Consider the following 288,358-nt stretch of genomic DNA (forward strand, 5'->3'; position numbering starts at 1 on the left):
GCATTCAAGAGAGGGTAGCCGTGTAAAGGATGAGCTGACCTAACTCTTGTTTCTCTTGGGTAGATGCAGTCATTATACTGGTCTTCCTGGAACAAAATGTAAATATAGGGACATGTTTGTGCAGCTTTCTAGTAAATATAAACTTCATAACTTTAAGGAAACCTAGAGTCTTAATTTCCAGTCCCTCCCACTCCCTAAAATTAAGCAGTAACCAATGCAATTTGAATAATTAAATAATATTTAAATAGTGCGGTGGTTATACTAATCAAAATCATTTCAGAATTATATAAAAGAATTTAAAATAAAGTAAAAGTGTTTATTCTTAATACCACACAAAATATTTGAGAAAGGCAATAAGTAAATGAAAAATGAAAAAAACCTCCTTTATGAAATTTATAGTGTCAAATAAGAAAAATTAGAGATATTGTTGGAAATGCTTATAAACTAAAATCCTACTTGTATACCAGATATTTCTTTAGTATCTAGGCGTTGGTGTCATAGTACTTTACTTTGATTTGCCGTGACTCTTTAGTAGGTTGTTTCATGTGTATGTTTAATCTTCCCAATTAGATTGTTAAATAATTTGAGAATGAGCATGTGTGGTTTTTTTGTGTCTCCTATGGAGCCAAGGACAGATGCGGGGATGGGAGTAGAGAGCTACTCCATGCTGAATGTTAGTATAGTAATTTACAAATGCCCCTTTTCAGTGCAGAAACTGAACTATGCGAAAACGTAAATGGCTTTCTAGCAAAAGCACATATTTTTCAATCCATCAGAGATTTCTTATGCTTAGAAAATATGTGGATGATTTGATTATTCTAAATGCAAGTAGATACTGCCCTATATTAGAGCCTGCGAAAATTTTCAAACAAAAGTAGTATATCTATTATCTATCCTAGAGTATTTAAACAGACTATTCAAATTCTTTACCTTTCAATTTGTTTTCTTCAATGACTATTATTTACTCCAAGAGAAAGTTCAAGTTTATGGATAACATCATTTATTTATGACAGAATAAATCTTTTAAATCTGATAAAAATTACAAGGTTATAAAGTATATTAAGTCCTCTAACAGATGACTTAACTTCTACACTTTCTGACATTTTCTGCAATAACATTTTATTTTAAATGTCAACCGTACATAAATTCAATCTCGTCACAGACACTGAGATGTTCAAACGTCCTCAATTTTAGACAGAGGGGGGAAAAATCAGGCCAGAGAGAGAGAGAGAAAGAATAACTTTAAAAGCTTGTATCTGAAAATACTTTAAAATGTTCATCCCTTCTGTAAGTTAAAAAAAAAAAAAAGGAAATCTGAAATGTGGCAATAAATTATGCAATGCATCATAAATTTTGAATTGCCCATTGTAATTGTAGCACAATGTTTCAGAACAATGTCATAGAGAAAGAAACATCAAATAGCACTTCTTCCTGTGTCTGCAATATAGTTTCTTTATATTTAAAGAAAAAGGACACCACAAATTTAGATTAAAGCAATCTATCAATATTTTAGAAGTGAGATAATTCCTAAGATGTTCAGATAAGTACATTTACTTCTGATTTCATAAAGTTTGAAGGTCAAAAAATTAATTTTAACAGCCGAGTTTATATCTAGTTCTGATCTGTAACAGAAATAGTACAATGTTATGTTATTTTTAATTACTATAAAACATTGATGATGTTTTGGGCATAAATGTTACCTATGAGCTATTTTAAATTTAATGTTCAATTTTGTCTATATAAAATGGTTTTCCCTTAAGATTTTTTTTTTGTCTTAAAAATGTAGATGGTTAAAAAAAATAGCACCAACTCAATAGCTGGTGATAATACACATTTATTTGTAAGATTACTTCTTGTCAATGTGTGTAGCTTCTCGTACTCATCTTCATTACCTTTTAGATGAATTGCTAGAGGAGATCTCCATTTCTATTCTCTTTTTTCCCTGCTGGGGGCAATGTCCCTCCATTACTATTTAGGAAACAACTAGAAACTACTCATACAGAAACAGAATGTTCTACTCATACAGAAACAGAATATTCTTTAAAGCAGCAATCTCAGTCACTAAAGTAAAATGGGGGCAGCATGCCAAATATATGTCCTAATAAAACATTTTAACAATTGCAAACGTGTAAAGTTTTATAGCTTATTTCTACAACCTGCATAGTAAATTTTTAAAAAATGATGCAATAATGAATAGAAATGAATTCTTTTTTCCCACCTGCACAATAATTTTCTATAGAAAGTGTTTATTACTAAAATCTTTAGAGTCCCCCAAAACTAGCTATACATTTTCGTCTTGATATTTCTTGTACAAATACTTATAAGTTGAAAGGCTCAAAGACAAGACATAAATAACAGATTAGAAAGAATACTTTTACTTAGCTACAAAGACAATTATGATAATTTATGTAGTCGCTTCTTATTTCACACATTGAAATTAGTATTTTATGTTTAAATTCAATTATATTCCTTTAAAATTCATTTTGCAATTCTTATAATTATTCAAGAACAATGTACAGTGATAAAAGTGCAATTTGTTTTTTTAAAAAAACTTATACTGAGAAAATTATGAAACATCATCATGAAATGCATTTTCATTCGATATACATAAACTATTTTAACAATGTTTGTATTTAATTTTGTAGAAAGAAGTGGCCACGAAGCTTTTATTATAAAATCATTAAACACACACACAATTAAACAGAGACAAGTGGGATAACCCTAGGCCTCACACTTTTCAAAACCTCAGTTAACCAGAATCCAAACAGCAAGAATAATATTATTTTCCCTTTATCCATTTCATCTTCCCTGACAATTTTGGCTTGGAGTGTTCTCTCTCCTTTTCTGATTCACTAAACTACCTCTTTCTGGAATTATTTATATATGCAATTGCAGTCCACATTGTATTTCCTTTCATTCTGTCCACATCTGTCTTTGGCACACAGGGACTCCTTAAACGCCACTGTGATACATTTATTTATCTTTTTTTATCCCAGGTGTTTCTCCAGTGCTTGTAGATATGATAGTAGATGTATAATACATTTTAAAATGTTTTTCTACAAATAAGATATGAAACAAAGTAAGAACAAATCTGCTCATTTTCTCATTAAATTTTGGGTCAGCGTGCATTTCATTTAACACTCCAAAAGATCAGTAATTTCTTCTACATGCGTTCAAGATTTGACGCCACCACTTAGATTTTCTTAGTACTCGGCCAGTCTCTGGTTAGAAGGAAGTGACTACCAGACAGTTCTCTTCCAGACATGGAAATAAGGCAAATTAAGTCATCTTCTTAGAATCAAGGGACACACATACACACACACACAAACACACATGGGCTAGATTGTAAATTGGCAAAATATAGTTAAAGACAGAATGAATAACAGGAAAGAATAAGAACTGAGAATCAGAAAATGGTCATTACTACTAATAATGAGAATAATAACCATCAGGAATTGGTTAGGCACATTTGTCCACGTGACATGGAAAAAAAAGCCAGAATCAAAGTGGACGATGGCAAAATTCTCTGGCTACACCCACTTTATGATGGAGATTACAGCTGCCTAATATGGCTAGTCTAGATGATTCCCCCAAGAAATTAGACTATTGGTTAAAAGGAGGGATTTCTCAATCAAAGCGGAGCTATTCAGTTAATGAAATACGAGGAAACACAGCCCTACATCTGGAACCTCCAAACAAACATTTAAGATCTGAATGCAGGCATGTGTGAGGAGCTCTGTTGCGATGTCCATCCAAGAACCGTCCAGGGAAATGTCTATCTAGCAAATGAACCTGAGTACTTACAACACTGTGACAGGTACGGTGCATGTGGAAATGAAAATGGAGTTATTAAATATTTGGATCATCCAATGAACTCTCCTTGCTTCAATACCATGCTGAATAAGCAACTATAGGATTGAAAAAAAAAAAAAGTTTTTCCATGTCGGTTGGCCAACAGGGAGAATATGCAGTTTTTCTGATAGATAAGAGCATTCTAGTATGTAAGACAGTGGTCAATTAAAATCAATAATTTATTATGCCAGTTTATATATATCAATCTCTTATAAGCTTTAAAGAGTAACAGGCTACCTGTGAGCAAAGGGGCCTATCTCAGTGTAAAGACATAATCAAGATTTTCAGCCTCTAAAACTGAGGAATAGACCCCTTAGCAAAATAAATTTTTATTCATTTTGGCAACCAATCAACAGGCATTTACCAAGAATGAAAACTGTAATGCAATGCTTTTAATTTTATGTATGTGTGTCTTATATGTATGTATGTATATGCATGTAAATAGTCATTAATAAAATCTACCAATCGTATCTAGGTTGATTTAATCCTGGAGATAAGGATGGACTATATCTATAACTGATTGCTTCTCTAATTCTAATCTAATTCTTTATTTCCAGTTTACTATGAGTTCTTGAACATTCTATCAGCAGCCCTATTTTAACATGTTTAACAAAAACCAAAACGTTCCATTTGAAACCTAGCACTCCCTATAACTTTTAATTTCATGATCATCTTTCTAATTACTCAGACTTGAAATCAGAGTCATTTCTAGCCCTTTCCTCAAAAGATCACGAGCTTTGGGAGATGACAGAACTAGGTTCTGTGACTAGAGGCAATTTATCTCACATCTCTCAGCCTCCATTTCTTGTATATAAAATAGGGATAATGATTTAGTACTTAAAGTATGGCTGTAAGGGAAAAAATGTAATGATGCCTGCACAAAGCTGAGCACAGTTCTGGCTCAAAAGGAAAGCTCAATAGATGCTTGGTTGAAGAAACCGGGGGTGCATTATAACACTGATGTAACTAGAAAGCAATGTGCACCATAGTTATGCCAGAAAGATAGCTGGCTTTTTTCTTTTGCAAAACACAAAATTGTGAAGCTTTTGTGGAATGGTGCCTTGTGAGCATCAGGCAAGAGGATTCCCAGAGTAAGAGTGGTATTAAGTTAGGCATCAGTCTTTGCAGACACTGCAAACACTGGCTGGCTATTTATCTCTATGTACAATGGAACAAGATTCAAACTGTCACCATTTTTAAAGAAGTTTCCACATATAAAACACATTTGGAACTTGGCATATGGTACATAGATCCCAAGCTGGTAGACCCAAAGCTGTTTTAGACATATCGAAACAGTCTCATAACATGTTCAAGCTGAATGGAATCTTAGATGTCATCCAAATTTCTTCTTTCACAGTTGAAGCTAATGAGAATTAGAGTAGCTAGGCTCAGTTTGCAAGGTCACCCTGTTGGTTAATGACAATACAAAAGCTGGAACTCACTCTCTTCCCTCTGAAGTCGATGTTTTTTCCCTTCACTGCACCACTCCATCTTCTAAACTTGATTTGGAGGTCAATGACCATGTTTCTGACATCCCCCCCTTCTAAATTTCACTCTAGGGTCCACTGGCATTTTCCTCACTCTAAGTGCAATGTAATAATATTATATGTCTTTAAAGTACAAAATATCAAACATGGAACTCTTGTAAGAAACATGTTCAAGTAATAACTTTCACATCCTCATGGTCTGTTTTCTTCATCTGTAACAAAATATAATTCTTTCTTTTTTTTAAACTCAGGCCTACTTAGTAAAGTGTTGATTATATATTTTTAATATTGATTTGATTGGTATGAAACATATATCATAGAACTCTGTATATAATATTTTTTAAGGATTAGTTATTTAGAGAATAGTATTTGAATGGGTAGTCATTTGATAATACAGCAAATATTTCTCTTCATATTATCTTTCTTATACTGGTACTAAAATTATAATGACAACATTAGAAATTTTGTATTTGTACGAGGACTTCTCTCTTCCACACAGAAAACAGCAGTGTTGAACTGAATATAAAATTAAAGAAAGTGATTTTTAGTAGGAAAAGAATGGCATCTGAACCAGAAAATGTAGATTAATATAAATATCATTCACAATTCCTTCCAGGTCTTGCATATTTATTGCTTATTTACTTAAACACGCTAATGCCTTTCTATCTTCTGTATTGAGGCAATTTTGTATTCCTAAGTTCTTGTCATTAAGACAAATATTTTGATCAACCATTTTGATTTGTGGTAAATAGAAACACCTCCATATTTTTTCTTTATACACACTGCAATATCATCTAATCTATCAGAGATTTTGAGATTAAATAAGCTTTCATGACATACAGCCAGACACATTAATTTTCCACACGAGGAAGCTGAGACCCAGAGGGTTAAGTTAATTAGTGGCAGAGTTAAGACTAGAATTTAGGTCTACTGACAAGGTGGCATTCTTTGAGTTACGACATGATAACTGTCTGTGTAGTTTCAATCTCTATGTTTATTGCTGGAGAGGTTTTATTCATTATTTGATTTCCTTACTTCTTTCTGTTCAACCTAAATCACTTTCATAAGAAAACTCTCAGTAAGGAAAAGAAAAACTCTTAAAACAAACAAACAAAACGAAATCTAACAATAGCAACCACAACAAAACTCTATTGTGACGAATTTGAAAGGAAGAATCAAAATAATGTTAGTCCATCAAGTTTAACTGTTAACAGCTCCTTGAGTACCTCTCCATGATTTTGATTATTCTATCTTCTTCGCTTACAAAGCCTTCTCTCCATTACATATTTCGTTTCTACCTATTCTTTGAGACTAAGATCAAATATTACCTTCTCAATTCAGCTGACCTTGATTCTACAGTAAGAAATGATTGCTTCTAAAGTTTCACAACACATTTTCCGTACCTTATGTGCCTATCACACACTATATGGCATTTTAGTTGAATAAATATGACTTTCCCCCCCCTTCAACTGAATTTTAAACTTACTGAGAGCAGGAATTAAGCCATCCAACACTCAGTGAAACCTTTTCTGAATGAAAGAGGCAGCTCTCATGTTTTAAGGGGGAAAAATCCAATCTGATAAATTTAAGTATAACAGATTTGTTTCAGCTAACTTATATAAAATAATTACGATAAATTGGTACATCCTTCGAAGGTTTCAAAGTGAGATAAGTAATCTAAATCACTGCTTCAAAAATTACAAAGGTTTTAAATTCCATCCCCAAACATACTTTAATTGAACCTGCTAAAAGATAAAATGTATGCCAAAAAAGGCTGAAAGGACCAGCAAGAGACATGATATAGAACTAGCTCAAATGAGAAAGACAGTGAGAACATTTTTTTCTAGACTTTGTGTTTGAGGCAGGAGGAAAAATACTGTTAGACTGGCAGATCGATCAGTCAGAGGTTTTAAAGATATGTGTAGCTAGGACTGCCCCTGCCCTGCCTACACCCCTTAAGCAAATCACCCTTACTCGGTGACAACAGGTGTTGTGAACACCTGTAATGCTGCCCCAAGTCAGATTTTTTTTCTGGCTACTGAAGCAGAGGCAGCCCTGCCAGAATGTAAATACCACCGGATGCAGCCCTCAACCCATGACAGATGTGGAGTTGATGGATATATATTCCAGTGGTTCTGGCTTGCTTAGGATAAACCTCTGAGGTGTGTCCTACCTCCCAGAATTCCCTGTCCAGTCAGACTCCAGTTGCCCACAATGACAACTTGATTGATAACACGCCCTCTGCCACCTTCTCTTCCCTGTCTTACTTCCTCACTCCTATACTGTTGATTCCTGGGGTGACAGAGCACCCCCAAATAAACTACTTCCAATCAAATTCTCATTTCAGGGTCTTTTTCTGAGGAAAAAATAAAAGATAAACAGAGACAGTATCTTTTGCTTATGATATATTTCAGATACAAATTTTCTGGTTCTTTCTTTTTTTTTTTTTTAACTGTACTTCCTTCCTGATTTTCTTTTTTTTTTTTTTTTTTTAAAGATTGGCACCTGGGCTAACAACTGTTGCCAATCTTTTTTTTTTTTTTTTCCTACTTTATTTCCCAAACCCCCCCGGTACATAATTGTATATCTTAGTTGCAGGTCCTTCTAGTTGTGGGATGTGGGACGCCGCCTCAATGTGGCCTGACGAGCAGTGCCATGTCCGCGCCCAGGATCCGAACCCTGGGCTGCCGTAGCAGAGCGCGCGAACTTAACCGCTCGGCCATGGAGCCGGCCCCTGGTTATTTCTAATTAAAATGTTGACACAGGACCTGCCCGGTGGCACAGCAGTTACGTGTGCACGTTTGGCTTCTTGGCGGCCCAGGGTTCCCCAGTTCGGATCCCGGGTGCAGACATGGCACTGCTTGGCAAAAGCCATGCTGTGCTAGGCATCCCACATATGAAGCAGAGGAAGATGGGGAAGCACGTTAGCTCAAGGCCAGTCTTCCTCAGCAAAAAGAGGAGGATTGGCAGTAGTTAGCTCAAGGCTAATCTTCCTCAAAAAGAAGAAAGAAAAATAAAATGTTGACACAGAAAATTTCTTTTTAGTCTTAGGAGTCTTGTTTATATTTGCAGTCCATAAAATCTCTCATGGCCTAACATGTTTCAAATCCAAGCTAGAGCCCAAATTCAGCTCTTACCATACTTATAGATGACCCCATAGAATGTTTTTCTCACAGAGCCTTCCGATTACAGTCATTGGGAACTCAAAAACCTAGCACTGTTACAGTTCAAATCAGAAATTTGACAAGATGAAATATGCTGGATAAAATATACTAATACTGCAAAATGCGACTCATGAAGAGAAAGTTATTGACCTTGCTGATCTAGATATTGAAATTACTTTTTATGGATATCAAAAACCTGAGTTGGAAAAACTTGTAAAAATGGTATAATGCTACATTTTAGGTGAGGTTTTTCTGCTGATTCCAGGAAAAGTTTATCATACAGCTGCAAATTGCAGTTAGCTTATCAGACAAGTATAAATAATGTGTTGGTGTATAATTTTTTAAATTTTATAAATACACTATTTAAAGATGGCTTTTCAGTTGAAAGAATAAGTGCATGTCCCCTAACTCCACCAATCCGGAAATTCTTTTCATTTGTAGGTAAGAGAAGTCTTTTTCCATTCATTTCATTCATTCATCCAAAAACATTAGCTGAGTACCTAACATCTCTGGAGTTCTGTGTGTGGGGAAAACAAGAAGGGTCTGTATTCTTCAGTGTTTCACAATCTGGTGGTTTTTAACTGAACTTCTTATAACCGTTAATGCTAAGTAAATGCAAATGTCAAATTTTGTTTTCGTTATCTAAGAGATTTTACGAGGAAAAAATGTATGAAACAAATAAATATTGCTTTTAGGTAAAAATCTGAAATGTTATTGAGAGAGTTTTTCATAAATTTATAAAAGATCTTGCCATTAGGAACAGAGTTAGAAGTATTTTATACTTCGAGTATTTATTAAGAGAATAACAGATCTTTATTTTTATTTTGTCCTGAAAGATTATTTGCAACAGATTTATGAATGACCTAATTCTGCATTGTTTTAGCAATAAAAACTTTATTACAACACTTGTTATGAGAAATGTGACATAAAATTTTAAAAAGCAATTCTCAAATATTGTGTTTATTGTCTCAGACTTGAAAGGTATTTTTTTTCATGATTAGCATGCCTATGTAATTTTAAGTACTTCTCCGCTTTATGTTAAATTGTATGTTTAATAATTTAGGTAAGCATGAAAGCCAAGAAAAGAATTCAGATAAAATATCTATTCCCTTTACTCCCGCAAAAGATCCATGAATCTATTAAAATAAATGTTTATACTCTTCACCATGCTTGGTTCATTTACAGAATGTTAAATCACTAAATTTATAATGTATAGGGTTCCAGGATTTCAGAAATGGAAGTTGCTTTCTTAATTTAAACTCACTAAAGACAGAAAATAATGTCTTTTTGCTTTCATATACGTAATTCTTAACCTTAACAAAATCTAATGTGGAATAAGTTAGGAAATACTAAAATCCCACCTGCCAGGACACTATCTCAGGAAAAAAAATAGGATGAAATAAAATGCCTGAACTTTAAATAATTCAATAAACTTATCTGATCAATTTTGTTGGGAAAAATTGACACATGGTTTAATGAAAATGTTGATTGTTTAAATTCTGAAGTATTTGAATGTTTATATTAGTATACAAAGTTTATTAAGTATAACAAAAGTCTAAGTAAGTTCTAAATATATACAAATAATACCAATATGTAAATGAAGTAAGCTAACAAAATACAATTTCTCTAAGGGCAGAAATCTTGTTTAGTCTCTTTGTTTTTCCAGAGTATTCCAGGAGTTGGCCATTGTAGATGTCACTCAATCAGTGTTAGTTAAGAGAACTTCTATGTAAGAGCAAGTAGCTAATGGAAAGAGAATAAACTCATAATAGGAAGCAGTATGTAAAATGCTCCATAAATATTTCATCAATTTGAAGCGTTGTCCAATAAGAAGCATACATGTCACTCTTGACATGACAGTCATAAAATAAATGTGGTTTTACTGTATCTACTCATAAAAGACTGTAGGTAGCATTTATAATCATTTTTTCATAAACCCAATATATTGTATGCATTTACCCGTTTAGAGGAGGGCTGGGTTTCTGATGTGTATACCTAGATGTCTTCTGTTTATGTTCTGAGATCTTTGCCGTATGTTGACTTGGAAGAACAAAAGACAAAGGAACTGCAGAAAAAAGATTGAAATCAACTACTTTTCTTTGTACAGGAGAGATGAGGCAAAGGAACCCCAGAAGTGAAAAATGGATTGATTGATGTCTGCTGTTACTCTATGTGACTCTTTACAACCATCTTACATTTATACCTTTACAGCGGGCAAAACACTTTCTATAAACCGTTTCAGCTTCCTCACTACTGGGTGTGATAGATATAGATGTTTTTCCAGACACGAAAATGGACACGGAGAGAATTAGAGTCTTGCTGACTTTCATAAAGCCAGCAAGTGGAGGAGACAAGACTGAATTCACTTTTCCCCACTGAATAGCACATGCAGCTTCTCAATAAAGCTGCATATATTTAGAAATACCCATTTGTGTGTGAGCATACGTGTGTGTGAGTGTGTGCACATGCATGTGTGTAAATCAATTATTTTATTATTGGACAAGGCTGGTATATCTAAGCCCCACAGGGGTGCAGGGTACCACGAGTTAGGGCAGGAGGATGAGATGAAAACATTCTGACCACTGACGAAGAGCTAAGCAGAAAGAACAATCCTTCTCTATGTTCTTTTTGTAAACTGATCTCATTTCTGAGCTTCAAATTATAGGAACACTGATGAGTTTCAAATCTGTACCAAAAGATCCGATGCACTCTTCAGGTCTCTATTTGCAAGTGTTTACAAGATATTTCCATAACGATGCTTTCTGCTATGATTTCACAACATTTTTGAAATATCGCCCACCTGTTTTCTTCTCTGTCTCCAAACGGACTTTACTCCCACTTATCTATTTCCTCTGATGACTTCACTTTGTAATCATCTAAGTTTGATATGTAAGCTATCAAATATTCCTTTGAAACTCTGACAAATTCATCCTTTTCTCTCCATTTTCTCTTCTACTGCTTAGATTTGCTCTGAGTAATGCAAATTTCTAGTCTCCTCTGTTCCCTTCTTCATCTAACAAATTTTAAACGGCATAAAGATTTTATGAAAACAACAATTTTCATTTTCTTCTTCCTCTCTTTTCTCCTCCAGCTAATCCTCCTTTTTCATCTTCTGCTGCTTCTTCTCTGTCTTCTTCTTCTCTAAAATCATCATCATCATCATTTTGATTTTCATCACCCTCATCAATATTCATTGATCTTATAATGTATGCTGAATTCTTGAGTAAAAATTTTGCATGCAAAATCTCATTTAAATCTCACAACTCTTATGTAGGTCAAAACCAGTATCACCATCATACAAAAAGAGCCCAGATACTGAGATTAATAGTGTACTCATTTTTACATAGACAAATACAATTCTGGATATATTTAATCTTTTTTAATAATATATTTTGTATTGTTCTAGCATTGTTTCACATGTGTAACAGACAGTACACCAGTATATGCCAATAATTTCTCTTATGTGCTGATTAAAAATTCTCCCCTCAAGAAAGCTTTTCCTTGATAAACTTACTTTATATTAACATATTCTTTGTTCTGTGGTCAAAATTATAATACACATTTCATATTTTTTCCCTTTAATATCTATTTATTCCTTATCAACAATACTGAAAAATTTTCAAGACAGGGGACATGCTTAATTTCTCTTGAAAAATACCAATTTTTATGTACTCTACATGCTTACTAAATTCTTTACGAAAAATAAATTATATCTCTATGTCTCTTTTTAGCTTTAGCAGAAGAATGAATAATACAGAGCCCTGAAAAGTATAAATGTTAGGGTCATGAGAAATTTGAATCTCTTCACAAAGAATGTGCAATATTGTATGTTCTTCTTTCCTATAATATGCTTAGATTTATTTGTTGGATTTTTTTCTCTTTACTATTAAAAACTTCAGTGGAGAATCTACTACATAATCCTCCCTTAGCCGTAATTTTATTTTCTGTGGCTTCAGTTACCTGTGGTCAACTGCAGTCCAAAAATATTAAATGGAAAATTCCAGAAATAAACAATTCATACGTTTTAAGTTGCACACGGTTCTGAGTAGCACAATGAAATCTCTCGCCATCCCACTCCCCCCACCCAGGATATGAATCATCTCTGTGTCCAGAGCATCTATGCAGCATCAGCTACCCGCCCATCAGTCAGTAGTGATCTTGGTTATCAGATTGACTGCTGTGGTATCATAGTGTTTGTGTTCCGGTAACCCTCATTTTCCTTAATACTGTCCCCAAAGCACAAGAGTAGTGATGCTGGCAATTCAGATACGCCAAAGAGAAGCCAAAAGTGCCTCCTTCAAGTGAAAAGAGGAAAGTTCTGACTTAATAAGGCAAGAAAAAAAATCGTAGCTGAGGTTGCTAAGATCTAGGCTAACTTATTATAGTACATTATTCTAAATGTTCCATTTTATTATTAGCTATTGTTGTTCATCTCTTATTAAGCCTAGTGCATAAGTTAAAGTTTATCATATGTATGTATGTATAGGAAAACACTTGGTATACATGGAGTTTGATACTATCTGCAGTCTCAGGCATCCACTGGGAGTCTTGGAACATTTCCCCGTGGATAAGGGGGATGACAGTATATAGAAAGAGCAGTGTTTTTCTGTGGAATAAAAAAATTTAAAAAAAAAGATAAATAAAGCAAGGCACAGAACTTGTCCTGAAGGAGTGCTCTCTTGTGGAACACAAAACCATTACATGGACTGGTAGAAGCACAGTAGAAAAAACATGAGTGGCAAAAATGATGTTAGGATACTTTGCGTGTTGTATGTGTTGGGGGAGTAGAAAAGCACACCAAGGTTTCATGGAGCAGGTACCATTTTGTGGGGCCTACAGAGATGTCTGAAGTCATATCAGTTCTGATAATGCATTTTAAAATAGATTTAAAAAGTCAAACATTGAATAATTTTTTCTATCTGAATTTGGATTTTGAAAGCCATACAGCTTTTATCTAGGGTTTTTAACCATTCTGGATATATTTAATCTTTTTTAATAATATATTTTGTATTGTTCGAGGATTGCTTCACATGTGTAACAGACATATGATAAACAAGTTTGTAAGTATGCTAAGGGCGGGAACCACATCATGCACTTTCTGCACATACATGTCACACACACTTTTATGTCCCTCATAATACCAGGTGGAACGATGAGCACATAAGCGTTTTTTCTCAAAAGTGTGATTCACGAACCACCTGCATCAGAACAGTCTAATGTACTGTTCAACATTTGGTTACTAAGTCTCATTCTAGAGCACTTGAAGCAGAAGGAATCAGAATTCCTAATAAGAACCCCAAGTGATTCCCAGAGAACATTAAGGCTTAACGGCCATGAATACAAAGGGTGCTAAGTACACACTTAATTGCTTGATGCAACACAATGCTATTGCTTGAACTTCCAAAGCCACTGTCTTGACAATCCAATTGGCATCAGTTTCAAACTGAGCATTTGCAAGAGCATTTCTATTCTGAAGGGTTTGCAGAATTATGCTGGAAAGGCTGCCTCAAAATATAAACCAAATACTTCAGGCAAAGATGCTGAAGTGAAGAGGACAAAGGGGAGGCTAGTGAATGAACAAAAGCTTCTGATTCCTTGTGCTATGCTGTAACTCCCAATTCATTCCCTCATCCCTGCCGCACTCCTCCCCAGAGCACAGTATGTAGGAAGACAGATGAATTCATAAAATCCTGACAATTTCCATTAAAACTCTTCTCTCCTATGTGGACTGAGGGATAAGCACGCAGCCTTGGGAAAGCCAAGGAAAAATTTTTGAGAGAGGAAATCATTAGGCACCTTCCTAGGACCTCAGCACAGATGGAAAAAACTGCCAAAGTTTCCCAAGACATTATGTTACATTAGGCTGTGTTTGTGGAGGGGAAGAGTGACAAGCCAAAACTAACCACAGAGGGACACACTTCTGAGTGAGAGGAGCTGACTGCATGAGGTCATTGGTCCCATCTAGAAGACAGGGCAGCATCCAAATCTCCACCAACATTCTTCACCAAATTTACATGCCCACAGGTCAGAAAAATGGAAAGAAAACAATCCCCAGACCTCAAAGAGGAACTAGAGTTAGGAAACAAATCATTTTTCAAAAATATGTCTCAGTGGAAGCTACACTTACTATATAGTATCTCAAATGGAAGGTCTGGATCAAGTCGCGCTTCTTCAGCATAAGCAAGAAGTGGCGTGACAGATATAGCACAACATAGTACAAACAACAGAGGAAGTGGTCGGGTTGGAAGAAATGAAGGGAGGAAGAAGAGACAAGAGGGAAGAAGAACATAAGAGACCAATAAAACAGGCAAAGGAATGACCTACACTGGAATTAAAAGCCATCCAAAGAGCAGAAATAAATTATCCAGGTGAGCTTCAAGCTCTGGAAGAGTTTAATAGGAATACAAATTTAATGGACGGTGTTAAAGGATAAGAAGACAAAGAACAGAAGATGAAAAGGGAGACTACAGGGGCTGGCCCAGTGGCATAGCTCAGGGCCAATCTTCCTCACAAAAAGAATAAAATAAAATAAAGAAGGAAAAGAAAAGGAAGACTTTAAAGCCCATGCAAAAATCAAACCAAAATCTTTATGTATCTTAATCAATTAAAATGGTGGATCTCACTGAAACTACCTCAGAAGCTTTAAAAGTATCATTGTCTTGGTTAACTCAGTATTTATTGATTTAATAATTCTGGGATGCAGCATGGGCCTTGAGATTTGGAAAATCTTCACAGGTGATTCTATTGTGCAGCCAGGTTTGAAAACCATTGAATTAGAAACACCAAAAATATGATAGACATGTATGAAAGCTCAAATAATGGAAAGAAGAGCTTAACATTCAAGTAAATGAAGAAGACACCCAAAGAATTAGAAAACCAGAAAGTATATAATAGAAACAGAGAACAAAGAGGCTCTAACATAAGGATAATTGGTATTCCTGAAGTAGAGACGCTAAAAGAGGGAAGAAAATGGTAATCAAAGTATAATATGAACCTATTCATGAAACCAAGAAGAAAGTGAATCGGAAGATCAAAATCACTCATTACACCAAGAAAATTTTATATGGAATAATTGGCATTAAAAAAATCTAGGAAGTAAATGATTCAACTTTAAGGCTTGATAAATAAATGAATTTTAGGCATTCCTGCGGAGGAAACAAGTCACTCACAAAGGGTGATGTGAGAGGTGGGGGAGAAGAATCAGGGTAATATCAGAGTTCCACACAGCATTTCAGTTGGAAAGTGTGATGCAAAAATAATATTGCCAACTAAAATTAGCAGGAACAGCAATTAGATTTTCTCAAACATAAAAAAAAAAAAAAAACCAAGAAAACATGATACCAAAAAACCATGCTTGAAAAACCAGGTCGTTCATAAAATCAAGACCTCACCACCTCAAGAATGATTGTATTAGCAACTTCATTTGTAAAGAAAGCTAAGACTAAAGAACCAAAGAGAGTATGGATGTAAAAAAAGTTTCGTTTTTATTTTATCAATAAAAATTATGACATAGTAAAAGCAATATAACATTTCACTATTTCATAGTTTCCAGACCTCTAAATATTCTGGTCACTTTACTACGAATATAACTTTTGTTTTTTTTGCACCTTCTAGAAGAGAGGTAGACAAACTTACTCTGTAAGGAGCCAGATAGTAAATATTTTAGGCTTTGTGGGCCACATAATTCCTGTCTAAAGTTCTCAACTCAGCTGATGTAGCAAAAAATAGATACAGACAATCTGCGGCTATGTTAAAATACAACTTTGTTTATAGACATGGAAATTTATATACTTTCCATGTTTCATAAATAGTATTAATTTTTTTCAAATCATTTATCACTTAAAAATGATGAAAACCATTGTTAGTTCACGGGTCTTACCAACACGAGAGGTGGGCCAGATTTGACATGGGAGCTATAGTTTGCCAGATTCTGTTTTAGACCTATAGTTCTCATTTTCAGCACAAATTAATATTTTGGGTTGGAAAATTCTTTGTTGTGGAAAACCATCCTACGCACTGCAGGATGTTTAGCAGCCTAGAGCCCCCATGAGCCATTGCCAATGTCCTCTGGTTGAGAACCACTGTTCCAGAACATTAACCCAGTATGCCTTGAGCATAGATAATTCCAGGTGTAAACTTTACTAACAGAGAATTCAGAAGGACTTTTCCCTCTGTTTGAACACTAACTTCATTAGGGCATATTATAATTACTTTAGCTGTCTTTCTAAAATTCAGATAAATTTAAGATAATTAAATCCTCTCTCTCCTTTTTTCCTTCACTTGAATCAGTGTCCGGTCAATCCTCCAATTTATGCTGTTTATTATGAGATTCCATTCACAGCGCCATTTTAGGCACACTGACATAAATTAAAAGTGAAAAGTAGCACCATTTAAAATATGAAAGCAAAGGGCATAGATGCCTTTTTAGCAAAACCATGCATAATATCTCCATTGTGAATAAGGCAATTGCTATCAATATTAGTTTAAGGGGCAAAACTATGAAGAACAAAACACTGTGGGCATTATCAGGGCTAAGCGTTAGTGGTTTTATGATCTAGTCGACGAATATGATTTTGAACAGGACTTCACCTGTTTAGGGCAATCAAGAACCATAAACACATGAAGAGCACTCTGTTCCTCAGTGAGATAATTTAAATAAAAATACTTGGTGAAATATAAAGCTACAAAAGCAAAAGCTCTGTGTCATTTATATGTGCCCACGTGTATTTGCAGGTGTGAATTTCGGTGTGTTCCTCATAGTTTCAACTGACTTCTGGGCCAAAAAATCAGCAGGAAATAAATGCTTATTGATTGACATTATACTTTCCCTTCTTTGTTGTTTTTATTATTAACCACAAATAACCTTTTAAATGAGCTTTATATTTCAAATTTGACTCTAGTCCAATCATACATGCGTACATTAATGATTGGATTCATGTATTCAGTTAGTATTAATTGAGAAGTAACTATGTTCTGAACATTGTTTGGTACTGGTGACAAAAAGAATAGAACAGAATGTAGAAAAGAATATAGAAGAGCCACTATCCTATAGGACTTATAGTCTAGCAGTCGAGGTAGTCATTATGACGTCGCCATAAAAGACTTCCAATTTAAGATCAGTAGTCATGTTTACTTAAAGATGGCAGCCAGTTTCTCTTCTGTCTCTTGTCCTTTACTATCCCTTTCCAATTTCATTCCATGTACCAAAATGAAGTGTTCCAATTTTTCCTTTTCTTTCTTCCCTAGCTACTGGAGATGCATTAGCTCTTATAGTTGGTGGTCAAGGGATTAGCAGTGTTTAGAGCTACTTATTGATGAGACTTATTGATGAGAATAGTGACATGAACACAATAAAATCCATGAGAAAAAAATCTAGTATTATGTGATGCTACAATATTCCAACCTCAGAACAGAGAGTATATTTCCTTTTTTTTTTTTTTTTGAGGAGGAGGATTAGCACTGAGCTAACTACTGCCAATCCTCCTCTTTTTGCTGAGGAAGCCTGGCCCTGAGCTAACATTCATGCCCGTCTTCCTCTACTTTATACGTGGGACGCCTACCACAGCATGGCTTTTGCCAAGCGGTGCCATGGATCTGAACTGGCAAACCCTGGGCTGGCGAGAGGCGGAACCTGCGAACTTAACCGCTGCACCACCAGGCCAGCCCCTATTTCCTTTTTAAATAGTCCTCATGATGTCAGTATGACGTCTAAGATCTGTTCCAAAGAGACTTCTACCCCTAAGGTTAGCTAAAGCCCGTGGGTAGATTTTATATATAATTTACAGAATTCAAGAGTATCCCTCAGTAGTTCTCCAGAATTCTAGAGTACTTGAGGCAAACATGGAAGCCGTTGGATGAGGCTACATGCCCACAACCAGGAAAATGCAGCAGAAAGTAAGTTTTAAAACATGGTTCAATGAACGGTGAAAATCAATGAGGGGGAAATGAAGCAATTTTGCCTCAGAGATTTTTCACTGCTCGTTGAGTCAAGTTCACGTGCTAATGTTTGTTAACCTGGCAGTTTTCCACACTGGTAAGTCTTTCAGTGTTAATTATGATCACCTGCTACCAACTACCCACGAAGCAACTCCATTCCCATTGCCTTGGTGGGTAAGAGACACCAGTTTTCAAACTGATATTGGATTTCAGTGTTTTTATTTTTGTAGAAATATTGCTACAAAGTCATCACATTTAGCTAGGAGAAAAAAAAATTTACAAAATAAATTTTCAAATATCTATTTTGATAATGCACCAAATTCCCTTAGTAATTGGCTGTTTTCAGGATATTTTCACACATCGTTCGTCTGTTTTGTCAATATTTAAAGATAATATCTCTTTTAATCTTCATTTTCTGGAATGACTTTTGCCACATTTCCCCTTCAAAAGGCACATGATGCAGGCTGAAATGTTTATTTCAGCTTATGACACTTATTATAACATTAATTTTTTTAAGAAGAGATGGTCCAGCTATAGTATTTTATCTGGGTAAGTTCTGTAAAGGTTCTTTATAGTAGGAGCAATAAATTTGATTTATTTATTGTGAACAGTTCTGAATCCCTCTCTATTTCTGCATATCAACCCTTAAGAATATATATTGTGTAGAAATGAATGGAGAAAAGGGTTGCTAAGATGTTTAATGAATTTAAGAAAATTTTGCTTGCAACCCTTGAAGACTCTCAGTTTGAAACTTCTTACTGGTCCAGATTTCCCCCCAATCTTGGACTCTGAAACTGTGGCGCAGTAGGGGCAGGAGTAGACGATGTCATCTGTTTCTCATACTATAATATACCCCTTATGAGGAAGGCCTAGGGTTGTGTTTATCTTCCAGTGAGCAATATGGATGAGAGCTTTCCAGCTCTTGGTTTTAGACATTAAGATGCTATTATTGCAACAGAGCCAAAGCGCAGCCTCAGGGAAGTAGCTTGGGGCCAAGTTTCATGGTCTACTTTTTAAGCTAATAAAACTGCAGCTTCATGGAGCTTCCTCCAAGATGTCTCCAGAGTCTTTACTGCACCAGGATCTCAGCATTAGTCTTGTATGCAGCCTTTCATCGATAGCAAACCTGAGAGTACAACTGAGTTCAGAATCAAGATATTTTTCTCTCATATTTTACCGAATGGAGACATTTATTGTGATTCTCACTTGTGATGAGTCAGCATTCAATGGTAATTAAATCAAGGAACAGAATATGTTGTTTTTACTTTTTCTACATTCATATTTTTATAGAATGCTTGTGGAATTACAATCTTAAAAAAACAAAAACCAAGATTTTTTATTTTGTCCAATCCTCCAAAATTTTGGGTTGATTTTAAAGAGGAAGGATATAACCATAGATAATTTTATAGCATTTTGAATGAATATTTTCATAATATTCATCAAATATTTATTGATTGTCTGGAATGTGTTGGCATCATAGATACAATTTATATTTCTTTAAACAATGTTCCTTGTTCTATGAGCTATCTAAGAAAAGATAAAGAGAATATGTAGGACCGTAAGCAAGCTCTTAATGAGTGACTCAGATGCTTAGACAGAATGTCAGAGAATGGTGTGCTCACCGTGCATCTGGATCAGTTTACCTCAGAGCTGGGGCTGAAGAGCAGCATTTAGACCAATAGATCATCTGAAGAACATTCCACATGGTAGAAACATTTATTAAGATATTTGTGATAATACTTAAAATTTATAATAGAAATAAAAATTTAAAATAGATAAATCAGCTTCCAAACATTTCCTCATTTAATCAAGAGCCAATAATTTGATTACGAGAGTAAGGCTGTGAAAGCTTTGGCTGATCCTGGGTCTCTGCTATTAAATTTGATCATCTGAAAACTCAAATCAGTGACCACTTTACTGGGAAAAATATTCACTCGAATGTAGGGAAAAAACTCGCTACAATGAACAGAGTATAAGAGTTAACATTATAAAGATAAACAGAATTCAGACATCAAGAAGTGGGAAGGGCCTGAGACTTGACCACAGTGACAAGCTAAGAAGTTAGTGTGCTGCAGTCCAATGGAGCTGTCAGAAGACAGGAGACCTCTAGGTCAGAAACAAAGGAGAGTTTATCACTCACATGAATAGCAGTAGCCAGTGTAGCAGCATTTGGAAGCGATTTCCTGAACCCCAATTGCCACAGGGTGATACACAGAGGGCCAGGTGACACCTGCTCATGCAGTGGGCTATGTTACTGCAGAGGAACGCTAAGCTTAGGGAACCTGAATCTTTTATAAGGGAAAGTAAGCAAACCTGCCCTCTCCTCCAGATGGAAACATTATCCCTGTTTTCCAAAGCCATTCACTATACAAACACCCTTATAAAGACAAAATCCAGAACAAAGGTAGTTGATGTCTCTGCTCATAAAACAGGCAGAGACACGATAAATCCAGAAAGAACTATCTCTCAAAATCAGATTAATAGCGAATATTTATAACTACAGTCTCCTTACAAGTATTTCGCACGCATTCTCAGAACATGAACAACAAGCTTGTGAGGTCAGGACTTTTCAGGTGGAAAAATGAAGCAAAGACAAATGGGCAACTATCCCAAGGTCAAACAACTTTTCATTGGTGAAACTAAACCCAGAGCCTGTCTTAACCACTATGAAATCCATCTAATGAACTGTATATTGTTCTCTCTACTACAGATACTAGTTACATTGTCATTAGTGACTCATATACCATACACATTAAGCTAGAAGATGGAGCAATTAGGTTTCTGCTTAAGTAAGGAAGATCATCTAATGTTTTCACATTCAGATGTATCTGTGTGGTTTTTCAGACCTGACCTGAGAATATGATGCACGTTCGAGGTTTCAGGGATTCCAGTATAATATTCTCTTTAGTTCTTTTCTTAATAGGCAATTGTAGCATAATATTGAATTGGACACTGGGAAACCTGGGTTCTAGACTAACTACATCATCATAGGGAAACTATTTTCTCCACGTTGGATCTGCGATTCCTTGTATGTAAAACAGTGTGGTGATCTCTAAAGCTATTCTTGCTCTACATTCAAGACGATTATGTACCTTCCTGATTCCAATCTTCAATATAATTTTGTATCTCTGACAATGTTAAATACTTGGCAGGCTGTAAAAATTATTAACTATGCTTGAGGAGTAAAACCTTTAGAACAAAAAAAAAAAAAGAGAGTTCCCAGGCTTATGCTAAATGACCATAATGCTCTCCAGCTGAACGTGGGTGTAGTTTCAGAATCCTTCTCGACAATTCCAGGCAGCTATTGTGTATATTGATTAGAATCAGTCTGTGAGATAAAAGTATTTTCTCTCCCCTTTGGAAAATATTGTATAATAACAGCACTTTAGAATTACTGAGCTTAATAGAATGGCTGTGAAAAAGCTGAACCCTTTTACCATTTACTTATTTTAAAAAATTGGAAGATTCAGCGATGAATAAGATTGCAGGTCTCCCAAAGGAACTTAAAGTCAAGTACGGAAGAAGACATGTTGTAAATGATTACATGTGATAAAGTGTGTTAAATGCTGTACCATGAGTATTTATAATTAACAGAGATGATCAAAGAAGGGAGAGGTCAAACATGCTTAGAGGGAGACTTCACAGAAGTAAAATCAGATACGAGAATGAGTTTATTAACTGGACTAAACGTAGACAGTATTGCAAGCATAGAAAATACGAGTCAAGCATCAAGGTGGTTAGTTTGCTGTGGCTAGTATGGAGGTGACAAGTACCTGAGGGACAGAAATGAACCCTAGTCAAAAGTAAAGGCAAGACTTGTGTGCCATCAGGGGAGTATTTACTCTATATCATAGGAAATGGCATGTAAATGGACATTTTTAGAGGCAAAGGGGCTAATATCACATTTTAATTTATAAAATTTATTCTGCTGGGAACATGATGAAGGATAGTTTTAAGGGGCATAAGAAGAGAGGCTGGGAGCTAGTTGGAAGTTACCGTAACAGTCTAGGAAGAGACAGTCAGAGTTTGATCTTGGACAGAAATAGTAGGGATGAAGAGGAATGGATTGGTTTGAGAAACATTTAATTAACCCAGGTACCTAGTGGACACTGGGAATGAGTAGGAGAGAGGAATCCAGGATGATAAGTTTCTGTCATGAGTAACTGAGTGGTCAGTAAAATAATTAACCAAGAGAGAATAGAGCAGAAGGATAAAATCTGAGCTACAAGGTAAGGAGGAGAAACATGACAAACTCAATTTTGGACGTGACAACTTTCAGCTATTGAGAACCATCCAAAGACAGATGACAAAAGGAAAAATGGATTTACAGAGCTGGACTCTGGTAGGAGCGCTGTGCTATAGAATTGCTTAGGAAAAACGATAAGTTTAAGGTTAAGAAAAGAATCAGGAACTATATTGCCAAAAATCCAACAGAAAGAAATATTTCAAAAAACAAGGAGTGTTCATGACAGTCAATTAATAGAAGAAGAAAATAGTTTATCTGGGACTTAGTAAAACTTCACTGGTGATCTTAGCCGGAGCTGTTTCTTTGGGAGTGATTGGGTGGAACAGGCAGAAGATTGAATAAGAAGTGAAAATGTGGTGCCCTAGAGCTATGGAGAATTTAAGATGCTTTGTGATGAAAGCAACAGGAATTCAACTCAAAATAGCTTTTGGATGAGCTGACTTATGATATTACATAACAGAAATTCAGAGATGATCCAGGCTCCAGGATTACTTACTTCAGTATTTCAAAGTAATCAGGGCATTTCTGTTTGATCTATGCCATCTTCAGCAGGTCTCATCTTAAGACTGGTTCCCCCACAGCTTGAAGAAAGACTGCAGGTACAAGTTTTTTCATTTACATTCCAAAAAGAGATAGAAGCCCACCCACCAGCATGAACTAAAAGCCAGGTCTTTCGGTTGTGTTAGGCAAGTTCAGGAAACATGTCTACCCCGGACCAACGATAACAGCCAGGCAAAATCCAGGTGCTGCGAACTAGAATCCACCTCTGAGGTTGGGCCTGGTGGAGAGTTGAACAAAATTCGGGTTCTATCAGCAAAAAAGTGGGGCAATATGTTGCATAGGCAACCAAGGGTGTCCATTGTGAGCTACGTAGCGTGAGATTGGTCACTCCCACAGGCCAGTAGCTAACAGGGAAAGATATGCAAGTGACTTTATAACGTTGTGCTTTTGCCTTTTGATCTGTTTCCTATTGTTGTTTGTGAAATTTGAGCGTGTGGAAGGAATTTGTTACAGAGAGACACAAGAGTAATGAAGAGACAGTAAGATCAGAGAGCCTCAGAGAGGACAGGAGCAAATGGGATTAAGGGCACAGAGGGAGCCTTTACTGACAAGGAGCAGGAATGGTGGGTTGATGTTTAGGGTTTGGGGGAAAGTTAGGGATGAAGTTAAGGGAACCCTTACTCCTGAGGGGCTTTATTTTTCTTGTCAAAGGGGAAGGAGCCCAGGTCACTTGGTAAGAGTGATGGGCAAGCAGGTGCTACCCAGGAGTTTGTAAGGAAAGGTCTCTTTTTTGCTTCTTGTAATCCTTTTTCTGGCTCTAAGTCAGAGCGTCAGTGTGATGTCCTTAACCCTCCGAGGGCTCCTTGGCCCACCCTGTCTCATAATTGCACTCTTGGGCCACTTTGAAGCTATCACTTTTAATCCCCTGCCCTCTCTGTCTGCTTTCTCGCCTCCTGACCACCCTAATTTCCTGCCCTTTGTCTCCCTTGCTTTTCCTCTGGGGCTTTTGGCTCATGTCCATATATCTCCACTGTCTTCTGTCATGACCTCCAACCACATTGTCTGAGAGAAAGCTAAAGATTCCATCTGAAAAGGATGAAAATAGTCTTATTTTATCCAAAATAGCTTACTACAAGGCAAAAAAAAGGGAAGCTGATACTAAGAAAACATAACCAAAAATGCCATAAGAATCACTTTTCTAATTTTTTTATTTAGCCCTTGATAAACAGTATATTTATATTAAAGAGTGGTAAGATACATATTCATACAAATTAATATATAAAGATAAAATGAAATTTTATTTCAAAATAATACATTTAATAATTGCAGCATTAGATAATTATCTAATGTTTTTATTTTCCTCATCACTCCATAACTTCAATTTCTTCTAAATTAATAGCGATCCGTGCCAGTAACTTCCTCATTTGTCTGAAATATTTGCCAATAGAACAGTAAAATACTTGCCTATTTTATATAGGTTTTTCATTTGTGTAAATACTACTAATTAATTATAGAAACAGCTTGATTTTTCAGGTACATAAAGTGTTTTTGAAATAGACATAAGACTAAATTTTGGAGTGGGCCAACGTTGTTTTTTGGGTTTTTTAAATAGGAAATGGACAGAAACTCACTCTCCTTTCCGTAGTAGCATGACCTACATAAATTGTGTGTGGCTGTGATTTTCTCATTTTCCCCAGTGAGAGGGAGAAAGATCCCTTCCCCCATCACCCTCCTGCTGCCACAAAAGGGGAAAAAATGATCACAGGAGCTTTGAATACAATTTTTGTTGAGCTTGTTGTTTTCCTCACCTTAGGTGACCAGATCGATAGACAGTCCAGCAGCTGAGAAAAAAATCAGATGACTGGAATACAGCCAGAGGCAATTTCTCTAGTGCAACAAGAGTCCATTCTGAGATCACAAAATTTAAAAGAATTGGTATGCAAGGAGACAATCATATCTCAGTAAATTTGAAAAGGGAAATGCAGATATTAAAGTGACTCACAATAATGCTAATGTCAGAATCACTCTTCCAAAAAAATCCGGTATAATGAAACTGACTTTCCAAGGCCATGAGTGGTTTCCCATCTTTAAAATGTCTGTCTTTATGGTCACTGATGAATGTGTGATAACCACCACGCAGTCAATGCTGCTCTACTGGACAGCCCACTAAGATGGCTGCTCACATGCCCACTGTTTTTACAATGAGCAGCTCGTGTGGCCGGGAATCAAAATGGAACATCCAGCCTGAAACCCAGTGTGCTGCAGAGGCAGCCTTACTGCTCTGTGTGCACAAGAGATGTAGCTCCTGAAACTCAACTAGCTCTCAGACAGGACAGGGGACTGTTATGTCCAACCTTCCTCTCCAGTCCAGGAAATGGATTTATCCATTCAGACATCCTCTTATTCAAAAGCATTTCCTCAGCTCCTACACTGGGTAAGGCATTATAGAAGCCAGCAAATCACAAAAATCTCCGGGAGGTAGGGGACTTTAAAGGTTGCTTCTGGGCCTAGAATATGCTTCTACATCCTATTAACTTCATTTTATTAGCTTTAAAAAATTCAACTAAACTTTTATCTTTTCTGGGAAGTCTTACTTAACATCACTCCTCCATCCTCCAAAAATTCTGAGAGGTGTCTGTCTTTCTAATATGTCTTTATGTTCTAATTTCTACTATAATTTGTAAAGTAAATGACAATGATAATAACAACAATCAACATGTACTGTCATGTCAGGTTCACCACTAAGTAGCTTATTTGCACTATTTCATTTAATTCTTGTGATAACTCTTCCTATCCCTTTAAGACTGCCTGTCCTTCGCTATGGCACTGTCCTCTGTGGACATGGGGGTTCCGTGGGGCTCAGAGTGTCCTTATAAGACAGGCCCTCCCCCAGATGCCTCAACCTCATGAACTATCCCAGGCCTAGTAGCTTCCTCAAGGAAACCATTCATGCCTTTGGTGACCACATCAAAACCTACAAGAAAAATCAGTGACCCAGCTTTCTCATACTTTCCAACTTGAACTGATCATCTATCTTTGTGTGAATCTAAGGGTCCCTCAGAATCATGCCATCTTACCTTATATACCTGTTTAGTTCAGTTACTTTAAAAGTACTTCTCCAATTTATTCAACTCTTTTGATAAATCTTTATATGCATCACCCTAGCAATTGAGGGCATTTAGGAAGAAACTACTAGTTACTGAATGCTTATTACACAAATTGAATTATTTAATATTCATAACCACTCCATGAAATACATGCTAATATACTCATATTTTATAAGAGGAAACTGAGGCACAGTGGGGCAAAATACGTTGTTCAGTTTTCACAACAGAAAGTGGTTGTGACCAGGATTCACACCAGGGCCATCTGATTCCACAGCCTTCGGTCTCCTCGCCTTCACTACATATCCCTCTGCCTGCCCGCTCTACAAAGCTCAGAGCAGATTTTAAGGTCCTTATATAAGGAACTTCAGTTGCACACCATGTCCAGACTCGCCATACAGAATAGAAGCTCCTTGCAGGCAGAGAACAGTCCTGTGACTCACCGATCTATACTTAGAGCTCTGCATGAAGGAGCTTGTCCGTACATATTGATGATTCCCTAATGACGGGCAATAGTTTTCATCCAACTTGCATTGACCCACTTGGAACAAAAATTCCAGAGAAAGAAAATGTGGCTCTTCCCAGAAACCCTGCAAGAATGCTAACTACAGTAACTTCTATTTGTCATTAAGAAACAGAGTCTGCTTTTACGGATTCAAATTTGAAAATAGTTAAGCATCTGGTAAAAAGTGTAGGATAGTGAAGTCAAAAATATTAAAACAAAGCCCAACTTCACAAGCACTGGAAATGATATGCCTGTACTTCCTATAACGGGAAATATCCTGTTTTCTTGGATTCACTATGAAGGTATTACGAATTAACACTGCATGGGCACATGTAGCAGCAATATCTGACCTGATATTTCCTTGAATAGGAAAGGAACTCATTTCCTAATTTTGCTCATATTTAATACTGAAAGTTCTATGTTTTCTATCTTCATAATATTTATAAATATCTTATACTCTATATACCATATATGTGCCTATGTATATAATAATGATAAGTAACTCTATTCCAAGGATATGTCTACTTAAAATTTACATCTAACGTTTTTTTAATGATCTTAAGTGGACAGTTATAGAATTTTTTGTTGGTATGAAAAATGATTTTAAGAATATCTCCACAATGTGCGTTCATCAGACAGTTTAAAATGTTGTTAATAAGCAATTAAAGCATCCTTGGTATTCAGACGCTGAATCCATTTGCTGAAGATACGTCCGTCTTAGTGTTTTAGAATGTGCATTATATCTACTTCATTCTTATTCTAGGAACATTGCCAAAATTCTTTCTCCAAGGGGAAAAAAATAAGAGGCATAAATATTGTCTTGAAACAGAATGAAAAACTTTGCTGAAGCAGAAGAACAGTTTAATAAAAATTGAAGCTTTTTAGTCTTTAGTAATTCAGACATCTATGTTTAAACTCATTAAAATTGTAATTCTCTGAATTATAGGTACATTTGATTTCTTTTGGAAAAACAGAAAAATAATGGAATTTTTCATTAAAAGACCTACAAAGGACACACACATATAAATAAGCAGTACTAGATTTTTGCGACATAAATAATTTGAAAAACACATGTTGACAGAAAATTTTTCTTTTTAAAAGTCATTCTCGGAATGTTCTAAAATTGCTCTTATAAGAGGAACATTTCATAGCATTACCATTTTCGGGGGGAATAAAACCCTACAAAATTTATTTTGAATGACTTAAAACACGGTGTTTAATATCCATGCATTTTAATTCTACCATGAAAACAAGTCAGTCCCAGTGTAATGAACCACTATTATTTATTTATTTCAAATTCAATTTATTAAAACTGCACTCATTGCCTGAAGGCCATTGGGAACACACATAACGACACAAAAATACAAAAAATAAATTAAATATATCAACAGCCCAACTCCTCATTAAAAAGATTAACGGGTTGAAACAATGCCACACCAAAAAGATATATTCTGTATTGTATGCATATATAATTTAATTATGACAGCTTACTCATTATCTGGCATCTAGTGAGATTAATATAAAGATTTAGTTGAGTTTTGATTTTCAATTTTTTGGTTGAGGAAGGCTGAGTAAGATCCTTAAACTTTCCAAGAAATGAGGCAACTGTTAGCTAGGATCCAGCAGAATAGCTATGATGGAGCTTTCCTAGTACACAGAAAAATCTTTTGGAGCTTTAGACAGAGGCCAGATCCTGATCATTTAACAGTTTTCTTAGCTCACTAGTATAATTCTTCCTCTTCTCCAAATAACTGACTTTGAGTTCATTGTGCATTATATTAATGGGCTGAAAAGATGTAGCATCCACAGAAAGGGAGAAGTCTGTCAGTATAAGTGGAAAACTCTTTACATTTTACTGAACACTTCATAGGACCCATCTGGCCCCAATAGCTCCTCTCTGGTTATAAATGGCACTTGAACTGTCAAATGTCCTCCTGAAAATGTAAATACAGGAGAAAGAGTCTGAAACAGGAAACTATGGATTGTATATATCACACAGGGAGGAGGGGAGATGGTGAGCCAGGCTTTTCCATTAGCAAAATTGTACAAATAAATTTATCAGATTAGCTAGCTTTCACATTGGAAAGTAGCATTTAATGTCCCGAGGAAATTGATCTGTTGATTTGGGTAGTGATGACAGATATGTGAAGAAGAGCCTTCAGCACTGTGTTGGGGGCTTCTAACAGAAAACAGTGGGAGAAGGTACCTAAAGTAGGAAAAAAGAAGGGGTATCAGAAGGAAACAACATCTCTCCCCACATCTCAATTTTGCTTAAGGCTAGCTCTGATCTAACACCATATTGGTCTACTCACATAATATTTTTTCCTTTCTTTAAGCAAGAAAAGTCACACTGTTATTAAGAAATACTAAATTACTGTATCTTTAAAACAATTTTGATGGCACCTGAGAACCTGACAGTAATTATCCAGTTATTATAAATCACAAAAGCATCATACTCAGAAGACTGGCTCGGTCTATATAAAGAAAGCTGCTCCCACTTGAAAGCAACAAAGAAAATTCAGGATTACCTCAAACATGGCTTGTGACACAAGGGATGATGAAGGTTAGGCTTCATTTAGAATAAGAGAATCATAGAATCTCCAGTTTGTAGAACTGAGTTAAAGGTCACGGATTCCAGGAATCTGTACTAAGATCAAATGCCTTCTGCAACATCTCTACCAAGTTCTCTTCCAGCATGTACTTGAACATCCTAATGGTTGGTGAAATGCTGGATGATTGAATGGATACCTCACCATGATCAGGCTCCTGGCTATTCTCTAATGTTACCTTTTACTGCTTGCCTCCCTGGATTATTCTGATGTGCCACACCAATCTTCTTGCTGTTCCTCAAACACTCCAAGCCTCAGGACCTTTGCACTCGCTCATCCTCTTTGTATACTCCCATCTCTGTGTGTCTTGCTCCCTCCTTTCCTCTGGATCTCTGTTCAAATGCCATTTATGAGTGATGTCCTCCTTGGCCACTTCAGAACTTTCATCCTGCCTTTCCTGTTTTATTTTCTTCCAGAGCATACATTGTTATCTGTCATACTATATATATAACATTTTATTTCCATATTTTAAAACTTTGTATGTTGATTGATGGCCTTATCCCCAATGTTTATACAGTTGCTAGTTCATAGTCAGTGTTTAATAAATATTTATTGAATGAAAGAATGGAAGGTAGACCACCCAATTGTACAAGTCAGAAACCTGGGTGTATTTTATGCTCTATCCTCTCTTTAAATGCCCACATCTAATCAATAACAAAGCCCCACTGGGTGTACCTCGAACAGAGTACTCTACCCCTCTCCACTGCCACTTCCTAGATCAAAGCCGTACCACCTCCTCCTTAGATTAATGCAACAGCTTCTAAGTCACTACTTCAGGCCTAGCTTCTGCACATTTGTTTTTGGTAATGCAGCCAAGTGCTATCTCCAAAGCACAAATCTGTCCATCCCCTTCCTTGCTAAAAATTTTTCAGTGCTTATTTTCCTCTAACCGAATCCAGACACTTAATGTGCTTCTGATTTTTTTTTATCTTCAGCCTCACCTTTCTTTGACTTTGTCCACTCAAAGTATCTGATTAGAGACACTTTCTCCAAGAAGTCTTTACCAATCTCCCTGAACTATGATAAGCGCTCTGTCTAGGGGCTTTTCTAAAATACGCTGTATTTTCTTTGATGTTGAAGTTATATTGCATTCTATTTTTTTGTTTAATGATGTCTTTGCTACTAATTTGAGACTGCAAGCACTCTGACGTCAACTGGCACGTCTGTCTTGTTCATTACTGGGCCTCCAGAGCCTAGCATAGAGTAAATATTCAATTCAGTACAAACTGTTAAAAGAAGGAAGGAATTCGACCCTGAATTTCAGGATGTTGCCCTTATCTTGGAGAGGAAATTTTGGTGTCGTTACAAAAATAGGGTTAATTTGTCTGAGGTCTCCGGAATTCGTCAGCAGCAGTCTTGAAACAGTTGCTGAGGTCTGGGTAAGAAAATTATGTAGACTGCACAGGCAACAGTTCGCTCAGCAATTCTGTATTGAGGATCAACCACATGCCAAGAAATCCTCCAGGCGGTAGACAGAGTGGGAAAGAAGATGGAGAAGGTCCCTGCTCTCGGGGCTTCCACACTGGTTAGGGAGACAGACAGCGATCCAGCACACACACAAATAAACATGATCATTTCTTGTAGTAATAGATGCTATAGAAACGAAAACAGGACGCCGGTGATAGAGAGTATCCAGAAGGGGAGTATTTTTGTACAGAACAGTCAGGGCAGGATTTTCCTCCCCAATGAAAGAATAACTTTTGATCTGAGTGACAAGATGGATCCACACATGCAAATTTCTAGGAGGAATAGTTTTTCTAGAAGGGGCCCTTCTAGAAAACGGTCGGCATACACTTGGTGTGTTTCAGGAACAGAAAAGGTGGTATGATTGGAATGCTGAGCTGTGAGGCGAGGGCCCAGATTATATACAGCTCTATAGCCATTGTGAGCGAGAGTAATTTTATTTTAGATTCAATGGGAAACCATTGGAGCATAGCTACCACTTATAAGACCAAAGTTCATCTACGCAGAGTCCAATATATCTCCAAACTAATATAGTGATTCATGCAGCACACACATTTGATACTGCTTCCGTTTAGTAACTCACAAATCATTATAATTAGAAGGCTAGTGAAAATACTGCCCTCTCTCCCTCCATTTTATTCCTTTCTTTTCTTTTCTTTTATTCAGTAAGCACCAAAGTAACTAGTCCTGGGGGGAGATAAAGTGATGAATAACCTCATTCAGCTCAAAGAAACAACAACAAAAAATCCCCAGTTGAATGGTCCATTGCAAACAGCAAAATGGTCATTGTTTAGTGGATGAGATTTCCTCTCTTTAGTATCCAGGCAATGACTAATGATTTTCCTCCAAAGCTTCCACTTTTAAAAGAATGAATAAGCCCCAAAGGCCTCGGAGAGATAAGTATTACTTTCCTCCTGGTAGCTCAGCTAGTGACTGAGAGGAAAAAAGAAACTGGACAATATTTCAAAGCCAAGATCTATAAATGTGATAGCAGATACCGCACTTCGGTACTCCTAAATCGTTTGGCTTTTATGCCATTCTATGTATTTTCTGCCTTGTCCATAAACTCACTCATCTGAAGTGAGCTTGCTTCGAATATGTTTCTGGGTACCCTCACATCAGCATAACTGCATCCCTGTGCATCCCAGAGGAGAGCCATCTCTGTGACCTGACCCACCACTGGAAGACTCCTGTGAAATTGGATGATCAGTGGTCATATCGCACAAATAGCAATGGTACCAGACTTAGGTATTTATTTGCATAGTTTTATTTTCTAGGGACTTCCAAACAACAATAACAACAACAAACTATTACAAGATAATTGCTTGCCTTTTTGAAGAAAAATAGCACATTGAATGCTAATGTAAGTTTCAAGGCATTACTTTCACTCTCTCATCTCTATTAGGAAAAATGTCATGGGTTAATATATTTGTGCCCCACTGAGAATTAAAGAGGAAACAAAATGTTTAGCGTCTGTAATGAGGCCATGCATTAATGTAGGAAGGTCATGCGAGATCACGTATAATAGATATGGCAACATTATTTTCCACAGCAGCCAAGGGGGACTCAACTTAATGATGGGCAATACTTTGAGAAATATTTATTTTTGATGTGAAAAGAAAATAGAACTAGAACATTCCGGATGATGGGAACCATAAATAAGGTTGCCTGCAAAGGATTAGAAAGCAAAAATACTCTTCTCACAAGCTGCATCACCTCCAAGTTCAAGGACCCCATGAAGAGATCGCAATATTTTGTGATGGCAGTGGAATACATTGCCCAAGTTTCATATGTTGAAATTAGCTTTAGTTTTTGGGAGAAATTACCAGATAAAATGAACTAAACATGGGTAATACAGGCACCAGAAAGTTATAGAGAAGCAAAAACCCTAAATGGAGCAAACCGTCCTATATTTTCATTCATCAGTTAAAAATTAACATGGGTTGGTTATAAAATTAATCTTATTGACAAGTTCAGTGTGTTATGGGTTCCAAGTCTATTTTGGGAAAAATGACTTGGTTTGAGATTTTTAGAGGTGACAGTTGTAAATAAACACCTTCAGTACTCAGGATAAAGATTGAACATATTACACTTTAAAAATATAACAATTAATATGAATTAGAATTTGTAGAGGAATCTTTATATAGTGTTTCACAACTTGCAAATTTTACTATACACGGTATCATATAATGAAAATTCTAGGCTTTAAACATAGCACATTAATTTAAAGAAAAATAAGGCTAATCTAAACAGGTAATTCACAAAAGAAGACATGTAAATGACTATTAATCATACACAACATGTTAAATGTCAACAGTAATCAAAAAAATGAGTAAAGAAATTACATCGGGTCTTCTTCTTTTTAATAAATTTATAAGGATTAAGAAGAATGACTAGATGTGGTACTGAGGTTGCTAGGACTCCAAAAATTTCTTATAAGTGTGATAACTTCAAATACTGCTTACGGGCATTTGCATGTTGACTGCCTTTCTGGAGGGAAATTTGTCAATGTGTATTTAGCAATTAAACTTCTTGTAATGATCTTAAAGAAATTATAATAAAGGACGCAAAAACATAGACCCCAAGTATATCTCAGAATGCTGTTTTCAATAACGAACATTTAGAAACAACTAAAGCATCCCACAAGAAAGGATTAATTTAGACGCTGATGCGATATTTGTATAAATACTACAGAGCCTTTTAAAAATGCTGTATTTGGGTGGAAGTGGGTGGGGTCATTTTCATTCTCAGTCCTGATGTTTCCTTCCAGGTAGTTTAATGATCTGACACTCCTGGCTTCTCTTCATCTTGTCACATCTCCTTATCATGGGAAAATGACCGATTTTGATTAGCGAGTTTGGAAACAGTAAAAGGGTACAGGAACACTGTCTTTTCCTCTTGGCAGTGAGTTTTCCTGCCATTGGAATTAGCTCTCCTTCACTCTACCAGTATTTAAAATTGTCTAGACAGCAGTCTTGGAGAAGAAGACCTACATCGGGCCACAACTATCTTTTACTGGGTATGTATACTGTTCAATTTGGGGTTCAGTATTAATATGGCCTCTGAACTGAATTTATAAGGCACATCTTGCAACCTAGTCTTTCTCAGTGTTAAAGATGACATTTGGGCCCCATTCTGCCAAAACTTCTGTCTTATATCACAAATGTTTACAACTTGGGCAAGGAAGAAAAATACTCTTTATTGCCGCCATCAACACACCAACATAGTAAAAGAATATTTAAAGTCATAGAAGTGTTCACAACGTATTGCTAAGTAGGAAAAAGATAGATGCAAAAACTATAGAGTATAAGGCTTTATGCAGGCTATTTTAACAATATTTATCTCTGCTTATAGATTGATGAGTGCTACACATTTAATTTCTTGTATTTTAGTTTGCATCTATTTTTAAAGTTTTCTGCAATTAGTTTGTGTTATTTTTCTAATTAGATTTAAAATGTTACTTGGATGAGTTATTGCAGAATTCTGGAATCTTCTTCCTAAGAGGTTATTATACACAGGAGAGAAGCTTGTCTGTGTGAGATGATAGCCCTGATTCCATATGAAGACAAGGTAAAAAATTAGATAAACACTCTAATTCATTCCAGAACTAGGACCAGTCATCACATATTTGATGACTTATTGGTGAACAGGACGTCATTACTGGATTTCTGAATTTCTTTCTCTGACAATTTTACCATAGGAAAACTGAACACCTATGTGAAATTTTAATTTCCTAATGTATTCATTATCTGCCCAGAGCTGTAGGATAGGCTAGCTTTGTAGTCAGATTTATCCAAAGACTTTTCCCTTTGCACATTTGAATATTCAGAGGTTCAAATAGGTTCAATGGCATGCTTCAGAGATGTGTTAAAAGGTAGAGATTTCTCTCCAAAAAGCCATTCTTTAGAAATATATTTTGTTCATTAGCTACTTGAAAAGACTTTGAATGTTCGCATTTTTTCTTTCATGAATGTCTGCATGAACTTTTTCAATATGGTCATAACTCCAGACTGAAAAATCCTAAGTAACTCCTCATAAAGAGGTTTCCCCCCTCCGCTCAAGCTAGCCCAGCTCTGTCTGGTAATAAACTCCCAGAAATACGCATTTGTAAATGTGCACCGAACAAATTTAAATTTCATTCACTCTGGGTACACACACGTCAAAAACAAATTATGAGCAGATAAGAATATAATTAGCAAAGTTTAAAAACAGCATATTTAAAAACCTTTAAGCTTCCACACAACTGCCATATTTTATGATAGAGTCAGTCCAATTTCCCAGTTTGTTGAGGAATTTTTCCATTTCCTGCTGCATGATTTCAAAAATTGCATTCCTAATCCTAGTCCTGTGCTCTTCCAACATGTTTAGCTACGAGGAATCAAAAGCAATTTAACATGCTTGTTTCCATAATATTCCTGTTCATAAAAATTGAAATTTAAAATTTTAAAGACATAAACATATTGCAGGGTAACATCTCCAGCTTTGTTTCTTAGAAATATGGAGGGAGTCTTATGAGGCTCCTTATTGGAATAATGATTTTTAGGTTTGTAGTATCTGGTCCCTTAACACACTCCAGAAGGAGATCAGATACCTTTCTGGCTTATATTTTATATGAGCACTATCAATGCACAGGTGCTTAAATATCCATTTAATAAAAAATGTCAGCAATTAGCCTGGGTCCCTCTCCTTTTTGACAAAGTAGGTTTCAGGGCTAAACCATAGAGCTGTACAGTTTGTGTACAGCACAGCTCCAGAGCACAACCCAGGGGTACCACTCACATAGACTCTGAGGTGAATGGTATCCCCACAGAGTCATTTCTATCTCTTCTAGATGTGTACCAGATACCAGCTTTAGCCCCAAAGAGCAGAAAGCTTACAGTTCAAGACCACCACAGCCCAAGGCCAGAAGAGTGAACTTTGGCAGTGAGAGGAATGAGATATACCCACTCTTGGAATATTAAGGAGTGACTGAGATTCCTACTCTTCCTGACATAAGCCTGGATATAATTTGAAGTTGAATTATGAGTAGATGCGTACAGCATTAAATGACTCATACGATCAGAGGAAGCAAGGACGAGAGGGAAAAAGAGAACAGGCATGAATGGAGTGCCATTCTGTGTTGGTTCCTGTTTTAGGCGGTGTACATTTTGTTCTCATAATAACCAATGGCAACTTTATTTAAGTAAATCGGTTTTGTGGCTTAAATTATAATGGAAATAGCAAATTATCTTGAAATAATGGAAAGAAAGAAAATGTAAAAAGAGAAAGAGGCAGCAAATACAAAAACAATTCCTGTCCCTAAGCCAGCCAGCAGGTAGGTTCATCTGGCATTAATAAGAGCCCAGTTTGGCAAAGGAGATACATAGTTTCTTGTTCTTATTCTTTTCAATTCCAGTGAGGTGAAAAAATTCAAACTTCCCCCAAATGATACTAGTGATTGCCTTCTTGCTATGAGAATATGCTTATTTGTTTAATTTTCCTTTGTTAAAATTTTCTTAGCCATTCATTTCAATATACAATTAAAAACAGATAGGAGGGAAAGAAACAGTAATTCTCACTTTATTTTTGCATGAGATTTTGCAATGGGGCCTGACGTTTGAGGTTAAAAGAGTAATAAAACACAAGGACTATCATTCATTCCTGCTGAAAACTAGGCTAATCAGAGATCAAAGTCTGGAAAATGAGAAAAACAGCCTAAAGTCTCAGTATGTTCTAAAAGACAATAAAGTGCCCAACACCTTCGTAGTGTATCCCTTTTTATATCTAAATCCATTTAGGTAGATTATTCTTACGAAAATTTACTTAGCCAAGAAGCAGATGGGGATGGCATAATTCCTTATATCTGCTCCTTCCCTCAGGTTGTTAATGACAAATGCATTACAGTTATTTATTACCCATAGATTAAAAGTGTCAGTGGGGTTCAGTTCATAGCAATCTTACACTTTTAAAATGTATTGGGAACTGGGCTTCTTCCCAGTGCTGACAATGCACACGATTACTTTCCGGGGGACTATGTTCCTCAGGAGTACTCTTCTTTATATTTATTACTTTAAAAAATGAAGGTACCATCTGCTCGTGCCTCATAGTTGTTTAAATTGTTTAGAACCCCAGGTCATAATGAGAATAACCATGGCGTACTTCCGTATAGTTAATTTCATCTGTAAATGATAAGCTATGAAGTACTTCCTCTTAGCCCTGCAGTGGACAACAATACACACAGGATGACCTGTAGAAACAATATGTTTTCCAGGGCAGAGAGACACTTTAGACCTTTCCAAGTGGTCTAACATAGCAACATAAAATTAGTTATTATTTTATACTTCAGTGTCATAAATATGTGACACAAGTAAAATTCTTTATGATTAATTTATACTGGATAATGTTAGATGAATACTTGCACTTATAGATATTCTACTTAATCTTTCTTCTGAAACAGTTTAAGACACGGGACAGACATAGGTCAAAAGACACATTATGAAGACATGATAATAATTAGTCTGTGACTGCAAATTCATTCCATAAGAAATAAAATTATTTGCAATATAGTCATAGGAGCTATAGAGGCTGTAAAATTCTCCTTAATATCTAAACAATGCAAATGGACCATAATAAAGAATAGAAATGTACAAAATGTTGTATCAGAAACTAAATATACTGTAATTGGTTTTTAACCTAGGATCTATGAATATCCTAAAATTATATGCAAAAATTGGGGGTTTTCATGCATTTGCACATTTTCTAAGAAAGGGTCCATCCAATCTGTTTGCCAAAGGTTCTAGTCTCTAAATTTATAAATTGTTATTTCATATCAAATGAAATAAATACAATGCATTTTAATAAAATATTGTTTTTATTTAATTATTCAACTGTTTTAAAGTTTGTTTAAAATAAAGCACTGCTTAAATACACCAGGTACCGGAGACTAGATTCATAAAACATCTGTCACTTTAAAAAGGATGGTAACTACAGGAGAACATAGGAAATTTAATAAAGGGAGATTGTTATAAGTGTTCAAACTGTTAGAAAAATAGACTAAATAAAGCCAAAGCTGAACATTTGTTATATGAGTACTTCTCAGCAAGAAATTTGCATCGAGTTCATAACCCTGGTGCAATAGCGTTTGGTTCATATATTTAAAATAACAACAGGTTTGATTATATCGTGTTTTTGAAGCATTCCTGCACAGATATTAGGCTGATAACTACTTGGCATCATTGTGTATATACAAATTACTGCATAAATTAAGAGCCTGAAATGGAGCTGTTTATTTCCTCCTGTTTCCAACACTTTGTTTCTGTGGATGTTAAGTTTACTTTCGGCCCATCAGTTCAATGATTATGTTGCCGTGTTCATCTTCTTAATATTTTCACGTTTGACAGGTTCTCTTTGTACTAATGAAGAGAAAATTATACCGTATCTCTGCACTCAAGGTGAAGATGTATTTTATACGACCATAAATATTTTTTTAAGAGAAACCGATTTAAGCATTTGTAAGCAATGGGCTTCCCTGAGGGCTTATTGGGGTAATAGGGTGAGGGGTGGAGTATTGCACAACTATTATGGCCTCAGGCTTCCTAAGCAGTATAAGAACAAATACTTTGCCTATATGCACGATAACTGTATCAGATGCTTCAGTGAGAAAAGTAACTGAGAGCAGCTTAGGTACCACCTTAGTTAAACGCATTCCTGCCTAACTCTGGGCCACTCATCTCCTCCTCCGCTTTGCCCTCTAGACACAGGGAGTTCTTTTCTATTTATTAGAGCACCTAAGATGTTTTATTATAATTAAATAACTCCTCTCTCCTCTAATATTGTCTGTCCCAGTAAATGTTATTGAAAGAAGGAATTGGAACCCCGTAACCCAGCTGGCTTTTATATATAGTCCAATGTTACATAGTCACGGAACTTGCTCACAATGACCTTCTAAATCTTTTAACAAGGAGTAGTTTGAGTATAAGTTGAACCCCAAATTTGAAAGAGAGTGTTTTCACATAGAGATTTAAATAGACATCTGTATCACAAAATACTATGGATCTGAAGTTTATTCTAATTCTTATTTAAAATGTTTCATTATCATTTATAACCTTGGGCATCCAACAATAACATTTGCTAGAATTTTAGAACCTAACGCTTAAACTTTTTTAGTCCAAGGGTTTTCCAAAATGTGTTTCATAGAAAAATGCCCCCCAGGGCTGGGATGGGTAGTGGAGTATGAAAAAAGAAGAAAGTAGGTCACAAGCAGAAAGCATCGAGTTTTATCTGTTTTATCAGTTTTATATAGTTGTATCTTCCCTGTAAGCTTTTCTTTGATTAAAGAGTTTCACAATCGATAAAATTTTTAAGAACACTGCTTTGTTCAATTCCTTATACAAACAAAGCCTAAAGAGGCCGCCAAATAATATACCCAGAGTCACATATCTAGGTAGTTGAAGAAATTTCCCCAACCCAAATCAGTTAACATCGGATTCAATGTCCTTCTTTACCTTTTTGGCACTAAAGAGCTTTGTAAATTAAAATTTGTTCATTACTTAACTAAAATGTTGGATCAGGTGTCAACATCTTGTAATTTTAGTAATTTGTACCTATGACCTTGCTTATAAGGTGCAAACCATTAAATGCACAGAATCCTGTGCTGGTTTACTGAACCCAGGAGAGGAACTAAGAGAAAACATGGACCTCTTTCAGCCACAGGGAACTTCCGCCTTGAACACCTGCGTGAGCCTCCTCGTAAGCATCCCTGGTTTAGACTTTCCTGCTCTCGACTGTCTCCCAGAGCTTGCAGGGAGATTTTAATTTATATAAGCTGGGCAAATATTTGATGGGTGACCACTGAGTTTACAAAGCTTGATACTGAGTATCAAGATGGAAATGAATAGCAGTGTGCTCTATGTAAGGAGAAAGAAGATGTCTAGGAAATAGAAAGCATTTCAAACGATACAGTTTATTGCCTGCTTGTACAATCATTTTATTATGTTATTATTTTCTTAATTGGTAAATTCAATAATACTATACAATAAGCAGTGTTGCCCTAAATGATAAAGCAATGGCATTAAACATCTATGGCCATGGTTCTGCACCTTTTAATGTCCTGGACTACATTAACTATCTCACCACTCTGGATCTCCTTTCCAGAAAAATGTCTGACTGCACATGCGCACGAGTTATTTAACTCAGTTTCAATGGAAGTTCCCACTGAAACTGCTGCCTTGTGGTTCTAATAATCACCACCTCTGAAGAGACTTAGAACTCAATCTTTGCCAGGCAACACTAACTAATTGTAAGCATTATTTGAGCGCTGTCTAGACGTCAAGTACAATGTATCCGCCTTGCAAGCATTCTCTCATTTCATCTTTACAATAACCTTAATGTAAGTCCTATTTTCATCCCCATTATACAGATGAGGAAAGTGAAGTATAAAAACCTAATTAACTTGCCCAAGGTCACAAAGTACGTGAGTGCACATATGGACATCATCTTAAAGCTAATGTACTTAAATATAATACATCAGTTATCTAAATAATTATTCTCCTGTTAATATGTGGAAACAACTGAGAGAACATAGTTTGATATCTCCCACACTCCACACCTCCATTTCCTAACGTCCTAAGTTACACTTAAGCTACAACCTAGTCTTGAAGGTTACCATCGGGCAAATTTAAACATTTAATCTGCCTAATTCTTCTCACTTTTTTAAACCAATTTAATCATTTGTAAGTGGATAATTCAATGACATTAAGTACACTCACAATGTTGGGCAACCAGCACCATGATCCATTTCCAGATTTTGTTCAACTTTCCAAACAGAAAGCCTGTCCCCATTTAACAATAACTCCCTATTCGCCCCACCTCTAGTCCCTATAACCTTTATTCTACTTTTATCTCTATGAATTTGCCTATTCCAGGTACCTCAAAGAAATGGAATCATACAATATCGATCCTTTTGCGTCTGTCTTACGTTACTTAGTATAGTATTTTCAAGGGTCATCTATGTTGTAGCATGTAACAGAATTCCATTCATTTTTGAGGCTGAAAAATACTCCACTGTAGGTACAGACCACATTTTATTTACCCACGCACCTGTCAGTGGACATTTGGGTTGTTTTTACATTTTGACTATAGGTAATAATGCCACTATGAACACCGGTATACAAGCTTCTGTCTCTGTCTCTTCTTCAATTCTTCTGAGTATGTGCTCACAAGTGTGATTCTAAAAGTCATATGGCAAACCTACTTAAGTTTTAAAACTTTATTGGTTTTTTATTTCCCATTCTTCTCTGAATAACTTATAAACTGCCCCATCTCCGTTCATCCATGAAGTTTCTGCTCGCTTTCTCAGTGCTGATAATATTTAGAATGTTCTTCCACTCCTTGTCATAAAAATAACTTTAGCGCTTGATACGTGTCGTTTCATTCTAATATTTTTAATTCTGTACCAAATTCACTACAGTGACATTTGTGATGAAGTAAAACATAACACATGATTACACCATAATATTTTCTCCTTCTGTGTCTTCTTATTTCTTTCAGTGTGCTGTTTTATCTGGATCATTATTTTATGCTGAAAGGAGAAGGAACTAGTCCCAAAGGCTCTAATAGATTCACCAGCTCCCTTACCATCGGTGTAGACACAGTGGAAATCAGTGTATTGAAGGAAAAGGGGCATTGTTTTCAGCTGACATGCAACATGTATTGAAGATGCAAAAGGTGTTTTTTTCACACGATGTCTTAAAATTACCGTTTTATTTTTAATATACATTACACGGATGGTAGTGTGCGTTCTTCCTAAACTCTTTCTTTCTGTCAACTCCATGCATCCTCAAGAATAGTATGTGAAGGCAAATCTACAGGAAGTATCGTTTCAAAGATAGAAAGGGAAGCAGGGAGGGGAAATGAAATAACACAGACTGAGCACCTTCTGTCTGTCAGACACTGGAGTGAACTGGCTGATTTATACGTTTCTTCCCATCCACCTGTCCCAATATCATAGTGAGGCAGGGAGGTCCCTATTGTACAGGTGTAGAAACAGGGCTTGGAGGGGTTAGTGTTGGCTCCAGGTCATGGAGTCAACAACGGAGCTGCCACTGCCTCACGAGATGCAGAAAGACTGCATGGTGAGGATGAGGCGGGGCACCTCATGTTGAGTCGCATCTCACCACTTCGTCCTATAGCTGGCCACTTACTCAATGGTGTCCTTAGGAGACATTGCCTTATATGACTATGCATCCATGCGTTTATTTTTGTTATAAATTGCAAGTCATTTATTGAATCTAAAAGTATCTATTTTAGACGTTTATTTGGAATCTCAGGTGACCAGCCAGATGAATAGGGCTCAGATCTGTAAGTACATTTAACTAACTAATATACAGTTAATAGGGCAAGAAAGTGCTATTTTTTTCTTTAAAAACCATTAACAGTGTGTTCGTGGGAACATATCAACTAATTATCTTTTAAAATTTATACATTGAAATTTACAACAACTTTAATAAAGCTTTTTCCAAGGTAGACCCACTTTGAATCTGGATGACAGCCATAGGTTACTCACAATTTGGTGATTAGTAATGTCTTTAAGATAAAATTATAGAATCCATGAGAATGTACAACCTTAAATATAATTTAACACCCATTCCCCTACACATGCAGTAGATATGGTCGATTCTCATTTACAGATAGATTTATCCTTTTTTTTTTTTTTTTTAGTGAGGTAGATTGGCCCTGAGCTAACATCTGTACCAATCTTCCTCTATTTTATGTGGGATGCTGCCACAGCGTGGCTTGGCGAGTGGTGCAGAAGTCCGCGCCCAGGATCCAAGTCTGCGAACCCCAGGCTGCCAAAGTGGAGCACCTGAACTTAACTGCTATGCCACGGGCCAGCCCTAAAATTTTTAAAAAATAGATTTTGATTGTGGGAACTGAGACTTTAAGCAATGACAAATCCTACATTCCAGATTGTAGGACGATGAAAGGAATTCCACAGCACATAAACAAGTTCGAATGAAAATAATTGATGGAGAAACTTTCTAACCATGACTGTATTACCTCAATGATAATTAGGGGCAATAAATTAATTCCACATCTGAGTGGGAAATTATAGAACAAAGAAGATCCCATCGACGTGAAGATATTACAAACTATAAAGAACAATTCTAGCAACGCTTTGATTTTTATCCTTTAATTTGTGAAAGTGCAGAGCTGGTATTTCTCTAATTAATATAATGTTTGTTCTTATTAAATTCAAGCTCTTAAAATGATTAATTCATCATTTAGATTGCCTGTAATTAACGCTATAGATTTATTGTGCAAGTAAACCTTTTAGGGAGCATTTCTTTGATAATTTAAGCTGAGAAGTTCATCCAAAACTTTTATGAAAGAAGTAGCAACCACAAACATGATAAATGATACATAAACACATTTGTGTACCCCCACACACATGTATCTACACTTCTAAATACACCTATATTATGTCTTATTTGTGACAACTAATTCCCCTGTTGCACAGCATTGAGTAATGCTACCCTGTAATGCTTTCTCTTGACCCCACTCCCAGCATCAGCTCTCCTGAGTCCTTTCTATCATCCTTCAGATCCCAGGTCAAATATCATTTCTTTCTTAAAAGAGAATTTGTATGTTACAAAATATCTCAAAGATTCACTAAATAATACAACAGCTACTACTACCTATATTTAACAAAAGTTAACATTTTGTGATGCTTCAGTTTTCTTTTTTATATAACTTTACAAATACAGATAAGGTCAAACTCTTCATTCCTTCCCCTCCCTTCTTCCCCAGTAGAACTACCCAATGCTGCTATGTATGACAGAGACTCTGTCCGTGACCAAACTTTAGTCAGGATTCATCGAATCCTCTTCTCAACTAGGCCTCAATTTTTGGATTTTCATGTTTGTCTTTGCATGACCCAGTTTTAGCCAAAATCCTGCTAACTTAGTCTAGGCAGAATCCCCTACCCTCAATATCTGATTCCCCTCGATATGTAATCAAGTTTCTTTCCCCTCACTATCTCTCAGGTGACGTCTGATCACCATGGCCTGCCTTCACAGGAACCCTGTCAGGTCAGTTTACTAAGAAGTAATTTTCTATCCATTTTCCCCCACCCTGCTCCTTGGCTATAAATCCCCATTTGTGCTTATTGTATCCAAAATTGAGCCCAATTCTGTACATAGGTGGCACCAGGACAGATGTATCATTATACCTTCTTATAGAACTTGTCCTTTTCCTTCGAAGAACTTACAGCACTTTGAATTATATACTTGGTTAAGTACTTAATTGATTAATGTGTCTAGAGTATAAGTTTTTTTTAAGATAGTCATCATATTTATTGTGTTCATCAATTATTACATGTTGAAAGTATTTTGACTAAAAGAATTGTTGCTGGGGAACAAAGGGGTCCTCAGATTAATAAGAAATGGATGGTTTGAACTCATCCTCAGATAAATAAGCTTAACAGCAGCAGTGTTTGGGAAAATCATGTTTGTTTTTCATGTCTGTGGCATTTTTCTTCCAATAAGCATTTATTAGTCACCTATCCTGGGCCCTGACATTTTATTAAGTTATACTAAAGGCCAAAGTGAAAGACATATTCTCTGCCCTCAAGTAAATAGCAATTTCCAAGAACATTTAGATATTCTTTGAAACCGACATCTTTAGCAGACTTGACTTAAAAAGTAATATCCTTGTTATTATCTATTGAATCGGTTGTAATCCAGGTCTTGTCATATGGGAGCTCACAGTACGTGTTTAAAAAGTGATTCATAATGATAAGTTACGAATCTTAATCAGTAACTTCAAAAGGATTCTCGAATAGTCACTCACTTCATTAACTGCCTTTATTTTTAAAGATTTTGGCGACTAAACATCAATGTTACCTTTATGGATATTTGCCTGAAAGTGACGGAAAGCTTTGCAACTATAATGATGATCCATATGCCCTACAGCAGAAATTCAATGCAAGATAATGGCCTGCGTAGATGTGAAATTGGACATGTATGCCGAATGGCAAGAAATCAAAGATAAATTAATGAGAATGCTCATAATTACATTTATGTGTTTTCCCTATAATAAACTTTTGAAATGAAAATGCACATCTGATTTGTCCATGTGCTTAATGAAGGGGAAAATTCAATCTAATTACATTCCAGTTGAATATTTACTCCTAATGCAGTACTCTTTTAGTTTTTTAATATTTTATTTTAAAGGATAGTTCCAATAAACATAATATATCAAACTAGCAAAAAAGAAGTTTTCTCTAAAACTAAGACAATGATTCTTTATTCCATTATACATTAAAATTCTCTAAACACAAATACATTTTAAATCTAAAGTTCACTTATGCAATACTGTAAAAATATATTCATGAAATTCTTACAGATTCTTTTAGAGCGATCACTCAGAAAAATACTATTTAGAAACAATAGTCTTTCACCTTAAAATTAAATGATATATAATTTAATATTTTAAAAATAGCATGCTATTAATAAAAGTGCATTCACCTATCTGAATTTGGTCTTTTTATTCTATGATTATATCACCTAAATCAATTATAAAAGGGTGATAAACATTTTGTTTTCATGTGAATCTATTTAGTTATAAATCGTATTTTGTTAGATTACCATCCATGTGAGGAAATTAATAATTAATCTTTCAAATTTTTATTTCCAATCTAAATTAAACTCATTTCTCCCACCTACTTATTAAATTAGTCTTCAAATCCTGTCACTACCAAGAAAAAAATGTCTATGTGTTCAGATAAAAAATAGATACTATGTGCATCTGAGATACAGGTAAACATATTTCTCTATAAAGTTTAAATCCGATCAGGAATTTATTTTTAACCCCATATGAAGACAAATCACATACACACAGCTGGATTGCACATCAATTGTCAGTCATTTTCCTCTCTGCCGTATGCCATCTTTTCAAGGCAATATTGATGTGATAATAGAAAGGAAGGTAACTGTGGACCAAATCCGGTTATAATACCCCACTACTGCTCCCAATCACTTTCTGAGTACCATTCTTCCCTTTCACTTTTAATTTTGAGAAGAAAATAAATAGGGAGGGGGCAGGTAGGGAAAAACAAACAAAACAACTGGAAGTCACAACTGTTTATGAAGAAACAGAGCAAACATTTATGAAAGGCCAGGGGTTCTCCGATATCCAGCACTCTTTTGGAGGATGGCATTCCCAGCCAAGTGTATGCACAAGGGTATTTAGTATGAATATATTCAGTTGAAATAACATTAGCTCGTGCTATGGACTGAATGTTTGTGTCCCACCAAAATTCATATGTTGAAGATCTAACATCCTGTATGATGGTATTAGCAGGTGGGGCCTTTGGGAATTAGCCAAGGTCATGAGGGCACAGCCCCATGATGGAGTTAGTGTATGTAAAAGAAAAGGAAAGACCCAGAGCTTCCTCTCTTCCATGTGTGAGGTTACAGCAAGAAGGTGGCCATCAGCAAGCCAGGAAGAAGGCCCTCACCAAGAACCACATCTGCTGGCCCCTTGATCTTGGACTTCTCAGTCTCCACAACTGTGCAAAGCAAACGTCTGTTGTTTAAGTCACCCAGGCTATGGTATTGTGTTACACAGAGTTTGCTATTTGTGATTCAAGTCTACCGGAAATAGGAAGTTGCGCCTGGCAGCTAAGTAGCTGTTTGTGGCAATTACTAACAATCTTTTAAAGGAGACTTTTGAAATCACAGTAGTTATTCTTATTGCTTTTTCTAGAGCTTTCTCATTATCACAACTTCTCACAGGGTTTCTTCCCAAAAGATCAAGAAGCAACATTGGGTACCTTAATATCTTCTTAATCAGGCAACCTCTAGCTCAATGGAGCTAAAGCAAAATGGAGCTAAAAACAAACAAATCCTACCATATACACGTTAAAAGAAGAACAAGAAAAGCTGCCATTAACACTTACATAGCCCTTACTACGAGCAAGGCATTTGATAGTATCTCATTTAATGCTCAAAACAACCCTTTGAATGAGATAATATTACTATCCCCACTTTACAGATAAAGAAATTGAAGCATAAAAAAAGTGATTAATTTGCCCAAAGAGACACAACTAGGAAGTGATCAGTTCAGAACTAGCATCTCAACAATCTCAGTTCAAATTCCTTGCTTTTTAATTGATTCACACTGAGTTTCTAAAGTATTAATGGATGCAAAATTAAAGTATTTAAAGGATAAAAATACTTGTTTATAGCTGTTAGAACCAGGTGTATCCACTTACAAATAATTCTTAGTGTGTAATGTCTTTTCTTGTTAATATAGTCTTTTTCACTAGATTTTTGATTTTTAAAGTATTTCTAAAAATACAGAAATTAGAAAATAAAGGATAAAGGAAAAAAAGAAAAGAAAAATTGGGTATACTTCCCTCCTCTGATGACCATTCCAGCTCGTTTTCTAGTGGCTATTTTTCTAACAATGGAATTACATTTTTCAAAATTTGAGCCAAACCTTATTTACTTAAAACACGCAGATGATATGATTTCTCTAGTTTAATACGGAAAACTTCCAGTGAACAAGCCCTGGCCTCCTTTCTGTCATTGAAAGCAATTTAAGGTAGTTAATCTCATGCCATAACTCTTCAATATATGGCTTTTTGATGTATTACAACTCTAAGTTGGAGATCTAATTCAATATATAAGAATAAACTCATATTAGTGCACTAGAAACTTTCCTTTTGGTAGTTTTGTATATGGTCAGGAGAATTAATGCACTGTGTACTTATCCTAATTTTGTATTTTATTTAATTCTATACTTAGGGTTGCCAGACAAAATACAGGATGCCCAGGTAAATTTTAATTATAGATAAGTTTTTAGTATAACTATGCCGCATGTAATAGATACTGCTTTTCTTTTCTTAACTCCCCAGAGCTCCAGTATATAGTCGTAGATCCAAGTTGTAAGTCCCTCTAGTTCTTCTACGTGGGATGCTGCCACAGCGTGGCCTGATGAGCGGTGGGTAGGTCTGTACCCAGGATCCGAACTGGCAAGCCCTGGGCCGCTGAAGTAGAGTGCACGAACTTAACTACATGGCCACAGGGCCAGCCACTGTAGTATATACTTTTATTTGCAAAATCTGGTAACTCCATATATACTCTAGTGTTTAAAATGGTACATGTGAAATGTTTTCTTTTTTGACTTTCTTATTGGGATGTTTGGACTTTTATTCTGAAAAGTTTCATAATTGAATAATATCAGCACTTTGAAAAAATGCCTGGGAATCGAGCTTCAAATTAAGATCTGATCAAAAATCAGTGCAATACTTTTGGATATATGGCTAGAACTGAAAAGGCAGAGCAAAATAAAATTATGAAAATCATGGAATTTGATAATTATTACATGAGTTCAATAGTTGGCATTAGAAATAAATAAAATTATAAGTGCTGAGAGCTTGAAAGCATGTGAAGTACAAGGCGTAAATTTAAAGCAAGTCTATGGGAAGCCACTCCACCTCCTACCCTCCCGACACTTACACACACTCTCTGTTTAAATTTAGATTCTTTAGTTTGTCCTTCTCTTGCTCCTGCCCCCTACTTGTGGAAATGCCTACTGCTAACGCTTTCTTAAAATATGTTAAAGATCAACACATCAACATTTAATTAAAGCTTTCTTCCAGAAACAATGAGAAAGAGCACTGGAAAAAAAATATCTTTTCACATTGAATGCTGTATTTGTAACAGAATTTTCTATGTGTGAGTATTTCCAGAAACTTGTGAATACAGAAAGTTTAGCCAGTAATTGAGGGTAGGACCATATTGTTCAGTTAGACTGTATTTAATAGTATTTTCACACTTATTATTTGAGACATAGAAATTTTAGAGAATCACACTTAGGGATGCTACATATAACCTATTTTCTATTTGAAAAAGCTCCCAGAGATGTCAAATTTAGGAACAATGGAAATTTTTCAAGTCAATTTTATTTTTCATTTTTTTTTTAGCCTTAGCATTTAACACCTTGACCAAGACACAGCAGGCACCAATGAATGGCTGTTAAACAAATGCTAATTCACTGTTTTCCCAAATGCCTCGCCTTCTATTGTCTCCCTGAGCCTGGCATATATGTTGCTCCATGCTCAATGAGGTTTGATCTAAATTTAAAAATGCTTGCTGGATTAAACTATTTTATTTATAGCTCAAAAGAAGTTGATCCTCTTTGAAGGTGATTTGTGGCTTATTCAATTTTTTTTTAATCACCAGCAAATGGTATAGTGTCTAACATAGAGTCAGCAGCCAATAAATGTCTCTAGGATGATCGGTGAATGAACGAACAAATGTGCTAAAACACCCCATGTTGCTCATTTAGGCTTTACTGCCCAGTGCATATGTTGGAAATTTCCTTTGATTAAGTCACAGAAGTTTGCAGGCTACTTTCAAGGTAAAATAGGAGAGTACTATAGGAAAAATTAATGGAATCTTAAGTGAGAAGATATATCTTTTTTTTTTTTTCAAAGATTTTATTTTTTTCCTCCCCAAAGCCCCCCTGGTACATAGTTGTGTATTTGTAGTTGTGGGTCCTTCTAATTGTGGCATGTGGGATGCCACCTCAGCACGGCTTGATGAGCAGTGCCATGTCCATGTCCATGCCCAGGATTTGAACCAGTGAAACACTGGGCTGCCGTAGCAGAGTGTGCAATCTTAACCACTCAGCCACGGGGCCAGCCCCAAAAAGATATATCTTGATGTAGAGGCTCTTTCTATTCTGGCTGAGGAGCCTCAGGTAGATATGTTATCTTAACAATGGAGGTAATTACAATACCTCCTCATATTAGATGTAAAAGGATAAATGAAAACAGGATTCAATTGGAAAGCTTCAGCAATGAACAAATAGGGAAGGAAGAAATTTTCCTCTACCCTCTAGGTTCTTCTGGCTGGTCTAAGAATTAAATTGACATGAGACAGAATAACATGAGTAAATCAAACAAATTTAATCACACATGTACATGGGAGAAACCCAGGAAAACTCAGTAACTCGCCAAAATGGCTGAAACCACTTCCTTAAATATCATCTTCAGCTAAAGACAAGAGAGGATGTTGCAGGTAGTGGTTTGGGACTTCCAAGGGGAGGAAGGCAACACACATGGAGATGGAAAAGCACACGTTTGGTAAACAAATGTTTGTCATGCCTTGTAAAAACAATTAGACATCGAGAGGAGTTTGATCAAATGGGCCTTGCTAGGTTCCTCCATGTCTACCACACCGAGTTCATATTATACTGTAGTTATCCATGGCATTAACTGCTCCCTGAAACAGGCTTTCTATCTTAAATTCTTTTAGGCAGTTAGGGGGAAAGTCAAAGTTTCTTCCTGACTCTTTTGTTCTTAAAATAATCAAGTCAAAGAGACATATTTGGGGGTAGCAAACTCTGATCCCCTGCAAACACATATAACTGAACAAATGCACATGGTTTTCAATTCTACCTTTTACTCTCATAGGGATGTTTCATGTTGAAGCAATGCCTATAACTATTGATAAAAGAGGAATAATAGCTCTGCAATGAAGGTTATTCTAGCTATATCTAAAGTTACATTGTACCAGAAAAATAAATCACCAAATGTTGAGTCTACCTTATATACAGATATCAAGGCTGATCCACTGTCAGCCAAAAATGGGTTTTCAAACAATTCACCTCCCAGGCTTATTCTTACCTGACTTCCCATGAAACTTACTTTTACCAAGATTGGGTTTAGATTCTGGACTACACAATTTGTAAACATGCCACAACACTCAAGAATTAACTCATAGGACCCTATTTGCACAAGCCACCAAGTCAGTTACTCAATCAAATCCAGGATGCTATTTCTATTTCCATAATATGGAACTGATCGTCTAACTAGGCAAGAGTGTAACGATAGTTCTTTAACAATTTGTTCTTAGTACTGAAAAAGGCTAGCTTATCAAGCTGAGTGATTTTAATGAATATAAATTGCAGGGATCCAAAATAGAGCTCATTCTTACTTTCTCAATTTTATTGTACTGCCAAGTCCATTTTTGTTCTCACTTAAGCTTTCCTTTGTCTATTAAGAAATATTGACAAGTAATGTATCTACTCCATGCTTATGCTACAAACTGAAAATAATATTCCCCAGAGATGAATTAAGCCTTAGTCTCAGTACGATATGTTTGAACATCACACATTGTAGCTCTTTTTTTTCCTAAGATCCTTTAAAAGCTTTTCAACTCCAATGAAAGTATATGTGTCTTATAGGTGATTTGATAACACAATCAGATGTCTTAGCATTGGTGAATTTGTTTTGTGATTATTAAAATTTCCCCAGCAAGGTACAGCCTCCACTTCAGACCTGTTTCACTGCTTCATTTCTATCATATAAGGAGATGTACTCTTTGCAAACAAGCAAATACAACCAACCCGAGGAGAAAAAGCAAAGATAGGTAGCCGTGAAGCCAGATATTGGGACTTGAGTAACTGTAAAAATTGATTTTTTTTCTTTACAGTTAAATTGCTTGTCTACTTGATACTACTTGGAAGAAAGAGTTATTAGCATAACCGCAGCAAAAGCTATCCTTTGTCTTAATTTCTGCCACACTGCTTTGGCTTGAGAGACTGTGATGTTGAGAAAACATGACAGGATGTGTAGAGTTCTAAATAACAAAAGTTCAAGGAAGTTCATGGCCTCATAGAGACATGGAGAGAATTTTTCCTTCTAAGGTGCTAAGAATTGTCTAGAGGCAGAAAGGGCTGCCTAAACATTGCTTTCCTTATGTTCGCCCTGTCTTCAAGAATCATGAAAATCATCAGGTATAGAAGCTGATTCTCCTTTCTTATTAACAACCTTATATTAGATTCCCACCTGTGTTTGGTCCTTTCTGGGGCATGTCCCTACCTGGGCACAGGGCATTGGAGAGATGTCTCCAATGGGACACACATGAGCTAGAAATGAATTGAGACTTGACCTATCTTTGACCTTGGTTATGCATGGTGACTTCTCTTACATTCTTAGAATTGATCCTTTTCTCTCTACCTATCCATCCCTCTCTGCCTCAGATCTACAGAATACTCATGCTTTCTTGGCTCTTTCAATTCCGGTTTGTATGTTAAACTTAAACTCCGGCCAACAATTTCAATGAGTATAATTAGAAAAGAATTGATTTCTGCTTTCCAACTCTTGAGTCATTTCTCCATAGACAAATCTTTAAAATTTTTTACTTGATCAAATTCTTCACACAAAATTACAAGTACTATGTATTTAATTTACAAGTGTAAGATTTGGAACTTTTCCAAAATATTTACCAAACAAAATTAACTTTACTTTTTCCTTCCATCTTAACAGTTGCCGAGAAGATGAAATATAAGGAATAAGGGACAGAAGTCTACGAGCTTATGCTCTGATAAAATATTTCTTTTCCTTTGGGATCAAATAGGCATGCGAATAAGCACATCAGTGGCATACGATTACATAAATCCCTCAATTGCAATTCTATAAACACATTAATTAAATACATGTTTGATTACTTATTTATACTCTGCCAACTTAAAAAATATTTGAGGCAATTATGTGAAAATATAATGGCAATGCTTAAATATAATATTGCCTCATATTGAGATGTGAAAATATTAAAAATATATTCATATTCATATGCATATTCTGAAACATTATTTGCATATTTAATATATTATCCATGCTGTGCTTTCTCCATATTTTTGAGACTTGACATCACTATGAGTTTCTATAATTTTGGCATATATTTTTTATTAATTATCTTAGTGATCATTGTTTTACAATGAGCAACATCAGGATTTTGTTTCTTCCACGTTCTTACTCTTCTTCCTGTTGTTGTGTGTGTGTCGGGGGGCATTGAAATATGTAATAAAACAACATCTTTCCATCATCAGGACTGTTTTTTAACTTTCCGGATTATCAATCTTTTGTTGACTTAGTAAAAGCACTTTAGTCACCACTTGCTGCTATCAATATTATTTGGCTTTTCAACCACCGATTTGGGAAAGACTTCCATTTCTTTCTTCTTCAGTTACTTTTCTATTCAGTTCTCAAAACTGAGAATTTACAGTTCATAATTTTTGTTTGCTAATTTGCTTTTCACTTCTTCTTTTGTCTACTTGACTAATTAGGCAGGGACTAGGCCAAATTCTTGTAAATTCAAAAGCTATAGGCCTAGTCAAATTAGAGGCATGTTAGTATTCAGCCTTTAAATACTTCAATTAAAACAATTAAGTGATTTCTACTAAATGAAACACAATAAAGAAAGAATCTGCTATTTTGCAAGCCCTCATTTTTAAAATATCTGTAAAAATGCAATGTTCAGTTAATGTGCAGCAGGTTTTCAGGATAATTAGATCTGAAAAGCATTGCTGGTAATCTTATTTCCAAGTCAAGACTATCCCTTATCTTGCGATAATGTTACAATAACAAGGACCGTCAAGCTAGTGGATGGGATTCAGTGATGCTCCACTCTGATGCTCTGCACCTCCAGGGAATAATGCTCTCTGACCATTGAAAGTTTCCTTTGGTAAACTTTCTCATCCTAACTTGATTTTCGTATTATAATCCGATAAGATATTTATGAGCAGTCTCTCGCTTTGATGTCTGTATGTGAATAAGGCATTTGTAAGTTATACGATGAACTTGGTACACTGTCTAAGTCTGCAAACAACTGTCTCTGGATGCTCAGTTTCCCACATACGGATTAGGGAAAAATTTTCACACTTATCTTATTCAAGTTGGTAAACAGTAGCATACAGACTGAGTTAGAGTGTGGCGAAGTATTCCAGGGTTACGATTCCTTGTGTTTGCTGCTGCTACTGTATGTGCGTTTGTGTGTGTGTGTGTCTGTGAACTGCCAAAGAAAACTTAAGTGAATATGGTGATCTTCTCTCGTGATAGACTAGGCTCCTTCTAAATAGAATAGTAGGGGTAACATTTACTTTTTAACACAGCTTTCTCAATACAAGTGTTGTTACAAAAGAACATCCTAAATGTGTCTCTTAACACTTTTTGTGATAGCCTGGCTCAAGCACTTGGTAATTAGATTAGATGCAAATATTTAAGTAAGGCTTTATATCTGCCACTTCTCTCAGGGTTGCATTGCTAGTCAACTGATGATTACGTTCGTGCGATTATATCTATAAAGCCCCCTCTTTATATAATTGAAATCCCTCAATTATATCATTGTACAATTGATTTCAGAAAAATGTTCCTAGAACTTTGCTCCTTCACCAAAAATGTCTGTTGTATTAATTTCCTATGGTTGCCCTAACAAATTACCACAAACTTAGTGGCTTAAAATTACATATATTTATTTTCTTTTAATTTTGGAGGCCAGAAAAATGAAATGACCTTTACTGGGCTGAGATCAAGGTGTTGGCAGGGCTATGCTCCCTCCAGAGACTAAAAGAACATCCATCTCTTGCCTCTTGCAGCTTTTGGTGGCTTCTGGCACTCCTTAGCTCATGGCCGCATCACTCTAATCTCTGCCTCCACTGTCACATTGCCTTTTCCTCTGTGTGTTTGTTTGCAAAAATTTCCCTCTGCTTCCCTCTTATAAAGATACCTGTGATTGCACTTAGGGTCCGCCTGGATAATCAAGAATAATCCTCCCATCTCAAGATCCTTAATTTAATCCTATCTGAAAAGCCTTTCTTTTTTTTCTTTTTTTCTGCCATACAAGGAAATAATTAGATTCCAGGTATTGGGATGTGGATATCTTTTGGGGCACCATTATTCAGACTCCATACCACTCAAACTTCTATGCAAATGCCAAGAACTATCTGTAAATGCTATAATTTAAGTGAAAAGAAAAACTGACATTATTATGTCATCAGCAAAAAAAATTGAGGAAGATTAGCCTCAAGCTAACATCTGCCACCAATCCTTCTCTTTTTGCTGAGGAAGACGGGCCCTGAGCTAACATCTGTGCCCATCTTCCTCTACTTTATATGTGGGACACCTGCCACAGCATGGCTTGATAAGCAGTATGTAGGTCCACACCCAGAATCCGAACTGGTGAACCCTGGGCCGCTGAAGCAGAGTGCGTGAACTTAACCTCTACGCCACCAGGCTAGCCCCCAGTGTCAACAATTCTTGTCATAGTTTAACTCATTTTAAAATTTGGATTTCTAAGTCTTTATAATTTATTCTCCCTCTGCTTTATTTTGCCTAAATATGATTCAGATTATAATTCATTAATGAATAAACCGAAAATGTGTAAAAATCTGGAACTTTCAAACATATAGTTGTTGCTTTTCTATTTCATATGTAGGATTTCTTTTCCATAAGCCTCAGAGTATAATTCTAAAAGTTTAATGAAAATGGACAAATACTATTACTCCATTTCAATTCTACAGTCCTGTATGAAAAATACTTTGCACAGTGTTTTCAATTCCGTTATTACAATTTTTACCACAAGAATGAGGTGTCAGATTTTTATTGTCTGATATATGTTGGGAATTAGAATTGCATGCCCTATCACCCTGACCTTTATCCATATTCCACATTTTGATTGGCTAACCTTTCTACTTCTTCTTCCTATTCATAGCTTTACTTAACGAAGAGGAACAGGTGAAATGTCCAGCCAGTAAATATACAGAATAGCAGGAGGTCAAGCTGATAGGGGAGACGGGTAAATTTCACACAGGATTTGTAAGCTTCCAATGCCAGGACCTCATTGTCATGTAAAAATCTAAATAAAAATGTAAAATAGCATAACTAAATCCATTCTCTAAAAATGAGTAAAAGAAATGTGGCAAATTTAACTCATTCTCCATAATGTTGCAGTTTCCTAGCCTTCCATGGAAATATCCTTGAAGGTTTACTTGAGGTCACCAAGTCAGTTTTCATTATCACTAAAGTGATGCATACATATATTTGTATCTTAAGCCTTGTATAAGGAAAGCTATTTCAGATCTGTCATCTTTCTTGGTTGATACAAAATCAGAGATTGATTATGACTATTCCAACTCTTCTCTGACAGAGCATGTGCTGATGAGCTTTTGGCAAAACTACAGTTCATGACTAACAAAGACTTAACTTTACTCTGAATACCTATATCCCCAAACTTCTTTTCACACTCTCTTTTGAGCTCAATATTTCATTTGTAAGCATGTATCCATCTAGAGTATCCAGATCTGTTCCTTTTTGTTCTATTAGTCTTTTTAGTATATTTATAATTAGAACAAGAGTGCCAAAAATTACCACCCAAGTTTAGAATAAACTAGCTTTTGGAAAGAAATGTTTAATTTAAAAATAAACCTAAATTTCCCCCAGATTTTGAAATACAGCAATTAAAGTTATCATCTTACATGCATATTTCCACAAACAAAAAAATCTTAAATCCAACAAATTTGTGTATTAAATGCTGCTTCAAATGCAATTTCAAAAGATGGCATTACACAAACCAATAAGCAAATAGTGCACGTTCTTTGAGATGTCTTCTACACCTTGATTCAGTGTGTCTGGCACCTTTGTTCACAGGAAGGAGTTAAGCATGAACTAATTATATACCAAGTTTTCCAGTGCCTTCCAGAAACATACATCTTTGAAGACAGTTCTTATTGTCTTTTAAAAATAGGTACATGGCAAAAATACTAAAGCATAAACATTTTTGCCTGGCCAAGGGAAACAAATAAGGTTTAAATTTCGCCATCCTAGCATAACAGAGCTTGACTCTACCATTGACTAATAAAGCACACTGGCTGGTCAGGAGTAGAACTCTGGTCCTGAGAATGAGACCCAGGAATATCCTTAGCTCGTTTCTCTCAGGCAGACAATGCCCTGGCAACTGCAGTAATACCTGCATCTATGTTTTGTTGATGACATGCTGTATACTTACCTGCTCCTAAGTACTTTATACACACAACCTTATTTTAATCCTTATAATCACTTATAAGTAATTCTTATTCATAAGAAAGTCATATGAGGATCAAACTCATATCACTTTATCAAGTTTGCATAATTTTATAAATTAGCAGAGACAAGATTTAAAATCAGATATGGCTGACTCCAATCCTCTGTTCTTAACCCATATCTACATAATAAATATGGAATTCAATTTTATTGAATTATTTCTTATATATACATATAGAACTATCATTTCACACCAAAGCATAATTCACAAAGTGTGTTGGGATAGAGCGAAGAGCAGGAGAAGAGACAAAAGGATGAGATTCAACTGGTGATTGTCTAGAATGATCTGTTGATCTTTTGTTTTGTTTTGCTTGTTTTTAATCTAAAGGAATGTATCCTGTAAACATAGTTGTTTTGTTTTGTGGTGGTGGGTTTTTTTTTTTCCTCTTCAAACAGGTGGTACCAATTAAGAGATTAACTTTCCTAACAAGTATATGCTTGTTAAAATCAGAGCCACAGGTCTGGAGAGTTAGCTGACACCACTCATGAAAGCTGAGACAACCATCAAGCATACAGTGTGTAGACAGGGCCCACCTTTCTCAAGGCCAGATGGCCATAAAGTGCCCCAAAGGCTGGCTCCTCCCCACAGCGTAGTTGCCTCACCTACTTTGATTTCTTCTCCATTCTTTCAGCGGAGTCTTTCTTTCTTCCTGCTTGCCTTATTTAGAATTTCCTGGGTTTGACCCAATGGCCAAGCTCCAGGCTAGCTGTATTCCTAATTCCGTGTTATCTCCTTCTTAGCAGACACTAGTTTAGTCCAGCCCTACGGAGAGACAGATTCTGCCTTATCCTAGCGAATAATTCTGCCTGCTTCCATGACCTATATGGGTACAATCCACTAAGTGACTAATAGTAGAAAATGCCCTAATTCAAATAGCTGAAGCACTTATGGCATGTCTCTCTAAAAAACAAACAAAAAAATAATCAAGTTTCAAATGAGCCATTTAAAATGAGCCAGTACATTCAAGGGGAAAAAAACTTGATTTCACTTTAAAGCTACACTTTGAATTAGTGAGTACAAAATTGAATTTGTACAATTCTCCCAAACACTGTATCCAGTTAATTTCCACACCTAAAGTTGTCATTTTGAAGAATGAACACAACTGATTAATACTCTATAAATAGGATTGACAAATACAGGCAAAAAAACTTGCATATATCCATTACAGTCGTTTATTTTTCTAAATTCACATTTAGGGTCAAATTTCAGATAACTGCATCTAATCAAAATCTATCTTTGCCACTCTCCCTCTTCATATTTTGGAAATCCCTCTGCCCCTCAGGCTTTCAAGAGCTAATAGTAGGTACTTCTCACTCTTGTTTTGTTCCCTAGATGCTAAAGTTTCCTATTGCTCCAAACTTTTTTTGTCATCCTTCCATCACAACTTGGCTGTCCTTGGTTCCATTCCATGAAGATCATTTACCACATGAAGTGACAATGGAAGATAAAGTCATATAAGCTAAGTTATTTGTATGAGACAGCTGGATAACATTGCATCTGCTATGTGTACTTTCAGAAGACACTCAAGTAGTCATTAGGAATTTTAAACATTCGAATTTCTTCTAAAGAAGATGTAGCTAAAGAAGATATTCTGGGACTAGAAATGCCTCTACGTAGCTCTCACGTTACTTAAGTTCTTTCTAAACATAAAAGGTGATCTCCTCTAGATCGTTGTATTAGCTGTGAAGTCTCTCTAATTATCCTCTGTTGAAAAACCAATTTAAAAATAATTGTTAATAAAATGTGTTGGTTTTCATTTTTATTGAATGAAATGTTTACTCTAAACTAACACAGAAATAACCATATTAGTTACTTCAGATAATTTAATATCTATAGGCAGGTAAATCAAAATCCAAATTCTCTTCAAAGGTAACTGCATGAACACATTAACATTATTTTAGAAATCGACTGATCTTTAAACATACGGAGTATCAATACTTATGGACCTTAGAGCCCTTTAAAAATTCAAAGAAGAAAATCGGTCATCCTAGCATTCTTGAGCACAATAAAAAGGACAATAATATTTTGCTAATTCTATCCATATTGCATCGAAGATTGGTATCAGTCAGCAAGCTGATCAAGGCAGGTGGCTTAAGGCACCTGTACTTGGAATTCTCTTATCACAAGTACCTAAGAGCACTCTCTGGCCAACGTTACCTCAAGTTTATGACGTGACAGTTGCCCCCCAGCAAACTAAGAGGACATGACTAACAGACTTAAATAAGTCCATATTATTCATTTCATTTCATTTCAAGAGTGGTCACGAGGGAGCATACAGATGTAGCAAATTAATAAACACCATGGAAAGTGGGGGATATTGGGTGGAATTCAGATCACTAGGGACCAAGGCTATCTGGAAAAGGGCCCATGAAGGCTGAAGGGAGAGAGACAAAGGAGGAGGCTGAGGGGAGGCAGGTGGAGGAGCAGATGCCCTTGCTAGGGGAGGAGAACTCGAACGGCAGCAACACAATAGCTTACACCCAGTCACCTCACTTAAGTGAATATTTCATCTGCACTTCGCTTGAGAGACTAGGGGTAAACCGTTGTAGCCTGGGACAGATTGGAAGGGCTTTGAATGCCAGACCAAAGACAAAACTTTATTCTGGAGCTGCGATATATTCCCTAAAGGATTGTGAGCAAAAAAATTGATATGATAAAAACAATGCCTTGGATTACTTTGCATAGGAAGAAGAGAAGTGTGCAAAGAAACCAGCTATGAAGCTATTTTTGACACAGGGGAATTGAAATTCATTTTAAAATGTCAAAGTTCAATTAGACAAAAACACTGATAAACTTTTCTTTAATTAGGAGAGAGACTGAAGTATGGATTTTGTTCTAAAGGATGATGTGATTTTATATATATTTATTACGTATACATACTATACATATTATATTATATATATATACACAATAAACTAATATGTATATATTAGTTCACTATAAACTAATTGGTTTATAGTGTCAGACAAATTAAACTGCAAATAGCCTATAGCCAGTAAATATTATCATGGGGAGGGTTCCATGAAAAATAGGCTGGGGCTGGAGTTACAAATTAACTCAGGTAGTCACTGCTTCCTCTTCTGCATTGTTTCCAACTGATTTCTCTCCCTGAATATTTCATCTGCAAATCATGATGAAGAAAGATCAAATAATCTGTTTATAATGAACATGCCACCAGGTACAAAACATCCTTTAACCTACAGACCACAGGTAATGAACTCAGGTTGTGTGCAATTAGAATAGAGAGCAACTTTACTTTTCCCTGTAAGACCAAAGCATAGGTCCTTCAGAAATAAGATATTCCATCATTTGGCAACACTATTATTAAAGGCTGATGTTTTAGATTTTTCTATTTCATACATTTTAAGAGGTCAGAGGTAGTGAACTATATTTTACATATTGAGCACAGGAAATTGCACTTTAATAAGATTCTGTTATTGCAAATGTTATCTTTTAGTGAGAACTGACATCAGTGAGTTCTATTAATGAATTTAAAGATGGAAATTGAGATGCTGAAAAAGCATTAAGAAAATAAGATATTTTGAGAAAATCGTCTTGATCTTTGATTTGTTACCATGGGCTTTTTGTCAAGTCTATAAGAGCCAGGGTGTCTTTTAGGTATGCCCTTCATCGATGGAAAAGAAGAATGCTTGAATTATATAAACTTGAAGATTTAAATTTGTCTCTTTCTTTTAAAATTCAGATGTTATTCACCAGCCTAGCTGATTATGAAATAAGAATTTAATTAAGTCTCTCTACTTCTAAAAGTTTAGAAAGGTATAAATGTTAAAATACATTTAGTTATGTATTCAGTTTGGGATTCAAAACTGCATTCTTTGATGAGTGCTTTGAAAATCTAGAACTGCGCTGTCCAATATGACTTTGGCAATAAACACACTGCTCAGTAGGGTAGCCCCTCACCACAACTGGCCATTGAGCACTTGAGATGTAGTGAGTGCAACTGAGGAACTAAATTTGTAATTTTATTCAATTTTAATTAATTTTACATTTAATAGTCACCTGAGGCTAGTGGCTACCATACTGGACAGTATATGGAAGACAGAACAAATGGTTAAAGCCATTATAGTCAACTGGTCCTGTCTGGGTTCTGAACTGGACTCCATATTCCCTCCTGTTATCTCCTGAGGAATAAGAGGAAGCGTCCAATACACTATCTTCAACAAAATCTTTCTGCTCTTACAACTATTTATTTTAAAATTAGCCTCTCCTCCCTCAACCCTCTCCCGTTGTCATGAGCCTTCCAATCAATAACTATCCTGTAGGTTCCCCTCTTCAAAGAGGACAGATAACCTCAAGGAAATAATCTGGTCTCCATTGTTCAGAGCTGGAGATTTTCAAGGCTTTTGCTCTACCTGCAAAGCCACTTCCTTTGATAAGTCCGTCATCCCTTAATTCTTGGAACTACTAATATGGTTTCCTAACTGGTTTTCTTATCTTCATTTCTGCTGCTCCTTCTCCATTTCCCTTAATCCTTCTTCAAAATTACTGCTTTATTGGTATTTCCAAAATGCAACCCCAATGTTCCTTACTGATGTAAAATCCACCAGGGCTCCCTTTTGTTTTCTGGGGGAAAAATGAGATAAAATGCAACTCCTCAGCACAGTCACAGATGTAATTTTATGTTCTAGTTCTCTCATTTCCTGCCACTCCACAATTTTTATTTTATGCTCCCTGAACATGTAACTTTCTCTTGACACCTTGATCTTGCTCCATGCTGCATAGATAGGCTTTCCTTCTATATAGGCTGGAATGATCCTTCTAGTCTCTTCTTCCTAATCCTCGCCCCTCGCCCCCTGCTCCTATATTGGAACACACACACACACCACCAGCACCACTTCAGTTACACGCACCTAGCATGGTTCAAGAAATACCTTCCCCAGAAGACATTGCTTTATCCCCTCCACGATGCCCTCTTTACCTCCCAATCATTATATCCTGATTTCTATCACAACTCCCACCATAATGAATTGACATTGTTGTTAACTGTTTATATTTTTTCCGGGAGCCTGTGGGCAACTGGAAGACAAGAACTTCATCTTTCCCACCTATATTCCCAGTGTCTGAGACCATGAACTCAGCTACCCAAGAGTTGTTAAATACGTGAATAAATGCCATAATGAGAACAGATTGAGACTGAAGATTTAGAGACAAAATAAAAAATTAGAACAATCCAAAGATAAGTAAAATTCTGTGTATGTATTCAAAGCTTCCCATTTGGAGGCCTTAAGAATAGATGATTTCACTGTTATGTGTGTGTATACATATGTATTTATATAAATATATATACATTAATATAAATATATATACTTATTTAGACACCGATATTTATATTTGATTGTTCCTAGAAAGTACATAAACATGATTTGAAGATAAAAAAACGTACTAGAAACATCTTCTAAGGAATAGAGAGCTTGAACTAAACAGGTTATAACATTATTCGTGAAACATGCAGTCCTGCTACCGGTGACCTTAACTTGTTTACAAGGAAAGTAACATCCACACACTTATTTATGAAGGCATTTTCTTTCTCTTTTTTCCTCTTCCTTATCCACAGTAAGACAGAGAAATAGTGTGAGTTATTTAACCAATAATTCTATGTCATGTTTAGGCTATCACAAAGTTAGTACAAGATAACACTTTCCAAAGATGAATATAGTTTACTCAACAAGGCCTTTATCTACAACCATATTAATAAACAAATGAAATTGGAGTCCTTAAAATGGAAAATAATTTCTTTTTAATGCAGCATATCTCCTAATGAGCCTCACAGGCATTTTGTAAGTATAATCCTTATCTATTCTATAAAATAACAAGATTTAATTTCTTCTACTCCAGGAATGCCCTGTAGATGGCTGAGAAGGCTATGTGAAGTTGAAGGGCATTGGACAGGAGTATTCTCAAGCAGCTCTACCCTTGAGTCAGGAAGACACCCAGAAAATGGCAACAGCAAGGAACAGAAGCCAGGACGCAGCCCAGGTGGCACAGCACACTAGAAATCCATCTGAGTAAATCAGATACCACAATCTGAACTATTTAGAAAATCAAGTATTCAGAATTTGGAGAGCACTTTTGCCTCTCTAGAAGTTTCTGTGACACAGATACCTCTGGCAGTGAAGTATATCTTTTCCTTACAAATAGAGTTTCCATTTAAAACCTCATATCTTAAATTACTTTAATTCCTGGATGAGCACAGAGCCTGCAGCATGCTGATATTTCCCTATTCAATTTGGAATAGAGATAATTCCCAAGTAATTACATTAATGTAAAGGAAGGCGCGAGATAAACCAGGATGGCAGGTAAAGCAAAAGTCACTGATGTTGGCATTTTAAATAAGCATACAGATTTAAACCATTATGAAAATACATTGCAGAAGAACTGAAAAGTTGGTCCATCCCACTTTCCTATTTAACTCCAGTTGGGAGAAAAATGCCCCTCTCTTACCTTTTGTGAGATTAATACAAGAGCTAGTGACTCAGATGCACGAAAACTATTTAAAAGGCAACATTACAAAAGACGAATTTGAGTTGCTTCAGCAAACATTATTAATGCAAAGTAAATGTCCCACAACCCAAAATTTGAAAACCAGTTGTCAAATAATTGCCCATAGAAAACAGACTCTGTAAATCAGCTAGTCAAAGAGATAATCAATGTCATATATGCATAAATGAAATTTGCACAGCAAGACTAACGTAAACACACGGGCAGAATGGAAAGATTTAGCCATAGGTCTATTGTTCTTCATTATTAAAATTATCTGGCATTAATCTGTGAAATTTCTATGGGAAATATTATTATTAGAATGAATAAATTTGATCGAAATTGTAAAATGGTAGGCTAAATTTAAATAATTGTATTAAATTTTTTTCATGCATTTAAGCACAATGGAATTCCAAATGTTGAGATGCGAGAGTTTTTAAAAAGTTATTGCATATACGTAAGCACTTACTGTTACTTCCTTGCAGCAAAAATCTATATCCACCAGAAGAGCTTGAACTTATTGCCTGTTGAAAAGTCACAAAAACATGAATATGTTAACTTAAAATACAGTAAAGTCTGAATTGCAATAGCTAATAAGATTCTTCTATGTTCATAAATAAGAAATATTATAACTATAATCTCCTAGTTTTAGTTTATTTTCATGAATTAAAAACTACAAAAGGCAAGGGGAAATTATTTCTCAACACACACCATAAGTTAAAAATACTACTGAAAAAGGACCAGAAAATTTCAATTACAGAAAAACAAAAACATCCTTGTTGGAGTAGAGAATGTACTCATTCTCCCGACTCCTTAATGTTTATAGGTAATCTGATCATTCGTTTATATTCAATGAATAAAGAATAGTTTGAGTTACATACTGATTAGAAACTTATGTTTTATTGTTTACCCAGAGTTTTCTTTGATTGAACAAAACTTTCTTAATCCATCAAACAAATACAAAAATACCGAAAGGAAAAAGACCTACTCAAAATAGAGACACTACTTCTGAACAATTTGAGTTTATATGGTGGCAATACACAGTTCAAGTACACTATTTCACTCAATCTTAGATCAATTTATTGAACAAAATATAAAACAAGTCATTTATCATATGCTTGATATTGAGTACTATCTGAATATTCAACCTGAAATAAAGAAGTTAAGTAATTATCTAAGTCACTCAGGCCAAAAGACCAATTTACAAGAATTACCCAGCTCACTGGGGCAAATATTATTGGAGGAATCTTTTCCTTGAATTATTTCTTAAATGCTAATTTGAATTTTCATGGTTGGATGTTACCAAACAGAGATAGAAACATAACATGGTTTGAATTAGACATGCATAATCACAAATGAAATCATCTGAAAATATATTTTTATAAAACAAATCTGTAATCTTAAAAGAGATAACATTTTTATTTCTCCAAAAATGTTTAAAAATATACTCATTATATTGAAACTTGCTTTGGATTTAAGTGTCATTTCATTCTAATTATCCATTTCCATTTTATCCGTTTATCTATTTTAATTTCTTTTCCTTTTCCAGCCACTGTTAAGAGCACAAGGCAACTTTCAAAGTCTTTGTCCAGTAATATGCTCAATGCTGGTTTTAAAAGCTATCATGCCAAAATATTCCCCACTTTATAGAGTACAAGAGGGAACATTTAATACAAAGTTGCAAATGTTATTTTGTTTAATAAGCTTCTTTTTTTTCAAGTAATCAAAATCTGCCAACATAATGTATTCTTTACATATTTCTCTACTATGTTAAGATATTTTTAGGATAATAAGAGTTATTTCCTCAAGAAAGATACCAAGATAAATAATAACTTAAATGTTTTCTCATCAAACCTCTTATTCAAAAAGCTACTTAATAGCTGTTAATTTGAGGTTAAACTTAGAGAACTCAGCTAAAAATAATTAATGACCCATCACCTCCTGCTCTTTAATATTTTTGCTAGGAAGTGTTAGCATTTTGACATCACATCCTATTATTTTTGTTAATATAGGGCAAATCTTTAAAATGTATGGTTACAAATTATTTTAAAATTAATTTTACATCTTATTATAATACATACAAAGTGTAATTTTCATTTTATGTAAGAATAAGCTATATCAAATTAAAATACCTTTATCATTAAAAAAAGAACACTTCTTGCTATAAAAATAATTTCCTAGCCATAGGAATTATTGAGATATATCATCTTTCTTTGGATAAAAACAGAGACATCATTTGAGATTATTTTTAGTTTCTTTCCTTCACTGTTACATCTTTACCCTTTCATACTATTTTTTTAATCATCCTGCTTAATGGCAATACTCTAGTACCACTACGTGCCTTGCTCCTGTTGAGATGGCAGAAGGCGTTAAATCTTGCTAGAGGTATTTGGAGAGTAGAAGCTGCTATTAAATGGGAGGAAATGAGCGCTTCCTGATTTTCGGATTTAGATTGCATTTAAGGTGGTTGGAGGAAGATGAATCATGAGCTAGAACCCCCACAGTGGATTTCTTCAACATCCCTGCACTTCCATCTTTCAGTAGGATTGCTTTCCTTTTGTCAAATGCCCCACCTGGGGATACTCTACCTAATAGCCTTATGGCTTCTATCATTGTTGAGATATTTGAGTTGTGGAAATCTTTCTCTAAATGAAATACTATTTGGAAATCGCTGCCTTAGAAGTTGGAATGGGGGACCCAGAGCTCTTTCTGCTCCCTGTGTTCCCTCCCCACCTGCAGCTCCGAGCCATCTCTATGAACCCTCTGGGTTTTCAGGGAGCAAAGTCTGAAATCCACTTCTCCATTTCCATATTCTTTCCTTTCACTTCAAAACACAGTAGGAGAAGAGATCTGGGGAGCTGTAAGTTTTCTGGGAAAGAAAGGGGAAATGCGAGGCAAGAAACAATGTACAGGATTTGAGTAAGAATAAAAGAAAGAGACCACGTTTCAAGTAAGTTTGCAAGGTATGTGCCAAAGTGTTCAGAAAGCGGTTGGGAAACACAGCCCTGAAACAAAGCAAAGAAATTCTACAAATAAATGAAACTTTACAGACAACTTGGACATCTTCATTCTCCCAGATGCTTTCTACCTATCTATTTAAATCACTGATTTTCTTATATTTCAGATAATTTGTAACATGATGCACATGATTCGATCTGAGAAAGATGTTAATGTGGTTCTCTTCCAAAGGCCAAATTCTTAAGCAATCAAGGACACGTGGTCACCCTTATATTCTGATAATTGCCTTAAAATTCTGCCACATCTTAAATTACAGAGGTTGATATACTACAGAAATTGACTCATAAAATAGAACTCTGTTCCCTAAAATGTCTTCCCAGATACAATCCTTACCCTTTTGTATGCTCTTCATTGTTGAGCCAACTAATATCTAACTACATTTGGAAGAAAAAAATAAATAGAGAAGAAACAAGAAAAAATAACCCTGATGTTCAAGTAGCTGCTCTAGGATTCACACCTGAAATCCTGGAGAGTTTGCACAAGGATTTTGGCTGACTCCGATGTTAATTCTCTCCTTTAGAATGTTTGGAAGCTCAGCACCAGCCCTTGGTCTCCAGCTTGCCAAAAGACATGCTGGTTTCTTGGTATGGTTTTCTAGCTCTTTAGCTATTAGTGCATAATTTGACAGTATGCTGCCACGGTAACAGAATTCATTAAGGGTTTTCAGTTTTGTTCTGCCAATGAGGATTTTTGGCTGCATGGAGTGCTGGCCTCCAAAGATGGATCCATAATATTTGTCTTATAAAGGCTTGTCATCTCATAGCATGACTGATGCTACAAAATAATCCATAATAAGCCAGGTTCTCCCAGCACGAGCTACTCCCTGAGCCTAAGTTAGGCACTACTGGAAACCACATTCACTTCTTTATCATCAAACTTGGGTGCTTAAAATAGACTGCGTGAAACTGGATACATCACGCAGTCCCATCTTGCATCATTGGGGTTGTGGAATGGATTAGAGACGTAAACCCTAATGTTCATTCTCTACAATATCCCATTATGGATAAAAACATCTTCCATATTGTGACAATTTTCTTTGTATAGTCATTTTCAGAGGAAAGGTTTGCTGGAAATAATCATGTGGTTGATACAGAAAGCAAAAACAATGTCAATGTTTTTAACCAATATTTTCTTATACATATGACTTCAATAAAAAATTTTAAATACCTTCTGGTATTTCCAGCTATATTTCTAATACCACAGAATTACATTTTGACGATGTGTTCTCCTTTTAACTATTGGATTGTTTATTAGCCTTTTTTGTGGTATGTAATAGTGACAGTTTAAAAAACCTGTGAAATCTCTATGCTAGTGAGGTCAAAGTAATTGAGCTAATCCCTGTGGAGATTGGGTGGTTCCAGAATGAAGAACTAAACTACCTTTGCATCCTTTCCTTATATTTGTGTACATGATACTAGTGAGAGATTCAGAAGGAATGAGGGCAAGCAGTAAGTACACCGGAAAATAAATCAAAGTGTAGTAGTGGGTGAAGAGAGGAATTAAGCATAATCTTTATTGAAAGCGGTCGTTCTCAATGAGGAGTAATTTTGTCCCACAAAGGACACTTGGCAATGTCTGGACACATTTTTCATTGTTACAACATGGGGTTGCTACTCTGATCGAGTGGGTAGAGGTCAGAGATGCTACCAACATCGGGCAATACACAGGGCAGCCCTCCTCTCCCCTAGAGACACACAAAGGATTATCTGGCCCAAAATGTCAATACTGTTGAGGCTGAGGCAGCCTGGTTTAGGGAAAGCTTGAAAGGCAGGGGAGAGTACAAGTCTTGTCTACAGTTAGTTAATCTGGTTTATAGGGCAAAGAGGGTGAAACAAATCTACAAGGAGAATTGGCCTTAGGCTTTGAGGAGGGCATGAGCTCAGGATTTCAGGAGAGGCAAATTCACTGCTTCTCTCCAGTAGATGGGAAAAAGGGAGCCCAACACCACCATCGTGTTTTGCACAGGGCTATTCGAGAGGTAGAGCATTGATGGAGCAATGCCACAAAAAACGCCCCACCAGGTGACAGGCCTAGCTGGCAGCTGAGTAAGGGAGAGCATTCAGGGCTCCACGTGCTCTTTTGGTCCAGAGTCACTTCTCAACAATTTCCCCCCTTTCATATACTACTTTCATTATCCTATATTGTCATTCGGAATCTTTCTTAGTATTTTGATATACTGCTACATTAGTTTAATTAATTTACCATCCTTTTCTGGGCTTCTTTTAATTCTTACAAATCTTTCACACCAAAAAGAGTTTCCAGCTGTTCTGGGGACGTGGTATATATATATGTAATTTTTCATTTAGTTGGTTCCTTCTTCTAATCCAAATGGACAAAATTTTGGCCTTAGTATGGTTATTGATATAAGAGTAGAAATCTCAGAGAATAGGGCCTCTCTCCTGCTAAAAATGGCATACATATAGTAATAGTGTTTCATGAAGGATATGTAGTATTCGTCATTAGTGAGCATCACTGCCTCTCATTTCTTTCTCCTTTCCTTCACCACTCCACTTTTTGCTTACTTGCTTTTTTTTTAGTGAGGAAGATTGGCCCTGAGCTAACATCTGTTGCTAATCTTCCTCTTTTTTTTTTCTTCTCCCCAAAGCCCCAGTACATAGTTGTACCTACAAGTTGTAGGTCATTCTAGTTTTTCTATGTGGGATGCCACCACCACAGGAACTGATGAGCAGCATGCAGGTCTGTGCCCAGGATCCAAACTGGCCAACCCCAGGCCGCCAAAGTAGAGCAAGTGAACTTAACCAATTGGCCATGGGGCTGACCCCCTCCATTCTTTTTCTTTCTTCTCACCTTCCTTCCTAATTCTTACCATATTTATCGAATGCCTATCCTGTTCTAAGTTGTGAAAACACAAAAATAAACATGGCATGCTCCCCATCCAACAGACGTGGAAAGGAGTACACCAACAGAGAGGGCAGGAATCAGACCTGTCAAATGTATTCCACCACAGAACAGGTTTTTCATTTGTTTTTTATAAGAATTTGCTCAGGACTGATAAATGTTTTTGTGTTTTGGGTTTTTCTCCCATTATTTTGTTTTGTACAATATTAATTTTTAGGTAATATATTTCAACTAAACATGAACATCAGAAAATGGTAATTAGTATTCAAGAATTCTGGACTTAGAAATTCAGAGTTTTACATTATGTATCATTTATAAATGATATCAAAAAGCATAATTAGATAATATTTTGTAGCCAGCATCTTACAGTTTAAGTAAAACAGAGGTCAGCTGAGAGGGACCGTCTTCAGCCTTGAGGAGAAGGATGCTCAGCTCTCATCTAATTTTCATGTCAAAGTCAAGTGGGTAATTGTCCAGCCAAGAAGAACAAAGGCACCAAGAAATTGCTAGCAAGTTCTTCTATTTTAAATAAATGATACTTCTACTCTTAGATTGCCTTAACTGGAGACATATTATCTTGTTTTGAAGTTTGGCAAATATACCAAATAGAAAGTTTAATATCTTCTAGTGCATCTGAAGATAACAACAATGGTTCTCATCACTTCAAGTATTCGTCTAATAACTATAGAGTATTTCCCCCACATAAAGTAAAAATAAGTATCTATCTGTTTCTTCTGTTTTCATGTTGCAATATAAATAGTTAAGCATTTTAATGATAATATTCTACAAAATAAATCCTGAAAACTGTATAAAATTTTATTGATTCATTGGAATCGATGTGAATAATTATAATCTGCCATTAAGATTATTTTTAACTGCTATAAAATAACGGGAGGATAACTTGATTGGATTAATGCAATTTTAGCAGTTTTTCAAAAAATGTTTTCTTTCTTTTACCTTTATGAACATCAAAGAGAAAATTATATGAATTTAACAATATGAAAAAATGTTTGATAATGTGTATCTAATATTGACCATTAAAATTTAAAATAAAACTGTAGTACAATGGAAAGCCATAGGAATTTTGGAATGTATATTCCGTAGAAATAGAGAAGCCACTTTTCTCTAATGAAATAGATGTAGAGGTTGGTCATCAAAAAATGCTAAGAAATTGGATAGTTCATATTAATTTGTAGTACATTTTCAAAGAATGAATTATTTTCCATTTAGAGACATCAATACAATTTTTAAAGTACTAAACATTTAAATTAATAGTGGTTTCTATTATGATGACATCAAAATAGTCACAATGATACTTATATAAGAGAATGGAACTTGATGGAATACTAAGTAGACATTTACATAAAATATAAAAATGTAAATTAATGTAAAATATCATCTTATAATAATTTTGTTCTAGGTTATAACGAAAAAGAAAAACAGCCTCTCAGACTTTTAATGAAAAGTACCCAAAAAGCTCAATACTTGTTAATAACTCTACATAACTGAGATAATTTTAGAATGTCTAGAACCAAAACAAAGGAGGCGTCAATGGCCGATGCTATTTGATGACAATCATCGTCATTCACCAAGAAGGTAGGATGGTCAGACGCTAATTGCATAGACTCTGGAACAAGACTCAGCATTTGAATTCTTGTTCCCCCACTTCCTAACTTTACAAATTTAGGAGGATAATCTCTAGCACCTTCAGCTTCCTCCTTCTCCTAATACAGAGTTAAAACTGCTCCCTACTCCTAGGATTGCTGTGGGAATTCAATGAGAAAATACAAGTAAAGCTCTTAGAACAGGTCCTCTCATAGATTCAGCATTTGCTGAACGATGTTAGGACTTTTACCAATATATTTTTTAAATCACCAAAATGTTCCATTAAAAACAAAACATGACAGTTGGCACTTATACCTAAACTATGAGTGCCATAGATTAGCCCACTGTCCCTTAGCGATATGGCTCCTAACAGGAACGAGAGTCCTTTCTCACGCCGTAAGCAAATCCAGTTACACTTCCTGCACAGATGCATCATTCCTAAGCTGAGGAGGCTGGACTCCATGCTTTATGTGATTGTAAACTCCTGGAGGGTAGGAAGCTTTATATTTCTCTGATTCTATAATAAACTCACTGAGACAGAGTTGCTAACCTTAAAAATAATAGAAATAACTATTGGTTTCCACTATGTACCAGGCAGAGTGCTGGGTACAAAACTAAGACTTCAACTATGAAGTAGCTTGCCACAGGGAACCAACCAGCAACTAGTTGGAACTGGAGTTCCAAAATATTTTCCAGGCTTAGAATTGTATTGTTTTTATCATATTTTCCCAATGAGATCCAGCATATAATTTTTATAAATGGATTAAAGAAATGTTAAAGAAGGCTAATTTAAAATCTGGGGGCATGCAGAATTAAAAGAAAAACAATAACAAAATAACATTTTAAAATATGAATGCTTTTAAAGAAAGCTACATGTACTCTGATTATAACCCGCAACCAAATGGGTTATGATGATCAAATCAAGATCAAGTGAATAATCAGGGCCGGCCTGGTGGCGTAGTGGTTAAGTTTGTGTGCTCTGCTTCAGCGGCCCAGGGTTCACAGGTTTGGATCCCGGGTGTGGACCTGCGCACCACACATCAAGCCATGCGGTGGTGGCATCCTACACACAAAATGGAGGAAGTTGGGAACAGATGTTAGCTCAGGGCTAATCTTCCTCAGGAAAAAAAAAAAAAATCAAGTGAATAATTCTCCCAACCCAAAGAGGTTTGATTTAAAATTTTAAAAATTCAGTGCAGTATAAAATTCAGGAAAAATGTGACTTATCTTGTGGAAGACATAGAATTACCCTCTAAGATCTTACAAAATTGAAAAAGAAAATTAGAAAGGAACTGGATTGTGTCAGAATTAAAGACTCTATGTATGTCAGTACCCAATACCTCTGTATTCCCTGCTCAGAGTACCTGTGCCTGCACAGCCCCCAAATGCAAAGATGGCTCCACATAAGCCTCTGCTGGTACTGTCCTAACTACAGGCAAGATAGAGTTCTGAGTTCTGCTCCTTATCTATTGCTGCCAATAGGGACTGACATGTTATTACGGATATTCTCAGTTGTGATCTCAAATGGGAATACCATTTTCCAAAGCCAATATAAATCCTAGAGAAGGATAACTCTCCTGGGTCCAATGGCATACTTTCTGTGATAGAAAAACACCGTAGGATGTAAACATTGTGACATTAAACCGTGTTGGGATATCTTAGTGGATCATAACATAAGAAGTATTAAGTGATTGTCTCAGAAATGAGAGGCAGTACCTTTACGGCGTAACAGAGGATTTCTGGTTCATTTGGCTCTAGCATCCTCTTCATTTGAATCTATAGCATCATCTAATTCTGATGAATCCAAATTCCTCAGCTTGGATTTTATTTATTTTTTTGTGAGGAAGATTGGCCCGGAGCTAACATCTGTGCCCATCTTCCTCTATTTTGTATGGGGAATGCCACCACAGCATGGCTTGATGAGCGGTGTGTACGTCCACGTTCGGGATCCAAACCCACGAACCCCAGGCCACTGAAGGGGAGCGCATAGACTTAACCATCACACCCCCAGGCCAGCCCCTCAGCTTGGATCTTGATCATCTTTACCAAGTAGTTCCAATCCGAATCTCTCCAACATCATCCCTCATCAGTTCGTGGAAAGTGAGACAGAGATGACAAAGGGGAAAGAAAATTTTGAATATGTTCAATTTGCCTCTCTCTAGTCAGGATCACTCTAAAAACAATACAAAATAAAGGGCTGTTTTAAAAACTCAAGGAAATATTATATAAACTCTCACAGTAATCTTTGATAAAGGGGCTTTTAGTCACAAAACCTGTTCGTATATCTTACTTGAAGGTTCTTCTTTTAATTTAAAACCTCTCTTGTCACTGTGAAGTCATAACAGCTGAATGGCTAGGGCGCAGTCTATGAGATAATAATGTCTTTAATTAACTAGGGCAGGCAGTGTAGTTGAGGAAAAGACAAAGAATCACAAGATCTAATCCAGGCTTGGCCACTTCACAGCTGTAAAGCCTTGGACAGTCTCCTTAACCCTATGGACGCTCAGGTCCCTCACTTGCAAACTGAATACTTATAACTACCCCTCTGTTTTACTGTGAGAATTAGAAAGCATGCAAGTGAAATCCACGTTTCGCTGCCAACCACATACAAAGTGTTTAGCAATTGGTTCCCATTAGTGGTAGTAGCAGTCGTAATTGTAATAATAATTTAGAATGGTAGCAATTAGTAGTAGTAATAACTTTAATAATCCTTCAGGGGAAAAAAAAAAAACCCTGCAAATATCTGCAAAAGCAGAAAAGAGCAACAGTCCTATAAATAGAATGTCTGAGTGCTAACGAAGAGACAAAGGGCAGAGGACAGATGGTGACTGTGATGGTTGATTTTATGTGTCAACGTAGCTGAACCATGGTGCTCAGATATTTGGGCAAACACTATTTTGGATGTTTCTGTGAAGGTGTTTTTTGGATGAGATTAACATTTAAACCAGTGGACTTCGATAAAGCAGGTTGCTCTTCATAATGTGCATGGGCCTCATCCAATCAGATGAAGGCCTTGAGAGTACAAAGACTAACCCCCTCCCCGATGAGGGAATTCTGCCACTAGACTGCCTTTGGACTCACCTTGCCTCTCTTCCCTGGGTCTCCAGTCTGTTGGCCTAACCACAGATTCTGGATTTACCAAACCTTCACAATCATGTGAGCCAATTTTTTAAAATCAATCTCTCTCTCTCTGTCTCCCCCTCCCTATCTTTCTGCTTCTCTCTCTATTAGCACACACATCCTGTTTCTGTTTCTCTGGAGAAGCCTGACTAATACAGCCACTAAGGCCCAGCAGCAAACTTTAAGCTGAAAGAGCAACAATCAGGATCTCCAGTGTTGAAACCCATGGAACTCTTTGTCAATGTGCTATTGCAGCGTTGTATCTAACATGTAAGTTTCAAAATCAATTGCATTATCCATCTGTCCTTCAAACTTAAGTAAAAGATATATAATACTTAAACATCTTGATCTTCGGTATTTGCCACTAAAAAATGATAGGGGGAAAAAAATCAGCAATCGCCCAGTGGTGTAGCAGTTAACTTCACGTGCTCTGCTTTGGCAGTCGGGGGTTTGCCGGTTCGGATCCTGGGTGCAGACCTACACGTGGCTTGTCAAACCATGATGTGGCAGGTGTCCCACATGTGAAATAGAGGAAGATGTGCACAGCTGTTAACTCAGGGCCAATCTTCCTCAAAAAAGAGGAAAAAAACCCAACTGAATATCAATTCTCTAGAATGAGAAAAGATAAATCTTTTTTAATATGAACATTGTGTCTTTAGAGTTCTCAATAGAGAAATAAATCTGAATAATTTGTCTCTTCTAAAGAATGTAAAAAGCACATAGTGTACAGGAATTAGCATAAAAAAGTGCATATAACTGGAAGGTAAATGTTATAGTAAATCTTCCATTTCATGTTGTTCACACAGAGCTGTATTTTGAATTATAAAAAAGAACTGTACAAAATATAGCAGTATTGCAAAGAATGCATTTCCTTGCCCTCTACGATTTGTATACTTACATAAATTTCATTTGTCAGTTATTTTTATATTAAAGACTTAGAAACAAGGCACAGTGAAACAAAAATAAAATAAACAAGAATTCCAGTTAATGCTTCCAAATTTATCCTTAGATACTCTGATGCATCTAAGACCACATCAGAGAAGAACCGAGAAATTTAACCACAAATACTTCATTGACCATTTAATTTTCTACAAAAATTCAAATAAAGCCAGTGACGGGAGCAGGTGGGAGAGGATGCTTTTTCAGTGAGATATCAAGTGGTTGTAATGTTTAGAGAATAAAACGGAATCTCACGAGTCTATCTTCAACAAATAAGGATCAAAATTATAATTGTGGATTATTATGGAAAATGCCCTTCCTGGAAAGAATAAAGATCAATTACAAAAATGATACTTCAACTCTCCTTTAAAATTGTTGTTTCTCTACAATACATGAGTGCTTTACACACATTATATCATTGTGCAGTATGATTTATTTTCTAATTTCAAAGTGCAGATACAACATCAAACAATTGTCAACTCAAGTCTCACTAGCTCCAAAACCCTAGTCCCACTCTAGTCCACTGCACTGCGCCTCCTTCTTTAGGGAATCCTCTTGGCCAGGTCCATTGGCTAGAAACATATATATACTTACTATTTAACATTTTTTTTGAGGAAGATTAGCCCTGAGCTAACATCCGCGCCCATCTTCCTCTACTTTATATGTGGGACGCCTGCCACAGCATGGCTTGACAAGTGGTGCGTAAGTCTGCACCCGGGATCCAAACCGGTGAACCCCAGGCCACCGAAGTGGAATGTGTGCACTTAACCACTGATCCACTGGGCTGGCCCCTCTTTCACATTTTTGAAAGAGATATTTCAGTAATTTTTATTAAGCATGTTTTTGGCTGGAATCATTCTGTACATGTTTAATGATTTTACAATAAGTGTAAGTACTATGTACTGTTGGGGAATCCCATCGTGGGAAAGATGTGGGCTTCCCCCTTGGGAATTTGATCAGGCATGCACAGCTTTCTTCCGTAGCTTCCACGTGTTCAGTGTTTATGGGCTGTTGTGACTTCCATTCCGACTTAACTTTCTCATTTCTTGCGTCTTCTCTTCTCTTTGCCCTGTGTTCTCTGCAGTCTCTCTCAGTAAATGCATTTCTTCTCACTACTTTAAATTTCACCCAACACAGATGACTCAAGTCTCACACTGTCACTAACCCACTTCCAATGGGCATATCTGCAAATTAAAATATATGGGCAGAGGGGTTGACAGTTATGTATGGAAAGGTCAAAAATCCCTTCCAACAGTCCCTTAGAGTAATGTATGTGCCAGGCAATTGGGGATACACATTCAGCAGTATTTTCTAGAAGTCTCCCAGCTGAGAGCAGGAGGACCAGTCTTTTCTTCAGAGGATATATTTTGGCATCAGACTAATTTCCCTAAAATAGATCCAATTTAAATTTTAGTCAAAACAAACTATTTGTTCATTTTGAATAGACTCATTATTGTCCCACTTTTCTGGCTTTGTTTACAATTTTCTGTTTACCTAAAATGTTCTTCCCTTCTGAGCTCCGCTCTCATTTTTCAAGTTCCTACCGTCCTCCAAGCCATAGCTCAAACACGACTTCCTCCAAGAATCATCAACTGCTCTCAGCACCACAGAGCTGCGATCTCTCCTTCCTTTAACCTCATAGGGCTTTCTCCCCATCTTCTTATTGCCCTGTTTGCCTTTCTGTGTACATTTATAATTTTCTCTGGTTATAATCACAAGAGGGACATCAGCAGCTCTCACAAACCAATAGCTTGTTGGGCCATCTAGTCTCCCTCTTTTCAAAGATCGGTGCAGCCGCAGCAGCAACCTGTGACTTTCTAGAGGCTCCAGCAGAACCATAGGAAGAGCATCTCCTTTCTACTGCAGTCATTATTGTTATACTTTAGGCACTGAGCAGCAGCTCCAGGGGAAGCTGTCTTGGATCCTTGTGCTGCTGCAAATGGATGGCCGCATGGAGGGGCCATCAAATTTGATTCTTTCACAGAACAGCAAACTCAGGGCCCCTGTGTGGTGGTAAAGAAAGCAGATATAACGGCAATATACGGTCTCTTTATGAACCTATTAATACAAAGTTCCAACAAGAGTATTAACACACATCTGGGAACTTTTACCCAGTCAATTTGCTGTGAAAAACAAATTTTGTTAACTAAAATGTCAACAGGAGAAAACGATTTATTCAGATATTGTTTCCTACTGAACGTCTTCATTTTAATGAACTTTGACAATACTCATAGCCAATCTAGTACAAAGTAGTCCATTTTATCTTCTTAATACCTTTCTGACTGTGATCCAGTTCATGGCTACATCTCTTATCCCTCCTCTTGTATGTACCACTATCCCATTCCTCTCTCTGAGATATCATCTTCTCTCCTGCTATGGGGTCTTTTCCATACTGTTCCTTCTCTCTCTGGAATTCTCTTCCTCTCCCTTTGGAATTTCTCTTAATCCTTCAAGTCCCAGGGTAGATGTCACTGTCCTGTGGAAGGTTTTCTTGACACCCCAGTTTTTATACAAATGCTTTCTTGACATTATAACATTATGTAAATGTTACATAATTTTTAAGAACTGGTTTCCTTTCATTGATTGTGGTGAATTCAGCATAAAGTTATACATTTATATGTATGATAATCTGAATGATCTCTTTCTCCGCTAAACTGGAAGCTCCTTGAACTCAGGAACTCACTTTTTTTGTTTTTTCATTAAATAACCTGAATCTAGCACAAATCTATGCTAACGGTAGGCACTTAATGCATGCTCGTTGAATTAAAGCATTTTGAATGCTAACCATGGCATATAACTTAAATGCAAAGTTATTTGACTATAAGTATACTTGTATAATTTTAGAAAGGAGGGATGAAAAAAGTCTCAAACTTTTCTCCCACAACATCTGTAAAAGATGCATACAATTCTTTCTAAAGGAAGCAAGCAAACAAACTAACAACGACAACACTGGAATTTTCCCCTCTATGGTGTCTTTCTCCCTTACAGCCTTCCCATTTGCCCATTCTGTCACCCACGTCAATCAATGCTTTCAGAATGATTTCCTTCTTTTTCATCCTGTGGAAATCCAAAGGGTACCTTTTATTTCCTGCCCTCTGCTTTGTGTTGCTTTTACTCTCTTCCAAGTCCTCATCATTCCAAGTCTAGATTCCTATCAAAGACTGAAAATTGGCCTCTTTTTCTGGACTAAAATCCATACTCTAAACACCCTGTTCAATATATTATTCTGCTTCTCAAAATCTTCATTGACTGCAAAAACATAAAATGGGACTCGTCCAACTTGTTTCAATGTCTTTAATTAGTAGATATTATGCCTCCCAAATTTATCTTCCTTACTATCCTGGCATTCTGCACATGTATATCTTCATTCTTGCCACTCTCATTTTTTTGAGGTACTTAGTAACCAGGAATATTTTGAAGTTATTACCTAGGAAATCAGCATATTATTGAAAAGGAACAGAAAAAATGGTTGAACCATTTGCTCTCCTTAAATCTCAGAGTTTTTATTAGCTGTTTTGGAAGTTGTAAATAGCCTCAATCTTGCAAAGCATACCTTTTTCTCTACAAGGCTATTTGGTGGCTGAGACCTAATCTAACTCTTTAATAACACATTGACCATATTCCAGCTAAGGCTTATTTTGACATTACAGCAGTGGGTATGTTGATCCATGTTAATTATTACTAAAGTGATATTACCTAACAAGCTCCTTGATTTTAGGCAATATTTATAGCGTGTAAGAATGATTTATCCTTCCAAAAATAGAAGAGGAAGGAACACTTCCAAACTCATTTTTTGAGGCCAGTATTACCCTGATGCCAAAATCATATAAGGATGTCATAAGGAAAAAAAGAAAAAAAAGTAAGCCAATATGCCTGATGAACATAGATTTAAAAATCCTCAACAAGATATTAGCAAACCATCTTCTACAATACATTAAAGGGATCATACACCGTAATCAAGTGGGATTTATTCCAGTGATGCAAGGATGGTTCAACATCCATCAATCAATCAATATGATACATCACATTAACAAAATGAAGGATAAAAATCATATGATCTCCCAATAGAGGTTGAAAAAGGATTTGACAAAATTCAACATCCATTTATGATAAAAACTCTCAACAAAACGGGTCTAGAGGGAAAATACCCAGAATAATAAAAGCCATAAATGACAGGCTCATAGCTAACGTCATATTCAATAGGGAAAAGCTGAAAGATTCTCCTGTAAGACCAGGAATAAGACAAGGATGCCCATTCTTGTCACTTTTATTCAATGTAGTATTGGAAGTCCTAGCCAGAGCAATTAGGCAAGAAAAAGAAATAAAAGGCATCCAAATCAGAAAGGAAGAAGTAAAAGCATCACCATTTGCCGATGACAAGATATTATACATAGAAACTCAAAAAGACTCCACCAAAAAACTGATAGAACTAATAAATGAATTCAGTAAAGTCACAGGATACAAAGTCAGCATACAGAAATCTGTTGAGTTTCTATAAACTAATAACAAACTATCAGAAAGAGAACTTAAGAAAACAATCACAATTACAATTTCATCTAAAAGAATAAAATACATAGGAATAAATTTAACTAAGGACGTGAAAGACCTGTACAAGGAAAACTACATGACAGTGATGAAAGAATTTGAAGAACAAACAAATAAATGGCAAGATATCCTGTACCTATGCATTGGAAGAAATAATATTGTTAAAATGTTCATAGTACCCAAAACAAGATTCAGTGCAATTCCTATCTAAATTCCAATGGCATTTTTCACAGAAATAGAATAAAAAATTCTAAAACTTGTATGGAACCACAAAAGACCCTGAACAGCCAAAGCAATCTTGAGAAAGAAGAACAAAGCTAGAGGCATCACACTCCCTGACTTCAAACCATAGTACAAAGCTACAGCAACCCAGACAGTACAGTACTGGCATAAAAACGGACACACAGATCAATGGAATAAAACAGAGAGCCCAGAAATAAACCCATGCAAATATGGTCAATTAATTTATGACAAAGGAGCCAAGGATATAAAATGGGGAAAGGACGGTCTCTTCAATGAATGGTGTTAGGAAAACTGGATAGCTACATGCAAAAGAAGGAAACTGGACCACTATCTTACACCATACACAGAAATTAACTCAAAATGGATTAAAGACTTGAATGTAAGACCTGAAACCATAAAACTCCTAGAAATAAACACAGGCAGTAAACTAGTCGACATAGGTCTCAGCAATGATTTTTTGGATTTGACACCAAGAAAAAGGGCAACAAAAGCAAAATAAACAAGTGGGGTTACATCAAACTGAAAAGTTTCTGCACAGCAAAGGAAACAATCAACGAAATGAAAAGGCAATCTATCAAATGGGAGAAAATATTTGTACATCATATATCTCATAAGCAGTTAACACCCAAAATACATAAAGAATTCATACAACTCAACAGCTTAGAAGCAAACAGTTCAATTAAAAAGTGGGCAGATGTCGGGGCTGGCCCCGTGGCCGAGTGGTTAAGTTCACGCGCTCCGCTGCAGGCGGCCCAGTGTTTCGTTGGTTCGAATGCTGGGCGCGGACATGGCACTGCTCATCAGACCACGCTGAGGCAGCGTCCCACATACCACAACTAGAAGAACCCACAACGAGAAATATACAACTATGTACCGGGGGGCTTTGGGGAGAAAAAGGAAAAAATAAAAATCTTTAAAAAAAAAAAAAAAAAGTGGGCAGATGCGGGGCTAGCCTGGTGGCTCAATGGTTAAGTTCACATGTTCTGCTTCAGTGGCCTGGGATTCACTGGTTCAGACCCCGGGAGTGGACCTATGCACCACTTGTCAGGCTATGCTGTGGCAGGCATTTCACATAAAATAGAGGAAGATGGGCACAGATGTTAGCTCAGGGCCAGTCTTCCTCAGCAAAAAGAGGAGGATTGGTAGCAGATGTTAGTTCAGTGCTAATCTTCCTCAAAATAAAAAGGGGGGAGCAGATGATCTGAATAGACATTTTTTCCAAAGAAGACATACAGATGGCCAACAGGTATATGACAAGGTGCTCAACATCATTAATCATCAGGGAAATGCAAATCTAAACCACAATGAGATATCACCTCACACCTGTTAGAATGAATATTATTAAAAAGACAAGAAATAACAAGTGTTGGCTAGGATATGGAGAAAAGGGGACCCTTGTGCACTGTTGGTGGGAATGTATACTGGTTCAGCCACTATCGAAAACTATGGTGGTTCCTCAAAAACTTACAAATAGAACTACCACATGATGCAGCAATTCCTCTTCTGGGTATATATCCAGAGAAAATGAAAAGACTATCTCAAAAAGATATCTACACCCCCATGTTCATTGCAGCATTATTCACAACAGCCATGACATGGAAACAACCTAAGTGTCCAAAGATGGATGAATAGATAAAGGAAATGTGAGAGAGAGAGAGATACACACATATACAAACGATTAAATATTATTCAGCTTTAAAAAGAAGGAAATCTTGGCATTTGCAACAATATGGATAGAACTTGAGAGCATTATGTTAAGTGAAATGTCAGACAGAGAAAGACAAACGCTGTAAGTTCTCACTTATATGTGGAATTTGAAACTAGCAAACAAAGCTGACCTCATAAATACAGAAAACAGATTCGTGGTTGCCAGAGGCAAGGGGTGGCGTTGGGCGAAATGAGTGAAGGGGGTCAAAAGGTACCAACTTCCATTTATAAAATAAATAAATCATGGGGCTGTAATGTACAGCATGGTGAGTATAGATAATAACAGTGTTTGGTGCATTTGAAAGTTGCTAAGAGAGTAAATCTTAAAAGTTTTCATCACAAGAAAGAAATTTTTTTGGTAGCTCTGTATGGTTAAGATGTTAACTAGACTTATTGTGATCATTTTGCAAGAATCATTACATTATATACCTGAAACTAATATTATCTTATATATCAATTACACATCCATTTAAAAAAAAGGAGTGATTTATGCCTATGTGTCAGAAGTTGAATCTAGTTTGGAATACACTGTCATTTGAATCAGAGCTCATGTTTAGAGTTGAAAATTATTTTGCAATCAATCTTACTACGAGCATTGACGACCTTTAGATCCTCTGTTGCTACAGAAATCTATCCGGAACTCCACGCCACAATACAAACTTTTCCAAAATAATTAATCCACCCTTCAGTAACTAAATGTCATTGGAAAGACCTAAGGGCGGACCTATCTAATAAAAAAATATTTGTAGAGCAAAATTTTAAGAGGTTCTCAACGAATGAATACATATCTGATTCAATGACCACTCTAAATTGTACAGAATGAGTCAGTAAAAAATAAAATCTATCACATGAATGTACAAAATTTTTGCATATGGATTTAAAAATAACTGCATTCTCTTCAAAAGGAGTACTGTTCAGATGTACAGTGTTCAGATTTACCAGCAAAAGGAAAATAAAGAAGTTCATCTTCTCTGGGTGATACGTTTTTAAAATAAGTTTTTAGTCCCTTAGGTAACAAAATTGTCTTAAAGTCTAACATAAATTTTTAATTAAAAAAATAATAGGTGGAAATCTTTTGTACTTTGAAGCGCCTATAATGATGCTTTTGTAAACAAAGTACTATAACAAATGGAGACTGTTTTATTGCCTGAGGATTATTTTTTATCTGCTACTACACAAATATGCTGCCAAGTGGCAACTGCATACTGGTAGAAGCAAAATTAAATGCCTACAATTGCCATTAGCAATTGTGAAAAATATTAATCTGTCTGGAGGAAACTAATGGACTAGATTAGAGAAACCAAAATCTTCATCTTATAGAAATCAATAGCCCGGATGTATTTCCATCAGATAATGAATTACAGATGTGTGAGCTGAAGATTAAGTAGGCCTTAGTATGTATTCTGCCCACACCTATCAATTTTATGTCTCTATTTCTCAATCTGCTTTATATCAATACTATATTGTAGCTACCTATCTCTTTATTTTCAAACAGGATGGTTATTTAGACACTACATAAAGGAGACAGGAAAGTAAATCTATGTTTTGTTCCTTAGGGCTTATAAACCACATCAGCAACAAAGGAATTATAGTTAATTTATATCAGATAAGATGATTAGTAAAAGAAATTTTTTTTTCCTTTTAAAACACCCAGCCGGTGTTTACATGTGTGCAGTTACATTAGCTCAAAGTAAAAGACTTATCATTATAATGCACTGTAGAGTATTCATATATACATATAAATAAGCAGGACCACCGCATATTTTGAGAACCTCATAATAAACGGTGTTTCATAAAATCACAAAATAGATTGGCTACGTCTACTCCCATTTGTAAATATGCATCTAACTTCAATCCAAACAGGAACATGAATGCATTAAAGCTTTTCGCAACTGTCCTTTCTTAAATTTCTACTGGAGTCTGGTTAATTGAGATTAGAACTTAATTGAAATCTTTTATAGTATGCATATTTTATGTCAGAAGAAACATATCCCCAAATCTCACTGTACAACTGTTCGCATTAAGATGAGAATGCTGGGAGAGAATGGAGGACGGGTCTGCGCCTTGGACTACATTCAAGGATATTCATTTGCAGAAGAATGAAAAGACCATTGTTGCAGGGAATTACTTGCACGGGTTTATCTATAAGGTCAGTTGTCTCTTCTGTAAAATAGGGACAAGACAACTGGCCTCACCCACAGGGTGCTGTTCTCAAAGGAAAGGGGGGCTGCTTTTGATAGCTTTAACAAGTATCAAGTAATAAGCAATTAAGATAAGAATTTTCATGATAGAGGCCAGAACATAGAGGAATAGCAAATATTGTTGGCAAATAATGACTATTTTTAATACATTTGAAACTCCAAGGACCTACCTACCTTCAGCTGATATTCTCAGCCCTGTGTCACGTAATTCTGTTTGCTGACATATGAAAGAACCAGTCTTTACAGACTCATTATCGTGGTGATGTCTACTTCCGCCACCTGAAACAATTTGTGCTTAATGTGACGGAGCAGCAACTGCCAGCACCTACCACGGAAAAAACTAAATCAGCATGAAACTTCCCCGTGAACACCAGGGAGAGAAACTAATGGCACGTGCAGGGGAACAGTGCGCAGCCCCCAGCACCGGCGATGTTATTCGCAGCGCCATCAGCCTTGCGAGCTGATAGGGTGACAGCTGTCAATTGACTCCGATCATTTACAATTTTGATTCGAAACACTGTAGTAGGAAAACGTCTCCCACATTTGTCCTCTGGCAGACTTTCTGCAAAATTCAGATAGTAGGGCTAAACTGGGAGAAGGGGCTGTGACCGGCGTGACTGGCTCCTCAATGACCCGTAGTCCTGGGCTCTAAGTCTTCCGTCGTCCTTTAGAGTCACTCTGAGAATATTTTAGTGGAATGGCTAAGCAAAAAATCAAGCCCAGATTCAACATCTCTTATATTGTTCTCTGCACTATAACATGTGAATAATGCATATACAATACATTCACATTGTCAAATCATTTCTCGCCTCTTTCCCTGACCCTTACATGCTTAATAACTTTATTCTCTCTGCTCACATATGTGCTCCAATCATAAAAAAAAGTCTTACCACACTAGATCTTACAATCTTCTCTCAGAGCTGTGGATCTGACTTATTTGCTACCAAATAAGGATGGATCATACCCTCGATGCCTCCACTTTCTTAGAATCTTCTCACTTTCTCCTTACACACTGTCACTAGCCTATAAGGCCTTTATGCCAGTGAGAAAGTGTGCTCCATAAAAACATGTGCTGTCATCTGCCAGAAAATTGTCGTGATGGTTGAAGAAATCTACCATGCCAATGATGTAAACGGTGCCCCTTAGATTTGGGCAGTGCACAACCTGCACAAATGTAAACTGTGATGTTGAATGCAGGAAGAAAAGGAGAGGAATCAAAGATAACTCTTTTGCCTGAAACCTGACTTATTTGCAGAAAAGTGTGGCTGTTAACACGGATACAGCAGTAAAGGAGAGCTGTCTGGAGGTTGGGAGATAATGACTTCAATTTTGGATAAGTTAGGTTTGAAAAGTACTAGGATATCAGATAGGCAAGTCCAGCATGCTGAATAAAGCTCCAAGGCAGAATGTCAGGATTACAGGTAAGGTTTTAAATGTATCTGCATTAGGTAATATTTAAAGCAAATGGAGCAGAAAAAGAATTAGTTCAGAAGAGAAATTATAGACAAAGAAAGAAACTTGAGAGGCCTGTTTTATTAAATGAGGGAGGAAATAATAAGATTTTAAGGAGAGGACTCCTGCATATGGTTGCAGTGTTGTGCACTGCACAACTCTGCAGGATGCTAACCATACCTTACTTATCATAGATTCTCCAGAAGATGGCAGTGAAATGTCTTGAGGGAAGGAACCCTCTTTCCAATTCACAGAAAGGAATTACAGACTAGCAATAGCAACTGTTTATAAAAAGTTGTCAAGCCATATTGATTTTGTCTTTCAAAATTTTTCTTGACTCTATTCTCAAATAGTCTTTCTTTTCCTTTTTTTTTTTTTTTTTTGGTGAGGCAGATTGTCCCTGAGCTAACATCTGTTGCCAATCTTTCTATTTTTGCTTGAGCAAGATTGTCCGTGAGCTAACGCCTGCACCAGTCTTCCTCTATTTTGTATGTGGGACACCACCACAGCATGGTTTGATGAGCAGCATGTAGGTCCACACCCAGGATCTAAACTCTCAAACCCTGGGCCACCAAAGCAGAGCATGCCAACTTAACCACTATGCCACCTAGCTGGCCCCTCAAATAATCTTAAAGTAAAACTCTGATCAGGCCACACTCCATGAGCAACACCGTAACAACTCTTTAGTGGATTTCCATCAACTAATAAATAAAGCTTGAACTCTAGACTGATATTCAGGACTGTCTGCAGTATTGTCCTTTAAGAATAATACTTTCCAGGGGGCTGGTAGGATGGCACAGCGGTTAAGTGCACACGTTCTGCTGTGGCGGCCTGGGGTTCGCTGGTTTGGATCTCAGGTGTGGACATGGCACCACTTGGCAAGCCATGCTGTGGCAGGCGTCCCACATATAAAGTAGAGGAAGATGGGCAAGGATGTTAGCACAGGGCCAGTCTTCCTCAGCAAAAAGAGCAGGACTGGCAGCAGATGTTAGCTCAGGGTTAATCTTCCTCAAAAACATAAATAAATAAAATAAAATGAAAAGAAAAAAGAATAATACCTTCCAGGCCAAATGACTTATTATTCTCTACCAAAAATATTCCATACTTTCCCGATTTCCAGACTTCGTCCATGCTTCAGCAGAGTGTATTATTATAACTATTTTACAGATGATATAATTGAAGTTTAAATTCAGTAATTTGTCCAATTATAAATTTCTAAAGTCCATGTTCTTTGTCAGTAGGATATGCTACTCAAATTAGTTGAAATTTTATGCATTACTCATATTTGTTTTTATACCTACAGTATTGGGTATATTAGTTGAATTGGCTGTTTTATATGAGCTAACATGTTTAAAATTTGAAATTTACATGTAACCATTAAATATTTAGGTATTTTTATTATTATTATTCTGATTACACAGTTGTCAGCTAATTCCAAAATAAAAGTCTCCGGGAAAGGAAAAGAAAACAATCTGTATTGTAATTTTTAGACATAAATTATCACATAGTGCTACAAAGTATAAAATTATGAGCATTTATGAAAATATTTCTTTGCTGCTCACGCCAACAGGACTGCACATCCAATATACAGTCAGCTCTCATTTGTCATTGTTAAAAATGATCCACAATGGAGCAACAGGAACTCTCATTCATTGCTGGTAGAAATGCAAACTGATTACAGCCACTTTGGAAGACAGTTTGCCAGTTTCTTGCAAAGCCTAACATCCTCTTGGCGTAGTGGTTAAGTTTGCACTCACCGCTTCAGTGGCCTAGGCTTCACCCATTTGGATCCTGGGCGTGGGCCTAGGCACAGCTCATCAGGCCATGCTGTGGTGGCCTCTGACAGAGAAGAACGAGAATGGCTTACAACTAGGATGTACAGCTATGCACTGGGGCTTCGGGGAGGAAAAAAAAGGAAAATTGGCAACAGATGTTAGCTCACGGCCAATCTTCCTCACCAAAAAAATCATACCTTTAAAAAAAGCAACAAAAAAACTTCTCAACATACTCTTATCAGATGATCTAGCAACTGTGCTGCTAGGTATTTACCCAGAGAGCTGAAAACCTATATCCACACAAAAACCTGCACTTGTAGGTTTATACCAGCTTTATCCAAAATTACTAAAACTTAGAAGCAACCAGAATACCTATCAATATAGGTGAGTGGATACACAAACTGTGGTACATCAGACAATGGTATATTATTCAGTGATAAAAAGAAATGAGCTATCAAACCATGAAAAGACAAGGAGGAATTCACATGCATATTGCTAAGTGAAAGAGTCAGTGTGAAACGGCACATACAGTACGGCTCCAACTATATGACATTCTAGGAAAGGCAACCTTATAAAGAATAAAAAGGTCAGTGGCTGCCAGGAAGTGGGAGGGAACTGGTGGAGCACAGGCGATTTTAAGGCAGTGGAGCTATTCTGGGTGATGTCATAATGGTAGATACATAATACGATGCCTTGAGCAAAACCCATAAAGCTGTACAACACAAATAGTGAGCCCTAAAGTAAACACGGACTTTTGTTAATAGTCATCTACCAAACTGGTCCATCAATTGTAACAAATGCACCACTTCTGTGTAAGATGTTAGTAACAGGAGAAACCGCGGTGGAGGACAGGGAGGGAGTATACAGGAGCTCTGTAATTTCTGCCCATTTTTTCTGGAAACCTAAAGCTGCTTTAAGAGATAAAGTCTATTAACTTTAAAAAAACTCAATATTCAAATTAATGCATATGTGACATAACAAGAAATATAAATATTTGACCTCTGTTCCCGGTTTCTGGCACAGAGCTTCTAAAAGCCTTGTAACTCCCCGAAAGATAGGGGTGAGGCAGCACCTTTTGTCATAATATTTGGTCTTAGGCCTTAGTTCCTTGCATAGAACTTCTAATTCTCCTGAAATTTCCTGAGTGACACAAGTGTGAGCAGCATTTTCTGTTATTCGTAACAAGCCCCTTTCAATCATGCTTGAATGTATGCTAATGAGGTGACTTGAGAAGGATGGGCTGGTTGCCAGAGGAACCAATCATGGGATTGGAGCATTGGAGTTTTCAGTCCCACTCCCCACAACACACACCACTGGGGAGGGGAGAAGGGCTGAACTGAATTAATTACCAATGGCCAATGATTGAATCAGTCGTGCCTATATGGAACTTCCATAAAAAACCCACAAAAGGGATTCAAAGAGTTTCTGGATTGGTGAATACATCAAGGTTCTGGAAGGGTGTGAGCCCAGAGAGGGCAGGGAAGCGCCATACTCCTCCCTCCGCCATACTTGCCCCATGCATCTCTGCCATTTGGCTGTTCCTGCATTGTATGTATCCTTTATAATAAACCAGTAATAGTAAGTAGAGCCCTTTCTGGACTTCTGGGAGCCATTGTTGCAAATTATGAAACCCAAGGACGGGGTCATGGGAAGCCCCAATTCACATCTGGTTGATCAGAACCATGGGAGGCCCAGACTTGCGATTGGTGTCTCCAGTGGGGGCAGTCTTTATCCTGTGGGGTCTATGTGAACTCTGGCAAGTTAGCGTCAGAGGTGTTGTGAGTAGAGCAGGAAACAGCTTTCTCTTAGTATATAATAAAAATCCATGAAATAGTAACATTCGTACAGAACAAAGTACAGATGACAAGGATGTTTGTGATAGTGATGGCCTTTCTCCAATTACTTTGCCGGTACCCTGTCCTCCACTCCTGCCAAATGAATGTTTCCTCTATTCCCCTGCCAACAGAAGCAAACTCTCTCCAATATAGACCACTTTCCCCGGAGCCTCAAGATCCTCCTCCTGAATTTCTTGCACTTACCAAAATTCATCTTCAAAGAGCTGACTGAATTATCAAAAGGTTCCCAGAGGCCATGTACACAGATGATGGCAGAAAACTGATGCTAAACACCATCACTTTGTTAATCAGCACTTTACTGCCTTATTTTAATTTTCTCCTTCTTAATGCTTTAAAGCTTTTAAACCACACTTAGTTCTCTTCTTTATAACTTCTTATTGCTGATGGCGAACATTTTTAGAAAATAAAAGTATAGAGATTTCTTAACAGAGACCATTATACCACGAGTATATTAAACCATAAAACAATTAGTTCCTCTGCAATAATTTACAGTTAATTTTTTTTTTAGATTGTTTCTAACCAGGAGAGAAATTTCTTTTGTTTGGCAGTGACGTCTGTTTGTCTTGCTCTCCTGGGAGATGGTCATTACCCACTTTGCCCTCTTGCTGTGTCCCTTTTGAGAATCTTTCTCCTCACCTTACACACAATTTTCTAAATAAGTTTTCTTTCGAATCCCAGACAGGGATTTGGATCATTAAGACAAAGGAGATAATTTCACCACACTTTCTCTATTACTAGTTGAAAATATGACAAATGATTTTCAATCACTTTGGAGTCTTTGAGCATAGAGGGAGGAGCCTTGTGTTCATAAGGACAAAATCACCCATTGGACTACTTAGTTTTACACAAACAAAAATTATCTTGCATCATCAAATATTCTCCCCCTCGCTGATGTCACTGATGCATGGCCACATAGGACATCTGGTTGAGTTCATTTAAAACTCAAGGCAGTAGAGGAAAAAGGGAAGGCATCATGCCTGTCCTAGGTGAGCCATCCATAAAGCACAAGCACTTATTGCCTGGCACATGTTTCTGGACATAGGTGGACTCCGGAAAGGCCCAACAGTATAGAAGAAAGAGGTTCTATTTCTAATAACTTTGAAAGACGTGATTCTCCTTCCAGGGCCTGAATTCCAGCTTTGGCTCTTCATTGCTATGAAGTTGGAGAAAGGGACAGTATCTTGACCCTGCGTTTCCTCACCTTTAAAATGCAAATAATATCATTTTTCATAAAATGGTTCTAAAATATCATGTAACCCATTTGACTAGCTAAAAGGGTGTTTTGGGATGCACATTTCCAACGTGTGTGTATGTGGAGGGGTTCCCCACACCAATAGGCAATTCTCCAGACACCGGCTGGGTGTTTTACAATTCAGTTCAATTTTGACACTATCTACCTACCCAGAGATAGCAACAGATTCTACAAGCTAATGGCTCAGTCCTACAAGACTGCCCCACTCACCCACCTTCAAACACCAATCGAAAGGCTGAGTCGTTACCTGTAATTCTGACTGGTTATAAATTGGAGGTTCCCACAACCCTCTCCTTGGGTTCACTTAATTTGCTAGAGTGCCTCACAGAACTCAGAAAACCCATTTACTCACTAGATTACCAGTTTATTTTGAAAAGATATAACTCAGGAACAGACAGATGGAAGAGATGTATAGGTCAAGGTCTGGGAAAAGAATGCAAAGCTTCCATGGCCTCCCCAGGTGCGTCACTCTCCCCAAATCTCCATGTGTTCACCACTCTGGAAGTTCTCTGAACCTTGCCTTTTGGGGGTTTTATGGAAGCTTCATTACATAGACACAATTGATTAGTTCATTGGCCATTCTCCTGACCCTCTGCCCCCACAACCCCGGAGGTTAGGGGTTTGGATCAAAAGTTCCGACCCTCTAATCAAATGGTTGGCTCCACTGGCAAACAGCCCCCACCCTTAAGTGCTTTACAAAGTCGCCTCATTAACACAACCTGAGAAACACCTTTAACTCTCATCCCTTAGGAAACTCTAAGGCTTTGGGGAGCTGTGAGCCAGGAACCCTGGATGAAGACCAGATAGAGATATAGATATAAGAAATATGTATTTCTTATAAATCACAATATTGCACTAGCCTACATAAGTACTTAATAAATGATAGTATTAGCAGTGGCAGGACTAATAACTTGACCAGTATTCCTATTTTTCCTAGAACCTAAATTCCCCACTGGACTTCTCCAAGTCCCACCCTTTTTAGGATCTTCTCACCCTCAGCAGTTTTAAGAACCACATCCTGAGGGGTAAGATTCAATTCACCGGTACCACTCTAAAAATTTCTTTGGACATTTCTGGTTTTGTAATTCATAAATGTGATCAGACAGTTTTATCCATCAGTATGAGAGGAGTTGCTTCAAAAGTTTACCAGCAATTAGCTGAGATTCTGCTTTCTTTTAAAAAATGTGCTCTAAATATGACACCTCAATTTAAAATAGTGCCCCTTAAACTGGAGTTTTAGGAAAGAGTAAACAAATAAAAGGTCCCCATATTTGTGAGTTAATGTTTTAGGTCCTCCTCAAGTTTCTCTATTTCTGATTAAGTCCCATCTCAATAATTACTATAGAATACCTTTTACATCTCTGAATTCACCTTAGTTTCATAAATATACATGCACATACATATATATAACTTCCTTAATTATTGTTATAAAACGGACCTACTATCACAGGGTACACACATGTAAAAATCTTTTATGTTATCTGTAATGAATCATTAATCATATTGATGTTGCATAACAAATTTTATTTAATCTTTCTGCTTGAAGCATAACTTTCTTCTCAAGGACAAGACTCTTAGATCCCTTTTCCTTCACGCTGTGCTACAAAAAGCGCAGATGCTCTATTCACACAGTTCTTGTCTTGAAGTCTGGCTCTCTCTCACTTACTGGTTGTCTGATGTTAACAAGCTACTGAAAGTCTATGAAACTCAGCTTTATACTTGGAGAGTTGTGTGAAGATCAAAGGAGATAATGTACTTATAGTACTAGGCATATTCAATGTACTTAATTCATGATGCTGGTTATTACTATATTTTGGTTTGTTTAATCTTAAAATTTATTATACATGTTAACACTCACCTTGACATTAGGAAAAGTACATCTACTGAGAAGGAATCATAAGGTAAACAAAACGTGCTCCTTGATGGTGTAAGCCATTTGATAGGCGGAAGTCTAAAGATGACTCCTTACGATTCCTGTCTCCTGTTTGGTCATCAAACTCTAATCTATGGACCACAGGGACTGTGCAGTTGCAATTTAAGTCCTCAGTCAGTTGACCTTAAAATATGGAGATTAACCATAACATGCCCGATTTAATCACACACACCTTTTAAAAGGTAGAAGAGGAAAGCACAATGGGAAGTCAGGGAGAGTCAAAGAATGAGAAAGGTTTCATACCCCATGCTGGCTTCAAAGATGGAGACCAAACTAAAGATGGAGGGTGTCACAAGCTAAGGAGGTAGGCAGCCTTTAGAAGCCTGTAACAACCCCTGGCCAACAGCCAGCAAGAAAACTGAAACCTCAGTTCTACAACCACAAGGAATTGGATTCTGCCAGCAATGGGACTGAATGATTCTTCCCCATACCTCCAGATAAGAGCCCAGGCTAGTCCAAACCTCAATTTTAATTTAGAAGTCCCTGTGCAGAAGACCTGGGATTCTGGATTTCTGACCTACAGAATTGTGAGCTAACAAACAGGTGCTGTTTTCACCTGTTAAATATGTGGGAATTTGTTATGAAGCAATGGAAAATGAATACTGCCATGTTCTTTTCAGTTCTGATGCTTTTTATGATTTAGTTCCCAGCTTATTATAAGTGCTCAACAAATGTCTATCCATGGAACATTGAAATACTTCTTAAATGTCTGTACTTATCTTGTAAGAAAAGATATTTGAGATATAAAAAACTATTTGTCAAGGCTCCTGCTGATGAAAACGAAGAAGAGTAAAAATTTAAAGAAATGTATTCCCACGTCGTTATCTGGGGACACTATTGCTGGTTTCCTCCACGTGTTCAGATTTTAAATAAGCCAGTTCAAAGATACCTTGGTATACTTCTTGATGTGTCTCACACTTCCCAATATATTTAAATTTCATGCAAATAAAGTTTAAAGTCTATAGTATTTCTATAATGTAAAGTTACTGATCCTATAGTTGTCATGTTGATATCAAATAAAGACCCAATCCTTCTAATTTCCCTTTCAAGTTTATTTAAATTTTGTACTTTAAGCATCTGTATGCCATTGCAATCATTTAAAGTAGTGTTTATGAATGCTCTTTTAGAGGCAACTGAGCATAGTCATTAAGACAGAAAATTCTCCTTGTGTTTGAAACTCTGTTCCACCACAGTTGCTGCATGCCGTGGGCAAATGACTGCTCCTTCCTATGTCTCAGTAACCTCATCCATAAAAGAGGAGTCATCGTGCCTACTTCAAAGGTGGTTGTGGGGAATAAATGAGTTAATATATGCAAAGTTCTCAGATCGGGGCCTGACACCGTAAGACACACACAAGTATCTGATGTTATTATTTAATTTTGTACATGTATATTCAAAAGTTACCTAGTGTCTTTACAGAGGATCTAAGTAGTTAAATGTGTCCCTTTGGTTGTATGCTGGGAAATTTCACTTTCCCCGGTTGTGATGTTAACAAAACCACTCTGAGTGATCTCTTTTTAATATTCTGGTGTCTCTAAGCACCCACATTTCCAAAGAAAACTTTTATCTTTAATTCAAAATCATTGCTTCTATTAGAAGATTGTAAGCTTTCCTAGAAAGTTAACAAATAATGTAGTGAATTCAAGGTCCATATCCATGACAGGCCAATGGGAGGCGAGAGAGTAGTTAGCGGTCTCCGAAGACTGACGGTACTTCCAGCACTCACTCATGAGTCTCTTCTAAATTACTGCCAAAATGTATAGCTGAGTATCATATGCATGTTAGACCACTGAACTGGAATATATAGGAGGATTTTTGAATTCACTTTTCTAGGATTGAAAAGATAAGGCACCAGTGCCACCTAGTTGTTCAAATACAATGTGCTACTTATTTGTTTTTGAAGGGAATTATGCTGCTATGACAAGCAGGAATGTAAAATTATAATTTCTGTAACTACTTCCATCACCCCTGTGTTTATTTTAACAAATATTCATCTTCTGCAAGTGAAGTAAGTGATAAACGCAACATTCAGTTTTAGGTATATATTCCTCGTGTTTGTTTTCTTTATACAAGAGGGTTAACAAACTGCACATACTCATTTTCAATAATTTTCTTTAATTTTGTCTGTATCTGAATTATTTAACACATCTGCCCCATTAGCATATTAGTTGTACATTACTGTATGTCCCAGAGTTTCAAGCTTCAGAAAGTAGAGCATATGCTTCCTATTAAAATTAAGACAGTATATAGGCTATCCCATAAGAGAAAGAAGGCACTTTATCACATGTTGCTTAAGAATTAACTGTTTAATTCTGTACAAAGGTACACACACAGTTAATGGTCTATATTTTTTACTCAGCCTGAGCAATTTCTGGAGGTGAGACTGGAGACCCATAGGTGAAATAACTGTGATGTACACTTGACATAAGTCAGTTCTGTGAGTCAGGAAGACCTCTGATTCTGTCATGTCTAGGCTGGAATTGAACACCTGGAGAGACAAGCCTGGAGTCACTGCAGCAAACTGGAGCCCTAGTATAGAATTCAGAGGCGAGGGAGGCCCTGCAAGCAGTTACGCTCAACAAAGAGCTCCAATGCTGATTAGACAAGTTACAGGAGAAGTGGAAAGTGTACAGGCAAAGCTGAGTCAACATCTATGCTATTATTGTGTCCTGACGCAATTTTAGGGTGAAGAAACTACAAGCCATCCAGCTGAGGAAACATAATCCCATCCACTCACATGTGTACACGTTGGCAGAGTCCTACCCAGGTGGGAATTTGTTGCCAGCCTTCCTTCCTCTGCCAAAGGGGATGGGAAGTGGGCGTCTGTCACTGGCCAACCGTGCTGCTATGGGAGAGGCTTTTTAGGATGAAATACACAAAATACATAAGAAACAGTATGGGGCAAAGAATTAGAGAAGCATCAACTCAGAAGGCAGGATGTGATAATGATTCCCTCTTCTCTTGACAAAGTCTGAGTTAGAGCATCTCCACATCATAGAGAAGGAGAGTCATTCACACTGTGTTTTGCATCCCCGAGACCCTCTGTTGCACTATTGCCTGTTACCATATCCAGATATTCACATCACGAGAACATCTTAGGAACATTCCAATGGGAGCAGTGTTCCTCCCGCTTCCATCTTGCCTAAAAGTAATCTCTTTGTCTGTCTGGACTGTGGCTAAACTTTAGTGCCCACTCCTCAGTAGCGGGAATCTTCTCTCACTCAAGGTGTGTTTAAAGATGCCAGACACTACATGCAGGTAATTGTATAGTTTCTTTTCTGAAGTTTTAGCCTAATCAAAATCAATCAGTGAAAGACAAACAATGACAGAATACTTAAATAGACATATAGATATTTTATATCCAAATACAAAACAAAAACAAAAAATATTATTTCTCTAGATTAGCTGGTCCTTTTGTCTCTTGTTTTAAAAACAAATGCTCACCATTTTTTAGATTAAATGTGCAATTTTATACAAAGAAGAATCTGCCTGGAACAAGATATGTAGCATCTTTAGGCCTCTCTAAATGTAGGAGTTGGGTTAGATGACCTCTCAGCATTCCTTGTGGCTTCTAAGCCCATATTCCACTGACTATGGCTAATAGCCACATGGCACGTGACGGAGAAGAAGGAAGGAACCCCAAGATGCAGCTCCAGTCATCTCTTTCGTCCCTTCTATAAAGTGTAGATATACTCAGCCTAAATAACTTAATTTCTCTCATTCCCTCTTCGCTTTCTTCCTTCTTCTCTATTTTTTTATTTTCTATTATATTTGCTTACTAAAAATAAAGACATTTCTGAGCTTTTCAAAGCTTCCCCTCTTTACCAGAAAATGCAGATCAAAAATTTAGAAAAAGTAAAAATCACAAAGACCATTTTAAATCAAGTATAACACTTAAAAAAATCACTGTTCTTAATCAAACAGGACATTGATGGTATGAAAGTAATTTAAAAATAGGAAACATTTTAAGTGTCTAGGAAATCTGCGTGTTTTCTCTAAAGCAACAAAAGTCTAAAAAGATATGTGTTCAAGCTACTAAAACCTGTCCACTTTCTAACATAATATTTACATATTTTGTGTAAATTTAAAGTACACTTTGAGTCCGATTTGTCAAGCCACTCAGATGTTTTCCACATCTATAGGCTTTGGATTCTATGCTGTAGATGACAGATGGAGACTGTCACATGATGAAACCAAAATAACTACATTCAATATCACTGCTTCCTTTGAAAGGATGCCTTAACATCCAATGCAACTAGAGATTAAGAACAGAGAAACTACTGAAACATAAAGAACTTCCCATGGAGTCGGCGATCTGATCCAACAAGTAAATATAAACTAGCTACTTGAATAGATAACTGCAGCATATATAAAGCTAAGTACTTGTTTAGATATATACATAAATGTGAAGAAATGCAATCAACTATATTATTGAATCATCTAGCCATGATTTTTCCCCTAGCACAGTGATTTGGGTGCTTAGCATTCAGCGTCTGTGGCAGAGACTGCTAGCTTGTCATCAAAGCTGTTAGCTCTCCTTCCTAAATATACAGCCTAAGCTCTATCTTCCTTTCTTCTGTGCAGTAATAGATTGTGAGGGGAAGTAATGGACAGCACCTATAGACCTGATTCACTAAAGAAAAAAGAAGGTTGGAAAGATACAGAGTCGTGTTATATATAGAGTGGTGAACATATGATAAGTCTGTGGACTGTGGTAGCTTGGAAGACAGATTAAAGGTAGCTGCAGGTGAGATGAATGAAAAAAGTCAGAATGGTAGCATGTGTTGGCATTACTTTCAGTTTTTAGCAGTGCTACAAGAAAAGGATGAGTTAAGGCACGGATTCTAAGCAGAAAGGTAAAGAACATGGGAAAGTCTAGAGAGACGGGAGCTTTAAGAATTGGAAAAGCCAATTGTTTTAGACCTCAAACAGTAAGAGGGAAGGATGAAAGAGGCTTTGGAAGAAAAAGCCCATCAAGACCCAGACAGGGGCACAAATCAGGTTAAGTATGGGGACTCCCATGGAGTCTTTTATTGCCAAGAGCCTCAGGTTGGCTACCAAATTGGGGTGGGGAGGCAGGTAGGGGGAGAGAGAGAATTTGTGAGAGAGATGGCAAATAAAAAATCATTCATGAGAATTATGTCTGAGAAGGAACATTGGGGTTGTTACTGATCCATAGAACTTACTGGAAGCAAATAAAAAGTCTACTAGTTTTCTAAGGTAATTTTATTGCCAAAGAAACCACAAGCTTGGGCTAAAATAGCTCTTGGAATTTTAATCCTATCCCCAGGCCCTCTCACATGAAGAAGAAATCGTGAAAACTCTGAACCTGGGAAGAGGGCATAGTGCCTAACAAATATGTTCATGGAGAATAAAAACAAGGAAGGAACTCCCATAGGCTACAGAGAACCATGCACAAGGTAATTCCTCCCAGAGTGCTGATTTGGAACCTAATCAAGGAGCTTTCCCTACCACCAGCTCAGAAAGACCTCTCCACGACCACCCGGGAATATCTCATCACTGCCTTGGACCATGACTATTGTGTTTCCCCTCCTTTCCTTTTCTGTAGGGGATGTTTTTCTCGGTTATTTTTTCCTCCCCTCAGCATTGTATATTACATGTTGAAGAGGGACTGATGACCTGTCTTTTTCAGCCACAGGTCTCTGAACCACAAGGATCAACTGTAAGAATGGCAGATTTAAATGTCTAGAGAGACCAGGTTGATATTACATATATTTTATGAATTGATATATTTTCAGAATTGAAGAGGTTGTGTTGGACAGTAGAGTAAGAGGTGGCCACCACTACTTAGTTTCTGAAGATATTTTTGCCATGTAGACATGATGTTGCCAGTTCCTTCCATGTTTTTTAAAAGAAGACGGAAATCTGGATTTTTATGTAATGTTGGATCAAAATTTTAAAAGGAATTTTATAGGTAATAGAAACATTTACGAGGTTGAATATGACCTATGTGGAACCATTTGTTATATTGATAGCATTTTTGGTTTTGGTTTTGGTTTTTTCACTTTACTAATTTTATTGTGGTAAGAACACTTAACATGAGATCTACCCTTTTGACAAATTTTTAAGTGTATAAATTTTTAAGACTAATCAGACAGACAATGCCAAAATAAGAAGCTCGTGAATAATTGATTATGCTAGGGTAAAAGGCCTAGAAGAATGCCACTGAGTTTGTTAGGTGATAAAAATTCTAACAGCAAGTTCAACTCAAAATATTTCAAAAGTGCAGATATCCCTCAAAGAAGAGCCTTCTTTGTTTGTAGAGGTCATATATGCCACGGGGTCAAGTTGGAAGGCTTGTTACCTTTAAAAAAGAAACCAACAGAACACTGAACTTGGAGATTAGAGGGATCTAAGTGTATAAGAAGAAGGAATGCTTATTTCTCATCTGCTTAATCTGGATTAGCGCCATCCTCAGACTGGGAACAACTCTGATGAGATGATTCTTTGGGGCTCTCATTTTGAAAATAATCTTTGTTAATAAAGCATTAATTCACATTTAAATCTATAATCATCTGAGTTTATAATTTGGGCATCTAATGACCTTGGCCTTATTTTTGAAGGTGGGTTCTTTTGAGTAGTTTTTAAAAAAAGAAGAATGAAGGAAATAGTCAACTTTGACAAAACAAAAAATGTTAAGATGGCAAAATAAAACCACTGAGTGAGATCAACACTGTCATATATGTTTCTATCAAGAGTAGTACTAATGGAATACATCCAGGCTGACTGTTTTTAAAATCCCTTTTGTATATTCTGTCATTCTGTTTTAAACACATATGAATATTTACACAAAATGACAATCTATTGATAAGAAAATAGAGCAAGTTAACAGCAGTAAGTCAATTCTCTCTACTTGATATTCTTCACGTTTGTTGCTTTACCTTCAGAATGAAAGCAAAATGCTAAAATCATTCAAAGTGCATCTTTATCAGTAAGACTGTAAAAATATCGGCAAATGAAATCAGCTCCAACTACGATGTTTTATTTACTATTTTACTCAATTTATGGCTGTTTCTAAATTAGTTATTTTGGTCAGAATGTGTATAGACAATAGACAAAAGTAAAGGCCTATTTCCCCATCAATGCATGTTCTATCTGAAGCTCTTTAGAAATTCCAACTTCACATGATTTGTGAAGGGCCATCCTAAACATTTGGAGAGATGGTCTGTAAATCAGAGAGGCATAACGACTAGAAGGAATGAAAAATTATCCTAAATTCCTTAATACGCTATTAGTTCACAACCCTGAAGTAAGAAAAGAACTTTAAATGCATTCGAATGTAATTGATTCCCTAAGTCTCTCACTGTGCGTGACCCATCGCGCCCTCAGGTGGACAACAGATCTGTTTTTACCGCATTAGAAGAAACCCACACTGGTTACCTGCTTCTCCCATCTCAAATATGAAAACGCTACCGAGGATTGCCAGGCATGTGGACAACCAGCAGCAGGAAAGAAAGACAATATAAATAAATAAATATTAAAAAGAAAGACACTGGCAATGGATACTTCATAGACTGGACAGGAATTCTAAAATTCTCACTGACTGCTCCTTCTTGATCTTATTGGTGGTGTTATTTTTCTCTGATTTACCTCTAAATATTGGAGTCCCTCAAAGCTTGGCCTAAATCCTTCTCTTCTCTACTTTCTTCATACTCCAGATTACCTCATCCAGTCTCATGGCATCAAGTAACATCAATACTCCCAACCATGTATCTTCATGTTCAACTCCTCCTCTGAAACACAGACTCATATATCTAACCGTCTACATTGCATTTCCATTTCATATCCATGTTTATTTCCATTTTCACGTCTCTCACTACATGCCACATCCAAACGTGCCTGTCCTAAATCTTTCCCATATTATAAATGCCCTAATCTAATTACTCGAGCCAAAATACACGCCATCTTTATTTTTCTCTGTCTTTTACCTCCCACGTCTGACCTCATTGCTTCCTCAGCTTGGAAGACTCTTTCCCCCGGCCCTTGAGATGGTTGGCTTCTTCTGACCTCTCACCTCATAACTAGTATGCTGCCTGCTTAGTGAGACCTTCCCTGACGACTCAGCTGAAAGGAGCACCTCCACCAGTCACTGATTTTCATCTATGTTTTATTTTCTTTATAGAATAAATCATCTGAATTTAGTGTTTTGTATATTGTGTTTACATTGCAATTAGATAGTTTAAGGGAAAAAATGATATAAAAATACTATATCCAAATATGGAGCAAACAAAAATGTGGCATGAGTTGAAGCGTTGATGAAACATAAAAGACATCACAATATTAGGTCAGAAAGGAAATGTAATCCTAACATGCCAAAATCAGCCTGATATTGAATACTCTTAATACACTCTTAATGTAAAATATTATTGATTTTGAGGCTATACACACAAACATATATAATCATAAACACACACAAATGTGTGCGTAGACAGAATGTCTATTTAGTATGTATCATGCATTGCAAAACAGAATGCACATTGAATAACCTGAATATGTAAAAGTAACAGAAAGTGAGACACTTGGAAGAAGCAATGATGGAGAAAAGAGCAAGGACACTAATTGGATTATCAGGTGATACTGTTAAAAGCCTGTGGCAAAAAGAAGTAAAGTTTTAAATATGTAATGTAAAATTATAATAGTAATGAACAGGGCCAAGAATATAAATATCAAACTTCAGGAGGTAGGTAATGAAGATGAACTGAATCCTCGTCCGTTATAATTGAGAACCAATAGATGTCTGAAATTGAAGTCAGGAAACGAGGCTTAAGAATAATTTCTAGACTTACAAAAGTAAACTCGGAAATAAGTAAGAGGAGAAAAACTTCATAGAATTTGCCTGTGGGACACGAGACAGGGGATAAGAGTGGAGGAGCAGAATTCCTTTGCCTTCTTTAAGTTTTTCTGTACCATAGTATTGGTTCATATGCACACATATTCCTTGGATTTTTTTTTTTTTTGGTGAGGAAGATTCACCCTGAGCTAACATCTGTTGCCAATCTTCCACGTTTTTCTTTTCTTTTGCTTGAGGAAGGTTAGCCCTGAGCTAACATCTGTGCCAATCCTCCTCTATTTTGTATGTGGGATGCCTCCACAGCATGGCTGATGAGTGGAGTAGGTCCACGCCTAGGATCCAAACCTGCGAACCCTTGGCTGCCGAAGTGGAGCGCATGGAACTTTAACTACTTGGCCATGGGGCTGGCCCCTTGATTTTTTTAAATTAGGTTAAAAAACAGAAATTGCAGATACTTCACTTTATACTCTTCAATAAACTGTTTCCATTGAACATCCTTTTCCTGTATAAACTGTGCCCAGTGTTCACTTTATTTTATTTTTAAAAACAAAGGTCCTGGCAACACAATTAGTTCTTTTGGGTTTTTCCTTTTTTTTTTCATCCTGAGCTAACATCTGTTGCCAATCTTCCTCTTTTTGTTGTCCCTCTCCAAAGCCCCAGTGCACGGTTGTATATTCCACCTGTAACTCCTTCTAGTTCTTCTGTGTGAGCTGCCACGACAGCATGGCAACTGACAGACGGGTGGTGTGGTTCCCTGACCGGGAAGCAAACCTGGACCACAAAACAGTGAGAGCACCCAACTCTAACCACTAGGCAATCAGGGCTGGCTCTCTCCTTTTCTTATGTGCACAATCTTTTGTAGTTGCTGGATCTTGCGTGTCCTCACCTTAGCCATCTTGGAACAGGAAAAGTTCTAGTCAGGCACGTTGTACATCCATAGGTGGTTGGGGTGGGTTCTATTCTTACAGTCCTTCTGTGACTGTTCGAATCCCCATTTCAAACATTAACCTGGAGAGCGGGCAGACAGCGTGCATGACCGAATACCTGGTCTCCATCAATCATTTATCTGGTTTGGCTCTGCTGGACTGACGAGGAATCTCTTGTTCCTGTTCTCTGGTCAGATGACCAGGCTGAGTGGAATTAATTGCTGAATAAGTTAAAGTCAGCGATTCGTCCCTTGTCAGAAGGAATGGGTGAAGCCCTACGTTCCTCAGAGAGCGTGGCTCTCTTGGTTCTTCCAATTTCTGCTCCTTCCTATTACTAACTTCACAGCTTGGGGTGAAACAAGTCCTCACCACTTCTGTGCCTGATTGTTTTGCATTATGTTAAGTTATAGGTTCCAAATGACGTCTAAAATGGTAATGGGGAGACAGTTGGTAAAATGTTATTAGCCAGAAAGCAGTTTCCATAGAGCAGGAGGTTTTCTGTTCTCTGCTCAGTGAAATTCTCTATGGAAGGATCTGCAGGCAAAGCAAAGCACGTGGGAAGTGTTTTACACCTGCTTGCCTCTGTGCCAGTTTGGCCATGCTTTGAGAATAGAAATATGTCCCAGGGTCTGGGACAGCAATGACCCTAATTGACCATGACACACGTACAATGGGGACAAACTTGCCCATCTTAGGCACATGTGCATTTATTTATTTGTGTTTATTTATTGTATAGAACTCCATCCTCATTATCAATCCGATGTACTCATTTACTACTTCCTCTGATTAAAGAAAGTGTCAGTTACATAGTTGGCGGCATCCTGAGATGGGTGAAGCAGAAGCATGAGACGTGTTCTGACCAGGATGGGAACAGTATGATGCCTGCCTGCCACAAACCTGCTCAGTGGACCGAGAACTTGACCAACGCTATAATTCTGGTCACTGACTCTCAACTCTCCCCTCTACTCTTGTGGCACCCATTTAGCTCCAAAGTTTTAGAAACCTAGACAAATTACATTGGCAGATCATCACAAGCGAAATTTAAAAAATAATCAAATAGATGGTATCTGTATGTAAATTATTCTTGTTATAGGATACAAATAGTTTAGGATAACATTTAGGATAACTTTTGTTTTTTTTCTTTGTTGGTCCTAATGACACAGTTACACACCCTTAACTTTTTAATATCTAACATTTACTGTATAACACGCTTCAACAATTTTGCCCCAATCTGAAGGTCCGGGTGAGATAATATCTGAGGCGTGAATTGGATGGATCACCATGTAAAGCAGTGGACAGGAGCGTTTTTCCAGGCTAGGGCGTGCACCCAGCCACTGCATAACTTGCACATCTCACCGTGACTGTGCTTTTGCTGCTTTTCCTCATGTATGAATGTTCTAGTAAAATATATACTCCCTAAGCATCAAAATTGTAAATAAAAAGATATGAGAAAAACTGAAGACATTTAAAACCAGTCATATCGAGAAAAATCCATCCAATAATCTCTGCCTTAAAACCACCTTTAAACAAGGAGCAGTTTTGATAAAAATCACTATCAATAAGCACAAAAATAAGTCACACAATTAATAAATGTCATTTCCTAGGTTTCCGTTACTCAATTTCTCAAGTGCCACAGACCATTTATTTCTATCCTGCTTTTTAATTTACACCAGAGAATCGTCTAAGCTCTACATTTGGTCTCAAAAAAGTTAATCTGATGCCTATCACTATTTTTCTAAAAGAGTTTAACACTATTTTTATTTATACTTTATATATCGCAGGAAGAAACTTCAATGTGTATTTTTCCCCTATTACAAATTCTCCAAAACACACATTTGAAAATATATTGGGACTAGCGTAAATGAATATTGTTGATTTTCAAAAAAAGAATCCAAGGAAAATTGCATTGTTGATTGTCTCCTTATTGGGTTGGGAAATCTGAAATACCTCATCTTGGGTATTGCATATCTGTAATTATTGGAAAACTAGAAGCACAATCATTGCCATATGAGCTAATATTTTAAATAAATCTTACACAAAATGCTATGAATATATTAAACATTCATATGAACACATACAATTACACTAATACTTTTTTCACATAATTTGCTTCTAAATTAAATTTAAAGATTAAAATTGGTGAAGCTATGTATACTTATTGGAGAATTAAAACACTTTATAAGTTAATATTTGTATCTATGGCTTCATAGGGAAAAATTTAATATGGAATTTCTGGCAAAGTATAATAAAAATCTATGTCTCTCTATTTTATTCATATGATGAAAATCAACTCATAATCCTATAAACCAGAATACAGCTGGTGTTAGACTTCATTCATTCTTCTATCAAATTTTCATTGATACTGCAGACCATATGCAATAAAATAGGTCTTTTGGATGTCCATTCTCATGTGTATGTGAGGGCTGTAGGAGAGACTGTGAAATCTGAATCACAAATATCCATGAGTAAGTCTCGCTTAGATCCATTCTGGAGGTTTCCCCATCTCCGTGGAAGCACATGTCTTGGGCAGGCAAAGAACCAACTGACTTCAGGTGCAACAGAGCACAGAGAAGAGGTAAGTGACAAGAGAGCAGTATGACTATCAAACTGTTTATCGCAGGTTGTAACTACACAAAAGTTTTAGTCAACCCTACTGCAACTTATCTTAAGAATTGTCAAAGCAAGTGTCTTTGCTTGTGAAATAATGTAATAAAAACTTGATGTAAAATTGTCTCAAAATTTCACCTTAGCCAGTACCTAAAGTTACTCACAACGAATAAAAGTTCCACTATCATTTACAAAATAGTTTAGAAAAGGAAAAAAGCTCACTTGATAAAATTTCTTAGCTGATCCAGATGGACACATTTACAAAAGTAATTCATTTTATTCCATAGTGAGGCAAAGGCACTTAAATTTCTGTCCTATTATTTGATACAAATAAAGTATCGTTTTTGCAGATTCCTAACATCAATGGAGAAAAGAGTAGTCTCGAAATTCTGTGTACATCAAATTCACTATCTCTTCTCCCCATTCCCTTCACCCCAAATGCCCCAAATCTACTAAGTCAGAATCTCTGGAAGTGAACCCATGTGAATTTAAAATATACACATTATACATAATGTGAATCCACACTATAAGTTGAGAAACCCCTGGTAAAATGTCAACGTTTTTATGTAAGAGTTGTTTTGCTATTTCCAGTTTGTCCTTTTTGTTTCATGGTCCAGGTTTATACTTCCTGAATCTGAGGCTTCATGTCTTTCATTAGTTCTGGAAAGTTATCAGCCTTTAAGTATTTAAACATTGTCTCTTACACACTCCCTCTATTCTGTCTTTCTGGATGTTACGTCAATTAATTGAAAGTGTTCTTCTATTTCTAAGGTCCATATTCCTTAGCATCATTTTAATTTTACCACCCCTCTCTCCTATATATATATATATATATATATATATATTCTGTACAATTATTTTTAGATCTGTCTTCTACCAGCTTGCTTATTCTTTGTTCAACTATGTCTGATCTGTTGTTAATTGATCCATACAGATTTTAATTATAGCCATTTAATTTTGTCATATTTAGAAGTTCCATGTGATTATTTTCCAATTCAGCATATTATTTTAATGTAGTCTTCAATGGCTCTCTCTTTTTTAGTCTTACATTATATGTATTAATTTTTTATCTTTATATGTTACATATTTTAAATAAAGAAATATATAATAAATATATGCTTTAAAAAGAAATAAAATGAAAATCCATGTTCACTTCCATGCATCTTAGGAAATAGAGAACTACCAATACATAAAGTCTTATGTGCGACCTCTCTAATTCCATTCTCCTTCCTCCGCTGTGAAGGGAACTGCTGTCAGTTGCATGAATTGTGTGGAAGAGCTGGGTTGCAGGCCATACGCATCTTCAACTTCATCAGATAAGAGCAGAATAAATTCCTGATGTTCTTCATCCTTATCAAAACTTCAACTGTTTCATTTTTTATTCTTAGCCAACACAATTGGTGTAAAATATCCTGTGATTTTAACTTGATTATCTTGATTACTAATGAGATTGAATATCTTTTCTTAAGTGTATTGGCCACTTGAGTTTTAGCAAAATTCCTGTTTGTATATTTTGCTTTTTTTTCCTATAGATATCTTTTTTTCTCATTGACTTGAATGAGTTTTTAATACAGACGAAATAATAGTCTTTTATTAGTTATATCTGTGATAAGTATCTCCTTTCATTTTGTGACTTGTTTGTAACACTGTTTTTCGATGACTTTTGAAAATTGTAACTTGTTCTTTTCTCATGTTTTCAATTTCACATTTTATTTCTTTAATCATTACTAAAACAGTTATTTTATATTTCAAACAAATAAATGTATTATTGAAAGATCTTGAGAGTACTATTTTGTTTGTTTCTTTCTGCTGAATCTCACACATGGTAACTAGCTTTATTTTATATCTTCTATTTGCGGCCCACATTTGATTAGGTTTTATTGTGGCTATCTTGTACAAGTTAGATTAAGCACACAGGCCTCCAGAAAATATTTCCAACTACTTCTTCCAGCACTGCTAACCTGGGACCACTTAAATTCATTTCTCAGCATAGGTTTCCTGGACACTAGCATGGTAAATTCAAATTCTAAAGGCATCTGAAGACAGTGAGTGCTCAGGAATTTTATGTGCAAGATGGAGAAACATTTTTCCTAATTAGAGTCCAGGCCGACACATTTCTTTGTCATTTCCTTTTGCAGAATAGAAGTTATTTTCAAATATGGTCTTTCTTTGAGAGTTTAAAATTTCAAGGGTCACAGCTGTCGATTTGGAGTTCACAGTCCCTCCTACCTGGCAAGGGTCCAAGGTCTTAAGGTATATTTTCCCTTCACGGTCCTTAAAAATATGCCTCTGGGTTAAGGAGACTGGCACATGCCCTTCAGGGCAGCCATGGTTCGGCATTTTCTCGCCTGTGTTTTCAGCTTCCTTGTCATTTGTGGGTTTGGGAATTTCCCTTGTTGAAACTCAGCTATGTTAGTAAAACAATTTTGTTACAATGTGGCCAGCATTTCTGGGGTTTTGTAGAGAGAAGTTTCTTATCCAATCCTCGTTCTTTCTAGAAGCAGCAGTCCTGCCATTAGTTAAGTGAATGTGGTACCTTTCTCTTCCTTTGTCCAAAAAGAAGAGAGTAATAAGTCAGAACAAATAAGTGTTTTGAATGCTAAAGATAAATAAATAGGTAAATAAATAACTTCCAGGTAGCCAGTTAGGAAGAAAAGAGAGAAATTTTTAATCCAAGAAGTGGCTAAAGGTAGATGCTGACTGAGGTCACCAGGTGCCCTGGAAAGTCCTTGTGCGCATGAAAGTACTTGGAACTTGGTCCTTTGGAGGCAGGAATCCTCTCAAGGGAGAATGAAGCTGAGAGATTCATCTACCCTGGAGCCTCTGGGCTTAACTCTCCCCATTGTGATGCACCCTTAATCTCTGGGAAAAGTTTTCTGTCTGGGGCGTCCTTCCCTTCCCTTTCTGAAATGCAGCAATATTGTGGAGCCTCTTAGTCCTTTCAACAATTACTTCCATATTAGTGGCAGTAGTCCAGATAGTCTCAATTACCACCTCACACCTGTGACGTGCCTGATATAGCGAACTTTTCTGTCTCCTACACCCACCATTCCAAAGGGCGGCCCAGCCCTCCGTTGAAATGATCATGCAAGGAGCTGGAAGTGTTTGAGAATGAGGGCTGGTTAGTTTGATGAGGAGCTCTCTTCACTGTGCACAACTGGAGAAGGTATCGCCCCACCATCCCAAGATTTACCATTCGGTCCAGAGCCTGCTTTTCAGCACTCTTGGCTGTCCCAAATTCTGAAACATCCTCCGGATTCCACATCTAGAACTTTCTGACCAAGGTCAACTTGGTGACCTTGGCAGAGGCAAGGGTGGTGAAGTGGTGCTTAAAGTAGGACAGTCATCTTTATGTGACTGGCATGTAAATTCTTGAGTACACTGCATCCTCAGGAGTAAGGGGACATTATTTACACCAAAAAAACGTAAGGGAGGCAACTTAGTTACACAATAACATGCTTAAATACCACCATAGATTTTACACATATTAACCTCAACTTGCTATTATCCACATAAACAGGTTTTACTTTGTGGAAAATCCTTAACCTATATTTAATCCCAGACTGCTATATCCTGACACCATCTATTTCCTTAAGTAGGTTTATTTAATTCAGCCTGCAATAAAGAAACTTATTGTGATATTAACATAAACACATATACTCAGTATGGTAAATTAGCTTCCCCCAAAACGTCCCGCAATACACATCAAAGACAAGTATGATTAATGGTTGCATTATCTTCTATTTTATATATACATTAACATGGACAAAAATAAATTAACCATGGATAATAGACACTATTGCCTATCCTCTATCCAGTCCCCTCTTCATCCTTTAAAACAGAACCTCAGATTTTATCTAAATCTCCTCTCTTCCCCACACAGCCAAACGTACCTGGGCCACCTGAGTCTGAGTCCCGCTCCAGCGCTGTTTCTGGTTTTCCTAAGTTTCATATTACGCCTCTTGCCAGTTACTTGTTCAAGAATGGACATGTGATGGAACTCTGGCCAATCAGATAGGAAAAGTTACCTTTCTAGGAGATTCTAGGAATATTCTCCTCCCTTTCAGGAAAGATATACAAGACTAAACGGTTTCTCTTCTTCTTGAATGATGAGGTGCTTAGAAGTGACATTTGTAACCCCTGCTGGCATCTTGCTACTAGATTGGGTGAAACCAATATGTAGTGGGGGTGCAGAATCAAAAAAGGAAACCACATAAATGATAGAATCTGGCAGCTGAATGAAACAACCCTAAAGCCTGCTTTACTTTGGGGTTTCCTGGTAAGTATGAGATAAATCCCCTATTGCTTGAGTCAGTTGGAGTCAGAGTTTCTGCAACCTGCAGCCAAAAGCTGCAGGAGTTCAAAATGATTCAGAATTCCTTGGACTTTTAATCCAAACATGAGACAGGCTACCGTGATATTTTGTATCCATCATAAGCTAAATAACAGTGTGATTAGCATAGTTTAAAATGTACACAATGAAACTTGAAAGAAAAATATCAGAAATTTTTTCAAGGATGATGATCTTAGCTGCCACTGATAACTATACTGTAAAGAATGGGTAGCCCGGCTCTTGATCTCTATGGAAATATAGATCTGGCTGTTTTCATCTTATAATGAGATAATTGAGTTCTAGTTTTCATTTATGTACTTTAGGAATGCCAAAAAGGAATTAAATTTATCCAGAAGACTATGCAAATATACACTAATAGGCCCCACTGCATGCTTTTCACGGAGCCAGTCTAATTTAGACAGCCTTCAAGGGTATTATTCCTTCTGAGAATCCATCCTTCAATTCCTCTTCCTACTAACTTAACATTACATTCAAATTTAATATTATGATATACAAATAGTTGAAACCCTGTCACCGTGACAGCATTTGGAACACTTGCCATCCAAATGACAATGGTGTGCTCTGGACTTGAACCAAGTCTATTTGAGAGCGTTCCTGAAATCACAGGGTGATTAAACAAATAATGATCAACTGAGTCAGCCTTTCTTCTCTGGAACTTATTTTCTTCTCATTTATTAAGGGTATTTTTTTCTCCACCACCAAAGCACGGCTGCATAACAAATTACTCAGAAAGTGACATCTCAATATATGCCTTTACACAAAAGATCAGAAAAACTGCATTACTTGGTCCTCCTGAACACATTGCTTGAAAAATCCCTAAATAAATGCTGTGGTTTATGAGTGTGACCTCTTCCAGACGGGGTGGGAAGCTCACTCTATTGTCTTTACGTCCTCAATCTTCTCTCCACTTAGAGTTCTGGCAGTCAGTAATGAAGGAGGAAGGTCAGCTTTACAGTAACTCTGCACTTGCTGATCTTTAACATTTTCAAGAATGACAGATTCGCTTCCCATTTGCTGTACCTGTGGAGACTACTTTAAAAGAACCCTGAAGATTTATGCAGTTCCACAAACAACATAGCATAACTTTAAAAAACAAATGACACCTGTCTAGTGGTTCACGATGTCAGATGATTAATGTCACACTTTTTTGCAAACAAGGGACTGATTCATCCTTTTCCATCTTCCGAAGGGCTCTTGGGCAAAGGCAGGGTGGAACTTTCATCTGTTCTGTGTCTTATAAGTAAGCATGCTTATAATGATGCTATCGAATGTACATTGGGACCTGTCCACTGGGCATTAACCTTAAGCTCTACAGAGTGACCGAATACAAATGCCAAAGAACAGAACTATGAGCAAGGGACAGAATGCACTTCAGAGACGCCGTGGCGTAGGCTGCCATGACTACTTGACGAAGCTTCCATTCGTACCTTTTCCAGCCACTAAATAATTACTCTAAGTTAACTTAAATATAAATCAATCAATAGCCATACATAATTTTTACTGCTGTACTTGACCTTGCCTAACTCTAAGAAAATAAACCCTCCCAACAAAGGGGAAAATGTGACAGAGTATATCCTAAACACATAGTTGATCTTAATAGTTCAGATGCTCGTTCTCTGTTTTACTTTCAAGTTATCCTTGTATACATTACATTAAAATGCTGACTTTTATTCAAAGAAGGAATTTAATGAATAATGAAACAATGTACTTTAATCAAAGAGGTATGTCGAGTATTTTTGCTTTTTAAGTATTTGAAAATCAAATGGTCTGTAATTTTTAAAATAATCCAACTTGTCTTATTAGGGTAGTATTCCTTCGATAAGTATACTTAGTAAATACAAACACAGGCTCTAGAGCCCCTGTCTGGTTTGAGTACCAAGCTTGCCAATTTCTGGCAGGAAACACCTAGAAAAGTTATTTAACAATTATGCCATTCCCCTCTTCATTTACAAAACAAAAATGACAATATTATGAAACAAAGTATTTTTGAAGATTAGAAGGTAAAAAAAATCTCTTATAACAATGCTTGGCACAGACTAGGACCAAATGAACACAAACCATGAATTAGTACGATTACTCTTCCAAAATGTAGTAATCTCAAACATTTAAAATATGAGGATTTTAAGGGAATATATCAAGAGATGAGATTTAGAAGCTTGCCTTTAGAAAACATTGAAAGGTCATCAAGATTACTTGTTGGAGGGAGGAAATTAAATTAAATTTTCACAGGAAACATTAAACTTCCTAGGGAAAACCCAACTTGATGACTTATCAGTTGAAATGCCTACACATTAAATAAAAAGAAACAGATATAAAAAGACCCTGTGGTACATGAGTTCAAGTAATCATCCATTTAACAATATTTGTTGTATACCTACTATGTGTGAGACCAGGATGAGCAAAATGGATACACTCCCTGCCCTCACGGTGAATCTATTCTACCGAGGGAAGCAGGGGATCAACAATTACAGAGACCTATAATGATGAAATTAACCACTGTATGAATGAAGTAACCGCTGTACTGTGAGAGAAGGTTACACAGGCTTTCAAGGGGAGGTTAGTCTTTATAGGATTATCAGGAAAAGTCTATCTGAAAACTCAGGTTTTAAGAATGAAAAAATAAGCTAGTCTTATAAACAGGTAAGGAGAGAGTTAGGGATTCATATTTACTGTTTAGCAGGTCCTATATAAATATTAAGGATTCAGTAGTAGCCTTACAGATAAAGGTCCTAGTCTCTTAGAGCTTAGAACCTAGACATGGAGTGGAGGAAAAGAGATATTCAACTTTAAATAAATGCTATTGTATATGTAATAGAAAGACATTGAGAGAGATTTAATTAGCGAGGAAACAAAACTAGATGAATGTTTTTAAAAGTTGGATGACACCTTTGTTTTATTAATAGATAATGGGGTGTAGTTGGCAGAGACTTGTAGTGGAGGAATGAATTAGGAAGCCACTGCCATAGGTCAATTAAGAGATGAGGCAGGCTTGGACACAGACAGTGGCAGTGCGATGAGAAGAGACTACAGATTAAACAAACATTGAACATGGAGTCGAGAAACAATGATGGACTCGTTATGGGGGTGGAGGAAAGGAAGGCTTCAGTACTTCGACACCAAAATTTCCAGTTTGAGAAACTGCGCAGATGATGATGTCACTTAACTGAGAAAGGGGTGGGAATCAAAACAGGTTAAGTTTGAAATGCCTATGAGACATCCAAGCAGAGCTAGCAAGTGGACAAGTTAAAAATCTTAGACTCAGTGTAGAATTTCTTAGCTTTTTTTTCCCCAGAAGTATTTAAAACCATTGGAATGACTGAGGTTATCTAGGGCCAGAATAGAGATAGAGAATGACAGATGGATTATAACAAGAATAAATTTAGTGATAGTAAGGGTCAAAGTGGACTCTTCTCTCATCTGGAACATGATATTTACAGAATTCTTCAATTGGAAATATAAATCTTTAACAGAAAGGGCATCACTAATGTAAAAATCTCTTGTGCTGATGATCTTTATGCAATAAGAAGTTTTGTTTTGCTTTTTTCCAGAAACATAAAGAAAAATGTTGGGTTATATGTTGGCCGTTCATACGTTTATTAGAGCTGCGGCTTAAAAGTTCCAACTGTGCGGGAGCACAGTTAAATCAGAACCAAATTCAACACTGAACATTTTAAAAAAGCAAGATAGAGTTAATTTTCCATTTTTGATCACTGGCATATGGCATATGTGGTGATAATGTAATATTAGCATTTCTTGATACCTAGTTCTTTATTTTAGAAAAAAATCCACACTGTATATCCATATATCTTTTTGATTACAAAAAGAGGAATAAAATAGAAAGTATAAACATAATGATAAAATGTTTCTGGGCATTCAAAAGTTTTGAAGGAAGTATCCCGAAAGCTTCTGAAATATTGCATGGCATAAAATTGCTTGATACGCTTATTTTGAAAACATTAGCATAATGGAACACAATCAATAGAATCTAATAATTACAGCAAAACCACATAATTCCCATAAGTAAATATGTGCTGTACATGTTACACAAATTACAATCCTGTAAAATGCTTAATTGCATTCTATGTAAGGCAATTCATCTGAAAGTAAGACTATCTCTTTTTACTCTTGAGAGCATTTCAGAATTTATCTAACAGCAGTAGCAATAAAGACTCAAATCTCCAAATTCATACAAAACCAAAGACTGGCACAAGGTATACATAATGTATGGTTACCTCCCAAATCATTTATAATCAAATAGCTTCTAAGGAGAAGAGTTAAATAATAGCAAGGAAGAGAGGTTTCAAAATGTGAATTCCATGCTACTCAGCCATAAAAGAAGACAAAACCGTCCCGTTTGCAACAACATGGATAGACCTTGAGCATACTATGTTAAGCAAAATAATCCAGCCAGAGAAAGACAAACACCGCCTGACTTCAATCCTATATGGAAGATAAAAAAACACATGGACAAAGAGAACAGATTAGTGGTTACCAGAGGGAAGGGGGTGTGTGTAGGGGGGAAAGAGTGAAGGGGCACACACATATGGTGATGGATAAAACTTAGACTATTGGTGGTGAGCACAATGCAGTCTATACAGAAACTGATAAACAATAATGTACACCTGAAATTACACAATGTTATAAACCACAATGACCTCAATAGAATTTTTTAAAAAATGTGAATGTCAGTAAAAAATACTAATAAGGAACATGAAAATTACCATTGGCTTGCATTTTTAATGCCTTTAATATGTGTTTATGTAAACACTTGTTAAACTAAAATGACTTTTCCATTTCTATAAAAAATTTTCAAGTTAATCAATGAATATATGAGATCTTATTTGGTATCAAGTAATTCCACACCAATTTACATTTACCTACTCCAAGTCATTAGCTTGTCAGACTTCATCCAATCTCGCCCCTATATTATTATACCTGCAGAAACTAGAGGAGGAGCTGAATATTATTACCAAAAGAACCTATCCCTTTTTCCCCTTTTCTCCATCTCTACCCAAAAACACTTTTAAATAAAATTATGCTGTCATGATTAGATTGAATCTCAACTAAAATGATTAAAGTTTTATCTTGTGAATAGACTCAACAGGGAATTATATTTTTCTCCTGTCTCCATTAATGTCTATTTTATCAGTACCTTAAAAGTTAATAAGATGTTTGGTGACTAGCAATCTCTCCATAGGTTTATTCTTCTATGCACAGTAAAACTTAATTTAATCACAGCTTCAAAATATCATACAATAAAACTAATTTAATTACACTTAGCAATGGCCACTAGACTCATTAAAATGTTAATGGAGCTTATAATTATTAAATTGCTTAATGATTGCTAATAAGAATAAGTGACAAAATAAAATTTAAGTACAAAACAAAAATGCCCTCAGGTAATTTTTCTCAGCTCCAATCCCATTCGACATTGTTACGTTAATATCCTAAGAAACATGGCAGATTTGAGACTTGCGATAAAGGACATAATATTGAACAGTAATCAAAACAAATGTATTTATGTCTAGTAAGGCCAATCAATGGCTTCAAATAAAATTCTTCAAATTATCTCAATACACTAATGAATTGTTAATTAGAAACATTGAAATATTATTAACAGAAATGAAATTCTGATGTTTGATACAGTCCTTTGCTCAGTAAATTGTATATACACATAAGCATATCTTTATAGCAATAAAATGAGTTTCAATAGATTCGCAATTCTATATCAAATTGTCTTTTTTTTCTTTATTGTTAGTGAGGAGGATTGGCCCTGAGCTAACATGTGTTGCCAATCTTCCTTCCTTTGCCTGAAGAAGACTGTCCTTGAGCTAACATCTGTACCAATCTTCCTCCACTTTACATGTGGGACACTGCCACAGCACAGCTTGATGAGCAGGAGCATGCCTGGGATCTGAATCTGTGAACCCCAGGCTGCCAAAACAGAGCACGAGAACTTAACCACTATGTCACTGGGCTGGCCCTCGTTTTTATCTTTTAACTGTGTTGTTTGCTGCAATAAATTCCTCAAATAAATAATATTTGTGTTTAGATATTTACATGAATTAAAATTAATTTTGAGATAATTAGGTGTATTTAGAGCTATGATAAAAACTTGATTCAGAGGTCACTCCTTTAGAGGAAAACCACTATTAAATAGTAAAAAAAAAATTTATATATATTCCTTTGAAAAGGTTATTAGCTAGCTGGTGTTCACTTGTGTATCAGGTCTTTTGGTGAATGAAGAAAGATGAACAAAACTCGGGCATGTCATTCCCCCTGAAAGACTCACAAAATGAAGTCATGCTTCCATGTCATAGTTTGGGGAACAACACTGAAAGATCTTCTGGTCCCAAAATCCGTCTCCCAAAACTTTGTGATAGCCTTGGAAACGTATAAAGTAGAGCAGATTCTTTTCAATTTAATGAGCCTTAGAAACCATTCGTTTCGTTTAATTTTTTTATGTTACAGTTGCAAACCTGAAATGGTAAATGACTGTTCTAGCAACAACTCAGTCTAAACTGCTCAGACTCGTTCGTATCTCAGGGCTGTTGCATTTACTGCTCTTTCCACTTCTAGTAATACTTCTCCCACACATTTTCCCCAAATATCCTCCATCATTCAGATGGCAGTTCAAATGGCGCCTCTCAGAGAAGCCTTCTCGAACTATTCTACATGAAGCAGCCAACTATCGTCACACCCCAGCCAATCTGGTACATGACTCAATTATATTTTATTCATAGCACTTAAAACCTTAAATTGCTTTACATATTTGCATACAAATCTAATATGTGTTCCCTTCCGTTAGGATGTTAGATCCCAGGAGGCGAAGACGTTTTCTAACTTGTCAGCTGCTGCAGCAAGTAAGCCCAAGGAGTGCTTAGTGCTTAGTACACAATACATATCTGTGACTTTTGTCTGTTGAAAATGTAGGTGAGAGTGAGGAAGCACAGTACACAATTTCTTTATATCATAATCCTGTGCAGTTGTAGCTACCTTTGAAAAGCGAATTGTAGGACTTTCTATGGAGGGTTGAGGCTTGTATCCACTCTAAAACTTGCCTTGTTAGTTTCAACTCATTTGCCCAGACCTGATGTCTTTACCTATTCTAATTGTCTTTGTTTTCTCCCACGTAAAATGTTTTTAATAACAACCACATAAAATTGTGAGATACTTAAAAATTATATGAGATACTTAAAAACCGTACTTAGGCACTTACAAAACAGTGTCAAAGCATATTAAGTAATCTATGAATAATAGGCATTACAACTATTATTAATAAAGAGATTAGCTGTATCTTTCAGCCACCTCTCCATTTATAGAAATGATGAAGTGGAAGCATATTATCACTTAGTATAAACAAAATATGTGTTTAAGTCACTATTTTATAAGCACGCAGATACTTTCACAAAATTGGGAGAGGACAAAAACCTGTAAATGAATCTGGAGCTAGCGTTGATAAAATAAATCTACTTGCTCCCACAATAGGCAGAGGAAATGGAGATGCAAGTTCCTAATGTTTTCCATTATTGAGCCTCATGTTTGCCCTACAAGGAGCACCTTTGGGAATATGGGTAGTTAAACCTCCATGGACCATTAACTGCTGGCCTCCTGTCTGACACTGCCAGCAAGCATACTATTTGTAATCCTTCATATCATGAATTATACACACAGTTCCTATGAACAGGAATGATGTTTTCAACAGCTCATTTCATTGGGTCACTGATCAACCATCATGTGAGAGTTTTAGATATTGCCCTGCTTGAATTTGGAGCCAAAGAATAATGAGATGTGAACTCCAGTGCTGGCCACCTATCATTCCCTTAGGCTTTTAGATGACATATAACATACGGTTATTACTAGCTTAATGAAATATACCTAATTCAGAAAGTAAAGTCAATATGAAAAATAAAAATTACCTTTTACATACGATTTCTTTTCTTCATCAAAACATGGTTAATAAATACTTTTGAACTTAGCTAATAAAAATTACTGCAACAATGTCAATGTGTCCCTCTGTCCCCTTTCTCAGGAACTGAAGCTCAGAGTGTGAGATAGTTGAGACCCAAATCTATGATCACTTATAGGATACATTTCAATCTCAACATATTATCATTTCAAAGAAATGCATCTCTATGGGGTGGAGATGGGATTGGGGAACAAGATGTCAGCAGAGAACTAAAGAAATGAGCTAAAGAGTACGTGGGAAGCCCACAGAAACCCATTGAAGTATTAACCCTGGCAATACTCATTAAATATAAGAGCACAATATGTGTGTCTATGGATCAAATAAAGCACCTACTGTGTGCTTGCCATGTGCATCAACAACCATATATGTCCCAGTAAGAAAAATCTGAGGCTGGGTTGAGTCTCAGCATTCAAACCCAAACCAAAGGCGGGGGAGGGAGACGGGCCCCCAATCTGTGTCTGTGGTGCTCTTTCAGCTGCTTCCTTTTTATGATTGATTTTACTGAAGTAAACTACTTTCTCAATAGCCTCTTCACTCTCTTCTGTAAGTAAAGCTTTCTGGAAGAGCAAAAATTAAAGCCATTAGCAAAAAGAGCAAATGTGTGATAGATCTGAAGGACATATGAAGTTCATATTTGTGTTTCGTGTTGTCAAATGCCAGTAAAACGCTTAAAGCAATAAAAGAAACCAAAGGCAATATGGGTCCTACCTTTGTGCTGGTGTTGGAGTTTCATTCTAATTTAAAGAGGAAAAGAAAACAGACCTCTTGGGAGTACCAAGCGTTTGCCTTACCTGATTATATTTAAGAAAAGAATCACAGATAATTTTCAAAGTTAGAAACAGAAATTTGACATACAGGAGGAAAGCTGTATTTCAGAAAAGAGAAATGCATATGGAGCCATAAAAAGAGACTAATTTAAACTTAAATCTTTGCAAATAAAAAATAATTATTAACATGAACGGATTATTACGATGATTTTAAAATGTTCCTGTAACTCAAGATGAAAGAAGAGCGTTTGAAGACCCAATAAATACATGAAGAGCGATCTCCCAGCTAAGGGTACATATGTAACTGCCCCACACATCACCTTGCCAGAGCCTGCATAATACAAGAATTCTCTCTGCTATCAACATTTAAATGCAAACCAATCTCATTTAGCAAATAAAGACACATACTCCTAGAAGGGAAAACATCGTGAATAATTTGAATAGGATCTTTACTTGGAAACCACTCTCATTGTATTATCAGAAAAACGACTTTAATTTGTTTCCAGCTGTGAGTTGGTGTAGCATTCTGTAATGGAATCAAAGGAAAGAAGCATTCCCTTTTTCCTCTATATTTCTACAGTGTCAGAGCACAGCTGATGAATCACGTACCCGTCCACAGTTGCTTACAGCGGGGGAGCAGCAGCATCCTTGGTTAAAAGGTATTTTGTAGCAGCTTTGGGAACAGCTGCAACCACTCTGCAAATGACAACTATCAGAGAAGCAGTGCACATGTATATGAAGTTAAGATCTGTTTACATCAGCCACAAGCAGAAGAGCGATGCGAATACAGCCAATCTGCCTCTGCACTATTAGAAGAAACCCGAAGGAGAAGAGAAGACCTTTTAATGAGACGCCATGGTGTTTCCACTACTCAAGGCCAGATGAGGCCGATTGCTCTTATTCCCAGAATCCCTGTTATCTCCTACTGCTGACTGCACATTCTGTGTGTGCTTGGCTGACAGGAGAAAATGACAGGTTGAAAATCCATGCCTAGTGCTAGAAATGAGAAATGCCTCATCTTCCTAAACCCAAATGGAGGGGAGAAAATAATCAACCCCTCCAGTTTTCATTTTCTCCAGAGAAAGGAGCAGAGACGTCGAGCAAGTTCTTTTGTATGATAGCAACATGTAAATGGAAGACCTGGACAAGATCTCGCAGCTTCTGCCTGATATTTGATGCATGTCTGCAATGAGAAGCAATCCCCTGTAGACCTCAGGTAATTATGACTGAGAGGAGAAAGGTGAAAAGGGAGAGACCCCAAGGTATTCATAACTTCTTTTGCAGATGATTTGGGAACCAGAAGTCAATCATTTAAATTAAAAAATCCTAGAAAGGGCTGGTAAAACAGATGGAGTCGTATCATTCATATGACAGGAAGTAGTCATGGTAGGGCAAGATTTCAAGAGTCAAGAAGCCCATGTGGCAATGCTTTGGAGTAGTCCCTCAGAAAGGAGGAACATGCTCACCAGATCACTGATGAGAAAGAGGGCTGAATTTAGGAAGTTTGGCTCATTAAATTGGCAACACATAACAGCAACGCAATTCAAAGAGAATAAGATAGACACCTTGGTCTTCTGAACTTAACCACCTCTCAACCTCTGTACTCAGAGACAGAACTGCCCAGGAAATTCTCAGAAGGTTGGTAGGAATGGAAATCCCAAAGAATTACCTTCTGACAAACATGGCAAAAATGCCACGACCCAATGTAATGGTCAGGTTTTCTGTGGATTGCATCTATTCACATGCATTTCTTTCTCTTGCCACAGATCTCACCGAAGCAATTTAACTCACATACTCAGTATGAAATTAAAGGACCCAAATGCTGACCCGTTTAAAGAGCTGAAACCTTAATATACAAATTTTGAAGGCTCCTACCACCAAACCAAAGCCTGAAAAGTACAATATGCTCAAATGCCTTGATGAGAAAATTGAAGTGTCTTATCATCACAAAAACTACTTGAATGTTTGAAGAAAGTTTACTGCAATAACAAAAGCACACCCCATCCCCATGCCATACTCTTCATTTTATAAAGGCATCTGTATCTTACTCAGGTATAAGTAGTCTTGTTAATAGAAGAAACATAGAGGGAGCCAGAGGATGAAATATCTATGGCTTAACGAGGGGAAACAAAAAGCATATGACTGATTTTTGGTAACTCACACTGAGCACCTGAATTCTCAGAGAGAAAGCTAACCAAATTCTGTGAACAGTATACAAGAAATTGGGGAGCACAACAGCTTGTTTTATTTTCCTGCCTGCCCAAATCTATTCAGAATGCAACTGTTATCTTTGCAGGTGAAACACATTAGCTAACAAAAGTGTTAGTTTCCCTTAACGTACTCGGAATAATTCACAAGGGAACATCGCTCTCCAGCGGCAGTTCTCAAACCGCATCATTGTTCCTGCGCTCCAGTAGTGTGCATCTGCTAAGAGATTTCCTGAATGCAGGCTTATTCTGCTGCCCAGAAGTTATCAGCCTGGTAAAGACATTAGGGGTCACGATTCTAAAGGCAAAAGTTAAGGAACAATTTTCTTGGCGCATCTCCAGCAGTTTGTTCCATTAAAATGGAATTTGAAAGAGGATTTTTAAAAAGGCTTCTGCAGTGCTCATGCCTGAACAACTGTCCAGTAATGAGGGCTGAATCATGCCATCCTTCTTGGCCCCAAACATTCTAGATAGAGAATGAAGATGATTTTCCTTATGTAAAAGTGGACATTTTAATAAAGTTAGTAAATTCCTTATATCTGGCATTATTTCTAGTAGCTTTTTGGGCAAGAAGGCATAATAGATGATTTAGTTTCACGAGAAGGAAGAAAATACAGAGTTAGTGTCCAAATCCAACTGATCAGAACTAAGAGATGTGATCGTTACTTATAAGTGACTTTAAAGAGAAGGTTTCTGTTAGAAGGGGCAATTAGATTGTGGAATGCGTCTTCTCAAGGTGAAAAGGATGCGGTAATGGGTTTCAAAGTAGCTTTACCTGGCATCAGTAAAACATATGAGAAAAGTTCCCAAGGAGACTATTTCAGAAAAATTCTGCTTTTCCTGCTCATCTCAGGAAGCTTTCCTCCGATGGCATGAGATTTTCTTAACTTACTGAGAATAGTTTTATTACTTGTATATTTCTAAAAGAACTTGGTGAAAAATTCTCCCTCAGTTGTTTATTCAATAGATAGAACAGATAGATTCTGATATCTGTGAAGAGATGTGGTATCTACTTGGGTAAACTGAGCTATGTATCATCAGATACCTTGTAGGAAATAGGAACCAGTGTTTAAATTACATCGTGATTATTTTTAAACCAAGAAACTGGCTGGTGTAAGGATCTCTGCAGGCTTGGCTGCCCCATTATTAACTTGGCTTCCCTTTTATAGGAGATGAGTTGAAAATCTTTGACTCTAATCTGAGTGTGAATTTTTTATTTTTGCTTGATAAGAAAAAAATGAAATTACTTATGCCATTAGCAAATCACTCTATGATATTTCTGCAACAGTCAAGACAATATATGTGAACGGTCCTTGAATCTCTTCATATGTGGGGGGTATCATTTGCTAAGTGAGATCAGCCCAAAGATTATTTTGGGGACTTAACAGTAACTTATAATACTTCATATCTTTTACCCACGCACAAACTTAGTAACAGCTGTATAAGCACTCTTCACTTTCTTGAGAAAGTCTTCTGAAAGGCTTTCAATGACTAATATACAAAAGTTAGTATCTTTATAAAACTTAAGGGAAAGTAACCATTATACAGTCACTAATTTTCCTACCTGAAGGTTAGCAATGATTTCTCAGGAGGGTGCAAATGAGAACTTTCACCCATCTTCCCTGAAAAATGGGAAATAAAGAATAGGATTCAAGCCCCTATTCTCTTCCAACTCTCCAGGGGCTTAGGCATCCTGTGATCATTGAGACCTGCCTGCTGGACCTGTTAGACACCTGGCAGGGGACTTCAGGTAAAGAGAAAGGGCTCAGTCTCTCATTCTCTCTCTATCTCCCTCTGCCTAACTACCTTCTCCCACAAGTGAGGAAATTCCTCTTTTTCTTTGTCACATTGAAGGGACCAAGTTTCCCAAGCACATGATAGCCTTGAAATATAATTTGTTAGATAGCAAAGACCACTTCTGTGTGAGAAGAGCAGTCAGAATGTGTCAATGTGAGACGTTTGAAATCTATTGAGTGGCATTCAAACATACAGAAATTTGAAATAATTTACATATGGAATTTGAATTGCTATGAAAGAAGCTCCAATCAGGTATCAAGTAAGACATTGTTTCAGGTTTTTGTGGGGTTTTTTGAATATACATATAAAAGAGGACGGAGACCATTTGGATAGACAAGACACAATGGGGAAAGAGAAGATGGGTAAATGAGGGAAAGCCCAATAAATGACAAGGGGAAATAGATCCACAGATTGGCCACTTTATGCCACCAATGCTATATAATTTTAATAGGCATAGGAGAGCATCTAATTAATGTGCTTTTCTGAGTAAATTTTTATTTCTATTTTTCTCCATGCCTTCTTTCTTGTAGTAACATTCATGTCTTGAAAAGATCAATATTCACTCCACCTACTTCAAGCAATGCATCTAAACCTGCACAAATCATCTCCTTAGTTGTACTGAACATCAGAAGGAAAATTCTCTCTTCTTAACTGAAATTGGAAACTAATATGTTTCATACCTACTATAAGTCAAGGACTCTTTTTCTGTAGTATTTTCTTTTGAACGTTGTTTTCCTGTTTCAAATTTCCCAGAACTTGAGAAATAAAGTAATCTAGAGAACTATCTTTAAAATTCAAACTAGGTGTGAAATCTTAAACATGTATATATATATATATATACATATTTATATATACATGTATATATATAATTAGGACTACCAGGAAATTTTCTGCCAAAACGAACAGGTGAAATCTCTATATGGTATTCAAGATTACAGTCTGAACTGAGTATTCTTATTATGGAATTCTAGGATAGTAAATGTTCACAGTTTAGAGAAGATTTGTAAGTTGCATAAAGTAGCTAAAAAGCATTTTTCCAGTGAAATAGTTCTCTGATAAAGAAGGTATAGATTTCATCTTTCTATTTCTAAACATGCTAAAAATTAAGATGAAATCTTAACGTTGACATTGAAAAAAATCCCCCACTAAGCAGCCATAGGAATTACCGGCCTGATGACTCAAAGGATCACATTTTATGAAGGTTTGTGTTACTGTGGTTCCAAGGACTACACCAGGCTGCATTTATCCCTTACTCCACTAAATGTGTATTCTGTGCCTGTCATTCCCTCCACATGTCATAGATTTGTTTGCATTCTCTAGTTCCTTTTGAATTCAAGTAGCAACTCATTTAGGAAATAGGTAACTTTTCTCCAGAGATTGGATTTGGGTGCTGATGTAGAAACGCATATTAATGGAGTAGTTATAGGACAATGCCCCAACAGTTCCATCAGTCAGACTAGAATTTTTCAAGAAATACTCTTTGTGTTGTCCCCACAACACATTCTGTCAATGCTGAACATCATGTACATATATACACATATGTATTTACGGACATATATACCGACATCTGTACACACACACACATGTACATATAACCGAGAGAGAGACAGAGAAGAAGAGCAAGCATGGGCAAATGAGCAAGAAAAATCGACAGAGACAGAGAGAGACTTCTTTATAGATCAGAAAAAGACACACATACGTACACACACACACACATATGTACATATAACCGAGAGAGAGACAGAGAAGAAGAGCAAGCATGGGCAAATGAGCAAGAAAAATCGACAGAGACAGAGAGAGACTTCTTTATAGATCAGAAAAAGACACTCAAGCCATTTCTTGCCCTTCCTCAGCAAAGGGCCTCTTTGCATGAGGTTCATGGCAGCTCAGTAGAAAAAGGTCAGTAATTTCTTCACCCCTGATTCTATTTGACTGGACTCCAGGGAAAGCTGCTTGAGGCATAATCCCTTTGCCAAGATGCAACGAATGCAAAACCTTTACTGTCTCCTCCTGTGGTTACAATTCATAAGGCCAATCTCGGAGACAAGCTGTAGTCTGTTGTCTGTAGTAAGAATTGTAAATGAGCTGCTGAGACATCCTGCTCAGGGAATTCTGTTAAAAAAGGTTAAGTGTAAATTGCCCTTTGGATTAGTCTGAACATCCCCATTATAAAAGTTGCTGAAACTAGTAGGTGGAAATAAAAGTTTGGAAAAAAAAGTTGAGTGCATTCTTGGAAGGAAATGCAGAAACGTAAAACTAGGCTTACGTTCTCAGTAAATACTCATAAAATTATATCTGTTAATAGGTTAAGTGATAACATTTTATTACTTAGTATTAGAGAAAAGGATGTGAACCAAAAGTTCATTCCAGAAACTCTAAATTATTTCTATCTAAAGAAATATATCAGATTACGTAGATCACAGTCCACGTATTAGGAACTACATGTCGACTTTTTACAATACATTAAAGCATTTCTCAAAAAAACTAGTAAAATGATATTTAAATTAAAATATAAATACAGTTTAGGTTTTTGATTCTGATTTTTAAAGCATGACCTCGTTCCAACACATGAGGGAAATACTATAATTAAGATTGCCGGCCTTTTTAAAAATTTTATACAGAATGAATAATTTTACAATGCTAATATATCGTTACCCATAGGAATTTTAATAATAGTAGCACAGAAGTATAATGAAAAATAATGGTCCCTGTCGCATCCTTACCCTCCCCAGTGCTGCTTCCCAGAAGAAACCACTTGAACTATTTTTGCTTTTAGTTCCTCTGGTAGTTACTTCCATATCTCTGGATAATTTCTTGATTCATTAATATTAATCGTTGTACATATATATCTGTTCCTGCTACGATAGATGAGGATTAGCTGATTTCCTTTTCTTCTGTCCTGATGCCCACTTATTTTTTGATGCTATTTTAATTCCTTTAGTGTTTACTGTTGGGCTTTTAATAATACACTTAAAATTTTGTCTTAGGTAATCAAGCCTACACATGGTAAGATAAAGAAATTAGGGCTCCTCTTTTCCTTCCACTTCTCCTCCCCATTGTGTCAGCTCCATTTAATTTGACATTGTAATGGTTGAAAACATTCACATTGTTTTGTACCATGATAGTGTAGGGGAGGAAGACATTTCCTCTACCGCCTCTGGGTCCTTCTGGCCAGACATCGAATTAAATTCACATGAGATGGAATAATAGGAGAAAATTGAACAAAGCTTTATAACATGTACACATGGGAGAGGCTCAGGCAAACTGAGCAACTGGCCAAAACGGCAGAAGCTCTCCCCTTAAATCCCCTCAGCTAAAGACAAAGGAGGATGTTGGGGTTGGGGGAGTCAGTTATGGTAGATTACCAGAAAAGCACAGTAAACAAAAGTAAGGTTATTATGTGTATTAAAGTCCTTGCCTTCCACATTGATAAGAGTTTCTAGAGATAAGGTCATCCCCCCTTCTTCCTGGTACAGAGAGGGAGACACCTTTACAGATGGAGATTCCCTTTACAAATGTAAATGTCTCTTAACAAAGGGTAAGTAAATTCTACTTTTCAGAATTTCTTTCCTGTATACAGTTTTAAAAAGTAACCAGCCCAAAATAATCCTCATGCCAAAGAGACATATCTTGGAGTGGCCGATTTCAGTCCCCCACAATAGTCACATCATTGGTTTACAAATTGATTCAAAATATTGAAAATCACTTAGCAGCATTTATACCATTTTGACTCTGAGAATATTGTTCATTACAAAGGCAAGTCAAGGACTAAGGTAACGTGTCCTGCCTATGGTAAGCGTCATGACCTTCCCTCATTCCAAGGAAAAGACTGAGATGGATTCCCCTCACTCCTCTGTAAGTCATTCAAAATAAATTTTTCCTCATATTTGAGGACCATGAGTTACCGACATGGTTTTATTAATTTATGTATTTAATATATATTATTTTCAAAAGTACAAAATTGTCTCTTTTTTCTTGGGATAAGAAACACCATGTTCCTGTTGTCTTTCCGACTCTCATTCATTCTGTTTGGTATCCATTCCATTATATTTCTTTAGACCAGTGACTTCCTTTTCTAATTTCATCTGATTTATTTCAAGTTTGGACCATGGCTATTTGAGCAGCTTTTCTTCTTCCTGAAATATCCAGGCACTTTGTTTTATTCTTACATTCTGCACTTCTCTTTATGTTTTACAATCATCTAGTCATCTCTAAAAGAAAGAGGAGACTGGACAAAGTTAATGAGAAACATTAGAATCCCCAAATTAAAATGTTCATTTCATTATTTTTCCATCTGTTCAGTAACTCGTTTTACTTTGATTTCTTTCTTTGGAAATGGATGATTTGAGGCAGACTTCTGACTCTAGGTTTTAGCAAAACTTGATTTCCTGAGCATTTTAAACTCTTATCCCAATGATTCAACTTGTCTCACTGATAACTATTAAAGAAAAATATCCCTTTTTATAATGCGAATGTTTCTGTATCACATCATTTGCAGGGATAATTTTTAAAGTTTGAATATGCCCATTAGTTTACATTCTAAAGAATTTCTCCTGTGAAACATTCGATCGTCTACCTTTATCCTTAAACCCGCTAAAAAAATAGTGATTTTAACACTGCCATTTGAGTGTTTGATGGTCCACAAACTCTAGGGTCAGCATGATTTACTTAATTTCATGCCATTATCTCTTGTTTTCCTCACATTAATCTAAGTAATTCTTCTACTACCTTAAGCCGGTCCTGGAAGTGTTCTCATTTCAATTAAGACTTTTAAGTGTTTTTAAACTGTCATTTAGCCATATTACACCTTAATTGTTTGTGTTACTCTTCCATGAAATGTCTCCAAATGGTTTTTACTCTGCCTGAGGGGATGGAAAGACCTCGTGTAAAGTCATTGAGTTTTGTAGAATTATTTGATGAATTACAATGACCAGCAGGGCTTCTTTCAAAGTCCTAATTATCATTATAGTTGATCCAAGTAACCAACACTTCATTTCCACTATTACCTTGAACAACATCGTCCCACTGTCTGCTGTAAATCAGAATTCTTCCATTTCGAGACAATAAAAATTTCATTATATACATTTTCTGTCAATTTGAACCAATTTTGGCAGAGCTCTTGCCTAGCATACCCTTTCCCAGCATTTTAGAATATTTCCTTCATCTAACAGTGCGTTGTCTTCTAACAGAAACTTATATTTTTTCTACTACTATAATTTTTCTTTGTGATTATGTAAGGGTTTCTTCATTTTGATTTTTTTTTTTTTGAGGAAGATTAGCCCTGAGTTAACATCTGCTGCCAATCCTCCTCTTTTTTGCTGAGGAAGACTTGCCTTGAGCTAACATGCGTGCCCATCTTCCTACACTTTAATATGTGGGATGCCTACCACAGCATGGCTTGCCAAGCAGTGCCATGTCCGTACCCAGGATCCAAACCGGCGAACCCCAGGCCACCGAAGCAGAACGTGCACACTTAACCGCTGTGCCACTGGGCTGGCCCCACTCATTTTGATTTTTAGATAGTACAAATTTCAAATTAAACCCACCAATTTCTTCAAGTATATCTCGAGTGCTTTTTATATAGGAGGCACTGATACTAAAGGATTCCTAGTTTTTGCCCTTTAGGACCTTACAATGTGGTTTCGTTGATCAGAAGATTACGCTGTTCTACACTGTTTAATGTCACCTTTTTGTTCCAGTTCTGATCATTTGTTTAGCTTACTATAATTGTCACCTAGCCCGTTTCCTGGCCTGCAGTCTTGACCCTCTCCAAATGACGCTCCACTCGGCTAGCAGTGATCCTGCTAAAACTCAAATGTGACACTTCATTCTCCTACTCATGTTGCTCCCTCTAAAACTGCTTAAAATCTGCACAGTATTACTTCTTAATCCTTTTTCATTTGTAAAATGCAATAAAATCATAACAAATTGCTTGAAACTCTGGGAACATACCTTCCTTATAATCCTGTTTATGAGTCTTTCTGCACCTTAGCCCCTCTGCTGAACCCACCCTTCACCACTAGTTTTCTCTGACGACGCCCTAAAGGATCTTGGCCCCAGGCTATGGCTCTGTTGACATTCCCCACCAATTCCTCCTTTATTCCTTGTACCTTAGTTGACTGATCTTCCTAATGTTCCTCAGAATATCAAGCAAGTTCCTGACTCATGGCCTTTAGCTGTGAGGTTTTCTCTGCCCAGAATTCACATCCCCATTTGCATGCTTTCCTCTTTGCTTTCAGCGTCACCTCCTCAGAGAGCCTTCCTGATCACTCTTTCTAGAAGGTCATTTTGTCCACAATATCTTTTGTAAGTAGAGGGTAGTGTTTCTTCATATTACTCATCAATACCTAACATTAAATTATATATCACTTATTTATTGTCTATTTCTTGCTCACGAATGAAGTTTTATGAGGACAGTGACTATACCTGTTTGACTGACAGTGGTATCCCCAGTAATACAACCAACCTTGGCTCTTGGAGTTCAGTGAATTTTTGATGAATGAATGAAATGAATGTCAATTCTTACTTAACCTTCAAAATCCACTTTCAGTATTACTTCATTTATCAAAACTTTCTTCACTTACCACTCCACAAATTGAATTATATTTTTTTACTACTTAAATGTCATAATGCCTGTCTTAACAATAAATGTAATTGATGTGCAGTTCTTGTGTTGAAGCCTATTTATCCTCTTAAATAGCGAAACACTGTGACAAATATTTAACACGGTGATTAAAGACTGGTTCTCTAAGAATATTAGGATAGAACACAATAGAGAGCACAGAAATACACTCGCATAAATATGATCAACTGATTTTTGACAAAGGAACAAAGATAGTCTTCTCAACAAATAGTGCTGGAACAACTGGACATCCACATGCAAAAAAGTGAATCTAGACACAGGACTTACACCCTTCACAAAAATTAACTTGAAATAGATCACAGAACTAATTTAAAATGCAAAACTATAAAACTCCCAGAAGAAAACATACGAAAAAAACTAGATGACCTTGAGTTTGGCAATGACTTTTTAGATATAACACCAAAGGCGGGATCCACAAAAGAAATAACTGAAAAGCTGAACTTCATTAAAATTAAAAATTTCTGTTCTGCAAAAGACAATGTCAAGAGAATGAGAAGACAAGCTACAGACTGGGAGAAAATATCTGCAAAAGACACATCTGATATAGGACTGTTATCTAAAATATATGAAGAATGCTTAAAACTCAATAATAAGAAAACAGACAACCCAATTAAAAAAAGAGCAAAATACTTTAACAGACACCTCACCAAAGAAGATATACAGATCGCAAGTAAGTATATGAAAAGATACTCCACATTTGTCACCAGAGAAATGCAAGTTAAAACAACAATGAAATACCACTACACACCTATTAGAATGGCCAAAATGCAGAACACTGACAACACCAAATGCTGACAAGGATTTGGAGCAACAGGAACTCTCACACATTGCTGGTGGGAATGCAAAATGGTGCAGCCACTTTGGAAGACAGTTTGGTGCTTTCTTACAAAACTAAACATACTCTTGCCATGGTACCATAGGATCCAGCAATTGCACTCCTTGGGATTTACCCAAAGGAGCTGAAAACACGTCCATGTAAAAACTTGCACACAGATGTTTATAGCAGCTTTATTCATAATTTCTAAAAGTTGGAAGCAACTAAGATGTCCTTCAGTAAGTGAATGGATAAATATACTGTGGTACATTGCGACGACGGAATATGATTCAGCAATAACAAGGAATGAGCTATCGAGCCATGAAAAGACATGGAGGAAGCTTAAATACATATTGCTAAGTGAAAGAAGCCAATCTATAAAGATTATATACTTTATGATTCCAACTATATAACATTCTGGAAAAGGCAAAACTATGGAGATGATTAAAAGAACAGGGGTTGCCAGGGGTTGGGGCGAGGAGGATGAATAGGCAGAACTCAAAGAATTTTTAGGGCAGTGAAACTACTCTGTTTGATACTATATTGATGGAGACATGTCATTATACATTTCCCCAAACCAATAGAATGTACAACACCAAGAGTAAAACCTAACGTAAACCATGGACTCCGGGTGATAATGAGGTGTCAATGTAGGTTGATCAGTTGTCACAGGTGTGCCACTCTGGCAGAAGGTCTTGATAATAGGGGGAGACTATGCATGTGTGGGGGCCGGGGATATATGGGAAATATCTATACTTTTTTCTCAATTTTGTGGTCAACCAAAAACTGCTCTAAAAAAATAAATCTTTCAAAAAGAAGAAAAGGAGTGTTAGGATTTCTCAGCAAAATGTAAACAGATAACTAAAATCCCATTTTTCTTTAGCAATCTTACCCACCTGCCACCCATAACTCCTATTGATATTAAACAATTTTGCAAGTAGCAGTAACCAAACCCAGAATGTTGATTCTCCATGATTTAAACTGATTTACATTTTGGTACTGTAGGATTTCTTCTTGAATTCATTAATCACACATGATTGAAATATCCAAATACAGATTTTGGTTTTGGTTTGTCTGTGAGGGTACCTTTAGAAATCCTGATAGTCTTTAAAATCATTATTAGTAAGTAATTATTCCTACAGCAGGGGATAAAAGGATGAGATGGAAGAGAAGGAGGAGAAGCAAGGAGAAAGTGTTCTTTTTCTAGGAGCAAAAATGCCCATTTGTCTTAAAAACCCTTTTCTTTCACTGGTACTCAGAAGCAGAAAATGGAGGAAAAAGGCGATTTCCTCCCCCCTTAAATCCTTTTGGTTAGCTAGTTGGTTGGTTTGAACTATTAAAAAAAAAAATCTAAAGAGAATGTCCAACAAGAATCTCACATTTTTCTTAGAATCTGCATTTAAATTGCTTTAAATCATATTTCAATTTTATGGAAATACATTTCAAGTTTTAAATTCTATACATATAAGATTATTAAAATTAATCTTGCAGAAATTTTGAAATGCTTGTCTTTTGTGGGGGTAAGAGAAGTATCATGAAGATAGCTTTCTGCTTTTTTAAAGGTTTACTTCCATGTGAAAGAGACAATTTGAGTTTGAGCCAAAGGTTGGATTAAAAAATACACAGTCCACAGCCAAATAAGATTTTCAGTGTGTAGATCTGAAAATGTATAGAAGTGCAATACCTTGTTATTATGATTTTCTATTGTTTCACAATGCCTGGCACTTTTTATTTAATACAATCACATTACAGGAAATTTAAATCAGAGTACATAAAAATAGTAGTAAACATTTAATAGCCTGACCAGAAAGCACGATCTTGATTACATGTATTTTTCCTTACCCATTCCTAGTACTTCTGCTTTTCCTGAACTATGTGTTACTAAACAACTATGTTCTACAATTTACATTCTTCTCTGTATGTGTTTTCTCCCTTGTTTTCATACTTTTATCTATAGCTGCAATTCTCATCTCCATACTTATGACACTTAACTATATTTCTCTAGGTTTTTATTTCTCTCTCAGAGCTTTGAATCCATTTCCACCAGCCTATTTGCCATTTCCACTTGTCTTCTTTAGCAACATATTTCAAAATGGATTTCTAAGCAGCTCTTCCACAAACGTCATTATTTCTGTGCTTCCTACAACATTTCCTAGGTGGAAGTCTTTCAATCAGGGGTCAAAACTGGCAGCCCATGGATTGCAACACAGAGGCGGACATGTTTTTTGTTGGCTTGTTTAATATTTAGCCTTTGTGATGTTGGCCCAACACAGTATTAACAAGCAAATAACACTGAAAAGGACCCCAGCTCTGGAGTAAAGGGGCAGTCTTGGAGTATAAGCAGTGACACAGCTGGCTCATACAGCAACTTGTATGAATTCACAAAAGTTTCCCTTCTAACAGATGGTCATGGCCCTGTGCCAGGGGCCAAGGCTCAGGTAAGTGGACTATGGACTATATTTCAGCTATCGCTTGCTTCCTTGGATGGGAGAATTGCATAGTAAGAAAGCTGATCATCATATACGGTGACCCTGTATATCAGTGCTGAGTGCAAAATCACGGGCTCCGGACAAGGCTGTAAAGATGACTGATGCTAACAGATACCCTGAAGGTGTAGATTGTAAGGTAGTAAAGATGCTATCCATGAGCCACTGGAACCCTGTAGCTGTAGTTTGCAAATCTTGCACTGAATAAGCCCCGGAGGCAAACAAGAATGATGCAACCCATTACAACCACCTCCACCTACCTCCACCTTGGGTCCCAGTCTCTTCCATGATATTTTTTTTATTGCCTCCAGATGAGTTCACCAAAATTATCAATTCAGATACACTATCTTCCTATTTGTAAATCTTTAATGATCCCATACTGTCTACTCCTCCAGGGCATTTAGGGTCCTTCAAAAAGAATCCCAAATGACAATGAAAATCTCATTATTTAGGACTTACCTATATAATCCTCACATTCTAGTAAAATTAAGACATCTGTTATTTCCTACAAAACCCATAAACACTTGAATACATTAGAATATTTATTCCACTGAAATTGCATTTATTCTTCAAAGAATCTATACTTCAAACTCTTTCAGGAAACTTTCCTTATCATTCTAAATGGTTATTTCTTCCTGCTAATAATACAATAAAATGCATGTTACACTTGACATAGGTTTTGATATTTAATATACATTTTCGTTGTTTTAGATTATGTGAGAAATTTGGATATTACAAAATGCTACATAGTTTTCGATATACTTGGCTTGTTTTAAACCACTTAACTGAAAATTCATTGAGGATAAAGATTTTCTTTCTTATTTTCTAAATTCCTTTAATGCCTATCTTGATACTATTTCCCATAATTGATACACAGTTCTTGTACTGAATCATCTGGTTTAATTTTATGCAAATATAAAATAAAGTTTAGTGATTGAAGTATTTTAAACTATATTTCTATATAGATTATATCTATGTATACAATATAATTAAGAAAAAAATTTAATTTATCCAATAATATATCCAACAAATACTTACTAATACAGTATTCCAGGAACCAGGATACATACTAGAGATCTTTTTCATGGAGCACAGACCAGACAGTTGGTTTAATTAAATTAATTAAGTTTTCACTTTTCTACAGATTGTTTTACCAACATGTTTACACAACAAATTTACTGTTAGAAATATAATAAATTATGTTAGAAATGTCCTTTCTTACATTGTTTTATAGACCACAATTGGTATGTAAGCCTATTGCTCTGGGATCTTGGAAAACAAGTTCTATAGTAACGACCTTCATTTTCCCATGACTGCAATTTCCTTGTGGCTAAGGATGAAGACTTGTCTTTTTGTGTGTAGTACTAAGCACAGATCCCGACCCAAAGTAAAACTCAATCAATAACGATGTTGAATGAATGAATGAGTATGAAAGAGAAAACTTTTTGATCTTTTTCTCCTCAAAAATAGGCATGGATGAAGTTAAGAGCCAATTTATTCCTCCAAAGATGGAAAGAAGAAATATTTATTTATATTTATACCCATACCCATAAACACACATATACTTTTTTCATTTCTCGTAATTGTAAATGTCATATTGCCATAGGTTCATGGTACTATAAATACATTTTATTGTTACTGGTTAGTATTTATGAATTTGATTCTGAGATGACAGATAATATTTCTGGCTAAAACATTCTTCAGTTTTCAAAAGGTAAAAGTACGATGGACAAAAATGTTGACCCTAAGTTCAACCTAGACCACAGAGCTGTCTTCCTGTTTATAAGAAGCACAAGAGAGAAACAAGTTAAATAAATACGACCAGGAAAGAAATATGAATTCAAAATGTGTAAAACTTTGCAGAACAGCTTATCTCGTTTATTCAACAAGTCAATGGCATGAGAAAAAAGGAGAAAGGGAACACTAGTCTCTAGATTAAAAAAGACAAGAAACGTAACAACCAACGGTGATGTGTGGACCTTATTGGAACCATGATGGAAACAGACCAACTATAAAAAGATATTCAAAGGACACCTGGGGAAATTGAATACTAGCCATATATTAGACGATACTAAGATATATTATGAATTTAGTTAAGTGTGGTTATTAAGAAAACATCTTTATTTTTCGGGATTCACACTGAAGTATGCAGGAGTAAACTGACAAGATGCCTAGGACTTGCTTTAAAAACTTGGTCAAAAAAAAGGTGGGGGAAGGAGCTCATAAGAGGCAAGAGTGGCAACATCTTAATAATTATTGGGTCTAGGAGGGAAGATTCATTACTCTTATCTATTGTGTAAATGTGTGAAATTTTTCACATTAAATCAATATTTAATGGTGCCCGGGAAAAAGGCAAGATCTCCATATATTTCAATTTGAAGAAGGTTAAGTTAGGATGTTATTAAATGTATTTGTAAAATAATCTGGTAAAGTTAGAGGGGCTGCTTGGAGTGAGAAAGATATATTAAAACAAACACATGTGGGGCAGAGCAGTTAAGTTGGCACGCTCTGTTTTGGGGGCCCAGGGTTCGTGGGTTCGGATCCCAGGTGCAACCTGTGCACCACTTATCAAGCCACACTGTGGTAGGCGTCCCACATATAAAATAGAGGAAGATGGGCACAGATGTTAGCTCAGGGCCAGTCTTCCTCAAAACAAAGAGGGGGATTGGTGGCAGATGTTAGCTCAGAGCTAATCTTCCTCAAAAACACCCCACAAACATATGCATAACAAATAGGTACAGATGGTCAGGTGGAGAAAACCTTGCTTCAATTGCTGCCAGCCTTCTCCCAAGGAGGAGTCTCAGCTATGGGACCAATTCTTTCTGTTCAGACTCTACAGATTTGGTGAGAGCCTATATGTAGTGTGGACAACCAGAGATGTAACAGATTGATCTTCTGCTGTGGCCAAATTCAACGCCAGCAGCAGAGGAAAGAGAGAGATGTGGCATCCAGTTTACTAACTGTAAAAGTTGTCAGAGAAAGAGTCTTGCTGTCCCTGAGATGGTGAACCTGTGAGCAGCGAGAAAGTTAAGAACAACTTGTAAGAGACATTTTTTTATCTCAAACTCTTTCTTAAGCTGTGGATAGCCTTGGAGGTGTCACGTTATTAGGTATCTATTCTGGACTGAAAAAAAGAACATTCTAATAATTATAAAATCTACAACATTTTAGACCTTACTATTTGGCAAGTATTGGATCAAGCACTGATAGTCATTATTGTACTTAATCCTTAATGTCAGTAGGTAGATATTACTGATACCACTTTAGAGATGAGAAAACTGATGCTAACAAAGTTTAGGTAATTTGCTCAAGCAAGCAATAGGCAGAGGTGGAATTCAAACTCAGACCTGTCTGCCTGGCCTTCAACCGTTTGCAACTCACCTGTTACCTATAATAATTTAGCTTAAAATTAAAATCAAACATGTTAACCTGTGTTTAAAATGCACTCATAACTTAAAAATATACATTAAATATACATATATCAAGTACACATTTCTAAGCAGTGGCACAATATGAGTCATTTTTAAGACCACACTGAGTAGAAATAAGTTCAGTTGTTGTTACACTGGTATTTCAATATAACTTTATTCTGTTGAATAAAAAAGACAATGATGAGGAAACTTTGTTTTCTCTCTTAAACATAATAACGTTTAATGCAAAGATTCCAAACCAGGAACCAAGTAGTCGTTTTTACAACTGAGGCAGTGTATATTTAGATTCAGTTATTTGAAAAATGCCTAAGGATCTTAAAAGTCAAATTGAAAATTGAAAGGGAAAAAGGGAGAAAATGGCAAATGAGCTACCGACCTCCTCCAAGAGGGGTCTGATTTCATTATCAGGCTTCTCACGGGAAGCCTGGTGCCCCCGCCAGCAGGTGACGCCTGCAGCAGTCAAGGAAGCCACCGCCTAATGCAGCTGCGAAAGGTTCCACTCAATCAATTCTACCCCAGTCTCCCCTTGGGGGTAAGAAGAGGTCAGCTTTCCCGAACCACTTTGTTGTCAATTAGACAGTCATTAGGGTCAACAGCAATTGCACTTAAAGGAAGAGCAATCGCTTTACTGCTAAATGCAGATTAGGAGCTGCTTTCCCAGGTGAGCCCTCTGACAGACACACTTCCGGAGGGCTTCTCCAGGAGAGTTCTGCTAAGGGTCTGCGGTGCAGGCCCCTCAGAGTGTGACTGCTTATGCGTTTACAGAGATGGTCCGTGTGTCCAGATGCATGCATAGCTGACTGCTCGGAAGTTCTTTAATTTACACATCCTCTGAAGTCAGCATGCAAAATCCTGCCTTGAAACGGACTGACCGCCATTTTCTCACTTCCCACCATAGTGCCTGCGGAAGAGAATTCCGTTAAGGAAATGCTGGGTTCTGAGGTCTGGTTTTTATAATGTGGTAGGGCAGCCCATAAAATTTAGGTGACAATTTTTTTCTGGTTCATCAATTTAGGAAAGGTATCTAAAGTGTTTAAAGGAAGGTTGATTTAGGAATAGAAGGGTGATGATGGACTGAAACTAGAAATGATTTTCTCCATAAGGTAATTGAATACTTGTCTGGGGGCCAATGGGAAAAACGGAAATTTTTGAATTTTCATTTGTCAAAATGGACCCTCAGTCATCTCCCGCTCTTGGAATCTATCTGAGAGTCACACTCCTGGGAACTGGAGCTGTGTGGTAGGTTGGCCCTTCAGAACAGCCTCATCCTACCCCACATCTCCTCTAGAAATAATCGAGCACCATATTCGAGCACTTTCCTCGGTCTACGTACATCCACTTTGTCAAACTTTAAAATAATCCATCTCTTATTCTCACTGTTAATCTTCCTTTAACTTAGACAAATGATAAATGCGATATTTTACATTTTGGATAAGTTCACGCACTATGATAACGCCATTGCCCAAGGATGATAGCTTGTATTTACTGATTGCACTTTCCAAAATGCTCACGCGCATTTCATCTTTATTAAAATCCTCTAAGGTAGAGAGGGGAAGTTTACCTTCCTAAATTTATGGTGGAAAGTTAATCTAGAGTACTTATTTTTGTCTGAAAACTTAATAATTCTGGAGGCTAACCTTTATTGTGCGCTTACTATGCCTGCATGCACATTACCTCGTTGAATCATCACTAAGGAGTAATTAGCTAGAAATAATCTTTGAGTTTAAAATTAGAGGATTAGGTATTAATTTGCCAGTATGTAGGTGCACCAGAAGATACCGGTCAAAAGTTGAAGCTCTTGAGCCAGTTGAATGCCTACTCCTTCATGTACTACCTGGGCAACTCTGGGAAGTGTTATCCAACTTCTCTGTGCCTTATTCCTCCTGAATATGTGTAAATGTTTAAACTGGGAATAATTATAGTTCTACTTCATAGGTTAGATGAGGAAATGGTATCTATTTCCTAGCATAGCTCCTGACTTATGGTAGTTGTTCAAAAATGCTGCTATTACCAGCATTATTACTTGTTTCCTCTACACTCAGCCGTGTTTTGGACCAGAGGCAAATTGGAAATTCACAGAATACCAGTACTTGGAAACAGATTGTATCTTTCAACATCTACACTTCTTTGAATCTTTAGTAATCTGAACCCATCTAAACAAATCAGTTAGCAAAGAGGAAAAAAACAAACAAACAGATAAACTAAACATCTAATGATTATCATACAGAAATAGTAGATATAATTATTCTATAATTACGCTGCAACTAAATTAGGAAACATTACTTGATTTAGATCCATTAATTCACTTGCAGCAGTGAAATGACAAACCTAGACACTTGTTCATTCGCTTGATCACTTTACATTGATGAAGAGACAAACATCTTCTGGGCCCTTGGCTAGGAAGTCAGAGAACACAAAGATGAGACGGACTGGGGTCAGAGCTTCATGGAATTCAGAGGCAAACACAAAAGGCTGCATTAAAACAACCTGGGAAGTACAATGATAGACATACACACAGGCTATTACGGGAGTAACCCTACCTGGGAAGATCACAGAAATTTCCTAGAAGAAGTGGTAAATGAGCCAGGTGGAAGTTAGAGAGTTGACAAGGGTGAAGAGTAAACCTGTAAACACGGAAACAGACTGAAGTCAAGTCACCCAGGCGAGGGGCAGCATGGCTTGTGCAGAGAACTCCAGAAATTCAGTGTTGATAGAGTGGAAATGTCTGACTAAAGGAACTAAAGATTAGTCTGGGGAAGTATGCAGGGGTCAGGTGACACAAAGTTCTCTCTGTTATGCTAAAGTGAATGGCTTGCTTTTTATCAAGTTGGCAATGGGCAGCACTCAAGGCTTGCTAGCAGGTGAGTGACAAGGTGAGACCTGGTTTTTGGACAGATTATTCTGACAGCTGTAAGAAGGTGAACTACTCCGGTGGTGGTACGTGAGGGGCTATAGGAGGCAGAAGGAAGAGTTAGGAATTATTGCACTAGTTAGATGAAAGTTTTTCCACTAAACTCAGGGAATCTTGGCAGGATTTAGGAGGCAGAAATAACATAACTCATTATAACAATCTAGGGGAAAAACGCAAAACTGTGACTATCAATTAAATAACAGTAAACCACCCAAATATGAGAGTAATTCAGACAGAAATATGGCTTGTTAATGAAGCATTCATTCAGAGATGCTACAGCTACTGAAAGAACACGGTTTGGCTCGCTATGGGATCTGTTCTAAGAGCATTGTAGTCAGCTGGCGCCCTTTGAATCGACTCTAGTGTGAGCCAACTCAATATGCTTAGCTGAGGAATGAAGTGTCTCATTCAGAGTTTCTCAACCTCAGTGCTATTGACATTTTGAGCCAGATAATTCTTTCTTGTGGGGGACTTTTCCCATGTGTTGTAGGATGTTTAGTGGCAACCCAGGTCTCTACCCACTCAAGGCCAGTAGCATTCCTTGAGCTGTGACAATCAAAAATGTCTTCAGACATTGCCAAATGTTCCCTAGGGGACAAAATAGCCCTCGGTTGAGAGCCCTTGGTTTAATTCATCCTGAAAATTGCTAGAATAGCCTAGCTTACCCCTGGCACACTGGACCCAGCTTACTCTGAAAATTCCATGAGATGTAGTAGTGTGTTCATGCGTGCGTGTGTGTGTGTGTGGCACTACAGATGCCACCCTAGGGATTAGGGCAGCATTAGGGAGCAGCGAGAGTAATGGTGGATCACCACTGGCTCTCACAAAGAACCCATTCCAATTCTATAAATGCCAGTGGCTGGTGCAGGTCCTCTCCTTCGGATCAGCTTATTTATAACTGATCCCATTAAAAAAAAATCTTCTGATTTCTACTCCATGCCTCCTTTTAAACAATCAAAGGTATTATTTTCTGTAAATAAAACAATGCATCACTTGTTAATATCAATACTTTTAGAAATTATTTTTAAACTTCCACAGGAGGACAAATTGCTAGATTGCCTATAGACTGCCTAACTTATTAAAGCAGAATCTCTGAGCCCAAAGCTTTTCTTTATCAGAATGGTGTATAATGGTGTGGTTTTCTGATATTTCTATTAATGGTACTACAACTAAGCAGTGCATGTCCCAGAAAATTCCCAGGAGAGAAATCTGAGTTGCTCTTAACTGACCTTCTGACACTTGCAGCTACACTGGCAGTTCCTGTGGTCACAGCCATGGTAACTCTGATAGATGCATTCAGCAGTGAGGGTGATTATTAAATTCCTGGGAGATTGTACTAAACTCCTAGAAAATGACCACAAGCTCTATATACCAATAGCAAGATACAGTTACTAAATAAGTGAACAGCGCCTTAAGCAGCCTTAATAAAAAAAAAAAAAAAGATTTTTCACCAATCTTTGCATTAATCCGTGCATGTCTAGAATATTATGGTTGCTTCTGGTATGTTTTAAGAAGGAAATTGACAAACTGGAGTGTGTCCAGAGGTGAACCACCAGAATGGTGAGTGTCCCAGAGAGTATGTTAATATGGACATACTAAACACTTGGAAACCCTATTCAGCAGCATAGAGAATTTATTATGGCTAGGAATATTGCCATATGGTTCCTCAAAATATAGTTGGTGAAATCCCAACCATACCAAAGCAATGTAATCTGATGCAAAATGTGGCTGGGTTGCACACAATAGAAATATATTCATTGGTGAATGTCAGCAACTCTGAAAATATTTTACATGTGGGCGGTGTGAGCATGTTTGGTGTTTTTAAGCCAGGTTATTAACATGTCTCTTGCATCTCTTGAAACATGCTTGCTGCAGATTGTTGCTCACTTCACTCCAAGCTTGCCTCATTATTATTGTTGCAAACAGTACTGAACACCAACAGAGAACAACTATGCCACGTAAATAACAGAAAAGCCGATGCAAGCCTCACCCCGTGGGCTTACAGCTTCATCCTGAACTGGGATAAAGTTCACATTATGCAATAGAGAAATCGGTACAAGGGATTTTTAAAGGCTAAAGAAAATGAACATCATAATGCAGGTTTTGCTGGTTCTAAACTTAATTTAAATTTAACATTTAACAGTGCACAGCAGCCCTGTGGTATTATGTATTTCGGCATTGTTTTACAGGGAAATTTTTTGTTTGTTTGTAGTGATAGAAATAAAAGCCTTTCCTAGTTGGACTGCGAAGTTATCTAAACTCAGAACTACATATAAGTGAGTACTTTATGTGTAGTCACTAAAAAATCTGTGAGTATTATAAAATAATAGTTTTGTTCAAAAAATTTATATGTACAATGACATATAAACATGGGAATAGATTACGTTCATATAGAAAGTACTACTTCAGTTTCGTATTTTCTAAATGATTCACATCAAACGTGTTTATCTTACTGAATTGTCTCTCAGTACTGTGGCTTTTAATTTCTCCCCTCTTATACTGTGTCATTTTGATAATCACTGTTAATTTTTTTTAGTCCAATAATCTCCTTTACTGATAGAATAACTATCTCCAAGAAGATTTTCAATATTTTCTTCTTTCTCCCCTTTTGAATTTAAAATATATTTGAGAACACTGAAAGAAAAAGCACTTCAAATTATAAAACTTACTTGATCATCTCAAAGATTTTTACTTACTATAAAGGCAAGCCAGAGGGAAATAAGAAATAACAAAATATTATCACATATGCAATTTGCAATAGACTTCCTTTATTAAAATCACCAATTATTATTTCACATAAAATTTAATTGAGGTCATTACCCTCCTGGCAAGTTATTTCAAAATTCTTTCTCATAATAAGATTTGTTAGTGTAGCATTTTCCACATCACTGCTTCTTTCACATATATGAGCTTTTTATATCTATTTATAAAGATAATAGGCATCACTCATAATTTGATTGAATTAATAATCAAGTTAAATGTTTAAATGCCTGCGTAGGAGATGTCGTCCTGCTGTTTCCTCTCTGTAAATAGAGTCAACAACATGGGAAATCCCTTGTCCATCCAGCGAATGGTTAGTGACTCCCAATGAGCCAAAATATCTATGCATGCTGAACAAATGAAACAGGTATTCTGATTATGTTCCTGGAGAAACATTTCCTCTGAATATGTGAAATTTTGACATTATGACATGAGCTATGCATCATTACTTCAGCAGGAGCACAGCTTTATGCTTGTTTAGGGAGAAGTCATTTCCCTGTTGCCAAGCACCACTTGCCTGTATGAAACGCTCTGGTTTCACTGAGCTTAAGCATTTGTTGAGGAAGATCATCTCCATTTAAATACAAATAGTTTATATGGCGCATGATCAAAATTATGTAACGTGTTGGGACCATGCAGCAATTCGAATTAACAACGGTTAAACTACTATGCTATCTGGAAGTCAGTTACCAACTTCCTTCTTTTTCTTGTCCTTTCTATAAGCGTTGATTAGTTTTACACCAGTCACTGCGTTCTATATGAAGGATTCAACAGTTGATACAACACGTTCACCACCCTTTGAAAGCTAAAAGTCCATTAAAGAAAACTGTCCTATAAATAAACAGTTACATTAATGTGTCTAGCATTATTGTTGAGACAGAAGCACAGAGGAGAGTAAGGACTGCCAAGTGATGGGGCCAGAAACTAGAAATGCAGACTATTTTAAGAGAGATGTCAGCATTAAATAAATAACAAATCATAGGAAAAATAAATGTTTCTCTTTTCATCTGAGAGATTTGCTTTAGAAAAGTTGACGGTAATATGAAGTGCTTTAGAAAAGTTGATGGTAATGTGAAGTTCCATAAAAGGAATCCTATTTTGCAACCAACATCTGTTTTAAAATGGCAAATGTATTTCCATAACAGTCCCTCTTAAGTGAGAAAACAAATGTATTTAAGGAAATAAAACATCATTAGGCATGGGCACACTGAGTTCCATAATTGGTGGTGTTTTGTGGCACTTTCAAAATGTTTCAGAAATGTCTCAATTCTGGACTCGTCCTGTGCTTCTATGTCCTATTTCTTTTTTCTACTCAATTCACCTTGCTCCATGTTTGTATCCACAGGAGAATTACATTGTGCTTGACTCACAGAAGAGCAAGAAACATTAGTTATTATTATTATGTTTGGGCCTAAAAATTGGGACTTAATTTCACACGAAACTAGTAGATATAAATGTCTAACAAATGGTCTGTGAACTTATGGCTAATCTTGATCATAGCCATCTTTTCCATTTCATTAGACTTAAAGATAAGAAAATTTTGGCATAGAATTAATTAGTAAAATGAGTGGACCAAGGTCAAACATCTAATTGTTTCAATCGGACCTAATTTCCTGAATAGTATAACACAGAACAGAGAGGATAAGCATTGAGTGAAAGACTGACATGTTCAGAAGTCAGATCAATGACTTCCCAACTTTATGAACTCAACTTCCTTTAAACCTCAATCCTGTTGTCTGTAAAATAGTTATAATTAAGGGTTAGTCATAAGGATTCAATAGGATTTTACATGCAAAATGTTTAGCATCATAAATCATACATAGTTTGTACTCAGTAAATTATAGTTTGTCTTTTATCAATCAGTGTTTTCTCTGTGTTCTTTGCTGGCTTGAATATTCTCACATTTAAAGTTTCAAATTCTGAATACGATTTTGTGCAATATTCAGTCAAATCTATGAATTTTAAATGTTATTACAAATAAAGTGTACCCTATTTCAACAGTTTCAGGATCCTAAGAATTAAGCATTGAAATGACTGAAAAGGCATGGCTGTGTGAAAAGAGTTTAACAGTCGAATGAAATAAACTATACATGAGAACTTAATAAAGTTTATTTCAATATATTTTGATTTTTAACTACTAATATAATAAATTGTTCCACTTTGGGCCATTGGATAACCTCTATTGTCTCTAAGATTTTTAATTCACATCTGAATCTCATTGATTCTTGGTAGTTGACTTAAAAAAAGTCTAAGTGTAAAACAATATCGTGATCACTTAATGGGTGGATGAAAGTGTTGGTATAATCATGGTTTTCAGTCCGTTAACCAAATCTTATTGTACTAAATGCACATTTACCTTTCGTGATAATTTAGCATCTTTGAGTCACTAGTGCATTTGTCCATTTATTTATTTTGGAAATAGTAAGAACAATAATACCATGCTATCCAGACTTTTGATTTGAAATTATAGGGCTCAGTGGAAGTGAACTCACATTTATTGAGTATCTATTATATGTAAATTCTTATTTCTATATTATTTAATTCAATCCTCACTTAATCCAATGAAGAAGGTATTGTTTTGTCCATTTTATATAAGGGAGAACAAGTTCTGATATATTAGTTAATTTCTACAATATTTTAGGTAATTAAGTGGAAGAACCAGAATCCAAACTCACACTTTGTTTGATGGGAAGCCAGTGACTTTTCCACTCTGTATCTTTCTGCAGCATGTGAATTTTAAAATATTTACCATGTTTGAAGCAATGACCCAGCTAAAAGGAAAGTTATACAATGAGTTTATTCATTAATGAGCATATTAATACATATTTATAGTTTTTGTATTGAATTCCTAACTAGTGTATCTTAGTGCACTAAGATTAAAAATCTCCCCTCAGATGTCTAATAAGTCTTGAATATTCACCAAAACTCACCTCCTGCTGCTCTCCTCTTCCCCGAACTCCTAGCTATTTGTGCAGTCTTTCTCATCCCAATAAATAGGAATTCTGTCCTTTCAGTTGCTCAGGTCAAACAATTGGAATCATACTCAAGTTCTCTCTTTCTATTATATGCCGCAACCAATCAATCAAGGAATCTTTTTAGTTTTTCTGCCAAACTCCATCCTTCATGTTGTGCAACCTGCACCACCACAAGCCCGTTCTAAGCCACCATCGCTTCTAGCTTCCTTCATCCGGTTGGGTTTCTCTAACCTGTTACCCTGCTTCTTTCACAGGAAAGGCTCTCTGTAGTCTATTCTCAACCCAGTAGTTAGAAAGAGTATTATAAAATGCAAGTTAGATTCTTTCCTGTGCATGGCCCAATTCTAGTGACTTCCCATTTCGTTCAGAATTAAAGTTGGAGTCTTTGCCCTTGCCTACAAGTCTGCCCATGATCTCATTCTCGACTAGCTTTCCATCCTCATTCCCCTGGGCTCTGCCCTAGCTTACCTACTCCAGCCACACAGGCTACAGTTCTTCAAACATTTCAAACATGCTAGGGCGTCATGACCATTGTTCCTTCTGCTCAGAAAGCGCTTCCCTTTGGTATCTGCGTGACTCTCCCACCTCTTTCAGGCTTTGCTCCAATGCCACCATTTCACAGAGGCCTTCTCTGGCCACCTTCCTTTCCCTGCTTTGTCTTCTCCACAGCCCTTCTCTGACAGAATGGACAGTTGATCCTCATTATTCACAGATTCTGTATTTTCAAGTTCATTTACCTGCTAAACTTTATTTGTAACCTCAGATCAGTACTGTGGTACTTCTGCAGTCATTCACAAACATGCAAAGTGGTGAAAAATTTGTCACCTGAGGTGCACATTCCCAGCTGATGTCGAACAAGGTGATGCTCTACCTTCTTGTTTCAGCTCGTACTGTAAACAAGAAATCATTCTGTGGTCTGTATAATGCCAGTTTTTTCACATTGTTGTGTTTGTTGTTGTTGATTTTGCTGTTTAAAATGGTCTCCAAGTGTAGCGCTGAAGTGCTGTCTGGTGTTCCTAAGCAGAAGAAAGCTGTGATGTGCTTTATGGACAAAACACATCTGTTAGATGAGCTTCCTTTGCATGAGTTACAGTGCTGTTGGCCGTGAGTCCAATGTCAGTAAAGCAGCAACATACAGAAATAAGGTATATTTTATGCGGTGTTCTTTTAAGAAAGAAACACACGTAAAATAAGGTTGTCTATTGATTGATGAAAATGGTATGACCAGAGGCTCTTAAGGAAACCAACCCAGTATTTATCCAAAAATTATGGTTCAATGCTAGTGCAACGCTTGCAGTGAGCTTATATGGAAATATCTACCACAAATCAGGAGAACCAACTGTACAGCCATGTGTCACATAACGCTGTTTCAGTCAATGACAGACCGCATTTGTGATGGTGGTCCTTCAAGATTGGTATCATATAGCCTAGGTGTGTAGTAGGCTACACCTTCTAGGTTTGTGTAAGTGCACTCTATGATGTTCACACACTGATGAAATCTCCTAATGATGCATTTCTCAGAATGTATCCCTGTCATTAAGCCATGCATGACTGTATTTTTATTTGTTCACCATGTATTGTCTGTCTCTTCCCACTAGAATTTAAGCTCTGTGAAGGCAGAAAACGTTTTTTGTTTCATTCATTGTTGTATCCCCAGTTTTGAGAAATAATAGCTTGATGAATATTTAATATATAAATGAGTCCACAAACCAATTATAATGAATGATGAACAAGTAATGATATAATAAATATAAATAAGATAAATATCTAAATATAAAGAATAAGTAGAATATAAATAAATAATAAATGAATAAATAAACCAATTATGACCAATGGGCTAGTCTTCATGCTAAGATCATAGGATTAAAAGATAAGTAAGCTATGAGCTTTGCTTTTGAGGTTTTCATAATTAAGTGAGTCAGTTTAAATGCTTTGAGAAAACAACAAGCTGTCCTTGCAGTTCCAATCTAGCAGGTGTATTTCAGACCTATTTAAAGGATTGATTGTTGATTCTATCTGTGAGTTTACCTAAGGTAATAGACAAGGTTATCTGTAGCATCTGCCTTTAGTACCAGAACATAAACTTTAGCTTAGAATGTTTTACTGATTTCCTCTATATCCATTACTGTTGTCGCAGCAGTAACATGTAGCAGTAACACAGATTTGCAAAGGCTTACACGCTTTTTACTGACCACTTGTGCAACATCACACTGATGCTATCAGCCGTGTGATCTTAAGGAAGTGAGCTAAGCTTTTGGGTTTCAGTTTGCTTCTCTGTTAAATGGGTGGAATAATAACACCTCACTTACAAGATTCAATTAATATATGTAAACCACTTAGAATAACTGTTACATATTATCTGTTAACAATTAGAATCTTTTCTGCATGGGAAAGGCCATACATTTCTGAAGCTTAAAGTGAAAAAAGACAAATGGTAGTGTATACTAAGTGGAAGACACATGGAGATAAATTTAATTTCCTGGAATATTTCACGAGAGTTCACTGTATAAATTTTGCTACATAGAGGATTTTTTTGTATTTAGTTTAGAATAAATTTCATTAGAACTTCATAATTTTATATCAACGTATGCAAATGTGCTCAGATGTTCCATTTCAGTGGTTACATTATTACAAACTGAGAATGATTACTATGAATATCCATTTTCCTTCAAAATCTATCAGCATGAATTTTACACTTTCCAGCAAAAGTGGATCATGCTAATGTGTTCACTCTCGAGGTACTGTCCATTCCTTTAATTTTCCTCATTCAAAATTATTTAATATTAACAAAAGAAAAGATTCTTAGTAATTTAAATATGTACCTATTTTGCTTTGTCTGAGTCACACTTCAGCAGAACAAAGACGCCCAGATTCCCTTAAGACTTCCACCATCGTTACTGTAGTGAAAGGTACACTGTCTTAGTTCCGGTTGCTCTAACAAAATAACATAGACCTGGTGGCATCACTAACAAACATTTATTTCTCACAGTTCTGGAGACTGGGAAGTTCAAGATGAAAACGCAGGCAGATTTGATGTCTGGTGAGAGCCTTCTTATTTGAGATGGGCTCTTTCTTGTTATATCCTCATATGACAGAGAGATATCATCTCTCTCCTGTCTCTTCTTATAAGGGCACTAATCCCATTCCTGAGGGGTCCATCCTCATGACCTAATTGTCTCCCAGAGCCCCCACATCCAAATACCATCACATTGGGGTTTAGGGTGTCAGCATAGGGGTTTTGGGGGGACACAACTTTCAGTCTATAGCATGCTCTCTGATGATATGTCAGATTCCTATGGCTGATGTTTCCTAACAAGACTGTCATTCACTAGCCTTCCTTAGATGATGCAGTATCCTAACAGGGGCTCTCTATATAGATTTCTGATTATTCATTTCCATTTTTCTCCCACCAAAGTTTCCCCTGTTAAAAACGATTTACTTGACAAACTATATTTTTTGTTTCAAGCTCCATTTCTGTCTACTTCAGTAATGTTTGGAGATAATAAAAGAAACAACTAATGCTCTTACAATCTAGTGCAGACGCTTCCAAAATGATATTATTCATGAAAACTACACATATTAGAGTAAAACTAATCTGGTATATCGGAATAAAAACTCTCTCTCTTAGCTTTATTCTACAAAATTGAAGCTATATCTTTAAATATGTACTGACAATGGATTTCCAGCATTGTATTCTAACTTTGCTGACTGTGATTTTTATTCCTCCTAATGCCTTCATTTTTTATTTTTTGTTTTTTTTCTGGGGGGAGGGTGGAAGTGGTGGTAGCATAGTGATTATACTAATTCAGAGCCTTCTTTCTCTATTTTAGGTACTAAGTTTTTAAAGATAGAGATTCTGTAAGGCTTCGAATTTCTGTAGAATTTGCCTGTAAAACTGGAGCCAGTATACTTTCTGAAGGAGTGAAGATAGTTATTTCCAACACAAATTCAATAACTTTCATAATTATTGGTCTATTCAGATTTCCTATTTATTTATAAATTAATTTTGGTAATTCATGTTTTGTCTAAAACACAGGCCATTTCAATGAAGTCTCAAATTTATTGACATCAAGTAGTTTTTTTTTTTATCAATTGCCTCATCCATTTCTTAGATTGTTTGAGCTTCTTATTTATTTATTTTCCTCTGGATTAGATTTGTTAGGAGTTTCTATCTTGTTCTTATTTTCAAATAAATAAATTTTTAAAAATATTCTATTAACTCATGTTCCTATTTTTGTTTTCTTTTACTTTCATTGACTCAGCTTCAGTGTTATACATCGAAGTTTTTGAGTAGGTTTTAACTTGTTGTTAACAGTCAATGCTTGTTAAGGCTTGACAACATGTGTAAACATCTTCACATTTACTGCTTCTTCAATCCTTTCCTGCTTCCTGACTTCAGTTTCCTCCCTATCGAAGTATATCCTCTTTATTTCTTTCAGCAAATATCAATAATGAGCACATGGCTATCTATCGTTGTGGCAAACTACCCCAAAACGTAGTGTCTAAATACAATCGCCATTTCATTCTATTGCACGTTTCGTGGCTAAGAATTTCTGTCAGGGCTTGGCTAGCCAATCCCACTCCTCCGCATGGTATTCACTGGATCACTCGTAGCTGAGCTGGCCTAGAAGTTCCATAATAGCTTCACTCCCAAGGCTGGCACTTTGCCAGAGACAAGTAGATGGTGGAACCTAGCCGGGCCCTTCTCTTTCCACGTTGCCTTGAGATTTGTCCATGTGCTTTCTCCAGCTTGGTGGTCAGACTTCTTATATTGTGACTCAACATCTTAAAAAATCAAGTCAGAAGCTGCAAATCCTCCTAAGCGCTTGGCTCAGAACTGGCGCAGTGTCACTTCTACTCTATTAGTCAAGCAGCCACAGAGGACAGTGAGATTCAAGGGGGTGGAACCATAGACTCTACCTTGCGATGGGGAAATGGCTTCATTTCAGGGAAGAAATGCTGGGGCATTTTAAAGACAGCCTCCACAACCACAAAACTCTTAGCTTTTATTAGAAAATATTTTATTTTGTCCTTATTTTTGAAATAACTGCTTATCAATGTATCGAGTTTTAGGTTAATCATTATTCTTCCTTGATAATTTGAAGATACTATTCCATAGCCTTCAGCATCCTATTATTGATTATGAAAAGTATGTTAGCAGATTAATTTCTATTCCTTGTAGGTAGTTCCTCATTTTTTTCTCTTAAAGATTTATGACTTTCATTTTTTCACTGAGTGTTTTCAATTTCTCTGTGATGTGTCTAGATATAGATTACCATATTTTACCTTGCCTTGGAAACAAGGAGCTATTTTAAAATGAGAATTCATTTTTTTTTTTAGTTCTAAAAAATAATTTGGCATTATCCATTGAAAAATACCACTCCCTCATTCTCTAAATTTTGTTCTTTAGAACTTCTCTTAAATGTGCTGGAGCTTTCTCATTATTTCTTTCATTCTAGCTACTTCTCCTTTATATTCTCCATCCATCAATTTCAGTTATTTTAAAAAACTGATTTCTACAGACCTGTCAATGCACTGATTCTCTCTTCAGCTATGTCTACTTTACTGTAAATAAACTTCAGAGAATTTTTATGTCAATACTTATTATTTTATTTTTAGAATTTCTTTTTGCTCCTTTTACAAATTTGTTCTTTTTTTCATTGCATACAGTTCTTGTTTTATAGTTGATGTATTTTATTTTATATCTGTAAACGTAAGGATACTCTAATCTCTTTCAGATTATTATCTCATTATATAAAGCTCTTCTAGTGTTAATCGTCTTATTTATTGTGATCATTGAATTTTTTTCATAATACATCGAGAGAGAACAGTTAGATGTTTGTCTCTGCCAGGGCTCTGGTGTTTTTATTGTTTTCATACAAGTTTTCCTCGTAATCTTGGCATGAGGTCCTAAAACAAGGGGAAATGTAAGTTCAGCCCACGCTTGTGCAGAGACCAGATTGCAAATTCATGTGCTGCTTCCAACAGAACTTTTCTCATGCCTGTTTTCTGGATGCATTAGCACTTGGAGGCTCTTGGCTCTTTGGAAGGAGTCTCATTTCCAGAGAACCACCCCCAGAAGTTCTGAGACCTGTGTTCATTTCCTTCAGATACATTAAAATTAAACTCCCTCACCACTGAGGCTTATATCCATGGAGTTAACACCTCCCATCCTGCAAATCACTAGGATTTAATATCTCTATCCCTTTTTGTTGAGTTTCTACTTCTTTTTCTAGCACCCTGATGTTAACTTTTATTCCCTTTGAGTATGTGCACACTTATGTGTTTGTGTGGATGTACACATGAGTGAAAGTGTGTGTTTAAAATTTGTTATATGTTTGGGGGGGCTGGCCCCATGGCCGAGTGGTTAAGTTCACGCACTCTGCTTCAGCAGCCCAGGGTTTCGCCAGTTTGAATCCCGGGCACAGACATGGAACCACTTGTCAAGCCATGCTGAGGCAGCATCCGACATGCCACAACTAGAAGGACCCACAACTAAAAATACACTACTATGTACGGGGTGGGGGGGGGGGGGCTTTGGGAGAAAAAGGAAAATAAAATCTTTAAAAAAAATTATTATATGTTTGGAATTGGATAGGGGTTAGTTCATTTGATCTCAGACTATTATATTTACTCAATCTTCACTGGTTCTGTATCTCCCATTCTCCACTTAATAATACCCATCTTGTAGGAGGGAAGATATTAAATGAAGGGAAATATCTGGTTTTTTCCTCTTCTCTATGTAATTCAACTCACAGATTTATGGTTCTTATACATAAAATATTTAATCATAATCAAAATTTAAAAATCTATTTGTTCAAAAAAAATCTGAAAGGAAATTATAGGCCATATTAAGCTGCAGATCAAGTGTTTAAAATTTGGTGATTAGAAAATTATGATGAGAATGACCTCTCATATTTAGCACAATTAGATAACCTGTTACCCTGAGAGTTTTTTGTTTTTTTGCTGAGGAAGATTTGCCCTGAACTAACATCTGTTCCCAATCTTCCTCTTTTTATGCGTGACCAAGGGCCACTGACAAGTGGCGTAGTTTTGCACCCAGGAACCAAACCTGGGCTGGCAAAGCGGAGGATGTTGAACTTAACCACTAGGCCACTGGGGCTGGCCCTGAGAGTCTTTTGATTTAAGGGAAATATGTTGTTAGAATCAAAGACATGAGCACCTTTTAACATATTTGGGAAGAAACTTAAGCTAAGGGTATATTTTGCTCATTTTCCTGAATCCAGCTGTGTCCCTATGCTTTGCCCTTAGTCTACAGTGATAACGGCCAGGGCTCACAACTAGCTGTAACTGTCTGTTCACCTCCATTTCACAAGTTATGGGAGCAGAAATCCACACCCACTCAGAACTAACAGAGAGCACAATCTGGTAACAGAATTTGTTTCCAGTCCCATTTATATCAGAGAGCCAGTCAGATTTCAGCTTTTTACTTTGTAGAGCAATAAATTACTTTTTGACTTGGCTATTATAATCTTCTCTTCAAATGAACAAGTAGAATAGGGGAGAACAAAGAGTAATGAAAAAATATTCCTTAGGATACATCTCTTATACTTGCCTTTCTGTAATACAAGATAAACAAATTATACATGATCATTGTGTGGGGGAATAGCAGAAAACTCATTTATATCTATGGCTCCTGATGTTACCCTGATCAGAATTTCTATCAAGAATATTGAGGCCAATATCAAAATCACAGAAAATAGCTGCCTTTAATAGAGGACTTTGGTGTTTAATCCTTTGAAGCATGTGAGAAGCAAAGATACGCTGTATGCAAAGCAAAATCTGCTGCAGCCTTTGAAAATACCAAAGGTAACTTTTAAGTGCACTTACCATTTTCATCTTTACAGATAAAATGTCTAGGAGGCAGGCTTCTAGACGTCCATGGGTTTTCTCTACCACTTAAATGTTTTTGAAATGAATAACAAAAATAGTTATCCTCTTTAAAAGTCAAACAGCACTTTAAACTACCTCTATGTTATATACATATTGTTAACATTCTGAGTTGACAAATATTGTCCACGGAATATAGCCTTGTGTGAAGGTAGACATCTTTAAAGCCACAATACCTAAATTATATGCATTAATTTTGGATTTGAGTACAAAAATTGACTAAATTAATTATAACTTGCATATTTAGTCCTGTAGGCATAAAGAGGCTCCCTGATGTCACAAATGAGTGCATCTAAACACATTTGATATTTTGTTATTTCTAGAAGCTTTCTAAAACAAGTTTTATGTAAAAACTACATTTCAAATAGAAATGTTTATATGTAACATATAAAGCAAACTTTGCTGATGGTTATTTTTTGGAAAAACTATAAAATTATATAGCAAAAGACCAAATTCAATTTTCCTGGAAAATCTTTTATTATTAATAATCATTATCCTACAAATTCAACAAAAGTGGCTTTTCAGAAAATATATTTAGTTGTCTATGTGGGTTATGGCAGAAAAAGGACAGAGAGCTTGTACCTTACACAGGGACCATATGGCTGATTCTTCTATTTTATTTTATTTAATTTTTTAATTTTTTTTTTTTTTTTGAGGAAGATTAGCCCTGAGCTAACTACTGGCAATTCTCCTCTTTTTGCTGAGGAAGACTGGCCCTGAGCTAACATCCATGCCCATATTCCTCTGCTTTAAACGTGGGACGCCTACCACAGCATGGCTTTTGCCAAGTGGTGCCAAGTCCGCATCTGGGATCCGGGTCCGCAAAACCTGGGCTGCTGAAGCGGAACGTGCGAACTTAACCGCTGCACCACCAGGCCGGTCCCTGATTCTTCTATTTTAAAATGGACTTTTCCGAGCTGAGCAGATAGTATTGGCAGAAATACAAAACCATTTATTCCATCGACTGGCTATTGTGTAGTTGTAAAAATAGATGCGGGAAACAAAAAGAATTTCAGTTTCCTGATTTCTGATGATGTTCAGCGTTCAATAGTCAAGAGAAACATTAACCTCTCGATGCCTTCTCAAAAAGACTAAAGAATGCTTCTGTCCACATCATTTTTGCTTTATTGAAATAATGCTCAGACTTTAGCAACCATCAGAATCACCTGGACGACTTGTTAAAACAGACTGCTGAGCGCCACACCCACAGTGTCTGATTCAGTAGATCTGAGGGGAGGTCAAACATTTGCATTTCTAAGTTGCAGATTCTGCTGGTCCAGGGACCACACTTTGAGGATCATTGAATGACTGGATTTGATCCATGCAGGGAAGCTATCGCTTCTTAATCTTTCAAAAGGAGTAGTCATACAACTCTTACAATTATTAAGATCTGTCCCATTAGATGTGTCAGAAAGAGCAGTGACCCGAGTTCTAATATTTATGGAACTCCCCAAAGCGATTTCAAAGCCCAGTGGAATTAATTGAATTCATAGAAATTATAGTCAATACAGTACCCAAGGACATAGTAGGTGCTGCATCGGTTCCTATTTATTAATCTAACCTAAGCTTTCTTTCTGCCTTTATCTTTATCTGCAAATATTTACTCAGCGAACAGGGAGAAAAGCTGGTGTAAAAAGTACTCAAAGGTCATATTTTAATTGCCCTCCAAACTTGGCTCGACATTCTCAGATGATATCTCAAGAAAGTTTGTTTCAGAAAAAAAGAAAAACAAAGTATAAATAAATTAAAAATAAATTATAGCCCCAGTTCTTTACCCGATGTCTACTTTCAGTCCCTAAGCAACTTATTAGAAGATATTTGTGAAATACGTGGTCTTTGATAACTTTGCTTCAGTGGCTCTGAACGGTTAGAGACAGCTTCAGAAATGTGAGGCTTTACACGGAGGAGAAAAGGAAAGGGCAATTCGCGGGAGGCATGAAGTCCGTTTTCTACATTGTCTTCAGCGTTTATCAGTAGTGTCGGGTCTTGGGCAACTTTTTTAACCTCCAGCTGAACTCAGTTTCCTTATTTCTAAAATGGCAATAGTAATTTCTTTCTACCTCTAGATTGTTGAGAAAATCAAATTACATAGAGTCTTATTTTCTTATTAATAGAATTAACTGCAATCTAACATATTCAGTGCTTTAAAAGGGTCGGGGGGTGCCTTTCTTAATAAGAGGAGAGTATCTTTAGATCTCTTATTCTAATTAAATTATGTGCTTCCAGCATTGTCTTAGTTTTTAAAAAGTAAAAGTGGTTTATAGCTTAGAACTGATTAATATGTTACCTGCTCTGAATCCTGATATTGTCATGCGTCAATTTCATTCCAGTTCTGTGAAGTTTGGTGTTCTTCCCCATGTGAGAAAATGCTAGACTTGCCAGCTTTTAATATCATCATTATCACTTCTTAAAAATAGTAAATATTCAGAAAATTTATTCACTGGAAATGTTATACTGTAGCTGAATAGTTAACTATTTTGATTAACATTAAAATAGTATTATTAGAGAGTGAAAGTCACATTTTCAGTGGCTATATTGCCTTTTCTGCTTTCTCTTTTTCTGTGCTTGTGTGTGTGCATGATTGCACTTCTTGGTTGCAAAACCCAGTGTAAACATCCAAGAAGGAGTAATTTCAGATTTCCTGTATTAAATAATGTAGCTATGGTAGGGGTGAAAGGGAAATGTCTCACTAGGAAATAAAAGAGTCTTATAAAAAAGACCCTCTGTCAGGAATGATGTCCTTTGTGTGTTCTTTGCCTCTGTTGATGACAAAAAAGTGGTAAGTCGATGTCTCTGAATGCTGCTGCTGAAAGCAAAGACATAGCTTTGCAGGTGAACTTTGAGCCATGTGTCTGTATCACTTCTTTTTCTAGAATGAGCAGTCTTATTAGAGGTAGCTTATTACTACTCTCAGATGGTACTTAAAAATAAGTCTGGCTAACTATAAGTGTCAGTTTAAAACTCCTTCGAATTTATGTATATTATAACAATGTTCAAATTAAAGACAAAGTGTGAGTCCGCATCATCTCTTGTTTTCCTTTTAAATTCTTTGAGCTCCTGCCTTTCTCAAGCATTGGTTAAAATTCTGAGACAGTGTACTTCTTCCGATGCTTTGGTCTTGGGAGACTACAAACAGCATTGCATACAGTCATTTAAAAACCAAACAGAAATGAATTGGAATCGGGTTTCAGAGAATCTTTTCAAGAAGAAAATACATTGCCATTGATGATTTCTCTGAGTCTCATCAACATATAATTCTCAAAGATACAAATATGTTTGATATGTACGTTTTGACATACAAAATCTGTGTTCACTTCAGCCATTCTGTGAAATCTCATAAAATTTTGAGATCCACGTAGTAAGCTAACAGTATATCGCTGCCTCAATCCAGGCAAGAAACAACTATCAAGGGCATCCTTTCACATGCTTCGAAGATGTATAAAGCAAATATATAGGAAAACAGAGGCTGGAGACAGACTAAAAGAAGAATTTGCTTTGTGAGAGAATTAATAATGTGTTAAAAATGTTAGATAATACAGAAAAACTTAGAGCAATTGCTTCTAGTTATCAAAGTTAAAATAGTCTGGACTGTTGCTTTCTCATCTTTCCTAAAGTTAAAGAAAATTAAATGGATTATTTTTAAATGAAAGCTCTGTTGCAGTGCCGGGCTTGTAAAATGAAGAGCCAGCACCCTGCTGCATCTTTGATGTACTGTACACCTTTGGATATCCAGTAAAATAGAGAATGCCTAATGAGAAATTCAAGTCTAGCTATTTGAGGGTTTATAGCACTGTATTCCCTTACTCTGTGAGACTTATTGATTCTGTTCACTAAAGAATTATTCTTAAGGATTCTGGCCCTGGGGCATAGTGGTTTAGTTCAGTGTACTCTGCTTTGGCAGCCCGGGTTCATGGGTTTGGATCCTGGGTACAGACCTACACCACTCATCAGCCATGCTGGGGTGGTGACCCCCATATAAAGTGGAGGAAGATTGGCACGGATGTTAGCTCAGGGTGAATCTTCCTCAAGCAAAAAAAGAGGAGGATTGGCAACAGATGTTAGCTCAGGGCTAATCTTCCTCAGCAAAAAAAAAAAGGAATTATTCTTAAGATGTGAGATATCTGAACCAGTAACTTATTATTAATTGTAGAGTCCCACAAATCAAGCAGAAATATGTAGTAGTAGCCATTTCTGGATAAAACACTTCTTTAAAAAATAAACATAAAATAAATAAAATGTTCATTCTTTCCTTTCCTTTTAAAGATCAATTTTTTAAAGTAAATATTCACATGAATGTTAAATAAATATTAACAATTTTGACAATTTATCATCAATCAATAGGCCCATTATATATGACATTAAAATTATTATTGACATTATATATAACATTATATAAAATTACATATGACATTATATATGACAACAAAAAATTGCTATGACAGTCATATATTACAAGAGATCTACCAGCAAAGTGATACTAAGATAATAAAAATTTGAGCTGCCACAATACAAATTTTTATTAAGCAACAGTAAAATGAATTTAAGGAGAAATAATCCAGATAAGGCAATCACATCTTCTATGTCTGATTCATTTTTCCTTTCTCATACATTCACTGTTTTCTTTTTTTCTCTCTTTACCTTTTCCTAAAGCTAATGGGTTTAGGTTGCTTTTTCTATGAAAGCTTAATAGTTTTGGTGACATTTCATGGTGGTGTTTCTTTAAATAGTGCTCAGTGGGAGGAAACTTTGACATTAACACAAATGTGTGTGTGTGTGGGTGTGTATACATACACACCCACACACACAAATATCTAAGCAAAGAATATTCTTTTAGAGAAGTCTAACAGTTTTAATCTACAGGCTGTACTTCAGACATAGCTTTGTGCTTAAAGGAGAAAGAAATACATGAAACTGAAACCGTGATATATTTAGTAAAAAGACATTTGGAGTGGAAGATGCTGATACAGAGAAATCCCTGAAACAATGTATGTGTCACTTCAGCTATATATCCTGCTTTTATGAGAAAGACGGAACTTTGAAGCTTTAATTTCTGGCCTGCCATTGATTGTCTAATTTAATATCTTGGAATTTACTATGCTTTACACCAATAATGGTCTTATCTTACAAATAGCTGCTTTATATTTTTACTCTTCTCCCATGAGAAGACCTCCAGTCTCTGGTGACTTTTTACTAGATGATAATATATAAATACAACCACAAAAGTCATACAGTTTATGCTCTGGGAAATAAGTTACACAATCTCAAATATATAAACAGATAGCTGAAAGCATTTTCAGTAAGAAAAATTTGGGATATCCATTTAAGGATTAATCTTATATTCTCATATTTAAAACTATGATAGTCAATGTGGTTGATATTTGTAAAGAAAAGCTCTTATCAACTGAAGGCATAGATTCTAGAAGAGAGCTTCCTAGACTTCATTTACCTGGGCAGCTCTTTTATAGTAATATATAATTTTAGGGATGTGCATGGGAATTTTCAAAAGTAGTTTATAATTTTGTGTTCTTGTAATTTTTTTCAGTAAAACTTATGTTCAGGTCATTATATTATTAAATGCTGTATTATGATGAAATAGAAAGCAAATAGCAAGATGGTAGAGTTCAATACAACCCTATCAATAATAACAAATGTAAATGGACTAAGCATTTCAAATAAAAGGTAAAGACATCAAGCTGGATAAAAAAAGTACCTAGCTGTGCTTTCAGCAAGAGATACACTTTAAATGTAAAGCAAAAATTAAGTCAAAAGTAAAAGGATGATTAAAAAAAAACCCCACGATTCAACACTAACTAGAAGCTAGAGTGCCTATTTTAATATCAGACAAAATAGACATCAAGACAAGGAGTAATAGTAGAAATAAGATGTGGCATTTAGAAATGGTAAAAAGATCAAAAGGGTTTTTGCACCGATAAGAGATCTTCAAAATACATGAAGACAAACTGGCAATAACAAAGAGAAAAATACATTCACCCACAACATAATTATAGATTTTAATAATGTCCTTTCAGCCACTCATAAAACCAGTAGGAAAAAAAATCAGTAAGGATAAAGAAGGTTGAACAACATTATCAACCAACTGAACTTAATTGACTTTTACAGAACTCTACACACAGCAAATACAGAATATATGTTCTTTTCACATATCCTGGAACTTTACAAACAGGCACTGTATGCTGAGCCATTAACAAGACTCGGTGCAGTTAAAAGTATTGACATCATATAAATATGTTCCCTATGCACAGGGAATTGAAAGAGAAATTAAAAAAAATAAGATACGTGAAAAATCTCCAATACAAACACTATCCTGCCAATTGATTTTCAATAAATTTTCCAATAAAATTCAAAGGAGAAAAGGGAATTCTTCTTACCTAGTGTTTCCGGAACAACTAGATATCCATTTGTAAAATGTTAAGCATGGACCTTTATCTCACACTATACATAAAAAATTAATTTGGATAAATCATAAACATAAATGTAAAAGCCAAAATTATAAAGCTTCTAGAAGAAAATATAGGGAAGTATCTTCAAAAATTGGAATAATCAAGGATTTCTTCTATAGAAAATATAAAGCACTTACCACTGAAGAAAAACAATTAAATTAGATTCTATCAAAATTAAAACTTTTGCTCATCAAAAGACATTTTTAAGAAAATGAACTTACAATTCAATGACTAAGAAAAAAATATATATTTTCACTGTATATATCTGATAATTTGTATACAGAATATCTAGAGAATTTGTATAAAGTAACAATATAAAATAATAAAAATAACTATGCCAATTTAAAAACATTTGAAAGAATTGAACAGACATTTTACAGACAAGATATAGAAGTTGCCAATAGCACATGGAGAAATGTCCTACCTCATTAGTTATTTGAGAAATGTAAATTAAAAATGAAGTGGTACAGAACTTCTTACCCACTAGGATGCCTAAGATTAAGAACTCAAAATGAGATGAAGTGGCAGAGAAAATGGAACACTTGTACATGGTTGGTTAGAGTGTAAATTGGTAAAACCATTTTGGAAATTGGTTTGGTCACTTCTTATAAAGAAATTCTATTCCTAGGTATTTATATAAGAGAAATGAAAACATGTGTCCACCAAAAGACTTATACAGGAATGTTCAGAACAGTTTTATTCACAACAGCTAAAAACAGAAAACCTATGTGTCCATCAATAGAAAAATGGATAAACAAGTTTGGTATAATCATACAGTAGAGTACTACTTAGTAAATAAAAGGAATAAACTACTGATGCATGCAACAACATGAATAAATCTCAAAAAATTATATTGTTCTTCCTCTTCCCTTTCTTAGCACTTGATTCACAAAACCATCAGGCAGGGCCAAATATGGTAGGTGTCTGTCTGCATTAGAGCAGAGAGAAGGGAGCTACTGTGACCCAGAGTGGACTGCAGAGTCCAAGCAGAACAATGTGGGTGTTTACGTAGGAGGGTTTATTGGCACTGGGTATCTGAACCCAAGTGGATTGAGTTTGGCATCCACATGGGGGTGGGGATGCAGGTGGCAGCTCAGCACATGGTGTTGGAGCCTAACTGTAGTAAGAAGATTGTCCTCAAGGGTGAGTAGCCCATTTCAGGTTGTTGGAGCCCAAGCAGCTATACAGGGTGGGATGAAGCTGGAGCATGGGTTGGGTGAAGTGAGTGTCGACACAGCTGGAGGGAGGATGGCTGTGAGACTGGCAGAGTGATTACACAGAAGAATATCGATCAAACAAGTAAATACACTCAGGATGAAGGGAGACATTTCATGTCTGTGAAGGGAACTGCAATATGGAAAGCTAGGTGACATTGTGGAACTCATGGTTTTCAACATAAGTAGATAGATAAGCACACAAATTCTTTCTATCTTTCTATCTACCTACCTACCTACCTACTAAAAGTATATGGGTTCTCTGAGAGCGGATTCTAAGCCAAAGTTTGATATGCAAGATATTTATAAGGGATCATCACCTGTGGAAGGTTGGGGACTGGGGGGACAGGCGGCCAAAGGGAGAAGTCAAACTTTTCCAAAGCCTTGGTCCACCTCCAGGGAAGTTTTGAAGCACATCTGGCCTTTCATACTTAGCCCTCAGTGGGCTGAAATTCCCAGGCCTGTATACTTCTGAGATGATCAGTCACTGGATGTGGGTTTCTTCATGACGGTCGTGAATTTGGATGAGGCAGCTCTCTGCAGTTGAGAATACCCTAAAGGACCTGAGAGCTGAAATCTGTCTACTGGGTATACTCCCAGCAGACACATCTCTCCATCTATCTCACACACACACACACACACGCACGTGCACACATACACATTTCGAAGCTCTGTCTGCTAAGTGGTCCTGGAAGCAGTAACATCTCAAAAACAATGAACACATCTAGCAGTCGCAGACTCACAGCTGGGCTTCTAAATACCAATAAAAGAATCCAGGGCTTCTTAGAGTATTGTCTGAAAGAGGGGAAGTACAAGAATGGAAGAGAATTGGAAAATTTAGGAGGCTTAACATTTGAATAATAAAAATTTCAGAAGGAGAAAAAGGAATAAATGGAATCGAGGCTACAATGAATATTTAATACCTTTGGTCTGAATAAATACTCAATCACATATCTCACTTAGTTCCAGGCAGGACTGATAAGAAAAAGTACCTACCAAATTTTAAGGACTGATCAATCAATCGACAAATAAAGAATAAATCAAAATAAAATTGTAACCTTTCTGTCAGAAAGAAAGAAGTAACTTACAAAAGCAAAGTAATTCATCTAGTAACTTAACTACACCATTGGAAGTAGGAAAATGGTAGAATGATGTCTATAAACTGTTGAAAAAAATTGTACAAGATTCTTATATCAGAAAGGATGTTATCTATGTGCCAAAGAGAGAGTGATCTGTAAACACAAGCAGACATGCAATGATGACTATGGCAACCACACACTTGACCTGAAGAACACAGATTAGAGAGAAATCCAGTCAAACACAAGTGAATCAGAAAAGGAAAAGAGACATAGGAGACCCTGTAAACATTAACGTATTCACAAAAGATATAAACAAAACCAGTTTACAATTAAAAACTGGGGGAATCTCTGTAAGAAATAGAACTAATGAAAGATTCATTTTATAGCATACATTACTTGTAATAAATTGCTTACAAATTAACAACAAAAAGAAACAACTTAAAGAAAAATGAGCAAAGGAAAGAATATTGAAATTATAGAGCAGCAAAAACAGTGGCAGCTAAAATGTACAAAAGTTTTTCATTCTCTCTATTGTTAGGGTAAATATAAATTAATGTAAGAATGAGATATCAATGACCTATTAGACTGCAAAAGATTCTTTAAAATGATAACATCTACTACTGGTGAAGATTCAAGGGAAAAATATTCTCAAATATTTTTGGCATAAATATGATTTGCTGCAGCCTTTTGGAAAAAGTAATCTGGCAATATTTAGTTAAATTAAAAATATAGATATTCCTGCAACCAAATATTCTAGTCATTCTAGTGCTCTATCACTAATAAAAAAATAAATAAATGTATGTATGTAAAACTCTGCGTATAAGCTTTATTGCAGTATTTTGTGTAGTATAGTCGAAAAGTTGAAAAAAAAAAGGAAAAGGTTGTTTTTTCTTTGTGCACTACAGGGCAAAGAAAAATGACAGTAAAATTGCCATGCATACGTCCACAAATATGTAAAATGTGTTTGGCATATATGTATACACATATACACACACACACCCCCCACAATTTCAGCTATAATACTTGTTTTGAAACACAAATTTGTTCCAGTGTGATTGATATATCTGCGTACATTCAGAGTGTAACATGAATTTTGGGTGAGTTTCTGTGCTATTTCCTCACTAAAAACTCTAGGTCAAAGCAGAAAACTGTAGTCAGTTGATCCGAGGTGGTAGGAGTGACACAAATGCCCACATGCACACGCCACAAACCTTTAGCAGCTACTTCCGTTCATTGCGTACATTATCCTACGTGGTGTGTTTTGCTATATTTTTCTTATTCGTGAACTTTTCTATACGTATTTCAAAAAGAAAAAAACTCATTCGACTACTCAAATGCATTTCAGCATCGTGCTTCAAAATGGAAAGCAGTGAGTGCAAGAAGTAAAGCCCTATCTGTGTGTGAAGGCCTCAGGGGACATCGCCAAATCCTGCAGAAGAGGCTGCTATTTGTGCTTGTAGTGGCTGCTTGAGTGCTCTCGAATGTCCCTACAATTTCCAAAGCCTTCAGCTGTTGAGCAAAGCTGTGGGTTCAGGGGAGAAAGCCATACAAAAAATTTTCCACAGTAATACGGTAGTTAAAGAAGGAGGCTACAATATTGGATCAAATATTCAATTTTGATAAAATCTTAATAAAATATCTATTATAAGCACATGCCTCAAAAGGCCTATAAAAAAAGACAGAAAAAATCTGCACCAAAGTTGAAGGCTGTGCAAGATGGCTTCAAGGAGATGTTGATGCCCGGTACAGCAACCCACACCCATCCGCAGCTGGTGTTACATACCTCCCGTCTGATTTTCCAGCACCCTCCTCCCGCCCCTTCACGATAACTGACAAGCTACAGCTCTTCCAACACTCGCTTCCACAGACCCCTAAAACTTTTAAGTTTTTTTTTTAAAGGTAAAGTGTCTTATTTACTGTAGCAATTATATATTTTTAAACCATTTATTATGTGTAAAACTATGCTGTTTTCACTAGGTCCTTGTCTTTTTTATTGAATATCTCACTGATGAAGATGGTGTTTTTGCTCCAACGTCATTTTTCCATAAGCCCTGTGGTTTTTATTGCCTGATTATGCATAGCATAGTGATTTTGGGGAATGCACGTGCTACAGCAGAACTGATTGCATATACATATATACACACCACACTCATCTATACACATATAAAAATTGCTTGTGATTATATAAGCATGAAAAATTATGCCCAAATAGCTACATGTGCTTCCATTAGGATAATGCCATTTCATAATTTTCTTTTAGTTTTATGCCTTCTGATTTTTAAATAATTATCTAAAAAATAAAATAAGTAAAGCTCTTTTCATTATGAAAAACAAAGTAAAGGAACCAATGCAGGGAAATTCTGATTTGTTTTAGCGGCAATTTCTTATCTCCTAGGAAAAGAGAAAACACCATTAAGAGAGCAGCTTAGCATAGTTTAAAAGCACAACTGGACGATATGTAAAAGCCAAAGGATCAAGCTGGGACAGCAGCGGGATCCCACAGCCCTGGAAAGTGCACACGTTCTGAAGTGTAATGATGACCTAGTCCTTTCACTACACTACATTATTCTACTTAGTGTAGAAATTTCATGAAAAAGTTATAAGGGTATGTGGGAGGATGTGCTAGGACTGTCAGAATAATTGATTAGTACATAGACTGTTTTATTTCTCACTGAATTTTATCTTCCCACGCCCACACTTGTCACATGCCGTATGTGAGCAACTCTCCTCAGAACAGATCTGTTTTATCAAAGCCCAAAGTAAAAATTGTCTGAAAGGCTCTTCCCACCCTGACTTCTTTCTCTCTAGTCTGCCATTGCCATTTGAAGGTTGTTCGAAGTGCCTTTGAAAGCAACAAGAGGAGAAAGGGAGGAATGCCTTTTAGACCAAAAAAAAAAAAAAAAAAAAAGGAGACTGAGGGTTTAGAGGTTTAGAGGTTGGAGTGGTCTTGGGGGATGAAGACACTCGGCCTTCCTGTCTTGGGGGTTGGGGCGGACTTCAGAGGGTCTGAGAGCACACTGTGTATGGGTAAATGGACCCTAGATTCTCAGCCTCATCGAAGGTTCCTGTGCCTCAATCACAACCAAGAAAAACAGCCAGTCGAGGGCTTGACCAAGGACCAGGGAGGACCTTAACAGAATGGAAGGTAGAGGCTCTAGTCTTACCCACAAAGTCGAGGCAAACAGCCTTCTAACACCCAAAGTCAAAACAGTCCAGCAAAACACAGTCGCTTTCTCCACTCCCTCCTTAATCCAGGATAGCCTCCCAGCGTGTTTGGATCTTTACCCACTCCCCCATGCACTGCCTCGTAGTCTCTGCTCCTGCAGCCACCTCTTCTTTTCTATCTTCTGAATCCGACTGGCCAGATGGGAGCTAGAGTTCAATAGGAGCTTATAACTTCCCTAATTTTGTTTGTCCTACAGTTGGGGGAAAAGAAAAATGACCTACCTCTCACCACTAGGTTCTGCCAACTCGTGACTGGGGAGAAGAGCAATGGGTTACAGACAGTAAGGAAGAGAGAATTCCAGAAAATGATAGGCCCATCCAAGAATATATACAGCAAACAATTATAGTATGCATTTAGTCAATTAGTACTTCATATTGAAATCATTTTCTATAGTTAGAACATATCTGTGAACCATGTGGAAAGAATTCTAGGCTCTACTATTTGGAACCTGTATACAATAAGACAGTAATGGTACCACCAGCCGTCTTTCATCATGAAAATCATATCTGTATTTGCTCATTAATTCACTGGGATTAGCCAAAGTGTCAAGGAATAAGTGTTCTGCCTTGTGAAACAAAGAAAATAAAAACACCCTACAAAATGCTTTAGAAAACACAAAAAACTGGATGGCTTAGCTCACATGAAGAGTAAGTTATCTAAAGTGGTCCTCTCCACTACCTGTGAAAGTTTATTTGAATAGTATAAGGGAGAGTGAACATAGTATATATTATATCAAATATTCTGCTCTCCATTACAAGCTTGAAAAGCATTCTTCTGCCAGAGAAGATGTAGTCATTGCATTTCTCAAATCCTGGATGACATATACCATCACATAGTTTGTTAAAAGCCACATACAGAGCATGGGGCGTATTTTCCAATTTTAAAGGCCTCTTCATTTCTCTGTGATCCAGGAAAGGATAGAACAGTAGACAGCTCATAAAATTTAAAAGTAATACTCAAAAGCACATCAAGTCAACAGATATTTTCTTCACCCTGGATATGAGTTTTTATTAGACACAGTTCTGTAGCTTTCTGGAAGACATTTTATCATGAAAAAAGTGTATTTTTTGTTGCCTGCAACAATCGAGATCAAAGTAAATTTAAATCTTTGTGCTCTTTAGCATAACCTGAAGAAGAAACTAAATTCACTTATTATTATTTTTGAGAAAATATTTAGAGCAAAACTAAGGGACTACTATCTAGAAAGCAGGGGGTGGGTCTAAAATTTATAAAACTTTATTTTCTGGAACCAGTACTACCAGGTGCCTTTTATTTGAATATTAAGATCATAGCTACATTTATTGTCTTGATATGATAATTTCATTACCCAACAATTCTGAAATATGAAATAAATCATAGTCACACTTCGGTGACATCAAAGTTTTTTGGTTCCCCTTTCTTTGTCCTTTTAGGAGTCTTACTCCCCTTAAAACTTCCTCAATCCTAACTACTATAATGACCTTCAAATACTCATGGTGACCTTCAACATATTGTTGTTATGAGCTGTCAAGTCCAGTCCGCTCTGACTCCTGGAGACACTATGAATGAGTGATGTCCACAATGTCCTGCCCTCAACAGCCCTACTCAGCTCCTGTGGACTCACGCCTGTGGCTTCTGCTGTGGAGTCGATCCATCTCATGTTTGGTCTTCCTCTTCTCCTGCTGCCTTCTACTTTTCCCTGCATTACTGTCTTTTCAAAGACTGCTGCCTTCTCATGACGTGCCCACAGTAGGACAGCCTCAGTTTTATCATTATTGCCTCCAGTGATAGCTCAGGTTTAGTTTGCTCTAGGACTCACTTGTCTGTCTTCCTGCCAGTCCAGGCTATCTGCAGAGCTCTCCTCCAACACCATATTTCAAATGAATTCATTTTTTTCCTGTCAGCCTTCTTCACTGTCCAGCTTTTGCACCTGTACATAGTAATTGGCAATATGAGGGAGTGGATAATCTTGGCCTGGGTCTCTAATGACCCTTCCTGTCACTTGATGATCTTTCCTAATTCTTTCATTGCTGTCCTTCAGTACATACAGATGTCTAAACTCTATGTTATATTTCCCAAGACGCTACTGATCAGGTCTCTGTCATGGTTCAAAATGAATCATTCCAAATATGAGTTGATGGCTGTTAATAAAGGAATGATATCTAGAAATATTTCCAGTTTACTAAGTTTCTATGTGTGTGTGTGTGTGAAGAAGATTAGCCCTGAGCCAACATCTGTTTCCAATCTTCCTCTTTTTGCCTGAGGTCAATTGTTGCTGAGTTAACGTCTGTGCCAATCTTCCTCTATTTTGTATGTGAGATGCCGCCACAGCATGGCTTGACAAGAGGTGTGTAGGTCCACTCCCGGGATCTGAACCTGTGAACCCTGGGCCATCAAAGTGGAGTGTGGAAACTTAACCGCTATGCTACCAGGCTGGCCCTCTAAGTTTCTTTATTGATAGAAAATTCTTTAATACACAAAGAAAGACTTTGTACTAACAGAACTCATTGTGATGGGGGAGGGAAGGTTGATGTTGGTTTCTTGCTTTTTTCAGGGGTGGTGGGATGGTGCAAGCAGGCAAAGGGACGGTTATGTCTTGTCCTCAGAGTCATTCCACATGCAAGGCCTTAGTACTCCTAACACACGCCCTAAGCAAAACTACGAATGACTGGAGGAAAATAGGAGGTTCAGAAAACCTCATCAAACTAAGATTTATGTCAGTGGAGGAACTTATCTTTCCAACTCTGCTTGGGTGAAATACAAATGGACTTGATGTGATAGAAAGTTCTCAATACCACAGAAAACAAATTTGCTGCCCTATATAAACTTTAGGAAGGAGAGATTAAATTATATTTGCATATTTTTTAAAGTTTTGGGCTCTTCATTTGTGGCTTCTCTCTTTATTCTAGACTATTGATGGCTTTGTACTAAATAAATATATATATTTTAAAATTTTTGAGCTTACTGTGAAAATCTATATCTATAGCCTCACTGTTTTGCATTGAAGTGTACTAATGATATTAAATACAAATTTAATGTGTTGCTTATTTGGGGAGAAAAAGTTGGGATCCTTATAAATAAAATAATTTCAATAAAAATAACTGCATGTCAGTTATGTCACCCAGGGAAAAAAGCAATATAGTACAAACAGAAATTATTTCGATTAATCAATTTGTCTACCAATTTATTTTGCATTGGCTATTGAACCAATATGCCAAGTTCCTTGTTTGTTTACCTTCTAATTCCAAGCTGTATTACGTAGGGAGAGTGTGACCAAAGTTTGCTGAATTAATGCATTAATAAATTTGTCTCTTGAGGACTGAGCTTCTTCACATCTAAAATATTTTCTATGTATATATGCTTTTCTACAATCTTATTAAAATTTATTTAAATTTTTTGTTATTGGTAGAATCTTTGCCCTGTTGAATCCAGAATACAAAATGGAAAAAATAAAATGATATAGAATACAGCAGGAGGATAAAAGAAGAGGGCATGGTGACAAACATTTCTGGAATGCTTATTTCTACTGGTTTACACACCTCCCCTAATTGATTCATCTTAGCCGTCAATAAAGGTAAATATTACTATCTAAATTTTAAATCAATAGAAAGGAAGTCTCAGTGAGGTTGTATAATTTGTCTCTGGTCTCACAGTTATTGACTGGTGCAGCTAAAGCTCAAAGTGACTTCTGTGTGTGTGTGTGTGTGTGTGTGTGTGTGTGTGTGTGTTTTGTGAGGAAGAATGGCCCTGAGCTAACATCTTTTCCAATCTTCCTCCATTTTGTACATGGGACCCCAGTGCAACATGGCCTGATGAGCGGTGTGTAGGTCCACACCCAGGATCTGAACCCATGAACCCTGGGCCACGGAAGCAGAGCACACGAACCCAACCACTATGCCACCAGGTCAGCCCCTGGTTGCTCTTTTTGATTGGCAACCATACAAATATATAAAAAGTATTTAAAACATGCTGATCTATAGTTGTGTAAGGAACAGAAAAGAGAATCTATGCTATCCCTAAAATATTTTTTAAATTAATTTTTCTAGATAGAATCATGGAATCACAGCTCCATTAGTAGATTGTCCTCACTCTGGAAGGATTTAAGTTGCTAGAATGGCATTTCACTCCCCCTTCAACTAGGCCCAATCCACATTCCAGCTTTATCTCCGTATTCCAGTCCTCACACAGCAAACACTAGCCAGACAGCTTCCTGCTTCCAAGACACTCCGCAGGCCATCCTGCATTCATTATTTTATTCCCTTTGCTTCCTCTGCCTCAAAGTTCCTATTATTGTGACCACCAGCAGGCAAACCCGCATTATTTTTTATGTTGTATATCATATGTTGATTCCAGTGAAATACTTTGCAATCCTTGCCTCCAAGACTGTAGACATATTCCTTAGATACGCGTTTGGCTAACTCCTTCACCTTTATATCATTTCTCAAATATTACCTTCTTCAAGAGGACTACCTTAACCACGTTATTCAGCATTGAACCTCTCCCCTATCCCTCGCTTGGTCTCCCTTTCTTTGCTTTTCTTTTCATATTTTCCATTGCACTTCTAGCAAACGTCATAATTAACTTACTGTTTGTGCAGTCCACAAAGACAGGTATGAATAAACAGACACCCAGCCAAAATTGGCTGAAAATTGTATTCTCTCCTTTCTTAAGAAATCCTAGTGTTGGTGGCTGCAACTGAGCATAAAAATTCAGGAGCTGTCCAGCGAGCATCTTTACCTGGGAACATCAGGGCAACTCACTCTGCAGAGAAGGGCAGAGATAGGAGACGACGTTGGAGGACAGTGGAGGATAGAGCAAGAAAGACACTGAGAAATTGAGAAAGAAGCTGTCTTGGTTTCTGACAGCTCTTAATGTAGTATTTAGTTTTTCAAGAAGCCCAGGTTTACTTCCACGCTCAGGGATGGGCCAAAGGCCTTCATCTGTCTCTTAACTTCCATGTTTTGCTTAAGAGATTTCTTCTGGTTTTCTCTTATGTGAAACCAAGAGCATCTCAACTAATACAATTTTAACCTCCATCTTTTTTTTAAAAGTAATTTGCATGTAATTGTGGAAATGTACATTTCTCACAGATTGTAAACATCCTGTAAGTAGCAATTCTCATTCAGTTTTTTATTGCCAACGGTGCCTAGCATTGCTTGGGTCAATGGTTAGTTTTTGATAAGTTTGGTTTTTGATACGTTTTTCTTTAACTAGATTTCTTAAATGAAGAAACCCAGCCTAGATACCAAGTGACATTAAAAGTACAGTAGATACAGAAATAGCTTTCAAATATTACTTTCTCCTCCGTAGCATGAACAAAAAAATTGACTTCATAGATTGCTTATAAATATTTGAAGTTTGCTGGAAAAAAATTTTGTAAACTATTTATTGGACACCTAACATGTCTAGATACAGGGCTAAATGCTTAATACATGGTTTCATGTAACCAACAATACAACTGTCCGCACCAGCTGTTCTTGCTTTTGTCTTACATTTTTTCATTTGTGTTTGATGATGAAACACACAGAGACAAAGTTAACTTGGTCAGTCTTCTAACTAGTAGGAGATAGAGCCTGTGCTCAAGATCAGAGGCAGCCTCATCTAGAGTTTAATGGACAATCTTTGGAGCAATATCACCCAGGTTTGATTTTCTGTGTTTTTTTTGAGGAAGATTAGCTCTGAGCTAACATCTGCTGCCAATCCTCCTCTTTTTGCTGAGGAAGACTGGCCTTGAGCTAACATCCATGCCCATCTTCCTCTACTTTATAAGTGGGATACCTACCACAGCATGGCTTGTCAAGTGGTGCCATGTCCGCACCCAGGATCTGAACTGGCGAATCCTGGGCCACCAAAATGGAATGTGCACACTTAACCACTGTGCCACCAGGCAGGCCCCTATCACCCAGGTTTGAATCACACCTCTGCCACTCCAAGCTGTGTGACCTTGGGCAAGTTACCTACCGTTTAATACTTCAGTTCTCTCTTCTCCAAATGGGCTTGATGATAAGAGCACCCAACTCAGAGGGATGCATCAAAGGTTGACTATTTTGTAGTATGCTTGGACTAGTCCTGGTACATAAGTGCTCTATAAGTATTTGTTGATTAAAAAAAAACCCTCATGCCACATTGTACGGTTTTTTTCTTTCACCTTCTTTTCTTGCACAGCACCTGGTACAAGGTGATGACAATAACAGGTACCATTTATTGACTGCTTGCTACATGATGGGAATTGGACTAAGAACTAACTTAATCTCACTTGATTCTTACAACAAATTAATAGAGACATTTTCCCTTAAGTATGGCATGTTTGGAAAGCAGAAATAGCACAGGAATTTGATTTTATTACTATAGCTTTAATTTTATTCTCCCCAATGGTGCTAAAGAATAATGATAATAATAGGTGACTTTTAAAACGTGCTTACTAAACTTAAATCCTTTAAAAAGAGTCATTACAACAAATTTGTGAGGTAGTTACTCTTATTTTGCACATTTTATCAGTGAAGAGACTGACAACATCGAAAGCTTAAGTGTCACACAGCTACAGTCTTTAATCATAGCACTTGTTGACTTAAAATATTTTTTAGAACATGAGAATGAAAGCACATCTGTATATCTCTTTACAGAACACACTATCCAATGAAATTAGTAATGTTTATTTTCCTTATCAAAATATAAGAAGTGTAAGATTTTATCAAAATTCTAAGTCCAACAAAAGTATATATTTAGCTCCAATTTGAGATGAAGAATCAAGTTCTCAAAGTTCATCAGGAAGTGCTACTAATAACATTCTCATAAATAAAATTACTTTTCTTTGCTCTACAAACTTCTCCACTGAAGGAAAGTGCCCGGTTGCCTAATAAAATTTCTATGTTTAGAATAGACTGAAAATAACACTTATATTGAATTTTCAGTAGCCATACTAATGCATTATCATTCTGAATTTTCTAAGAATAGCTTGATTCTCAGAAGGTAGTTTAGTTAAAGCTCAGAAACTTGCTTTTATGAGATCTTTAGGATACAGAGATGGGTAGATAAATATTTGGGTCATCAGATTTTAGTACTGGACGTCCATCAGAAGAAGCACAAACTTAGCATTTGTTGAGGTTATCACAACTTCAATGAGTCCTGTGTAGAATTTGCTTAGTACAGTCTCACTTAACCTGTTTGTGCATGAGCCTTAAATAAAAAAGTCACTATTCATATTTGAAATATAAAAACTTCATCACACATAACTGCTCTTTCTTTTATTTAAGCTTAAAATTCTTAATATCACCACGTGACAAGGCACTCTAACTTAAACGCACAGCACATGCACATATCTGGACTTTAATTGAACAATCCCGTAAGATAACATGGCATTTAATTAATGCTGACTTGCAAGGAATAGACGAATGAAGTAGCTATCAGCACTGAAAACTCAACAAGAAAGGAGTTTATTTTTTCCTTTCGTACCATATAGTTTTCCAAGAAGATGTAACAGCTGTTGACATTTATACATCAAACAGAATGGTACTGAGACATGTCAAGAGAGAACTGTGAGGCATACAGGGAGCGAAGCACAAAACTCCAGTCCTAGGATTGTGCTATACTACACACCTCATAGAAAATGTTAGAGCAAATGGACAAAAAATAATTAAGGATATAGAAACTGTGAATAAAAACAACACAATTTTACCCCTACGCAGAAAGAGAGAAAATTCTGCCCCAAATCAAAAAAGAAAACATATTATTTCTAATACTAGATGAATATTTATATGAAGTAAAGTAAACTAGAAAGAAAATCTCAAAAGTTCTACAAACTAAAACCATAAAGGCTGTGTTCTCTGACATAAATGCGATTAAACTAGAAATTTGAAACAAAAGGATAGAAAATAAAGTTTAATACTTTGGAAAAACAAGCTCCAAAAATAAAACAATGTGATCTCTTTCTGATATTTGGGATATTCAAGAAATAAACACTGAAATTATTATATATTTAGAAATGACAAGTATGGGAAACACTACATACAGAATATGTACACATAATTACATCTGAAAAATGTATAACCTAAAATGTATGTATAAAGGAAACAGAAAGTATAAAAATGATGTATTTTTGAAGAAAGATAAAAAAAGATCAACAATAAAAAATGGGGAGAGAAGAAATTGATTAAAAAAGTAGAAATTAATGCTCACTGCTGGTGGGAGTGCAAACTGGTGCAGAAACTATGGAAAGCAGTATGGAGTATCCTCAGAAAATTAAGGATAGATCTACCATATGATCCAGCTATCCCACTGCTGGGTATTTATCCAAAGAACTTGAAAACACAAAGGCATAAAGATACTTGCACCCCTAAGTTCATTGCAGCATTGTACACCATAGCCAAGACATGGAAGCAACCTAGGTGCCCATCAAGGGACGAATGGATAAAGAAGATGTGGTATGTATACATAATGGACTACTACTCAGCCATAAGAAATGACAAAATCCGGCCATTTGTGACAACATGGAGGCACCTTGAGGGTATTATGCTGAGTGAAATAAGTCAGAGGGAGAAAGTCAAATACCATATGATCTCAATCATAAGTAGAAGATAAAAACAACAACAAAAAAACACATTGCATTGGAGATTGGATTGGCGGTTACCATAGGGGAAGAGAGGAGGGCAAAATGGGAGATTAGGCTCACGTGTGGGGAGATGGACTATAATTAGTTTTCGGGTGGTGAACATGATGTAATGTACACAGAATTCGAAATATGATGTACATCCGAAAAAAAAAGTAGAAATTAATGTTTAAAACAACAAAATAGTAATTTCATTAGTAAACTGTTTTTTTGAACTAATTCATAAAATATACCTTGCTTGTCTGAAAAAGGGTCAAAAATGCATCAAAAATATAAATCACATTAATAATAAAAAGTCCATAATACCTGATAGAGAGGTAATATAAAACATTATAAAAGAAAAAATTTTCTACTAATTTGAATCCTCATTTCTATTTGAATATCTAAGCAAATATCAATTTAATGGACCTAGATCTAAAAAACATATAAATTGTTAACACTCACTGAAAATGGTAGAAGATTTAAATATATGAATAATTAAAGACTAAAACAACTACTTCATTGAATTAGGACAAGGTATCTGTTTAAAATATTTGTAATTCTTACATCATTTAAAGCATTACAGAGTATTTAGAGAAATGGAAACTTCACAACCAGAATTCTGCTAACAAACTACAAGAATGGAGAAAGTAAGAAGAGCATGGATTAAACTCATTTTTGTGCAAAACAGATGAATAAAATATTAATAAATAGGATTTAGCTGAGTATTAAAAGAAAGATACATCACGAGCTGGGAGACTTCATACAATAAATGAAGGGATTATTCAATATTAGAAGATTTAATATGACAGTACTTTAATAGATTAAAAGAGAAAAAATATGATCTTCTTAATAGATGATGAAAAATCATCTGATCAAATCCAACAGCCATTACTAATTAATTGATTAAAAAAAACACTTAGCAATCTAGAAATACAAGGATATGCCCTTAACCTGGTAAGGAATTTACCCAAACCATGTTCTTAACGGTTAACATTAAAAAAGAACCAAGGAAAAGATGTTTATTATGAACATTATTTTCAATATTGTATTGAACGTTCTGCCCGATTCAACAGCCTAAGAAAAAGGTTAAAATAATCTTAGAATTTGTAGATAACATTGCCTTCTCATAAAATCTGGGCAAACTAATTGAAAAGCTCTGAGAACAAATATGCATTCTATAATGTAATAGATGCAAGCTAAATGTACAAAAATCAGTAGCTTTCTTATATGCCAACAATAACCAATTTCTGACAATAAGGGCAAAAAGAGAATGTGTTCAACATATCAGCAGACACAACAACACACTTGAAGGTAAACTTAAAGGACAGTACACAATCCACACCAGGGTCACATAAAACTTTACTGAAGGACACACACATCAAAGAAACTAATTTAGGGAGTATATCATGTTCCTCAAACGGAAGACACCATCTTTTGAAGATATAAACTATACCCAAATTAGTCTACCAAGTTAAATGGTATTTGAATCAAAATCAAAATTGTCTTTATTACTTGTAACAAAATCAGCTAATTCTGAAGTTCACGTAGACGAGTAAATAAATTATAATAGCTAAGAAATATTTGCAAAAAATTTACACTAGGAGGAACATGCTCCACCCAAACTCTATGGTCTTATGATTAAAATAGATTAATCCTAATGGAGAAATAAAGAAACACACTAGAGAGCTTAGAAATAGACAAATATATAAACAGAAATGGTATTTAAAATCTGGCTATAATGATAGACTATTTAATAAATGGTACAGATACAGAAAAACTGAGAAAAAAATATTTACCTCAGAAATGTATAAATGTATATTAAGAATTTATTCATACGCTAATGGTAAAAATAAAGCTAAACAAGAGTGAGGTTAGAAGATAAAATGAAGAAAGACGGAAGAATGTGTGCTTTCCACTTGTTATGCTGAAGTTAGGTAATCCAGGATCTTCAAAGTGTAAAATGAATTTAAATTGTGGAGATACGTGACTAGGAAACTACCTAAAATCCACTCTTGCCTTGTTTATAACTAATAGAACTTCTATACTATTGGGGGATAGCAATGTATCCAGCTAAATGTCAACATTTCTCAGCATCCCATGTAACTAGCTATGGCTATATGACCATGTTCTGACCAACCATAAAGAAGCGAATGGTGTAGAGAAGGATTTCCTGGGAGGCTTTTTAAAGGGAATCAGACAAGTATGGATCGATCCCCTTTTCCATCTACCTTTTCTAGTTTTTGCTACCTGGAACTCAGGTGCCATGGCTGAAGTGCTAGCAGTCCAAGAACAATAGAACAGTAAGATATAAGGTGCACGGGGCCCAATTTATTTCTGAATCTAACATAACGGCACTGGACCTTCCTTCCACCTGTGGACTTCTTTTGAATGAGAAAATAAAGTAAAGTATGTTGAAGCCACTTTTCTGTTTTGTGTTTTGTTTTCTGTTATGTGCAGCCAATCCTAACAGTAAATTATGCAGGATGTAAGGAATTCTGAGACGATTGGAGATAATGATTGAAATGTGAGTACTGTAGACCATAAATGTTAGAAAGAAAATAATGAGTTGACAACACGAACCTCACACTCACCCATCCTGCTGCTTATGCTGGAATGAGAATAGTTAGTGTGTTGAAGGAGATAGTAAAATTCTAACGATTATATTGGAAAAAATATTCCACTCGGAAGACTGACCACATCTCGGAGTGTTCTTGTCATAAGTAGATTCTAGCTCCATGCTGACCTGAACTTCATGAGACTTTATTTTTCCTCTTTAAATTATTCCAGGATTTTAAAAGGCAAAGATTACTTGGGAAGCTCTAATAATCAGTAAAAGCCTTATAAAACATCCAAAACCTTGCTTTTAAATCATCTTGAAAGAATCACACTTTTATATGGAATATTTCATTCAAAAAATTTTACTCAACAAGACTCTGTGATTACTATGAACAAACACACCAGATATGCCCCATTATTAATTTTAATCTTTACCTATATTAAAATACTTTTTCCCTAAGTGTATAAAAATTCATTTTGACATAACACTATAAGAAACAGATGTGAAACTTGTCCTACCAAAACAGATTTTAAATTTTCCCTTTTAATGTATATGCTGAACATTGAAATGAAGACCATAATAAACTTGTAGCTGAATATATGTTTTAAACACCTTTTTAACAAAGTTAAACAATGATAATTTTAGCATCAAGACCAGTGAACTGTTTAAAAATGTTCTATAAGTAGGAGGTGTGAATTGTGATATACTCATTGGGTTGATGTTTTTAATATGTGTTCACGTACATATTAGTTATGAAAACAAAAATTTAACAACCAGATTTTGTGAGTATAAGGTAGGAAATAACATAGAGAGGATTTATTTAAACTTTTCAGACTTTTTTCCCCACAGCATCTCAGGCAAATACCCAACAGTTTCTGGGGGCTTGGAGGGGTCCTACTGGGTTCAGAACTGTGAAGTCATAGCAATGCAACCACCCCCTCCCACACCACCCAGAACCATCAGCGGTAGGCTCTCTCAGCACTCAAAGGAGCATCAGAAAATACGGAAGAATAGTGGTAGACACTTGGAGGAACTGGGGACAGTGGAGATCTGAGGTGTAGGTAAAGAAAGGCATTTAGGAGTCCCTGGAAAAAGGAGAGACTCCTGAGAGAGGTCAAGGCTGAGCTCCATATGGGGCCCAAGGAATATTACAGACATTTAAAAAATTCTGTTGATTCTTGAAATTGTCATTTTCTATGTAATCTTGTGACTCCTTTCTACTCTTGCTAACTTTAAAAAACTTCTCGTTTTTTGGTTTTGTTTTACTTGTTTTTGGTGAGGAAGATGGTCCCTGAGCTAACATCTGTGCCAATCTTCCTCTACTTTGTATGTGGGATGCTGCCACAGTATGGCTTGAAGGATGGTGTGGGTCCATGCTCAGGATCTGAACTGGGGAACCTGGGCTGCTGAAGCAGAGCACGCAGAACTTAACCACTAAACCACTGGACTGGCCCGCCAAAAAATTATGAAAAATTTCTCAAAACAAAGTATTCTGACTGTGGAGTAAGTTTACAAATTCACACTTCCTATGTGGACTATGAAACTGCTCAGAATGCAGCCGCCTTTCATCATCTGTGTCCCCACTGCCCAGGATGCATGCTGTACTTGCATGAGACTTTCACTATTTTCTGAATGTGCCTTTAGTTATCACCCTTCCATGTATCCTTGGCTGATTGTTTCCTCTGCTTGGAATGTCCTTCTCCATTTTACCTCTGGAGATAGTTCTAAACATTCTCTCAGGGCCCAACCTGAACACTTTTTCCTTTATGGAAAGTTATCTGATTGCCTCATCCTCTTTCTCTCTCTCCCCTTAACACCAAATACAGGGTTAATTGATCCATACATTTGTATACTCCTCAATACAACACTTACATAGAACTATAGAAGTTGTTTGACTGTATGTCTGCCACAGACACATATGGGACTAAAGAGAACTTCACCAGCTGAATGCAAGCAAATTGGAGAGAAGGTTTCAGAGTGCCAGCTGAGAAAAAGATACCCTGATCAGAAAGAACAGAGAGTAGTCGTGAGAAGAGAGCCAAGCAGGTAGGCAACTTCATCCATTCGCTTAGCTGTTCTCAGAGGTAGAAGTTTACAAGAAATTAAGAAGGGGAATGACTTCCAGGAAGATGTCACTTCTAAAACCCTCTCCTCATCTCCCCTAACCACTTGCCATCTTTCATTTACATCCAGCTTTCTGGCCCCAAAGTCACTTTCTACGTATAGAGGAGGAAAAAAATCCTTAGAGAAACCTTGCCTTCGCCTCTCATCTTCTTGGTGAGAGAAGTGACCTGAACAAGGGCTCAAACCTAAAAAGGCGCAGACTTGAAACTGGAATACGTTTCTTCTCTCTTTGTAAGAGGGGCTTTCCTTTATATCTTTGATATCCCTTAAGATTTAGAATAAATTATACCTTTCTGAGAGGTTAAATGGTCTTTTGTGAACTTCACTTTTAAATCTTCTTGAAAGTCATTTAGATTTGTGGAAGAACTTTTATAAAAAAATAACATACTCTGTAAGTTTATAACCAACTGCGTAGAAATAGGATAAAATACTACAAAGCAAGTGTGAGAACTCCGCGTTTCTTTCTTTGATGCATCCTCAAAGCCCACTTAGCCAACACTAGGCATCCAGCGATTTTGAATGAATGTGTGGGTGTAAAGTGTGGTGTGTCATATTCAGGAACAACTGAAATTGATTGTTTATTATATACAAGCTTCAGGAAAATTAACTGTACAATAGTGTGCTTAATGTGTGTTGAAGTTTTCTCAGAGGGAGGTAGACACAGTCCCAGCAGATGGCATGGACTGCTGCGAGTCCATGGGTGAAAATCCTGGTGTCAGCATTTGAACTTGGGGCCTTGTGATGGTAAGCCATGAAGTGAGTGCACATATCCCATTCCGTGATATCTCAATCACTGGGCAGACTACTCACCTAAACAGAGAAGACTAGTAATATGTCCTGAGGAAAGAGTTAAGTAATGGGTTGGTAGATTTGCTTCTCTTCTCATGACTTCCATTTTATATATATCCCTCTAAATTGGTTTTCTTTTTATTAACCTATTGAAATTGTTACCATAACCCAAGCAAGTCAAAAGACATTTCTTATGAGAAACTGGCTTTATGAATACTTGCTATCTTTTTTGAAACTATAAAGATATTAGTTCAATTACCAACTGATTTAGAGGCCCAACCAATACTTATATAATATTTTAAATTCATGTATTTAATATGATAGGTTTTGCATTTTATTTCTACAGATATGAAAGCAAAAATATCTTTGTACTTCTCTTTAGAGAGTTAAAATCAAAATTTTCTTAAATACCTGCCAATAATTCAATAGTAGATTTAGCATAGTAAAATTTGATTAATAGTCAAAACTTAAGCAACAAGAAGGCATTGATATAGGTGGCCCCTAAATTTAACAGTCAGAATTACTACCAATATCCACTGCACATGCTAATGAACATGCCTGAGTCAGCACAGCATCACACATTTAGAATTATGACTTCCTAAATCATTATGCCCACATTACTGCCATGCACTGTTTTTGTAATACAGATAACGGCCAAACAAATTGCAATGCCTCAACAGCAGAGCACAATTTTAGTGTTTTTAATACTGTTTTTTCAGCATGCTGAATAAACCTCCAAGTCCGGTATAAGAAAATAAAATTATGAGAAACACAATTAAACTGTTAAGTTTTAAAAATCCAGCTGCCTTTAAAATGTCTATTCATTTATCTTACCAAAGACCTCACTGCAATAACCCTAGGGCAGTGTTCACAACTAAACTGTTAATTAACATTCACATTTGACTTTAGAAAGAGGGAATAAAATCTCTTTGCATTGGTGCTGTGCGCATTTGCACTGTCCCTGTTCACCAGTTTTAGAGGAATTCTTGATGAGAACATTGGACCTGATCTCTATGTCTGTGGTTCTGTATACATTAGAACACTGAAAAAAAGTGAACTGAAAAAATAAATTGGGGGAATTCCCCATTGATTCAGTCAGTTGCTGAATGCTCTTTGAATTCCTATTGTGTGCCAAGCAGAAAGAAAAATAACAAATAGAAGATCTAGTCTTTAGTGTTCAGAAGCTCTCCATTTAATTGGAGATAACAGTAAAATAATCATAGAGCAACCTCCTAACATACCTATATATACATATGCAAATTTATTTGTAGCCTGGACTAATTTGTAAATTTACCTATTTATCTATCATTAGTTTATATTTGTGTGTGTGTATACACACACAGACACATATACAAATTTATAAATCGTGAGTTGATATGTGTTGAAAGATGTGTCATGTGGAGTCTACCATTGAGAGAAAGATATTAAGCCATGAACTGAGATCAGCTAGCTTTGTGCAAATGTTGTCCTTTATAGCTACTGAGGGTGTAGAAGACATGGATAGATTATTCAGGAGCCTCGTCCCTACCCAAACCATTTCATTTGATCATGCCATCCTCATATGGCCCTCACAGCATTTTTCATGACCTTAAGCCACCTTCTTTCTTTACTGTTCATTATGAATAGCAATAGTGTTAAAATGGTTATTTCTTACCTTCTCCCTCCAGAATATAAACTCCCTAAGAGCAGAGACTTGGACATTTTACCACTGTATACCACACGGAGCAGAGAACCTGGCACACAGTAGATGTTTATTTAATATTCGCCTAATGAACACCTACATGAAGTCAACATGAATTCTTCCTTCTGTGATGGTAAGGCAGGTGATGTTGGGAGGGAAGATGACTGCCTGTGTCAGAGAGTAATCATAATATTAATAATTAAACCAATGTAAATATTTTGGAAATGTACATATACTGTCTCAAGTCCAGACACAACCTCTGGTTCCTTGTGGCATTCATTTACCTGGGGGGACTTAGCTGCCATAGAAGGATTGAAAGAGAAAAGACTAAGCACTATTCAGCTGCTGAAGCAAAGGCAATGGTACGCAGCCCCCACTCTCATCCCCATCACCAATTAGTATATCAAAGGCCCAAGCTAAAGCATCCAGTTTACAAGTCAACTCTGTAATTGTTGAAGGGTATTCAAGGCATAGAAAAGCCTACCCTTTTCCGGCCCGAGGGATTGTAGGAAATGAGGAGGAGGGAGAGAGCGAGAGAGCCAGAAGACAGCACCAAGCGATCAGACACAGCAGACAAAGAAATAATACGTTAGTTGGAAAATCCTAGAAGTGGAAAGGGACTCTCTCCTCTCCCACCGCTATCAACAGGCTGGTGGCCACAACATGGGTGGGTAAAGGAAGGCCCTGGGCCTGACTGAGTTATAGCTTTCCTGAGACTCCACCCTCCACCACAAGGTGGCTTTGAGGGGGAACAAAGGTAAGTAGAAAGACTGCCTCTGGAAAAGGGAGGGTGGTAGAGCTGGTCCACCACTGAGGCTACCATCCAAGCATGCAAAGACTTGCCCTTCTTGAGCTCTGAACACCCACAGGGGACAGGCTGAGGCTGACACAGTGGGAGGGAACAAAGGTGTCTGATAAGTAGCCCCTGACTTCAATTGCAAAAGCCAATAGGTCAGGCATCATCCTGGGGAACAGAAGCATAAACCCTAGAAAGAAGACGAGTAGAGGTATTGTGGCCAAAGACCTAAACTTTTCTCTCCTCTGACAGGTTGTGCAAGATTGTGCATAGTTCCATCTATGTTGCTGCAAATGGGACAATTTTGTCTTTTTTATGGCTGAGTAGTATTCCATTGTACACACATACATATATATATATATATATATTTATCACATCTCCTTTATTCATTCATCAGTTGATGGACACTCGGGTTGCTTCCACATCTTTGCTATTGTGAATAATGCTGCCATGAACATAGGAATGCATAAGTCTCTTTGAATTGTCAATTTCAAGTTCTTTGGATAAATACCCAGTAGTGGAATAGATGGGTCATATGGTATTTCAATTTTTAATTTTTTGAGAACCTTCCATACCGTTTTCCATAGTGGCCACACCAGTTTGCATTCTCACCAGCAGTGTATGAAGGTTCCCTTTTCTCCACATCCTTTCCAACATTTGTTGTTTTTTCTCTTGGTAATTTATAGCCATTCTAACAGTGTAAGGTGATATCTCACTGAAGCTTTGCATTTCCCTGATGATTAGTGATGTTGAAGATCTTTTCATGTGCCTTTTGGCAATCTGTATATCTTCTTTGGAAAAATGTTTGTTCATATCCTCCACCATTTTTTGATTGGGTTGTTTGGTTGTTTGTTGTTGAATTATATGAGTTCTTTGTATATTTTGGAGATTAACCCCTTGTTGGATATGTGATTTGCAAATATTTTCTCCCAGTTGGTGGGTTTTTTCATTTTGTTCATAGTTTCCTTTGCTGTGCAGAAGCTCTTTGGTCTGATGAAGTCCCATTTGTTTAGTTTTGCTTTTGTTTCTCTTGCCTGAGTAGATATGGTATTCAAAAAGATCATTCTAAGACTAATGTCAAAGAGCATACTGCCTATATTTTCTTCTAGGAAGTTTACAGTTTCACGTCTTACCTTCAAGTCTTTGATCCATTTTGAGTTAATTTTTCCACATGGTGAAAGATATTGGTCTACCTTCATTCATTTGCATGTGGCTGTCCAGTCTTCCCAACACCATTTATTGAAGAGCTTTTCCTTGGGATTGCAGAGGCCCTGTGGAGTCTCCCAATAAATGGGAAGGCAATGAGGCGTCGCTCAGGATCCGCTGCCACCTGCTCTCACAGTCCCACCAAGACATTCTTCCCCCTTCAGGGCTGCAGCAGGACTATGGGCATTTGTAGCAGCTGGGAACTCATTTGCCAGGACTTGCAGCTCCACTGCTGTCTGCTCCTAAGTTGCATGAGCCATTGTGCTTGGTGGGCGGGACCTCCCCACTGAGTCTGCACCAGAGCCACTTCCTGGGACCATGGTGGGACTGTGGACTCTCCCACTGGATGAGAGAGTGATCACATGGGGCTCAGAGCTGCTGCTGTCTGCTCCCACAGGCCTGCCTAGTCATGCTTTTCCCTTTGGGGCCACAGCTGCTTGTTCGTCCGGGCCATAGACACACTGCCACCTTCTCCGAGGTCTGTTTCTAGGTCACAACAGCTGTTGTGCTTGGTGAGTGGGGCCTTCCCACTGTGTTTCAGCCAGAGCCACTCCCTGTGGTCTGTGTGGCCCTGTAGACTCTCCTGTCTGATGGGGAAGTGATCATGCTGGGGGCAAGCTCAGGGCTGCCATGACCTGTTTCTGCAGTTGTGGTGAGGTGTGCTCCTGCCCTCAGGGCTGCAGCAATGCTATGAGTGCTCCAGCTGGGAGAGCAGTCATAGGCGTGTGCCGGGCTGCATGGGAGCCAGAAACTGCTCATCTATCTCCACCACCTCCCCGGGGTTAGTCCATCCACCTTCAGCTGTATAACTGCGTGAGTCTCTCAGGCTGTGTGGGTATCCTCCTCTGATCAATGAATGTCCATTTAGTTGTAGTTCAAAGAGGGAGAGACAAAGGGAACGGCTCAGTCTGCCATGTTGCTGACATCATCTCTCCTCTTCTATTTTATATGTGGGATTCCACCACAAAGGTTCAGAACCCACGAACCCCGGGCTGCCGCAGTGGAGCATTCAAACTTAACTACTACACCACTGGACCAGCCCCTATAGAATTTTTTAAGAAGATAAATGGATCACTTACATCATCTACATTTTAAAATTTATGTTATTACATTTTGGGGGAAATTTATACGTTTTGAAGAACTGGATTTTCTGTAGATTTATGAGGATGAACATAAAACTAGAAAATACCCAGTTTCTACACTAGTGTGGTGATAAAGGATTTTAATTAAAATATTGTGAAATTATAAAAAATATTTTCTAATTGTAATACTTGTGCTATTTAGAATATTGGGAAATACGTATGGAAAAGTTTTAAACCATATATAATTTACAACATAACTATATTTTCAGCTTCTAGTAACAATAAAGGTATAAAAAAAAGTATTCATCACATTCATTTAAAATGTGCTCTAATGGTTGTCTGCTGTGTGCACACACTTTTGCCTCATTAGCATGTCAAAGTAGGGGTAGTTTAAAGAGATAATGGAGGGGAAAAAAACCCAGTATGTTCTTTCACCTTCAGTCTGACCTAGATTACATTATGTTCCAATACAAAAGCTAACGAGAAATAACATTAGCGAAATTCAGCATCATTCCAAAAATGACACAATCTGCCCCTAGCATAATAATTTAAGTAATGCAACTAATTCTCCCTTTGGGCTCCAGGTCAGAATTTATGGGCTGGTTTTGTCTTTTTATCTATTCTTCCTCTTGCCCCTGAACATTGTGTTTGGTTCTCCCCCAAATCTGGTATACCAGTTACTCCTCTCCAAACACCATCCGTATCTTCATTTGCTAAACATTTTAGTATTCCACTTTCAGCAATTCTCATTCTACAGTTATTTTCTGGTGAACATAATCTCCACTGATACTCCTCTATAGAACTCGTTCATTCATTCAGTCTTTCACATAAATTTGAGGCACCTCTTCTGTGCCAGCTCTGTTGTGTGGTAATCCCTTCCCTTAATACCACCAACATGTATTATTTATACATCAGATTTAGCTCTTCTCTCATTCTTTATTTTCTTGTATATGTGTATTTCCCCAACTCACTTGCAAATTTCTTTTAAACAGGTATTTAAAAGGAAAAATAGCCTTTTCCATTTCCCATTTTGCGGGGAGTAACAGTAGATAAAGAATATTTACAAACTATCCTTTTATTGATATAATAAATTTCAATGAAAAAGCATGTTGGTGCCACAGAAATCAAGTACCTCTGAGTGAAAAGCCAATTTGCTCTTTTCTTCTGAGGGGTTAGTCACTTATCATTACACACGGAGTTAGTGAATGACGATGGGTATCCTTTTTAGTTTATTAAAATTGATCATGTTCATTTGTAATCACTAGGAATATCCTTAAAATAGCTAGGTAGCCTTGATTTCAATATATGTTTAGATTTAATTATAAGAAATAAAGGTTAAATTATGTGAGAACACATGCTGAGCTCATCCTTGAAGACTGGCATGGAGAAATCAACACATTAAAGAAGAGAAGAAATAAGTGGCACTTTTGCCATTTCAATTTAATTCTACTGCTTTTCTAATGAAAATTCACCTAAACACAAAGTATCTTACTAATTATCTAATCACAGCAGGGAAATCATAAACGTAAACTGTACAATAGTATTTGGAATTGTGCTCAGAACTGCTTCACTCTTGGCTCTCCCCTAAGGTATGTTAACCAATAGCAAGCTTCTAATATATTATCCTAAGGAAAATAAAGCTCTAAATATTAAACTGCTTTTCCTCCTACCATTTTAAAATATCTCAAATTTATTTTTCTCAATTCACAAAATGTTTGGATTCCATGTTCTCCTTCCTTTTGCAAGTTTAAAGATTAATTGTCTATCACTGTGAGATGTTAAAGCCAATGAAAAGAAACATTAAGTCCAACTAATAAACACAAAATCTACCGTTTGTTGAGTCACCTGAATTTTAGGAAGATTGTTGAAGTTATGATTGTTTAATGACAGTATTTTAGGAAAATTTTATTATTTAGCACTATTTACACTTTTGAAGTAGAGGACAGACATTACTCAGAGAAAAGCACAAAGAAATGGCTGACTCTCAAAATGAAGTGTGCTCCTGCTGAGTCTTATTTCTTTAGCCATCAGGGATAAATGATTCTCCCTTTAAAAACATAGGGAATTATATGTTTTTCTCTTACTTCTTCTCTAGCAATATCCCTCCCAGCCACAGTCAGAAGATAGAATTCTTCAAGACAATTTGTGTAAAGATAAATCTATTTTATATCTTTTTTTTTTTTTTCAAATCTAGCAATGAAAATGGCCCTTGCACTTGGGAGGGAGTATACGGCCTAAATGGGTTTAGAGATACTAACATAGCTCTAAAATTTTCAAATGAGCTCAAGATTTTAGACCTCAGTGAACGAACCCCAAAAATATACACAAAGCAAATGTTATGATCTTATGGTCAGAACTAGAAATATTGACAAAATAATGGTTATCAAAAGAAGCAAAATATTAGAAATGGGGAATAAATTTTCCTCATGGATTAATGTATCTTTATTTACATAAAAATCTTTTAAAAATTTAAGACACTATAGAATAGTGAGAAAAGGGTTGAAAAACAAACACTCTGAAAGTCTGAAATAAAAATGATATCTGCCAGGAGCTGATAAGGGTTACACAACCAACATCAATTCTGTTAAGGTTATGATTGATTTATTGTTTTTTCGGGGGAATGCCATAGATAACCTCGATTTCAGCTGGGCCTTTGACAGAACATCTAGTCATATTCTGGTAAAGAAACAGTGAAGCTGTGAATTAGGTAACTGCACAATTATGGAAGATTTACTGTTCTCTAAACAATTAAACTCAAATTGTGATGAGTGGATTGATGTCGTCTACTATGGATATTTCCCGTGACCCAACATAAGACTATGCTCAGCGATATTTTAAATCAATGACTTAACAGGAGGCACAGAAAACTTACTTTACAAATATAAAAAGCACATAAAAACAACAAGATTCAACATTATTTCCCTGGAACACTAGACTGAAGCTCACAACATGGAATTTGAATGGAGTCATTACATACTAAGTTTTAAATTTAGGTTTAAAGAATGAATTAAACAAATAGAAGCAAAGGATTGCAGTGGTCCATGTGAAAAAGATCCAAATGCATTTTAACTCACAAACTGGGCCAACAGTGATGTGAAAACTGCTTTAAGGTGAATATAAAAATAAGCATAACCCAAAGTCAAATTTGGCCTTAGTTGCAATAACAAGAAATGCAGTTCCTTAGTCACAGACCTAAAGTCAATTGTTCATATTTGGCGCTGGTTAGACCAGATTTGCAGCATTGTTTCCTCTTCGCTTATTCATTTCTTGTTCATTTAATAATATGGGGAGCATCTTTCATATGAAAAGTGAAACGCCATTAAAAAAAATCCACCTGAAACATTTTAAGGAAACTGACAGCTGAAGGCTTCCAGGAGGAAGGCAATTAAAATGATGAGGATTCCAAACACCCTGTCACATAAATAGTTAATGAAAACGGAGACATTTTCACTGACAAAGAGAATAGCCATAAAGAATAAACTCATGCATTTGGAGGGCTGCGATAAAAATTTGGTTTGTGTTGTCTCATAAGGCAGACCTAAAACTAACCTGTAATAATCATTGAAAGGCAAAGAGGAGACCCAAAGAAGGAAGAATTTTCTGACAATTTGAGTTGTTCAGCAATACAAGAGGCACCCTGTAAATGTCCATATTTCCCAGTGCGATGCACCATAAAGCAGGCTCTTGGGGATTATGGAAGGATATTCTTGTACCTGGGTCGGGTGCAACAGGTAGGAGGGTAGACTTGCCTTTGAAATTACGATTCCAGAAAACTGCATTCAAGGAAGCTACACTATAGATATCACATTGCTTCGATATCTTGGCATATTTTTAAACATCCTGTTTATCTTGGGACCTATCAGTTTCATTTTCTTCCGTTTACAGATTTATCCCCACTTGCCAAGCCTCAGGATCATTTTCTTCCGTTTATTCATTCCTTGCTTCCACCTTCAGGGGAACTACCTATTTATATTCTCTGAGTTCCTTAGAGGAATTTTTTCTCTCAGGGTTTCAACTCTAACTATTTAGCTTTAGGCTGAATTCTCTGGAGCAGCCTGAACTCTAACACACACTTGATTCCTTAGTTTCTGTGCTCAGGATTTCCCTGACTGGCCTCGTCTATGCTCTAGGTACATAGAATCTCATTACCCTCCTCTCAACTGAGTCTCCATTTTCAAACAGCACATTCTGGGTTTTCCTCGGTCCTCTTTCCTGAATTTCCTTTTATGGATTTTCTAGGAATGAGTGCTCCAGCCATTTCAACATAGCTCTATTTATCCACTGACTCTACCGTTTTCTCTAAATCCTAGGATTCTTTGTAATACACTGTCTTATTCTCCCTTCAGCACGAAGCTTTGAGGCATTAAATTTCTCACCAGTGTTTTCTCTCTCTCTTTCCGTAGAATAACAAGCACAGCCTTTCCAACCTTAACTTGCCAAATACCCAGGTACAAGGAAGACAATGGAAAATGTCTTCAAAATTGGTAAATCTCAAAGGATGAGAAAGTAGCATTGAAACCAACAGGAAAAATTAAATTACAGTAACGGAAATAGAGGGAGTAGTCATTATTGAGGTTAGTGTAAATAATTTGGGGCAATAATAAGATCAAAATCCACGTTAGACAGAATGAAGACTAGGGCTGCAGATGAATTAATGGTTATAACAGTCGTTGTAAACAGGAAAATAGAGAGGATAGAAAAGTGTTTGAAAAGGATCACCCATCTTTAAATTAGGAGTAAGAATGGATGTGTTTCAATATTGAATAGAGGACATTTGACAAGAGAAACTTTTTTTTTGCGGGAAGAGAAAAGATTCTCGTATTGTATATTAGAAGAAGGCTTCTTTAGATATTTTACTTTATTTAAACCTCACCCATGTGGGACAAAACTAATATCTTGCCTTTCTCACACCGTGAGGAAGTCATACACAACAAATCAGACACACACATGCTCACTCACGTTATATCCTGAGACAAACAATGACAACAAAAGAGTAAACTCTCAACCTTGAAAAACTAAAATAAATAACTGTTGAGCTAGGTACTAGCTTCTACATTGTTTACTACAAAAACAGCTTCATTTCTGACTATTGCAATTCTGATATCCGAAGAGAGATCATAACCTTTGAGAATACGATACTATGTAAAAAAATTGCTGTTGTTCCGCTACAAATTGACTAATCGTAACCTTGACAGTTTTGTAATCTTTGTTTTGTTCTGTTTGTATTTAAGCACACATTTTTTTTTTTTTATTGGCAAGCAAGCATTCTAAAGCCAAACTCCCTTGCAAACTTAATTGCAAATAAATTAGCATTCTTTTTCTAAAAGACTTCCTTTCCCCTTCTCTGGGTCTTCCTTTGCTATGATGGTAGATATTATACCTTTTTATACAGAGGAGGAAACTGAGGCTATGGAAGGGCTATAGCTTAATCACAAATGCACAGCATTAGATCCAGAACTTAAGTAAAACTATAAGTTTGTATTAGTTACATACTGCTAAATAGTGAATTACTCCAAAACTTAGCAGTTTAAAATAAGAAATATTTATCATCTCACAGTTTTTGTAGGTCGAGCAATCTGAGCGTGAATTAGTCAGGTGCCTCTGGCTTAGGGTCTCTTTTAAGGCTGTAATCAAGACATTGGCCAGGAGTACAGTTATTTCAAGGCTTGAATGGCATAGAGGAGATCCACTTTTAAGCTCACTCATGTGGCTGTTAGCAGACGGCTAACTTGACATTACTATTTGCCATAGACATTACTTCCTTGCCACATGGGACTATCCATGGGCTTCTCACAACATGGCGGCTTGCTTTACTCAGAGGAAGCAAACTAGAAGGCATCGGAAGGTGCATAGGAAAGATGCTGGAGTCTTTCTGTAACCTATTCTCAAAAGTGGTATCCCATTTCATCTGCCACATTATATTCTTTAAAAGCAAGTCACTAAGTCCAGCCCACATTCAAGGGGAAACGATCATACAAGGGTGAATATCAAGGAGCAAAGATCATTGGGAACCATCTTAGAGGCTGCCTACCACGGACTATAAAGTCTTTTCTCTACGCATGTGGGACCCAAACTCCTCTGCTTCTTTTAAAAATATAAAGCAATTATAGAAATATCCATGCAAGAACATTGACTTCAAAGACTATTTCGTTAAATTTAAAAAAAGAAAGCTGAACATTTAGTTTGAATACAGCAACATATTTAAATGCACTTTTTTCATCACAGCACTACAAGTATATTTTTAAATATTTAAATGCAGTTCCAGGTACAATATATTAGGTCATTAAAGAATAATGATACTTCTGCAAAAAGCTAGATGAATAAACAAAAGCCGTATTTGTAAATGCATTAGAGGTTAGAGATCTGTAGAAGGATGCAACGAACATTAAATAAATTAAAATTTCAGGGAGGGGACTATTTCTTTGATGAGATGAAAATTTTTAGCCATTTTTTTTTTCCCTTTGGAAGCATATGTGTATTCTAGGTACAGGCTGAATTGGGTTGCTCAAAAGACATCGAAGGTAAAGAGAAACTAGTAAAGCTTCTAAAAGTAGTACAAGGCTCACGGGACAAATTGAAAACTTGCAGACTCAAAGATGTGGCTAAAATGTGCTGAAATCTGGTGCTACATGCAGGCTGCAGAGCAAGGTTGAAAGCTTCAAAAATACAGACAGAAAATCTCCCATAGTCTTGTGGTGCTTAGGAAACACAGATCTGCCCAGAAGGGGGCCTGTGTCAAGCATGGTGACTGCCTCCCCTTCAAGCATATGATAGTTTTAAATCTATACAAAATGAGATTACAAGAAGAAAGCTTGGGACTTCCGAAGGGCAGGGCTGTATCTCCCACAATTTTTTACATTAAGAAAAAAGACTTATCTGACTCTCAGTCAAAGCTTGGAACTATGGTAGAGAAAGCAGAGGACAAGAATGTTAAAATAAGGGCCAGCGCCATGGCCTAGTGGTTAAGATTGGTGCGCTCTGCTTTGGCAGCCCAGGTTCCGTTCCTGGACATGGACCTATCAGGAGCCAGGCTATGGCAGCAACCTGTATACAAAATAGAGGAAGATTGGCACAGATGTTAGCTCAGTGTGAATCTTTCTTAGCAAAAGAAAAAAGAGAGAGAGAAAGATTGTTAAAATAGATTGAAGGACAGAGAATTCTAATTTAGAAAAGAAACTCAACAGACATCATAGAAATGAAAAGTAGCATATCTGATGTTAGGAATTTGTTGCATACGTTTAATCTCAGACCCAACAGGGCAACAGAATTAGTGATCTCAAACCTAGGTAAGTAGAAAATAAACTAGATTGGGGAAGAATGACAGAACAGAAGATTGTATAACAGACATCTAAGAAAAACTCAAAATATCTAACATTCTTATTATTAGATTCACAGGAGAGGAGATAATAATGTTCAAATATTCAAAGACATAATGAATAAGAATTTTCCAAAACCAATTAAAGGTATCAATCTGTAGGTTCATAAGTTCAAGGAGCTGTAACAAGGATAAACACACACACACCCCCACACACAAAACTCACACAGAGAGTATGCTGATATCCAAGACCAGAAAAAATCTTACAAGCAGCCAGAGAAATTAAGCACATGTTGTCAAAAAGACCAACAGTAAGACTGACAGCAGATTTCTAAACATAAGATGGAAGCCAGAAAACATTGAAATGGTATCTTAAAGACGATGAAGAAACTGTTAACAGGAGCTCTATATCCAGGTGAAATATTCTTAAAAACTGAAGGCAAAATAAAAATGGTTGGTTCCAACACCAAAGGAATTTCTTTCCAGCCGGCCTAAACAAAGATCTAACAAGGCTTTACGTAGAACAACAGTCATCCTACAGAAACAAGAAAACAAACAAAAAGCCTGAAGAACACCAGCAGTACTAAAGATGTAAATAAATATAAATGAATGCTAACCGTACAAAGCAATAATTGTATGTTGAATGAACTTTATATTTGCAAGTACAATATATGAAAACAAGAATGCAAATGTACACGAAGGATTAATAGATTTTAGAGTTTGTAAGGTTCTAGCACTATGCAATGGTGGCAAAAGTGAGACTTTTATAAGACTGTATTCTGAACTTCAAGATAACCACTAAAAGTATGGGAAAAGAATCTACAACTCAGTTAATAAAAAGAAGATCATAAAATAATAAACAAATACTCAATCAATTAACAAGGAAAAATTCAGCTAGAAACTAATAACACAAGGCAAGTAGAAAAAACATCCAGCTGTATAAAATTTAAACACTGTATCTCTAAGTTATATGAATCAAATTAGAAATATTAAAAATATTCAAACAATGATAATAAAACATTCAAAACTAAATGCTAAAGCATTCCTTAAGAGAAGATTGATAGCTTTAAAATGCTTGTATTAGAAAAGAAGGAAGGTTTAAAATCCATGGTCTACATTTCCTAAGTAGCTGGGAAAATACCAACAAATGAAACCCAAACTAAGTAAAAGAAAATAGAATAATAAATTGGAGAATTTGACAAAACATTCAAAAAGAGAATATGAAAATGAACAAAAGTTAAATTTGATTATTTTGAAAGATTGATACAATTAGCAAACTTTTAAACACTCTCAAAAAAAGAGAAATACAAATCAATATCAGGAATAAAACAGAGGGGATTATATAGACAACTTTATGATACTAAATTTAACAATCCGGATGAAATTGAGAATTTCCTCTGAGCATCTGATGTCACAGACCTGGCAGAAAAAAATAAAAAATACAAATAGTTCTATAGCCCTTAAAGGAACTGAATTTATCATTTAAAAACCTTGCAAAGGAAACAAGCCCAGAAGGCTTCACTGGTGGATTATGTTAAACATACAAGGAAGAAATAACGCCAAACTTACAAAACTTACCAACCTCTCCTATAGACCAAAAAAAGAAATACTAACTTTTATGAGACCAGCATATGCTCGATATGAAAACCCAACAATGACAGTACAAGAAAGTAATCTATTTCACAGACATAGATGATATCCTTTACAGAAGATCAGAAAATCAAGATTCATGAAAATAAAAGGTTAATGAATCATGACTATTGAGATTTATTCCAGGTATGCAATGGTATTTTGACAATAGATAATTCAAGTCAATATAATTATTTACATTAACAGAAAAAGGAAAAATAATATGATCATTTTGATAAGTGCAAAAAATAAATTTGGTAAAATTTAAAACTCAGTCCTTAATAAGGAAAATAATTCTTAGCAAATAAAGAATAGAAAGGAATTTTCTTAATGTGATAAAGAATAACATTTCGTTCAATGTTTACCCGAATTCATCCCCGTCCACTAAGGCAAGAAGAGAAATAAAATGCATAAGAATTGAAAGGAAGACTTCAAAAGTCTTAATTCACAGATGACCTGATTTTGTACCAAGAAAAATGTTATAAAATCTACAAACTATTAGAAGTATTAAGTAAGTTTAGCAAGGTCAATGGATATAAGGTTGACATACAAAAAATAATCAGTCACACATGCAGAACCTCATCATCATCTTCCACAAGCAAATGGAAAGTTAAAAATGTGTAAAGATACCATTTACATTAGCATAAACATATCAAATATCTACGAACAAATCAAATGAAAGATGTTGAAGATCTGTACACATCATTAAGAGAAGTTAGAGACCTAAATATATTAGAAGGATGTCACATGTCATTAGGAGTCTCAGTAATATAGAGGTGACAATTCTCTACAATTTAATGTTCAATGCAAAGCCTTTCAAAATGCCCGATAGTTTTTTTTTTAACTTAAGAGCTAATCTAAAATTCATATGGAAAGAAACAGGCCAAGACAATCTTGAAGAAAATAAAACTGGAGTATATGCACTACCAGATGTCAAGATCTAATGTAAAACCCTGTAAATTGAGAAACTATGTCAATGGTGCATGAATACAAACTGATCATGGAACAAAATCGAGATTCTAAAAATATATCAACATGTATATTGTCATCTGATTATGAGAAAGATGACACTTTAGTGTAGTAAAGAAAGGATGGTCATTCAATAAGTAATAGTGAGAAAATTGGATACAAATACCAAACCAAAAATCAATTCCAGAACAATCGTGCATGTAAACATCACAGGCAAAATGGTAAAGCTTGTCATACAAAGTATGATATATGAGAATATAAGATATAAAGTATACTATCAAGTATATAAGAATATCTTTGTGACCTTGGCATAGTCAAAGATTTCTTAAGCTAGACACACACAAAAAGTACTAATAATAAAGGAAAGTAAATGATAATCTGACTAAATACAATCATTAATTTCTATTAGTAAAAAAAGAATGAAAATAAAAGCCAAGAATTGGTAAAACATAATTAACAAAGTATTCATATCCCGAATATACCAGGAAATTCTACAAATCAATAAGAAAAAGACAGACAACTCAGTTAAACAGGCACAATTTTTGAACTGACATTTCACAAAGAGCAAAGACCAATAAACATAAAAAAGTGCACAACTTCATGGGTATATGCAAATTAAAACCATGACATACCATCAAACACCGGAACAGTAAAAATTTTAAAAATATAGAAAAGTGAAGCATTTGTCAAGGATATGAAGGCATCTGGAACTTTAAACACTGCTCCTCTGGGAGTAAATTGGTCAAACTATTTTGTAAAAGGTGAATGACGGAAGCTAAACACAAAACAGTACAGACTAATGATATCATTATGGGAAGTACCAAAATAGGTGAAATAAACAAACTACTAGAAATCACAAGAGTGGCACCCTTCCGAGGAGCGCAGAGACAAAAAGCCAAGGCTGAAGGGGGCTTCTGGGGCACAGGTAAGGTTATCTTCCTGATCTGGGGGCTGGTTACCCGAGTGAGTTCAGCTAAATCAAAGTTTAGTAAACTACCTATTTATGAGATTTGTATTTTTCTTTATGTAAATTTGACTTCAATGAAAAAATTAAAGTACAAAATTTATACTGCATATAGATACAAAATACTATGTATTCAGTCTAAAAACATTGAATACACACTGCGGTTGGTGTGCAAAATTCCTTGCACTGATTTTTCCCCCAGGCTAGAAATTCAAGGCAGACAGCATCCAGTACAATAGAGGTGGGAGGTGATTTTTTTTAAGTTAAAAGTTTAAAACAGAGGGCAGATAATAAATATAGAATTTTTATGCCATTATTGTCCATAGAGGAAGCAGAGATAGTATTATGAGAAGGGTTATCGGAATCACAAACAGCTCCTCCCTGTGATCCCTGAGAATATGCAGGAAAGTAAATAAAAGGTCTGAGTAACCAACAAAATGGTTTAATTACTTACTAGCTAACGGGAAATCTTTAATGGCCAAATTATATAGAGAATCATTTAGAAAAATAAAATGAACCCACTCCATATTAATTAATTCCTCTTAAAGCAAAGGCGGCATTTCAATGGAACATTACAGCATTAATGAAAATATATGCGTGATTCATGTGAACAGTACATTAATTCATTCAGATGGATGCTAATACAAAATAAATTCATAAACCTGCACATTTGAAATGCGTTCTTACCCAAGCGTATTTTGTAAGTATAAAATAATTTCCAACTTTCAAAAGCATTTTGTTTTCATATATTGGCTGTCATGCATTCAGTAAGAAAAAAGATGAATGCATCCATTCTAAAAGAGTGACCTGCTTCAAAGCAAACTACGTTCTAGCTCCATGGACACTTAGAAAAAATTCAGATTCACTTAACGTTAATTTGCATAATATGTACATATTCCCAGTCTCCTACTGCAAATATGATAGAAAGACTAAGATAAGACATACAGCACAATATTTGTTCAAGAATTATATTGGAGTTTTCAGGTAGTACTTTAACTTGCCTCATGGTTCTTCTGATTCGTTGGCAGTTCTTTCCAATATTAAAACACATATATATTTTAATATTTTCAGAGCAAGGGTCTGCATGTTAGAATTCAGGTTAGATGATAATATGGAATTTTCAAACAATCAAAATAATTTAACTTAGGAATGATTGTATACACAATTCAAAACTTCTCAATATTAGTGTATCAGAGGGAAATGATATTTTAGTCTCATGGAAAATACGAAAAATGTGTATTCTACAGATTTTTATTGTGTGGATTTAGTTGGATAGTATATGATAATTCTAATTGAATATAATTATTGAGTCATATTAAGGCTGAAAAGACACTAAAGCGATGATTTACACCAAAAAGCCAACTTTCAGGTTGAAAGAATTCCTAAAATACAAGAGGAAAGTTTTATATTTGTTATTGTTGTAAATGCTACAAGCATTACCAAAAATTATCTCCATTTGAGAGATGAGAACACTGATGCTCAGATACTTTGAGTAAATTGCCTAAAGTTAGGGATTCTGACACCTATGCCAGCATTCTAGTCACTTCCATAGGTATTTTTTATTACAACAATTAGTATTAGGTATGCTTAAAATAAACTAAAAATAAAATGGAGTAAATGAGACAGAGATGTAAAGACCATAAACAAACATTAACATTTCTTAAAGAAATTTCATACATAAAAAAGTATATGCTGCTTAGATCATTCAAAAAAAAAAACTTCTATAGATGCTTGTATTTTTGAAGTGACTTGATAAACACCTCAAATGCTTTTTAGTAATGAGGCAAGATATAAGCAAGCAAGCAAACAAACTTGCACATTATTCATTCATTCATTCTGGTAAATGAAATGCATTGGAAGGGGATCAGCATATGCCTCCCCAAAATATGCCACTTTGGCATAAGGTTACATACAGCTGAAGGCAATTGAGAAAAAGAGCTTCCTGCTCTTCCCCTTTCTGCCTAAAAGCAGGTCATAAATTTCCCTTGTAAAGGTGTCCCTCTTTCCTATATCAGAGAGAGGAGAACAACACATGATCAGAGACAGCACAGAGACGAGTCCACACAACAAGCTTTACTAAATGATCCTTATCTACCATTAGTTTCCCCTGTGTTTTCTAGTTACCTTCTCATAATTTATCACCCCTAGAAGCCCGAACACCCTTTCCTTTGTCTAGTCACTTCCCACAAATTATTACTCTTTGTTAAAATGGATATAAGTCTAACTGCTTCTTTGGGTTTTTCACCTTTTTTCTGTGGAGCCCCTTGCATCTAAAATTAAAAATATTAAGAAAATATGTAAGCCCTTTCTCTCATTAATCTGTCTTTTGTCTGTTTAATTCACAGGCCTCAGAGACTGAACCTAACTGGGTAGAGGGAGCTTTTCCTCCCCTACACATTATACAAATGTAGATAAGAATCTATATCTTGGGTCAATTGAAATTATGTTATTAAAATGAGAAAGTGAACCAATGGGCAAATTACTCAAAAAAGACTATTTGAGACTTTTAATATATGAACTTCAGTTTATAAGAAAAATTCTAAATAAAAGACCATTAAAATCCTTAAATACCAAAATCTAATTAAACCATAAAAAAATTCCAGTGTAAAGCATGAAACAAAGACTTTGTTGATAAATGTTCTGCTCTGAATTAGAGTCTATTAAAGAGCACGCTCTTACTTCATATTCTATCCAAATGTCCTAATATCAGCTTCTAGAATTATATTGCAAGGCAAAGACATAACTTCATGCAATTTTTTGAAGTTCATAAAGATGAGTTTTCAGGGCAAAGAATAGCTATTATTAGCTGTCTAAATTTTTTATCAGATAACGGCAATATAGATGTTTCTGGAAAATTGTGACATTTCTGCAATGATCTAAATTCTGAATAGCTGCATTCTCAAGTTACACTACAAAATAAGTTCCCAGATCTGATCTAAAAAACTCTAGATCTAATACCTAATATTAAATTTACTTATACTGGTATTTTTACCAACATTTATGAGACAAACTAAAAAAGAATTTGATTCAGATTTTTGTCTAAACCTAACAGAAGATTTAGAATTCTTGGCACATTTTAGCATTTGTTAGTTGTTCTTATCCTTTTTGATAATATTTTTACATAAAGCTGAGATAAATTATGAGCTCCCTTCTCTAATTGTATTTCTACTTTACCGCAAGGAAAACCCACTGTTATTCAAATCAATCTTTACTCTCAAAATGGTTGCTAGTGACACCCTGAAATTAGCATCTAACAGCCTCATCAATTCTAGATGACAAAGAAGTAAGTGCCCCTATTGTATGATTAGGATTTAGTTTCGAATCAAAAGAATAGTCTCGATTAATTTCAGCATATTTTGAATCTTAAAACAGTTCCTGTCTTTAAAAGAATAAGACAATTGCATGACAAGATTCCTTTTTCACACATCCTATTTGAAATGGATGCAATCTCTGCAGTTGTGTGTGAAAATTGATTTTAATCTCGAAGATTCTAATATTATTCTTGCCACTCTCAGAGAAGATTTGCAAAATCATTTTTTTACTATTACAGATTTCTTTGGTAAAGTCTGAAATCCATTACCTTTATTTATTTGTTTTTTCAAAAGTTTTTTGGCTTTTTAGGATAATTAGAGGGAAGCTGGATTGAAAACGTTCAGATCAAAAACAGCTTTATTTCACATATGCAAAGGCATACTTTCAGGATTTTTCTCCCCATGCTGGAGAATACAAAATTGTCATATTTTGTTGCTGCTAAAGCTAAAAAGATCCAGAAGATTTTCAAAAGGCATTAATAAACACATCTTTCTCTCTACTTTTGAGGTTCTTCAAAGAGATGTGTGCTACTCCATTTTCTTGGAATAGAAAAAAAAAAAGACAGAATAGTCAAATAAAAACAAGAGAAAGAAAATAAGGTTACAACTCTAACTCATGGTTGGTTCTCTTATTGAAGTGAGTGGGTTGCTAGAAATTCTAAGTTAGAGACTGTACAGTTGATTATATATTTTTCAAAACCTAATGCCAGTGATCACTCTGAATTTTTACAAGAGAGTTATTTTATTTTCACCATTCCTTTTCTTCGAAAGGCCACATTTTCAAAGATTCATCCTTTAATTAATTAACTTTGAGGCTAGCAAATTAGGTCTTCCTTCCCTCAGATTCCCTGTTTTGAGTCCCACTGCAACTGTGGCAAACAGATGAGAGAGTTTAGATGGGAAGGTTGGGAGAATATTGTCCTTCTTCTATGATGGTACTCTAAGATAATCTTGGGAAATTGGAACTAAAGTTTCAGAACAGTATTAAGGACTGAATTGTGTCTCACCCTCTCACCCGACCCCCAGCGGAGCCCTATGTTGAAGCCTTAACCCTCAATATGACTGTATTTGGAGACAGGGTCTTCAAGGAGTTGATTATGGTTAAATGAGGTCATAAGGATGGGGCCCTAATCCAGTAGGACTAGTGTCCATACAGGAAGAGGGAGAAACACCAGGGATGTGCATGTATGGAGGAAAGACCATAAGAGGACACAGTGACAGGGCAGCTGTCTACAAGCCAGGAAAACAGCCCTCACCAGAGGCCAACCCTGCTGGCACGATGATCTTGGACTTCAGCTTCCAGAACTATGAGAAAACAAATTTCTGGTGTTTAAGCCCCCAGGCTGTAGTATTCTGTTGTGGCATCCAATCATATACTGTCACGGCAGATATACAGATAGTTGGGATTTAATCATCACAAGGTGTGGGCAACAAATGCACGTACTGACAGTGGGGGAGGGAATATGAGAAATGTCGCAGAGCCAGCTCTTTACTCCAGGTACGGTGAGCAACCATCTTATCATCACGGCTTTTCATCTCTGAATCTGTCTTTCCTCCCTACACGTAATCCTCTTACGTTACCTGGGGAGACCTTACCTGGCTCTCTCTTTCCGTTAAATCCTGTACATGTTTGAAGCCCTCTCTTTCTCCATGAATTTGTTCTCCATGTAAGCTCATGATTCCCACCTTAAAGTTCTTACTGTAGCTATCATCTTTGCCTCCCACTGACACTTATTTCATGGTACACTTTGGGTTGGTTACGTCAGCCGTCATAACCACACTGGAAATTCCCACACGGTAGTGCTCAATGGTCATCGATTTCTTACTACTCCCTATGGCTTCATAAACACTTGCTGCTTGGTGGATTTCCCACTTTGCTTATTTATCCCACTTGATAAAAGACAGGATTTCTCCTCTTATAGATTTCAAAGCTTCTCCTGATAGCCATATACTCTCTCTTTATATACCTATATTGTCATTAAAAAAAAACAGTTTTGGAAATACTTTAATTTCATGACTTCACCATTATGTTGAAGTTTTACAGAGTTTCTCTAATGTTTGATGTATCTTCATATTCGTTTTTGTCAGTTAAACCAAAATTATTGGAAACCAAAAACAAAATTCAAAGTGGTACTTGAAAAAAATGAACGCCAAGGAGAAATTACCTTTTTTTAAAAAAAACAAAATTACCGTATATACATGGCTTATTTATTATCTGCTAGAATCATTTTACTTGAATTTAACTTTCACAGAAATTAAATAACTGAGGCAGTCTGTAAGTTGAATGATGAATCAATTAAATAGGAGTCCTTGAAATCCGTTAGAATAAGACATCATATGTTTTTGCTAGGAAGGAAGAAAAGAACACGTTTCACCCCTAAGGTGAGAGCTGCATGTTCTATCTGGCAGTATGTTTGCTTATTTGGAGCGTCCTCGTATACAGTGGCAGTGGGGTTCTGTTGTCAACATAACCCCTAGAGCCAACTTGGATGAGATCACTTCCTGCAAATGTAGAGTCAAGACAGTGGGCAGCACAGTTAGTATTTTCTAATACTCTGCTACCTTGTTTAACATCCTGGAACAGGAGTGGACATCCCAGATGTTCCTCTCTGACCTTGTCTTCCCTGTTGTAAAAGAAAAGGGCATTTCAATCCCAGTGTCTCCTCTATGGAAAGATCTGAAGAACACGTCAAGGAGAGAATAAAATAGAGGGTGTAGCATCTTTACAAATTCCCTAGCCTGGACCTGAATTTCTTTTGAGCATTTGCCGTGGTCAGTACACAGAGGAAAAACAGATGTGGGAAGTTTGTAAAACTACTAATTTTTAAGTTGATGTTGTTTGTCTTCTATTCCTCAGATAGTCAAGAATTAGAAACCCATCAACATCTTCAGCCAGGATGTATGCCTTTAATTCAATGGTTTGGAGAAAATGTTACGTTGAAATATTTCTTCAGTACTTTCTAATCATTGTCAAAATTGTTGTCATTTTTTTTTTAGAACAGTTTTGTGCATATTTATACCAGGCATGTTATCTAAGACTGATCTTGCCATCATAGGTATTTCTTGGTTGATTAGAATGAATTTCAAATCAATCCTCCTGGTAAAAAAATACCATTCTTGTTAAGGATATTTTAAATAAACTTTAATAAGTGAGAATTTAAACTTTTGTGATAATTCTCAGGTTTCTAATAATGGAGTATTTGAACCTTATAAATCTTGGAAATCTAATTAGACAATGTTAAGTTCTTTCTAGTTGAAGCCACAGATGTTTCACACTGGGAAAATCAGCAAGCCCCAGGGTTTGTTTGGTCTAGAGGAGTGTCAAATTTTCATGGATAATTTAATAGCTAATAACTCTAATTCTTTCCTGTAAACCCAGAGATGATAAATAATGATTGCACTAAAACTGTAAAATTAACCCTCTAGGCTAATGAAATTTTTCAGGAACCATCGAGGAAATTAATTTCTGGTACTTAATGCTTCTTTATTGCCAATCTTTCTGGAGTTGTATTCCATCTCATAATGTGACAGGAAAGGCACATAAATACATTGGAATGATGCAGTTCAAAAAGAATTATATATCAAGGGAAGCTTCAAGTATCCTTCATCTCTTATTCTCACTGACTGATCTATTATCAAAAAAGAGAGATTATTCAATTTGGGACTCAGCGGCATTTTTAGTTTTCATAACTCCTGATTTGTGCAGCATTAAATAATGAGTTTCCACAAAGAAAATCATATGCCCTTATGAAAAATAGGAAACTTGAATCAGTGTTGCATAACATTTTGGGATACTTTGATGTGACACATTTTATTAAGTATATAATATAATTGGTCAACTCAAATTATTACTACAAAATTAACTTCTGAAAATTTATGTAGAGTATTGAAGTTTCTAGGACTTAATAGCCATAATTAAAAAGACCAAAAACTATTAATGTTTCCTTTATCCTCATTATTGACTCTATTCGAGCTGTAATATTTTAATCTTGTCAAAATATTGGATCAACTAAAATTGAGCAACTTTCTCTTTTCAGTCTCTAAAGGAGCAGTTATTAAAGCATAGAAGTAGAAGTTAAGAGCCCAGAGGCATGTTGTTCATGGAACATAACCCAACCACAGAGGTTTACATCATGTGGTTTATTCTCAGTCTGACTTTCCAGCAACCTTGATGTTTCTAGCTTGGAGACAAAAGATTTGCCGCCCAAAAGGAAGTCGGAAATGGCATACTTTTAAATCATGCATTAGCACTTAGCATCTGGAAATCCCAGTTGCAATAGCCATAGTTAAATCAGTATAGTTTTTAATAGCTGAGTGCACCCAAACACAAGTAGCAACAAGACCCTTGGGTGAGTAGATCATGATCCCACACCCAACATTCCTCTCAATTAATGGAACACCTACAGCCTTCCACAGCAGTGTTTCCCCACTAAGATTTATGACTAGGATTACCTCATTGAAAATTGGCCTGTAAATGGTACACACTCTCTGGAGCCACAACGCTGGCCTCTTCTGTAATGAGAGAGGAGGGTATTGAGGAACCTCTCTAGACACCAATTTAAATTCTGTCTATCTGAGTTCCTGCTATTGATTTTTCATAAATGTTGAGATGAAAAATTTGATCATAACTCCAATACAGTAGGGCAAGTCGTGGATTAGGACAAAAGAATGAATAAAAGACAAAAGTAATGCAGATTTTTCTTTTGGTATTATAGTTTGCAAAAGTTACCTTATCATGAGGGGGAGGGGGTTAGACCCATTGGCTGAATCCAGAGTGCATTGATTTACCAGAAAACGAGTTTTTACTATACGAAAAAATTCTATTTCCTGGCATTCTTTGCCAGAAAGCCTTGGACATAAAAAAGCAAATAAATCCTAAGGAAATTAATAGTTCTTCAAGTCACAAAAACCTTTCTACTGAAACTCACATAAGTGCAAAAGTTGCTTCATAATCTACCATATATGGCTATCCATCAGGTTTCTAAAGTTTCTTCCAATCGTATAGTTTTAGCTTAATATATTTCTCAGTATTTACATAAACATGTACTTGTATATTTTTTGTTTATCCATATATACTCAGAATGTACCATTACTTTTCACAAGTCTAAATATAGTATCTGTCATTTTTCTCTTCGAGTTGGGAAATGTCAAATCATATAAACAACAAGTCTAACATTTTCTTTAAGGCTTAGTGGGCACTTAAACACAGCACGTCACACTAATAAATAAGCAGTCAAACTCACTTATGCCTCATTGAGGCTGTTTTCTCTGTTTTTCTACTTGAGTTTTAACAGTGAGGTTTCTTTAGCATGGCAAAGTGATGCATACATTGAGGTATATGCATTTGAGAAAGGAGTTGTCTTTTTAAATGCCCTCTGAAGATGAAGGAATTGGATCTTGATACTGACTTGGAGGTAGCCACTGAAGGATGATTGGTGATCTAGAGAGAATTCCTGGATAGAATTTAAAAACTTCATCAGTGGATTTGAGGTGGGCCATGATGTTACAAGGACAGCTGGCGTGGAGGGTAGGGGGGATTAGTTTTCAATACAGTAGCACCTCCTCATCTGCAGGGAATACGTTCCAAGTCCCCCAGTGGATATCTGAAATGGTGGATAGCATCGAACCCTATATCTACTAGGTTTTTACTTATACATACATACCTTAGATAAAGTTTAATTTATAAATTAGGCACAGTAAGAGATTAACAACAATAACTAATAATAAAATAGAATGATAACAGTATATTGTGATAAAAGTTAGTAGAGATCTTAGCAATTTCAGCATACAATTTTTTCTTTCCTTATTAACTTGAGAACTTTCACCTTTTCAGTTAAAGGAAGCACTTTTGGCTTCTCTTTGGCATGTCCAAATTGCCAACATCACCACTCTTGTGCCTTGGGCCATTATTAAGTAAAATCAGGGTTACTTCAACACAAGCACTCGGACACCACGACAGTCGATCTGATAACTGAGATGGCTGCTAAGTGACTGATAGGCGGGGAGCGTGTACATTGTGGATCCCCTAGACAAAAGGATGACTCATGTCACAAAACAGCATGAGATTTCTTCGTGCTACTCAGAATGGCACACAATTGAAAACTTACAAATTATTTCTGGAATTTTCCCTTTAATGTTTTCAGACCATGGTTGACCACATGGTATCTAAAACCACAGATAGCGAAACTCCGGATGAAGGGGACTACGTATGTTGGCATCTTGTTGACTTGCTTGAGAAACTTAATATTTCAGCTGGGGCTGAATCCACCCAGTTGAGTGTTGGTTCTCTTCCTTCACAAGCTATATCCATACTCCTGTGAGCCCTTATACCTTTGTTCGCCATTTTTTTCTCTAGCTTCATAGTCCACTTCTACATAAATGACACTTCAACATAGCTCTAGCCCTTAACTTGTCCTCAACCATGAGGACTCCTAAACCTGTATGTTCTGCCATTGCTTTAAAGCTCAAATATGCCTAAAATATAACTTACTATCTCTTGCCCCCAACAAGTTCCCTCTCCACATCATTAACCATAAAGCTGAATTTGTAAACCCTTTGGTGGCAGGAAAGGATACCTCTTTGATTCTCAACATCTGGAGAGTGTCCTTCATACTGTCAAGTCGGTAAATATTCATGATGAGTAAAATTATATTTTAGGGGAGGATATTTCCAATGGTAGGAATTATGAGTTTCTGAAATCAGTCTTTTCACAAAGTTCTTTAACTCTTTACCCAGGAAGATGATATCAATCCGGTTTCATACGACTAATGGTGGGAACACAGGCACGTTCTTCAGCTCAGACTTTCATAGCTCATTTGACTACAAAGTGACTGGAATAGCATCTTTTGCTTTCTTTGTATTTTTTTTTCTTTTATTTTGTTTTCATTCTTCTGAGCTTACACACAAGCACACGGCAGCACAGGAATATCACAGTACACAACATCCAGTTAGACTGCTTGTTGAAACACCCAGAAATATGAGATAGCTAACAACAAAAAACTACGATATCCAACAAATTAAAACTATACTTTTAGATACTCTTTAAGAGACTTCTGACGCTATTAATTTTATTTTTCTTTCAAAACTTGTTAGAAACCCATAACATAAACAGATTGGCCCAGGGTATATTTTCGTAGTCTAAGCACAAAGAAAGTAAGGCAAATTGAGTCTAAAAATACATGTTGGTGAGAAAATCAAGTTTTACTTGAGATTGTGGACCTTTCACAGGGTCAATTGTTAGAAGTGAGAACCTCAAAAAGAAATATATATATAGATATATATCTATGTATATATCTATAACTTGGCAAGAGAGAATTTAGCAAACAAGAGTCCAGCCTGGTAGCATAGCAGTTGGTTTGTGGGCTCTGTTTCAGTGGCCTGGGGCTTGCCAGTTCAGATCCCAGGCACAGACCTATGCACCACTTATCAAGCCATGCTGAGGCAGGCATCCCACATATAAAGTGGAGGGAGATGGGGACAGATGTCAGCTCAGGGCCAATCTTCCACAGCTAAAAGAGGATTGATGGGCTAATCTTCCTCAAAAAAAAAAAAAACCCATACACATTTAACATATAATACATGTGCATAACATATTTGAATGAATTTTCAAAACTTTGTCATAAGCTCTAAAATACATATCAAATACCTAATACCTACAAAGAAATATAGGATGAAATATTATTTTGTGTTTATTAAAATTAATATTATGCATATTTCTATAAAAATCAATTAAAAACTTTACACATACAGACCTCATTCCTAATACTATAACAGTTCTATGGAAAAGATCTTTCTTCTACCAGCTGCTGGAGATGAAGGAGAACTCAGTATTCCCTGAGTGTATTCATTACAGCTTTGTAAATTTAAAATGATTAAATTTATTCTTCAGTATACTTGCTAAATTTGTCTACCTGTACTATATAAATGCTGCTCTGTCTTCTGTGCTTGAGAAAAAAAGATTTTCTTTTAAATGATAACCTGTCACATTTTAACTTACTTATCAAGTTGTCTTCTTGCTAACCATCATCAGATCCTCAATAGGTCTAGATCCTTCACCTCTGTTTCCCGTCTACTGCACATGTTGTAACTTCTGAACGTTTCCTTGATAAGGTAGATCTGGGAAAGTAACCTAATACAGATGAATTCCAGACAAGTGCATACCTGGGACCGTTCCTTCCTTTGTTTTGTTTTAACCCCACAAGTGATGAAGAAAATGATTCACTGATGCTTAAAATCACTATAAATAACATCAAAAATTCCAAGGAAAATGTCTCTTACTTAATAAATTAAGGAAAAATTCCCATGCTGAAAAACTTTACTTGATTATTTAGAATATTATACTACGTCTATGGTTAGTAATGGAAGGAATTTTACTTTGTACTGAGATCTTTTTTAAAAATGGTATTTTTTGGAAAAAAGTTTCTTCTTTTTCTTCTTTCTTATTTAATTCCTCTCAATACTGCCAGATAACAGAGTTGCTGTCTCTATCTTTGTCTTGGTTTGTTTTCTTTTTGATTTTTAGATCTCAAATTACATTATTATCTCTAAACAAAGGGCAATAATTAGAGGGCTGCACAAGGTTATTTAAAATCAGGAAAGAAATATCACCTTGAACATTGACCATAAAGCTCTTATTGAAGACTCTTACTCTTTTTAGCAAGGAGGACAGATCCTTATAAAAATTTAAAGAGTTTGAACTTTTCTGTATAGGACAACGTTTTGCCAAAGCCTAAGGCACTTTGGCATCATGACATTTTTCTTTGTCCTATGATGGAAAGAAAAATTTTTGACAACACAAAAGGAGAATGTTCCTCTGAGACTTCATTGTTAGGATCCAATTGAAATAGGCAGAAAATTCTGAATAAAGCATGAATGTCCTTAGGATAATGAAATCCAGTTCTGTAGGAAAAAAGGAAAGTTCCTTTAAACAACAACAATAACAACAACAAATAGTGCAGATACCTAAAACCAACGAATCCTTCTCTTCTCTTTAATCAATCTCAATATGATTAGATGAACCAAATTGCCTTATAAAATATTCATACGATACAATTTAGAGGCAGCTTAATGAGGTACCTACAATTCTTGCTGGGAAGACTGGTTGGAGAAAGTCCCTCAACTTACAAATAGAGAGTTGAATGGTGTGAGGGTCATGTTATAGTTTTTCAAAACACACTTCTTCCTTCTTTTGACATTCTACTTTTGTGTTAACTTCACTCTCAGCTTTCTTTCATTCTACTCTCTTTTGCCAAACTCTTTTGTGGAAACACTAATCGCCATAGGGCTCTAACCCATTTTGTATCCATTTTGCCCTTGAAGTTGCTTGGGAATTCTACCAAACCACCTCGGTTCCCCTAGAATTCCTTCTTGAGCAATAATTCTGAGAAGTTAATGTGCTTTGCATGCCATTAGTTCAAATGTACAGTTCAACAACCCTTTGGAGAACCAACTACCAACCAACTAACCACCCACCAACCAACCACCATGGGGAGCAAACCCAGACCATGTGCCTGGCCCTAAGGTAAGACAATGACTACAACACATCATCCTCGTCTTCAAAGTGATTGCAGACTTATGATCTGAAGAAACAAAACAGTTTCATATGTCATGAGAACCATCTTCCCCTCATCGTCACCTATCTTCACATCAACAACTATCTATCTTCTAACAGGCCAGTTTTAGAGAAAGCGAGGAGGGCTCCCTGTGAACAGATGAATGGTTCTGTGACTGATTGCCCTCTGGGAATCATTGATGTGGATGTATATTTATAGTTCATCAATTTAACATTTGTTCCATTCAATTAATCAATTGATACAATAACCCAACTTAAAGTCTTTGATAACTGGTTTTGTTCTTCTTTTGGTAGCTTTTGTCCATCTTCAGATCTTTCCATCTTCAGTCCAACTTTCTGAATATGAGGAGATGCAGTATCCTGAATGTTCTTCTTTGTGATTTATTATTTTTTTCTAAAGCCATTCCTCCCTAGGTTGCTTTCTAGGCTGAAGATTTTTCTGTCATTCGGATTGCTTCTGTTCCTCTCTCCTCACATTGAATATATTCTTTTCTGTCATTCCATTTCCTCTGCCACCACCTTAGCTGTGAGCTTATTTAGCTCATTTATGTTACTTAACATATATTGGTTGATAAGCTTGCTCTCATGAAATTCATTTTACATGCATCCCATGGAGAAACTTAGCCTATGAAAAAAGTACTTCTCAGCACATGACTCTCCTCCTCTGCCATCTCTTAGATAATACTTTCTCATTTCATCAAATCGAAATTTCACTTTAAAAGATTTCCATGAATCTCTCTCACCAAAATTTCTCAACATTATTACTCTACCTCTAAACACAGTCTTTCCCTTAGGTCAGACCCATTTATTTATATTCTCTGAATCTAACCTCCTGGCAGATATTAACGTTTTCACCTGTTTTTGAAAATTTCACCTCCCTTCCATAATACGCCTCTCTCTACTCTGCAGGTATCTAACAATTACTTCTAGGTCCATTTCGAGCTCCCTTTCTCTCTAACACCTTTATGATGACTGCAACATCCATGTCTTTTGTGGGGCTTACTATATATATATGTATACGTACCATCATGTGTAGCTTAATGATGGGGATACATTCTGAGAAATGCTTTGTTAGGCGATTTTGTTGTTGTGTGAACATCCTTGAGAGTATTTAAGGGGAGCAAAACTTGCCATCCCAAATTCTGTCTCTTTAACATGAGTATTATTTTAGGCTCATTATTTTTAAGAAAGAAAAAATTCAGAAAGTTTTTCTTGTTACCTCCCCCTTGACTGCCTAAAAGAATTCAGACAAAAATACCTGTCTTAAGGAGTGAGCTATCATCTTAGAATAATATGAACTACGAACCTAGAGAAGCTTGTTTGTTGGGCTCCCCTTTGTGTTCTTCTGTTTCTGTGTGGCCAAAGCACTTGTTTTAGGAACACTTTCCCCTTTTCACCCACCTGTGAATTGCCTTCCTTCCCTTTGAAGTCCTTGACTCTCCCCATCTCCAGCATCTTTTGTCTTTAGCTGAGGATGATATTTAAGGTGTGGGCTTCAACCATTTTGGCAAATTAGTTTTCCTTTTCTCACATGTATGCTGTACATGTTAATAAACTTTTGTTTTTTTCTCCTGTTAATCTGTCTGATGTCAATTTAACTTTTAGACCAGCCAGAAGAACCTAGAAGAGAAAAATTTTTTCCTCCCCTACAGTATTTACACAATCTAGGTTGTATAGCTTACTACACACCTGGGCTATATAGTACTAACCTTATGGGATCATCATTGTATATGTGGTCCTTTGTGGACCAAAACATCATTGTACATGTACATGGTACATTGTACATGGTGTACAAGATTGTCTATGTATATGTGTATATGTGTGTGTGTGTGTGTGTGTGTGTGCATATAGTCAATATATATCAGTGATTATACATTATATATAGTCAACTGATTATATTATCATTGAATTTATATATATATATGTAAAAATCAATGGTAATGGTAATAATAATAATAGCAATAATATTTTATCCATTTATAATATCCCAGTCACTGTTCCAAATCCCTCCTATATTTGGTAAGTTTAAAGACAAATACAAATTAAACATAAGAGGCTTAATTTTCCCTGTTGAAAATAAGGGAAGAGACCACTCCCTTTCTCCTTTCATTGAGGATTTACTTTAGAAAACTTGCAGTTCTTAGTTCTTTATCTCCTTGGTTGAAATGTATGTAATTCCTTAGACAAGTTAAGTGAGCCTTATTACAGCTTTGAGAGTCAGGGACGTCCTTCTCGAGGACTTGGGAACCATCTCTTTGAAATGCATTCATCAAGGAAGATAGTCCCCCTATCTTCCAGTTTCTGTGGGAGGGTAGGAGTTTAATGTCACAGGGCATCCTGTCCCAAGCTGAAAAACCACCCCGTCATAAAAATATGAGAAGTTTATTTTTCCTTTAGAGAAAGCCAAGTAACTAACATGAACAATATCCCCACTTACCGGATGAATTGAGGTTGGACTATGTGTGATCAATGGAGCTGTCAAGTCTTCTTTCTGAATGACTAGTTATCGCTGATCTTGAGAATGTATATGTAATGGGTTGTATCTGCTTGGTTACATAACAGGGTGAGATGTCTTTCTGTCTTTGCAATCTCTTCAGCAGACTGCTTGAGATGGGAATTCTGGTTTAATGCTTATCCTATAATAAAACTGTTTTCTTTCTCTTCTACCTTTGTGGAAAGGTTTTCTGCACTGACAAATTTTTAAAAATTGTCTTTCCCAAAGAAGCCAGTATTATTATTATCTCCATTTCATTGATGAGGAAACTGAGTACGAGGACATACTGCTAGTAAGTGATAGAGCAGGAAATTAAATCCAGTCTGGCTCTAAAAGCCCTAATCTTATCCCGCTGATATCTAATGCTCTCAGTTGACTCATGTGAATTCCTCTCTTGAGTTTCATGTGGGCATTAATCATACTTTACCCCCACCCTTTTAACCCCACAATTGATGGTGCACTGCTAATCATATTGTGGGCACATAATGAATAATTGATTCTTAATTTATTTCTTTCATATAAAATATTCCATCTAGTGGGGTTTATGGCAAGAATGTGTTTCTATTCAATATTTGTGGAATCCTATTCCTGTTGCTCCATTTCTCTCAAGAGTTTCTACTCATTTTCTCTGGAAACTTTACATATATTCCAATTTGTGCCAAAGTTAAAATAAAACATCTGTGCTTATTCAGTGACTATTCAAATCAAGTAGAAGGGAAACCTATCCTTCTACAAAGACGCAATAAATATGTCAAATTAAGTTTAAAGAAGACTAAACTACGCTTTTCTTCATTCTAACAGTATTCAAAAGTCATTGTCAATGAGACAAATTCAGCCTTTCTTTTTTGTCATTAAGTCTTTCTGCACATTGAACTTTTGCATTGTTTCATTAGAGAATGCTAAATTATAGCATAGAAGTTAAAATATAGGCTCTGAAATAAGAAAAGATGTTGGTTCCAGACCCAGCTTACTTCTTACTGACTCTGATTGGGAAGAGTTCTTTAACGTCCATTTTCTTATTTCTGATATAAGTAGGATTGTCAGATTTAGCCAGTAAAAATACAACCTTAACTCTGAGGCTATACCCAGTTGAGCAATGCATGTGAAGCATCAACAGAATACCAGGTACCTCCTAACCACTAATAAACATTGTCTGTGACTACCATCACTCCATTGCCTGGACATCCTTCTCGTCATCTCAGCCAGACACTCTCCAAGTTTCCCTCCATTTTTACTTGTGCAACTTGAGGTTCAGTGTTAACAAAGAATTGCATGGAATTGCCTAGGCAATCACTTGTTCCTACATCTTGAAAGTTATGAAAGACTTTATTTTAAATCATCCTCAAATAAATTCATGTTTAAGAGTCTATGTCAAATGCCTATGCTAAACTTAGATGAATCTGAAATAATACAAAAAAGAGAGAAATGTGACCAACTATTCCTATCTCACTGTTTATATTTTTAAGTATATTTGAAAGGTATAGTTTGCTTAGCAAATCTTCACATCTGCTACTTGCACTATTGTGTTCTCTGTGGCATTTTCCATCTGAGCAGTGTTACTTGAAATTTGCAGGCTCAATTATGGTGAATAAAGAATGAACAATTTTCCCTTATTTTTCAGGGGTAATTTTATTTTCCAGTCTGCTGTAGTGAAATAAAAGGAAATGCAGTACAGGAACAACATTTCAATGATGCTGGAACTACTTCGTACTTGCCCTGCTAAAAGTAACTATTTTCCACAACCTGATCTCTCCTCTTTTCAGCTTATTCACATCAAATTACTTTCACCTCAGTTTGTTTCCATAATTATTTCTTTATTTTCATGTCCTTTCTGCCCACAAAAGAAAGAGCTCCTCCTGTGGTGTCTCCAACCAGGCATACCCTTCAGTTGCACCCATAACACTGCAAAGAAAGGCAAGTAGGTCTTGCATTACTGGTCATCGACACCTGTTTTTCTTCAGGTTGAAGCCACTCTGTCAGAAATAAGGAGCAAGGGGACTAACATACACGTGGCCATCTGAAAGGCATTCAAGAGCCTGGCAACACAGGCTATAACCTAAGACATGAATTTCTTTAGCAGCATCTCTGCTTTGTCCATCAGCCCTGACATTTAAGACAACTGTGTCATACATGCTATCACTGGAAGGTGGATTTCTCTAACCCACCCTTTCGATGAAGTTTTAGCTCTCCTTGTATGCCAGAGGTAGCGTGTTAATTTTATTCAAGTGCAAAATCTTACAGTCTGAACTTTCTTTGGCTTTACAAACATTCATGATCGTTAACTATTTGATTCCCTCTATTAATGACTAGTTTTGACTTTTTTAGTTTAAAATGACAAGTAAGGATATTTAAGAATAAAACTATCTTCCTATTGCTCCATTTCCCCATTTCTCTCTGATGATTTCCTTATCGTTCTTGATGCTTCTATTATTTCGTTCAAGATGATGATCTACACTTGAGAGAGGAGATAGACAGACAGATGTATGAAGAGGTTTTCTCCAAGCATGAGAAAATTAAGATTCCTTGATTCCTTGGGTCTGAAAACTGAAAACTACCTTCCGCTGTTCATGTTCTCCATAAAAAGTTCATCCTACATACAAAGGACAATTACTCCAAATGTCCCTTCATTAATCCATATGTTTCTGTCTCCATGAATATATTTAACTGACTTTTGAACTGATTGGCACAATCTGACAGAAGTGCCCAATCCTTCCTACATACAACTATTGAAGAATCTTTCCGAAGTGCCCCTTTCATCCTACATGATGCAGAATCCCACCTAGGCTTTCCGTTGCCCATAAAATAAAATACTTCTTCATTCTGCCTTTCAAATAAGTTCACAGCATGAAAAAAACAGTGGACCGTGAAGTCAGCAAACTCACATTCAGGTTTGGGCTCATTCTGTGTGTATCTTTGAGCCAACCACCAACTCTGGGAGCACAGGAGTTCTCCTCTGAAATGGAGGTGATCAGACGCAATGATCACAAAAGCCTTTTCTTCTGTAACATTCCAACCTTCCAGTCACCCATGTTCAGGGCAAACTGGACCTGGTAACTACTCCCACTATTTTCACTCTACTTCATCAAATGTTTTCTGACCACTCAGCCCAAATTTCTTCTCCTTATTCTACTTATTCATAGCCCACCCACACGGGAACTACCACCTCAAATATCACTCGCTCCAAAGAGCCCCACCTCACTTCTCCAACAGGGAGTGAGTTCCCTCCTTTGCATTCTTGTCTCTGTTTTAGTGGCTTTGACTTACTCCTTCTTTATACTACAATCCCCTCTGAATTTTCTAATTCATCTCACTAAATTTTAAGCTTCTTGAGAAAAGGAATTGTTCCTTATTTATTTCATATCTTTGTCAAGATTATATGTTGCAAATAAGTTACATGATTATATATTTCTGAATTCAAATTACATCTTAAGATTTTTAATTATGAAAATATTATGTTTTATTATAAAAAGCATAAAAATACTCTAGAAAATTGAATGCTGGCATATAAATTTGGGGTATAGTTTTGATATTTTCCTGTTTCTTTTCTCTTTCTCCTTTTATACCAGATACCCCAGATTCAAGTTCTACAAGTTTATAATTCTTTAACTTTCTCAGGCCAGGTCATATCAGAGTTATTATTCATCCTATTTCAATGGGTTTTGGCATTTTGATTGTTGTACATGGCCACATATATTGTCTCATTTAATTTTGGCCCTCCAAAGTGAACAAAATGAAAAATACTCTGTAACCTTGACTAGATCAAATTTTATTACAAAGTAGGCATACTCTATTCTATCCACTGTCATCCTTGGTCAGAATGTATGTATTGGAAAGGTACATGTCTATTCTGTCAGTGTAATGGTACCTTACACCTGCAGAGTCCTCTTGGGTTCATCACCTCAAAAAATCTTCCTTCTCTCTCTCAACATCTCCCTTGCCACAGTACATTTTTCAAAGAAGCTGATTGAAAGACAAATAATGTGCCTTGGTCATTTTCCAACTCTAAAATCTACACCATGATGTTAAAGGAATGGGTAACATCTCTTTCTGTCGGTTTCTCAAAACATTTCTAAATGTAACAAGGAAAGAAGAAATTTGAAATTCATTCCATTCTCTTTATACACCATTCTTAAAAGCTCAAGCGATACTTGGAACAAGATTTACATTTGTCTTATTTAAGAACTTCAGAGGGTCAGACCTATTTCCCGAAATGGGAGAAGCAAAATAAATGACTTCAGTTTTCTTTTGCTGGGAGTGTTCGAGTTTAACTCTGAATTAGCACAACCCAGCTGGGTTCAAATGGCCTGTCTTTCCGGTGGTCTACTTCGGCTTTTAGTACAGAAGTCTATCCCCAACTGAAGCATACCTAGAAAACAAAGGAAAAAAAGTAAAGCAAACCTGCTAACATATCAAAAAAAAGAAAAGGTCTCATTGTGGAATTTGCATTTTTCTGGTTTTGGCCCAAAGGATAATGATTTAAAATGTTCTTATAGTATTGAGTAACATGATTCATAATAAGGGCATGTTAATATGGCAAAAGCATGCGGCAAGGCATATGCTTGTATGTTGGGTTGGAATTTTGCCACCACCACGGTGACTGTGGGCTTCTCTCTTTTTGGCCTCACATTTTACACACCCAGTACATGGCACATGCCCAACACAACACACACACCCTGTTGTGTCCTACTGCTTAATTATAGCTCATGTTCTCAGCATATGCTTCATACTGTCAACAAAAGAAAAAAGCCTACTTCGATTTAGACCAAATTTAGTGTCTTTAAAATATTCAAATATGCTGTTTTACAATAACATATGGCCATGAACAATGTTTTCCATTTTTTTCTAGCAGTATCTCTCTTTAAGGATAAATCATGTATTCCGAGATTAAATTAAATGGGCCCTGCTGTTAGAGAAAAATGTTTCTGTGCTTCTGCTTGGCTTTCTATATTAGTGTTTATTAAATCTTCAAAAACTTAAATAACCTTATGATAAAAATCAGGAATATGAAAAATTGCATGTGTTTACATTATAATGAATTTTAGTATATTAAAAAGTAACATTAAACCAAATGATTTTATAAACTAGAATAATAGAGCTAGGTTTTAGGTGGTATCATAGAGTGCCAAATTGCATTACCAACCAAGTTCTTGGATTTGCAGTCACTTCCTGAATCCTGTTCCATCCTGTTTCCTACCTGGCAGTGGTCTAAGTTTGGTCATATGTATAGGGTCCTCTGAGGAACGGGGAAGGAAAGCCACCTTTCTATTCCCTCTTAAATATTCACAACATTGGACATTTATATTTTATTTTCAATTTTTTGATGCCCTTCCACAACTATGACCTCAGATTAATCTTATAACAAGCCAAGAGGAAAGTTGATCAGCTATCATATGTCGTGGTTTGGATCTCACTGTTCCTTGCATTTAGATGTTTCCAATTGATACCTTCCAGAAACACACAGTCCAAAATAGATGCACCCAATTTATTCTCTCTCACACCAGCAAGTTTATTTCCTCAGGGCCCTACTGGCAACTTGTAATGATCTTATTTAAATATTCATATACTTATTTATTTTCCATACCCTTCATCAGAACATAGGATTTGTGAGGCCACTGTGTCCTCAGAAAAGTCCCTGGCTATAATAAATGAATGGATATAGCTAAGGAAGTTTCATGTCTTGTCTAAGGTCATAAAATGGACACATCTCAAAATAATAATTGGAGGAAACAACCCTGGGGACTCAGTCTGGCACACTCTTCACCATGACTTTCATGCACAATTAGCGTGAGGATAACTAAGAATTATCTGGTAGCCCCTCGTAGTCTATTGTCATACTAGAGACCACCTATAGAAAAATTAGCTCAAGTATAGTAATGAGGTGCTACAGGACAGAATAGGTCATAAAAATGTCAATTTCAAATACACGAATGTTCAGAATAGACACATTATTTTTGTTTCAAAATTATTCCTTTGTATTTCAGTCGACCTACCACCTCATATTATAGTAAGTAGAAAACAAGAGTTGGAAGCTACCTTGAGAAGTCATTGTCTCTTTTCCCCGCCCTATTATTAGAATCCCGCTGTGCAGAAAAAGAACAAATTGGAAACAAACATTACATACTAGTTTATCTTTCTGCATATTTAAACACGAATTCCATCTCTATGCTATAGAATACATCATATACTATTTATGAAAAATTACTCACTGCAGCAATTATGCCCTAAAGAATATCCTAGGGACCGAAGGAACAAAGACAACATTCCGAGCAAATGTCTTACTTTTATAGATTATCTTCCTTAGACAGTAGAGCAGCACTCTTGCAAGGATTAATACAGTTTGCTTTAAAAATGCTAAATAATAGCTTGGCAAGACATGAAGCATTATTTGCTTGTTTCTTTTCAATGTTCTATTTTATTTCAAATAAGATGACTTGCAATACTAATTGGAGAGACGAGACGGTAGAGTAATTATTATTCTGCATGAATGTTTAAAGATTACATAAACTGGTGTTTTAATAGGATTATCTTGTAAATAAATGAAATCTAATCAAATTGCTCATTTTGATATATACCGCCCTTTATAATTATTTAAAAAATGAAAATGATCTAATTAGTCTAGCTTCATCACAAAAACAAGTATTATAAATAAAAATATGATAAAAGTTTTCTTTAATAGCAAAAATAAAATACATCGCCTCTTTAAATAAATTTTCTCCAGTCTTCACGGCCTCTGATTAGGGGATAAATATACATCTCGTCTCTAAAAACAGTATTTTTCCACTGAATCCAAATCAGTCTTCATCCTATGCCCCCTGCCACCACCTTTACCCCAAGACAGACAATTCCACTTCTTGTGGGTAAACTCTGTAAGAGGCAAGTAGAGAAGAAAGCTAAATACAAATGAGCCTTATGGAACCCGTTAAAGGTCTCGTGTTCGTTTGTCACAAAAAATGAAATGTAAATACTGGGGTAAATTGCTGGTGACCTCGAAGTACTAAGGACAATAGGATATGGGCTCTAATGCTTGGAAAATTATAGTCCCTGTGCATTTAGAGTCCTGGGACCCTGTCTGTTTGGCTAGTAATTGCCATATTTCTCAACTACTGATGCACAGGCTGAGCAAGGAGTAGCACCATAAAGATGTTTAAAAACATCCGTTACAACATGGCATTCACTGACCCTGTTACTTGAACTAACAGAACTATTTTTTTCTCACTGTATTGTTTCTTTCTACTAACAAGGGAAGGGAAAGATTTATAAGGACATGTCCAAAATAGTTTAAGATAAATGGCTTTTAAGCTAATTGATTTATGTAAAAGCCAGAGTTGTCACTTATGCACAAGTTTGTGGTGAGGTAAATAAGCCTCAAAAACACAGACGACACTCCCGAGACGAGATTCAGGATATGTGTTGCTTTTTCATGGCAAGAGAAGTATGGAACTTTGGTAAACTCCCCTTTCAAGCAGAATTCCCCTGTTTACTACATATTTATTTGAAAAGAAACCTCTACACTCTCGTGATTAAATACTTCCATCCTAGTCTTACAGATTAACCTCCCGCTGTATCACGGATAAGCTGTCGTGGTATGCAAGTCGATTTCCTTCCTCCATCCTCTGGTCCTGCAATTACCAAGTACAATGTGCCTACAGTTCAATGTTACCTTTGATCTGAGAACAGCAAAAAAAAGGTTCTGAGGAACTTATTAATGACTTCTCCACCCGGGGATTAGAAGAGCAAAGGCCGGAGCTATTGCTAAACTCTTCATCTAAGCGTATCGCCTCCAGTGACCTTATTTATTCGATTGTGGATAGGCAGCTGCTATTGACAGAAGTGCTTCATTGTGATGTTTAAAGCACAGATAACACAACCTGAATGTTTGTTGCAAACAACACAAGTCTTGAGTGTCTCTCTTAATATGATGTACATAAAATGCTAAAAGCAAGTATTTATAGGCCTCCCACAGACCACTCATTGTTCCTCCCTGTTCAATGTGCACAATGGAAGTCAAAGCTGTATTCTGGTAGTATTTCCTTAGTTCTGCGCAGCAGGGTTGGACGGGTCCCTCTGTTCCTTCCCACCCACAGAGCCCTTCCATTGGTGAACTCCTTTACTGCTGGCTCCTGCCCTCGCCTTTGCAGACTGTCCTTCCCAGAGCTATACCCTGCCCCTGTCCACCTTAAGAAAGAACCAACCTGCAGACCTAAATACACATCCTTTTTTGGGTTCTGATGCTGATAAGAATTTCACACTAAGGATGTTTCCCTTTTTTTCACTCATCTTAAAGGAAGGAGTCAAGAAGGAGCCTTATAGTAAAATGATAAAGAGCTTACGTTCCAGTATGAGACTGGGTTGGAATCTTACTCCCATGCTTTAACCAGCTCTAGGATTTTGACAAGTTCCTTGACTTCTTTAGGTAGTTTTAGCAATGATAATACTGTGATTGAATATGATTTTCTATGTAAAGTGCTTAACATCTGCTCAGTACATTGTACATGGTCAGTAGTATTAGCTTTCTATTGCTGAGAATATTTCATCTAAGTATATCCAACTAGAAGCTAATCCTACCACTTATAAGTTCTGTAAATTTGAGAACTAACCTTCTTTTTTTTTCTCAGAGCCTAGATTTCCTTATTTATAAATGTAACTGGAGAGAACACAGAATGGAGAAAGACTGAATAATCTATAAGATATTCGTCTCTATTAATATAGAAAGTTTCAAAAGCTAAGTGAGAAGATAGAATACCTTCACCCTACAGAGAACATAGCACATCTTTTCAAGGCTAATTATTTTTTCATCAACATGAAGCTTTCAGAGACAAATGATCATTAGGTAATACAGTACGATTGTTGTAAGAGAGTTCCCAAAAAGTACAATAGAAACATGCAGAAGAAATTACCCAACTGTGTGGGAGACTCTCGCAGAGGAGGTGGTATTTAAGGCCAGGCTTAGGAAAAAGTGTGTGAGGTTGAGAAAGGGGAGGGGCTGCAGAGAGAACAATAAGAAACAGAAAAAGAGGTGAGGAAGAGCATGATACATCTTAGAAAACACTTCCAGTCATGAATAAATCATGGGTGTGTGTGGGGAGGGTGTATATACCCCCTTCAGATGCACCCGTGATTCGACAAAAGTAGACAGGGACTAGATTACAATATGCTTTTATTTTATGCCAAAAAGTTTATTCACTGCAACGAATCCTCAATTCTTGGTCTTGCAATTTCACTACCATTTTCCCTGCCTCCTTTGACAATGGTATTCAAAATTATTATATTATTTTTATTTCTCACTCTACTTTGCCTATCGCCACATGCCCATCATGTTTGACAATCCATCACGGATGGACAGGCAGTATGGCATCATGTGATAAGCACGGACTCTGGAGCCCATGCTGCTGTGGCAAACTAGTCGTGAGACCAAAGGCAAGGTGCGTAACCTTTCCATGCTGTTACTTCCTCTTATATTTTTGGGGACAGTCATAGAGCCTCCCTTATAGTGTTATTATGAGGATTAAATGAACTAACAATGGCATATATCAAACTTTATATAACTATTTTGTGATTTTAAAAAGTTACTGTACTTTCTTCTAGGACCAGCTTAAGATAATGAAACAAATTCTAGGACTAACCTGAACCCACCATTTTAAATTTCTTCTGAAATTGTGTTTACAGTCTATCAGGCAGAATCTTATAAATTATCAATCCATGAGACCTCCTAGTTAACTTTAACTCAATAATTGTGCTTAACACAGGGGCCAGCCCCATGGCGCAGCGGTTAAGTTCGCACATCCCGAGGTTCACCGGTTTGGATCTCGGGTGTGGACCTATGCACCACTTATCAAGCCATGCTGTGGCAGGTGTCCCACATATAAAGTAGAGGAAGATGGGCACAGATGTTAGCTCAGGGTCAATCTTCCTCAGCAAAAAGAGGAGGATTGGTGGTGGATGTTAGCTCAGGGCTAGCCTTCATGGAAAAAAAAAAAAAGATTCTGGTTCTTTCATGTAATCATTCATCTAGCAACTCAACAATTGTGCTTAAACTGATTCTGGTTTTTTCATCTAATCTGGCTGATGAGTGGTATAGGTCCGGCCCCAGGATTTGAACCTGTGAACCCAGGCCACCAAAGTGGAGCACGCTGAACTCAACCACCATGCCACAGGGCCACCCCCAATCTACTTATTTTTTCATGTAACATTTAACAAGTTGCTGAGCACACTATAAGGATACATTATATGCAAATTGAACAAATATATTATTGAATCTACTGGATAGAGCCTGGTGGACATATAATCTGGTTTCAGCTCATTCCCCCTATGCTTTGCACTTTCATGGGGTTTGAGGTGGTTCTATATGTGCAGGACACTCAAGTGTGCTCCATAGACAGTCTTCTTCCCTAACAGTGAGTGCTTTCCACGAGTCATATCGACGGAGGTGAGAATATCAGGCAAAGAAGACACTTGAGATGATGGATGCAAACCAATGAAGAGCAACAACAACATAATTCATCTTAAATCAATGGATATTTACTCAAGAACCAAAATATGCACTGCAGTACATTGATTGCTATTTTACTGAAACAGTAAGACACCAACCTTTATGAACACCTGCTATATTCAATATTAATTGACAGATAACTACATAGTATCTCATTCAATACTCACCACGACCTGAGGAGGTTGGAATTATTACTCTCATTTTCCCCGAGAGGTTAGCTTGCCCAAGACCTTATAGGTAGTGGCTGACTTCTACAATACAACCACATTTCACTGAAATCATCACACTTAATACCTATTTTTAAATCAGCATCAAATAAGTAAAAATATGCAGTCTCCATATTGCAAAAAACCTGGGCTAAAGTTAAAAATGGCTGTTTTTAAAGTTATCAGGTGTAAACTACATTAATCAAATGTATTTCTTGAGTGCCACGTATTTAGTACAGCTGTCATGGCACAGAAAGCTGTTTTCTTCGTCATTAGTATCATCCTGACATTCATGGGAATACGCGAACCATTCAAGTATCTGGACATATTTAAAGACTCTATCAAATAATAACAGGCGGCAGTCACAGTAGCCTTGTGGATTTGCTCATCTGGACTTTAAGATCCCAAATGCTTCCTTTTTTCACATCCTAATCATGTTGACATTTGTTTCAGAGATTATAGAAAGAGAAATGGCAAACAGCATCTGAACGGGGGGAGGAACCTCAAAACAGCTGCTAGCCACAGAGCAGCTGTTGATCAAGGATGGGAAAGTGGTGTTCTGCTCTCCCCCCACCAGCAGATGCTGTTCCTTTAAATAGCAAGTACTATGGGAGCTGCAGAGGGTATGACAAGTATCTTAGTAGCTGGGCAGAACACATCACTGCTAACAGAGTGCACATTTCAGAGAGGGGGCAGAATAACGCCAGTGCCCTGACATGCACTTCAGTGCAGATCCTTTAGCATTTTTGTGCGAAGGCTGACAGCTGTCCTTGGAAACAGTGGGCAATGAGGTAGATGCTAATCTGATTTATATCCTAAAAGGAGAGGCATATGCTGCTTCTTGATTTGACCTGCACAAAAGCAGCTAGTGGTGTGATGAAGCTAATCACAGGAAACTAGTTTGGCTTTGTGTAAGGCTGCTAATTTGTTAGGCTGCAAATTTTCTATAGAGTTATTTACATCTCACTAACCACTAGGTTCACACCTGGGGTTGGCAACACCTGGCAGTGTTCTTAATGAGTTCACCACTGTTTCCAAAGAAAATGCTGACATTAATAATTGTAACGTTACATTGATTGCAAGAAAAGTACAAACGTAAATGTGGTGGATTAGTAAAGGTCACTGCCATCTAACTCCTTCTGTTGCTAATGTAGCTTGACAGTATTTGCAAACTAGGAAGGAGATGGAGGAAAAGCCTCGCGTGATAACTGGATCTTTCATGGCACTGCATGATTGCATAAAGGCACCTGCTTAGGTGATTTTGCCCTCAACGATGCTTTTGGCATTTTCCAAAATGGCACCTGAGTTTCTGTCATATCCTATCGAGCCTGTCACTAAATTCTACTGATGCTTTTCTCCGTATTTCTCAAGTCAGTCCCTTAATTTCCATTTTCATGGTCTGCCGGAGTCCTAGCCTGACCTGACTGAATTAATTACTGCATCTGCACCCAACATAGTGAAGTAAAGAAGCGAAAGTGACCATCTTGGCATGATGTTGTGACTAATCCTGAAATCTCCAAATAATTCTTGAATGCCTGTTAGGTACCCAGCCCACGGCCCAGTGCCTTGGGAGCTGGCAAAGAGTAGCAGGCAGTTTTTACTTTCAAAAGCTCTGATTGAATTAAGGAGACACAAAGTCAAATATTATTAATGAGAAAAGGTAGTTCTTGGTAGGCACGAAATAACTACAAGGCATGTGAATTCAGAGGAGAGAGAGATCAGTGCTAAGTTTTTAGTTGATTCTCGAATTTCTTAAATTTCTTAAGCCTTACTCTCACAGTTTTTGCTCTAATAAAGCAAACTTGCTTTGCTTTTCCACATGTGACTCATTCTCTCACATCCTGGGATAACATACACTGTATATCGTATGTGCCACCGTGAATATTGTGTCTACTTTCCCATGCTGAATCTTTACCTTCTCCATCAGTATGTTTCATCATCTGCTTCTCCTTGCCCGTGGAGATGCTTACTCTTCCTCACCTGGTTGCAATCCTTTAAATTCACTCAAGTAACATCATGTGTTTTATATTTTTGCCACTTTCTATACTTACGTCTATTTCTATATAGCTACTAAACATTCTTATTAATTTAATAAAGATAAATGTGCTGGGGCTGAGCGTGTGTGTCCTTCTTTGTGCCTCACGTCGGTGTAGCATTTTGGGCAGGAAAGCATTCATTAATCATTTCCCACCGCATCTAATACAGTCATGTCCCCCTTGCCATGCAGGGGACACAGTATCGCTGATTGCCTAAATCCTGGTTCAATAGGGTGAAGGGTAAAGGAGAGCCTGTGGCAATTCAAAGCTGGTTCTTGCAGGAAAGCTTCCTAGATCAGTCCTACTTGGCTATTCCCACTGCCGCCACAGCCTCTTTTTATGGGAGTCATGTGCCCTTTGGCAAAATATTTCTTGAGTCAAGCTTCTTTCAGAATAATCCAGATCAACATTCCTATTTAGAGTTATATATTTTGTGATCCCAAATTCATGTACCTTTGACCTGATGATAGAGGCAGCAACTCTTCCTCGCTGTGCCCTCTACCTTAGGCCACTAGCCATAGCCTCTCATCTTGAATAGATGAGTGGACATCTGTGAATTTCTCAGAGGGGTCTCCTTAAATGCTCCTCACAGGAGGCTTGAGTTGCGGAGGTGGCAATCCCCTCCTCCTCTTTTGTTGAACAGGTTGGACTCGCATTATAGCTACATTTCTCTCCTGATAAATCTGCATTTTGATCCATCTCACGTTTCTTTGATGCCTATCTGTGATGCCTAAATTGAAACTTCAATCTAGTATCAGCACCCTAGCCATATTAAAATGCAAACTAGTTTAAACGTCATTCTGAAAGCAACAGGGAACCATTGAGACAAATTAAGGAAGAGTACAATTTCATCAGATGTGGATTGAGATTAGGATATTGGATGGTTTTAACACAAACGCTGGACAAGTTTTATAAAGTTTAGACACACGCATATAGATTATGTGTATAAATAATGTGGACAGTTTTTGGGACAGGTATACACATTATATAGACCAGACCAGCAACTCAGCTTTTTACTCTGAGTTGTAAGAGAGAACCAGATGACATATCTTTGATCCCAATGATTGTCCAGAGTCAATCCAGCGAATGTATGAGAACATCTTTCTCTTACTCATCACTCCATGCTTTTCATCCTAAAAGTACAACAGAATGGGTGACAATCTCAAATTAAAAACCTTTTTAGGAAGCTGTAGTCCTATACTATAACCTTCACTTTCTCCTTATATAAAAGTGCAGTTGAGAGTTTGTATTTGAATGTAAATGATTTAAACATAATTTCCTTAAATTAGTAATATCTCAGTATGTAACAAATCAAAGTTTGACAACTATTGATTTGGTATTTAGGACTATGAGAAATTGTATCTTAGCATATTTGGTATTATGCACAGTAAATTATGAGCACTGAATAAATATCATTAGCTATAATAACTGAACAATTCCTGCAAACTACTTCAAAGCTTCCACATTTTGCCATAATTGGTTTATAGAATGTATGTATGATGTTAATTCCCTCTTTTAATAACTTTTTTCAAACCATTATAGAATAACCATAACCACTGGGCATTAATTTTTAATAAGGTATCTATAGTCACCTATGTATCATTTATAACATGGATGGCAAAAGCGTTATCAAACATTTATTAAGCATTTATAAATAATTTTACCCTACTTCTAGCATGTGTTATAAATATATTATTAATTCTTCCTAAATTATTGATAAGAAATCCTTGAAACTGAATATGAGAGTAACATTTATTATGTAAATGACATTTTGTCACTCTTGAAATCCCCATCCTTGGCTAGCTATAGGTATATCAGTGGAAGCCATAGGAAGGGGTGAACAAATTATATTTCTTATGGAAAAATATAATAATTAAATTATCACTTGACAAAGAAGATGCATTTAATATAAATTTCATGGAATCAGATTTCTCCAAAACAAAAATTCTATTAATTGATCAGGTGCTTTGGGAAGTGAATGGTTTCTTTCTAATCACTAAGTAATATTGAATTGGGCAATAGAGTTTAATACACTACATCTTTTATCTCTTTTGTCTATTTGCTACTTGGGCCATATACCCTCATGAGAGAAGATATTCATTGCATTAAGTGAGATAATGATGCACGTTAAATCTTTCAAGCCATATGTGCATTACTAATACATAAGAGTCAATACACTTTCAGGACATGACCTGAAATACCCAAGATATTTAGGAAAATTGATTCAGCATTTCTTCTTTTTGGCTATAGGGTAAGTACCATAATGGCCACATGGAAAAATTGTCATACCTACTTAGATCTAAGTCAGTATGCTCTATTAGAAGATGAGATTGGAGGAACATGACCACCAAGTTCCCAAACATGAATGTAAGAGTCATCAGAATTGGAGTTAAAGTAATTGAGTTTTAGGATGATTTGCGAGGCCTTTGACCACTTGAGCTGATTTAGAAAACAGAAAAGTGCCTGACTCCTACTCCACGGACTCCCAGGAAGCCATCCAGAGTTCAGAGTCATGAAAAGTCTCTGTACTACCCGAAAACATAAGGCAAATCAAGCTAATGCCCTAAAGATTTCAGAACTCTACAGTAAAGATTCATATCAGAGCAAATATGATTCATTATCCAATCCAAGGTTCATTTTAAGAGGATGTATTTCTTTTCATGCCTTTTAAAAAGGGCAATTTCTCTGGAAACTTTAAATTTGTTTTCTAGTTGTTGTGGATTTGTTTCTGTAAATAATACACTTGACCTTCCCATTGTTGGTGCATTATTATCTTCACCCATTTTACAGAGAAGTTGTGAGAAGAACAGATAGAAAGATCGGAAACCATTGGAGCAAATGTCATTAGAGAAACTAACATGAAGATTGCAAAAAGTCACCAACTAATCTTAAGACTAACTGGTGCTCATAATGCAAGAAAATAACCTGAAAATACCTGCAAAAGTTTGGAAGTATAACTCTGAAAGCATAACTGCACAAAAGTTAAGTTGCTCTTTGATTCCAGGTTGGAGATACCACCATAGTGGTCCTGCTTCGTAGTTGTTATCTGCTTTTACCTAGACTTTACGTTTTTCTCAGCATCATCATTGCTTGCTGCATAGTAGATAGTATCTGATGAATAAATCAGCATCATGTGAAGGAAGCAGCAAACACTCATATGTGTATTTCACCGATACCTAGAATATGTGCTCTGTCATTCTGGTGATTAATACAGTCATGTGTAGCTTGACTACAGGGATGCGTTCTGAGAAATGCATCATTAGGCGATTTCATTGTTGTGTGAACATCATAGAATATACTTACTATACAACAAAGGTATACGATACTAATTTTATGGGACCACTGTTGTATATGTGGTCTGTCGTTGACTGAAATGTGCAGCTCAAGGTTGTACCTTGTATTCACTGGGGTCACGTCTAAGCAGTGTCAGGAATAAAATGTAACATTCTGAGTACAGTAAGTTCTTGGTGCAGTTTATCCTGATTGACGAATGATAAATCAGACCTGGTCTTATTCTACTGAGAGGCCACCTTCTGCTTTGGAAACAATTACACAGAGGAACACAGGAAGTCTTAGTTATGGCCAGGTGGTACTGGCCAAGTCACTTACATTCACTGTTGTAGCTGCATTTTCTGTAAAATCATGTTACCACAAACACATGTCCCAACATATGAACCACATGGTCTTCCAGATACGTGATTGACCTTCCCTTCCATGTTCTTTGAAAGTAAACATAAGTCAGTCCAAATTAAGGTAAATTTGGATAATCCTGGGCCAGGAGTAAGGAATGTGAGAGGAGAGCAAACAAACTCACACTGAAAATAGGGGACATTAAAGGAGATGGAGAAGATGAGACGGAAGTAAAGACCTTAGAGTTCTCCACCCAGGGTATACATTTTGGTGGCCACCAGACCTGCAAGCAATTGTGTAGTGCTTGCTTTCTCATTCTGGCCAACAGCAACAATGTAAAGTACATGCAGATTGTCCGAAGTGGGTCCCTTTCTCTCCTCTATTATCAATAACGTCTCCCTAACCTCTGAGTACTCAGTGCTTTCCATTTCATGGCTGCCAAAATCCCCCACCATGTTCTCACTTAGTTCTGCCCACTCTGGGTCACTAGGTCCTAGAAATTTAACTCTCCTCTAAGTCCCATCAAAATGTTTCCGTTCATCTCCCAAACTTGTAGCCACAAGTTACATTAATAAATAAACATAAAGCAAACCAATTCTGGTTCAGCAGTATTTACTCTTTACTGGACCATTCTTTAAGAGGCAAAGCCTTTAGCAGAGAAATCAAAAAGACTCTCAGAGAGCTCGATGAGCTAAACTCTCTTTAGAACCAAAAGTTTATGTATAGAAACAAACTTCATCTAGTATTTGCAGTTTATGATAAGTTAGAACTCAGCAAAAAGCACATGTCATTTTGTATTTTAAATAGCTGGTCATTGTGTATTTGACATAATGCCTTACTCACTGAGTCTCCAATTAATATTGACTCTAAATTGCAAGCCTGTGGAGAGCAGCACCGACGGAGCAGCAATATTTGAACGGTGTCATGTGCAAAAGAACAAAATAAATATTTTGATTCTGCCATTCTAAAAAAGAATATAATTCGTTACTCACAAGTTAAAGTTGGACGTAATCATTACATTAAAACATAAAATAATAGCCTTGTTTAAAGTGATGTGCTATTCTGACTGTACCGAATTGTGGTACCATATTCTTGAGGATGAAGACATGGTGCTGGAGACATTAAGATGGTAAGTGAATTTCAACTCCCAATTTTGCAATGACTCTAGATTAGACTCCATATCTGAGCATGGCAGGAAGTCACTGATTCTTTAGAAGCTTTTGGAAAAGTGTTTGGATATTCACGCATCCACACTTCTCCCAAACATCCTTACAAATTTCCTTAAACTTATTCAACTCTCAGTTCCCAAATTCCAACATGATGGGATTGCAGAAAGCTTTCTTTCAGGATTCTAACTGTCCTTATTTTATATCACAATGAATATACCTTTATTATTCTTCCTTGAAAGTCTGGAAAATTTGAGATAGTTCAAAAGATAAGTTTAATGCTGTGAAACCCTGCAGTGCACTGAGAAAATCAAAGCTATTCAAAGCTATGTTATCGTGTTTATTTCAGAGCCAGAAAAACAACAGAGAATTTCCATTTCAATCATTTTACATCGCCTTGCCTTCACAAATTTTTCTACATATTGCTTGATATGTAGTAATTGATATTTACAATGTTCTCAGCATTATAAGAGCAAGCATACCTTCACAGAAATGTATCAAATTGTAGTTCCATAAAATTAGTATGTTTTTATTAGGTTGTACAATAAAGGTTAATCTTTGTGTCTTATAAGATAACACAGCCTTGAAATGAGTCAGAGCAGGTGCAAAAGTAAAGGAAGCATAATTCACAGATATATGACAGGAGACCAATAATGCTAATTAATTTGGGGATGAATGCAGCCAGATCACACTTATGGAAGACCTAAATCTTTTAAAGGCTAGCAAACAGATGGCAAAGGTCGCCCAATCAATGTAAATAAATAATGAAAGTCTTTAGAAAAAGCCAAAATGTGACAAGTGAGAAGGTGGTCATGTCATTCAATTTGGGGAATTTAAATATTGAAAAGTCAATTGTTTGGGCATTAAATTTAAATGACTAGAATAATGAAATATGGAGATGAAAGAAAATCCATGTATTCCTCTGTGTCACACGCCAGGATTCCCCAGAACCTGAATTGTTCTCTAGGGATAAATTATACATTCTGGTTTGTACATTATCTCTGTCGCACCCTTACAAGCCCAGTAAGAACATCACAAAGAAGGAAGAGCTGTAGTGGTAGCTTACCCAATCTTCTGCCTCCCCAGGTGACAGCTGGGTCAGTGATTGTAAACAGGGGAACAGCCATGCTGTGCGTCAGAGACTCTGCCCGTCCAAACTGTCTCTACTTCCCTAATGCCTGATGCGTGAGTTTAAGAATGAATCCTATTGTTGATAGAAATACAAAAGACTTTTACATAAAACCCATCTCAAAAGTAATCGGATAAAAACGATGAAAACAGGTCATGATGAATATTTGATATTAGCAGTAGGGCTTCGATTTCAGAGCACTTCCCAGTTCTTTCTATTCTGCCACCAGGGGGCACTGTGAGCACAGATGAAGCCGTGTGCCCTAGAAGACCTCATATAGAGAAAACTTCCATTAGAAATTTGTGATGAATCCACCAAAATACTTTTAGAAATAATAAATGAATACAATAAAGTTTCAGGATACAAATCAACATAGGAAAATCAGTTGTTTCTATATACTAACAACAAAACAGCAGAAGGAGAAATTAACAATGCAATTCCATTTACAATTGCAACAAAGAGAATAAAATACCTAGGAATAAACTTAACCAAAGAGGTGAAAGATCTATACACCGAAAACTATCAAACATTGTTGAAAGAAATAGAAGGCGGCACAAAGAAATGGAAAGATATTCTGTGCTCTTGGATTGGAAGAATTAACGTAGTTAAAATGTCCATACTTCCTAAAAATCTACAGATTCAGTGCAATCCCCATCAAAGTTCCAACAACATTTTTCACAGAAATAGAACAAAGAATCCTAAAACTTACATGGAACAACAAAAGACCCCGAGTAGCCAAAGGAATCCTGAGAAAAAAGAACAAAGCTGGAGGTATCACACTGCCTGATTTCAAAATATACTACAAAGCTATAGCAACCAAAACAGCATGGTACTGGCACAAAAACAGACACACAGATCAATGGAACAGAATCAAGAGCCCAGAAATAAACTCACATATCTGTGGACAGCTAATATTCTACAAGGGAGCTAAGAAAATGGTGAAAGGAAAGTCTCTTCAATAAGTGGTGTTGGGAAAAGTAGACAGCCATATGCAAAAGAATGAAAGTTGACCATTATCTTACACCATACACAAAAATTAACTCAAAATGGATTAAACACTTGAATGTAAGACCTGAAACCATGAAACTTTTAGAAGAAAATATAGGCAGTATGCTCTTTGACATCAGTCTTAGCTGCATATTTTCAAGTACCATGTCTGACTCGGCAAGGGAAACAACAGAAAAAACAAACAAATGGGGCTACATCAAATTAAAAAGCTTCTGCACAGCAAAGGAAACCGTACACAAGACAAAAGACAACCTAACAACTGGGAGAAGATATTTGCAAACCATACATTTGCTAAGGGGTTAATATCCAAAATATAGAAGGAAGTCATACATCTCAACAACAAAAACACTCACAACCCAATTAAAAAGTGGGCACAAGATCTGAACAGAGATTTCTCCAAAGAAGATATACAGATGGCCAACAGGCACATGAAAAGATGTTCAGCATCATTAACTGTCAGGGGAATGCAAATCAAAACTACAATAAGATGCCCCTCAGAATGGCTATAATTAACAGGACAGGAAATAACAAGTCTTGGAGAGTATGTGGAGAGAAGGGAACCCTCGTACACTGCTGTTGGGAGTGCAAACTGGTTCAGCCACTATGGAAAACAGATTGGAGATTTCTCAAAAATTTAAGAATACAGTTACCATACAAACCAGCTATTCCACTGCTGGTATTTATTCAAAGAACATGAAAACATGAATGAGTAAAGATACACGCACCTCTGTTCATCGCAGCACTGTTCACAATAGCCAAGACTTAGAATCAACCTACATGCCCATCAAGGGACTAATGGATAAAGAAGATGTGGTATATATACACAATGCAATACTACTCAGCCATTAAAAGAAACGATGAAATCCAGCCACTTGTGACAACCTGGATGGACCTTGAGGGTATCATGCTCAGCGAAATAAGTCAGAGGGAGAAAGTCAAATATCTTATGATTTGACGCATAAGTAGCAGACAAAAACAACACACAATCATATAGAGAGATTGGATTGGCGGAAAAAAAGAAAAAAGAAATTTGTGATGCCCCTTTTCCTCCTACATTACCACTCTCCATCTGTTAAATAAAAAAAAGAAAGAAAGAAAGAAAGAAAGAAAAGAAAAGAAAAAGAAGGAAACTATAAGGTGAAAAATGAAGTCTGAGAATTTATAGACTATAAGATCAATGCATTCAGGAGGGCCAATCAAGGAAAAGCTCCACTTTTCTGGGTTTAACAGTTTGTTACATACTCTTTTATCACTTATTATGAAACACCAGTAGGCCACCACTGTTGACCCATATGTACTGCTCAAAGCATTCTAGTCAGCACCCAAAATAAATGACATTTTAGCTTTTGCCCATTGTCTTCCTCTAATCTTTCTTCCTTCCAATGGGTACATTTCTCGTGGAACAGAGTAGAGCATTTCCCCAGACCTCACAGAAGGGCACAGTGGCTGCGTCGCCTACACTATGGAGAAGTCCTTGGTGAGGAGGTATGTGGGATGTGAGGAAAGGGTAGTAGATGTGGGATCACTCCTCAAGAGAAAGTTACAAACATTTCTTCCTTCTCTGGTTTATGCAAGTGGAGGAGCACTGAGTCTTCCTACCAGGGTTTCTCTAGACCAGCTTCTCTAGAAAGTATCCGAGTAAGACTGCACAGGCAGCCACATAAATAAGAAAGTTTAGATTTGACATACGCAAAAAAGTTTAGTCAGACAATGTTTACCTATTTGGGCCTGAAATTTATTTTCTTTTGTTTTGGTACAAGGAAAGTGATGAGAGGCAGCAAATAATTTTACTGATTTTTCTATTTTTTACTCCTAATTGCAAATATTGCATTTTGCGTGTCAAAGAAGGTGATAAAGTGAGCCTGCAACATGGAAGTCAGCCAAAATTATATGAAATGGGATACCACCAGGTTCTCTCTATGTAAGAATCCAAGCGACTACCCTGGTTGTTAAGGAATCAGGATATTTCCAGAAAATACTTTATAATAATCTACATAAATTATTCCAAACCATACTAAAATTATAACAGTATAAAATGCACCCTTATAAACGTAATTGTTTCTGGAAAATCTAATATAGGGAATATTTTAAGTAAATGCATTAAATAATTCACACAATGAGGCCCTTGATAAAACTGCACGATTTGAATCATATATGCTCATTTACTCTTAAAAAAAGTTTGGGACAGATTTAAGCTTTGTTTATTTTAGTGAGTTCAGAATAAATTTTTTAAACAATGCTTCCAAGTTTTTCATTCTTTACGTCCTCCTAAAAAAACATTTTCATATTGAACGTTTTAAATTAAAAAATAATTAGTTGAAGAACGACATGGTAACTCGTACTATCGTGTGGAAAATTTATTCAAGTGTTTTCTTTGAAAATAAAAGCAAACACAAGTGGAAATTTCACAGAGTTTGATGGACAGAGGAAATCATTCGGTACAGATATGCTTGTCCTTTGAATAAAGGAAGCAAGAATATTAAAATGTGTAAGGTGCTTAGAAACTTAACGCGAGCCTGAAGCCCTCCCATTTAGCGGCCTGCACAAGAATAACCATAAGTATGTGACTATACTGCCACCTAGTGGTGACAAGAATCAGCCGTCTAATAAAGATGGACGACTCCCAGGTCAATTTTACAAACTAAAGTTTCGTTTGTAAAAGTAAAAAGGAATTTTATGCCAGATGCCCGAAAAGGCCTAGTAAGAGCTGTTATCTCTCTCCTCTTATGTACTCCTTCGCCAAACCTTCATAATTCTCGTTGATAAAAACCTCAGGTGTCTGCAGAAAAGGTCTGCAAGCTCAGCCCCCCAGACAAGCAGGGATGAAAACAAGCTTCAAGTGTCTTTGAATAAAAATATTGTTATTTATTATTGCTTCTAAACAGTTTTCTCTTTTATAAAGTCCACTCCGGATTTAAATCTCTCTTTTCCTTTTCTAGCTGGAGACACCCTCCCCTCCAACACACAATTCCTTAGAGAGTGTTTCAAGTACATCTTCCTTGCCCTCAACTGCCAGCCTTCGGGCATCCAACTTGTGATCAATCCAGCATGCAAACTGTTGAAAGGCGTGCCTTCTGATATTGACATCTCTATTACAGACAGCGATGATGCCAGATTGTGTCTGCAGATTCAGGTCATTTTAAAGGCTTGGGGAAGAAGAAAATGCCTTGGAAGGCATCAAATTCTTCTTTGAGAGACAATTAAAAGAACTGTTGCTATTTACTCATTGTGGATTTGTTTGGGGGCATTGTTATTACAGCAGGCACCAAACCGTAGGGAGGAGAGAAGCCGCAAAGGAAATTTCAAGGGAAATAACCACAATAAAAAAATAAATAGCAAGCACAGAGTTCACAGTGCATGACGTAAACTTGAGAACAAGTTCATGCATCCCACTTCTTGAATACGTTTTAAGTAGACACAAAGGCCATTCTTCTATCTGCAGCAAATAAAACTCTTCCCTACTGCAGCATTTGTCAGACTGGCAGAGAATATTCTCTTAATATTCAAGTTCAGGAAAAGGCTTTACGAAACTGTCAATATTTAACCGCAGAAGAAACGTCTAATTAAAAATAACGTTTAAAAAATTTCTTCCAAATAGCATATATAGTTCATAGTTAGATTATAATGTTTGAATAATACAAGGCATTCATTTCACTCCATGTGCATTCCCACTTTTCTCCCATGAAGACACTCTGCTGAAAAGTCCATTTACAGTCATTTAATGTAATTCCTAACTTTATTGATGAGGTAATAAGACCACAGAAGGAAAGACAGGTCAGGTACGCCGGGATGGGCCAGGATCCAATTCTCTTACACTCTGATAACCCTATTCTCACTGTTTCCTGTAGTCTTTCTGCAGAAGTCTGATGGATTTCACAGTTTTCTAAGGAATGGTTGATCATCTCAACAGTCTGAAATTAAACTGCACGGTATACGGCGGAGGATGCTACTTCAAAAGACTTGGAAGCTTTTGCATCCATGATTACACTATCCTATTTTAATAAATATGAAAGCAATGATTGTTCACTTTAAAGTCACGACATCTATGAAGATAAAGGTTTTCAGAGCCCTGAGCAATTAGTTAAATATCACACATGGCAGCAAAATAGCAATTTGTAGACTCCCCTGCTTGGTGCCTTAATTACTTACATTGCAACTTGTTTCAGACCACTAAAGACAGGGCCATCTAAAAATCCCCAGGCAATTAAGGACAAAGCGTGCTGAAACACGAACAGCTCTTGAAGAAATAAATTGAAAGACCAGGTTTTATCTATAATGTTATTAGGTAGATAAATCACTGGGAAAAATAAACCAGGGGGGAAAAAAATAAAGCACAAACTGAGATTAGTCCTTTAAAAGCCTCCTTGGAGATTATGCAATTTTCCCCACGAAATCAATATCAGTTCAATTGAAGATAAATTACAAGAGAAATCAAAAGAGGACACTCTGTAAACAAGTAATAATAGTATTGTTTCCTTTGTTACATAGTAAGATCTGATCACACAGCAACGGAGAGGGGAGAGAGAGTAGCTCATATTTGTTAGCTGTTTTCTCACTAAATGACACTTGGCTTTTGGGGACATTGCTGTCAGAATGCCTAGTTGGCTCTGGATTGAGGGGATTTTTTTAAGCAAGTCTCTAAATCTCCCAAAGCTAAAAGGAAAATTGGTATTTTGATATGTTCTATTGTCTCTAGTTGGAATGCTCAGGTCATTTATTATTCATATTGAACATTCACAGAACTTTAAAAAATTGTCAATGGATATCTAGAGGAAAATACAAACATTTACAAAAGATTCTATTTCCTCTTCACTGTAAAAAATATGTTATTAAACAATAAACCATCCAACCAATGATCCATCGCTCTACCAGACAATAAAATGGCCTCTATGCATGAGTACAAAAAGTAACATGTCTACATCCTCAAGGTACTCCTTGTGACACGAATCAATTTGGAAATGAATCAAAGTCAGATTTCAGGGATACAGATTTTAATATGCTGTGATTATGATAAAATCAGATTTTATTGTATAATACTAGCATTAATTGGTCTTTGATATGACTTCTTTCATAGACATTGTATGATATATACTGTGTTATTGGTACAGACTGTTAAACGCATCCTTCTGAATATGTCTTATTAACACAATATTCTCAAGTGCTAAAAGAGAACGGCTGCCAAACGAATTTTGACTTGAGCAGTGAAAAATACTTGTATAGCATTTAGTTGCATGTGTTTTCCAATTATAAAGAACAAACCAAACTTTAGAAATGAGAACTCAAGAAAATTTTTAAGTGTCTGTGGAGATGTCACAAAGAATTCATTTTTCCTCTTTTAATACTTGTGAATTAAGTAAAATCACAGAAACATGTAAAGTTACTCCTAGAAGTGGCTTTAGAGTCTGTTAACTCATCATTTAATTGATAAGTGAGGAAATGGAGGCATGGGGAACATTTATAACAACATTTCCGCAGAAATTCAGAGATGTCTAGACTTACCCCTTGGCCTCCAAGTCTGGGAGAAATGCTGCAGGGGGGTGGACAATGAACTTGTAAAAGTCAAGATGTAAAATTTCTAAAACAATTTCTGAATTCTCCAGTGTAGGAGATGGGTCAGGTCATTATTGCTAGAAAGTCTTAGATATGGATTTGAGAGGACTCAGCTAATCTACACTGTAGGAACTTTTTCTGGAAACATGGGCTAATTAATAGAGCCTTCTGAAGGGAGAATAGAATACACAAGCACAGAGCTGGATTAAGAGAAAAGCAGACAAAACATGCCTGACAGGACTCCTGATTTTAAAGCTTACAAAAGTGATCCTATTCTTTGAAGGGAATGAGTGGATCCAAAAAAGAGAATTCCCTGGAGAGGAACTTTTCAGGCCATGTTGCCCCTTCTCAGTGTGCAGGGTGGCCGGCTCCTCCTTATGCACGTGGGTGACCTACAGTTGAGGACCAATGTGCTTGATAGGTGAGAACAAGTACATATATTTTGAATGGAATAATGATTAACATATATTTTCTACCATTTGTCTAACAATTGCATAATTTAATTACATGCTAATATTTATGATTTCTTTTTACAATCTATACCATTAGGTCATTGTTTGATAGACATCAAATAGATATATAATACATTTGAGGAGTATAGTCTTACAAAAAGCAAATGAAAGACACAAAAGTGAAACAAAAAGGCAGAGATTCACATACGGAATTAGTGTATATGCCCTAGAAGATAAGAGCAAAGAGTAAGTAGTGGTAATTCTGTGTGGTCAACTTTTTTAGATTCTCAGTAGCAGAACAACAAAAATATCACAAACAACCTGTCTTTTTTGGTGAAAAGCAAAATATGGCACACTGAATGATAGAAAAAATATTGAAAATGTAAGCACTGAAAGTCATATAAAATATACAGAATCAGGAAGTGAGAAATAATTTGTGGGTATGGTGCTTATACTAGAGTGAATCACCTTTGAAAAAGTATAGAAAAAGAAGATACACCACAAAGGAAAAAGAAGAAAGGTAAATTAGAAGAGTTTCAATTCTTTCAATGATACTGAAGCCACTGAAAATTCCAGAAGCTGAGAACTGGAGAGCTATGGGATGCAATTTGACAAGAGCTACACTGTCCTTCCAAACACTACATGTATCCTGTATCAGACATTCTCAGCTTTCCAACAGAACCCAAGAAAAACTCCTCCCCACGAGATCACTCAAATTTTTGGCCAGAATTTCTGAACTAATCAATGCCCCACACAAGAAATGTCTAAGTAATTGCAATCTGGTTGGGACCCTATTTAGTCTTCTGATTTGAAATTACTTTCTGAATACTCCTGAGAAGACTTCTAAAGCTGAGAAACCAGGGACTGACGTCCAAGTGTGTGTACAAAATTCCAGTAATCTTTCAGGGAGAAGACCCACTGTCATCTAGACATATCAGTAGGAGTCTCATAGAGATTATCACTCTCTTTTCAGCTGCTTAGGAATCTGGGCCTCATCCTTATACTTTCTTTCATGAATCTCATGCAATCAATTGCTAAATATGTCTAACTCTTCCACCTGTTATCTCTGGATGCTGCCCACTTGGCACAATGTCAACTACTAATGCCCTAGCCCCACCTGCCTCGCACCTTGTATTGACTTTTACTTATTTACTTTTTTGAGGAAGATTGGCCCTGAGCTTACATCTGTGCCAATCTTCCTCTACTTTATATGTGGGATGCCACCACAGCATGGCTTGATGAGTGGTGTGTAGGTCCATACCCTGGATCCGAAACCACGAACGCTGGGCCGCTGTTGCAGAGTGCGCAAACTTAACCACTATGCCACTGGGCTGGCCCTTATATTGACTTTTCTGTCAGCCTCCTAACCAGTTGTCTTGAATCACCTCTAATCTAATCTTTTACAGTCAGGAGGATTTAAACAGAAATATTCCCGTTCCCTTTTAACCACCTAAAATCACTTCCTTTGCCCCTTAGGAAATAACGCCAAACTCCTCTACCTGTCCTAGGAGACCTTGCCTGATTTGGCTCTCACTTACCTCCCCACCAACATCTAAGGCAATTTTCTGCTCCTGTTGCAACAGTGCAGGCTCACTGGTCTTATTTTTATTTCCTGAAACGTCTCAAACGTGTTCCTGCTTCATGGGTTATTTCATATTGCTCTTTTTATTTCTTCTTCTCAAACACTGACTTCTTTTTAATCACTTCCCTAGTAAAGTTTAACATCATTTGCCCTAGAGAAGCCTTCCTTGGCCTAAAAATCTAGGTCAGTTCCCCCAACCATGCAGAAAGCATCATGCTATACTTCTTCATGGCCTTTGTAATGTTTGTAACTGTTCAAATCTTTTTGTTGCCTTCCTTACAGACCCCATTGGAGAAGAGCTCACATCTGTGTTGTTACTCCTAAGTCCCTCATATGGAGAGTATTTTCTGGTCCAGAGAAAGTGCTTAATAAACGATTTTTAAATGGACAAAAATTATTAATATTATATGTAACAATGCTAAAATAACAAACATTTGAAAGTCATGTCCATCCTGTGTCCACTTCTTTATAAGAGAGAACAAGCCATTAAACTCTAGGTATTGAAGCCTAAAGCTTATGGACTTTGTTAGAATTACTTACATTAATAGTTCTCTGGGATATTGACAATGTGTGATAATATTGACAACATATGACAATACTGACACTATATGACAATATTGCAATATATGACAGAGTGAACACTGGCAGTTTTCATTATTGCTATATGACGTCTAATAACCATGGCAATAATTGCTGGATGACCTCTAATATCCATGTCAATATTACATGGCAGTGAGGACTGTTGTTGAGTGCATTAATGACACACATATAGCCAGCTCCTAATAGAACCACGAATCAGGGTTATTTGAGCTTCATATGCTGGAGAAGATCACTAAGCTATTGAAGAAACCCAGTCAATACAGCAACCATCATCTTCAGTCCATCATGATTTGGGACTTCACGAGGGGGCCAGCAATTCCATTCAAATATCAAGAATATAATGACATTGGGGGAAAAAAATGAAGTGATTGATAAAAAAGAAACTCTCTCACTCCAGTATTCTATTCTCTTACTCGGTTCTATATTTCTTCATGGTATTTAGTATGCGTTTATTTGCTTATTTTGTCTATCACCATAATGAAGTTAATTTTACTGAAAGCTTATTCAATTCTGCATCCCCAATACCTTGAAAAGTGCTTGCGCAAAAAAGGTACTGGATAAATAAGTGACAATGAACAAATAAATGAGTAGATGTGTGTTTAATAAAGGAAGAATTAGCAGAGTGTGTGTGGGCTCTCCATGCCTCAGTTGTTAGGAAAGTGGGATAAGATATTTGGAAGAGTGTTTTAAAAGCTGGCACATGGCAATAATTAATGGGGGGAACCAGGAGGATAAGCAGCATATTGTTTATGATATTCATACTGTTCTACTACACTCTAAGGCATGCCTGGATATTCCAGTAGGATCTAGGGGTGGAGGATTGAGGTTACACAAAGCAGGTGAGAATGACAGAACCAGACTGCCCATTTCATTGACACGAAGGAAGATCGCTCCACTGATGGAACTGAGCCATATGGTGGAGCAACATAGAGGATTTGTGGTTTATTTTTTTCTAGTAAGGAATTAGTTATTTTTCTTCTCCAGCAGGACTGGAACTAGGATGAGTGAAGCACTTGCCTTGGACACAAAATGTAAGGGAGTGCGTGCACCCACACACCCCCTTAGTAATCAGGATAAATTATAAATGCAATAATTTGATTTTTGTATCATAGATGTTTTGTATTTCTTTTGATTTCTTAAGATATTGCATTAAAATAGTATTTGTCTTGAAAGCTGTTTGTTTCTATCTTTTGGTCCTCCCTTAAATTTTGCATCTCACTCGCCTTACCCCAGTCTCAGCCCTGTGCCTTAACTCCTACAGTTGGTGAGCAGCAGATTATAAAGCATAATTTTGTTGGAGCCCTATCTCTACCTACAAGAAGGAAATCTGGAATAGCATCCAAGGCCAGGGCATGGAAAGGAGTCTTTTTCAGAGTCCAAAGCCATGCATGATACAGAATCCAATCAGTCACTATCTACCTCATACACTTGGTGTATATAATCTGGGACATAAACTAATATAAGGAGACCCACTCAGAATAAACCCATGTGCATGAGGATTACATGAAAATTAAATGAAAGATCGTAATTTATAGCTTCAGTTTTACACATTTATTTGTAAAGAAAGTGAACACCTGACATATATTTATGATGGCCGATACCCTGTGGATGGACTCTGTTTTACTAATTAATAGCCTTGGGTTAGCGTATGAACTATGTGCTTTGCCACCTTCTTATATTTGGCTTTCCTTAAATGAACTTTAATGTAAATATTTGTGCTCCTGTTTGGCTTGGGGAAGTTAGACTTACGGATTTGCGATGTGGCTCTCTTTTTTGTTTTCCAAAAGAAGAAAAAAAAGAGGACTTCACATTTTGCATACTTCTTTTATAAACACTCCATTTAGTCACATACAGTCATGTGCCATATAGCGATGTTTCAGTCAGTGGTCCCACAAGATTAGTACCATAGAGCCTAGCTGTGTAGTAGGCTATACCCTCTGGGTTTGTGTAAGTCACTCTATGATGTTAACACAATGATGAGATCACCTAATGATGCATTTCTCAGAATGATGCATTTTTCAGAATGTAGCCCCATCCTTAAGTGACCCATGACTATAATTGACACAATGTTCTTCTGGTCCCAAGGAAATTCCAGTAGCAATTCTGTGATAGAATATGTGAACGTGGGAGAAATGAGATTATGCATATAAATTCCTCTTAGGTGCTCTTGCTGCTGAACCCAAGAACATAACACCACAGCAGGCAAATGTATGCTTATAAAGCACGGTCACAGAAGATAATTGCTGTTAATAATTCATTAAGAACTATTCCTTTCTCCTTCAGCAAACTTATTCACCACTTCAACCATTTTCATCCAGCTTTATAATTGGATGTGGAGAAAGGGCACACATGATTTTATGAGCAATAACAACTAACATTTGTACAGCATTTTACAATTTGCAAAGCAGTTTTCATAAACATAATTCACTTCTCACAGCCACAGTAGTAGTTAGGTGTTATTAAGATCATCTACATTTTACTAATGAGGAATCTGAGTTGGCAAGACTATAAATTCAGAATATGGCTATATCAGTAAGCCCAAATAAAATATCTCGAGTGCACAGAAACCTGTTTATATAAAAGTCCAAAGTTAGGCAGTAACTAGCGCTGGCTCACCAGTTTAATGATGTCAGCAACTAAGTCTTAGAAATTCTTGTTTCTTGCTGACTGTAGGATGGCTACATTCCAGCAAGAAGAAGATGGAAGCGGAAGAAAGGGGAGTGACGCTGCACCAGAAAAACAAAAGCCTGCCCTAGAACTACATCGTAGACCTTGGTCCCTGCCTTATTTACAGACTGAGTCAGGTGGTCAGCCCTCCGGAAGGTAGAGAGGGAAAGAGGATGGATAATGGAGATCGGGCAAGCCAACTACCATCTCTCCTCGGTAGTATAAAGAAATTTTAATTTCTATTGTCTTATTCCAGAGCTCATTCCCCTCTATCTATATCAGACAGCACATCAATGGGAAGAGAGTATGTAGTTTATGTTATACATATGTCTATGTGTTTATGAATAACTGAAATTTATGATATTTAAAGGAGATAAGAATTTTCCCATGAGAGTGAAAGATATCTAAATACCTAGTTTTAAAAAAAATGAGCCATTGTTTACATGACCGACTTTTATTCTTAAACACCCACATCTTTGAAGAATCAGTTGCACTCCAGACTCTCAATACCATAATTATACAACTACCACCCAAGTACTACATGTCCATCTTGGTCTTTTAACTGTATTTGAATTCCACAATTCCAACTGGTTGAAGTCAATTTCCAACTGAATTGATAGCTATCTCCCATTCAGCAGATGCCCCATGCTATCAGCTTCGTCTCCAAAAGTCTTTCCATGATGCCATTATTCTCATAGTCCTGGATCCAAAAGTGAAGTTGTATTTCTTCTTCAGTGTACTTTATCCTTAATGCTCAAGCATTCTGTTCTTCTGCCAATGTCTTTATTGGTCATGTGCCAGGCCTTGTGTTAGGTGCCCTAGCTACAATGGGAAGCTGACTTAAGACATCAGATTCATTACATCGCCCCTCTTTAGGTCCTCATTTCATCAGACCTATATTACTGCAAAAGATTTCACTTTTTTATTTATCTACTCCACATACTAATAATAGAATCAACTTTCTAGAAGATTGCATCTATTATGCTTATCTCACTTTCAATAAATTACAGCATTACCACAGTACCAACTGCTTCGACTTGAAATTGAACTTCCCATCCTGTGTAGGGAAAAGCTGACTTTAACTAGAGAGAGACCTGGCCTTTGCTCTCACCCAGCTCCCAGGAGGTGCTCAGTAAGCTCCTGGAATGTCCTGCCTGACAGAAGTGTCTTTGATGCTTAGGGGCTTTGGCCACAGGACGGGGTAAAAATGTGATTATAATGGGGATTTGGGGACAAGCCATATAGGTTCCAACCTTCAGAGGAATTTGAGACATAAATTACTAGCTCCAACTTCCAGGAAGGGCTGGAGACCAAAGGTCAGCCATGTAAGCAGTAGGTGAAAGAGCCCCAATAAAAACTCTGGACACCAAAGGCTTGAGTAAGCTACCCTGGTTGGCAATATTTTATGTGTATTGTCATACCCTGTAGCCCAGGGGTAATGCCATCCATGATTTCATGGAGAGAGGATGACTGGAAGCTCCATGATTCGATCCCTTTTAGACACTGCCCTATGCATCAACTTCCTTTGACTTGTGGTCATTTGTATCCTTTCCCTGTGATAAACACGACTGTGTATATAATAGCTTTCAGTGAGTTCTGTGCATCTTCCTAGAGAATTATTGAATCTGAGGGTGGTCATGGGGACCCCTGAATTTGTAGCCAGCTTGTCTGAACTGAGGGTGGTCCTGAGGACCCCTGAACTTGAGGTTGGGGTCTGAAGGGAGTGCAGTCTTAAGGAGTCTCTTCCCTCTGGCTAGGTAGTTTGCCTAACTCGTTGCACATCCTTTCTGCAAACTCATAGCTTTCCAACCCGGGCTCATCTGCTCTAGACTTTAGTCTTGCCTTTGTTCTTGATGTTCCCCCCTTACCCTGATTATTTTTGACTCTCATCCTCTTTCTCCAAATCTTTCACATCTTCAAGGAGAATGCCAAGTCCTGCCTCCTTCATGAAGTTTCTTTTCGCCAGACTACCAAATGTACGTGTATGCTGTTTCAACTAGCAGGAGAGCTTTTAGTCTCATAGATGGTGCTTTGTATTTCACGTGTTGTAATGCGATCCCGTTAGAATGTAAGCCTCATAAGAAGTGGGAGCTTCTTAGTCAGTTATGTAACCCTCCTCCCCAGTCCCCTACAAGGCTGGGTGGGTGTTCTGTTAGCAATACTCACTTGACACCACATTTGTAGGTACGGACTGAAGCACGCCTCCTTCTCTTCAAAAACAGAATGTGTCTACTCAGAAATGTGGTAACTTTCTGTCATAAATGATTGTGACTACTACTACTAAGCTAGATTTGATAAAGGAAAAATATTCTCTTGGGTCATCATCCATGACCTTAAAATAGAGTTACCAGGTTGTTTATTTTTTCTTCTAAGGATTACAGTAAGCAAAGTAATGCATTCACACTGTCTAACCAGGTTTCTTTTTATAAAATCTACTGCAGAATTGCTTTGCTAAAAGCACAGACAGTGACCCACAACAATGCTCCCATTGACTGACCAAAGATCGAAACAAGCTAATAACAAGCTAATTCCCCTCTCAGGCTCTACCTGTTATGCGTCAGGCGCTGTTCTAAGTGCTTCTTATAAGGTTGTGTGTGTGCACGTGTGTGTGTGTGTGAGTAAACTTACTTCTCACAAAAATCTATGAGAAAGTGCTGTCATCATCTCAGTTTTACAAATGAGGGAAGCAAGCACAGAGAATTTAAATAACTTGCCCAACGTCAACCAGCTAGTAAACAGTAGAGTTGGGACTCTATCCCAGGAAGTCTGGCCACATCACACACTGCAATTACTACCATTTCCTAACTCCTGCATACTTGCTCAGAGTACCGCTGGACCCTGCTCATGGACAACCATGCCAATGGGTCAAATCCCTTCACCACACAACCCAGAACCCTTCACAATGAAAGGATAAATACAGCTTGAAAACATGTATTTCTCCTGTATGCAGGCATCACAATAGTGCTTGTCATTAATGGAAGTGCGGGTGTGGTATCATTCTTCTGGAGCATGTCAGTGGTTTCCTCAGTGCCCGAGGACGTGTATAACAGCAAGAAACAGACAGCCTCATTTCTCATCAGTTTATAGAAGGAGCAGCAGAATCTTTTGGAGCTGAACTTGAATCTTTTTTTATGGTCTGCCATTTAAAGCTCATAGTAATACTACTCATTATATATTGTTGCGTGGACAGAGGTTAAAAATGACATGCATAAGTATTTTGCCACTTTTTGCATATATAAGTGCATATGTGTGTCTTAGTGATTATTTCTTGGTATTAGAATTATGGTACGTTTCCAGGTTTGTTTGTTGATTATTTTTACGATACCCATTTTCTATAATTAACAGAATAATTTGACCAAAAACTTATAGTTTTTATGTTAGCCAGTTTAGACGAGCCGCACTTGTTTAAAACATAGAAATTTTTCCAATTTAACTAGCGAGATCTACAAAGGCAATGTTTTAAAGCATTACCCACATAAGATGCTATAATTTTGAGAGGTCTTTTAACTACTTATACATTATTCCTTTCAATGATCTGCACATTTAGCTATATAAAGAGGGTTGTACCATCAAAGTTTTGAAAATAGATATATTCAAAGAAAAAAATTTCATAAATATCCTATACATGAGGCCCCTCAATATATTTTTAAAGTTTTCCATTAATCTACCTAAAAGTTGCTGTGTCTATGCTGTCTTCTTTTCTGCCAAATTCACAAAAGGCAACAACAGAAAGATATAAAATAAATCTCTTCTGGAACATATTTGTTATACACGAAAGCAGATAGAAGGGGCTTAGTAGATGTTGGTTTCAAGCCAACCAAATATATGTCAAAATCATGCTTTTTCCTCCTGTAGAAAAGATATCTTCTTATATACACTCAAATTAAATTCATGGTCAAGCTCTACTGTTCAATAAGTAGTTTCAGAGAATAAGTTATAGCGCCAGTCATGTGAGAAAGTATTGATTAAAAAAAAAGAGAGAAGCGTATGTGCTATCATTTAAAAGGCGTGGGAAAAATTTACACCCCACGTTAAAACCCAAACCAAAATTAAAATAATTCTCTTTCACAGTAGAAATCCCTTTTATAAATACAGCCCTTTGCATTAAGGAAGTTCTCTCTTCATGGTGTCTTTAAAATTTCATTTCAAAGATTTGTGAGGCTGGCCCAGTGGTGTAGCGGTTAAGTTTGCACGTTCTGCTTTGGAACCTCCGGTTCGCTGCTTAGGATCCCGTGAGCAGACCTACGCACTGCTTATCAAGCCATGCTGTGGCAGGCGTCCCACATATAAAGTAGAGGAAGGTGGGCATGGATGTTAGCTCAGGGCCAGTCTTCCTCAGCAAAAAGAGGAGGGTTGGTGGTGGATGTTAGCTCAAGGCTAATCTTCCTCAAAAAAAGAAAATTAAGTTTTTTGCTACTCAGCAGTAAATAATTTGTAACTTCTGTGCAGCAGAAAGGACCCAGTAGCAGAGGAGTACTTCAGTGCCTGAAAGAGGTGGCTTTCACAGAAAGAAAAATGCCTCGGAAGGAGAAACTTGGTCCTCCTCAAAGCTGTGCCTGACTTTGGGTATCCTCAATGGCCCAGTGGCATTGTAGATGTCTCAATTTTGTGGTGATACAGTTGGTGTCAAAGTCCCATGGGGACACTCACAAATTCCTTTCTATGATTTACTCCGAAGCTAAAGTCAGGCATTCGTTTTCTCCTGAGAGCTGCTGACACACAGAGGAAGATGGATTGTAGAGCTCATGGAGACGCAGACACTGTTGAATCCAGGGAGGAAATGGGACAAAGAGGGGGAAGCAGCGCCAGTGATCGGAAATGAAACTGATATTCAGGGGATGTCAGAACCCCTGTCCTGTGACCTTGTCAACATACCTGAGGTGAACTTCTGGCTACCGCTTTGGCAATTATTGGCAGCAACACAGTTCTCATTTGAATACTTATCTTTTATTTTGTTTAATAGATTGTTGACAGCTTAAATACTTTCATCCTTCTAAAATATTTGGAAAATCTCAGCTTTAGTCTGTGTTGCTGTTGCTTTAGGGAGCATTTAGAGCTTTCATTCTAAAGAAGAGAAACCATTTAATCAGGAAAATAGTTTTTGTGTGAAACATTTTGCCAAGTAAGGACAGATTTTTCAATTATTTATCATTACTGCTGTTTAAACAATATTAGTTATAAAAAACATTTGACCTCAAAATTTGTTTTTTCTGTTTACTGTGAAAGTATAAAAATAAACTTATTCTTTGGACAGGAACAGCTGTAAAAAAGGTGAAATTGGAGGCCCAGAATAAACCACACTGATTCACACTCAATGAATTGCTACTGTAAGCTGTATTATTTTCAGTTTTTAAAAAATATTGGAATAGCAGCTGGAACTTTAATGTAATAGATTTTATTCACAGCTGCTTTGTTTAAAAAGTCTAAGACCTCTGTTTCTTGATCTAGAAAATATACCTAATTCCTGATCTAATTGTGAATTATTTGTGAATTCTTACAAAAGTAACTGAACTGCAAATGACAAGAAAGGAACTGGTAAAAAAAAAAAAAGAGAGAAATGCATACATGATCTTCAAACACTGTTTCCATAATGACGACAATGGGGCGATCATTTACTCAGGTAGCAGAATAATCAGCAAAATCCCAGGCATTCCTTATTATTTATATCTTGAAATTTACACTGGATACGGACGTAGAAAGTTCCACTGACTGACTGACTGACATCTGTCATCTATTGTTCTATGTTGTTCCCTACATTTTTACTTGTTATATCTGCCCTATATATCATATTTACCGGAGGAAGAAACTTTTAAAAAACTTCAAGCATTCTAGTACTGATAACAAATACTATAGATAATATTTAAAATTAATAGGAATTCTAATAATAACAACCAACATCTAAAAAATATTTTAGGGGTCAGCCTGGTGGCACAGTGGTTAAGTTCACACCTTCCGCTTCGGGGGCCCAGGGTTCCCTGGTTTGGATCCTGGGTGTGGACCTACACACTGCTTGTCAAGCCAGGCTGTGACAGGCATCCCACATAGAAAGTGGAAGAAGATGGGCACGGATGTTGTTAGCTCAGGGCCAATCTTCCTCAAAAAAATAAATATTTTAAAGCTTATAAAGTGTTTTTACAAACATTTCTACCTTATTATCCCATTCTTATTGATGGGAAAGCTCCTGAACCTATGAAAGTTATACTTTCCTTCTTTTAAATAAAGATGTGACTTTTAAAAAAATCCACAGGTAGTTTGGGAATGCTAATTTCATGATCATTTCCTCCTTCAAGACCCCCTGGAAAATGGGAAATATGCCCAGGCATATGGGAAAAGTATCAACAGATTTCACTTGAGAGGAACTCTGTCAAACACCACATAATACTCTAACATTTAAACAGCATTTGTCAATTTATATTAAATAACGTTTTAGGTCCAAGTCAAGTGAAATTATTAAAATGGGTGTAATTAAGCCCATCTTGACTAATTCTTATAATACTAAAACTAATTTAGCTCCCAATTAAAATAGTAATTCCATTCTACAATGATTATTCAAAACAATTTATTTGATTCAGTAATAATTTTAAGAAACAGTAATATGCTGTACTCTGAAAAAGATATTAAATGGAGGAAGAGTTATTATTTTTAAGAGGAAAAAGGAATACTTACTGATCATATACCTTTACTCCAAAGAAGTAATTTTCCATTGCTTGATTTTTTCAGAGATTATTTGTCTTGTCATTTTTTATTGTAATATACAGAGGCTTAATGTAAACAGCAAAAAGAAACAATTCCATACGAACATTGTCTGCCTTTTTCCTCTTTTCTGCATAGACTGGTATTCATCTCGACTAAATTAAACTTCTCTTGTGTTCACAAATCAGTCTAGATGCTTCTTTCTTTCTTTAATTCAAGGAAGACAGCCTTACTCCTCGATCAGTCTCCATAATTTGTTTGAAAAAGACTTTGCATAATACATGAAAACAATTTTATTACTCGGGCTTTATTCAGTAGAGCCAATATTCAACTTAAATAACGCAATTAAAGGTGAGAGGAGAGTAATTTTCTGTAAAGTCTCTGTGACGGCTTTCCCAATAGGACTCAAACCTCAAACACCTTCAGAGTAGCAATTTGAACATTTATCGCTCACAGGTTTTAAGATAGCATTCTGTCCTTTAATAATCATAAGGACTTAATCTAAGATCCTTCTTCTAAATGTCACAGACCTATGGGAGGGCTACACTTTACAAAAGGTTCTATTTTAAAAGGGAAAGAAGAAACTTTATAAAAAGCAAGGTTAAAAGCAATGTTCAATATTTATATATCAAATGATTTCTTATTTATTGTGTGCCTATAATTGAAAAAAGTGAGAAAAAAGCTTAATACATGATTAATTAGTACTTCCTACTCACGGCACATTATAGAAATAAATGGAGACAGGGTTGAGGTGAATATTTGGGATTATATAGGTGATATCAAACCAAAAATAAACTGGGAAGCTACTGTTTGAGTTTATTAAAATTTAGCTTCAAATGGAATGAAGGGTTTTTAAATGGAGAGTCAATGATTCTTCTGATTTATATTCAAAAATAATGAATGATAAATGATAATGATGATGTGGACCTGCCAAACAGCAAAGAACTGACTTTTTTTTTCCTTGGGACCCATTTTCTAAGCTTTCTAAAGTAATAAAATGTACCACACTCTATCAAATGACTGAATATTCTGAGATGTACCAAAATACCTGTGGCTGATTAAAGGCAACTGAGCTCTAATCACGCGTCTGCACTTATCAGCATGAAGTCTGCACAATGCGCAGAGCATCTTGACCACAAAACCAACATGAAAAGCTCTACCGCGCACTGTGGCAGCTGATGTTTTCTGAGTGGTAATTCTGATATTTGACGTATATTCTTTATTCTTCCTAAGTAACTTTGATTCTGCGTCAGCCAAGACAGAGTCCTGAAAAAATACTTCAAACCACTAAAACACTGGAAGAATCTCTAGCGTCAAGTAGAAAAGAAAATTGTGCCCATGTGCCTTACAAATAGTTTTTGTTTCAAATCCACAGAAAACAAAATCTCAGTCTCCTTTGACTTGAGAGATGTGTATCTGTTGGTGGATGTTTTTACTTTACGTGTCCTGCTAATTGATAGCACTTGATTCATTTTCAAAACAGCTCTTATGTTCAAATGGATATTTAATGTTCTAGAAACATCATCCATCACAATTATGTTTTGCTTTTTTTCAAAATTTATTCAGATTAAACAACTCAATCAGGGGCCGGCCTGGTGGTGCAGCAGTTAAGTTCGCATGTTCTACTTCAGCGGCCTGGGGTTCGCCAGTTTGGACATGGCACCGCTTGGCAAGCCACGCTGTGGTAGGCGTCCCACATATAAAGTGGAGGAAGATGGGCACGGATGTTAGCTCAGGGCCAGTCTGCCTCAGCAAAAAGAGGAGGACTGGCAGCAGATGTTAGCTCAGGGCTGATCTTCCTCCAAAAAAACAAAAAACCTCAATTATTAATATTACCAGTGAAATGAAGAGGATATTTAGGAAAGAATGTAAGATAAATAATTGTTCTGGTTATATGTTAGAAACATACATTTTATGTATTTAATGGAGTCTAGAAGGGACAGGAAATTGTTGAGAGAATTCAAGCAAAAATATATATTTTTACTTAAATTTGCTGGATGATTTAAGGAAATATATCTAAGAATCTGAGTCTTCTGAAAATTGTAGCTTCTATTTTATACTTCATTTGACTTTAACTGTTTAATTGGAGACAAAAGTTCATCTGAGCTTTAAAACTTGGAGTCTGGATGTCGTGTGCTACCATACGCATTATAATCTGCCATCAATTATCTGTCCATTTTAGAATACCTGAATATGTAACGGAATTGTGCTTTTGGTTGGAACTATTGCAATAGTTTTCTTAAATCTTCACTATACCCATAAAGATGTGACCGCGATTGTACAATCTGAACAATGTTACTAATAATCCCTACTAAATAGTCTGCCATATTATAAAATACACCAAAAAGGCACTTTCTCTACACCTTCTTGTACTGTTTCGCCACAGGGTCAATATTATAATCACAGTAATGTAGGACAGTTGGCCAGATACAATAATTCAGTGACACTATTGGCTGTTAATAATTTCAGCATGGGGGCCAGCCCCGTGGCCGAGTGGTTAAGTTCGTGTGCTCTGCTTCGGTGGCCCAGGGTTTCACCTGTTCAGATCCTGGGCACGGACATAGCACTGCTCGTCAGGCCACGCTGAGGCAGCGTCCCACATGCTACAACTAGAAGGACCCACAACTAAGATATAAAACTATGTACGGGGGCAGTTTGGGGAGATAAAGCAGAAAAAAAAAAAGAAAAGACTGGCAACACTTATTAGCTCAGGTGCCAATCTTAGAAAAAAAAATTTGAGCATGATTTATGGCATAGTATATGATCAAGGACAAATTATGTCTGTGCTTGAAGCAAGCTGGTAGCAGCAAAGGAAAAGAGGGAGAAAGGACATGAATCTCTTTGTAAACCAGGGTCAATCTGCTTTTTCCTACATGAGTTGTTGCCTGAGTTAACTCTTTCTGCCTGGCTACGAATGGAATGGAAAGTCCCATAGTTGGATCTTTCTACGTCCTGGGTACATAGAAGGAACACAGAATCCATGGCATGAAGCAAATACCACAGGCCTGTCCATGTTTCCTTACAAGACTGTCTGCTCTCTAAGGCTCTGTGCTTTTCTCCTTGGATAATAAGGGGAAATAAAACAAAGAGTGGTGTCAAGGGGTTCTAGTCAAATGATTTGGGTTTGTTGTTTGGTTCTTACTTGTTTCTGAAGGGGCCAAATGGCAGTGGAGAAGGGAGGCACATGTCAAAGTTTTGAGCACCTTGTGGCTGCAATATTGAAACTTAATCCAAAAAAGATGAGAACAAAATAAGCCCAGCTGCTTTTCTCGGCACAGTTACCTGGAAACGATTTGAATCTATATTAATACATCAACTTTGAAGTGCCATTTTCAGCCTTATAAAATGGAGCATGCGCATGCCCCACCTTCTCTTCCACCCCTATCTCAGACTATAATAAAAATGAGGATAAGCTATGAAAAATTGCCTGAAAATGTACAAAGTGTTTTCAGGACTTAGCTGCCGAAACGCTCTTCAAATGTAACGAAACTGCCCCCTGCTCCCAGCCTCAATCGCTTTTGATGATAAAGAAACCGTTATTGCACTCAGCTAATAAATTTCATTTGTCATTAATTCATGGTAGACTCTACAAGAAAAGTAACCATTCACAGCCGTCCACTCTGAAACAAATGAGGACACCAATTTTTGCTAATTCTTTGAATTTCTTTTGTAAGGAAAACAACAGGAAATGTACGAAGAATACTTTGGGGTGATTTATTAATCCAGGTGCCTACTTTTAAAAGCAGCAAAGTCAGCCAAAAAAAAGAAAAAAGAGCCTTTTGTTTGTGTTACTAACATATACTGATGCAAGAAAAGGTTGCAAAATAATTTAAGATAAACAGCATGCATGCGTTTCTGAGATCTGCGGATGGCAACTAGATATAAGCCATTTTATAATATACGTGTCCTACATGATCAGGGTCCTTTTATTGCTTACTTGAAATAATCAAGTCTTTGTGATAATCATTGTTTAACTGATAAATTTAAAGGTTTTAAAATCGTTTTAAAATGCACTTTTAGGGGCTGGCCCTGTGGCCGAGTGGTTAAGCTCTCGAGCTCCACTGCAGACAGCCCAGTGTTTCGTTGGTTCGAATCCTGGGCACGGACATGGCACTGCTCGTCAAACCACGCTGAGGCAGCGTCCCACATGCCACAACTAGAAGGACGCACAACGCAGAATATACAACTATGTACTGCGGGGCTTTGGGGAGAAAAAAGAAAAAACTAAAATCTTAAAAAAAAAATGCATTTTTATATCAGTCTAGAGAGTTGTTAAAGTGAATCTAAAATAGTATTTATATTTACTATTTTATACTTAATTTGATTGGGTTAAAATCCAAAGGCAATCTTGTTTTTTTGTGTGTGTGCGTGTGAGGAAGATTGTCCCTGAGCTAACATCTGTGCCAATCTTCCTCTATTTTATATGGAAAACACAAAACCACAGCATGGCTTCATGAGTGGTGTGTAGTCCATGCCTGGGAGCTGAACCCACCAACCCTGGGCCACCAAAGTGGAACATGCAAACTCAAGCACTGCACCACTGGGCCAGCCGTGGCAATCTTGCTTTTAGTAAAAATTCCTATGACTTAGAAGGAGTTCAAAATCTAGTGTCAATTTTACAGTTATTAAACTCTTTTATTCTACTATTTCTAATCATAGAGTTATTTTTTCCAATTTCACTTTCTTTGTTGCTATACTATGTCATTACCGACTGACTATCTGTAACTAGAAAAATGTTATGCAATACATCTCAGGACATTTTCATCCTAAAATTTAATATTCAACAACAAAGAAATTGTGTGCCACGTTTCTCTGAAGGGGAATTCTTCAGAGGCTTTTTACTGCCAATCCCATGGAATCAGACACTGCAGGCAGTTTACAAAGTTCTCATCAAATCTGGGAACAAAACATCACATCTAGCTGCATTTTTGTAAACAGTATACATAAGTGAAAACAAAAACAGTTCTATGATTTCAGCTTTTGAATCCTTATCAATGAGTTAGCAACACTAATCAATATTATAAATAACAAAAGGATACAGGGATCACACAAAACACGACTGTATCGTTTTTACTTTTAGAAATAATCATAGACTATTGTTTTAGTTCTAGTAATCACACGACCTTTCTAACTACTGAGACACGCTTCATACGTTATCTAGAAACAACAAATTTCAAATGGAATTCATGAAATTAATTGCATGTAAATTAAGTAACACCCTAAATGTGTTTTAATACATAATAAACTTATCTTGAGGTAAAAAATACTTTATTTAGAGTCTTTCTTCACCAAACACTTATCTCTACAGCCTGAAGAGATGGTATGACATCCAGGTCTTAATAAGAAGACCCATTATTCTTTCTGACCTCTAAGGCATTTTAATTTTACTGTTAAGTGAATGGCTATGTGAGATTATTCTGAATCCTGCAGCTAAAATTAACTTGTCTTTTCCCCAAAGTAGAGAACGTTATTCAGTCATAGCAGAGTTATTTGTTTCTATACAGGCCAAATTAATTTGATAAGGACTCTGCTAATTTTATATGATAGTTCTCAAAACTACATGCAAATGCTCTTCTAAAGATGGAATACAATTCCAGGGAATCTGGTGGTTGTTCAGCACAATTATAGTATTTCTTCTTTAAGGTGAAGCTTATTTATTCCACCAACATAACACACTGAATTGATTGAGTTATAGCTCATAACTTTAGCGTTTTTCAATGACTACCCATCGTCAGTTGTAAGCATCTTAAAGAAATAAATTTTACCTTAAAAACCTATGTCAAAACTTAACTTGAGGGGGCTGGCCCACTGGCCGAGTGGTTAAGTTTGTGCGCTCCACTGTGGCAGCCCAGGGTTTCACTGGTTTGGATCCCAGGCTCGGACATGGCACTGCTCATCAGGCCATGTTGAGGTGGTGTCCCACATGCCACAACTAGAAGGAGCTGCAACTAAGATATACAACTATGTAGGGGGGATTTGAGGGGATAAAGCAGGAAAAAAAAAAAAAGATTGGCAACAGTTGTTAGCTCAGGTGCCAATCTTTAAAAAAAAAAACAACTTGAGCATTCCTCTAAATTTTTTAGATCTTGTGCCTGCTAAGTTAAGCATAGGGCTTTCAATTCTTTTGGAATTGTGAATCAAACAACTTGGCCATAGGGGCAGGCCTGGTGGTGCAGTGGTTAAGTTCACACATTCTGCTTCGGTGGCCTGGGGTTCACTGGTTCAGATCCCGGGTGCGGACCTAGCACCACTTATCAAGCCATGCTGTGGTAGGCGTCCCACGTATAAATTAGAGGAAGACGGGCATGGATGTTAGCTCAGGGCCAATCTTCCTCAGCAAAAAAGAGGAGGATTGGTGGTGGATGTTGGCTCAGGGCTAGTCTTCCTCAAAAAAAAGAAAAAAGAAAACTTGGCAATAAAAAAAGAATTGAAAGAAAAAGCAGAAATGATCAGAATGTGTAGTTTTCCAAATTCACTCTTGCTTGGGGACAATTTGAAATCTACTAGTGACAGCTATGTCCCAAAGTAACAAGTGGCAGAGAAATTAGATGAAAGAAGATGGCAATAGCTAGGCAGAGTTGAAATTTTACTCAAACACCTTCTTCTCTGCAGGCCCTGTAGCTGCGGCTGCTTGGCTCCCCCGGGGAGCCCAGCTGCAGAGGGCAGAGTCTTCACCCTCATAGAATAAAACAGGTGCCTCTAGGACAGTGGGTAGCAGAGCAAGAAAAACCCTATGGGAGAATCAGGCAGAATCTCAGGATTTTGTCACAAAATGATTACTGGTGAGAATATATCCTCAGAGCTAATTTTGAGTCAACCTAGACCTTCTTGTCAGGACGCTGGTGTCTCCTTAGAAAGGAAAGTGCTTATCCCTGGAATGCTGTCCTTGTTCAATACATGCCGGGAGCTCCTCTTTGGGAACTGGCTTCAAAGCCAATTTAGGAGACACACAGGGAAAGTTGGGGGGCCAGTCCCATGGCCTAGTGGTTAAGTACAGTGTTCCCTGCTTTGGTGGCCTGGGTTCAGATTCTGGGAGTGGACCTATACCACACATCAGCCATGCTGTGGTGGTGACCCACATACAAAATAAAGGAAGATTGGCACCAATGTTAGCTCAGGGTGAATCTTCCTCAGGAAAAGAAACAAAAAAAAAAAACAGGGAAGGAAAAGTTAGTCTTATTTAAGGTCAAACCTTGCACAATGCAGGAAGTTCAACCTCTTAGGTCTTCTCAGCTCAGACAAGAAATGGTGCCCTGCAGCTCTGAGTCTCTTTGGCCCTGTTTTCATCGGTCAGAAATTAACATGTGTAACAACCATTAGTGATCAGGTAAGCAAAAATCTCTCCTTCAACTTACCCCAAAACTGCTAAGCTTCTTCAAACTAGAAATTGATTCCTAACATTTTTAAATTATGGATTTATATTTTATAATTTTATGCATAATTTAAGCCATGGTTAAAAAACATAAGCATTATTCTAATTATAAATAATATAAGTTATTACAATTTTGCAAGCAACTTCCCTATTATATTCTGACGTGAAAATTATCAATAGTTATTTGTAACTTCATAGTCTCACCAAATGGTGGCACACGTACCATGTTTTCTTTAGAGTGAGACTGTGAATGTCATTCCCCATACGACTTGCTCTAGCTACCTGACTGTGTATGATAATATTCCCTTGCATTTATAAAGTCAAACAAAGATTAAAGAAGTATTGGTCTAATGAATAGATATTTGAACTTCTCTAAAGTTTTCAACATCAAACCTTACATGTTTTATTTTAATCATCAACGGCAATCTACTTATCTTTGGCTTTTATAACAGATTTTGCATTTTATACAAGAGTGTCTGTTCAGTATCAGCAAGATTACAATGACAGTCTCTCTTGCAGAGTAATGAACTTGAAAAATTAGTATTTTCTCTATTGCAATGATACTATGTATTTCTTAATTTGCTCAACGTTCATCCATTCATCAAGTATTTATTGAACATTTCCAATGTGTCAGGCAGCATGCTGGATTTGGGGCTAAAACTGTAAACAACACAGACAGAGCCAATGCTGCATGGACTTAGGGAAAGACAGACTGGAGACCTAATGTCAAGTCTGATAAGTGCAAGTGATATCAGCTCAACACAAGGTGGACAGAAGGGAAGCCAGATTGTAGAAAAGAAACCATATTGTATCTTTGAATGACTTCTGATTAACTAACCCTGACTCACCAGCCCCTGTGAATCTTTGCTTTAGTTTATCTACATAAGTAGGGGTCTGTCTCCAAGGGATCTGTAGGCTCTGTAGATTTTATGGCCCCTCCCAGCTGCTATAAGTTGATAGTTCTGTTCTTTTGAGTTCCTTAGGAATGAGATGACTCCTGGAAGACAATCTATGCTGATAGCCATCATCAATGACAACTGAAAGATCAGGGTATAGGGTGTGGCTCTGGTCTCTGATGCATATCCAGTAAAACAAAAGACTATCAGGAACTAAGAGCAGATGTCTGCCCCACCCAGAGAACAGCTCCCTATATAACTGGCCTGTAGTCTTTGTTCTGTAAGATGGTTCTTTGGGACGTTAGTTGGCCTTCTCCCCTATTGCTAGCAAGCTGTAATAAAACCCTTTCTCTCCTACCTCCTTGCCTCCGGACTATTGGCATGTCTTGGGTGATACTATTGGCATGTCTTGGGTGATAACACAAACATCTACAGAGGAATAAAATAGGGGGACATATGCAAGTTGGGCTTCCCTCCCAAAGTCAGCTTTTATCTGCCACCTGGACTATGACACATTTGAGAAGTTTTCTGAGTCATTCTGGTAATGTGATATTTCTTACACATGAGAGTATTTACATTTTTCCCAGTTTTCATTTGTTCTTTCATTTTTGGCTGGGTTAGAAATGAAATTATGTAGCTTAACAGTTTTTCATAGTCCCTCTATCAATACTTTATGTTGATATAAGACTTTCTCATATTCAGACCTCTGCTATGTGCATTTTCATATTATAAGATTTACCCCAGAGCAAAGATTGTCAACTTTGTTTAACTGATGAGGAAACTGAGACTTACAAAGTTTGTTATTTGCCTAAAGTCAAAGACCTCAAACCCAGGCATTATCTCTACAAGGTTTCCTTCCTATGCCACATAAATTATTTATTAAATCAGAGGTCACAAAACTTAAAAAATTAAGAAAAAATTCTTTCAGATAAACTAATGTATGCCAAAGGTCTAATGCTGTCATCCAGAGAAGTCCCTAAAGCATTTTCCAAGTCTAATGTTTTGTTTTTAAGTTATACTTGCTTACAGGAAGCAAGGTGGAATGTTGCCAGAGGGCCAAACCATAGAGCTGGTCCAAACCAGAGAGGTCCCAGAGGGCAATAGGGTGCAGTGTGCAAAAGGTGCCTTGCGCAAGAAGGGAAGATCTGTGCATGCCTCAAAGGCCCCACCCCAAGCAATGAGCAATGACACGGAGACCCCTCCCCCTTCATGTCCCATGAGAAGCCTGCTCACCTTCCTGTGGGGAGAAGGTGTTTGACAGCACGAGCTCTGCCTCCACCATTCGTTGCTCGTTGCTCAATGAATAAAGTTTCTGCTCTGCTATTCCGAACGTGGTCTGGTTCTGTAGGCCCTAGCGACCCCGGGGGAAAGGTCACTGGTCCCTTAGGGCTAGGTAACAATATTTTCAAACACAGTGGTTGCAAACAAACTGTAATAGTTTATCTTTACTTAATAATATATGAGAAACATCATCTACATATAATATGAGCAGTAAAGGTATTTGTCTTATGAAGTCAACTTAAAAAAATCTTTTTTTCTTCTGTTGCTACTCCACAAAATTCTCCACTGGTTTGCATCACCAGGGACAGAGCAAGACACATGCTAGTCATCTAGCTCAGAAATTAAAGTGCTGGAAGTTTCCTTTCTTTCCTGACATCTTGTAACCAAGAGAACCAAAATGGAGGCTAAGGATGAGGCAATCTGGGGCTCCTACTCCGCCTGCTTTCTTCTAATTTCCTTCATCTAATTTTCTTACTAATAATTTTGGATAAAATGGCGTGAGACCCATTGAGCAAGGGAGTGGCTAAAGTCTCCAGAATCCATTTTCAGCATGTAAATAGTCAAGCAGGGGGTCAAGGTAATAGTAGTTTTGGCTAGATTTGGATTTGGGCAAGTTTTCTAAACTCTCAACTTTAGTATTTTCATTTGTGAAATGCTACTGCAAGCAACTATTTCATAAATTTTTATGAAGGTTCCAACAGTATTATTGTGCAAGGCAACTACTGAGGTATGTAGCATATAGTTGGTACTCAATAAATGGGAACTAAACAATTCCATAATGTCACTCCGAGTCCCTTCCACCCCTTGCCCAGAACACTGAGCACCTAACTCCTTGCATCACTCAAGGGGTTCTTCAAAGCTGAAAGTGCTTGGGAACAAATCTTATTTGTAACAGAATCTTATTTATTTATGGAAGAACCAATTCAGTGAGCCCTTTAGTTAGGTAGATGTGAAGTAATTAGGCTCCCCACTTGTAGAAGCATGGTTTAAGGGGTTATTATTTTGTTTGCCCCAGGCCAAGCCAGGAGCTGAGCTGTGTAGGTAGATCAGACTGTGTCTGTGGTTGTACACTCTGTTCTATGGGACCTTTGCTTCTGCAGTAAAGACGGGGCTGGGGCTGATGTTAAACTTGCGTAGGAGTCCAGCACTCTTCAAGGAGGAAAGGATTCATAAACCAAACCCCTTTTCTTTGTATTCAAAATGTTTAAGGTTTATCGCATCCATCGGAGAGGTCTTGACAAAAGTCAACTCTTAGAAAAAATCAGGCAGAGTTTAGAATATCCTCAACAAGGCAGGAGGGCAGACCAGTGCCCAGGGATCAGCATGCAGACAGAAAATGTGTGTGAAGAGCTGCTTCTGGAGACATCCTGTATGTCCTCTGGAAGTGCCTTTGTCATCCGGGGCAGACCACAGCGAAACAGACTTGAGTGTGTTTCTGAGAAAACGCTGTCAGGGGTGCAGCAACACGGGTGCCTCGGGCCTGAGGTGCTGTTGTCAGGAGCCTGGGGGAGCAGTGGAGGCAGTGCTGTTAGCAGATTCACCCAAAGTTCCGGTTTCTCTCCTTTCAAACGGTAGAAAACAGAGCTGACCCTTTGCACTGAACGTGTACTTTGGGGATTTGGATGGAAGTGAGAACCCTGGAGGAGGAAGATCAGTTTTGGTTGGTTCTGGATGGATGGGCTAAGGGTGAATGTGCTTTAACTAAGACAATCAAAGGAACATTACCTAATATTACCTGTGGCTATCACAGTAAATACTGTTTTTCTCTCTATTAAGGCTCTCATTTATGTTCCTTTGTATAACAGAAAATAGCTTATGTTAGTTAATTTTTTAATTTTTATTCCTTGAGGAAGATTAGCCCTGAGCTAACATCCACTGTCAATCCTCCTCTTTTTGCTGAGGAAGACTGGCCCTGAGCTAACATCTGTGCCCATCTTCCTCTACTTATATGTGGAATGCCTGCCTCAGCAGGGCTTGATAAGCGGTGCCATGTCCACACACAGGATCTGAACCAGCAAACCGCTGGCTGCTGAAGCAGAACGTTGAGAACTTCACTACTACACCGCGAGGATGGCCCCTATATTAGTTATTGATAGGAAATCATGGCAAATATTTTTTAAATATTTTGAGTGCTTATAAGATATCAAGAATGCTCACTATTTAATTTAGGCACCAGTAGCCTTGAGAAAGCCCTCACTAGAAGACATCTGAGCACCTTCTAAGGCTGTATATATTTACTTATTTATTTCATAGAATATTGTAGCAAATACAGATTTGTACATTTTGGACAAAAATTATTTTTTAAAATAAAGATAAACTTAAATGTAAGTGGTATTGTCATTCATTTTCCATATATGATCATGTGGAATATTTTTTTGGGAATTAATAATAATAATGTCTGATACTGTCCAGTGACTACCACAAATAAGAGAGTTTCACACACTGTTTTTTATACTAAAATGTCTACTCTGCTATCACTCTTAATTATCTACAATATATTCAAATTATCAGCCTAGAGAAAGATTGTTAGTCTTTTTACCTAGGTGTATTTCTAGGTCAAATGATTTTCCCTGGAGTCCAGGAATTTGCAGAAGCCACTAGGCAATTTATTTTTCTAATGTAGGAGAGAAAGACTTTACCCACTCTGGGTCCTTCTGGCCAGGCTACAAATTAAACTCACATAGACAGAATAACAGGAGAAAATTAAACAAAGCTTTATAATATGTATACATCGGAGAGACCTGGAAAAACTGAGTGACTTGCCAAAATGGCAGAGGTTCTCATCTTAAATATCCTCCTCAGCTAAAGACAAAGGAGGACGTTGGGGCTGGGGGGAGTCAGTTATGGGAGATTACCAGAAAAGCCCAGTAAATAAGAATAAAGTTATTATGCAGATTTAAGTCCTTGCCTTCTGCCTTGGTAAGAGTTTCTAGAGATAAAGTCATCCCTCCTTTCTGCTACAGAGAGGGAGACACCTTTGCAGATGGAGATTTCCTTCACAAACGTAAATGTCTCTTACAAAGGGTAAGTTCTACTTTTCAGAGTTTCTCTCATGTCTGCAGTTTTTAAAAGTATCCAGCCACAAATAATGCTCAGGCCAAGGAGACACATCTTGGGGTGACCAACTCCAGTCCCCTACACTAACTTAATTCCTAAGGATCCAGTAGGAAAAGGGACAACACTGAGTTCCCACAAATGGCTCTGTCTTAGCCTGTTCAGGCTGCAATGACAGAATACCATAGACTGGGTGGCTTATAAATCACAGAAATGTATACGTTCTGGAGCTGGAAGTCCAAGACAGAGTGCCAGGACGCTCAGGTTCTGGTGAGAGCCCTCTTCTGTGCTGCAGATAGTCATTCTCTTCTTGTCTCCTCACGTGGCAGAGAGAGGGTGAGGGGAGCTCTCTGGAGTCCCTTTTATGACGGCATTAATCTCATTCATGAGGGCTCCACCTTCAAGACCTCATCCCTTCCCAAAGTCCCCACCTCCTTATGCCAATACATCTGGGATTAGGATTTCAACATACGAATTTTCGAGGGACACAAACATTCAATCCATTAGAGGCTCCTGGACAAGCAAATGACACAGTCTGCAAACCTAAGACCAAGAATTGCTGGATTTGCACATGTACTCATCATAGCCCTTTTTACCACCATAATATCAACTTGCTATGCTCTAATTCTTTTGTAGCATTGGCATATTCAAGGTCTCTCATCCACTATATTTCTCATTACTTCCTTCGGTTCTGTCATTTGCCTTTTTCAAGATAAAAGTTGGTTTCTAGTTCCTTATGTTAACCACCTTAGATCTTAGAATTGTTTTTTGTACTTGATTTAAACTATCCTTAAAGAAATCACATGTCTGATTCCTTTTATTATTAATAAATAAGTTAAATAAAGCTAGAATCACTGCTGTTTTTTGCATTCATCATTGGACCATTTTTATGCACTTTAAAGACTGCCCACTTCTCCGTCAGTGGCAGAGCATTTTGTCACCCAGGTATGAGAAAAGTACCTAAGGCATTAAAATCCAGAAAATTTACACCAAGAGCTGCAAAAAAAACAAAAAAAAAACAAAAAAAAAACCCCTAATACAGCTTGAAAGTGGCAAAGAAATATAGAGTTTGAAGGTAGCCTTAGTTTTGTCTCTTGATAAATTTTGGTAAGCTCACTTTTAAGCCATGGGGAGCATTTTTCCTGAGAAGATCAGCTGTCTGTGTCTCTAAATCATTCCGTATGTCAAGATAAGCTTATCTATATATCACAAAGCCTCTTGAAATATAGCTTACTCAGGGGAAAAAAATGCTATCTTAATGTATTAGGTTATTATTAATCACACGCAGTTCAGAAAGATAAAGATTCTTTTGCAAAACAAAGAAAATAAAATAAAGGGGTTAAGATCCAATAATAAATTGGTACTCTGAATGAGTTTAGAGTCTTTGTTTTTCTGATGCTTCTTAATCCAGAAGGCTGGAGGATACTGTTGTAATCACTCAAGGAATTTTATTCTTCCGACCAGAGCTGTTTCTCCGTGGCAAAACAATTAGGTGATTAAAGAGGTTTACACAGTGCATCACTGTGGCCTAATAAGGATTTGTTCTTGACATTACCAGTAAATGAAATGCACAGGGGAAAATCTGAGTCATATGGGCTTTTATATTAAGGCAAAAGAGCCAGTCAATCAGGGAGGGGGAGAGTAAGAGAGAGAATGAACATGTTGTACCAGATGTTGAGAAGCCAAGTTATTCAGTTGATGGATTTTTTTTTTTTTTTTCAGTTTTCCAATGATTGCTTGACAAACAAACACTTGCCCTATTGTCCGAAGAAAATGAGCTTGAATCTGCTTTCCAACAGTCCTTCTCATCTCTTGGGGAATAGCAGGCTCCCCAAACAGAATCAACCACTGCAGTAAAAAATAAAATCTGTCATCCAGCCATTCTCAGGAAAAGGACTTATACTAATTACAACTAAGATTTGATTAATGCTTTATAGTCTTAAATTGTGTGGGCATTAACCCATTCTACCTTTCCAAAAGCTAACAGTTCCTTCCTTATTGTTGGTTTCATGTTTTCCTCTACCGGAATACAAAGGAAACATACCAGCTACAAGTGAATGTGGCCCACCTCCCCCCGCTGTCTTCTTTGTCTGAACTTTCGCAGACATTGCTCCTAGATATTTTATCTTACTCCTATACTATTGCTTGTATATACAATAGTAATTTCCACCTTTTCTTTTATACTGTAAAGTCCTTGAGGGGAGGGTGTCTGTAACCCACCAACATGGGTCCTTTTAGGTACTAGGCACTGTTTGCTTTTTGGAAAAAAATGAATGAATGGTCTGATAATGTCTAAGGAAAAGAGTAAAAATTGACTTCTCCGTTATGAAAAGCAAGTTTTCATTTAGTTGTTAACAGTGATAGACTGAAATCTGTCCCTAATTCTTTATATTTTGCCTTATTTCCAAAAGCCTCAATTGTTAGAAGGTTGTCATTCAACAGGTACTTCCCAGAATACACTCTCTGGGTAGCGTTCTAAACGGCGAACTCTCCCATTTGACTTTAATTTCCCAGCATATGGCTTATTACTTGCACATCATTTGTGCTCCTGATTAAATTCAATTTGTAACCTAGTAAGCTGATATCAGGCCTAGCGGTTAATATATTAATCAATATGTTGAAAAGTAAGGAAGTCCCTAGTGCATTAACTAGTAGTTACAAGTTAAAGGAGATTACTGTTTAACAGCTATTGAACAAATGAACTAAACTAGCTGTTCAACCAATTTAACTTCTCATGTCATACTGATTGCATTTCAGCTGCAGTAGAGTCAGGCACGACAAGTCCAGTAACATCGTAAAAGCTGCCCTTACACGTTACAGGATCTTCAGGGATAGTACAGAAACTTCTTAGTAGAAGCCCAGCTCTTGCGGTCCTGCATTGTCGGGCTCTTCCTGCAGTGCCTCAGATCTCTGGACTAATCCCGAAACACGTGGGTCCAGCCAGGAGCAGAGAGCCATTCAAAAGAGTCAGCTGGTGCGTGGAAGATCAGTGAGCGCACCTTGGAGTTCTGTTCTGCCCACCTGCCTCCTGCCAAAGGCAGAGATCACAGGCACCGCACATCAGTGAATAGCATCCCACCCACGTTGTGGGAAAGTCAATCCCCAGGAGGGTGCCTGACGGTGTAGCCAGTTAAAGAAGATGGGACTTGGGAAGTCACAAAGGCAAAGTGTGGCTGTTGATTTGGCTTAGTTGTTTAACGAGGAATTTGATAACATAAAAATAGGTCAGAAAGGTAATAAATTGACCCAGGATTATTTCTATTTTTTTAGGGGGGAAGATTAGCCGTGAGCTAACATCTGCTGCCAACCCTCCTCTTTTTGCTGAGGAAGACTGGCCCTGAGCTAACATCCGTGCCCATCTTCCCTTACTTTATACGTGGGATGCCTACCACAGCATGGCTTGCCAAGCGGTGCCATGTCCGCACCCAGGATCTGAACCGGCAAACCCTGGGCTGCCGAAGCAGAATGTGTGCACTTAACTGCTGTGCCACCAGGCTGGCCCTGACCCAGGATTATTGAGGAAGTATTGGATAGAGGGTATTTAGCTTAATGCTGATTGCCTGGATTCAAATCCCAGTGTTGTCATTTGTAAGCCACGTGGCCAAGGCAAGTTGCCTCTCCATGCTACGGTTTCTTCATCTGTAAACTGGAAGTAATAGCACCTGCCTCATAGAGCTGTTGTATCAGGTAAGCAAAATTTAGAAATTACAAGGAACAATGCCTGACATGTCATAACAATTATATAAATATCATCACTATCCTCACCACTGTTGTCATTTTTATAGGAGCAAAGGAAAAAAGTAAAACATGAAAATTATAGGAGGAAAGTTTTGCAGATAAATTAGCATGAAGGAGAGCAAACATTTCTAGCTTTCTAACAGATTACAGAGACAGTCAAAGAGTATTCCTAGGGGTTTTACTGACATGATTTTTGGACCTTCATAAAGCGATGTGACAAAATCTCCTACCATTTGCCCCTCCTATAAGGAAGAAAATGTTTGTTTGAGAGAGTTGGAAGAAAAAGCTGGCGCATTGATTCTCAGCAGATTCTACTAAACAAAAGATTGAATCGAAGGGAATACACGATGCATTTCCTTTTAAAGAAATTTTTGAATTATTCCCAAAGAGTTTGAGAATCTATAAAGGTAGACAGAACAGCAAGGAACCCCCATGGTCCATCAGCCAGCATCAATAGTCACCACTCATGACCAATCTTGTTTTCCTTCATTTATCTCTCCTCTCTTTTCTACTCGATTACTTTCCGTACGTATTCCTAAATGAAAGGCTCTTAAAATCTATAAACACATTACAATTAAAACATCTAAAATTAATGATTATTAACATTATCAAATATCCAGAGATTTTTGTTAAAACTGTATTTTTTAAATGGGAGAAGTAAGGTGGCCTCTCACCCTGTGCTCGCTTACTGTCTACACTTCAGGTGTCCACTTATTTAGCTCCTGCTGTTTTCTAATACTTTGAGGACGTTAGTATATATCAATACAAAATATTTGATTGTGTTAACTAATTATCTCCTTGGAAGAAACAGAGCGCGGATCTAAAGGAACAGAAGTTAATAACAGCACAATGTAACTAGGGGACAGAGAAAGCAAGTGGAAGCAGCACTTGCTTGTGGCAGAGATGGTGCAGCATGCAGAGACAGGAGAACGGGCCTGGCCAGGAGCCTCACCACGGGATGACCCAAGTGTGGCCCTGGGAGAAACGGCCCATTTGTATTCGACTGAAAAACAATTAGTAAGAATCTCCTAGGCAAGAGAGCAGGTGTCTTTATTCTTGCTTCTTTAGGGAGAAAATGACCAAAAAAAGATAATAGTGTGTCACCACAAATTTGAAATTACATATATATTTTATTATTAGCAGAGTTGTCAAGGAATAAAGTGGCATTGCATTCTATACAGAACGAAGATAGACAAGGTTATTAATATATAATTCTACATATGCATATTGATAAACATTTGAATATACTTTCATAAATGTTTGAAAATGTCTGTATATACTATAAACCATATATAGTATATTTATATTTAAATATATAAATATATTTATATAGTATAATATTTGTATATATTTTAAGGATTTATAAACCATATACAAACATTTACAAATACATACACATATATGGAATTAAACAGACTTGCTTTTGACTTCCAGCTTCCTTAATTGCTGTATGGCCCTGAGCAAGTGACTTCTCCTAATGAAGCCCCAGTTACCTGAACTAAAAAGTGGGGATAGCAACACACATTCGACAAGGTTGCCCTTGGACTTAAATGAGATAAAAACAAGCTAAGTGGTCAGACAGAGTTCAGTGCCCGGTCCAGCTACAAAATAAAAGACATATATTCATCACACAGCAGCAACACCATAGAAATAGAGGTGTAGTTGTAGCTGCAGGTTATACTATTAATATTTCTCTACCTTCCAGCCAGCCTCTCTCTGCCTGGATGCCATCTCAGGAGAGAGAAATGGAAGAAGAGGGCAAAGGAAAAGCTAGTTCAAATAATGACCAGATATTCAAAGAAGGCAGCTGGGACCTGGGGCAACGATTCAGGAGGAGGAAAGAGACTGGACAATTACTTGGGTATTGATCGTTAGTTGGTGCTTAATCTCATGCCTTTAGAGAAAGAAACTAAAATAAAACTACCTACAGAGGTTTTTTTTTTAACAGAATTCCCCATAAATTAGGTTTGGAGGAAAGCGCAGACAAAAAGATACTACAGAAAGAAACTTTGTTTAAATCACGCTTTGCTAAAAGCAGTCTCCAGAGATAGCCTTGAAAGGAAATGCCACCAAGAGATGGGAATGAACGTTGAGTTGAGCATGCTTTTGATTTAGACAAACAGTAATTTAACTTCAAATAACTGAATTAAATAAAATAATGCATCCCTTGAAACTAAAGTCTATAAAGCATATGATGCTTACACTGTGATTTTGCTGAAATTTATGAAAGGTGGAATAGGGTGAGGTATTTATGACTGCAGGATTACCTACTGCAGCCATTTCTCTCTGCTTATAATATTGTTCTTATTTAGAAAAGAGACTCATTTCAAAAGAGCAGGAAAATGCCCACGCAAAATGATGCATTTTGCAGAGTTTCCATTTATTAGCTGTTAACTTTGAGAGAGACCCATTTGAAAGATGACAAAATATCACGGACTTGCCTTAATAGTTCATTCCAGCTCTGGGACTGGTCTAGAGATCCATTCATATCACAATACTCATGATATCAAGCAGTGGAAGGGGAAAAAAATGCAATGACCTTGAAAATCCTCAAATAAATTGAGTCCATAAACTTGGATGTCTCCTTCATGGAGATTGCAACACTTTTTCTTCTTTCTTTCTCTCTAATAGATGACCTGAGTTCGAAACAAAATGGAAAACGGCTGTTTTATCATAGTTTTTGAAGGGAGGGAGATTGAATCCTTTGGTGAAAAAAGTTCAATATAATGCACATAGACTAATATTAATTACCAATTTTATGCAAAATGACATGCCAAATTAATTACTGATGAGCTATTTTAGTGGAAATATGCCAGGATTCAGATTGTTTTGGGCAGAGCGGTGCAGTAATAAATATTTAACACACTGTGGGATATTCTGGTTGCCCTGGTCAGTTGTTCATTTCCTTTGATCCCTGGAAACTAATTTTTGTTGCAGTCAACTGTAACTGATTGCAGACAGCTTTTTTTTTTTTTTTTTTGTAAACCAGGCACCTAATGTACATTTTCCCATTTACTTTTCATCTGACTGTACCTCTATCACAGAAAGCAATAAACCATACTACCTGTGTATGTTGTCAGCTGCTATCCGCTAATCACTTAATGCTTTAGATTTTAATCGAATCTGCCTAACATTTCTCTTTATTAAAAGAAGACATTTCTATCATGAAAAATCACTTTGAACCTAGTTTAAAATCAGTGTTACTATACTAACATTTTCTCCCATTAAGAACTAAGTTGTTCCATTCAAGTACAGTATTTTATAAACCAATAACACAACTGTTTTTCATAAAGTCCTAGATCCTAAAGTGGTTTTTTTTTCCACTGCAAAACCCAGGTTTCAAAATAATATGAGCTAGACATATTATGAATTTTAGTATGAATCAGAGTTTATCAGTGTAATATATTAATTATTCAAAATATGCATAGGTCCCTAACATTATTATTTTACTATGTTAATTATGGGTGAAATTTTTAAATAGCAGAATCCCTGAGTTAGAGTAGCTTTTAAGACTAAACGGGAAATCATTTGAGCGGGGTTTTTTTCCCCACAAAATACCATGGATTACACAATTAAATCACATGATGTACTTTCAAGCACAAATTCAAACTAATTTCAATAATGCTTTTAAGAATGCACGTGAAATATTTAGTTCTTATGCTGAATTAAGATGGATAACTTTCAAAGGTAGCTTTTACAGAATCTTTCAAAACTGCATTATCCAATGGTAACCGCTAGCCATCTATGGCTATTTGATTTTAAATTTAAGTTAATTGAATTAATTAAAAATTCAATTCTTCAGTTGTACTAGTCACATTTAAGCGGTCAAGAGACACATATGCTAAGGGTTGCTGTATTGAACAGTTCAGATTTATAGGACCTCTCTATTATCATAGAAGGTTCTACTGGACAGTGTTATCCTAGAATATTATTTTGTTTTTCTAACATTTGAATTTTAATATACACTAATCTGACAAATGTAACACAAAAATAAAACTTACTTTTTATCAAGGACCTATATGCCAACCACGATACTTGGTGACTGTGATAATCTAAAGCCAAAGTTATGACAAATCTGACATTTGTCTGTTTAAAAACTGATATTAACAAATGATCCCATTTTGAGAAACACTTTTTCTTTGATAACCTTTAAAAAGAATTTAAAAATAGAATTTTCAATATCAAAATAAGGATGCTAAATCTACCCAACTATAAACAGATTATGCTGTTCTCTTATCTATGAATATATATTAAATCTAAATGCTGATAAAAATTTCATAAATCACAACTAGGAAGAAAACAATTTGAATTAATAGTAAAATGAGCAAAAGTGAGTAAAATATCTTCTAGGGATTAATTTTATATATTATATAAACATCTATATATATTTTACACATTTACATATGCATTTATATTTATATGATTGCTTTCTCTTATACTTCAACATGTGTTTTTACAAACCTTCTACTCAGAGCTAGTTTTTTTATACTTGAGAATTGGTACATTAAATATTCTTTTTCTTTCATACATCTCTACATCTTTCTGTGCATACCACATAAGCAATAAACAACACATTAGTTTTTCAAGATGAAATTATAAATGACACTAATTATCACACTTCATTCCTCAGAGTATATTTAATACCTTACAGTATTTTAAAAATCTAATTCAAATGTGTTCAATTTATAAGAATTTATTTATGAAACATTCCATATTTTTAAATATGCTTCTTTTAAGAATTTATTGTTTTTGTATAAGAAAACTCAAATTGTTTACTTGACCAGGACCCCTGTATTTGTGCAACTTGTCATTGTAAGATCTATAAGCCTTGTGAATGGCACTTCCTAGAAGTGTGCAGTGCAAAACTGGCACAGTTACACACCTCTGTGCCCAGCTTTTGAAAGTATGTCATCTTTCCCTTTAATTTTATTTTTTTTAAATTTCTGAAGAATATGACATATGCTGGACTAAGTATCAAGAACAAAGCATGCTCACCAATGAGAAAATACCAGCCTGTGGTTCTGAAGCTGAAAGTCTTCAGCAGGTGCAGTTCCATGCCTGGGATTCCACTACACTCCACCTAACTGAATATTCTGGAATACCTAAGAGCGATCTCATTAATTATTCATTAATTTCCTCGTTTACAAAGTGTCCAAGTACATATCATAGACCAGGCCTTGGTCTAAGACTATAAAGAATAAAACAGTCCTTGCCTGAAGGTTCTTAGAGTACAGGAGAACAGAGATATGGAAAGAAACAATTAAAATACATTATTATAACTGCAACCAGATGGACATGCACAGGCCATTAAGGAAATACAGTGGGTGATTACCTAGGTGTCAATTAAAGTTTCTTAGGGAAATATTACCTTAGAGAAATACCAAAGACTGAGCAAGAATCAGCCAGGTAAAGTGCAACTAATTAAAAGCATTCTAGACAGATGTCTGACCATAGACGTTGAAGGGAAACATAACAGTGGTTTTCAAGGGTACTCTAGACTACAGTTAATTATCACAATTGTTAATCATTATGCTTAGCTCATTGGGCAGAAAGTTCTATTGTCCTCAATGTCCCGTCGTCTTCCCCTTTTCTCTTTAAAAAGGGAATCCCAGAATTTTAGCTGGGCACTTGGCTGACCATCTAATGACTACATTTCCCAGTCTCTCTTGCAACTAGGAATGGACGTATAACCAAGTCATAGCCAGTGGTATATGAGCAGAAGTGAATTGCGTAATATCCAGGTCACATCTTTAAAAGGAAGGGACGTGACTTTTATTCTTTTTCTCTCTTTACTGCCATCTGGAATGCGGATGGATGGTCATAGCTAGAGCAGCTATCTTTGAATCACTAGATGAAAACTGCAGGTTGAGGACATCTGAACAGCACGATGGAGAACACTGGGCCCTCAGCACTGCAGAGCCACCATAGCAGCACTGGGCGGCTCATACCTGGACTGTCATGCCAGAGAAGAAATGAATTGCCACCTTGTTTAAAGCACTATCATTTTGAGATCTTTGCTAGAGCAGCCATTTTTGATTCCTAATTAATAGATGCAAAATATTTTGGAGTTTTATACACCACTTTAAACAATATTTCACATTTATCTTTACATCATTCCTGTGACTAGACTAGAACTCCCCATGGATCTCTGCAAGAGAATCTCTACGGGCAGGTAGATTACTTTGGGGTTTGGAAGGTGACCCTAAATAAGTCTTTGATCCTGAAAACTCTTTGTTCGCTCTCTGAAACGCCTTTTGAACAAAGTTTACAGATTCTAGGGCATAAGGCAATTAATTTTATAGATCTTTTAAAAAATAACTTGGTTGTGTAAATTCTCTTAGTGACTTAATTTAGCCATGTTTTTTATTACTTATTTTTAAACTGTTTGCATGTATATTCTTGAAATATACTATGGAAACATTTTATGAAGGCACAGTTTGATAGAATTTTCTTCCTCCTGGCACCTAAAAAATTTTAGATGTTGTACACTATTCTGTGAAAATGAAAAAAATATATATATTGCAGGTAAAGCATACTGCAGTACAACTAAAAACACTGACTGTTTGCAAAGTTAGCCACTTCTAGTGTATTTTTAATTAGAAATGCAATGCATTTTAGTGACGTGAACACCACATTTATTGTTTCACGTATAATTGTCTGATTTATTACTAATTTTGCCTGAAGAAATTGACAGCGAACTTTATGACTTTGCATGCAAAATTATGAACATTATATAATATCAAAATAATTCAGTCTAGAATATGAACAAATTTTAGTTTTTTATTACAAGCAGAAATTTCACTAGTCATGACACAAGAATGATTAAGTAGCTATCTGTTTTTAAAAGACTGTGTACCCTCAAGCATCCTTAAGCAATGGAAACGGAAGCACTGTTTGAATTCTCAATTGTTAGGTATTCCCTATCAATCAATAAAACATTGTACTTCACTGAATGTTACTTTTAACACCAATATGTGGTGTTATTTGATAATAAAAGTGGTAATACCTTATATGTTTGTTCTTTTATTTGATACATTCTTGTATAATTATACATTATTTATACACATGACATTACAAACATTTTCTCTTAGAAATAATTTAATATTCTGATACTTCAACTGATTTAACCTGAATCATAGAAGCAAAATTGGGTACCATTTGATAAAACATCACCAAACTAGAACGAGAGATATTGTCAACTCTGGTGAGTCGGCCATAGTTAACGTCAGCGAGACATTACTTTCTAGATCAAACTGAAATCCTAGATGATGAGGGTTTTGTCTAAACTTTACGTTATGAATGAAATGTTTTTCCATCTCAATAATTCTATGAGGAGGGAAAGGGAAAATGGGACAAAGCTCGTAAGACTGGAGGGGTCCCAGGAACCCCAATTTGGAGGCTGAAATGAAAGGTATTCTCTAGTTGACAGCTGAACAATAAGCTAAACTTATTCCCTAAGAGAAATTTCTAGCCACTTCAACACACAAGACCTGATTTCCCCTCTCCCTCGAGGGAGTCATGCTTTTTCACGTTTTCCTCCCAAGTTTGAATGATATTCACAATATCTTCTTTATTTCTATTTCCATACTTGAGCACACATCAAAGATCTGTTGTGCCAATAGCTATAAATGCAGGACTTGCCAAATACTTTCTGTGTGGCTCACTGGATTACTTTTAAAAAAATAAGAATCATGTCTAAAGCAAATTCAACATTAAATGACAAGCTAGGATGGTCAATTCCTGCTTACAACTAATCCACTCTTCCAGCCCATAAGCGTTATGTGCTGCAACACTAGAAGCTTTGCGGTCCATGTGTTTGAACTAGAGAGGACAGTGTAACACCTAAGCGAGCGTTCTGGGCTGAGCTGAGAGATGTCTGTAAACAGAGCAGACACCAGAAGTGCTATCAAGCACAAATTCAAATATGACATGGCAGAGCTCTGAAGTGCTAGCAATCTACTATGGCAGGCAGCCTACCGCTCTCACAATTGGGGTGGAACTCACCCAATCAGAGTCACAAATGTTTACGGGTCTTGAAACGTTGGCTGCAGTAGTGATAAGAACCAAAGAGGAGAGGACAAAACTGTAAGGCACACCAGTTCAGTGTAAGTGTTTCTAGAAACAGTACTTACAGACCGAAAAAGAAAGAGAGACTTGATTTCATACGTGAATGTGAAATTACCACTTTAACTTTAGAAGCTACTAATGTAACCAATGTGAATCATTTCCGCTATTGGGAAATATGATGCATAGACAGTACTCTAATTTGAAATAAATTAAACATTCATACTAGACCATGTATAAGGTCACTGCAGAAAGGCACCTGTTTTCTGGAATTCTCTCTCACCTTTTTTCCTAAAGAAAAACAGAAGGAAAAATACTTATACAAATAATCCTATTGCAAAGAAATGTTAAATCTTTATGTAACTTCACAGTATCAATTAGTTTAGCAGTTAAAAATATAAATGATTCATTGGAAATGGAGTATTAGGACATATATTTTAAACACTTAGGAACCCTTGATTCCAATTTTGTAAACTAAGGTAAGAAACGCCAAATGAGCACTGTTTAAGTAACTCAGATTGAAACGCTAAGATTTGCCAGACATCTCAATAGGCAATGGAGGTGCGAAGATAAACGATACACTGTTAGTTTATTCTAAACATCTTTCTAATTCAACCTAATAACTTAGTAGAAGTTTTATTTCAGTATCAGTAAACCTCACCCACAAATATATTGAAATATTCAACAACGTAATCAGTACAAAGCTGAGTCATGTACACATCTGTGTATACATGTATATTCATATTCATAATTGTGTGTGTTTTCACCTAGTTGTAGGCACAATGCTTTGCAGGAGGCATGAACACATATAAAGATCATCCTGTCATTTGAACCAAGACGTCTTCCCCCTTCCATTTGTTTTCACTAAAGTTTTCTATATCTGAAGTTTTTAAGGGATTATCAGAAGTGATTTTGGGGTCCTTAGTGTCACAAAAAACATGAAGAACTTTCTCAAAACATGAAAACATGAAGACTAGTTGTGAGATGAGGTGTCATAGATAGACATTGGGAAAAAGTAAAGAAAGCAGAGGAAGCTTCCAGAACAAACGTGATTCATTCAGGTAGTGTGGTGCTCAGATCTCTTATCTTGTGTAGGTCCATCCCCTCCCTATATGGGGTTAGGAAGACCAGAATTTGAGTCCTACTCAATGCCTCAATGCTTTACTGTTTGCATGATCTTGAACAATTGACCTACTTAATGCTTCTAACTTTGTCTTATCTTACTGCCTTCTATGTTGTTTTCCCGTATTGATATTGTCATTAAAATCCATACTACTATCACTGTCATAACTTGGCTTGTTTTTGTATTTATTTATTTATTCATTTATTTCTGGAAAACTGTGATGGTGCATTCTTTTTCCAAAGGAATAAATGAAATAAATGCAAAAAAATGCCTATGAGAGGCTAACAGAAGATATTTTCTTCAAATGCTAGCATAGATCTTTCAGGAAACCAACAAGAAGGTTAGAACATAGCACAGACACATCCTATAGCAAATGATGGGGTAAAAAACAAAACAGTGACCATATGAAAGCATAGAAAATAGAATTTATTTGTGATCTTCTAAAATGTCTGAGATAGTCCAGCTCTTGAAAGAGCTGAATTGTTTTGCTTGCTTTATTCCTTATATTCACATAGTTAATGCCTCAGACATTTCACAACAGCTCCTCTGATTTGGCGCCCTTATGGCTTTCTATAATAGTAAAATAACAAAAATCCTTATTTAAGTATAATATTCTCTTGCTGATATTTAACACGAGTAGGAGAGCTTTTCCTTACACATCATTGGAAGCATTATCATGCTACACTGGTGCCAGTTTTATTTCCCCAGGGTCAGAAATACAGAATACATGGAGCTCTACCACCTACCAATAAGACTCTAACTTTATTTTCTTTTGGCCACCCATTGTTACACAAAACACTTCAAACTTCAAAATAAAAGCACAAAATAAGATAAAAGTAAAAATAAAATGAAGAATATTGAGGGCCCAGCCCAGTGGCACAGTGGTTAAGCTCGCACGTTCTGCTTCAGTGGCCTGGGGTTTGCTGGTTTGGATCCCAGGTGTGCACATGGCACTGCTTGTCAAGCCATGCTGCAGCCGACGTCCCACATATACAGTAGAGGAAGATGAGTATGGATGTTAGCTCAGGGCCAGTCCTCCTGAGCGAAAAAGAGGAGGACTGGCAGCAGATATTAGCTCAGGGCTAATCTTCCCCAAAAGAAAAAAAATAATAAAATAAAAATAAAATATTAAGTAAAATTGCTAGAATTTACTCATGAATATGAATATAAAAGTTTTATTGCTTTATAATTATTTATCTACGAATTTCTCACCTAAAAGTCAACAACTCCATTGAGGGCAAGGGTTTGTTTTAATCATGTTTTGATTCCCAGTACCCAACATAGTTTGTAGTATAGTATATGTAAAATATATTTAAGATACATTCAAACATAAGTAAAATATAAATATATGTTTATTTAATATAAAATATATTAAAATACGCTTGTATAAACAGTTTACTTTTCACAATGACAAATGTTGAATGATCAAAAGAAAGATTCCAAGTACATAAAATTCCAAGGACACGTGTAAAATTTATCTTCAGGTGAGAATGAGCACTGGGTCTATGACATGCCTGTCTCCCACCTTCTATATAATCTTTGGATTGCTCACATTAATCAGTCTTTGTGTTAAGGCATTGAAAGCACAAGTTAAATGAGATCTGATGGTAAATGAGATCTGATGGTGGTCACACCCAAACCATCATTAACTGTTGGAATTTTAATCCTATTAAGTGAGTGAATTGATGTAAGAATGAAGAAGCGATCATGAAAGAATGTTCCCGGCAGCACTGTATCATTAACTAATGACTTACACGGCTCATACTAATTCTGGAGAAACTGATATTGCTACAAATTGAATTGTGTCCCCCAAAATTTGTCTGTTGATATCCTAACCCCCAACGTGTTGGTATTTAGAGATGGTGTCTTTGGGAGGTAATTAGGTCATGAGGGTGGAGCCTTCATGATGGGATTAGTGTCCTTGTAAGAAGAGATGCAAGAGCAACATCTCTCACTCTGCCATGTGAGGGCACAGTATGACAACTGTCTACAAGCCAGGAAGAGGGTTTTACCAAAAACCAAATTTGTCAGCACCTTGATCTTGGGCTTCCTAGCCTCCAGAACTGTGAGAAAGAAACGTCTGTTAGCCCAAGGCAACTAAGACAGATACCTAGCAGAACCTGGAGAGAATGATCCATTTCAAAGAGAATGCTGTTAGATGACGCCTGGATCTTGGCACAGGCCTGGAAGGAGGGAGAAGGAGATTATGGTGGTTGGTCCCGAGTGCTCTACAACGAAAGAATGATATATGGAGAAATAAAGAGAGGACCTCTCAAAAAGTAAATAAAAGCAATGTGATGTATTTTATACAGATATTTTTATCTTCTTTGATTTTAGGTAACAATCTATCATTCTAGGAGGAGAAAGCCTTTATAGATAAAAGGAAAGATTTTATTTATGTCTGACACAAAAGAGAAACAATGAGTTCATAAGAGTGCAAAATAAATTTGAATTAATGATATAAATACAAACATACACATACTTAAAATAAGAATGATAATGGACTTCAGGAACGGAAGCATAACGCAGAAAACACATAGTAATAATTTAACTGGGCATCAGACAGCCCCTTATAAGCACACCATGTCTAATTTTTGTTTATATATTCTTGATGCTTTAAAATGTACATTTCCCCATGCACAAAAGATATTTGTGATCCACAGAGATATGGTGAAAAAATCAGCTTATTTCAGGATGATGAATCTAGAGGTTTTGAGGGTGTGGAGCACTTAGAGCAGAGAATGAGGATTTTATTCTCTTACATATTGCAAACAATGAAAAACCGTTACTTACGTTCTCCTAAACCATGGCTTTTTAAGAATATTGCCAAATTTTAAACTGGAAAATAAATTTCTTATTTAGAATCCTAGAGTGTACAACTATGTACACACCTTCATGAGACAGGAGAGAGCGCCTTTCAAGAGTGTTTCACCACCTGGGGAGATGTTGGCCTTAAACTCCTGGAGGATGCCCTGAGAAGGAAGGGGTCAGATTGCTGTGACCAGTCCTAGAACATGAGGCATCCTGGAGTTCTGAAAGCAAATTTTATACATGCACTTCCAATTAAGGATGTCTTTTCTTTTTTTAATCTGTAAAGTTAATACTGTCAATGGGAAAATAATCAAAGGAAAATAGATTTCCAAAGAAAGGTGATAGTAAAGTGAGGGTATGAAGGTTGCATTTCAGAAGAGTATTGTAAAGGGCTGAAGTATAAAGTTCATTTTCTTTACCAAGTGAAACACATATAACTCTAAGCTTATTTTCAAGAATTGGCGTCTAAATATAGGTAAACAGAAGTGGAGGCAAATTCAGCATCTTAGGGAAATGTCATTTTCACTTGGTTTGACTAATGTCCTTAGTCAAGCTAGAGAAGCATTAATTTTAAGCTATCACTATTAACACAGTGTGACAATGGAAAAATAACAGTTGTTCCCACAGTCTCTTTGGAAATGCTTTTGTAACATAGATGGCAAGTGTGAGTTCAATTCCAAGACATTAAATCTCAATGGACAATAGTAAAATCTTATGTTTTGAATTTGATGAAAACAACATATTTTGTCCCATATAAGTATATGCATACTTTTTCAATATGGGAATTGGGAAAGGGTATTTGCAAATAATTATTACAGAGTTTATTGCTCTGGAGTATACAACAGCAAAACTATCTTTGAGAAAGAATAAACCAGGGCATATAGAAATCTTTTACATAAAATTTGAACTATTTACACACACACACACACACACACACAGCATTATCACTGCCAAAGTAAAGTTTGTTCTCAAAATTTTCCATAGGTACGTAGTCAAAATGGTTGTGTGTGATGTTGATTTTTGTGGTGTACGTGTTCAACATAGTTGTAAAGGAAGACACATAGTTATGAGATGCTCACCTTGGTTTCTTCAGTAAATTCAATTTCTCCATTAGTATGAGTTAATATTTATTGAAAAAAAGAATGAATAAATTCTGAACCATTAACTAATCACTTACATAGTTTGTATTAATGCTAGAAATATTGATGAGCAAATGGTAATCCTGTGAATCACTTAAAGATATCTGACTTCTGATTCATACTTTAATCCTGTCCCTTCTAAGTCTTAAATACTAAGGAGACATCATAGTCTCCATTAAACTTCAATTTTGAACAGTGTCTATCCAAATCCTTAAAGAGCGCGTGCTTTCTCAGGACACGCTGGTCTTCCTTTGATGTAGTGCTGTGTAGTGAGTGATGATGCTTTCTTGATTTATATCCCATCTCCTACTCTACTCCCTCTGTAAATATATCCAAATTCTATTTATTAAGAAAATATTCATTTAACATGGCAGGGAACAAAAAGAGGCATGCAAAATGTCCTAGTCTTGAAGGAGTTTACAGCGGAGTGTGAACAGCCTGGGCTGTAAACACACCAGTGACACTAAAAAAATACTTTCAGTTTCATTCATCTGAAAAACTTGCAATGACATCACAGTCACTAGAAAGCCCATTCTCTTTAGTATGCTGTTCATAGTCCGTGGACACTTTTAAAATGATCTCCTCTCACATATACAAAGTGAATTATTTAAGAGGGTGGGTATGATTATTTTATTTTCCAAATCTCTGAAAATACTACACCCCCTTGCCTGGACGCTCTTACCTTATCTCCACGACTAGTTGAGATATAATAAGTTTTCAAAATCCAGCTCTATGCCCTCTAGTATCGAAGTGTCTTTCTTCACTTTTATAGTTACAAATTATACTTCCTACTATAAACTTATAAAAGTCATTTTTTTGACTAATTAGTGGCAGCTCTCATAGTTTAGCTATGTATTGATCTTAACTTTCAAGTGTGTGCTTGTCCATCATCTCCTTAAGTCTTCGAAAAGATTTGATGAATAAATTAAAGAATGAATGTATTCATCATATTATTATTTCTCCATCAGGGATAAACCAGGTCAGAGAATAACTGGTCCTGCAGGGGCTAAGACTCAAATTTAAACATGGAAAAATAAAGCCATATTTTTTTATTCTAGGGAATGTAGAGAAATGAAATTGACAATAGAACTAAGACAAAACAAATTCCCAAAGGAAAAGGGGGCAGCTTCAATAAGAAGATTATTAGCCCCAAATTAGAGTACGAATCTAACATTGATGGAAATGAAGTGGGTGGGCTGATCTAGAAATCATAAAAGTGTAGGTGATTATTGGTCACCCGGAGATAGGGAGTTGGTTTAGAGTTGGCTAAACAGTAGGTGCTAAGATGAAAATGCAGAGCTAATAATTTTGGTACTGAGGCATAAATAGGAGATCTTTTCTTGGAAATCCCCATTAGGGGGACAAGATGGTAATCCTCACTGAAGAAGCAGAGAATAGGACAAGGACTTCATAGAATCATAGAAGGTTTGGGAGAATACACAGTGTTCCGGTTACTACTGAACTAATGTAGTCATGTCAGAAGAGGACTGAGATGGAGACCTGTTCAGTCTGGATGTAGTGATCTAAGCAGCCCTGCTTGTGTTTAGGATTGCTTCCAGCATCAGTGACAGAACTACACCTATAGGGAAGGGGAGGTAAGTCACTTTCACTGAGGGCCTGTATTATTCTATGTATTTCTACATGTAATTTGGTACTTAATGAGATACTATATGGTAGTGTAGTCTCATTTTACAGCTCAGAGAACTGACTCAAATATTAAGGATGTAATGGCCATGGCTATTAAAGTGATTGAGCTTTGATTTGAATGTAGATCCCATGGACTCTTCCCATCTCACTAATTTCCAATTTTTTAAGACTTGTGAAGCCCTTTTACAGTAACACACACTCTGATGTAGCCCCATTAGAATTTAAAAATAATTATCAATTTTGCAAGGTGGAAGATAAATAAGTGATAATATGAAAATAGATTAGTCGGTTATAAAATTATATTATACATCTATTTTTAAATAAATACTTAACATCATTTATAATCTTTGTATATAATATCACATTCAGTTTTTCTCAAGTAATATATAATAAGGCACATTTCTTAACATTCTTTCTGCCAATCTCATGGCGGGGGCAGCACAATTTTTATTTAGTTGACCTTAATGATTGTTTGTTAACAATCATTCTGGGCCAGCTCTGTGGCCTAGCGGTTAAGTTCTCGTGCTCCGCTTTGGCGGCCCAAGGTTTCACTGGTTTGGATCCCTGGCGCGGACATGGCACCGCTCGGCAGGCCATGCTGAGGGGGTGTCCCACATAGCACAACCAGAGGCACTCACAACTAGAATACACAACTATGTACTGGGGAGCTTTGGGGAGAAGAAGAAGAAAAAACAAAAACCAAAATCATTCCTCCTCTTCTTTTATGTTTGCAGGATCCAGTTTTGTTCTGTTTTCTACTTCCTCAAGAAAGGTAATTCTAAACCGAACTCAGTGGTACATCTTAACCAATCACAAAGCATGATTTGTTAACACTATTCCAAAAAGTGACACATTGATTCTAGAAACAGATTAAATTTAACTACATGCTACTTTATTAAACAAAAGTTGACTTTATATGCTACATTTTTCATATTTCATCAGATAGGTTTAACTAAAAAATTGGTGAGAATGATTTTGAGGTAAAATTGCAGGATTTTGCAAAATTGCCATTTTTATATTTCCTATTAACTTCTTGTCTTCTTATTGTTACTGAATAATCCACTCTGCATATAAATTAAACAACGTAAGTCTAAGAGCAAAACTATTTGTAACTGAATAACTTTCTAAACCACAACATCAAGTGAAATCCAGCTGAGTGATCAACTAAATGACAGGTAAAAGTAGTCATAAGACCTGTGGTAACCAACGTGGTACATAATTTTCTAAATAAGCACTCTAGGGTCTTAAACTACTGTATTTTGAAAGTAAACACGTTAAAATGATTATTTTTGTTACTACTTTTTAAAGAATGGAAATTGATACAGATTTAAGAATGTGTGTATATACACACATATATGTTTTCCATAGTGGCTATAACCAATTTACGTTCTCACCAATCTGTACTTCCTTTTCTGTTCCCTTTCACTGAGTCTTGTTTTGTGGCCTAACATATGATCTGTCCTGGAGAATTTTCCATGTGCACTTGAGAAGAATGTGTATTTTGCTGCTGTCAGATGGAATTTTCCATGTCTGTCTGTTAGGTCCATTTGGTCTAAAGAGTAGTTCAGGTCCAATGTTTCCTTATTGATTTTCTGTCTGGATGATCTATCCATTGTTGAAAGTGGGGTACTGAAGTCCCCTATCATTATTGTATCGTATTTCTTCCTTCAGATCCACTGAAATTTACTTTACATATTTAGGTACTCTGGTGCTAGGTGCATATGTTTTTACTACTGTTATTCTATCTTGATGAATTTACCTCTTTATCATTATATAATCACCTTCCTTGTCTCTTATTACAGTTATTGACTTCGAGTCTATTTTATCTGATATAAGTATAGCTACCACTGCTCTTGTTTAGTTCCCATTTGCACTGAGTATCTTTTTCTATCCCTTCACTTTCAGTCAGTGTCTTTCTTTAAAGTTGAGTGAGCCTCTTTTAGGCAGCATATAGTTGGATTGTTTTTCATCCATTCAGCCACTCTATATCCTTGATTGTAGAACTTAGTCCATTTACGTTTAAAGTAATCATTGATAGATAAGGCAATACTATTGCCATTTTGTTCACTGCCGTCTGAGTGATTTTTAGATCCTTTGCTATCTTCCTTTGTAATTTTCAGGGGGTCTGCAGAGAGGAGGTCTGTGGCAGGTGTGGCCCTTGCTCTCTTCAGTGGTGAATACCGCAGGGGTCCTCAATGGAGCAGTCTGCTGGGATCCATGATGGGCTCCTCAGTGATGAAAGCTGCACGGGGGTCTGCAGTATCTGCAAGGGATCTTGATGTCCTCATTGGCAAAGGCTGCTGGGGTCCTCTTGTAGAGCAGGTCACTGGGAACTGCGGTCGCTCCTTCTGCATGGCCGATACTGGTAGCCTTGCCCTTTTTCTTGTTCCTAGGGTCTCCAGATGTCTCAGCTATGCCAGTCTCTGCGTATGGTGAAACTGAAAGCAGGTCTTTCGTGCAGTGCTCTGAAAGGCTGGGGAATCTGGTCACTCACGCTGCTCTCCTTTTCCTGCATGGTGGGGGGGACCCTCTGTCTGGGGAGCTCCCTTTTGGTGCTGAGCAGTGCCAGCCTGGGGGATATGATGATGCAGGCAAAATGAAAATGTTTTTCCTACCCTTTTTGTGCAGTTATTCTCGGGTTTTTTGCCCTCTATGTTAAAGCTTTTTAAGTGGACTCCTGAGCTCTCGCAGAGCTATTTTCATTCATGAATAGCCGTCTAATTGTTGTTCTTTGTTGGGGTAGAGAGGCTGGGGTCTCCTACAATGCCAGCTTGCTGACCTTACTGGTTGTGAGGTTTCAATCTATCTAAATGAACTTTCAGAGTATGACAAAATAAAACATCAGCTAGGCAGAGTTAATTTTTTTGAATTCCTGAGGGGACGTGGCAACTGATGTCAATGAACTAGGTGAAAGATGTAAACTTTAAAAAAGAAAGAGAAAATCCTCATCATAAAAATCAAGAGTTCGTTTTTAACTCTCTTCCAAGCTCTTTCCTGGTAGCATTCTGTGCTATATCAAAGTACAAAGTGTAGTCTCTCTCTTTCTCTAAATGTTTTGCATTTCAAACTACCACATGGGGTCACTATATAGGATTTGCATAAACTGGTTCCCTAATAAAGGGCAGGCAACTAGTGCAATAAAACGTTATCTTCCTTCAGGCTAGCTGGCTGGTTGGAAATACTCTTTTAGAAGTGACAGTGTCTGCCTCTGCCAAGATCATTGCAGCATTTGGCCCTTGCTTTCTCTCCTGGAGCACTGAGTTTTGAAAAAGGGATTGCATTTACATGGGGAACTTTCAATCAGCAACATTAGCAGAACATAAATGGATTAGAAACATCTTTTATGCCTTAAATCTCAGTTCTTTTCAGTCAATTTGTATTCTCATTTTGAAGTGTGTACCATTTTAATGCCTTCTCATTGTGCCCTGGAAAAACTCCGCTTCATCATTTCGTTCTGTCCTCCTTTTATGATAATGTGCCTGAAGACAGGAAAGGGTTCATTTAAAAACGATATTTGATGACATTTGTTCTCAACCTCAGTGTCTTAGAAGAGACGAGAGCATAATGCCTTTACAAAAATGAAATAAAAGGGATAATTTCAACGGTAAAAATATGTTTCCTGTTTAATATACTAGTAAAAATGAAGGTCAAATTTTTAAAACTCATCCACTAAAAGAAGAAATAAATAGGGACAGCACAAAAGCATATCCAACCAATGTTGTAGAAACTTTTAATTTTTTTGAGGAAGATCAGCCCTGAGCTAACATCTGCTGACAATCCTCCACTTTTTGCTGAAGAGGACTGGCCCTGAGCTAACATCCATGCCCATCTTCCTCTACTTTATATGTGGAACACCTGTCACAGCATGGCTTGATAAGTGGTGCATTGGTCGCACCCGGGATCTGATCCTGTGAATTCTGGCTGCTGAAGTGGAGCGCACAAACTTAACAGCAATATCACCAGGCCAGCCCCTGTAGAAAACATTCTGACAGAGTGTTCTTCCTATGTCTCTAGGCTGACTTGCCAAGTTTCATGAAGTAAACGTGAACCCTAACCCTACCCTAACATTTTAGGATACACAGGCTGCATTTCTCTTATCTAGTAGCTATTTGAGGTAGCAGGTTGATATAATCCCAGTACTTTTAACACAACTAGCTAGCTAGCACAGTGCTCTCTGCGCCCAGTCATGGAGGAGTCAATGCATGTCTATGGCATTCAGGTCTAGAGCACCCTCTGAAATTCCTGGCCTTGCTGCGTCATGGATTGTCCAAGTGAGTATCTAGCTTTAGACACTTCAATTGGATCCCACAAGATCAGATCTCTTTGTGCACCCAACCCTCATAACAGTTAATACTTACTGAGTGCTTGCTATGTGCCAGGTAGTAAGTATTCTAAGCACCAACACATGATCACCTCGTTTAATCCTACAGCAACTCCGTGATAAAGGTACTACTTTTACCCTATTTTACAGATGAGGAAACAGGCAGAAAAGTTAAGTGAGAAGAGCATGCTCACCTGCTAGACAACGGCAGAGCAAAAATTCAAACTCAAGCCCTCTGTCTCCAGGACCTTTGTCTTCCTCATTTATCTCTTCTACCTGCAGCAAGATGATGCTCAGGGACCTTTAGCAAAGTTTTCTAGGTGATTCTGCACTGATTTTAATTGCCTTGCTGTTAGTTATCCGGGCATGTGGAAGGGGAAGCAAGGACTGAGATGAGTGGGGAGCCAGGTGTTTCGTTACTGAACAACTTAGCAAAGATCGCTCCTTGGTCATCAATCCTAATCCTTTCCCCCAAATTTAAGATGGATTACTTTTCAACCTGGCTATGGAGAAAAAAAATTTTTTTCTCATTATTTTTGTTTACTTCCTTAATTGGCAAAATTCAGTCTAAAAGATTACATAGACATACACACATGCATCCACTTTATCGAGTTCTCTGTTTTTGCTTTAAAATTACACAGAACTGAAAGTATAATTTGAGGAAGAGACAAATTGGTATGTTCTGTATTTGCAAATAGTTTTAGTTTCTAAATGTAAACACTGGTTGTGTTCAAATTATTTGCTTATACCTGCTGAACACTGCTTTTCTAAGGAAGTTTTCCATGTATATGTTTAGTGTCCATTTATTTATTTATTTTTGTCTTTATTTATTTTTGAACCAAGGGAGCATTCAGTGGAGAAGGGTAAAAAGAGGTTTCACTTCCTGTTAATGGTCTGAATACTAGCCTAGTTATTTGTCTTGAACGTCCTCTCCACATATATCTTGCTACACACAGAGAAAAAATATTCAAAGGTGAATACAGCAACTCAATTTAGGCACAATTATATTGTCCAGACACAGTTCCAATAGCAATTAAAATACATTACCCTGAAAATGATGTTTTATATACAGGCACAACTGGATCAACTGTTATGATAGTCACTGGAATTTTTGAAAAGTCAGAAGACAGACTTTTCTTCTTAACTGACTATACTGTCATGGCACATGCTTAGCTAAGTACATAGACAAGAATTATAACTACAGTGATTGACAGGGCTTATCTTGATATTATTCGTATACTATTTAGTTTTGCTGCTTCTTTTTATTTGGATTCAACATTAGGTAACTAGGTTAAGAAAATTTTCCAAAAAAGATAAAATGTTTGAGGATAGTCTTTCAGCAAATAGATGAGGATGTGAATATGATATTGATGATAACATTAGTCATTTATTGAGTTTTGTTACAGCATTTAGCTATACAGATACACCCTCGTTCAATCTTCCTAATAACCCTATGGATTAGATATTTTTATTCCTTTTCATGGGTGAAGAAAGTGAAGTTTAAAAGGATTAAGTTAATTACTAAAGATGGCCCTGTAAAGGAGTGATTAAATCAAGATTTAAATCTAGGTCTTGGGGCCAGCCCAGTGGTGTAGTGGTTAAGTTTGCATGCTCTGCTTTGGCAGCCCGGGGTTTGCAGGTTTGGATCTTAGGCAGGGACCTACATATTGCTCATCAAGCTGTGCTGTGGTGGCTTCCCACATACAAAATAGAGGAAGACTGGCAGAGATGTTAGCTCAGGGCCAATCACCCTTACCAAAAACAAACAAACAAAAAACCTAGGTCTTTATGATCTTAAAGACCTTGCTTTCTGCTATCACAAAATACTGTCTGCAATTTACAATTCATGATATTAATTTCTCTAAAATAAAAACAAAATCACTGCAAGATGAAATGAAAGAATTAAGGGTGTCATGGAGAACTTTCTCCCGTGTATTCAAACCAGGAAATGGAGATCCCATGACTTAGTTTCCCTGGATTCCACACTATGTTTTCTACTTCTAAATAAACACTTTTTATGAGTTATAATAACAAACTTGTTTACAAGCTTCCTGAGATATTTTCTCTTGAACCAGTAATATTTTAAGTTAGAGATTGAAATTTTGTGCAAAACTTGACTATCTTCCAAAACGCAAGGTATTATGGCTGCAAATCAAAACCTGGAAGCACATCTCTCCTATTTTTCGATGTCTTTTTTGCCCTGAAATCAATTGCTATGGATACTCGTAGTTAACATATAAATCAATCATCTCATTAAGATTTTATTTTATTCATTAAAAATTTCATTCGCATTGCTCACGGACCACATATTTCCTACAACATAATTTTTCTTTTCAACAAACATAGGGGGATGTAAGAGGAAAGTTTTGTGTTCTTTGGCAACTCCAGAAGGACTTCTACCTGCCTTTCTGGGACACTGCTGCTGGTTGGCCAAAGGCTTTCCAGAACGTAGGATGCAGAATTCTTAGATTTCACTCAAGCTGGCTGCACATTTTAGCCACTGACACTGAACCATGTGCATCTCTGTGATTCATTCAATTCTGTTCCCCTCAAGGCACATATGAACAAAATATTCTAATAAATCCAAGGACTATGCAAAGAGGGCAATGTCAGGTTAATCAGGGCCATGTCCATTTCAGCATGTAAAATATCTATAATTAATGTAAAAAGGAGAAATGAATTGTCAAAAAAATTGCACATTAGTTTTATCGGTCGGGGGCAGCTGGGACTTTATCGTCAATGAATATATGGTGTTTTAAAACAAATTATAAAAATAAACAGTAATATCATAGTAATTTCAGTAACCATGAAAGTAGTAATTTTGACTAGTGATTTCTGTTTCTAAAATTATTTGCTTGAAAAAGTCTTCATCAATATTCATGAAGAAGAGAGTTTAATTTAAAGGAATAATTATTGTATATATGAACTATTTCAAGGGAATACATACTATGATAAAAAACAAAAGAAATATTAGGATTCATTTTGCTTTCCATTTTAACTTTTATTAAATTCTAGAAAGGAAATAAAGACCTTGACTTACGTGAATTATTTTTGAACTCAAGGGACAATGTTAATCAATGACTAGAGGTTTCTTTGTTTTTTGATTTTGATGAAGGAAAAATTTGTTTTCCATGCTGTTTAAGAAAAGAGTTAGGGCAGATTACAAAAAGTACACAGACCACAGCAAATCAAAAATAGCTAAGATAAATAAACTAAAATAGGGGAGGTAAATTAAGGCAAGCAGTAAACAGTTGGAAAGTAACAAATTCTGAATGTGATTCATACATAATACGTATTATAGAATAATAAAACATAAATAGCATAGGAAACTCCAATCTTCAGCACAACATTATCTCCAGAATGTCCCCTGGTTAGTAACATAGTCAAATATTCCCAAAGTACAAAGAAAAAAAGCCTTCACATCAAAACTTGATCAGATTCTCTTCACTGACTCCTGGCTAATTGTTAGCATTACTCACCCCTTCGCTGCCTGAATTGTGTTGCCTTGATGGTCTTCTCGAAACACAGCTCTGATCATGCTGCATTCCCTTCCCTGAAACCCCTGAGTGTCTCTAATTTTAAGAATAAAATTCTTTAAAAAAAACTTAAAGTACTTAAAAAAAAAAAAGCATGACATGGAGGTAACCTTATCATCCTGTTTACTTCTCAATTATGCCACATATCATAGTAACCCCATCCCAAACAACTGTTTAATAGTTTTCTTAATAGGGCTAACTTTTCCTCCTTTTTGCGCATTTTTATGTGTTGTTCCCATTGTCCACTGTTCCCATTTTTCGATTTCTCTGTCCCTCTACTCATTCCCACCTGGAAAATTCCCACTCAGTCTTTAAGAGCCAAATCCCACCTTCTCCTGAAAAGCCTGCTTTGGTAATTTTAGGCTCTGGAGACCCAGGCTCACATCTCTCCCACCCCAGGTAACATAGCTCTAATGATTTATTTACTAGCTTGTGACCCCTAGGCCACAAGCCCTAGATGGCAGGACTAGGTTCCATTCTTGTTAGATCCCTAACACTGAGGCTGATAACTGACTCATTGCAGGTTTTTAATAAATGATGGGTGAGTAAAATATGTGGGGATGAAATGAAAGTGCATCCCCACAAAAGTGACTGCGAACCAGAGGGAGGACTATCTGTGTTTATACAGGATTGGGAGCTTGTCTGGGCCAATAAACTGTCACAATATACCTGCATACTATTTCAGCCATTTGTATAACTCCCTCCCACATAACACATGGAAGACTTTCCACGTATCTTCTCTCGGCTTTATAAAAGTGGAGATTTTGTGTCTCAAAAGTTGTTTTCAAAAAAGTCATCTCTGCACTCTAGAGACTTAAATCATACAGCACAAGATATGATTACAAGGGTGCACTGGTCTCTCCTGGTAAATAGCATGCTTCAGTAATGACTTTCCAGACCATCCGATCAAAGCAGGACTACAGAGGAAGAAAAAAATTTTCCCAAGAAATTAGGAAGGGCAATTAGGAGGGCCACACTGCTATTAAAATCTTTTGAACAATCCAATTAATAGCATCATATCGTTTGCCCAGCAAAACTAGTTTCTGAACTCTGTCACTCCCAAGTTCAGATTTTGTGTCTGGGAGTACTAATATATCAAGTGAAATCTCTATTTAACTTTGCAGTATAATAAACATTAAAATGTGACAACATTCTGTACTTTGCATGTGAGGCTTAATTTCCTGCCTCTGGGTCAGAAAGAAATATGTTTTTAAATCCTTATTCTTGGAGTAATGAAAGACTTGGGGTTTCTCATTTACATTTTTATCCCTAGGGGTCCCTTGCATATAGATAGTAAATGGAAAACAGTGTGGAGAGTTCTCAAAAACTTAAAAATAGAAAAGCCACATGATCCAGCTACCCTGCTAATGGGGATACCCACTACTGGGTATTTATCCACTTGAAATAAACAATTCAAAGAGATATACGCACCCCTATGTTCATTGCAGCATTATACACAATAGTCAAGACAGGGAAGCAACCCAAGCAGCTGTCAACTGATGAATGGATAAAGAAGATGTGGTAAATATATACAAAGGAATACTACTCAGCCATAAAAAGACAAAATGGTCCCATTTGCAACAACATGGATGGACCTTGGGGTATTATGTTAAGCAAAATAAGCCAGACAGAGAAAGACAAACACCACATGATTTCACTCATATGTGGAAGATAAACAAACACATGGATAAAGAGAACACATTAGTAGTTACCAGAGGGGAAAGGGATTGGGGGTGGGCAAAAGGGGTGAAGGGGCACATACATTTGGTGACAGATAAAAATTAGACTATTGGTAGTGAGCACGATGCAATCTGTACAGCAACAAATAGTAATGTACACTGAAATTACACAATGTTATAAACCAATATGACCTCAATAAAACAATTGAAAAAATGTTTAAAAAGAATACATTCACGTTGGTTACTGAAAATAATACATCATGTTTTATTTTGAGCATACATCTATAACTGGTTAAACAAGTCAGAGAATTCGATCCTTGAACAGCACGAGGAAATGGGATTTTTCTAAAGTCAGAACCATAACTACGAAAAATTTGAGAAAATAAACACTGCTCAAATTTAGCAAAAAACTCATTTCATCTTGTTTTCTTTTATTGATTGCTAATAGTCTCCTGCTAGGTCCTAATGCCTATGTTCAGTTTATTTCCCAAGTCCTTGCCTGACAGCTAATTGAGGTATGACCCAGGCATTGGCAAAGAGCTTTCTTAACATGTCCCCAATCACATACTTAAGTTAGGACACGCAATGTTTCTCTTAGATTAGAGTAAGGACTTTATTTCTGCCCCAGAAGTGCATTTGATATACCGGTTTGTCTCTGATGGCATATTTCTGCCAAAATTATGTACTGACTGCAAATCTTTCGATAATAATAATAAAAAAAAGCTAGTTGATCATAATATTCTGATCCCTCAAGTGGATTTAATAGCAGCAAGTTGAAGCTGTAATTCACATCGTAAGTTACATAGCAGTTGTGCTGTGAATTAGGCACCATCTATACTCTTGTGAAAAGAGGTGACTTTTCAGGCATAAATACACTAGCACTTAAATACTAAAAAAACACTCTCTGCACTACTGTGTGAATATTCTGGGGTGGGGGGAAGACCAGATTATTTAGATTTTTCTCAGGCAAAACTTCCAATAAATTAAATGAGAAGTTTCTCTTAGTAAACAGAGCAGAATTAGCACATTTAATATTTCTTGAGCTATTTTATGGTTATATAATAAACTAAAGCATACATGCCCAATAAAATTTGTTAAGAGTCAGCTAAGGGATCTGTACTTATTCTTTTATTGTGTACAAATAAATACTTGGAGTATAGATCCTTATTTCCTTAATATTTATTGTTATTTCATATCTTGACAGAAGAACTATCCTACAAGGACTTTAATAAATATAGTGAAAATAAACAATCACTCAGTCTACTCCAGAAAATTTGCATCTGTGTTCCCATGATGACACTGCATTTTACACTCTTTCATATTTCAGAGGGGGTATGTCACATCCATCAATAGTTGGGAATTGCACTCACTATGAAGCAGAGACCTAACACACAGAAGTGCCAAAGTGATGACAAAACGAATTGAAAAGAAATGAAGCAAGTCCTAATGAACAGGAGAACACGACTTGTTTAGCACTGAAAAATCAATGAGGTGAAACAGTTTCCTTCACCAGACGCATAAGGTGAAAATCAGCCTATCATTGAACCCTGTAATTTCTCATCTTCATACCAACCGTACACATGGCACCACCCTTCTAATGTGTCTGATTTTTATCATTGAAAGATAAAGTGTGTTTATCAGCTCCCACTTACTCATCAACCCTTTGCATTTTCATATTTGGACTTTCAGTAGTCAGTAATGACCTTCTAATGATCGAAACCAAATGCTTTCTCAAAGTCCACATAACTCAGAGTAGCTGCCCTATTTGAAACTCTCCTACTGTGGTTTCTGTGAGACTACATTCTTCTGATGCTCTTCCCACCTCCTAAACAATTTCTTTAAAATGTTCTGTGGTGTTTGTTGTGAACTGAATGTTTGTGTCCCCTCACCCCCAAATTCATGTGTTGAAATTCTAACCCCCAGTGTGAAGGTATTACAAGATGGGGCATTTGGGACGTAACTGGGTCATGAAGGTGGAGCCCTCCATGCATGGGATTAGTGCCCTTATGAGAAGAGACACAAGAGCTTTGTCCCTCTCTGCTCTCAGTCTTGTGAGGATAGAACCAGAACTCAGCCAACTGCAAACCAGGAAGTGGACCCTCACCAGACATTGATTCTGCTGGTGCTTTGGTCTCAGACTTCCGGCCTCCAGAACCACGAGAGTTAAACGTTGTTTAAGTCATCCAGTTTATGGTACTGCATTATACATAGCAGTATAAACTATGAGTTTTTTGTCCCTCTCATTTTTACCTTACCCATAATGATAGAAATGCTCAAAGCTTTAGCCTTCCTTCTTTATCTCTT

This window comes from Equus asinus, chromosome 27 (assembly GCF_041296235.1).
Source record: "Equus asinus isolate D_3611 breed Donkey chromosome 27, EquAss-T2T_v2, whole genome shotgun sequence".
Classification (NCBI taxonomy): Eukaryota; Metazoa; Chordata; class Mammalia; order Perissodactyla; family Equidae; genus Equus; species Equus asinus.